At 38.5% G+C, this 210,845-nt stretch overlaps 20 protein-coding genes and 2 long non-coding RNA genes across 36 annotated transcripts; 12 read left to right on the top strand and 10 right to left on the bottom strand.

Moving 5' to 3' along the window:
* Positions 1 to 1,375: 1,375 nt before the first annotated feature.
* On the top strand, positions 1,376 to 27,281 carry LOC122989649 (guanine nucleotide-binding protein subunit beta-4). Its single transcript, XM_044362660.1, has 11 exons — positions 1,376 to 1,525; positions 7,364 to 7,437; positions 14,263 to 14,477; positions 14,927 to 14,965; positions 15,614 to 15,720; positions 17,972 to 18,035; positions 19,030 to 19,192; positions 19,736 to 19,802; positions 20,296 to 20,497; positions 21,054 to 21,270; positions 21,938 to 27,281. The coding sequence occupies exons 3-11, from the start codon at positions 14,421 to 14,423 to the stop codon at positions 22,042 to 22,044; spliced, it is 1,023 nt and encodes a 340-aa protein (XP_044218595.1). The 5' UTR covers positions 1,376 to 1,525; positions 7,364 to 7,437; positions 14,263 to 14,420; the 3' UTR covers positions 22,045 to 27,281.
* Positions 27,282 to 27,781: 500 nt separating this feature from the next.
* Positions 27,782 to 45,100, bottom strand: mfn1b (mitofusin 1b). The gene is made up of 18 exons (XM_044362659.1): positions 44,950 to 45,100; positions 42,708 to 42,868; positions 41,757 to 41,892; positions 41,156 to 41,318; positions 39,192 to 39,316; positions 38,932 to 39,040; positions 37,660 to 37,767; positions 37,166 to 37,319; positions 36,704 to 36,771; positions 34,552 to 34,673; positions 34,119 to 34,245; positions 33,488 to 33,592; positions 32,914 to 33,016; positions 31,821 to 32,047; positions 31,524 to 31,703; positions 30,600 to 30,796; positions 30,046 to 30,180; positions 27,782 to 29,028 (listed from the first exon to the last, which is right to left on the bottom strand). The coding sequence occupies exons 2-18, from the start codon at positions 42,853 to 42,855 to the stop codon at positions 28,959 to 28,961; spliced, it is 2,277 nt and encodes a 758-aa protein (XP_044218594.1). The 5' UTR covers positions 42,856 to 42,868; positions 44,950 to 45,100; the 3' UTR covers positions 27,782 to 28,958.
* A 645-nt stretch (positions 45,101 to 45,745) lies between these two features.
* plaat1 (phospholipase A and acyltransferase 1) lies at positions 45,746 to 54,952 on the top strand. Of its 3 annotated transcripts, none has more exons than XM_044361857.1 (5): positions 45,746 to 46,137; positions 51,375 to 51,424; positions 51,707 to 51,845; positions 53,323 to 53,591; positions 54,691 to 54,952. In XM_044361857.1, the coding sequence occupies exons 2-5, from the start codon at positions 51,398 to 51,400 to the stop codon at positions 54,802 to 54,804; spliced, it is 549 nt and encodes a 182-aa protein (XP_044217792.1). In that variant the 5' UTR covers positions 45,746 to 46,137; positions 51,375 to 51,397; the 3' UTR covers positions 54,805 to 54,952. The 3 variants fall into 3 exon arrangements, with proteins under 3 accessions (XP_044217792.1, XP_044217793.1, XP_044217791.1); XM_044361858.1 differs by lacking the exon at positions 45,746 to 46,137 and adding an exon at positions 47,195 to 50,475 and having other exon boundaries at positions 54,719 to 54,952; XM_044361856.1 differs by lacking the exon at positions 45,746 to 46,137 and adding an exon at positions 47,195 to 50,475.
* Positions 54,808 to 56,235, bottom strand: LOC122989160. Its single transcript, XR_006404961.1, has 3 exons — positions 56,127 to 56,235; positions 55,272 to 55,344; positions 54,808 to 54,867 (listed from the first exon to the last, which is right to left on the bottom strand). It is a non-coding gene; the product is annotated as an uncharacterized LOC122989160 (long non-coding RNA).
* ftsj3 (FtsJ RNA 2'-O-methyltransferase 3) lies at positions 55,921 to 66,517 on the top strand. The gene is made up of 21 exons (XM_044361855.1): positions 55,921 to 56,117; positions 56,242 to 56,347; positions 58,526 to 58,572; positions 58,753 to 58,832; positions 59,031 to 59,130; positions 59,461 to 59,655; positions 59,806 to 59,921; positions 60,219 to 60,323; positions 61,331 to 61,431; positions 61,668 to 61,751; positions 61,843 to 61,983; positions 62,328 to 62,463; positions 62,827 to 63,020; positions 63,295 to 63,409; positions 63,619 to 63,700; positions 63,885 to 64,011; positions 64,191 to 64,285; positions 64,530 to 64,632; positions 65,211 to 65,394; positions 65,621 to 65,715; positions 65,832 to 66,517. The coding sequence occupies exons 1-21, from the start codon at positions 56,051 to 56,053 to the stop codon at positions 66,094 to 66,096; spliced, it is 2,538 nt and encodes an 845-aa protein (XP_044217790.1). The 5' UTR covers positions 55,921 to 56,050; the 3' UTR covers positions 66,097 to 66,517.
* A 1,539-nt stretch (positions 66,518 to 68,056) lies between these two features.
* Positions 68,057 to 74,689, top strand: clcc1 (chloride channel CLIC-like 1). 2 transcript variants are annotated; one of them, XM_044362492.1, is made up of 11 exons: positions 68,057 to 68,484; positions 68,612 to 68,719; positions 69,354 to 69,464; positions 69,716 to 69,937; positions 70,217 to 70,357; positions 70,474 to 70,573; positions 71,103 to 71,200; positions 71,534 to 71,680; positions 71,975 to 72,171; positions 72,208 to 72,646; positions 73,533 to 74,689. In XM_044362492.1, the coding sequence occupies exons 1-11, from the start codon at positions 68,353 to 68,355 to the stop codon at positions 73,617 to 73,619; spliced, it is 1,782 nt and encodes a 593-aa protein (XP_044218427.1). In that variant the 5' UTR covers positions 68,057 to 68,352; the 3' UTR covers positions 73,620 to 74,689. The 2 variants fall into 2 exon arrangements, with proteins under 2 accessions (XP_044218427.1, XP_044218426.1); XM_044362491.1 differs by having other exon boundaries at positions 71,975 to 72,646.
* Positions 74,690 to 76,148: 1,459 nt separating this feature from the next.
* mcoln2 (mucolipin TRP cation channel 2) lies at positions 76,149 to 94,272 on the top strand. The gene is made up of 14 exons (XM_044362501.1): positions 76,149 to 76,330; positions 77,030 to 77,183; positions 78,242 to 78,415; positions 78,828 to 78,984; positions 79,534 to 79,612; positions 79,719 to 79,815; positions 80,014 to 80,113; positions 80,735 to 80,847; positions 81,223 to 81,372; positions 83,032 to 83,133; positions 83,375 to 83,497; positions 86,503 to 86,709; positions 87,640 to 87,773; positions 93,742 to 94,272. Exons 1-14 carry the CDS (start codon positions 76,287 to 76,289, stop codon positions 93,776 to 93,778), a joined length of 1,671 nt encoding a protein of 556 aa, XP_044218436.1. The 5' UTR covers positions 76,149 to 76,286; the 3' UTR covers positions 93,779 to 94,272.
* A 2,010-nt stretch (positions 94,273 to 96,282) lies between these two features.
* On the top strand, positions 96,283 to 105,567 carry lpar3 (lysophosphatidic acid receptor 3). 4 transcript variants are annotated; one of them, XR_006405130.1, is made up of 4 exons: positions 96,283 to 96,469; positions 97,178 to 97,932; positions 101,835 to 102,349; positions 102,508 to 105,567. XR_006405130.1 is itself a non-coding variant. In XM_044362681.1 (3 exons), exons 2-3 carry the CDS (start codon positions 97,191 to 97,193, stop codon positions 102,161 to 102,163), a joined length of 1,071 nt encoding a protein of 356 aa, XP_044218616.1. In that variant the 5' UTR covers positions 96,283 to 96,469; positions 97,178 to 97,190; the 3' UTR covers positions 102,164 to 105,567. The 4 variants fall into 4 exon arrangements, 1 of the variants encoding a protein (XP_044218616.1); XR_006405132.1 differs by having other exon boundaries at positions 101,835 to 102,591; positions 103,066 to 105,567; XR_006405131.1 differs by having other exon boundaries at positions 101,835 to 102,619; positions 103,066 to 105,567.
* Positions 105,568 to 106,947: 1,380 nt separating this feature from the next.
* LOC122989095 (atrial natriuretic peptide receptor 2-like) lies at positions 106,948 to 119,560 on the top strand. Its single transcript, XM_044361773.1, has 23 exons — positions 106,948 to 106,992; positions 107,678 to 107,768; positions 108,055 to 108,187; positions 108,712 to 108,835; positions 109,458 to 109,562; positions 110,208 to 110,310; positions 110,704 to 110,849; positions 110,948 to 111,020; positions 111,466 to 111,610; positions 111,784 to 111,870; positions 111,989 to 112,132; positions 112,466 to 112,587; positions 112,854 to 112,998; positions 113,223 to 113,271; positions 113,362 to 113,463; positions 113,671 to 113,790; positions 114,007 to 114,100; positions 114,523 to 114,610; positions 114,786 to 114,925; positions 115,262 to 115,414; positions 116,467 to 116,565; positions 117,657 to 117,748; positions 118,321 to 119,560. The coding sequence occupies exons 1-23, from the start codon at positions 106,948 to 106,950 to the stop codon at positions 118,429 to 118,431; spliced, it is 2,511 nt and encodes an 836-aa protein (XP_044217708.1). The 3' UTR covers positions 118,432 to 119,560.
* A 1,146-nt stretch (positions 119,561 to 120,706) lies between these two features.
* LOC122988826 (afadin- and alpha-actinin-binding protein-like) lies at positions 120,707 to 131,293 on the top strand. Of its 3 annotated transcripts, XR_006404894.1 has the most exons (15): positions 120,707 to 120,805; positions 125,059 to 125,173; positions 125,651 to 125,805; positions 126,092 to 126,295; positions 126,888 to 126,998; positions 127,111 to 127,246; positions 127,384 to 127,459; positions 127,777 to 127,957; positions 128,293 to 128,440; positions 128,863 to 128,999; positions 129,133 to 129,303; positions 129,444 to 129,561; positions 129,886 to 130,033; positions 130,145 to 130,379; positions 131,208 to 131,293. XR_006404894.1 is itself a non-coding variant. In XM_044361453.1 (14 exons), the coding sequence occupies exons 2-14, from the start codon at positions 125,155 to 125,157 to the stop codon at positions 130,287 to 130,289; spliced, it is 1,746 nt and encodes a 581-aa protein (XP_044217388.1). In that variant the 5' UTR covers positions 120,707 to 120,805; positions 125,059 to 125,154; the 3' UTR covers positions 130,290 to 131,133. The 3 variants fall into 3 exon arrangements, 2 of the variants coding, with proteins under 2 accessions (XP_044217388.1, XP_044217387.1); XM_044361453.1 differs by lacking the exon at positions 131,208 to 131,293 and having other exon boundaries at positions 125,654 to 125,805; positions 130,145 to 131,133; XM_044361452.1 differs by lacking the exon at positions 131,208 to 131,293 and having other exon boundaries at positions 130,145 to 131,133.
* A 31-nt stretch (positions 131,294 to 131,324) lies between these two features.
* Positions 131,325 to 140,966, bottom strand: LOC122988835 (vitellogenin-1-like). The gene is given in 31 exon segments (XM_044361463.1): positions 131,325 to 132,078; positions 132,166 to 132,327; positions 132,461 to 132,626; positions 132,833 to 132,927; positions 133,155 to 133,249; positions 133,332 to 133,512; positions 133,611 to 133,734; positions 133,824 to 133,959; positions 134,050 to 134,192; positions 134,289 to 134,495; positions 134,603 to 134,683; positions 134,794 to 134,838; positions 134,955 to 135,454; positions 135,542 to 135,758; positions 135,841 to 135,982; positions 136,094 to 136,279; positions 136,367 to 136,460; positions 136,848 to 137,034; positions 137,140 to 137,259; positions 137,370 to 137,471; positions 137,558 to 137,682; positions 137,771 to 137,868; positions 137,960 to 138,177; positions 138,265 to 138,483; positions 138,579 to 138,768; positions 138,770 to 138,943; positions 139,027 to 139,431; positions 139,520 to 139,668; positions 139,758 to 139,919; positions 140,004 to 140,255; positions 140,346 to 140,966. Coding segments are annotated over 31 exon segments (5,280 nt in total). The 5' UTR covers positions 140,538 to 140,966; the 3' UTR covers positions 131,325 to 131,965.
* A 5,608-nt stretch (positions 140,967 to 146,574) lies between these two features.
* Positions 146,575 to 155,101, bottom strand: LOC122988834 (vitellogenin-2-like). The gene is made up of 32 exons (XM_044361462.1): positions 154,958 to 155,101; positions 154,559 to 154,810; positions 154,308 to 154,469; positions 154,065 to 154,213; positions 153,817 to 153,967; positions 153,565 to 153,722; positions 153,314 to 153,479; positions 153,099 to 153,224; positions 152,794 to 153,012; positions 152,477 to 152,694; positions 152,278 to 152,375; positions 152,070 to 152,194; positions 151,875 to 151,976; positions 151,633 to 151,752; positions 151,347 to 151,533; positions 151,166 to 151,259; positions 150,849 to 151,034; positions 150,610 to 150,760; positions 150,306 to 150,522; positions 149,695 to 150,212; positions 149,563 to 149,607; positions 149,406 to 149,474; positions 149,106 to 149,312; positions 148,875 to 149,017; positions 148,474 to 148,612; positions 148,237 to 148,366; positions 147,963 to 148,146; positions 147,735 to 147,829; positions 147,543 to 147,637; positions 147,253 to 147,418; positions 146,884 to 147,045; positions 146,575 to 146,785 (listed from the first exon to the last, which is right to left on the bottom strand). The coding sequence occupies exons 1-32, from the start codon at positions 155,054 to 155,056 to the stop codon at positions 146,673 to 146,675; spliced, it is 5,046 nt and encodes a 1,681-aa protein (XP_044217397.1). The 5' UTR covers positions 155,057 to 155,101; the 3' UTR covers positions 146,575 to 146,672.
* On the top strand, positions 148,083 to 154,276 carry LOC122988836. Of its 2 annotated transcripts, none has more exons than XR_006404898.1 (4): positions 148,083 to 148,171; positions 151,913 to 152,005; positions 153,844 to 153,961; positions 154,069 to 154,276. It is a non-coding gene; the product is annotated as an uncharacterized LOC122988836 (long non-coding RNA). The 2 variants fall into 2 exon arrangements; XR_006404897.1 differs by having other exon boundaries at positions 153,844 to 153,979.
* Positions 155,102 to 158,003: 2,902 nt separating the features above from the next.
* ctbs (chitobiase, di-N-acetyl-) lies at positions 158,004 to 162,711 on the top strand. Its single transcript, XM_044361459.1, has 7 exons — positions 158,004 to 158,266; positions 159,647 to 159,785; positions 159,999 to 160,207; positions 160,326 to 160,497; positions 160,589 to 160,686; positions 161,654 to 161,815; positions 162,198 to 162,711. Exons 1-7 carry the CDS (start codon positions 158,153 to 158,155, stop codon positions 162,384 to 162,386), a joined length of 1,083 nt encoding a protein of 360 aa, XP_044217394.1. The 5' UTR covers positions 158,004 to 158,152; the 3' UTR covers positions 162,387 to 162,711.
* An 85-nt stretch (positions 162,712 to 162,796) lies between these two features.
* spata1 (spermatogenesis associated 1) lies at positions 162,797 to 168,934 on the bottom strand. Of its 3 annotated transcripts, none has more exons than XM_044361454.1 (12): positions 167,957 to 168,934; positions 167,726 to 167,832; positions 167,066 to 167,183; positions 166,793 to 166,846; positions 165,964 to 166,387; positions 165,264 to 165,429; positions 165,101 to 165,161; positions 164,656 to 164,773; positions 164,449 to 164,574; positions 163,798 to 163,973; positions 163,351 to 163,464; positions 162,797 to 163,149 (listed from the first exon to the last, which is right to left on the bottom strand). In XM_044361454.1, exons 1-12 carry the CDS (start codon positions 168,014 to 168,016, stop codon positions 163,000 to 163,002), a joined length of 1,674 nt encoding a protein of 557 aa, XP_044217389.1. In that variant the 5' UTR covers positions 168,017 to 168,934; the 3' UTR covers positions 162,797 to 162,999. The 3 variants fall into 3 exon arrangements, with proteins under 3 accessions (XP_044217389.1, XP_044217390.1, XP_044217391.1); XM_044361455.1 differs by having other exon boundaries at positions 163,351 to 163,449; XM_044361456.1 differs by having other exon boundaries at positions 166,797 to 166,846; positions 167,726 to 167,801.
* Positions 168,935 to 169,032: 98 nt separating this feature from the next.
* LOC122988833 (guanine nucleotide-binding protein G(I)/G(S)/G(O) subunit gamma-5) lies at positions 169,033 to 170,662 on the top strand. Its single transcript, XM_044361461.1, has 3 exons — positions 169,033 to 169,229; positions 169,416 to 169,567; positions 170,352 to 170,662. The coding sequence occupies exons 1-2, from the start codon at positions 169,149 to 169,151 to the stop codon at positions 169,539 to 169,541; spliced, it is 207 nt and encodes a 68-aa protein (XP_044217396.1). The 5' UTR covers positions 169,033 to 169,148; the 3' UTR covers positions 169,542 to 169,567; positions 170,352 to 170,662.
* Positions 170,656 to 175,066, bottom strand: rpf1 (ribosome production factor 1 homolog). Its single transcript, XM_044361460.1, has 9 exons — positions 174,724 to 175,066; positions 174,067 to 174,123; positions 173,818 to 173,898; positions 173,633 to 173,728; positions 173,234 to 173,387; positions 172,865 to 172,947; positions 172,076 to 172,257; positions 171,808 to 171,934; positions 170,656 to 171,481 (listed from the first exon to the last, which is right to left on the bottom strand). Exons 1-9 carry the CDS (start codon positions 174,964 to 174,966, stop codon positions 171,440 to 171,442), a joined length of 1,065 nt encoding a protein of 354 aa, XP_044217395.1. The 5' UTR covers positions 174,967 to 175,066; the 3' UTR covers positions 170,656 to 171,439.
* A 1,544-nt stretch (positions 175,067 to 176,610) lies between these two features.
* LOC122988829 (deoxyribonuclease-2-alpha-like) lies at positions 176,611 to 180,159 on the bottom strand. The gene is made up of 7 exons (XM_044361458.1): positions 180,072 to 180,159; positions 178,559 to 178,656; positions 178,315 to 178,471; positions 178,139 to 178,223; positions 177,880 to 178,038; positions 177,596 to 177,787; positions 176,611 to 177,313 (listed from the first exon to the last, which is right to left on the bottom strand). The coding sequence occupies exons 1-7, from the start codon at positions 180,087 to 180,089 to the stop codon at positions 176,937 to 176,939; spliced, it is 1,086 nt and encodes a 361-aa protein (XP_044217393.1). The 5' UTR covers positions 180,090 to 180,159; the 3' UTR covers positions 176,611 to 176,936.
* A 1,675-nt stretch (positions 180,160 to 181,834) lies between these two features.
* Positions 181,835 to 186,412, bottom strand: dnase2b (deoxyribonuclease II beta). Its single transcript, XM_044361457.1, has 6 exons — positions 186,238 to 186,412; positions 185,906 to 186,080; positions 185,365 to 185,443; positions 184,647 to 184,808; positions 183,562 to 183,759; positions 181,835 to 182,868 (listed from the first exon to the last, which is right to left on the bottom strand). Exons 1-6 carry the CDS (start codon positions 186,345 to 186,347, stop codon positions 182,534 to 182,536), a joined length of 1,059 nt encoding a protein of 352 aa, XP_044217392.1. The 5' UTR covers positions 186,348 to 186,412; the 3' UTR covers positions 181,835 to 182,533.
* A 1,452-nt stretch (positions 186,413 to 187,864) lies between these two features.
* uox (urate oxidase) lies at positions 187,865 to 193,407 on the top strand. The gene is made up of 8 exons (XM_044361081.1): positions 187,865 to 187,990; positions 188,788 to 189,000; positions 190,214 to 190,330; positions 191,322 to 191,400; positions 191,778 to 191,964; positions 192,128 to 192,251; positions 192,540 to 192,623; positions 192,709 to 193,407. The coding sequence occupies exons 1-8, from the start codon at positions 187,970 to 187,972 to the stop codon at positions 192,781 to 192,783; spliced, it is 900 nt and encodes a 299-aa protein (XP_044217016.1). The 5' UTR covers positions 187,865 to 187,969; the 3' UTR covers positions 192,784 to 193,407.
* On the bottom strand, positions 193,394 to 196,449 carry samd13 (sterile alpha motif domain containing 13). Its single transcript, XM_044361082.1, has 5 exons — positions 196,225 to 196,449; positions 195,708 to 195,834; positions 194,687 to 194,729; positions 194,473 to 194,584; positions 193,394 to 194,383 (listed from the first exon to the last, which is right to left on the bottom strand). The coding sequence occupies exons 2-5, from the start codon at positions 195,733 to 195,735 to the stop codon at positions 194,240 to 194,242; spliced, it is 327 nt and encodes a 108-aa protein (XP_044217017.1). The 5' UTR covers positions 195,736 to 195,834; positions 196,225 to 196,449; the 3' UTR covers positions 193,394 to 194,239.
* Positions 196,450 to 196,581: 132 nt separating this feature from the next.
* Positions 196,582 to 209,146, bottom strand: prkacba (protein kinase, cAMP-dependent, catalytic, beta a). 4 transcript variants are annotated; one of them, XM_044361078.1, is made up of 11 exons: positions 208,797 to 209,141; positions 205,947 to 205,955; positions 205,123 to 205,184; positions 204,633 to 204,761; positions 203,443 to 203,541; positions 203,109 to 203,191; positions 202,710 to 202,836; positions 202,424 to 202,519; positions 202,008 to 202,130; positions 201,643 to 201,807; positions 196,582 to 199,948 (listed from the first exon to the last, which is right to left on the bottom strand). In XM_044361078.1, exons 1-11 carry the CDS (start codon positions 208,840 to 208,842, stop codon positions 199,823 to 199,825), a joined length of 1,065 nt encoding a protein of 354 aa, XP_044217013.1. In that variant the 5' UTR covers positions 208,843 to 209,141; the 3' UTR covers positions 196,582 to 199,822. The 4 variants fall into 4 exon arrangements, with proteins under 4 accessions (XP_044217013.1, XP_044217014.1, XP_044217012.1 ...); XM_044361079.1 differs by lacking the exon at positions 205,947 to 205,955 and having other exon boundaries at positions 208,797 to 209,146; XM_044361077.1 differs by lacking the exons at positions 205,947 to 205,955; positions 208,797 to 209,141 and adding an exon at positions 206,894 to 207,148.
* Between the last annotated feature and the right edge of the window lie 1,699 nt (positions 209,147 to 210,845).

Below are 210,845 nucleotides of genomic sequence, written 5' to 3'. Positions count from 1 at the left end.
GTCAACATTTCTTAGGATTTTTTGTTTCTTTAAAATGTCCTCTTGACTTCCATCCAGTGCATGCTGGGATTGACACCAGCTCCCATTTATCCTCAAGCTATTAATCTTCCTCAATATCTATTAATTATCTAACAAACTATTCCTACAAGATAGCAGTGTCCACTTTTATGTCAAAGGTACCCTCCAGAGAGTTTTTTTCTTTAGTTTTTTATTGAATTTTTCAGAACATACCACAAAAAAGAAAAAAAAAACAAAAACAAACAGGCCACTGAACAGACAGTGATATAAGGCAGTTATTTGGTTACAGTAATGTGGTGAGCATTAGTACCTGGCAACAGTTACAGATGTACTCCACCAAACCATCAGATTCTTGTCAGGGTTAGGCTGCTCTCTCGGGACATTTACCCACAAAAACTGTCCCATTGTTCTTTAACCATATCATTTTTCCAGTTCAATCTCCCCAGTATCTTTTCACATGCAACAGTCTCCATCATTTGTTCCTTCCACATTTTCAGTGTAGGAGCTTGAGGTTCTTTTTCATTGATACTCTAAATGTGAATTTACTTCCCTCCAGAGAAGTGCTCTACTTTGAATAATAATTTGAGTGTAATATGCTTTTTTCCACACAAAAAGTTCAATTATCTCGTTAAAATCCTCAAAACAACATCTCCTCCTTCTACCTCATTAAAAATGCGAAAATCTACGAACATGCAAAGATTTTTAATTTCAAAAGTTTAACTGCTGGACACAAAATGTCTCCTACTTCACTGAAAAGACTATTCTCAGTGTTTGTGCACTGGAAGTTTCAGGTTTCCACATCAAACTTGTGTAAACTTCATAGTGACCCAGGATTGACTCCAAACTGTGATGTCACAAATCAGGCTCGTAGGTACACGCCTTAGACTCAGATTTTCGGTAAGAACAGAGAAACTCCTTCTTCAGCAGATGAAATGTGAAAACAGCTATCTAGTGTCAAACTGTGCACATACATCATTCTGCACAGTGAAACTCAAACACACAACACATTTTTCAGCGGAGGGCGATTTTAATATCTGAAATTTGTCTAGCAAACTATTCCTACAAGCATGGCAGCGCCCATTTTCAGTTTAAGGTAACTATATACTTTAAAATAACTGTAGGAGTAATTGCGTCACCAAGCCGTCATCCTCTTCATACTGAGTGTTACAACATGTTTGTCACAAATAACAGAGAATATCTGTAACTTTTTCTATCATTTCTTTCAATATGTTATTGAAGAAATAAATTCTGTCCCTTTAATAGAAATACTACTCCATCTCCCATCCTCCATGCCCCCATATGCTCACCCTCCCACTCAGCAGCTCTCTACCTCATACTCCAGCTCAGTCTCTCTCTCTCTCCATTTACTGCTCCTCCTAGCAGCATCTACACTCAGCTGAAAGGAAGAACTGAAACCACAGCGCTCCGTTCGACTCATAATCCATGCTGTTCAGGACGTACACAGAAAACGCCCACTTCCTCTGCTACTCATCTGCACTGGAAAAAGGTATGAAAGCTTGAATTTTTTTTTTTTTTTAAATGTGTAGTTGTAGGTGTGCGTTTTGTTCGGTGTTTCATCTGGATTCATTCATCACTACAATCATTGCCAGGGTGGATATGATATCAAAATAACTGTTTCTTTTAGCAAAATGTCCCTGTAAAGCACAAATAAGCACATTCCTACACTATGTAAAATATTTCTTACACAAAGCATCAGAATAATTGTGTTTCCTGCTCTGAAATCTGCACCAGAGGCATAATTTGGATTAAAACAGAGATGGGTTGTGGAGCCAAAATTGGCATGTAAGCCATCACTGAAATAACAGAGGGAACACTGTTGACTGGTATTTTGATTGTGAGCCTGTCAAACGGATCTATTATGTCAGGCATCAAGGGTTGTGTTTGGTTTTTAGGCAACTTGGAGGTAATACCTCGGTCTTATCGTGTGGTGTGAACCTGTGGTGCACCAAAATGTCAAGTCAAACTAATTGTGGGCTTACGATAATAAATTAATGATCATCTGGTATCATATTGTTGCAGCTATGACAGGAGGCGTTTGAAAAAGGTGGCATTAGCACATCAGGGTTGTTCCTCACTTCCTTTAAATTTTTCCCCATACATGACTCGTGTGATTCACTTCTTGGGAAACTCAGAGCATGTTAGTTCATGCTTCGTGTTGCTTGTTGCAGTGTCTGGGATTCCCCTGGACTAAAACAACTCTCACTTCTTCTCTTTGCACATTTCCTCTGCAGCTTCTCCCTGAAATCAAAAGCTGAGCCTCAGGCCTACTCATTCTGCACTTAATTGACTTTTTCATTGACATTTTAGTCATGTAACGAATGAATTTGTTGAGAGGGGCAACCTATAATACAGATGTTTCAGCAATTAACATTTTAGATGTTGCATTGTGAGTCAGAGAATTGTCTTTTTGGATATTAGATACTGCTTTCTCATTCTATATTTCTAATATTCAATTTTAACACACATGTCAGTGACAAATAAATTCTTATTCATGAAAGTAGCCCTGAGAATTCAGACATTCAGACCCCAAATTTAATATTATCACCAATTATTTAACGTTATCATCTCTGTTTCTCTTATCTGTTCTATATGTTTTGTGCAGGTTTTATGTGTTAGTGAGACCAATAAAGACCATTCTGTACTTCGGTGGATGATTTGATTTTATTCTATCTGAAAAAAGGAGACAAACAGGAATTTAAGTTTTTAATCACATTATTTGAATACTTTATTTGATAGTGTATAAGGTATTGCTGTGATAATTATCATGAATTAGTCCATATGATCCCCCTCTACTCCAAAATGGACAGCATCTCACTTCTCTGTTGCATGCGTGTGTGTGTTTTGTCCCCTGTTGTATTCATTTGGTTAGCAACAATACTTGGCCTTTGCCATCAGCAAACCCTGACTCCACAATCGGTGTCCCGCTTGTCGATAGTGTGACTCCAACACAACATGAGAGGCATTATCACCGAAACGATGAGGGCACTTCACCAAGCTGCTGCTGTGACAGTCTCTCATGGGCCAACAATAGCACTGAGATTAGACAAGAAGCTGACACGGGGACAGAATAAACTGCTGCTAGTTACACTCTGGACTTAAACACGATCTGAAGTGATCACATCGGAGGACCTATGCATGAATGACATTGTGGATCCTTGTTACATGACCAACAAGGGATCTACAGGGAATGGTGTTAGATGATGTGCCAGATCTTTTTTTTCTTTGGTTCGAATTGGGTAAAATGCAGTGAAAGTAAAGCACCACATTCTGATTTCAATGCAGCAGAGAAAGATTTCGCTTTTTGGAGACTTTGTGGCAGAATATTTGCAATGTGTTCACATCTAAACACACCACACATGCATATAAAATAATGCAAAAATTCCTAATCTGGGAAAAATCTTCCTAATCTGTGTGATCTATGAAGAGACAGTTCAGAGCAGTGTTTGACTCAAGATGGTTTATTTAAATTGTACCAGTCAAGCCCAAGTGTGCCAGTTAGCAAGTAAAACCCTGAAACTGTCAACATCTATTTTCCTCATCACACACACACACACACACAGAGAGAGAGAGAGAGAGAGAGAGGGAGAAGTGGTGGTGAGCCCAGCAAGGCACGCATATTTTAAGTCACTTTGCACTCTTCAAGAGGGCCCTTTTTTCAATAATCCATTATGCATAGCAGCTCTGGCTCTCCCTGGTATTTCTCCTACCTTCTTGACGTCAGTTGCCATTTGTGAGGGTTACCCTGGCAACGGCCAGCCTCCCCGGGAGATGTCTGGTGGATAAGACGGCCCTGATAAAGCCTTTTAAGGTTCTACTGTTGCTACACCTTTTAATTGCCTTTGATACAGTGGAAGTATTACATGGAGGTTGTCGGGGCGTGTCACCACATGTGGGCAAAAAAAAAAAAAAAAGGGAACGTGCGGATAAAAATAGGCGTTAAGAAGCTGCTTCAGATTGACATCCCATTATCTCCAGTTGATTCCCCACGTAGCGGGCTGATTTTTGAGCAGTCCTGTGAAACTGAATTGGACATGATAGATCTATTTTTGACCACGTTTTGCTCCACTCCTCCATTACACAAGAGGTACACCCCTGTTAACAATGTGACATTGTAGTGATCAGATAATATGTAAAGACTAGATACAGCATGCGGCTCTTCGTGACAGCTCAGAACAATGTAAGGATGTAATTATGAGATAGTATGAAAAGATCAAATATCATCCAAGTTACTCATGTAAGCCATTAAACCATAAATTATCTCTGGCACGCAAACTTGTCCATGCACATTATTGATTGTTATAGTACATTCAAATTTATTATTGCAGCAGAGGCCATAGTGATTTTACATCTATGCAAAGCATCAGATGGCATACAGTAGAAGGAAGGAAATTACTGCACACAAAGGCCAACCTGTTGTTAGTTTTGGGAACGATTATTACCCAGTAAGGAAAGGGATACTATGAGGTCAGCTCCTGACATTTCTCCCAAGTCCTGAAACCACCCGCACATTCAAATCATTTCATCCAGCTGATTGACTGTTACTGTAACACTGACAACGGTTGCTGGGCTCTACCCATGCCGGATTTGCATTGATGCAAAAATGTGTCATATGTGGGCAGCAATTCAGTTTAGATACTGTACACGGTACCTGTTCCAGGCTCCAGGAGGCTATTTATAGCTTCACCAACATGTGTGTCTTTCTTTTTTTTTCCAGACACCAGGCTATTGATGTGCTATTTTTATAGTGTCAATTTGCTCCCTCCCTCTCCTTTTGGTTGCCAAGCAATGGGCCAAGGGACCTGATTGGCCAAGGATGTGCTTTTGGACACCCTGACTCTGATTCTCAGCTGGCTAATGAATTCTGTCTTTTTGCTCACAAGAGGCAGAAAGCAAAAGAGTTGACTTCTTCTTATGTATCATGTATCTTATGTATTTTTTAAATTTTATTTCTGCTACTAAATTGAGTTTTTACGCAAAGCCAGTGTATGACCATATTTGAGTTATAGTCGCACTGCAGTTGCATGATTTATATGTACCTTGTGTAATGATTAATACATTTGTTGAGCAACGTCAGACATGACCTGACAGAAAGCTGTGGCTGATCCATGATTACATCAACCTCAGGTTTTTGCCATGTCTTGTTTTAGTGTCATTGTTCATCCATCATGCTAAACATTTAGCAATAACAGTGAAACCATTCGGATATCTTGATTATTGTGAAAATTTAAGGGATTTTTGTCCCCAATGTGAGAGCAGATTTGTGGTTTTGATTTAGTGCGCATCACCCAACTTCTCTAAATTATATGTGAGGATATTCAGCCATATTGTAACCATAGTATAGTCAAATAAGACTATTTCTCATTTAAAGGAAAACTGTCTATCAAAATATGAGCACATTGTTGTATTTAATAATCTTTTATAATTTAATAATCGTCTATTTCCTGGCTGCACTAATATCATTGAAAAAGAAAAAAACAATCACAGCTGCACTAATGACAAACCAACTACAACATATGTCTCTGGTTTCATGCTAATTGTAATCCTCATAATGTGTTTGGGGGGGAAATTGGTCTGACACACCTAAACTACTGCTGTGTGTGAATTCAATTAGACTTAATCTGACCCCATGCCACTCCGAAAGGAAACCAAGGGCTGGGCAACTTTCATCTTCCCTCCATTGATTATGGCTCGTGCAGAGATATGGAAAAGCCTATCCCACCGCTCCCTTTCATTGGCCCCATTAAAAATTCATCCTGTCCTAATGGAGAGAGATCCTTTTCAATGAGCCCACTGCAGCCAACTGCGGTGTGTCGGGGTGAGACTTGGCACAGCTGTCTCCTGGCATAATCCAAACCTTACAGCTTTAAGTTTTGATTTCAGATGTTTTTTTATTATTATTATATTATATAAGCTTCAGTGATGTATCAACAGAAAAAAACGTGTAGTAAATTCTGTCGTCTTCATGTCAATTGGTACAATGAGATGATTTGTTACAATCATATTAGGGCTGAATCTAACAGGTATTTTCTTTATCAATTAATTTGCTGTTTCTTTTCTCCATTTATTGTGCAAATAAGAGATCCATGAGTCCATGGTGATGTCTTGAAATGTATTGTTTTGTCCAACCAATAGTTCAAAACCCAAAGATTAGGATATTTAAAAAAAAAAATCTGAAAATATTAACAGTTGAGTCAGTTGTTTCAATTGCAACTAATAATTATTTTTTATTGATTAAACTGTTGATTAATTGTTTGGTTTATTTTTTAAAAAATTCCAGAAAACAGTGGAAATGCCCATTAAATTTTAAAAGAGCGCAAGGTGCCATCTTTAAGTTAGTTGCCAACAGTCAAAAAGGGGAAAAAAAGATATAAAACAAAGAATAAAAGATGAAAAAATCCTCATATTTGAGAAGTAGGAACCAAATATTTTTTTGTTTGACAAATGTCTGATCATCAAAACTGCTGCTGGTGTCCTTCTGTTGATGGACTATTAAAATGCCTAATCATTTCAGCTCTAAAGCTCTTAGGCACATGTAGACTTACTTTACGTTTTGCTCATCACAGTTTCATAATATATGCACATTGGGTAGGTGGAGGTGGGGGGTTGCAGCTATTTTAGAACGTTGTTTAAATAAAGTGTCATATATATTTATGAATTGTTTCTATGTGCAAAATAAACATAGAAATGAAACATCTATGATGCTCACAGGTCACAAAGCAAAGTCACAGTTAGTAACAGATTCATAGAGTAAACACTGTACTTTCCTCCCCTCCAGCTATAATACCAGTTGATACTGTAGTTTCAAGACTCTCTTGGTTTTTTCGGTGTATTGATGTTTGTACAAATCAGAGACTGGCTTTACAGACCTGAGGTGAAGTGCATTTGAATCACTACTGTTTCAGTCTTTATAGGTTTAATATTTGTTTCCTGTATCCCATTCGGTTCCTTTTTGTTGAGGGGGCTGACGGACTGTACCATTTTGCCTGCAGGTGACACAACCAATTACAGACATATTTCCTAAGCTGGAGAAAAGGTTTTTACTTGGTAAAATGAGTACCGACCTACATACAAAGAGATTTAGTAAAGACTCTCTATTTTATAACGTGTTACACTTGTTAGAAAATGAAACTTATGGCTGTATTGAGCACCGTGCACCCCTCAGCGTAGGCTGTTGCCATGTTCCCACTTTCATGGGTGTGGTGATTAGCTTGCTTGGTGAAAATTTTAGTCAAATCCGACCCGAGTTTGCGCTCGCTTCTGACCCTGTAAACCGATTAAATTGTCTTAAAATTAACACGGCTCCCTTTTGCGCTTTCTCTCACAGCTGGGACCATGGTTGTGGTGTGAAAACGGAGCAGTGTGACACGGATTTGAACGGACGGACAGAGCCTGTTTCAGGTAAGGAAGGACGTGTTGTCAGTCTTAATATTTTGGTGCCTTTTGGGCTATTTCCTGCTTTGCCCACGGCGGGGTTTTATTTTCTTTTATATTGAGGGTGAGGTGCAAATAAACGCCCATGAGCCTGACATATGCACGGTGCTCTGAGCAGCAATGAAGCTCTTGACATAACTGTTCCCCTGCTATATACCACCTCAATGCTGTTTTTTCTCCCTCTAAGCTAAGATTTCCTCTGCTGGAAATTCACTGCCGTCCAAACGCGGCCTTTTACAGGCTGTCAAATGACTCTCAGGCGGAACTGTAGGGCCAAAACCTTTTTTTTTTTTTTTTACTAACGGGCACACATTCATCTGTGCCCGCTACATACACCAGTTTTCTCATTTGCGGTTGCACGATAACCCTGCGCAGCTGTTTTTTTTTTTTTCCATTTCTATTAAATATACATTACAGTCCGCCTCGTGACGGGGCGCGCGGCTCATGCAATTTGTTGCTTGTATCAGAAACTTCTCTTGACTCATATGAATTCATGAAGATGGTTATACATTTTAATTTCACAGTTGTACCACAGTGTCTGTGTCTCCAGATGATGTAGATGGAGGTTTCCTGTCTTGGCTGATTGTTGTTGACAGTCAGTAGGTGGATGTTGCTGCTGAGCAATAAAAGCTGCAGTTTGTAAAAGTTAAACATGTTCAGTGTCAGTCTGGTTATATTTACCTGCAGGTTTTGGTGTATTTGTTTCTTATAATACGCCCATTTGATTAATATTTAAAGGTGGGTGATTGGGTGCTTATATCTCATAATCACATTATGGTGGCCAAGCAGATAAAATGCATTTATATTATATTTTATATAAGTTTATAAAGTTATCACTAGAGCTGCAACAGTTAATCGATTAATGGATTAGTTGCCAACTGTTTTGATAATCTATTAATCGTTTTGAGTCATTTTTTTTAAGGCAAAAAGTCAAAATTCTCTGACTCTAGTTTCTTAAATGTGAATATTTTTTGTTTTTTTAGTCTTCGATGACAGTTAACTGAATATCTTTGGGCTGTGGACAAAACAAGATTTTGAGAAACAGTGATCGACTATTTTCACCGTTTTCTGACATTTTATGGACCTAACGACTAGGCCTAATCGATTAATCAAGAAGGTAATCAACAGGTTAATCGATAATGAAAATAATCGTTAAGTGATAACTAGGGCTTCATATAACTGTGAAGCAAAGGAAAAGGCAACATTTAAAATATTTCACCATCTGGTGACCAAGACTGTACTTTATGTAGTCTTTGCAATTGGAGCTGAAACCAGTAGTTGATCAATTGATTTGTGAATCAACAGAAAATTACTCAGCAATGATTTTGATAATTGATTAATCGTGTGAGTCAATCATCAAGCTGTAATGTAAAACACTCTCTGATTCCAGCTTCTCCGATGTGAGAATTTGATGCTTTTGTCTGTTTTGTCATTGTAAAGTGAATATATTCAGGTTTTGTCAGACAAGACAAGCTGTTTGAAGAATGACACTTTTCATCACTTTCAGACCATTTATAGACAACATGATTAGACCATTAATTAAAAAAAAAAAAAAGACAGATTAATCAATATTAAAAATAATTGTTTGTTGCAGCCCAAAAGCCGGGAAAAGACAACATTTAAAATATCTAACCTAAATAAGAAAACAAAGCCAATATGTAGTCTTCACAACGCTGGGCGATAACATAATCAATATATCAATATTATCATATGGTTTTCAGTTGAATTGAATCGTAATGATGCTCATACCATGTTATCATATTGCAAAGTCACCAAATAAATTATTCTGGACAAATTGTAATTGAAAACCAGCAAAATGAAACATTATAGTTTTTGTTTTGCATTTGTTGTGAGCAAAATTGTTAAAGACGATTTATTACAGTGGACATAAAATTTAATATTTGATGTTATTTTACATACGTTTGCCGTATTGTGATATATATTGATATCTGAAAAATATTAGTATTAGTGTCACTGATATAAATATACCAATTTCAACGGTATCTCTCAGCCCTGCATCTGGCTGCCCTAGTTTTTTAGCTGTATGTTACTAAGCTTTGTACCACACCTCAGAGAAACCAACCTGTGGTAACTGTAAAATAACAACTGACTTCCTAAACTACAACCGCATCTTTATTTGCTCCCATAACAGACTCGACTAGACTGAACTTTGTCTTAAAAAGCTCTATCTGAAAATGTTGTAGTTTTCATTATGAATTATTTATGACTGCATTATGTGTAATTCTGTAGCTGTCCAGTGTAGGTGGGATGAAACCTGCGATCAAAGTAGGTCATCAGTCATCACACATTCATTCACCGTGTTCCTGTCTGCTCAGTGTAATCGTGAGCAAAATCATTTTTCTGTTTAAAGGGAACCAACAAAAACACCTCCATAGTTGTTTTTTTTTTTTTTTTTTTTGGAGATTATCATGCCAGATATTCGCTAAACAGTTTTGTATTTGCTGTAATAACTCATTACTCATAAAGGATATGATTTGAATATGCATCAGCTGAGCAGAAGGAGGATGCGGCTTCTCTTACCTTACTGGAAATTCACCAGGTATTTCCTCCATTCTCTGGATGTTTTGAATAGTCAATGGGTCACCTGAACAAGTTTACACCTGGTGGAGCCCGCTGAGATGCCTCCAGATTTCACTTTCACACACCAAAACCTGAGTGAGTTTCCTGCTTATATTCCCATGCAGGGTAGACAACCATGGCTCCTGAAATTGGCTCTCAGACAGAAACTGTGGTTAAGATGAGGTGTAGTGTCGTTACCGTTTTTTTAAATACACGTCAAACTGAGTCATCTGATGAATAGCTGAGCATCTATGCCATCTTTCAACAGTGGTTATCGTGAATTTTAAAATGTACACAGTTGATGATGAATCATGTAGAAGCTCATATTGGGTAAAGAAAAAGGAAAAAAGAGAAGACCATGCGCCTTTAGATAGTACATTTATCACAAATTCAACACATCGTAACACTTAAGAACAAAGTTGGTCTGAACCTGTGAAATATTCAAGTCAGGGACGGAGCAAAATATCTGAATTTAAGTCTTGTAATTATCTATTTTAAATTAAATACTTGTATTCAACTTACTGAATGTAATTTTGATGATAATAAATAGCACCAAAAATTACCGTAAATCTATATAAAACCTGTATGAAGTGTTCACAGTGGGCCGCGGTGCAAGAATGTGTTGAGACCTGGCTGCTCATAATTCCTTAACTTCCGGACCATTTCATGTTGATGGGCCCCCGTGGCTTCGTCAGCCCTGCTGGTCCGGGTGCAGCTGCACTGCCTGCACCTCCCGCTGCTCAGTTAACCAGCGTTTCTACCAGACAAAGGCAGATGTGGATGACTTTCTACTGTCTGTGTGTGATCCAGAAGGAGCACAAGGTCTCACTGACAACACAAAATATGTCGATGAGCGTCATGATCTCATTCATGTTTGATTTGATGTGAATTGTCTCCAGTTTTGATGAATTGAAACTCTACAGTTCATGAACATGAACCATCACTGAAGGGACAGTGTCTCCTGTAACAAATATTATTGTGACTAAGCTGCATTATGGGAATCTGAGACCATAGAGACTTGTGACCTTATTATTCATAAAATAAAGAATAACAAAGTGACTAGTAAACGGAAAATTTCATTAGAAGTGAGTAGTAAATGAAAGTGAAAGTTTGCATTCCAGCGTGTCACAGTTTATAGACAGAATGTCTTTTACAGTCATTGTTAATTTGGATTAAAACTGAGTAATAAAGATGAGCATCAGCAGTCTGCTTCATATGGACAGCTGAGACAAAATAATGCATACGCTGTAAAATTAGTGATTAAAGTGTGCAGCACATTCATACTTCACACTGCATGCATTAATATAATACGCTAGTCAAACGAGCATTTCATTTATATTATGTGTGCAAAAATGTATTATTATTAAGGCAATTTTTCATATTTTCTGTTTCATTTAGGGCTGAAACTTAAGATTATTTTCATTATTGATAAATCTGTTGACTATCTTCTCGATTCATCCATTAATTTTCAACGGAGTGACAGCCCAAGATGAAGTATTCAGATATTCTTGTTTTGTTGGACCAACACCCAAAGATATTTAGTTTACAGTTATATAAAATGGAAAAAAAAAACAACCACACCTCACAATAGAGAAACCGGAACCAAAGATGATGCATATTTTATCGAAATAGTCACTGATTTAATTTCTGTTGATTGACTAATAAAGAATCAACAAGCCTTGCAGCTCTAGTTTCATTGTTTTGTTTCCTTGTGTTTTTTCTGTTCATTTGATCCTGTGTTTTGAAACCCTTTGTAGTCTTGTTTCAATGGGTTTTAAATTAAATCACAATTACATTTCTGAAGTTTGATGATGATAATGATGATGATTATTGAGATATCACTGCTGATGTTGTGTGAGTGGTAGATTATTAAATTAAAGACACTTTCTGCGTAATAGATGACCGGAGCCGTGTATAATGTATAAGAGTAGCTGCTCTGTTGTTTTTTTGGTGAATTGTGCTTCTTCTTCACCAGTATTTTCATTCTCATGTGTAAATGCTGGTGGAACAGACGCAGATGAATGACAAAGGACGTATCTATGTCCATTTCTGTCTAACTGATGAATGAGATTTATAGAAAGAGAATTAAGTTGACGCAGAGCTTTCTAAATGTGATGCAAAGACTGAGAATGCATATTTCTGCCTCCGTGCATACACAGAATTTCATGCATCTCTCCCACTGTTCCCAGTTCAGACACAGTGTTCTCCTTCTGGCTTTAGCATAAGGCTGAACAGGTCGGATGGGTGGCTGGTCGGTCAGTTGGTGTCAGAACAGCAGAGCGGTAGCTATTGTGGCGTCTCATGGCGGGGCTAGACCCCTCAGAGACCCGACGGTGGCGGTGCCAAGCATCACTATCTACTGTAGCTGGCAGCCGCATCCTGAACAATGGGCAGCTCCAACACACAGCTCCGCCTTTGTCGCCCCTGATCCTGTGCCATCCTCTGGGCCTGCGTTTGCCCGGCTGGCTGGCTGCATGAGTCAAATCACAGAACTGGAGAAAAGACACAAAGACACACACACACACACTGCTCACTGGGGTTTACAAGTATAAACTATTCAAGGAAAACTTAATGTAGTCCTGTTAGAGGTACCAATATCTGTATGACAGCTTATTTCTGTTGTTGTTGATATGTGGTTATATAGTTATGAGTAGAAACCTGTTTTGGTTTCTAAATGAGTGACTAATATTAAGTATCCACATGTGAGCAAGACAGCAATTCATGCGCCACTCCCACAAATCTGTGCACCAGCCTGCCTAAAATCACAGGTGTTAGTGTTAACCAGATAATGATGGGAAAGCACGCTAACACAGGATGTTTTTCAACATCATCTACCATCATACCTCCGTTATTTCTCACCTTATCTCTCTTGCGTGCTCCGTTGGATTTCATGACACACGCCTCAGGCTGGAAATATTGATTGAAAATATTTAGACGAGCGTAGAAGGTCATATCGGGTATTTTGGTAGTCCACAAGGCACTCTGTGTGACGTGGCAGATTTCAGGGGCGTACAGTATAATGGATCCATGGCAGTCATAGAGCACTACCACATCACAAGCGAGCTGACGCTCAGAGCCTCTCTTCAGGGGGGTTGCGTCAGCCGGAGGAGAGAGTGACGTCACTACTGGCAGCTGAAAGCATTGCAACGCTCGCTGTCCCTGATGCCTCGTTACTGTCAAAGACCTCCTTGGCTGAGACAAGAGTCCATGATGAGCAGTCCAAGGCATCTTGTGTCAGAGCAATGGCCAAAACCAATTGAATTGGGAATCTGAAAGAATAACGTTCTATCCAGATAAATGTGAGCAGCATGAATGTCCAATCATTGTCTTAGGTGTGTAAAATACTGCCTTTTCTTTTTCTTTTGTGGTGAGAAAGTATCTGGGCCACATGTACGAATAGCAATGGTTTTAAAGCCTCTGCAAAAAAATCACAAAAAGCACAAACATCCTCCTCTTTACATTAACATGATTTCCTGTGGAGAGGAAGGGCTGGACTCGGTCTAATTGTTGAATTATAGAAAATGGAACTGAAAATTTAATCTCGGAGGGTTAGACTTCTGGACAGCAGACTGTAAAACAGCCTGGAAAATGAAGGGGGGTTGGTGGGGGGCGCGGTCCAAACATTTCTGAGGAGTGTCTAAGTGCTTTGTGACCCACATTCAGGCTCCCCAAGGTAAAGGAAGTGGCAACTTGCACATACACACACACTTACACACAGTTGCACACACACACATGCATGCAGAGATGCTTAATCTGACACAGACACACAGTTAAATAAACGCTCACATACTGTACACACACACAGATAAATGTATGCACATATGTTCTCTTTCTCACTTGGACATATTGTCTAATAAACCATCAGGAGCCGCCCACAACACACACACACACACACACACACGTTCTGAGCTCTTTGGGGTGGGTCGAGCAAATAGCGCAATGCAACAACACAAAAGGCTGATTGAGTCAGGAAAGGTCAGAGCCTGGCTCAGATGGCCTTTTGAACCAGACTGGGGGTGTTTGAAGAGCTAGGCCACCCTCCGGGTCTCCCCGCCCATCCCCACCCATCCCCGCCCTTTGCTGCACCCTCCTCTTTGGTCTGAACCCAAACAGGATACCTATGTTTGTTTGATGGGAGTGCTCCCAACTTCCCATCCTTCGCTCTCCATCTGTCTGTTGAACTGATAGTATTTCTGTCTCTCTGTCTTGCAGGTGTCAGCTGGTAAAGTGTGTGTGTGTGTGCGTGTGAGAGTGTGTGGGTGTGTGTGAGTGAGTGAGTGAGTGTGTGTTTGTGTGCGTGCTGGCACGTGTGTTTTCCCAGCCCAGTCATTATTTGCAGTGGAGTGTGGCCTGAACACATCTGAGGGACAATGAGCGAGCTGGAACAGTTGCGGCAGGAAGCCGAGCAACTACGCAATCAGATCCGGGTACGGCAACATTTTGTGTACACGTGTTTGTTTATGTTGACTTGTGTGAACATCACATGTGAGCCACTGTCTGCTCACTGTAAGCCGTGACTCACACTGTTTCAGATGAGACAGTGACGCACTCGGCATATAACTTGTCAATCAACCACCTCCACTCTCTTGCAGAAATTGGATTCGGGGAATTGATCTATAAATGTCAGTTGCTGCTGTGTGATTATTCTGTGATCACTGAGATATTCAGTTTCTGTGATTGGTAATAACTTATGGCACATGTTTAGACCCCTTTTTAAGAGACAGTTTACATCACTTACTTTTAAAGTTCGTCCTCTTGTTTCATTACTTGTGTGTGTCTGTGAAGTAATTGCATACGTTACATTTAGATATGCAGTGATTGAAGTTTGAATTTGTTGCTGGTCAATGTGATTGTTAAGGTTTTTGTTTTGTTGCAGGATGCTAGGAAAGCCTGCAGTGACTCCACTCTGTCACAGGTAAGTGATTTCCTGTCTATATACAAACTATTGCCTAAAGAATTAAGGGTCTTTTTCCTGTGTAGTAGTGTAAATTTCCATGGCGACATGGCTGTATTTTTGCACAAGAAGGGAGTGTTCAAAGTTACTGTAAATGGCCTAAATCATGTGAAAGACTTATTTATATCAAATTGAGGTTGCAGATGTTCACAAGGCAAAACACCTGGGCAAGCCAACCCAAAACATCTATACTGAGAAAACCACAAATTAAACTTTGAACCATTAATGATTGATATAGTCTGTTGAGTTTTATAACAGTTTTAGCCACATGTTTACAGTTCTGAAGCCATATAAGACAATGTTACTTGTGAATACCAAAGAAAAATACAGTTGTAACAAAAGGCCACTCATTGCCCTCAGTGTAAGTTTTAATTGACTAAAAAGACACTAGAAATCTTTCCCAATCTTCCTTCAGCTGGTCAGTATTTACAAACATATGTTGTCACTGAATCCATTTAAATATTTCACTGATATTATAGAGCAATATAAGTGGCACTTTTCATTATTGAGTGGTGTTTTTGCTGCCTCAGCTAGTGTCCAGCGGTGTTTGTGATGAGTGTATATGGGCTATGAGTGTCACCGCTGACGCTTCTTCCTGTGTTTTGGCAGATCACAGCTGGTCTGGACTCAGTGGGCCGGATACAGATGCGGACGCGACGCACTCTAAGGGGCCACCTGGCCAAGATCTATGCAATGCACTGGGGGAGCGACTCCAGGTAGTGTACAGTAGTTATTCTACAGACAATACAAATAATAACTTGGGAGCAGAATAGGAAATTAACCTTTTTTTCCACTGAGTTTTTTGGGGTTTTTTGTCCTTTTTGGCTTGATTGACATATTTTTTTGTTTTATATGTACGGGCATTTCTTTAAATTGGCAAATTAACAGACAATTTGTACCATTAAGACAAGACTGAATGTTTTTCCCCAATTTCTGGAAAGTGTTGGGAGGCCTTATAGATAAAATTGTTACACAAAAATGCAAACAGGGTAAAAAGCACTAAGTGCAGCTTATAATAATTTATAAATTTATGAGTATTTTATAAACTTTGAAGGTCATTCTCCCCCCTGTGCCTGTGTTAAATTCTTGTGCTGCAAGCAGACTGATTTTAGAATTTGTGACTGCCAGAGACAGCACAGCGACTGTTAACACTGCTGCTATAACTGTCGAGATCTATGCCAGGAATGGGCAATAAAATGCCACGGAGGGCTTGACAGTCTGCAGGTTTTCATTCCATCCGAACATGAACACACCTTCAGCTGGAGCGTAGGAATTAAACAATAAAACCACCAGGCTGGTATTGGTTTAATCTTTGTCTTGACTTAAATTCTTACATTATTATTGATATAAGGAACCAATGCTAAGAAATACCACCAACACTGGTACAAAGGAGTTAACAGCAGTGGCTGTCACTGGTTTTAAAAGCTTTTCTTTCTCTGTATTTAATATGTTTGTGTCTTTATCTTTCTCTCTGTCCATCTGTCTCCCAATGCAATGCACTGGGGCAGTGACGGCAGTCCCAGGTGTGGGGTTATACTACTACTAGTACCACTACCACTTTTACTACTACTGCTACTACTACTACTACTCTACTAATATGACTAATACCACCATAACTGACACTACTGCCACTTACACTACTACATCTGTCTAAGCGCTAGCACTGTTTTACACCCTCACTCTGATCACAGTAATGGTATTCGCTCGGGACAGAGACAAGCAGTCACCACAGCTTATTTAATATTTCCTTAAAGATGCAGTTTGTAAAATCTAAAAGTCTGACAGCTTTCCAAATGTGACGACACTTTGAAATGAATCATAGTGAATCTGTGTCCAGATTGGACAGCAACTGTGGCTGCACATGTCGAGTTGCCACTAAATTAAGATTTACAAACTGCTTTTTTAACTGTTTGCTGCAATTATGAGCACCAAGAACTATCAGTTAAGATTGTGTTTTTCCTGTAGTATGCATGCAGTGCACTGATCCTTATTCATTGGAAATGAACTGGAATATGACGTAGTAATTCTGTTTTCCAGTCCTACTTATAATATTTTGTACAGTCAGAGAAAATGTAGATCATACATTTCTGATATGTCTGAGCAAATTCTCTCTTTTTCACCACTAAAACTTGAGTTTGTCTCTTTTGTTATTTAGCTGAATACTTGTATCACCTGCAGCTGGTGAAGTACGAGCTGTTCAATCCTGTGTTGTGTGTGTGTGTGTGTGTGTGTGTGTGTGTGTGTGTGTGTGTGTGTGTGTGTGTGTGTGTGTGTGTATTGGTGTGAATGTGCCTACCACCCTCTGGGTGACCCTGCAGGAGGCCAGTGTTTATTTTGTATATATCCACTGACATTTGAGCGTGGTGGCTCTCCCCTTGATTGTATCGTAGCACCATCAAACCACTTCCTGTCCCTGGAGAGACAGAAACACCCAGTCAGGGTTGGAGGGGAGGGGTTTTTGGTTTTTAGCTGTTTCTGCATCTGCACCACTCACAACCTTCAATCTGTCCCCCCCCCCCCCCCCCCCCTTTTTTTTTATGCTCTGCCTCTTTTCTGTTTTTACTTCTCGTTCGTCCCTTTCTGCTGCCCCTCCTCATCTTCTTTCTAGTGCTTTCCTAACCCCTCAGGCTTCCACCTCCCACCCGACAGTAGGGATTTTTACATAACTGGGGTAATGAATATTACATGGAGTGGGACATTAAAAGTGGCTTCCCAGGATGAGGAGACTTAACACCAAGAGAGGGAGAAAGAGGGAAGATGGAGGGAAACGGGGCCTGGGAGAGAGAAGTAGGGAGCTCACACTGAAGACAGAGCACCATGTACTCATTCAGACAGTGTAGCGTAGAAGTCTGTAAGGTGGCTGGCTCTCATTGCTTTAAATGAACCAGGTGCATGTACTGTAGATCATGTTGGTTTTTCATTATGTGAGCCTTGTCTCATGTTGCTGTTCTTTCTACTGGTTTCCAGACTACTTGTCAGTGCCTCGCAAGATGGAAAGCTAATCATCTGGGACAGCTACACGACAAATAAGGTTAGAATAATGACAGTCAACAACAGAATGTGTAAAATGTGAAAGCACAATCACATTTAAATTCAGCTGAGAGTTAAAGCAATGTGTACAAGAAGTCAATAACACCTTATTGTTTATTTGTGGTCATCATCATCTCGCCCAGATTTCACTAAATCTGCTCTTTGACTTCTGGGATTGGAGGGATGTCATCTGTCCAGTACAGTACAGGCTGGAATTAGGCAAATTTATTTATTCATTTATTTTCCAGTGTGTTACCAGCATCTCTCTGCCCACTTAAACACAGTAACATTGCAAATTTGTGTTCAGTGAGTAAGTCTGTCACCTGTGCTCACCAGTGGAAGCTGTCTGGTTTCTCTGAGCTTCCTTTTGCATTATAAAATGAATCTGGCTGGTAAAATGGCGAAAGTGACCACTGGCTTATGTATTTTAAGATTATTATATCATTGATGCCACAGGATGGAAATCAGTTTAATGTCAAAAACATCCAGGAAAATATCACACAGGCTTATTACAAGGCAAATTCTGAGAATGCACATAAAGGATTTTTCTATCACCTAAAAATAGTGAAATATTTATCTGAAAACAAAATATGTGGCCACTGATAACACAAGGTACAGATGACTTCTTGTCTTTTTTTTTTAACTGTATCAGAGATAAACCTATCCTTTGTACAAATGTATGTTTCGACACACACCACCACAGACTGTCTTATGCTGTCCTATTGCACTAAATGTTAAGTTCTGTTGTTTTTGCATCATCTGCTCCATGATGTAATTATGTTTCCATGTTGGTTATTGACATTTTGCAACAGTGCCACCCAGAAATATGGTGGAATTTGTCCTTCACTATGTCTGAAGTACACAGCACCACTCTGAATTTTGGATTTAAACAAATTAATGGAACTTTACATTAAAGCCTTTAACCTTAATTAACCTTAAAGCTCAACATTAATTCCTCTGTTGTATTTTCTAAAAAAAAAAAAACTCGTCCTCAGATGCATGCCATCCCGCTGCGCTCTTCCTGGGTGATGACATGCGCCTACGCCCCCTCTGGGAACTATGTGGCCTGCGGAGGCCTGGACAACATCTGCTCCATATACAGCCTGAAGACCCGTGAGGGCAATGTGCGCGTCACCCGAGAGCTACCCGGACACACAGGTAGGCACAGAGCCAGCCACAAAACAATGCAAATAAAAGCTCATCTTTGGCTGGACTTTTTATTTAATATATTTATTGCTGACGGGCACTTAGAGTCTCACTCTTAAGTCAAATAAAGAATGGTATCATTGTTACTTACCTTGATCAGTGTGATGATGATGTCTCTGCCTGCAATGTATGCAGAAATATGGAAAATAGTCAGTCTATTTGTAGGAAAATGCTGTAGTGCTGTGTCCTTTTATTGGCAGCTACAGTGCTGGATGAACATGCCTGCTTAAAACAATATTTCAAAGAATGTAGGTCCAATTCTCAACTCATCTTTATTTCAAATAACAGAAGAATGTGGATGGGTGGGCGTAGCTGAGCAAAACAAGTGAAAAAACATCACTCATGGTTACAACTTTACATAAGGCAACATTGTGAAGAAGGATTAACTACTCACATGGTGTAAGACCACTTTGTAAGTAGTTAAAGAGCTGAGGTACTGACGAGGCAGGGCAGAGCTCTCCTTATCTAATGTTGAACCTTTTTTATTATCTCCAGGTTATTTGTCCTGCTGTCGTTTCTTGGATGACAACCAGATACTGACCAGCTCTGGAGACACCACCTGGTGAGTAACGACTCTCTGCTCCCCTCTGCACAGCTTAAAGAATCAAGTATTCAGTTGATACTCTTGTTTCCATGCTACAGAACAGAACCTGAGTGACTGAAGATGCTCGTTTACATTACATTAAAATGTCAAGACTTGCTCTCCAGTATTCATCTTCTACTGTCACTGACTTCCTCTCATGTTGCTGAATGTCCTTTGTGCAGATTTAGCATAACACTTTGCTTTGAGCCATTGTATTAATGTGTGAGAGTAGATTAATATGGCAGAGCAGGCAAAAAAGTCAGTCATCCAGGGTCATAATTTGATTGAGGTGTATTCAGATACTGTACATGATCAGAAAATGCAGTTAATATCAATGGTAATAAATAAATAAAAGCAGTTATCGTCTCTTTCATGTTTACAACCTCCCTGTGCTCTGTACTTCCCAGCTGTGCCAACATATGAACTCTGGGGACACTTCACTCACACCTAAACACTACTCTCTCTCTTGCAGTGCATTGTGGGACATAGAGACAGGCCAGCAGGCCACCAGTTTCACTGGCCACACAGGTGATGTGATGAGTTTGTCTTTAAGCCCGGACTTCAAGACCTTTGTGTCAGGAGCTTGTGACGCCACTTCCAAGCTGTGGGACATTCGTGATGGCATGTGCAGGCAATCTTTCACCGGGCACGTGTCCGACATCAATGCCGTCACTGTGAGTACACACACACACACACACACACACACACACACACACACACACACACACACACACACACACTGCAGTAAAGAGGAGGATTGAGGATTGAAGATTGATTATGACTCAATATTGCTTTATTCTTGAAAATTTGACCAGTTCCTTAAGATTTTTGTTTTTGTTTTACAGCATTGTGCTCATTGATATGCACTTTTTTCTCTTTACTGTTTCTTTAGCTTTTCTGTGTCACAGAATTGTCTTCATATGTTTTGCAAAGAAGCAATTGCTGTTTTAGCTAACTTCCAGACACATTGTTTATTTATTCCAAACAAAGATGTTCCTGCTGTTATTATAAAAAGCATTATTTCTATTTTATTGAAATATTACTCTTGTCAAAGTGCTTCATTAGAGCAGATCTGAATCCCTCTGATGGTCCTTTAGGCTCTGAGACAGACAAGAAGCATCTTTTAATTAATCTCCTTCTCCCCAGATGCCCCGCCTCTGTGCCTCAAAAACGCAATATCATTTTAAAATTTTTCTTGCATCTTCTTCATTTTAATTTTTTCTCCTGCAGTTTTTCCCCAACGGGAATGCCTTTGGCACAGGCTCAGATGACGCCACCTGCAGGCTGTTTGACCTGCGTGCTGACCAGGAGCTGATGATGTACAGCCATGACAACATCATCTGTGGCATCACCTCCGTGGCTTTCTCCAAGAGCGGCCGCCTGTTGCTGGCCGGCTACGACGACTTCAACTGCAACGTGTGGGACACTCTGAAAGGCGAGCGCGCAGGTAAGTGACAACTGAAGCCTTATTTTATTTTATATTATTGTTTTGTTTTTTGTAATTTTAAGTGACAGATGTGAGGAGACTTTCTTGGTTTAAAGAATAATTTAGCGTAATTTTTAAATTCACTACCTCAGTGGAAGCAACTGGCTAAAATAAGGATTAGATACTTTACAAAAGCTGTAATATTCAGTGAAGTAATTGATGACATCAGATTAATCAGCTAGTGTTTGTATTTTATTTATTTATTTTTTTTTTAAGTGTGTTGTTCTTGGTGTGTGCTTTTTTTTACTACTGCACATAGTGAGAGAAATGCACCTAAATGCACCACTTATTTGTAACATGAACACTAACTTGTCAGGATAAAAAAGTCTGTTTCATGAGGAATGAAAGTCAATATATAAACTGTTAAATCATTTAGTCAGTTTCCTCCCTAGTGTGAATTCAGGGTAAAGACACAGCCCCCAAAACAGACTGTTGGGGTACAAAAGTTTAGCAAATAAAGTCTTGCCTGTGCAACTGCTTATGTTACAAAGCTTAAGACTTTGCTGCCTAATTAATAATTTTACACATCATGATTTTCAGTGATGTTTGAATTTCTCTTGACTTTAGCTGCGGGTTGCAGAGTTTTTTGTAATCAGCCTCTGACTGGTTTATTGTCGTTGACATCCAGGTGTGCTAGCGGGCCACGACAACAGAGTGAGCTGCTTAGGTGTGACAGAAGACGGCATGGCCGTGGCCACTGGCTCCTGGGACAGTTTCCTCCGGATCTGGAACTAAACAAACCTCTTCCCTGTTGTACTCAATCACTGCCCGCCAACTTTCCCCCCTCCCCCCGCTACCCCCCATCCAACGTATCCCGACTCATCTGCTGAGCTGAACCTGAAGGGGTGTACACTGTGTCAGCCGAAATCCTCTCAACTCACCCCCAGTTCTCCTCTCTCCGCTGGCGACCTGCCCACCTGTGAGAAACTACCAACTCTTTCTACCTTACCAAGTGACATTTTTTTTCACCCAGCTATTACACAGCAACAAAAATAAGAACTTTTCACTAGAGTTGTCCAATCAAAAATAAAAATAAGAGGTGAGTTATGAAAAACTGAAGGAAAAAAAATTGAAGATTTTGCCCTTATACCAGTTTTCTTCTAGGGGGCGATAAAGAGCACCTGTTACTTTGACTAACAAGCAAGATGACCGTCAGTGTGTAATATGTAAATGTAAATATAAAGACAGTATATATGTATAGCATTATGTGTGTATATATGCATTATATATGCATATATAATGTGTATGTATATATTTTTGTAGTTTATTTCCCACCCTTGAATTTTTTTTTTTTATGATTTTTGGGGGTTTTATGTTTTATTTCAAATGTATATATTCACATTACTACACAACATAATGCTAGACCTGGGTAAAGTAGTCAATCCTAAGCATTTGTTTCATCCAATGTGAGTACCAGATCAGACAATTCACACACACAAATATCGTTTTACTCTAAAAACTTTTTAATGTCGGGTATTTGCTGATTTAGTTAAGCCCTTCAACAAAAGAGGACATAAGACGTAAGCAGTTGCGAAAAAAACTGATTTTTTCCAACTAAATTCACTTTCCTCTTTTGAATCTGTGTATGTTTGTGTGTATTATGGTCACAGGCAGTGGGTATAACTCAGACATCCTGTACCTACAAATTTTGCGTTCATGTGAATGATGGCTATGATGGTGACTTTTTTTTTTTCTTTTAAACAAAAACAACCCCAGTTGTTCCTCACCACAGTCTCTTCTTTTGTAAGGAAACCGTCACACTGTTGTGTTTGTGTATAGTGAGAAAGCTTCAAAACCAACAAGGGGTGAATTATGTTTTTAGTCTGGATTCAGCTTTAGCTCCAATGTAGGCTAAGATAGAAAACTTTATGTTAATGGAGGCCATGCTTTACTCAAGTGGACTGTGGTTTCAAGTCATTGGATGCTGAATATCTGAATATCTGAAGACCACAGCCATTTCATGCAAATCAACAGCTGTGTGATATGATTGATAACCCAATAATGGTCCGAAACAGAGGTTTTGCATCATAATATCCCCGTCTCCTGCAGCCTATAGAATCTACTCTTCTCCATAAAGTTGAGATGAAGATCTCAAGTTGCCTGTATAAATGACACTGATGGAGGGCAAAGTGAAGAGAGACATGTTCTCCGAAAGCAGAAGCCGTCCTCTACCTGTGAGCTTGTAACGGCACAGAGGCCAGTATGGACAAATGGGAGGATATTAAAGGAGCAGTGGCTTCATGTCAGAACCATAAAGGACTGCAGTGACTCTGTGAGTGGCCTCTGAGGACTGGACAAAAGCTGGAGGGAGAGAGAGAGAGAGAGAGAGAGAGAGATGTCTGTCAGAGCTCACCATGTCATTTTTACCTTTTTTTGTTTTTAAAAATGAAGGATCAACGAGTCCTTTTTGTTGTCAGCGAGGTGTCAACTGAGTGACTGCATGGAACTGAAATCATGTCCACCACTCCAAAGTCACACCAGTGCCACCACAAGCCTGTAAAAAAAGAAAAACAAAAAAAAAGAAGGAAAAAAAAAGAAAAAAGATTTTTTTAAAAGGTTTAACACTTTCAGTGATTTCTTTCTTTCCTCACCAAAAACAAGTTATGAACTGTTAAATATTGCTAGTGAAGAAAGTACACTTGGTAGACAGAAATGTACACTTAGTAGAGAGCTAGGAACGCACTCACAAACTGTAGTACAAATGTAAACCATTGAGCACATGTGACTTATTTACCCATAGAGGTGGTATTTCTGATTTTGAGTATTTTCTCATCACGCATCTTCCTTTTTTTTTTTTTTTTTTTTTTTGGTTCCTCTCTAAAAGCTTAATTTTTTTTGAAAAATAATACACATTACGTGTGTGAGTTGGACCTATCCATCAGCTGTCTCAGGTGCCTATCTCTAAATAAACACATTTGACCCACATGGGCTGGATAAGGAGGGTTTGTGCCCCTGTGAGATGTGGCACTTTTGTGTCTCCATTCTGCCTTACGATACCATTCATAATAGAAGGTAATACTAGCATCGACTACAGTAATGTTTTACTCTTACTATTCCTTTTTACACAACGATCAATAAGAAATATTGCAAATTTTCTTTTCTTTTTCCCAATAGAAGCACATTCTGATACTAGTGAACACTAAAAAGCATGCTTACAGAAAACCACCATGACCACATGCAGCTCCATAAAGCTTCTTGAAGCAAATGTTTTACATCACTTTTTATACAATTCTGCTTTCTACTACTACCGTACAGTTTGTAGTATTTATTAAGGTTCAATCAGCTAACAATGAAGCCCCTCTTTTGCATACCGTGACTCTATAGTGACCTTTTTTTTTTCTTTTTTTTTTTTTTTTTTAAGAAATGTTTTAGCTGCTTCTACCTGGCTTTGCATTAATGAATCCATTTTGAGCGAATGTTAAAAATAACAGTTATAGTTTTTAGCCTGAGAATATCTTTGAGGTGTGTAGGATGTGATATGTATTGCATATCAGTGTTGAGGTGTGTGTTGGGAAGGGAAGGGAATTGGGAGGGGGGGGGGGGGGGGGGGGGGTGATTTGCTGATGTATGTGGATAACATATAGATCTAAGTGTTACTTCCTCATTTGTGCCAATGTTATCCACAGACCCTGAGCTGTGAACTGAAAACTAGTCAATGTGACAAAAAAAAAACAAACAAACATGTATGCTCACTTAACTCAAGTGCCAGCCTCCTCCATCTCCATTGAATAAGGTCACATCAGTATCTGATTTTGTAGCCAATCGGTTGTCTGATCAAACAGGTTGACTGCTTAATGTCTGAAGATGGGCTTTTGTATCCCAAAGCGTTATTAAGTTGACAGTGCTTATTAGACCGCAAGTTTCTATTTCAGTCAGTGGACGTAGGAGTTCATGTGTGCCCAGATAAAGATGACAAAATGATGGACTGACAGTAAAGGAGTAGTTCGACATTTTGGGAAACACTGGCACACATTCGTCATGTCAGTTATAGACAGGACTTTAGCCTAGCAACTAGTTTAGAACAAAAGGGTGAAAAGGGAGACGGTTAGCTGCATACCAGCACCTCTAAAACAAACGATTTAACATGTTGTTTGTTTAATCCTTACAAAAAAAAAAAAACGAAGTGTAAAAACAGCAATTATGTGTGGGACTATTTCTTGACCAAGACCAGTTGCCAGGCAACCGAGCAAGAACTTGTCAGTTACATAGTTCCCCAGTAAAATGGGGAATTGTTTCTTTCGCACGTATGAAATAAACAAGATATGTCGTATTAATTAGTAAGCTTTAGAGGTGATAGTAGGCTAATTTTGCTACTATTGGACAGAGTCACACTCTGCTGCTTTCCCCTGTTTCCAATCTTTGTGTTAAACTAAGCTAAGCAGCTGGCGGAGTGATATCAAACATCTCATCAAGCTCCACCAGAAAGCGAAGAAGCCTATTAACCAAAATGTCCAACTATTTCCTTAAATCAACCCTGTTTTCACTTTTCAATCCATCGTGAACTGTGTGAAATTTAAAAAAACAAACAAAAAAACAACCATAGCCCTTAACAGCTGAGAAAGGGGGTTGTCTGTATTTCTGGCAGTGATGTTCAGCAGGCAACCATTTCCTCGCCCCTGTGTGTAATTCAGCAGTATTAGCAGCTGGATCCTGGAGTAGTGCCTGTGCAGTTCACTCATCTTTAGTAGTGCAGTAGACTCATTAATCAGAAAGGTGCTTGACTTCATTTAATTTCACGTTATTATTGTATTTACCTGAAGTCTCCTCCAGTTTATTCCTTTAACACTCATCCTACCAACATATTAAACATACAAGGACTACCGACTGGGGTCCCAAATAAACTACTGTAAGAAACAACGATCATAGCAAAATGTTAACTTATTTCTTCTCTAAACATTATTAGTTATGTAATAAATATCACCCGGAAAAAAAATAGTATAAAGTTACAGTTAATTCGCATATTGTGTAAAATGAATATATATACTTTTATTTACTACAAATTGCAGCTTTTATCCCAAGTACAGTCTTTCCACAACGCCTTCAAAATGACTGACAGAGTGCCCCTACCCCCCTGATAGTACAGATAGATAGATACTACATAGGCGGAATTGGGTGCTTTTGATATATTGAATTGAATTTTGAATATGTTGGTATTTTTAATAAGCACTAATTAAAACAGAAGCAGAAAATGATATGAAGTCATTGGGAACAAATTGAGAAAGTTATGAAAAATTGGAATGATAGAAGAAAGCACCTGGGAGATAAGATAAAAAGTAAACCTCTGGGGTCTGCGGGGACCCTGGTCGGTAGGATTAAGGTTAACTACACATGAAGTACCAGAACCTGAATCAGTGACCTGTTTTAATCCTTGGAGTAGTAACTTCACGCATGTTTTGCAGTAGTATTTTGGCATTTTTGTCAACCACAGTGCCAACGTCTAACTTCAAAGAGCAAATGTGAAAATGTAACTGTTCAGGCAGTATTTTTGAGGACTGTATTTGCACGACGACCCTCCGATGTTGTCCCTGAATATGAAAGAATTGTTTTAAGTTTCTGATTAACTTTTTTAAATTTTTTTTTATTTTTTTTTAAATGCAGCGACATCACACCACATGAACTGGTTACGTCACCACCGTCACCACCATCACCACCACAGCACCACAGCACCATCACAAATAAATGCACTGCCCTATTGACTCTACAACCTACTGTTCTGACATTTTAGTTTTTAATTTTTGCTTTGATTTTCGTTTATTTATTGTTTCATGTTTTAAGCCAGTAAAGACCAGGGACTTGGTGCCATGATAATTCTCTTACAGTGCTATTGTGTGAAATTATAATCACTTGTTATGGAATAATTTTTATAGTCTTTTTCACACCAGACCTTTTTTTTGTATTTGTACAGTGGCTTGGTGATACTGATATGTTGCCATGAGTTATTGTAACCAATAAAAAAAGCTTTTAACCAAGAATACCAATCCTGGCTGAATTATTGGAGTTGTATAAGGAATGTAAAGTATTTATCCTTTAAAAATATTCACGTTCAATAAGCAAGGAGTTAATTATTAGGGAAATACAAGTGTAAAAAAAAAAGTTCAACCAAAATTTGAACTGTATTTATATTTGAGTCGCCTTATTAATATCCACTGATGTTAGATTTCTTTATGGTTTTGGCTAAAAATGCTGTAAGAATCACTGCCTGCAGGCTGACAGACGTACCTATAAAAACCAAACATTTGCCTTTATTGACAGTTCCTGTCTTGTAAAATATAAGTTTAACAAGCAGTTCTGAGGTGCTTCACATCTGATGAAACTTCTGCAATGAGTAAAGCACATTATAGATTGTTGAAGTCATAATGTGAAGCCATTGCATAATAAACGTTCAACTGTTTTTTCAATCATCAGATGCAAGACATCAGACGCTCAGTTCAAACTGTTCTGGAAAGATCAAAGAAATGCACAAAAACGTCTGTTTTAGGTTGTGGCAGATTTAATACAGTCTAGCAAATCCAGAGGTATTTCAACACATTCAAGAAAGAAAAAAAGGTTTTACAAAGTGCAGATTGGTGTAATCATCATTATACTGTAGGTCTAATGGGTATAAATAACAGGATATTATAAAATATAGGAGATTTTCCAAAGCCTTTAATCTATACAGTTTGGATTGCTAAAAAATAGAACATGAACCTACAGTATTTTAAAGACATGCTTTCCCTTCCTAGTTATTTTTTTCCCTCAGTGAATTTGAACTAGAGTCTTATAATTCACAAAACAAATCTGTTCTTTCATTATTAAACATATTTATTTTTTGATGCTAACATACAGTAGATCATGTGCCTGAACATTTACATATAGAATCTCAAAGACACACAAACTCCATTTGCTCCACAAAAGTTAGTCAAAAAAGGCATATTCACAGTGAGAAGCACGTTAGTGTCAAAATATAGCACCCGACCGGTAGCCTTCATTATACTGCCTCCTTGTGGAGTGTCTTTGCACACCATAGGTCCAAGTCTGTTTGTGTTGCAGGCAGTTTTGTTCTACAGTTTGTTCACTGCAGCTTGTGAAGCGCCTGTCTGGCTGCAGTGGAGAGGAGGAGGAGGGGAAATACTGTCGTGTCTGGGCCTTCACTCTTCTCCGTCCACCATGACTGAAACTGACAATTATCTTTTTTTTTATTGATTGATTCATCTACAAAATGTCAAAAAATAATGACAAAGGCCCATAAATGAAAGAGAAATGGTGAAACTGATAATGTGTCATGACCATAAGAAAAACAAAAACAAAAAAACCCACAAATGAAATAGAAAGTGACTGAATCTTTACTTCAGCGGCAGAGTTTTGGTATTCTTGCCAAATGGATGACTAACATTTCACTGATTATCAAATCGGCTATTTGATTTCTTCTCTGTTGATAGACTCTTTTCAACACTACCGCCCGCACAGAAACCGCGGTGTCATTCAGGTGAGGAGGAAAACTTGGCCCGATGAGGTGGCGCCCGGCTGAGGAATGATGGGCTCAACATGAACCAAACTGTGGAGTGATGAAGAGGAGCAGCTTCACTGCTGAGGCTGCAGATACTGACTTGTGAACACCTCCAGCTGTCTATCCAGCTCTATGGCTTTATGAGTGATGAAGAGGAGCAGCTTCACTGCTGAGGCTGCAGATACTGGTTTGTGAATACCTCCAGCTGTCTCTCCAGCTCTGTGGCTTTATGTCTGCAGAGAACAGAAACACATATTAGATTTGGACTAAATGCAGGAAAACACTTGTCAAGTATCACTATTGCTTTATGTAAGATTCATTTACATTCATTTTAAAGGCCCTGCACACCTATATGGGTGTTCTTAATTATCATGGCTGATCTGACCTCCAGTCAGGTAAAAGTTGGGTGAAGCTACGTAGAGAATTACATGATTGATGTCACCAAACTCTTTGTACTTATAAGAAGGATAACAGTGTAAGCTGTCCGACCCTAATAGGTGCAACAAAAGTAACAAAAGAGTGAGTTAGATGTCAATCATGTGCAGTTTGTGAGGAGGTCTAATCAGTAAACATAAATGAAAACACCTGAGTAGGTGGACAATGTGTGTAGGTGCTTTAAAATTTAATACATTTTCGAGACTTAAACTTATAAACTGCATTTGAGGAGTTAACGTCAATCATATATGATGATAAAGCTGCACTATACAACAGGTATCACAAGATTAGCATTCATATGTTTATCATGACTGACTGAACTTACCAAACATATACACTCCAAGTTCCCAACCCCTTTAAGAACAGGAAATAGTAAAATAATAACTGTTCAGGCTTTCCTGACTTGCCTAAAACTTGTATGTCCAGCACTGTTGTCTTTTAGTTTCTCACATTCTTCATTAAAAAGCAATTTTGCCAAGTTTCAAGCTTTTGTGTTTACTTTACTTAAGCCATCATCAGGAGCAGGTAAAGGTGTGAAGAAACAACAGACAATACCTGGTAACCTTTACCTGCTCCTGATGAGGGTTTTAAAGTAAAACTGAAAGCTTGAAACAGCAAAAACACCTCTGTCCTTTTTTTGGAGAGACACATCATTTCCAACTCTTGAAAAGTTTGCTAGTCCTCTAGTATTCATTCATTCACTTATTTTCCCCAGACAAGATCTTCCTAGATGATTAACACTCATCTAATCTCTCTTTCCCCCTCAATTGTGTACCCTTCACGTTGCCCCCAATAAGAGAAGGAGCCGGACTGACCTCAGGCTCTTGGAGCGGCTCTGGACGGTCTCCAGCTGATCTATCTTGGCTGTCAGTTGGCGGATTTCTGCCTCCAGCTCTTTCTGCGTCTGGTCCACCTGCTGACAGAGCCGAGCAAAGGTCGCCGCCATCTCCCTGGCAACACAGAGGGCACAGCGTCGCACTGCTTATTTATTTAGCCCAGAGGGGAAGGCTAGGTGGGGTATGGGTGAGGTGGGAGGTGTAGGGCTCAGTGTGTGTGTGTTGTTTGATGTATAAAATGTTCAGAGAAATTAGCATTTTATGTAAAAATAAAATATTATTAGACTGAATGTGATGCATGTTTTAGGATGAATCCACCCTTAAATACACTGTCATTTCTTCCGATAAATACAGATTATAGAGAAATACAATCTTTAATATCTGTATAAATCAATACACACTGACTGAACTGCCGGAAAATCAGCTTAAATTGGCCCACAGTGCGCACATCACATTATATCTGATTTGAGTGACAGATCTAATAGAAGTGATCTAAAAGTTGTGCTATCAAATGGTACTGTATAAGGACTTACTGTTGGACCTGGTGGCTACAGTTAGCGCTAGTAAAGCTGATGATGAGCTGCAGCTTCTCGGTTGCGTAGTCCACAAACTGGCGCTTCAGAGTGCGCTCCTTTGCCTTTGTGGTCCAGGTGAGTCTCTCATACAAGTACAGTAAGCCATAGAGTGAGGTAGACAGGGCGATTAGTCTCCAGCCAACGGCTCTCCACACCTAAGAAAGAAAAAAAAGACAACACAGATTGACACCTCTATTTACAAATACAGTTTTCAGGGACAAGTATTTGCAGTGTTTCCAGTATAGTTGTACAGGCCTGGCGGGCAGCCAGGTCAGCGAGAAGCCCTGCCAGGCCAAAAAATATCTTTTTAATGCCAAAAATAACACCAAATATCCATTAATTCAGGAATCAATAGTGTTTCGGAGGAGTCTCTGTGCAGTGCTGTTCCGAAATGTGAGTCAACCTCTGTGTCGTTGCCTGGGAAACCCTTGGTAGCGTAGCTCCTTTTAAGGGATAGGGCAGTGCGTAATGTGTGTGTGCAACGAGTGTGTGGTTGAGTGTGTGTGAGCAGAAGAAAAGTGACATGACTGCGAGCGGAGCAGAGGGAAAGGTTAAAAGAAATTTGTCAGTCTGGTAGTAAATGTACAGTACAGACTACAGTGTGTCAGTTAATAAATGCTGCAGTTTCTCAAGACAAAGAAAAGTCTCGTCTGTTGTTTCCCCAACTGCTAGAAAAGTGAAGGGGGTTAGCCCCGAAGTTAGCAACAATGGTTTAGCCTGACGACACTAAACAGAGAAACGGAGAATGTAAAAATGACTGGCTGCTCTCCCGTGTTCTGCACAGCAACCCCCCGCCCCAAAAGAAGCTCTCTTAAGGACATTTTGTTAAACTATATAAATACATCTATCTCAGAAGTACAAAGAAATTTGGAAATAACATACCACTCCTCCAACAATAATAGCACTCATTGATGTGCGGGAGGTGAGGGATGCAACGTTGCTTGCCATGGCTACCATCAGGTCTTCCTGGGTCATGAGGGCTGTCTCATGGTTGGGTGGGGCTACAGTTGAGGGGGGCCCTGAGGAGGGCGTGACGGCCAGGGGCAACGCTGGTCGAGAGGCCTGAGTAATGACAACAGAGGTACAGTATAAGACCTTTACACAGTGAGAAAATCTCATCACTTTCCCAAATCTGACTTTTTTTACTTTCACTTTTTTTTCCATCTCTCCAGTCTGTACCTGGAAGTTCTGGTCCACCAGTTTGAGTGCTCTCTCTGCATTGACAGATCCCAGGAAGCGGTGGACTAACGATGTCCAGCCCAATGAAAATTGAAACTCAATGTTCTCCTGAAAGTCACTGCAAAGTGTGGCACAGTTCAGGTCGTAACTCAGGTCGAACTTCCTGCTGGGCACCAGCATGTGCATTTGGCCCTGGACCCCGGCGGGAAGCAGAGGGAGCATGCTCTCTGGAGAGAGAAGAGGAAACACAGAGGGTGAGAATTAAAGAGTCGCAGTAAGAAAATCAAAAGCAGTCATGGGAATAATTGTAGTTTCCTTTGTATTTCCTTATGCTAATGCACAAGGTCAAAGAGAGTAATTTTATTTTTGACTCTAGTATATTAAACTTTTATACTTCAACTTAAAGATGCATTTTATCTTTTTTATGGCCCAAAAAAAAATGAAAACTAGGAACACTGCCACAACATATCACCAGAGTCAATAAATAAAATACATTTAATTTAAATTGGCCCATTGCCTGAATAACCAAAAAAAAAAAAGAAAAAAGAAAAATCACACCACAATTTCATAACAGCCCCTGAAGCCTTTTCATCGGAGGGCACATTAACACCTTTTCAACATCACTGCCACTGATCACAGCTTGCATGCGTGCCTGATGCAGTGACGCATTTGCAGCATAATGGGGCATGGGATGATGGCATTCAGCGAGGAGGGTAAATATAGCAGGGCGCTGGGTGTTGCAGACCGTAGCCCGAGTGCCCAAAGGTTTTGACTAACTTTAGAAACCGTCTCTGAATGAGCGATTGAGTGAATAAACAATGGTGGACTGGAAATCTGGGCTGACGTCAATTTTCTATTACAATATGATAACTTTATTTGGCGTCTTATCCAAAGAAAGGTTTTGAGGGAAGGATCTAATCGCAGCTTGAGGTCTTTTATTATTAGATGCAAGGCTTTCTTATTTTATCATTTCAACATTCTTGGTTCAGCAGAACAAATACAGGCTGAGACCAAAAGTACGTGCTGACAGATTTGTTCTTGTAAGCTTTGAGACAACTGAAACATCAATAGGTGGAATCATTGTTCAAATTACCCATCATGTATTTCTGAGAGGACTGGACAGAGACGTTGACGGCGTCAGAGCAGCGGAAGGCCAGATTCTTGCCCATCCCTTCCTCCACATGAGACAGCAGCTCCTGCAAAAACACACAACAGGGGTCAGAGGTCACAGGGAAAGCAGCCAATGAAAAAGAGAGGCCAGAGTACATGTCTCACTGACACTCTAGTGCGAGGGTGATAAATTGGTGCAATTAGCTGATAACTACACAGTGTAGTTTATTTTTATCATATAGGTAGTGTCATACTGACAGGACTGAAGTATGATACCTGTTGTTTGATGCGTTGTGAATATGACTATTATTGTTTTTACTGTATTTACAAGGAAACTGAATATGTTAAATTAGACACTTTATAACCAAAATACAGTAAATAAGCCAATTAGATGATGTCCTTTATTAGTCTATTAGCAAAAAATTATATTTGACCTGCGAAAACCAGTATCACACTTTTTGTCTCGTCTTGTCTTGAGAGAGGGTGGCATATGTATACAAGGAAAATCTGACCCTAATGTATGGAAATCACGGTTTTAACGCTGTGCCTCTACTTACAGACTTGTAGATTTTGAGAACATGAGGTGAAGGATGGAAGTCTGCGTGGAACTCATCGACAATCACATGGAGACGGCCGATCTCCTCTCCCATGGCGTTGGACACCTGAGTGAAGCACAACCAGAGTCATCAGGCAGCTATAGCACATCAGGGGCCAGATGCATAAAACTCTGTGTAGATTCATGACTAAAACTGTGTGTACACACAAAGCCAGAAAAACGCACACGCATTCTTTTCCTTAGATTTATAAAGCTGTGCGTATGCATGGTTCTGTTTTATACATCTCAGTCATTGAGGAACTGGGCACACGCCTCATTTCCACTCCCACTATTAGCAATAAATGCATGACACGCAATCACACAATCAGTGCAGCTGGTTATCAACCTAAACAAACAATGTCTTACATTCATAAATCCCAGTTTATGTGCGGAAAATGGCGTATGCATGGTTTTTGTGTGTACACATCATTTATGCATCTGGCCCCAGGACTTTTGTGTCTGAATCAGGTCTCAGGCTTGAGAGCCACCACCACACCAAATACTGGTCTTGTCTTATGGAGCATCTACCTTTAAGACTGTTTTTGAAATCCATGCGCCATAAAACAGGTGTGACCAGTTGTCTCCCTCATTACCTTAGACTCCACATTCTCACTGATGGCCTTGATCTTCTTCTTGATGTCATCGATCAGCAAGTTGAGCTGATTCTTGACAAACTCCAGCCGGTCCATCTGATACTCTCTGTCCTCCAGTGCAGCCACTCTGAAAGCACCACACCAACCAAACAGGATATAAAGTCACAAACTAGCAGATGATCAAATTAAAAAAGGTAAAAATACAAAAAGTGCAACAGACTACAAAGTAAAATCTACTTATTTATTAGCATATTTCCAACTTGTCATTAAAAGCTTGTTACACCTACATTTATTTTCTCAGAAGTTTCACGTTTACCTCTACAAGCCCTTCATGGCGTTAATAAAAGGAGACAATATCATTTCGACATTATCACTAAAATCAGACTTCCAAAATCCATCTCTCCAACTGAAAGAGTAGGAAAGAGACACCCACCTCTTCTCTGCCGCCTCGATGTTGATGGCGTCCATGATGCTCTTGACTTTTTCTGTGATCTGCTTGGCCCTGATAGTGTGCTGCTCAAACTTTGTTTTCACTGCTGACTGCGAGATACACTCCTACGAGGCCATATAACACACAAGTTACTGTGACAGTTACAGGGACTGCTGCTGCTGGATAGGGTGCATGAACTCGCACGCTACCGGGGGACAAACAGAGGACAAGATAGACACCTGCTACTTTGAACTTAGGAGAAGTGAAGAAATGGAAACACAGGTGTGAAAATGACAGCAGCAGTGTGTGCATCTTGCGTCCCCGCAGCCCTCGTTTTGTTAAGTCACAGTAATGTGTTGGTGGGGCAAAATCATAAAAAAACATAACAAGTGAATACAACCAAGAATGCAAGTGGAAGAAAATAACAAAATATGCATGAAAGTGAAAATAGGAACATTGTGCCATTTTGGGATAAATTATATTATCTCATGTTAAAGAACTACACCTATTTATTTCATAGTATCATGAATCTTCTGATCACTTAGGTCTGATCATAATTTCCTCCCAGTATGACACAATTCAGGCCTGTTCAGTTAAACGCAAAGCATCTCAACAAGGTGCAACAACACACAGAAATACAAAGAAAGTTTGACAATCAGTTGGACAGAACAAAATCAAAAGGTGAACAGAAACAAACGGATGTCCTCGCCTAAGTGAATCTAGACTTCAGCAATGAAGACGCAGGTTGATGGAAAAGGCACAGTGATTGGTCTCTAGAGGATCCTGTTTGAAACTGTGGTTGTTGTTGAAACCTAAGCAGTAAGCACGACGCGAGTAGTTGACTGCTTAGGCCAGCTTACTGTTAGGAGAAGGACTTTGGTTGTGTCTCTCATCTTATTTAATGTCTTTCCAGTGTACAATAATCACAAACACAGGCTCTGACAAACAAACAAACAAACACACACACACACACACACACACACACACACACACACACACACACACACACAGACACACAGACACACAGACACACACACACACACACATCTTCATTGTTTCACCGGCGTCCATGGTTGACATTACTGTCTTTCAGAGGCTGCAGCGGGCCCAGTTTTAAAGCTAGAGTGGAGATACTGGTACCATTATGAAACTAGACAACCTAAGGCATCCACTGGTAACAACCATTAACATGTCAGGAAGGGGGCTAAATAACAAAGCTCTAAAGTTAGGCTAAATATTGTTGAGGGAAAACTGGCATGGCCATTTTCAAAGGGGTCCCTTGACCTCTCACCTCAAAATATCTTAATGAAAATGGGTTCTATGGGTACCCACAAGTCTCCCCTTTACAGACATGCCCACTTTATACTAATCCCATACAGTTTTGGACAAAAACCATGCAGTTTTTTGCATGCAGTAAATATGTTACTTTCACCTATTCTAAAAACGGTGTGTTTGAATATTTCTGCATACTGGGGTCCCTAAACAGTCTTGGAATTGCATAAATTTGGTATGACTGGGAAGATGAGACTCTTGTGGATTCAATGAACTCAATTGTATTCATGTGTGATGATGTTAGTCTCCAAAGTAGTCATTTCATTGTAGTGAGATCATTTTTTGAAACTTGACCTCACTGTATAAAATGATTTATTGTAACCTCTAGGATAATCACAGCCTCATGAAACTTTACAACCACAAACCAGAGACCTCAGGCATTCACCGGATGTATGGCTTTGCTAGGTATATTGACAATAAGGGGGTTTCTGAGCAATTTCCAGAACAGAGGTGCTTGCCATCCAATCGCCGAAAATTGCAATTCTTACAGAAATCTCTGTCAAAAGTTTTTAATATCAAATCATAGCATGAATTTTTCTATGCTGATCCTCAAGGTCTTGGTGTCTTAATGTGGTATTCTGGAGGGATTTATGACCTTCTCATTGGTGTTACTTGCTGTTTTGGCTTGAGTTGACTTCACACTGCTTTTATCTCAGGATTATACCTAATAAGTTGTCTTTCTGGTAGCAAATATATCAGTATCTAATCAAATATAGGCCTAACCCTTTGAAAATTGCCTCCTTTTTTTAATAGATTTTGCTTTGTTAACTTGGAATAACTTTATCGGATGACATTGGGAGGACATTGACACGCAGACACAAACCTCAAACCTCCTCTCAAAGCTCTGAAACTCCTTCAGTCTCTCCTGGAAGCCCTCAGCCAGGGCTCCACCTGTTGGATGAAATGATCACATTAGATGTAAAACCACTGCACACATACACATTGATTTATTGCCTTGTTTTACCTTTTTGACCATTGATTTTATCATTACATTGATTTTATTATTGGTTCTTTTTTATTACTGTAAACACTGTTTTGATTATCGTTCATTCCTTTGTAACATGAATGCTGTTCAGTGCTTCCTATCAATTTCCCAAATTAGTAAAAAAAAAAAAAAAAACACACAAAAATTTAATTAAAATTACCAGAATGTGGATGACTGCACATAAATAGGTTTATGAACACTGTATCCAAGTTCCATGTAAACAGCATATACTGGCTGTGAATGATCCCAATCCTGCTCCTTGAACACAAATACAGCATCAGCTATAATCTGAAACATCACCTGTTTCGGGCATGCCCTGCGCGCGCTGCATGCGGGAATTGAGGACCTCTTTGGCGGACACGAAGAAGATGCGATTGGGTGCCTGGTCACGGTCCACAACCTTCAGCTCATCAACCAGGAAGTTCACACAACGGTCTGTGTGCTGCTTCCTCACCTAAAGGAGGAGGTGAATTTTTAGGGCTCACTATTTTTAGTTTAAAATGAAAAAAAAAAAAATCAATAATATGCATGATAAAAATACAAATTGCAGGACAAACGTTCTGTACTTTAGTGTGGTCAGCTCACCAAAATATATATATATATTTTTACTTAATCCTAGTGGAATCTAATCATGCAGATAGTTTTGCTTCTTGTGCCAAAGTTTTCAGGTTTCCAGCTGAAAATCAGTTCAATTCAATGATCTCTGTATTATTTTGTGAAAATCTGTACAAACAATAAGTCTTACACATTCTTCAACAACAATATGAGACGGATACAACAGATGCTTGACTCACATCCTCCATGTATTCTGGTTCGTTCGCTGAGGCGTCCCAGCGGTTGTTTAGGATGAAAATGTTGGGCTTTGACAAACGTTCGTTCACTTTGTGAAAAAAGTGCTTTTCCTAGATGGCGGAGGAGTAAACAAGAGAAGGGTGAAAGTTGTCAGTTATGATCCTCAATGCAGTGGGAAAAAAAACATTTAATACCTCTATTTTCTCTTTTTCTCTTATAATATATTAATTTTCAAGAAATAGCCTCATGCGAGATCATAATGTTGAATAAAAAATATAACATAGAAGTTTGACAATAAGTTATTTTTTGAGTTAAATTCAGTTAAGTAGCTATACTGCTACATACAACACTAGTTTCTGCATGTTTTTGTTATTCATTTAGACCAGGAGAGCAAAATCAGTGTTGCAACATGCTTAAAAAAATGTGCGTTTTGCCTGCGCTGCCAGAATTCAAGCTCTGACTGGCACATGAAGCATTTTGTGCTACTTCACTATCTTCCATTATTTACATGCCCACAAACAGCACCAGAGCCCGGCCTTGTTTTCTAAACCCAAAGAGGAATGTGTGTGTGCTTCCCCTTTAAGAGCTGCTGCCGGCTTAAGGAGCTCTGTGATTGACTGTGTCCAGCTTCACATTGCATGAATGCCTGTGCAGACAGAAACTAAAGTGGGGCCTGTGTGTTGTTGGATGCAAACACAGGCAGCCACATTATTCTCTGCTTTGTAATCAGCTCAGTATAGGAAACATACACACTGGCCAATTTATAGTACACTTTAGTTACTAACTGAAAGTTTACTTTGCTTGCTATTGTGGTGTGTATTTGTTAGTTACAACCATTTGAGTGATGAAATAATTATATTACAATCGCCTTAAGGTCAACTAACTACAGCTAAACTATCAACATTCTTTTTTTTCTTATGAAACAGATGTACAGTGATGAATATATATGAAATGATGTCTTTATCTTCCAAATAAACATTGCTGCTACAGATTTTCCCACAACCTGACATTATATTATATATTTGTAAGAACATATGATGAAAAAAATACCCAAAACAACAACTACATGGATGCTTTTACCCATGTGTTCAGCTCTGTAATCATACAGTGTAATGACACCAATCTCAAACAGATAACATCACTAGACAGATCCGAATCACAAAGAATCCTTTAATCAATCATTCATGCAAACTGTCCTCTAGCTGATAGATATTCTGTGGCTGTACATGCAAATGAAAGTACAGCTTTATTGTCAGCGTTATTAGTGTAATTACCGTGTTCATGAGTGTGGATTCAGAGTTGGCCACCAGCACAAAGACATCAGCATCCAGGCAAAACTTGTCAATCCAGCTGTCCAGCTGTGATGTGACATCTGTCCCCGGGCTAGTGAGAGGAAGAGACTTCAAGAAGTCAAATACATAAAATCTACAAAATGTAAAGTCATACATGGACTTCTCCAGCACATCACCTGGGCTTATCAGTTACCAACTTTTTTAAGACCTGCAAACTGTCAAACGTTGAGGGATTGTGTTACCTGTCTACAAGCACCAGGTCATCTCGGAGCAGAGCACACTTGGTCTTTGGCCAAAACACACGGACGAGACAGCCGGCATCGAGACTCTCATCCATGTGGAGTGCATGAGCCAGCTGGTTTACAGTCTGCAGAGGGTTTGGAAACAGAGATGTTATGGTTGTTAAGAACTTCTCTTTGCTGTGAATGCATTTTGAAACTATGTGTGTTATAATCCTGTTAACATCACAAACTTCTGAAATAACTATGAAATAAAAATGACCTACTATTGACGCTTGGCAATTTTCCTATTTCTTTTATCACTTTGTATTCTGTAAAGCATTTTTTTACACTTTTTTCCCTCCAATTTTACTGTGTTTTAAGGACGGCTTCCATATTTTCAAGATGTATTGTATATGGGATTATCCGCCTCCTTACTTCACTTTTAAAAACTGAAAGGTAGAATTTACATAAGAGCAAATAATTTAATTTCATTTAATTAGAAATGTATTAAATTACAGGGTTTCCCCCTATATGCTTTCAACAACGACGCTGCTAAATGATGAATGCGGCGGCTGAAATTTCAAATTGTCCATAATAATCAAGACGAACACAAACATGCGCACTTCCTCCACGTTGAGCAGCTGACTGGAGCTCGTGGTGAGCGAATGGGAACATTCCCTCCCCTCTCCCCATGTTGTATTATCTATTTATATCTATGTTCAATAAAAATAGTGTACATTTTCTGTTCTGAAGCATTTCATTCTTTGACATTTATTACAACTTCAATTATCTGGGCCTCCGGAGCCCTTCTGATGTCAAAAGCTCCTGATAAATTAACACACATGACTCTTTGAACATGAGTCCACCTATGTGGAACTATTCTAAGGTAGTTTTAAGTTATTCCACTGCTGATGTGTGCAAATATGCATCCTGGTGTTGTGGGCTCTGTGTGTGCATAACAACAAAACCCTCGGGGAATTAATATTCACTTTTTCTTAAATCAACTTCAGCAACTTCATTCAGTTCAGCGAGCTAAATGAAGAGACAGTGAAGTCTCCCACATACAGCTCATATTTCAGGCACCTGACACCGCGATAAACATCCTGCATTACTGTGTCAATGAACACATGGCAGCAGGTTCAGGTAGCATGTGCTGGGTTTGACTATATTCTCTGCTGTTGACAGGGAGAGAAATCAACAAGACCCAACAGCCAAATCAAAAACTTTTCTATGCTGACAATACAGCTGACAGGTAGAGAGGACAAGTTAGCATTTAAATGATGGGGACATCCAAGTTCTGAGAGTACACACTTATTAATGCTTTAGGTCTTTTTAATCCCGCTCTTTTTTATGTACACTTTCTGTTACTCTTTCATTAGATTACAAACTTTTATTGCCTTTCGTGAATAAATTAATTAAATAGATGTATGTTACTAACTACAACTTTTAATATCTCTTGTAGAAGAATCAGGACTAAGATATGAGCATGGCTCTGTTTTCAGGGTCAGGAGGATCTATATTAGCTTGTATCTTTAAACACGTTACCTATTTGAGTACAACAACACTCCCACAACAGCAACAATCTTTAAGCCCATCACCCATACTATTACCATGTTAAAAGTCAAAGCTGAAGAAGTTTACTGGGGCTGGCACCAAGCAGTCAACAGAGAAACGCAAGTAAGCACATCAGCCCTTAATTTACTCAACATACAGTATCAATGTAATTGGACAACACGTGATCAAAGGCGACAGATGGTCTGATTAGTGAACATGGCTGAATTCCAGCGTGTCTTTGTAAAGCTTAGACTTCAATCACTCTTGCAGAGATGCTCAGTAGTTTTTAGTAAAGAACAATTTGTGCAACAGTGTTGTCCGTTATCAAAATGTGTAAATATACGAAGGCGTATATGGCGTGCTCATAAAACAGTTAATTAAGAATCAACAGCTCTAAAAACAACAGTGACAGTTATTAGAACAACATTTACCTTGATGCTCTTCTCCTCCTCAGAGCCCTCAGTCTTGAGGTAGGCCTTGTCTTCGTCAGTGCCCTCGACGCTCAGGAAGCAGTTGGTGGTGTGGCCGATACCGCTGGGCAGAACACGGTCCCTCAGCATGGCGTTGACCACTGTGCTTTTACCATTACTGGTCCTAAAAACAAACAAAACAGTCACTGAGTACATACAAATCATTTGCTCATATTTGAACTGGCCTTAGGCGACAACTAACGATTCAGACTTAGTAAAGCACCAGTGAAATGTTTATAATGTATTGGAATACATTTTACTGGTGCAGGTGTAATGTTAAGCCTGTACTCACTTGCCAACTGATTTTTTTTTTTATTATCAGCATTTTTTTTGGCTTGTTGAGCATTGACAACAAAGCATATAAATATTAATCTTACATTTTATATACAGGAAGTGCTTGTACAATAGTAACGGCACACCAGTGCATAGAATGCTACTAATCAGACATAAATAATCCACCAAAACAAAGATAAAAACAAACAACAACTCACTGATGACGTAGGAAATCTCAGACACATCCTTAAAAGTTAAAAACAATATGAATGTATACGGATTATTTTACCTGCCAAAGAAGGCGACCTTCATGTGTCTGCGTGCCAGCACCTCCTTAATGACAGCCAGCTTGTCAGCATACGACTGAATCTCCAACTTTTGATCCTGACTTGCAATTTTCTCCAAAGCTTTATTCTCACAGGTTTCTGTTCAACACACAAAGTCATACAGCATGAGAGAGACACACCTGTGATAATGACTTTCCCATAAATTAAACACTCCCTACTGTTTAATCTGTCATTGTAAAAAACCAGAGTACACAACTGTTTCTGTAATCTCTTTATTAAGGTCTAAAATGATCCACCGATTAGTCAGTTGACAGGAAATAAACCAGCAACTGTTTTGTAAATTGAATAATCATTTAGGTCATTTTCAAGCACTCTCAGGTTTCAGCTTGTAAAATGTGAGAATTTGCGGCTTTTCTTTTGGTTATGTGATACTGAACTGAATATCTTTGAGTTAAGACGTCACCTCGGAAACTGTGATCAGCATGTTTCAATGTTTTCTGATATGAAAAAAACATTTAATGAAGAAAGAAGTCAGCAGATTAATCAAAATTTAAAATAATTGTTGGATGCAGCTCTAAACTATTTTTAATACCTTTAAGGACTGACATTTTGTCAAAAAAGAGAGACTACTTTAAGAGAAGAGCTACCTTACTTTCAAGATGTGTGTAGGATTATTCACTGAAAAATGGAAAGGTAGGATTTACAGTAATGAACAATAAAGTAATCATTTAACCATAAAATGTTAATAGGTAACTTTTATTAGAGATATGTCCAGGATTCCTACACCATCAACTGACATTAAGCTGGAATATCCAACTATTGATCTTGACCAAAGCTTTATTCTCAGAGGTTTCTGTCAACACACACACAGATTAGAGAAACACAACACCTCCTTTCACTGGCCTGATATTGCTGACTTGACAGATGATAAACAATAAGCAAAATAATCTCACCTTCTACAAACTCAGAAGTCTCTTTCACGTAATTCAGTAGTTGCTCAAACACATCGCTTATCTTCTTCTTAGCCACAACAAAGTGCTTCAGAGGGGAAAAGTCTCCCCGAGCTGAATCTGACCGTGTGAGTGGAGGGGCTGCAGCCATGGTGGATCTCAATCTGGAGACAGAGAGGGGTCAAAAAAAGGGTCAAAAAAGGGCACAGCATGAAGACAAAGTTATATCAGAGGACATGTAGGTTACAGTAGTAACTGCATTATTCATCGAACCGTCATTGCAAAACTGAAAGCGTTTGCATGTCTGAGAAGGGTGTGATCTTATGAACTGTCAGACTTTTAACTCTAAGCTGAATGGTTCAGATCTATATTAAAGCTGCTTATTTTCAGTACATTGCAAGAGATGTGTTAAGTTGGTCAGGGTGTGTTTGCTGGCATTGAAGCTCCTCAGTTTCCTGAGTCTCGCCTTGTTGTAAATGGAGTCTGTGTTAGTCTGGAAGGTGAGTTTATTGTCAGTGATTGTTCCCAAACATTTAAAGTGAGTGACCTGCTCCACTCCTTGCCCCTTCATGATAGCAGGTTTTAAGACTATGCTGTCTGCTCCCATCCTACCTCCAAGACACAGCTCCTTGGTCTTACTGACATTAAGGTCAAGGAAGCTGCTGTCAAACCAGGTGGCAAGGTGGTTGATGTGCTGAGAGTAGGAAGGGCTGTTGACATCCCACAGGCAGGCCACCAGGGCCGTGTCATCAGCATACTTTATGAGTAAGGCGTCTTTGTTGTTATATTTTACCTCACTTGTATATATGGAGAACAGGATGGGAGATAAAACACACTCCTGTGGAACACCGGTGTTCAAGACAAGGCAGTCGGAGAAAGTGTAATTACAGAGTCACATTCATCACTGAAGTCATGTTTATCACATCTAGAGTAGAACATATTCAGATCATTTGAAAGGCTAACAGGGTCATCACACCGAGGGGCTGCTTTGAGTTTCCTTCCCATCATTGTGTCCAGTCTCATCCAAGCATCTCTTGCATTGCCATTCCTCAGCTTCTCCTCAATCTTGTCTTTGTACTGTAGTCCATTTGCTTTCTTATCCATGCATCTCATTTCCCTCTCCAAATATCGGACTTTTCGAAGGTCTCCCTACAGAAAACCCATTTTCTTCCAATTTAAATGGTGCTTTAGTTCTTTATTGAGCCATAATTTGCTATCAGGGTAGATTCTGACATTTTTTGTTTTAATGATAGTCAACACAGAAGTTGAGATAACTGTTGATAGTGTAGGTCAACAGTTGAGGGTTATTACAGGAGACCTGGTCATTGAGGAATAAGTCCCATTAAGTGGCATTAAAGCAACCCCTCAGCTCTTCAACTGAGCCATTTGTCCAGGCCCGTGTGTGTTTAACAACGTGTTTCTTCCTTTTTAGTTCTTGACGGTACTTTGGCAAGAGATGCATGATGTTATGATCAGACAGTCCTAGAGGTGGGGGGGGGGGGGGGGGGGGGGCATCTGGGCACATAAGTGCCCTTCACATTTCCAAAGCACTGGTCCAGAGTTTTATTAAGGGTTGAACGGGTCACATATTGCTCCAAATTTGGCAGATGTGTGGAAATGACACACCTGTTAAAAATTCCCCAATAAGAAGATCGGATCATCAGCAGAGTGCAAGAGCACTTCATTGTAATTGGCGGGTATGCGCTCAGTTGATAGTGCGTAATCACATAACTTTCAACAGAATGACTTTGATGTGCCCAAACTCGCGTAGCATGTAGTTATATATTGTTATGTTAAATTATGTTAGAGCGGTCGAAAAGAAACAGTCGTTAAGTAATAGTGAGACCAGTTTCACGTACAGTGAAGCTGGTTACCCGGCTGGTGTTTATAAACATGCATAATCCACCTCTGATGTAAGTTATCCAACAGCTAACTGTTAGTAAAGACACCGTAACGTGGTTAACAGGAGTGACATTGATTAGCTCTTTAACTTGTAACTTCCAGTTGCCTTGACTATAAAACACAATGTTTAGACAGATAATGTTTGGTACATATATTTGACATTACTCAACTCAACATTACTCAAATGAGTAATATTTTATTTTATGTTAAACGAGCGGGCTCGTGCGGACTTCGGCTGCTGTCAAGCAAGCTAACAGGTTAAGCTAGCTAACTTAACGTTTCGAGCAGCAACGCGGTAGTGAAATAGCAACAGCACAGCTAACTAGCGGTATTACTTTCTTACCACAGTCCTCAGACAGCCTGTGTCCTCTTCTCATAACACAAATAAACCGGTGGCAATGCGGCGATTCCCTTTACCCGCTGAAAGATTACTTGCTGTCAGCCGGGTTAGCCTTCTGTTTGTTATCCTGTTGTAATGGCACCAGTGTAAAGCTAATCATAACAAGAAGAGGAAAATCACCGGAAACATGTCAAAATAAGAGTCCAGTCGACATGAGAGTTTGAGAATTTGAATATGGTTGCGTAACATTTACATTTTACTGGTTCACCTCTTTCTCATGTTTTTAATGACCGTGCTATCTTTATAAGCCAATGGATTCACTCTGGTTTATGGCTTTGATTTTACAGTCTATGGCGGAACAATGTACATGTAAATATACGTCCGTTACATTCAAGCTCTTGCCAGACGAGTTCACACAATGCTGATTAAGCCTATCACTGTCAGATAAATCTCTCTGTACTTCTCAGGATACAGAGTTTTTAAATCTGGTGTTGTGGCGACATTCTCTAACTTCCGGTTATCCCTCTGTTAACTTGAATGGGGAAAACATAATTTAGTCGTAAGGCTCTTTTAGACTTTCTAAATGTTATCGGACCGAATGGATCAGATTCTGATAGTGAAACGAGTCATTTCGCGAGTATATCATTTTTTTCTGCTTTATACTTCTACTCTACTATTTAGAGGGAAGATCTTTTTTTTATTACAAATAAAACATATAATCAATATTAAATATGATTGATAGCTATAAACTGCAGACCACCAGCATAAGTAGTTCACATTAGCTCTAATTTACCTCACCTCGGCCAGCTACAACATTAAAACGCTGCATTTTGTAAATGAATCAGTACTAATCATCACTGAAATTAACTAGATATTGTGTATTTTGCAACATGCTCTCCGCCTATGCTATATACAATATGTTAACTACATAATATTACAGGCCATAGCTCCCTTCAATTAAAAACATATATTGTAACCATTGACTTGATTTTAATAGTAATCGCTTATAACTTCCGGTTGTGTTTAGAGTAAAGTGAGCTTGACACAACCTCTAACTGCACATTGGCACAGGGGTCGTAGACACGTGACGGAAAGGTTAAAGGCAGCAGCCAATCAATGAGCAAAGAATTCATCCAACCCCTGGCACCTCCTTTATTGTGTGATTGCTATGTGACCTTTAAAATAGAAACTGTAAGTAATTATCTGTCTGAATACAATAGCTGCCTTCTGATGAGTCAGGTGATTTAATCCTTTTTAGTTCTAGATGTGCACAAAATACATGAACATGAACTTTTGATTAGTTTACCAAATAACAGCCAAGTAAAAACGTCAAAAATGTAATATAGGCAGGGTTTGAAGTAGAGCTACATTGTTTAGTCGATTATAAATTTTGCTGCTGGAGCAGCCACTCTCCTTAACAGTAGAGAGTCGGCACATGTCTGCCTGGACACTGGAGTATGATTTTTCAACCATCTTCATCCAGCAAATCAGTAGATGAGTTCCTTTTTGCTTTGCTTGGCAACATAGACAAAATACATTACATTTCCAATCAATTTGAGTAATGCTCTATGCCTTTACATCTGTCATGATAATGATTTGGTACCATGCAATCTGATCACTTCATCAAACAAAATAAGATCGTATATATTTTTTTTGTTAAGCCTGTGATTTATTCTTTTAGATCAATCTTGATGATTTGGAGTTTTTGTACAAATTTTTTTCTTAAAGTGAATTTTATTCCGATTAAATGCAAAAAGCAATGGACTTGAATTAGATTTTGAAATCAGAGTCTTAGTGACTAACTTCATCTGTACTGTTGCTAAAATAATTTCTTGTTTCAGTGTCAAGTCAACATTTGGGAGAGTGGAGCTGGACTTGTGATTCTGATGGAGTTTCATTTTACTTTGTTTTATATGCTAACATCTCCAAATAACTTAATTTTATTTAGATAATGTCCCATTTTTGTCCGTGTAGTAGCATGTACAGTGTTGTAACTGATGAAATTGTTTTCTTTCATGCCCAAGTACTAGTGGATTTAGTACTATGGTGGCCTATTTGAAACACATCAGCAATTTACAGCAATATCCCCAATTTGCAACAAGCAACACTGAACAATGGATGTGCTATATAAATTAAGTATTCTTATTCTTGTTCTTATTCTTATTAGTATTACTATCTTAATAAATAAAACATTTTTACCCCCTCTCTGAACACACTTTATTGTTTTTGGGTGGTAAAGGTGACAAAGTCCTTTCACAGAAGAAAAAGTCACCCAGAAAAAGATGCTATTAGTCAACCTTTGAGTGTTAAGCATACTAAAGAAACTAATGGACTTTTGAATGGGACTTAGTGTAAATCAATGAACCCTCTCACCCACCCACACAATCACTGTCTTAGCCACACTTTTCAGATACTTAGTGACCAACTCACTCACTCAGTCATGTACTCATAGTGACTGGCATCACTCGCTCACTCACAACAAGCTCTCTAAATACACACTTAATTTGGACAGTTACAGCTTGCATTAGAGGAGCATGTTAATATAATTATGTTTTATGTCTTTATTTGTGTCCAATGTTCAGACTGACTGCACTACTTGATTAATTACCTGAATGGGCTCCACCTTGAAGTTGTATCATTTGTCTTAACATTTTAAGTCACAATTCACTGTCAATGAGTGATTATATCAAGTCACAAGGTTTGGGGAAATGTCGTAAGCCTATTACACTCTCCATTCTTCACATAATGCTTTCTATTCTCCGCCATGGCTTTTTATTACCTATGTAGAGGCGCTTCTTGAGTCCGTATTTTTGTTGTCTGTTATGGGTTTCTAAGGTGTGGTGATTTCGCAGACTCTTTTAAATAATTCAGTCCAGAAATCAATGTTTCAATATCTGACTTAACATTTCATCCCAAATTCTACTGTTAATTTCTTAAGCATTTCAAACAAAAGGTGCTTGTTCCATTATTATTGCTCACACTGTCTCCCCTCTCAGTCCTTATATTTCCATGTTAACATTTTTTAAAGCTCAGAAAATTCTGACCCATCATCTCCGCTCTTTTTAACGCCTGATAGTTATCCCATCGCTAAATCCTGGTTTATTTATAATTTAAGGCAAGTGCTTCTTAAATGTGATCTAAGCCCTCTGCAGTACTCAGGCCACTTCATCAGGCTGTGCAGGGACTTTCATCCTCTTCTCTCTAACAAATGGTCATCTTCAGCATGCCCCACATACATTCTACCTTCAAGCCCTAAGACTCATGGGGAAAGTCGTGCATATAGCTTGAGGTGGTTGCTCATTTACGATTTTTTATCACATTAATTCCTCATAACTGTCTCTTTAAACAACTGTGGAGACGTCAATGCTACTTGCTGTGAAACTCCAAAACTGTTCCAAACTATCAAAAACATTCTTCAAAACTAAAAAACAAAAAAACTAAATCCAGGAAGTCTTGCTAAATATTTCTCCTTAAGTGCTGCAGACAACCATGGAAAAAAACTAAGACACTCAGTCTTCAGGTGAAATAATATCGTGAATTTACTCTTTGAGCATAGGCAAACAAGCAGACCAAAGTGTATCAACTTTAAGTCTTCATCAGGGTCGGACAAACACATAATGGGTCTGAATTCATTGAATAACTGAATTGAAACGGAATTAATTCCACCCAACACATATGGCCACGTAAATGACCAATAGAGGGTGTTAAAACAAATGAGCATGAGTCCCATTCATGCATACATGCCAAAAAGTGTGAAACATGGACTTACTTTAAAAACTCCAGAAAAGTGTTTGAATGTTCAGGTCAAAGGTCAAACTGTCTCTTTAAACCACTGTGGAGACATCAATGCTGCTTGTTGTGAAACTCCAAAATTTTTCCAAACTATCAAAAACATTCTTCAAAACTATCCCAACCATCTCCAGACTGTCAAAACCTCACCCATAGTTGGCGCTACAATATTGCTGAAGATTCTACAGAAATTGGTGCCAGAGCAGCAGCTTGTAGCAGCAGCAGCTGATGGCAGCAGCTAGCAGCTAATGTTATTAGTGCTAATGGTATTAATGGTAATGTTATTAGCAACACCTGTGTTTTCCCTACTAAAACAAGTCTAAATGATGGCTGTGAAAAATGTCACTTGGGCAGAGGCAGGGTACCATAAACCCTAACCCTGAAGAGGTTTTGTAAGAAATATTTTACCAGCCTAGATTAGAAATTAGAAATTTTTAACCATGCTAGCAGCGTGGATCCAGGTATGGCAATCTTAGTCTGCTGGTCCTTGACTTTGGTTCAGACTCAAGTAAATCATCTGTTTAAATTTCATTTGTCATTAAATTTTTGTACAGATATTCATGGTGCCCAGAGGATGAATCCTAATGATTTCAGAGATCCCCTGGCTTCTCCTCTGGTGCCACAAACACACAAGTTTTCACTTATAGTGAAATATCTCAACATCTACTGGATGTATTGGCACAAAAACACGTACAGCCATAGGTTGAAATTTGTGTATTTTGAGTGAAATGTCTCAACAACTACTGTTGTACTATCATCCCTCAGGATGAATTATAGCTTTGATTATTGCTTACTTTTCCTGCGATGCCGTCATCAGGTCAAAATTTCAGTTTGTTCAATACTTTGGTTTATTACCAAATACCAACAAGACGAATAACATTCCCATCAGCCTCAGCTGTGCTTTGTGTTTGGTGCTAATTAGTACATTTTAGCCTGCTAGCACACTAAACTAAGATGGTTAACAAAGTAAATATTATACCTGCTGAACATCAGCATGTTAGCATTGTCACTGTGTGGACATGTTAGCAGGCTGATGTTAGCATTTAGCTCAAAGCACCAATGTTCCTATACAGTAACCTCACACCTTTGCTAGCATTGCTGTAGACTCTTAGACTAGTTTACTCTCTGCAGAGCTTTACAGACTGAATAAAATACATTTTGAAGAAACTACATGAATACAAGACTCACTGATAAACAGCCAGGCTTTTGGTCTCAACAGAAGTATTATATATGATATTATTTAATTATTAGAGTGATGAAACCTGGTATACTAACTCACAATGGAGTAGCACAGACACATTTTAAGTTTCAACAGGGAATATATGAACACACACAAGGGCTGCTACACTGATGCCACCTCTCCAGGCACAGAGATCAGACAGCATTTCAGTTAAATGAGCTAAACATGTTGCCTTTGTGAGCTGATTATTCTATTGAGAGGAGCTTGTGAATGGGACAATGCCAGAGAGGAAGCGCCTCTCTCTCTGGGTGTGTATCTGTGCGTGTGATCATAGCAACTGTGGCAAACAGTCAGCAGTCAGAGCAGTGGACACTGAAACACCTTCACCAGGACCTCCAGCCTCTGGTTTGGCTTTGGGATATTTGACAACCGCTTGTCATCGCAGAACTTGGAATCAATCTCTTCCTATTCTCTTTTTCTTGCTGGATTTTTTTATGGTTATGTGCGGATTTATGATGGAGAATTAAAATGGTGAGAAAGAAAAAGCTGCTGGTGTTTGAGTAAGTATCACGTCTATATGCTTTTGCTCTGTGTTGACTGTTGGCATGAATTTAATTCTTCTTACACCCCTAATCACTGTACTAATCCCACATTATCACTACAGGTGACTGTAAAGTTGTCTGAGATAGTTTGGTATTTCTATATTTAAATGATATTCCCCAAATAACCCTATTTTATTCCTATACAGTATACAGTAAAAGTAAACATTTTAGGCATTACTCCATAATGTTTGTTAATTTATTACATAATTTCCATATGATAGACTTGAAATGTATGTTTTCATGTGAATGGCATCCCAGTAATCCTGATTCAGTTCAGGTTAATAACAGGTGGCTTTCTTTTTTTCAGTGTGGCTTCAGCATTATACATTAATGATGAGACGGATATACTAATTGCTCTCCCGGGCAGATATAGATTTCATCCCATCTAGGAGTCATTTTGAGCCAAACTGAACTGTTGTGTCTATGAAGTTTTGGTTATTTTAACTATTATTTTAGGTGATTTAAGGGAAATCTACTATCACAATTAGTTTAGTGTTAAAGTGATTGTGAGATAAACTCCCATTTTTACCGGTGATTCTTTCCCATTTAAAATAACCTCCGCTCCAACTATTTTTCTGTCAGCTTCCTCATTGTGTTGGTGACACAGGAGCTGATGTGTGTATTGTCCCTGTGTGAGCTGGTGTGTATTGTACTGCATGTGTGTGTATGTATGGGTGACCTTTACATTGTATAGCAAACTATCTAGCATTTTCTTTCTCTGGGAATTTAGTTAGTCTACACAAAGGGCCTTGTCTGACCAAAAACTTACATACAAACATAATCTTTTTTATTTCTCTTATTTTTTTTGCAACAAACGACTGACAAGCCATCCTATCTGTGTTTTGTTTTCTCTTCAGAATTTGTGGAAGCATGATGTGGGATGGATAAACAAGAACGAAGCTCTACTGTAAGTTGACAGACAGGCTGTTAGTATTACCTATATGAAATATATATATTTTATATGTACATAATATATGAAAAACTGAATGTTGATGAATTCAACTTTTTATTTAGCCATCAATACTTCCAGAAAGTGAAATATTCCATCTTCTAAACAGCATAAAATAACAAAAAAATGATGACGCATGCAGATCACTTTATGTATGTGTATGACTTTAATGAAAGCAGTTAATTTGTGAGATTAAATACACATATGTCTATCGCTCTCTGCATATGTGTGTGTGTGTAGATGGCCTCTAATGACCCTGACCTTCCTGAGCCCTGTGGTGACCCCCAGCCAGGTGACCTCATTGAGATCTTCAGACCAGCCTATCAGCACTGGGCTCTCTACCTGGGAGACGGTTACATCATCAACTTAACTCCTGTTGGTCAGTAGGAACCTCTCAGAGATACGCAAAGTTAAACAAAAAAGTGGTATCTCAAACAACATAGATTTTGATTTTGATTTACTTTGATTGGATGATGCATTTTAGGGTTCTGGGCCTAATAGGGAGACTATGATTAAACATGACATTTATACACTTGCATGTAACTCATGTGACATGAAAAATGTGACTCTCACCTAGCTTTCCTGTCAAATTTGACTGGCCTAAATGTCACATTTTTATTTGTGTGTTAATTGAGACACCAGCAGTTAGACATAGATGACTATAGCGTTGGTGCATTTTGATACTGCAGGTTTAGGCTATCCTGCTTCAGCCTGCATACAGACGTGCAATGACACCACATAAAAACACCCCTTTAAACACACTAATGGTTTGGCAGTGGTGGAAAGTAAATAAGTACATTTACAATTTTGAGGTACTAAAGTATTTTAAGTTACACTACTCTATTCCACTACATTTCAAAGGGAAATATTGTAATTTTTACTCCACTACATTTCTTAGATAGCTATAGTTACAAGTTACTTCTCAAATTAAGATTTAACATAAAAAACATATGAACTTATAAAATACAATGCATATAGACTAAACTGCCCTAAGATAGGAAAAATAGTTAAAATGAGCAGCTACAACAGTAAAATGATACTTATGCATTGAAGCATCAGTATTAACAATGTAATAATGTAAAATATGATAATAAATCACTGAACCAGAACTTTAAATTTTGATAGCAGAGTACATTTAACTGATACCACTTCTGAGTGGGGTTTTCAGTGAATTACCTATACTTGTATTGGAGTGTTTTTACACTGTTGCATTGGTGCTTTCACTTATATAAAGGATCTAAATACTTCTTCCACCACTGTAGTTTGATTTAAAGCCCCTGATTATTCAATGAAATTAAATATTTGAGACTAAATGAGCAAAGTTGAAGTTAGAAAAACATCCTAAATTACATTATTTTTGAGTTTAACCCTCAAAAACTCAACAACAACTGAAAAACTGCCTTAATATTCTGCTTCTTGTAAACTAAGATTGTAAATTCAATTGAAAATTTGTGTTGAAATCTGTTTGATTACAAAACCACTGAATACTTTGCTCCATCTTTCTATTGTAGTTGACCTCAGTTTCAGCTGGTTTTTGAACAGATTTCTCTGTTTTACTAGTAAAGCCTCCAATATATTTCAGACTTTAAGGCAAAAACATTGATCCAGTTTGATGAAATTATACATGATGATAATACCTTTTGGTTTATTTTGTCCGTATTAGTCACAGAGGATGATAAATTCACTCTTTTCCCGTATTTAAAATTGGATTATTAATAATTTTTAGTAAAAATTGTCCAGTATCCAAAACCTGCACAATTCCAGGTCCAAGATTCTAAGATATAACATTTAAATATTTGTTACACATTAAATCTTTTCTTTTATATTCTGAATGAATCTCTCCTGTTCCTCCCCAGATGAGAGCCAGGCAGCTGCCATGTCCAGTGTGAAGTCTGTCTTCAGTCGGAAGGCAGTGGTGCGCATGCAGCTGCTGAAAGAGGTGGTGGGAAGCGACTCGTACCGTGTCAACAACAAGTACGACCACAACCATACACCCCTGCCAGTGTGTGAAATCATCCAGCGAGCGCAAGTCCTAATTGGCCAGGAGGTGTCTTACGACCTGCTGGGGAGTAACTGCGAGCACTTTGTTACCCTTCTGCGCTACGGGGAGGGGGTGTCCGAGCAGGTCTCTTACTCTGTTTATTATCTTTCTGTCTCATGTGTCATCAGGGCAAAATACTTCACTTCAGTCAACATAACACAGTGGCTGATGAATCCCAAATGTCACCAGACACTGTCATAGTTTTTGTCTAATACATTTTAGAAGATAACAGAACAAGACCTTTAAAAGACAATTTTTTTGCTTAAGTAGCAAATGAAATTAAACCTACCTGAAAGTAAATCTAACAACATTTATGATGGCCTGTGTTACTTTCTCGATTCAAGACTGTTTTATGTCTACACTTCAGCTCTGTCACTGTTCGGTTGCCAGTTTTACATTGTTGACCTCTGTCAGTCTGCACACTAAAATACACCTGTCTTATAGAGTCGGAAAACAACATTAGATTGTGTATACCAAACCCCTAAACTTAAAACATTGTTCTTTTTGCCCAAATAACATTTGATTCTGGTCTCTTTCTTGTCTACAGAAAGTAATGGCTCAAAACATAAAGGGACAAAACACAATAAATTTATTATTCTATAATAGCTAATTTGCATCTGTGGTCTCAGCACGACTAAAAGTGGACAAATGGATGAAACAACTCATACATAGTAGAGCTGCAATCAAAATAATAATCTTTGTCCTAACAATCTAAAATCATTTGAATGGCTGTAATCTGAGTGACCTTAAAGTCGATCTCCACCCAAAATCTATGTTTTCAATACCAAACACTCTTTCCTCCTTCATAAAGTATAGAGGCTCTGGTAAGACTGAATTAATTATATTTCCAATAGATACAACAGTGACCAGTTTTTATGGTGATAAAAGTATCAAAACATCAACTGTGTATAAACCTCAAACCTGTGCTGCAAACACTCATATTGTCATCAAAATGAAAACCCCTGTTTTCTAATAGATGCATTTATGGTTTGTGTGAGTGTCTGCAATGGTTGAATATTTTCAATTTTACAGCTGTTTATGGGTCGATGAACTATATAAAAATGCATTTACTCTTTTATTTTGCGATGCTATATTATCAGAGATACACAATAAAACTCTGGGACATTATTGTGTATTGTTTTGTTTTTACCTCTGTTGTACCTTCACTATAACCCTCAGTCAGCCTCCTCTGCTCCTCTTTGTGTTCACAGGCTACACGGGCCATTGGGGCCATCAGTTTGGTGACGGCAGCAGCCAGTGCCTTCTCTGTCCTCGGACTGATCAACACTCGATCTAGAAACAGGCCTTTTTGACAGCTGTGCTCTTCACTGCAGGGTGTTGCCTCCCAACATTCATGCGACTGTAATAAGAAATAAATAAATCACACTGAAATGTCAACAGTCTGAAACGTGTTTGAAAGCTGAAACAAACCATTAATAAAAATGCATGTGTCAAATGAATGTGTTACTTGTTCAATAACTAGCTTAATATATGTTGCACCATATGGCATCAACTGTGTTTGTTGATCCAACTGAAAGTGACCTGATGATGCAGTAATATCTGAATATCTTCAGATACTCCATCAATATCAAAACCTATATGTATGGTTAACTACCTCTACAGGTGAGTGAGAAAACTATTACTTCATCTACTGTTGGGTAGTTTTAAACTACAGCAATTAATCATATTTTATGACTTTATCCCATGTTTGGTATGTGAAAACTTAATTAGAAAAGTAACTAGTGGACTAAAAAGTGCATTTACCTCTAAAAAGTATACATAAAGATCCAGTATCTCAAAACCGTCCCTCAATACAATTACACTCAGTGGATTCTCACTGTGGAGAACAGAAAATGACAAAAGTATAAATAAATAAATCCAACACATACATTCATGTCATTTTTCAGAATCAAAATCAGATTTATTCACCAAGTAGCAAGTAGAAAGAATTCAATATTGTCCAGATGTCCACAGAAAAAGCAATAAACAGGAACATTAAACATTAAACAATAAACATAAACATAACAGTGTAACAAAGGGACAGTAATGTACATTTCTGTGTAGTGGGGGTTTACTATGTGCTTGTATATTGACATGATAAAAAACTGTGTGCAAAAAAGCTGAATATAAATAGAAGTATGTACTTTGATGGAGCTTTAATCCCGTAAAACTTTCATGACCAAAATATATTTATTTTTCATTTATTTATGTATTGAATTATTTATATCTGCATTTTTTAATTTTTGTTTTATTTATTTATAGTTATGTCATTTTTCGTCCTCCATATCTTACCAGCAGTTGTTGAGCTACAGTCATGTTTATATTGATTTCACTCTGCGGTGCAGACAGCAGGTGGAGCCATTGTCCCGTAAACACTGAACACAAATCAACAGAAGAAGAAGAAGAACTACTCTGCGTGACGTAGTATATGTGCGTCGACAGAGCCACACGTGTTGTTTTCATGGACGTTTCTGCGTGATTAAAGTCCCGTCAAAGTGTGATATTTCTGAGTTACAGTCCCGCGTAAAGCCTTAGCCACAAACATGGGGAAGAAACTCAAAGTTGGAAAGACCAGAAAAGACAAATTCTACCATTTAGCCAAAGAAACAGGTAACTTACAGCTACAGACAGCGTTGGATTTAATATTAGCATTAGCAGGCTTTCCAGCTAACATAGTTGTGAAGAGTCTGTCAACGTCTGCAGTTTGATAACATCTCGTCTTGTCTTTTTTCAGGTTATCGGTCTCGTTCCTCCTTCAAACTCATCCAGCTCAACCGTAAATTTCAGTTTCTGCAGAAAGCCAGGGCTCTGGTGGACCTGTGTGCAGCTCCTGGAGGATGGTGAGCTGCTGTCAACACATGATCACTTAATGTTTCTTATTCTCGTCGAGCGAACACACGACGCTGAAGTCAGCTTTTGATTCCGAGTGAAGGGAAACATAAACAATATTTATGTTTTATTTCTGTTTTTTCACCATTTACACTTGTGAAAAAAAAGAGTTAAATATCGTAGCAAAAACCTTGACGCTGTGTAAACCTGTCATCTTTTGCTTATGAAACAGAGAAAAAGGGCTATTTCACTGACATTTCTCCATCCAGACCACATAGACCAGGTCCAGATCAAAAATCACTGTGCTTGTCAAATCTGGGCTAGATTTCCAAGAAGACTCCAGAGAATCGTTAAAACACAGATTCAGATTTGTGAAACCTTGATTCTATTTGTGATAACAGAAAAAGGGCGATTTCACAGATATTCCCCATCCAGACCACATTAGTCAAATCTTAATAATAATAATCTAGCCCAGATTTGACAAATCTAAGTATAGTGGTTTTGATCTCGACCTGGTCTAATGTGGTCTGGATGGAGAAATATCAGTGAAATTTCTTTTTAATCTTATCTGTTGTCATAAGTAAAATAAGCATGCAAATTTCTGCACACTTTTTCTTAAATGTAAGTGCTGAAAAAACGCAAATCAGCTCCTAAATATCATTATTTATGTTTCCCTTCCCACTCAGAATTAGAAGCTAACTTCAGCGTTGTTTTTAGCAAAATATTTTATTGAATTTTCAAGAACAGAATGTACTTCAAAACACAAATGACAACAACAGAGAAATATTATTATAGATCACCAACCTTAAGGGATGAAAAAAAAAAAATAGCATGTCATGTAGACACACACATTACATAAGATGACATTACACAGAGACATCAGAGCTTGGATACATTACAAGGATGGGGGAGTGAACATCTAATGCAGAGCAGTAAAATATGCAAGAAAGCATTAACCGTCTGGGCTCTGAGCCGTTTTTTTTCCTGTTATTGGTGCCTCGACTCTTAACATAAAAACATTTGTATAAATTCAGTGAAGTAAGTCACAAGCAAGTAATTGATATAGTTTTTTTCAGCACAACATTGGCTATTTGGATATGTATGCTGCAGTGATACCACATGACGTAATAAAAAGTTATAAGACCAAGAAGTCAAAAGAAAAAGTATTTTTTTCAACATTTTATTTATTTTCCACAAAAACCAACTATGTGCAAATGATTATCATCTTCACATCGTAGCCCAAGGCCTCAGGTAAAAAAAACCAAACAAACAAAAAATATCTCAATTGTACAGAAAAGAAAACCATTTACATTTTTATCACAACTGCCCATATTCATTTCTGGGTGATTTTTACACTATGTGCAAATTTCTGTCTTTACATTTGTAGACCAAGGCCTCAGATGGAAAACAAACCAAAAAAAATCTCTATTCATAAAGTCTCTATTACAGAGAAAAACAGAACTATTTACATTTTTATCAGAACTGTCTATATTTGTTTCTTTGTGTGTTTTTCCTTGAAAAACAGCATTTTTGGCAGGCAAAAAACTTCATTCCATTGAAGGACAAAATTAAACCTTATTTTGGGATGCTGGTAAATTTGTATTTTGTGTTGATGTACATGTGGTGATTCAACTCTTCCTTCAATAATAACTTATGGTTATTAATTGAATCACTCTGACTTTCCTCTTTATTTTGCTGCATTTACTAATATGGTTTTAAGATAAAGCTTTCCAAGAGGCTTCCCAGTAATCACACTGGACAACAGGATAGAAACAGGAACACTTCTTTCAATATAATGCACTCCAGTACACCACCACCCAGAATGACCTCAATAATAAACATAAAGTAGAATTATCACCTTCTGACAATCTCAACAAAAACTGAAAATATATAAGCTTCATAAAAGTAGAATTTATAGCAGAGCTGTTGAATTGATTGCATTAGATTACACATCTGTTCCTAATAAAATGCTCACTGAGTGTATGTCTACTTTAAACAATGGATTCACCCTTAGCAAACATCTTATAATTTAGGGCAAACAATAAACCAGCGCTGGGTAACAGGTAAAAATAACATTTGTGCTTTGTATTTATAGGCTTCGCCTTGTGAGACAGATTGATGAGCAACATGTACTGTATGTTGTGGAAAATGCACAATGATGACACTCATGATTCACATTCTCCTTGCAGGTTGCAGGTGGCGTCCAAGTTCATGCCTGTTTCAAGTCTAATTATTGGTGAGTGTATTTTCATCATTATGATTAGCTGATTTGTTCTCTGAGTAGGCTTCCAAATCCTGTTGTAATGGTAAATATCATTCGTTTGGAAAAGCCCAATTTTCAATTGCAGTCTTATTTTGATTACTTTTGAGATACTGTGAATGAGAGAGCTTTTTAAAAAGTGTATCCTCCTGTCAGGTGTCGACCTGGTGCCCATCAAGCCCATCCCCAATGTGGTGGCGCTGCAAGAAGACATCACCAGTGAGAAATGCAGACAGGTGAGTCCTGGCTGCACCGCTGCATACACTGATTTACACTGAGTGACCAGTTTAATATTTTGCAAAAAGTAAGACACTGGAGAGACAGAGGGGTTTGTAATGGCTGCACCATTTGCCAAGGTCCAAAACTAAAGTGAAATCCCAAACAGAACCTAAAATGGCTAAATTAAAATGAGATACTTTTTGTTCCACGTGCAGGCTCTTCGTAAGGAGCTGCAGACATGGAAGGTCGATGTGGTGTTGAATGATGGAGCCCCGAACGTGGGAGCCAACTGGCAGCATGATGCCTTCTCACAAGGTAGGTGCTAAACTAAAGTGAAATGACATTAAACTAGTTGAAGTTTTTCTTTAGACAGATGTCATATCGGTGGACACACATCTTGAAAAGTTGAGGTTTACAGTTATTACTATTATTAAGAAAAAAATCTATTTCTGTATCATTGTGTACATTTTAAAAAAAAGGATAAAATCACATCCCAGTAAAACATTTGCATCTAGATTTAAACAGAAATTACATTTTAGTACCATTATTACTTCTATTTGTTTGTGTCTTCATCTCACCTGTCATGATAATGGCATTTGAAGTTAATACCTCTAATTCTTTTTCTGTTCCCCTTTTCACCTCCAGCTCATCTCACCCTCATGGCACTGAAGTTGGCCTGTGAGTTTCTGACCAAAGGTGGCACTTTCGTCACCAAGGTCTTCCGCTCCAAAGACTACCAGCCGCTGCTCTGGATCTTCCAACAGTTCTTCAAGAAGGTGCAGGCGACCAAGCCACAGGCATCTAGGAACGAGTCCGCCGAGATCTTTGTTGTCTGTCAGGGTCAGTGGCAGCTGCAGATTACAGTCTGTGATAAGAAGATACATTTCTCATGTTGTTTTTTTTTTTTAGGATGTATTTTCATAACTTTGTAAAGGAGCTTCATCTGCAGATCACATCTAAACCAAATTTACTTTGTTTTGTCTTTACCAGGTTTTGTTGCCCCGGACAAAATTGATGGGAAGTTCTTTGACCCCAAACATGCGTTCAAAGAGGTGGAGGTGCAGGCCAAAACTGTGAAGGAGCTGATTCCTGACAAGAAGCCAAAGGTACACATAGGTCGATGCAGTAAAAGTAGAATGGGGTTATATTATATTTACCTAAGTCTATTGTTTGTTTTAAATTTACATGCAGTACTAAATGGACAGTGTTCAGCAGATCATTTCAAGTAAACCATTGAGTTGCATGAATGATTTTATGTAATTACTTGAATAGCTGTTTATACACCAGTTATTGTGGTGTTGATATGGTGACAGTTTTTACTCAGTAATATTATAGTGTATACTTTGAGGTAATCAGCCCACATCTCCATAATTACACCTATGACTGACCACTTTCTGCTCCAGGCGGAGGGATACACAGACGGTGATCTGACACTCTACCACAGTTTCACAGTGACGTCCTTTCTCAAGGCTGAAAACCCTATCGACTTTCTGGGCAAAGCCAGTGAGGTGAGATTTCTACAACTAAAATTTTGGTGATATTATATATATATTTGGTGTAATTTCTATTGTAACAAATCCCATGAAAAGACCAAAACCAACAATGAATTGATCCTCCCCAACAAGTATTACCTGTGTAGCAAAGGTCGGAAAGTAAGAAAATTATTAATAGTACATCAGTGAGCCACATGGTTACTGTTGCACTGGATGACATGTTCCCCCATTATGGTGAACACGGGCACTGTAGTTTATTTCAACTCAATTCCACATACGCTGTCCTAGGACTGAGAGCCTCGGACAGAGTAGGCATGTCGGGAAGTACTGTATTGACAGAAGGATTAACACACTGTTGACAATAATTTGCAGAAATATCACCAGCCTTACCTCTGCGGGGTTTGAACCCTAAGTAATCAATCTAATGTAACATGTTTTTCAGGATCCAGTGTTCATAATTTAGTATTTTATGCAGTATTAATGTTTGTGGATGTGTTGTACGGCTTCTGCCACCAGGTTGTGCCTCTGAGTAAGGTGAGCGAGTTACTAGAAGAACAGCTTGTTGTAGTTCATCGCAGTAGTTAGCACAAAGCTAATTAATTATAGCAGCAGAGAAAATATGCTGGTGGGGTGTGTTCATTTCTGTATATTTACAAAATATAACATTACAGCTTGCCCTAACTTTAAATAAAATAATAATTTCCTGATATACGTGTGTTATAGTGTTAATTGTGAAATGATAAATGAGTTTTGTTACATTAGTAATGTAATGAGAGCTCAACAGGCTGCACCAGCAGCATTGGTTGGGGAGGGGTCGGACAGAAGATGTAACTGTGACACAAGAACCTTGGACATTAGTGTTGCGGTTTCGTTGTCAGAGCTGTTATACCCCAAGTGTTTAGTAAGGTGAAACATGGTTTTACAGTTTGTGCAATGTCAGCTGATTCACCTCAGGGAAGATGATCTTACCTGTATTTCCATTCTCACTCTGGTACTCTGTGCACTTTGTTGTTCATTTTTAGATTACCTTTGACAATCCCATCCTGGAGTCTCATGGCGCCACCAGCGGTGAAATAAAGGAGTGTTGTCGTGACATCAAAGTCTTGGGCCGCAAAGAACTTCGGTAAGTCTTTTCTGTCACTCGCTGCTGAGTTTTGTGAATTATTGTAGTAAACAAGAAATTTTTCTTGCAAAAGAAAGGCACCAGGTGGAAAGAACTGGTACAATGTATAATACTTTGTGAAGGCTGACATTCCTCTCAATTCTTTCCATTTTTCCTCCTTAAAAATAAGACAAAATTATGGTGGTAATGATTTAGTGACACAACCTTTCATGTGTGTGTTATTTTTCATACCACAGCCTGCTGCTGAACTGGAGGTCCAAGCTGAGGAGATACCTGGCCAAGAAACTGAAGGAGGCCAAACAGCCTGATGGAGAGATCAAGTAATCACACACATTTGCAAAATGCCACTGCAATAATCTAACTTCTCCGCCAGAATAATTTTTAAAAAAATCCTCTCTGTTTTGCTTTCAGCTTAAGCTCTGATGAAGAAGAGAGTAACTCAGAGGGAGAAACGGACAAAAAGAAAGAGGGGGAGGATGATGATGATGAAGAGGAAGAAATGGAGATGAAGCTGGCTGAGCTGAAAGCTGAGGAGGTGGCTGAGCTCAAACGGTACGACGCAGGACACTATTTTCCTTTTACTTTAGATTTTATTTGACTTTTTGTTGCATGTTTGATGATCATGCCTTTTTAAATTCCAAAGAGGACGACATTTTTACCCGTTTTATCTTGAATTTCTTTGAAAAACGCTGCATAGTCATATTTAGTGTCATTGCAGCTTCTAATCAACAGACCGCATGATTATTTTTTCAGTAATAGTTGAAAAAACTTTGTGTCTTCTAGTTATATTTCTGTAGGTTTTGAACCAGGAGCACTTTGCCTTTTGTTTGGCCTCTTACCAACAAGTAAATCTTTTAAGACTACAGCTTTTATATAACTCTGTCATGCTGCTTTAGGAAGAAGAGGAAGCTGTTGAAGGAGCGGAGGAAGCAGAGGGAGAGGGTGGAGCTTAAGATGGATCTGCCAGGCGTCTCCATCGCTGACGCCAACGACTCATCGCTGTTCTCCCTCACCAACATCAAGAAGAAAAAGGTGACGGACACACATAGGCACATACACAATGATGCATTAAAACACCATCCATATGATTTACAGCAAACCAAATTATCATAAGTAGTGTTATTTTAATCTATTAGCTGACATCAGTTTGCCATTTGGTGCACATATCTGTCTCTTTTTTTTTTTCTTATCTGCCTGAAATGCCAAACTACAGATGTGAATACAAACATCTGAGGTCATAAACAGCTCCAAATATGCTTTGTGTGAACAAGATATAGCATTTGTTCATTATTCTGATTTACACAGAGAAGCTGCTGAATTTTTTTGCGACGCTAATGTCGCTAATGTAATTTCTTTTGTATTTACCTCTTCCTCTGTTGTGCCTCTCCCCATCAGGTGCTGGCCGATATATCTAAAGGGGACATGCAGGCAGCAGACGCCCTGGTGGGAGAAGATGATGACCTCCACCTGTCAGACGACGAGGATGATGAGGCAGATAAAATGTCCCTGGCTTCTGATTTAGATGAAGATGACTTGGAAGAGGTGGAGCAGAAAGAGAAAGAGCTGGAGAAGAAAGTGCCAAAGAAAAAGTAAGTGGCCGTTGAGACCAAAACCAGCCCCATGTTGAAAAAAATGCAAGGAGCTACGTTGGTGTGATGTCTCATGTACAGCCCCGAGTTTTCTGCCAGTCGTTATTTTATTACCATATGAGTGAATACTGCAAGAAACAAGTGAGTCCGCTATTTGAAATTCTGCTCCTGTCATGTTTTATAAATAATATCCTACTCTTGCAGAAGAAAGACAACCCTCAACAATGAATCGTTCTCTAATTTAGTTTTTGATGAGCTGCTTTTGTGTGTCTAGAGTAACATTCACTGAGGAGGAGGAGGACGATGAAGGAGAGGAGAATGGCTTGCTGGTTGAACTAGAAGGAAAGGATGAGAAGAAAGAGCGAGAGACAGACCTGTGGTTCAGCAAGGTTTGTCCATGTGTGCTCCCACAATGCAACACATCAAAATATAACTCGGAAATTAGCTTTCTTCTTTTGTTCTTGCTCAGGTCAAGCACACGCTGATTGTTACACAATTTGGTGTTTTATTACAATATGATTGGTTGCCTGCTGCATTCTTCACCTCCTTTACTGATTTCCCTTATGGCTGCCCTGACATCTGACCTTTGACCCCGTAGGGCATCTTCTCTGAGATCGACCTGGAAGGAGACGCAGAGAGTGAGCTCAGACAGACCCAGTGGCTCCAGAACAAAAAATCCAGTAACCATCTCCTCTGTTTCACATTTCATTTATTCATAAATGTTCATGAATAATCTGTTTTTCTGAAATGGATTTATTAAGCAAGCAAACAATTGATAATATAAAACAAATGGTATAAATTTTAACTATTCTAAATATGGGACTGAACTTTCAATCACGTTTTTGCATCTTTTTCTGTGAAAAGGCAAAAAGAGGAAAGCTGAGGAAGAAGAGGAGGAGGATGCTCAGCCAGCAGAGGAAGAGGCGGGACCTTCACATAAAGCTGAAGAAGAGAGTGACAGCGACTCAGATGACAGCAGCGATGATGAAAAGTAAAATCTCATTTACTCTGGCTGTTTATTTTTTTGTTTCTTGTTCAAGATATTATGTAATGGATCCAGTTTGATTGATGCTATGGTTTTATCCAGTTACATACGTCAAATCAACCAGTCAAACCAATGCTTAAAGCCATTAAAAAACAAATCAACCACATTTTTGCTGCTTTTTCCAGGGAGATTACCAGGATGAAGCAGGGCAGAGGTGCTGGTGGGATGTCGGGAGAGGCCGATGACGACGACTTCCAGGTTGTTCCTGTAGAAAGCATCAGTGAGTACAGAAAACATTAATGTCAGGTCTGGTGATTGCAATCAGTGCATCTCACACTGCAGCGTTCATCCTCTTTCTCAGAACTATTGTGATGCTTGTCTTGTTTTCTGCAGAAGACTTTGTCTACTTTATTAACCACTTATCCTTCTCAACTTCAACCTACGCTACTGTTGAACGAACTCTGCAGAAACGAGAGACGTTGTGTGTTAACTTTATGGATGTCTGTGTGTTCTGTGTTCCTCAGGTAAGAAAGCCAGAATCCTGGATGCAGAAGGGCTGGCCCTGGGCTGTCAGATCGCTACATCCAAGAAGAGAGCCAGAGACCTGGTGGACAGCTCCTTCCACAGGTGTGTGTGTGGTCTAACATGTGGCCTCACTCCAGCGGGTTTAAATTGTCTCACCAGGCTTACTTTAAAGGATAGTTCTGACATTTTGGAAAATACACCAGTTCACGTTCTTGTTGAGAGTTAGATGAGAAGATTGATACCACTCTCATAAAGCTGCAGCCAGTTAGCTTAGCTTAGCACAAAGACTGGAGGCAAGTGGGAAATGGATAGCTTCATTGACATGTTGTATCATTTGTTAAATCAATACACACAAACATAAATAGGAAAACATCAACTACAGTATTTCTTGGTTAACAGACTTCTGGGTGTTGTTGTCATGTTAATTATTTTGGCTGGAAAATTTTATTCTTAGCAGGTGTATTTTTTTCAGAGCACCAGTCTGTGGTAGCTTAGTCAAAACTTTTTACTGATTGTATCTGACATATTTCCAGCTACAGAAGTAATGTTGTAAATCCAAATTACTCAGTAATAATTTTGGATTTAGGTTAAGTGTGATGAGTACAACAATCAACTGTGAAAATTAGTATAAGTACTCGCAGTACTAATGAGTTGCACCTTATGTTTGGATGCTCCTGCAGGTTTGCTTCATCAGAGGAGGCGTGGGATGTACCAGAGTGGTTTCTGGACGACGAACGCAAACACCGGAAGAAGCCGGTGCCAGTTACCAAGGAGATGGTGGAAGAGTACAAACAAAAGTGGAAGGAGATTGATGCCCGACCCATTAAAAGAGTTGCTGAGGCCAAAGCCAGGAAGAAGAGGAGGGTAAGACAATTGAAAACTTAAACAGTGATGCAGCTGTTGATGAAGGTTGAAAGACACAGAAAAATTATCAGCTATAAAACTGGATCATGACTGACATCATTATAACTCGTAGATCTATTTTATGAGAAACAAAAACACCCAAAACATTTTAGTTTACCTGTAATTTGTAAATTAGGCAACGGTCAAAGCATTCGTACATTTTTCGGTTTCTCTGTGACTTCACCAGATGCTGAAGAAGATGGAGCAGGCTAAGAAGAAAGCAGAGGCAGTTGTCAACACAGTGGACATCTCCGAGAGGGAGAAGATGGCTCAGCTGAAGAGGTATGACATCACACCTGTAGTGCTGGAGCTGCACTTCAAAAGAAAATTATGACTCCTGGACAGTTTTAGAAATGATAAAATATCAATTTTGTTTTGTCTTTTTCCCCTTATATCAGTATCTACAAGAAAGCCGGCGTTGGGAAGGAGAAGAGAGAAGTAACATATGTCGTGGCCAAAAAAGGAGCCGGCAAGAAGGTGAGACGACCCCCCGGCATCAAGGGAGTCTTCAAAGTGGTGGACAGTCGCATGAAGAAAGACATGCGGGGGATGCAAAGGAAAGAACAACACGCTAAAGGGCACAAAGGAAAAGGTGGCAAAGGAAGACAGTCAAAGGGTGGAAAAGGAGGAATGAAGAGTGGTAAAGGGCGAAAAGGAAAATAAATTTGAACCTGTATCACTCTCATAAGTCCTGCCTTTCTATCTAACTGTTAATCATTACCTGGTCTCATGGTCTAGGTGAGCATTTATTGAACTTTGTGAGCTTGGATGCCACAGTTTGAGCTCCAACATGGACTTTGGTCTTTGATAAGAACGCCATCTTTTTGAGCAACCTTGGCTCAGATTCCTTAAACCCATTGACATGTAAGCTGTGTATTTGGGATATTAAAATGCCGGGGTTGTGTGTACGTCTTTCTCAAGATGTATATTATTTGCCTTGAACGGAGTTGCTTCACTGAACTGCCGAACTGTAACAGTCAGTCGATCAAGTTTAACAAAACAATAATAAATGTGTTCTTCAGAAATGCATCTATTCATTTTGTAAATATAATATCTTTGCAATAAAAAAGTTTTGTTGAAGAAAGTTGTTGAATCATTCTTTTAATGTTTCCTGTTAGTTTAAAAAAATTAAGCTAGTTTGTAAAAATGTTGTTCCTGCAGATCAACACAGCTCTTTTTTTACATATTGCTGATTACACCTCTGGTCAGGTTGAAGATGGGTGTAGCCATGCTGGTATTTATGTGATGTCAGGAGCACGATTAATCTTTCTGGTAACTTAATTTTAAAATTAGGCTGACCAACATGCTGATACAACATTAAAATGCTGAATACAATGTAATGAATCAGCAATAATTAATTAACATAACATACTGTATAACTCACAGAGGTAATTCTTCTGCATAGTGCTTTTAAGTTTTATATTTTAGGTGTATTTTGTTGATAATACTATGTACTTTAAGTATGATTCTGAATGTAGGATTACTTGTAAATTAGTTGTACACATACTTTTACTTATATAAGGATCTGAACATTTCTTTCACTTTTGCTAAACACATGCTTTTTTTGGTCATTAAGAAGGTAATTGTTCCTCCTGAGGCTGACAGAAATATTGACAGAACAAAAGATGCATTTTGCTAAATTTAGCTGACTTACAGTATATCATCAAGACTAGTTTTTATTTTTATTTTTTTATTGTACAACATTCAATTACAAACCTTTATTTCATATTTCAATAATACAGAATGTACATTCGTGCTTAAACTGTACCAAAGGCAAAAAAAGACAAATAAAAAGAACAACAACAAAAAAACATGTTTAATTGTGAAAGTACTCCAGCTTCAATCAGCATCACATTTAAAGGGTGCAGCAGTGCATCCTTATATTAAAACCAGCTCTTAAATGAAAGCCAGAATTCCTGCACAGATTAATAATCAATATCTGTCTCACAGAAAGAATCCACATGAGTTATTCCAATTAAATCTTTCATGCAATAAGTTATTGGATGGATGGATGTCAATCAAAATTTAAATGTCACTCTTTGGTTTTAGGAAGGATTGGATAAGACAAATATCATTCCCTTATTTTCCTTGCCTCTTTGTCTCTAAAGAACATTATTCTTTTCAGCTGATTGCGGTAGTATCGTGTTGATAAAACATTTCTAATAAACTTATTAGTGAACTTCTTGCTACTGAATTTGATACTGTAGTGAGGAAGTTTGGGGGACGGTCTCTATTCCCCTGTGGACACTATAGGAAATTCCCTAGATAGAGGCCCTCCCCCACATTTCCTCATTATAATAACTTTAATAGAGTGGCCTCATGACTGATACAATGTTAGAATGCACCAAAAGCTGTTGAATCATTGTTTTACGGGGAACTGGAATGGTCTCCATCACTTCATAGTATTCTCTAATTGAGCAGTAAAGATTGCATTTATAACAAACATCTCCATAGTTTAAAAAAATACCAAACTCATCCATCAAAAGGGTTACAGCCCATATTGCTTTTTCCATCCAAGTCCCTAAAAACATCAAGACTACAGTTATAAAGGGAACTTTGCAAGAACGCGTGTGGACGCCGCCTTTCACTAAGAAACTACATTTCCCGTGAGCCTTAACGACAGTTATAGTCAGGATGTAACGTAAACCAACAGTCGGCTTGTGGTGCGGGAACAGGAACAGCTAGGCTGTTTGTGTAGCTACAGTGGGAGATGTTTCCTTATTTATACAGTGAATAATTTTAAGTGCACCTATCAGAGTATCTACAAAGCCACATTTGAGTCGGCAAAGTTATCTAGAAATTCGCTGCAGTTTATCCTTGTTATTGACTTAGCTTAGCTTTAGCTAAATTAAAGTTAGCTACTACTAACAGTTACCTGGTTTCGCTTTGGACTAGTTTTGGACTTCACCTACTTTAGGGATGTTCCTCGTCTTACTGGTATGCACACTGGCTCTGGCTGCCACTGGGCAGCAGGAGGATGAGGACTGGATAGACCCTTATGATATGCTCAACTATGATGCAAGCACCAAAACGATGAGGAAGCCCACAGAGGTTTGATGATGTTCAATGTCTATACTGATCCAATTACATATGCTAACGATGCTATTGCACTGAATAACCTAAAGCAATTTTGATATTTCTATTAATGATTGTGTGTTTGTGTGTGTGTGTCTCACAGCCAGCAAACTATCAAAATGTGCCAACCAAAAGAAGAGAGTACACTCAGGACTCCAGCCAAGTTGAACTGGCATCGTATAAGGATCAAGTGGAAGGGTTAAAGAGACAGGTCAGTGATTCTGGGACAGCCCATCACTAGACAGCACATCACTAGAACAATTCAGTGTATCTGGCTACATACCACAACACTCAGTCATCTCTGTAGAGATCGGCAATTGAGTCCTTTGCATCTTTCATTACTGTCAGATTCATACTGTAATCAGAAAATGTCTGAATGCACACATCAGTCTTTATTTCTCTGCCAAGGCCAAGTGTTTGTGCAGCAGAGCAAGCAGAAATTAGCAAAAAAACCAAAAAAAACAAGTTAAAGCATCTTAAAAATAAGTTTAATTATAAATGAAAATATGAAATAAGAAAATTCTTAGAAATTAAATCCTGAACTGGTATAAGTGTTTATGGTTGAGTGATGGCAGAGGGTATGAATACATTTTTATATCTGTTAGTTTTGGCTAATGGGACTCTGAAAAGGCGACCAGAAGGCAAAATCTGAAACTCTGGATGTCGGGGATGGCAGCTGGAGAGACATCAGAGAGACTGGTCTAACCAGAAAGTACACGTTCTTGAGAGAAAACATCTGCAGAATGTCCTTTAGCAAGACACTGAATCTCTATATGTCAAATGAGAAAACTTACCTTCATAAAATCTGCCAACCATGACAAATATTGTGCTTTGCTTTTATTCAGATTGAAGATCAAAAGAAGAAAATCATGGCCCTCTCACAGCAGCCTACATGCAATCCAGTGTTCAAGCGATTTCTTAGTAGACTCCTGAAGGAGATACAAAGAATTGGTTTGGTGGGTGATCATTCCACATGTATTATGATGAATTATGTGATTCTGAATGTATCTTATGCTACTATTTAATACATTGCAGTTCCTTGCAATAATCATGCACCTTACCCTGGATTACCTAATCTGTTTTAAATGTGATACTGCAGATATTTTAGCTCTATTTAAGCTTAATCAAACAAAATTCTGGTTCAGTATTTTCACACCGGAAAACAGGGCATTGCCATTTTAACCCCACTGTCGCCATTTCTCCTCAGCCCAGTGACTCCACAGACGCCTTGTACGATGCCAAAATCAGACTGTCCAGACAATCCATGACAGAGATTCAAAATCTTCTGGAAGGTGAAGACAGCTGGAGAACAGGAGCACTGGACAATGCCCTCAGTCAGATACTAGTGGATTTTAAACCACATGATTATGATGCCTGGAAGTGGCATTTTGAGGACACCTTTGGCGTGGAGATTGACACACTATTAAAAGTAAGATCATTCATTTTAATCTTAAGTTTTAATTAATGAGTCTTAAAGACATTTCAGTCATGTCATGTGCTACCTGTGGAAAAACGGACGCCGTTTATAGTCACATCTCTCTGTAGTCGCTCTAGATAGTTTAATATTTTCTTGCATGTCTCTTAAAGGGGAGCTACACATATTTTACAGTTTTTGAATGCCTTTGTTGTATACTTTGTGTCGGCTAAGTGTTTTTCCATATCATGCTACCAGTCAAGTCATACTCTGTTCTCTCTGTTTGTGTTTCAGATTGGGCTGTTTGTTCTGGTCATAATAGCCATCATCTGCACTGAGCTGTGGTCAAGGGTCTCCTGGTTTATGCAGTTCAAGAGACTGTTTACTGTCTGCTTCTTCGTCAGCATTGTCTGGAACTGGTTCTATCTGTACAAGGTGAAGAAGAGATCTTTCAGTTCACTTGCTGTTGTTTAGCCATTCAGGGCTTTCTTCTAGTCAAAGAAGATGTTTGTAATACTTTTACATTTATGCATTTATTTATTTTTGTCCAGATTGCCTTTGCTGAGCACCAAAACAATATAGCAAAGATGGACAGCGTCAATGAAAAATGCACCGGAGTGAAGAAAATGGACTGGAGTGATAGTTTGAAAGGTAAATTGAGTATGTTGATGTCCTATAAAAACCATGTATCTGCAAAATGTCAACTTTTCATGAGGTGAGCAAAAAAGCTCTTTTCATCTTAGTGGGAATACATTGTTCAGATTGGACAATGGGTTTTTATATAGTAAATGCACTTAAATATTATTTTACTTTTTATTTTTGCCTCTCATTCACACACTTGCACACTAATGTTAACGTCCATTGTGAGCAACTTGGGGTTCAGTCTCTTGCTCAAGGACACTTCAACAAATGGACAGGATTGAACTGCAAACCTTGTGATTAGTGGTCGACCTGCTTTACCTCTTGAGCAACAGTCACCTTAAGAAACAATGGGTTGCATAATTTTATTTAGTTAAAGGACTTTTGCTTTCAATGCTTTGTTGGATTTTCTTGAAGAGGATGCACAGTAGATCATTCAGAAGGACATCATGTTCCATTGAGCTACCTCTAGCTACCTCTATTTAGTTGTTATCTGATTTACTTCTACTGAAAACCGACTCTTTGATTGGTTTTCCTGCAGAGTGGTTCAGAAGCACCTGGACTCTTCAGGATGATCCTTGTAAGAGATACTATGAAGTCCTCATGGTCAACCCCATTCTGCTTGTACCTCCCACCAAGGTAGGTCACTATGCTGGTGTCTGTGTATTTTTGTGATATATTGCCGGTTGAAAGCCTCACACAGTAATGACTATTACTATTAACATTTGTTTTAAGACACCAAAACATAAAAGTGCCAAAATGTTGAATTGCTGTAATAACTGTTTTATTTTCCAGTTTTTAACCATTTCTTGAGGAAACACAATGAAAGCATTTCACTCTAGCATATAAATTTGTTCCCATTCAACGCTCTTCCTTAACTATTACTGTAAAATCATTGTTAGTTTTGAATATCTGTATGTATATGGAAATGGCTTATACAAAGTTATATTCTAAAGATTTCTCTCTGTTTAGGCAATATCAGTCACCATCACGACCTTCATCACAGAGCCACTGAAACATTTGGGCCAGGGGATCAGTGAGTTTCTTCGAGCCCTCCTCAAAGATCTACCAATCACCCTGCAGATCCCAGTTCTTCTCACTATCGTGATCTCCATTGTGGTACGAACCCTTGATAAATTCTCACTGACACTCACACAAATAAATAAAATCCTACATTTGTTTACATTCATCAAGCAAAATTTTGTAAAAGTAAAGATTCAAGTTTTGGGGAGTGCAGGGATAGTTTTCGTAAGGTGCAAAGCATTTTTTCAGGCCACCACTTAATTATGGCACTGATCATTGCAAGCATTGCAGCACAGGATGCTGATCATTGCAAATACATTGATAGCCTTGTATGTGACAGTTGTGTGCTGTATTTTTCAATAGCGGTATATTTACTTTACTCCTCTACAGGTATGCATGTATGGAAGTGTGCAGGCAGCCTTCCGGTATGGCATTGCTGCACCTCTGCGCCGCCGCCGTCGAAGAGATCCACCCCCTCCAGGGCTGAACCAACCACAGCCTCCTGTCTTGAGGATTGAGGACCGTGACCACCTAGCAGGAGGGGACGCACCACAACAGGCCCTGAGGCACAGAGCCAATGATGACAGATTACAGAGGGATGACAGATTACAGAGGGATGACAGATTACAGAGGAATGACATTCGTCAGAGGCAACCCAACAGAGTCAGGGAAGAGCCAGCCAAGATAGTTGTGGAGACCCTGCGCACTGCTGACAGACCCTACAGCGAGGATGAGACAGATGGTGAACGGCGTGAGGGAAGTCCTGAATCAGAGCAGACAGAGCAGAGTCTCTCTGCTGTTGAAAGTGATCCTCAAACTGAGTCAGATTCAGAAAACCAGCCGGACACCCAAGAGGAGCTAGACGGAGCGGGTGCTGGCAGCGTTGCACACAGGGAAGCCAAAGCTAACAAGGACCAATCAAAAACTAAACCCACAGATTCATCTCCAGCAAAGACTAAACCTTTGAAAGTAAAGAAGAAAGTTTCTCAAGATGAACCCAGCAGAAACAGACCTCAGCCAGCAGGACGACACCTCGCACAAACTAAATTAGGTGATGATCAGGTGAGTCCTTTTTAAAATACATACAAACTAAATCTAATTAATCTTACTAATATCTGACCTCAGATAGTGTTTATTAACTGTGCCCTTTTTTAATTAATGCTTCAGCATTGCATATGCACTAATGGGATGGTGAATATTCACATGCGACTTAAATTGGTAAATAAGTATTTAATAACTAGATGTGGTTTTCATTTTGGTGTTTGTCCACTGGTTTTACTGGTGTGTTTTATTGATTGCTGCATGTGAATGTGTTCAGCCCCTAACCTGTGAATGGATTTTACACCTTTATGTACATCTTTTTTTTTTTACCGCTCCTTACCTCTTAAGTTGGACTCAACTGAAATAACACAAAGTGTAGTGGATTTCAATCCAGACGCCATGGCATACTTACTGGTGTACTTACTTGATAATCATCAATGATAATAAAAAGCTTATGAAATAAATCTTGGATGAAAATTTGTCTTAGATTCCAAATATTTCTACTCTGTAACCAAAAATATTAGTGTTTTTCTTCTTCATCTCATGAGTATAATTATGGTTATTAATTTGACATTTCGGAGCAATACTTGGAACAGCATTAGAGGTTGAATACCGCTGCATATTAGTAAATTTAGTGTATATTTTTTATTGCCATTTGAAGCAGCAAATAACAACAGTATTTCAATAATGTAATGCAATTAAATTGCAAAATTTAAGACATTTCAGGGTGCTTGTTTCGCTAGATCTGTGTAATTACTTTATTTACTCAGTTGACATAGTTAATAAGATATATGTTGGTTGGAAAATCTCACACTTATAAATATATAATTTTCTGCTACATTGCATTTTCATTTGAATGCTTTGTCATTTCTTGTTATATATTTCTGATGTGAATCCCTCACTGCAGGATCTTGAAGACTCAGCTGAAGACAGGACCACCTCTCTCTCCGAAAGGATCCCAGTTCAGGAGACGTCTCCAACATCAGTGGAATAAGCAACGTCTGCATTAGTCAAAAGAAGCAACATTGTCCTCATCAGTGTTCGGCACGTTTTATGGACTGTGGAGGCAGTGATGACAAGGACAGTCATTCAGTCCATCCCTTGCTGACTGACTTACACACATTGCTGAAATGCATGTGCACATTTTCAAGGTGACTCAATGGGGAACCACCCCAGTGCGGCCAGCAACTTTATCATAAAAAACTGTCTTTGCTGCCGTGCAGGCAGATGAATGTGCTGAGATTCACAAATACTGTTTGGTGAATCTGCTCAGTGTTTCATCATCATTTCGTTGCACAGCAGCTTGACTCATGCAGGTATCAGGGAAATAGGAAACTTACTTGTGAAAACCAGTGTTGTTTACTTTTGTATTTTCAGTGTCTTATCCAGGGGCAGAAATCATGGTCTTACAAAACTAAGTTTGTCTAGTTTCATTGGAATTATAACAAAGACCAGGTAAAACTTGGTGGTAAGTAATCATTTATTACTATGAACAAATAATAACTTCAATTTTACTTTAATTTACTTTCAAACCAATGTTTTGAAGTTGAAATATGAATCTAGATTTTGTAATTTAATAGGCAGAACACTATTTCTTTATGTTGTTTTTTTACAATGAGCTGTTTTGGGGGTTATTAAATGTAGATTTTATATAGAGGACTTGAAATACTGATGTTGAAGTTAAAGTTTTGCTCAGTGGTAGTGTTGCTGTTTGTTTACTATTGATAATGGCAAACTACTTGTGAAAAGCTTTACATGATTGCATGGCGTGGTGCAGTGCTGAATTCTGAAATTGGTGAATTTAGCCAAAGTCTTTGATTTTAAAGTCATAAATCAATAAAGAAACATATTTAATAGTCGTGTAAGAATATTCTAACAAAAAGGTACAAAATGTTGAAAATAGTGTAGCAACTTGCTCCAGAGGCAGATCTTGAAATTGCTTATACTGAAAGAAGCAACACTAATTAAAGCTGCACTTATAATTTAAACTAATAATTGTGTCTAACTATGGTTTGATGAATTCATGGATGACTTCCAGTGACAGTAAACAGTGTATACTTTTAAGGTTTTGAGCAGAGTGAATGTTACTCTCACTTCAGATCTTTCACAACACACATCTAAACAGTAAATATCAGTGTTTTTACTGACTGACATACCAAAAAGCTGACGCAGGCTATAGCCTGTTCACTACAACTTTGACATTTTGTCCTTTTAGTGTAAGGGTCCTCTCTGGTACACACTGGGTGACTGTTTTTAGCTTAAACAAAAGCATTAATGACTGTATGAGATCCATGTGTTTACCCCAAACAAAAAAAAAGTGCCTTATTTCTATGGAGAGCAAACAAGGTCATTCTTTTTGCAAGAGAGAGACATCTAGCTGCATACATGGAGTCCTGCAGGTATCAGTATCATTATCATAATTTATGCTAAAGTAGCTACAATTCAATGTTTGCACACTTTTAGAACAGAATAACATGTTATATTGAAAAATGTGTCTAAACACTATGTTAGTCACAACCTGAGGTATATCCACATATATTTTAACAAAATTAAAACTATTAAACCTAAGAGTACAATTTCTGTCATTAACAACTTTCACTGATTATTTTTACACATTAAAAAGCCATGTGTGCACACGTAAACAAAGATGGTCAGCACAGGAGTGTTGATGGTGTCCAGAATGAAAAAAAAAGACAGATTAAATAGTATATGCTGTTACTGAGGGAATTAATTGATTAAGATTACACATTCATGCATGTGTGGAGGTTTTTTTTTTGTTCTTTTTATATGATTATCAGCTTTTCATCCATCTTTGAGCGTCCTACCTAATGGTCGGTTAACTTGTCAGAGGTGATTGTTGGTGATCTTGGCCCATAATGAGCTCCACACATTCTGTCATGGCAAAATTACACCCAAATGCCAATTTTTGTTAGGCCACAGACCAAATTTCTGCTAAACAAGATCTAAAATTTAAGGTTCCGAAAAATCCACCCACACCGACTGATCCTCTGGAGCAGTGTGAGAGAGCCCTGAACAGATGTTGGTCAACCTCCCCATCTCAGGATGTTTTTTGTTTGTTATATATATATATATATATATATATATATATATATATATATATATATATATATATATATATCCTGGGACTGTATGTATTAAGTCAGTGATGTTACACACTGAGGTCATGTTCTTGGTTTATTTCTGAGGCTGATATCTGTATATATATATTTTTGACTTGTTATATTCAAACTTTACTACTTTTAGGTTAATAAAATCAAACATTTCCCCACCAGAATGTCATTCTTGGAAGTGTAAAGAAAGGTTTGAAACAGCATTTAGATATCCATGTTGGAAACAACATTTATAGACAAATTAGACTAAATAAATAAATAATCACAATGTTATGTTGGTCACCAAACACGTGAATATCATAATCGGCAATTACGTGGACCCATTTCGATCCTGTCGGTGACCCTCTGGTGGCCCTCGGGCCTTATGTTGGGAACCTGCGCGCCGCCTGAAACTCATTTCCTGATTGGCTGACTGGAAGCTGCGTGGTTTCACAGAAAACACGGCTCATGGTATCCAAGTCCGCTGTACGTCCCGTTAACACTTTAAAACTACTCTTGTTTAATTGGTGTTTCCACGTGCCCAATCAATCATGGAATTATTGGTTCGATATCTGGAACGGAGCAATTCAATCAGGTAAGGTTTATTTTTAAGTGACAGCTGCTCAGAACTAGATTAGAGACATGTTTCCCACATTTTAAAAACTTGTTGAAGTGTGAACTACTTTAACAAATGATTGTTTCTTTTTAGTATTAACTAGATGTAAAAATGTGAAAACTGGATATTCAGTCGCAAAGTTTAGGCTGCCTTCAACTTAATCATTAAAACAACATGCAGCCAAGTCATTTATCAGTTAGAGAAACGTCATGACAGGACCACACATGTATTACACACAACACATTGAGCCAAAAATAGTTTAAAAAATGTGTAATTGGGCTAAAAAGACCTAAAAGTTAATTTCCAGCAACAGTAAAATGTCAGTGAGAGACTGTGGGCGGCTCACTATTTGGAAAATACTGAAAGTGCACTCTAACCTTGTACTTAAACCAGGCAGCACCATGAATGCAGGCAGTGTCCTCATTCAGTACATGCAGTTCTTCCTGTAAAAGGAAAAAAAAAACCACTACTATTGCTCAAGTAAATTTCTTGCATTTTCACTTCTGTATTTTCACTCTTAGCACGTTTATTTCGGTCTGACATTTTACCCATGAGGCGGGCAACACACCAGAAACTAAATATGCCTGTTTTTACTGAGGAGTCCACATTACCTGGCACATTTTGAGTTTTTTTTGTTTTTTGTATCTCAGCCAGAATTTTGTGTAATGTTTGTTTCAGCTCAACTATGACTCAAGACGCCGTTAAAGAGGAGAAGCTGAGGGACGACCTGAAGTACTACTTCATGAGCCCGTGTGAGAAGTACAGAGCCCGACGACACGTACCCTGGAAACTGGGGGTGCAGATCCTGAAAATTGTCATGATCACCACACAAGTATGTACCAAGGGCTTAACATAAAATGTTTCTAGGTGTTTATTTGAAATTGTAATCCGTCCAAGATCTGCAGCCACGAGCAGTAAATGTCTATGAATTTGTTTTGATATTTGTGGACACTTTTTTTTTTTTTTTTTATCACAGTACACTCTGAAACGCAGGGTCCTCCTACATAATCTGAGTGTTGTCTGTTTTTTTTTTTTTTTTCCCCAAATGGTAGATGATGACATAACTGAAACTCACCTGTATATCTGAGCTTTGACCTTTTGCTGTCAGTGTTTGCATTTACAGTTATTTCCTCTTACGTTGCACTAAAAAATCCTTTTGTCCCTTTTGTCAGTGGTGGAAAGACTACTACAAAGTCATACTCTAAAGTGCAATTACTTCATTTATATTTTACTTCAGAAAAAAAAAACTTGCTTGAAATGTTACTACATAGGAAGTTCATTGCTGATTATGATCTTTGAAATGATGCAGGAAGGACAAAGTCAGTGTGTTGTAAGTGGAGAAATTACAAAATGAACTGATAACATGATGTCAGATACAGATTTCTATTCTTGTGACTGAGATTTATTCAGTAAAACCTGGATTTAAAAATATTCAGTATAAACACTAAATCCAGCAACAGGAATAAAAGTGATAATTTACTTCCACCTAGTAACTCATTACTATTAACAACTATTTTCATTGATTATTTTCTCAATTAATCGGTTAGTTGTTCGGTCTAAAAAATGTCAGGAAATGGTGACACATGTTGATCATTGTTTAAAAAAACCCAAGATGACTTCCTCAAATGTCTTGTTTTGTCCCGACCAACAGTCCACAACCCAAAGATATTGAGTTTACTATCACAGAAGACTATAAATAAACTGGAAAATACTCACATTTGAGAAGCTGGAATCAGATAATTTGGACACTGTTTTCTTTTCAAATGATTCATCTATTATCAAAATAGAAATTTAATAGTTAACTTATTGACTAATCGTTGCAGCTCTACTTCCACCTATGACTATTACTGCAACCCAAATGCTCTCCTCTTCCTCTTGTTCCCTCTGTAGCTCATCTTGTTCGGTCTCAACAACCAGCTGGTGGTGTCCTATAAGGAGGAGAACACCATGGCCTTCAAAAATCTGTTCCTGAAGGGCTACAGCGGGGTGGATGAGGATGACTACTGTATTGCTGTCTACACGCAGCAAGATGTCTACGACAGTCTGTTTTATGTCCTGGATCAGGCAAGTCAAACCTCTTCTATCTCACACACACACATTAATTTCTTGCTTTAGCTGTAAAAATATAAAAATGAGAGGTTGTTAATATTCTTAAGTGTTTGAACTGCAAGGCTGCAGGCTTGAATGTGCTTGAATTGAATTTTCATGTTTGTTTTTTTTTTAATGTTGGTGAGTTTTATACTCGTTATGCAATGAAAAAAAATGAATGTAAATCCAGCACTTTCCAAATTGTAAGAATTGAAGAGAATTTAGATGCTACACATAAAAGCTAAAAGCTATATTGTTTGTGGTGTATATAAGAATTTACTTGGAAGATAAATGAGTCGTTTTTAAAAGATTTCATTCAACAAGGGGAACCAGTTCCAGGAATCACCATGTAACAGTGTGTTTTACCTGAGACCTCTGATATCTACAGTACAGCCAGTTGGGCCGGCTCTCTGTGGGTCCCATCAGTTACGCCGAGGATGAAGACGGCGGCCTGCTTCCTGTCGTCATCTGCAAGGAGCTCTACAGGAGAGGCAGTGTGGAGCCCTCAGACGAGGCCTTTGACATAGACGCACAGGTGGAGACAGGTGAAAGGGAACATTTACATCTTTTAAAAAAAAAAAAAAAAAAAAAAGATGACCTAACCAGTAAACCGCTGATAACATTTCAACCACTCTTTATTATTTTTCTGCTCTCAAAATTTCTCCTCCATTAATTTTAGATTCTGTGGCACATTTATTATATCACAGCACATACTGAATTACAAGCCTGATCTTCTGTGTGTGTTTATAAAGTAACATAAATTGGATGTATGAAACAGCCATGAAATTCAGATTGTTTTTAGATTTAAAAGGTTTTACAATCATTGGTAGAACCTGAATTAATTTTACAATTAAATCATAACAACAACATTACAGGCAACCAGTAAGAACAAGAATCAAAACTTTCCTGAAAAAGATATATTTTCTGTTTCTCATTGTACGATTGTGGAAATGTAAGTGTGTGTCTGTATTTTACTGTGTAGTACATCAAACCATTATATTAAAAAGTACACATGTTAAAACAAGGGCTCAAGGAGCAATCGAAGATCACAGTGATTGTTTATTTTCTCACTCTGTTCATCGCCTCTCTCTCAGTTTGTATGCCACATGATCCATTGACTGCAGACAAATGGAAAATCCAGAATTCATCCTTTTTTGAACTGGACTTTTACAGGTATACAACCAATACAGTGCAGCCACTGCTAACATATAATACTTGCTTTTCCTTATGTGCATTAAAATCACCTTTTTAAATCACCTTTTCCCACTTTCTTGTTCAGGCTTGTTGACATCAAAATAACCTTCCAGCTGAAGGGGATCAACCTACAGACAGTGCGCTCACGGGAGTTACCTGACTGCTACTCTTTCTATATTACGGTACGGTTCAGTCATATTTTCCGTCATTAAGACATGTACTGTAGACAGTTTCAAGTGACTGCTAACAATTTCAGTACATGATATGTGTTGTACTATTGTTGAAACACATTGTTCACAACATTTTCAAGACTATTTGTCACGTTTCTTCTTAATCAATTTTTACTAACATGCTTTCCTTTTCTTTGCTCTTGTCTCTAGGTAACATTTGACAACCAGTGTCACAGTGGAAAAGTGAAAATATTCCTGGACATAGACTCTCAGAGCAGCGCATGCCAAGACTGGAAGATATCTGGGACCGGTAAGGTTTAATAGAGCAACAGAAGAGTGAAATTTAACAACAAATAATTAAAAACGGGGCATGAAATACACATAACAAGGAGATAAAACAGGACAGATCAGCAGATCAGGAGCTGTTTGTACCTTTTTTTCCCCCCCCACTTTTCTAGAGTGCAGTTGTAGTATTTACACATTTTTGTAATAAAGTTTTAAGGTTCAAATATTTTTTAATTCTTTATGTGAGATTAATTTTAAGTTTTCAGTGTAATACATGTGCGTCATGTCATTCAATATTGACAACTTTTACACTGTGGTATCAGCTCATTATACAACTATCTAAACTTTATTTTTATGCATTACCCTGTTCACTATATCCCAAATCCTCTGTTTTATAAATGGCTGAAAGCTAATAAAAACATTTTGAATGGTATTTGTTTCAAAAATGCGAAGCACTTTTACTCCAAACAAAGCTGATAATGCTAAGCTCCAAGGTCTAGAAACTGCTGACTGTTAGTGAGGCGTTTTCCTTCAGACATGTAGTTATCAGTAATGAGTGTATGGGAGTTATGTAAAAGATAAACCCTCTCTCTCTTTCTCTGTCTCTCTCTCACACACACACACACACACACACATACTTTTTCAGCTCAGAAGAACACACACTATCTTCTGGTGTTTGATGCCTTCGTCATTCTGGTTTGCCTTACATCAGCTGTGCTGTGCGCCCGCTCCATCATACTGGCTGTCAGGTTACTACAGGTCAGCTGTTCACACTCTGCTCACTAGCTCAGTATCATACAGTGCATTTTTATCCACCACGTTCTACCCCTTTTTAGTCTTTCCTGATTCTCCCTTTTAGTTTTTTTTTTGGTTTGTTTGTTTTCTCAGTTTTTAAGCCAAATGTCCCAGTAAAGACAAATCATTAACATTCAAGTTATGACAGAATCTAATATATCATTCTTATCCAATGTAGATATGATTGATTTCTTCTTGAGTTTATTACACACTCTGCATGCACTTTGTTACTCTCATAATAAGGTTGTCTATCCAGAATTAACATTTAGTCGTTTGCTAATCTGACATGTTGTAGATTTATTTATGGAAGAAACTGAATTTGCATTGGTGTAATTTCAGAGATTTTCCAGATTCCTCCATGAGAACTACAACCGTAAAGTGTGTGAGGACGACCAGAGCGAGTTCCTTAACGGCTGGTATGTGCTGGTCATTGTCAGTGACCTCTTGGCCATAGTTGGATCCATTCTGAAGATGGAAATACAAGCAAAGGTAAAATGAATCATTTACTTCTGTCTAAAAAGAGAAGATTATTGTGTAACTTGACACCTCCAAATACAAAAGAAAGAAGCAAAAGTGTTCTGTAAAAACTTTAATTTGGTTTCTCTCCCGAGCAGCCGACTGCATGACATCACTTTTGATTTCATGTCCTGTTGTTTATGAAGCAGTTGAGACATAAAACAGCTGGGAACAGCTGTTAAATAGTTCTTCAGTGGCTGCTGGACTTTGGCTTGGACTGACCCAGTGTAGACACCGTAAAGTCCTGTTTGTTTTAGCCCGACTGAGTTCTCAGTCTGTCCTTTTAATAGCCACTATGTTAAGTATTCATCCCAAGTTTGATAGAGACAAAAATAAACTCTCCCCTATATACAACCTCCGCCACGCCCCCCACCCCTCCCACGCCACCCCACCCCCACCTCCACCTGACTGTGACAAAAGTCACAGTCAGGTGGAGGTGATCTGGTGATCACACTCCTCACTGTGATCTGGAATAACATCTTGAATAAATGGTCTAACTGGATTTTGAACTCTTGTACTTTAATTTCTCAAATGATAACAAAATGGACTTAACTGGACAAGTCAAGTCAAGTCAAACAGGGACAGGGAGCAACAACTTAAAAGAAACCCCAACAAAGGTCCTTGTTTCAAAAATTAGAAAATATTTATGACGGTATTCGATTTGGTATTTGATTGTATGAGGATGCAAGGAAGAAGGTCCTATGACCATCTTCTTCTTTGAAATCTGGTGGTAGAGGGGAAGTGTTTTCATTTAACAGGGCAAACTGTTAGATTTTGAGATTTTGAGTCCAGGGAATCTAAGAGTTAGACTTAGAAACCTTTTAACTGTGTGTTTCAGCTCAGGAACATATAAGCAAAATGTCACACGTTAGTCAATAATTAATAGGATGTCCCTTCGTTGCATTTTCACACTGTACTTTAGGCCCTAATAAAATAATCTACATATCAAATCATATCAAAGTTTATTACAAAGGACATGCATGTTACATCAAAAATCATATCTTTTTATCATCGTCATCATCATCATGATGACTGGGATAATTTTGAGCTCAAATTGAAACAGTTTTTATGGAGGGTTCAGACATGTAGTCATGTGGTGCTTGTCATTTTATGATACTTTTTTTTTGGAGGGGGGGGCACTTTTTGCCTTTATTGGACAGTCAGTGGCTAAGAGGCCGATAGGAAACAACGGGATGATAATTTTGATACTTTTATTGTGTCAATGTTTGTGTTTTGTATGTATATGTATTGAGTTTTATGTATTGGACAGTTTGAAAGGCATTTTATTGCTGAGTTTTATTATGTATTTTAAAGGCCCATCTAGGGACAGGTGTTACAGACTAGCTTAGATTATAAATGCTGTGGTATGTGGCATTAATTCATGCTATATACTTGTCCCTATACAAATAAACATTAAATAAATCATAGCTTTTTAAGTTAACTTTTAAAAAATGTAATCTTTTTCTGACTCTGTGTTAACCTGCTTGATGCACCAGAGGCTCGTTATGTGCCACGTACACAACACTAATATAAGTCCTAATAATAATAATAATAATAATAATAATAACAATAATATCAAACTGCTGTCTCAGTCCTGTTTGTGATGTCTCTCTCTCTTTATTTCTCCTGTAGAGTCTAACGAGTTATGATGTGTGCAGCATCTTTCTGGGAACATCTACATTAATGGTGTGGGTCGGCGTGATCAGGTATCTGGGTTACTTCCAGAAATACAATGTGAGTCTGCACCTTTCTATATCATTATACTGTTATTAGCCTTTTCCTTGAGCTCAGATTGACTGTCAAGCCAATTCAATGCCAGTTCAATGCCACTGCAAGCGCCCACTTACTGTAGGTCACTGAGGCAATGTTGCATAAATATTTTAACTTTTTACATTTTTTTTTGGAAATCAAAGTGATACAAATTTAAATTTGAGGTATACAATATTTTATGCATGTATGTTTCATGGCTGTCTAGGTGCTGATTTTAACCATGAAAGCAGCCTTCCCCAAAGTCCTGCGATTCTGCTGCTGTGCCGGCATGATCTACCTTGGCTACACCTTCTGCGGCTGGATCGTACTGGGGCCGTACCATGAGAAGGTAACTGGCAAACTGGTCTGAGAAGTGTAGTGACCATGGAGGCCTGACATTTAGAGAAGTGGGTTCATGACTTCCTGAGCTGGCTTTTATCGTCAGATGTGTGGGAAATGAGGGGAACTATCAAGGATCTTTTTTTGTAACTTCACAGAACTGCTGAGTTCACAAGAATACAAAAATGTATGTGTGTAAATTTCCAAACCGGCTGAAACAGTATCCTGTGATTAAAACGGCAAGCTAAAAGTTTGTATAACTACAATTTTAAAAACTCACGAGTCAGGTGGAATAGACTGAACATTAAGATTTATACTGGTAAATATACAATTTCTCATTACTGTGTACAAAATATTTTCCTTATCACAAACATCTTAATTAATGTTCATCAAAATGAAATAATCCATGTGTTTTGTACCATTTTAACCTTATATAGAGGTACTAAAACAGGTGATTAATGCTATGATCATTTAGGTTTTCTCACATTTGTCTCACGGTTATTTAGCTTTTGAATCGCCATTTCAGCATTTTGTCCTTTTTAAATTGAGGAAATGGCAAAAATGGCCTTTGTCCTCTCCTCCATGTCCAGGAGCAAGTTCAGGTTATTGGCCTTTTAGTTTTTTTGAAGACACCGTGACTATACAGCCACTAGGTGTCAGTATATGTTTTGTCCATGAAAACTTCAGCTTCAATGAGAGTCCTTAAGGTGACCAGATTTAGAAAATATGTCCACATTCATGCGCATGCATACCCTCACATTACTGTACTCACAATCTTTTCTCTTTTTTGGAAACAACCAGATTTTTAGCCATGCAGAGCTCTAGGGATGGCAGTGTTGGCTGGTTGGATGATCCAGACTGAAATATCTCAGCAACTAGTAGATGGACTGCTATAAAATTTTGTATAGCCATCCATAATGCCGAGATGAAGAATCCCCATCATCCTTAGTTAAAGTTTAGTGCTACTTGGCAAATGTTAGCATGTTTACATGCTAAACATAGTTAGCATTTAGCTCAAAGCACCATCACACAGCCACACAGAGCTGTTAACTGGCTGTAGACTCTTAGTCTTATTCAGTTATCTTTTGGTGATTTTGGACAATGCAGTGGTGACAGGAAATGAAGGGAGAAATGAGGGATGACATGCAACACAAAACCCCTGTCAGATTCGTATGGAGCACATTGCGGATCATTACATGGCCAGCATCTTAAACCTCTAGTCCACCATGAAGTATCTTTCTTTGATCTTTTAACCAACCAAAATGGTACAAGTTAACAGCCCTTATTAAGTTCACACACCATAGCAAAAAAAACTGCAAAGGCTACAGTAAATAACATGCAATTTTAAGCAATAAGAACCAACACAGTAAATGTTTTTGCTCTGAAAACATAATAACTGCAATCGGGGGGACATTTGAGACCACAGCTTCAACTCGGGACAGCTGGTCACCTCAACTGGGTGATCTTTGAAAAGCAAGTGCCATCAGGGAAATATGCGGGTGTGTTTAGTTGTCCTCGCCGTTAAGATAAATTATTTACGGAAGTCCAAGCAGCAGTAGGCGTCTAAACAAGGCAGCGCTCATAGGAGAGACAGATGTAAGATAGACTGAGATCAGCCGCCCCGGGCCAACCGGCGTCCCCCGACCAAATGGAGTTTGTTGATAATCTTAAACAGAAGAGGAGTAACCACTGTAAATAATACTGTGGATTAATTAAAAGTGTGTTTGTCGGGTCTGTTTACCTGAGGGCCACATGCTCATGGTTAATGGACCATAGCTTAAATGATACTTGGGTGTGGACAATCCTAATACCTAATAATGCATTTTTCACAGCTTTTCACTTGTAAACAGCACTCAAACAGTTTGTATCGTAGATGTTGCAGGCTATTAGTTGTCAAATACACTCATGCTTTCATATCCAACCTACAAGAAGCCTTCAGTAAGAAAACATTTTTTTTATTAACGGAAATGAGAGTGAATTGGCCTGCATACACACCTACAGTTAAAGGTTTCAATTCCCTGTGTGACCACTGCTGCAGTCAGCTGAGACTTGGTCACGATATTTACATTGCGGCGGCTGGGGTAGTCCCCCTGTAGTGTACTGTCAGCCCTTCCAGGATCCTCTGTGTATTTACTGAAGGAATAAACAGAGGATGTTCTAGGACTTGCCATTCCACACGTCTTCACGCGCCGTGCCCTGGATCCATACTGTCGCAGTGGGATGTTGTTTTTAGATACTATCACAATCTGGAGGAACTTGGCTTCTTTCATAATGTCCGTGTCTGGCTTTCAGGCTCTCTCTTTTAGCCGTCTGTCTCTTTGTTTGCCTTTCAGTCTTTATCGTTCCACCACTATCAGCCATCACGCCTCTGTCAGTCTTCTGCTACTTCTTCTCTTTCTTAGTTAGCTCTGTAAGGATCAACATTTTTGTTTTGTACAAGTACTTTTGAAAAGGAGAAATGATGTTGAATCAAAAGTCAAAGGATGTTTATTGAAAAAATTATCATCATATAAACAAAATATAGTTTTTGCACTGACTTTACATGCTGTTGTCTTGAACACACCTCTTAGTGTTGCATTTTTCATATATTAGTGGACTACAGATGATTTACTTCGTCACCTCCCAGTTTTTTTTAGCTGCAGGTTATGAACTATGGCTCTATCCCCCATCTGAGTGGTTCCCAACTTTTTTGGCTTTTGACCCTGGCCAGTTCAACCAGAGTTTTCTTTCTCAACTTGTATTATTTGAAAGCTTTTAAGGGCCCTGAAATTGTAAAGTTAAAGTCAAAGGTTAGAGGAAAAAAAATCAGAACAAATAAATATTTTGTGAGCAAAAATATATTTTTCTGCTTTGCTGTTCTGTTTATCATCTCTTTGAAAACCTTCAGAGGATCCAGACCTACAAGTGAGGAACCACTGCTCTTTCTCACTGATTCACTGCCTCTGTGTTAACTGTTCATTGCATTTATAACTTTCAAATAAGTCCAATCTGTTGTTCATCTTCGATCTCTCCTAGTTTGAGGGTCTGAGTCGCGTGTCGGAGTGCCTGTTCTCCCTGGTGAACGGTGACGACATGTTCACCACCTTCGCCCAGCTGAAGGACAAAAACACTTTGGTGTGGCTCTTCAGCAGGGCTTACCTCTACTCCTTTATCTCCCTGTTCATCTACATGGTGCTGTCACTCTTCATCGCCCTCATCACCGATGCCTATGAGACCATCAAGGTACTTCTGCTTTAGTGGAGTTTGAGTGAAGTGAAAGCTGTGGCACTCTTGTGAACTTTGACCATGATCAGAAAATCAATTTAAAATATTTTCCAGATATTTCTGGGAAGTACTATTATGAAAATATCAGTAACGATAGAACCAAAGATGTCACAATAAACCCACAAATCTGCATATAACTGCTTTAAAGAAATAGAAATGTAGTTGCAGTCTGCTCACAGGCCTCAGTTTCAGCAAGAAAAGCTTGCAAGTTAATTTCGGAAAACTGTTGGACAAATGTCTAAAGCTTTGTGCCATGTGACAGATATGTAGGTACCAAAGTGCTCTTCTAAAACTGTAACATTTGAGAACTGCTGTGGACTTTTCAGATGTTTCTTTCATGTTATGTTCTTTACATAACATTAAGCCTTGGGTGGACTTCAGGATTTTGGGAGACTGCCACGATGAGGTACATGATAACCTTCAGTGTAACAACTAGAGGTTGTGTATAGAATAAAGCTGACAAAATTTAGGTGCATTAGCCAGAATGTGCCAATTTCTAAGAGAGATTTATGGCAGCTATTTTTAAGTAGCTGTTGAATATCTACCAGAGTGTGCTTGTTCGCTCATTTGCATATTTGTTTGTTTATTTATTTACTACTCATTTTCTCCTTAATGTTTTTTATTTTCACAGAGATTGTTTTCAGTTACTGGGCCAAGAGTCACTTTCATTTACGTTATTTCTTTTCCTACATGTGTAACTATGTCCACATACCTCCTCGAGGGGTCATTGTGGAATAAGTAAAGTCTAAAAGTGCAGAGTATAGTTCTGGATTCATTTTCATTATTCAGTGTGGAATTAGTCTTAGTCTCTCTAAAATCTAGTATTTAAAAAAAGCACAGTTGCGTAATTTGAATCATTTTTGCACTTCTTTGTGTTTTTGCTGACAGAACTACCAGAAGGATGGATTCCCGCTGACAGATCTGCACAAGTTCCTCAGAGAGCAGAGTGATTTTGCTGTTGCAGAGGAGAGCAGTCAGACAGACAATCACGTCCGATACTCGATGTTCTGCTGCTGTGAAAGGTAAGGTAGTGATGTTCTGATACTTTAAAATCAATATTTAACCTTTATTGACATGCCCCGTTGCACACACGTCACATTCACAGTGGGAGAACTGCACTCTGCAAACTTCTCATCAGTGAAACAAAAGATATTATTGTTTAAATGTTTTGCTTGTTTAAGTGTGTTGACTTGGAACAGTTTTCTGTTTATTCTTTTTATCTTCACATTTGGTTTGGGATTCAGATTGACAACCTTCAAGTCACACACTCAGTAGTTTCTTGCTTTAGGGTATCAGTATGTTACACTACAGTATGACATTTGAAGACTGTTATCTTTCTTTGACCAGTTTTAAAACTGGGGAAAATGTATCATTATTCTGTGACTTCTCACAAAAAAACAACAAATTTTGAGGACAATTTTTTTTTTTTTTAAATAATTTTCCATGATAGTTTTTCATAGAAAATTTAGAGATGTCCTTGTGTTATGGTCAATGAGTCTATGCTAGAAATGCTAGAATGTTTTTTTCTTTTCTTTCATGCTATATGATCGCTGCTGTGTTGTTTTTTTTTTGGGTGGTGCTGCGATGTAAAATGTATCCATCTGTCTCATTATTAGACTTTGAAGGGAAAGATGTGACAGGTTTTTAAAGAGGGTTTTAAAAACCAAATATGAAGTGTTTGATTCTCTGTTGTGTCAGAGATTAGTCACCAGTACAGAGAAGCAAAAATGAAACTCCTTTATCTGAAAGTATGCCAAAATATTACACAAACATTTCCCTTAATCAGTCCTTCAGTAAGGGCCTACACAAGTAAATCACACAAAACACGATGAAATAACATTAGAAATACAGTAACAGTTAGTTTGTATTGCTTACACCTTGTTGCTACAGCAAGATATATGTCCCCTTTCTGCTCATTCCTTTTCTATGAGCCAATCTCTATCATCAGCAGGCAGCAGAGTGGAGCGGAGTTTCCTCCACACTGTGGCTTGGCTTGGTCTTCTGTGGTCTGAGAGCAATGAAATTAGTGGTATGAGCTATGCAGACACACCCAGTGATGGCTGATTACAGAGAAACTGAGGCCGTACGCTGAGAAGAACCCCCACTCCGCCTCCACCCCCAGCCATCACTCCCTCTTGGTGTGTTGCCTCCCAAATAAACAGTTAAGATTCAGCCAGTTGAGCCAAAAAAGTTTTGTTAAAGCACAGAGTTATGTGATTTGAGGGTAATGGACGAAAGTTGGACTCCAGTCATCTTTCATGTGATGTACAATGTGCACAGAGGACTTAACCTTTTATTTCCTCTTTTTTCCATTACTTTCTCACCCTTTGTTTGTAATAAGATGACTATTTAAGAAATATTATTTCGCAATATGTTGCACTTCTCATGTTTAATTTCACCACGTCTGTTTTGAAGCCACAGTACAGAATTTAAGCTGAACTTGGAACTTGTTGAATAGTCATTGGTTCCTCTTTAACTGTCTGTCTACCAATCAGAAATGTTTAAAAGCTCAACCAAAGGCAGCACTTCAACATACTGTGGTTCCTTTTTTTGGCTTTTGGTTCTACTGCAAACTTAAGATTTCTAAATGTTTTTAATCTTCAATTTCCCTGTATGGGATCAATCACATTTATCATTTATGTTCAGGAAAAGGCTTAACTGTAAACAGGCACCAGGCTTGGTTTGCCAAGCAATCACTATCCCTCCACTTCAAAGACGTGAGACAATTGTATGACTGAATGCAAAAAGATGTTGTTTATTCTAGAAAAAGCAACTACTGTAGTCATTTGTATAGAGTTGCATATTTTCTGCAGCCTCAATGTTTGTACACACTGTAAAAATAATTTTGAATCATGTAATCAGTGGAAAAGAACTGAAATACACCAATCAGCCGCAACATTAAAACCACTGACAGGTGAAATGAATAACAATGGCACCTGTCAAGGGGTGGGCAGCAATTGAGCAGTCAGTTCTTGAAGTTGACGTGTTGGAAGCAGGAAAAATGGGAAAGCGTAAAGATCTGAGGGACTTTGACAAGGGCCAAATTGTAATGGCTAGACGACTGAGTCAGAGCATCTCCAACACGACAGGTCTTGTGGGGTGTTCCTGGTATGCAGTAGTCAGTACCTACCAAAAATGGTCCGAGGAAGGACAACTGGTGAACTGGTGACAGGGTCATTGGTGCCCAGGGCTCACTGATGCGTGTGAGGGGCAAAGGCTAGCCCATCTGGTCCAAACCCACAGAAGAGCTACTGTAAGACAAACTGCTGAAAAAGTGAATGCCGGCTTTGATATACAGGTCTCACAACACACAGTGCATCGCAGCTTGCTGCGTATGGGGCTCCATAGCTGCAGACCAGTCAGAATGCCCATGCTGACCACTGTCCACTGCCGAAAGCGCCTACACTGGGCACGTGAGCGTCAGGACTGGACCATGGAGCACTGGAAGAAGGTGGCCTGGTCTAATAAATCACGTTTTCTTTTACATCATGTGGATGCCAGGCATGTGTGCGTGGTTTACCTGGGGAAGAGATGGCACTAGGATGTACTGTGGTAAGAAGGCAAGCCAGCGGAGGCAGTGTGATGCTCTGGGCAATGTTCTGCTGGGAAACTGTGGGTCCTGGTATTCATGTGGATGTTACTTTGACACGTACCACTTCGTACACCATTCATGGCAACAGTATTCCCTGATGGCAGTGGCCTCCTTCAGCAAAATAATGTATCCTGCCACACTACAAAAATTGTTCAGGAATGGTTTGAAGAACATGACAAAGAGTTCAAGGTGTTTCCTTGGCCTCCAAATTCCCAATTCTCAATCTGATCAAAAATCTGTGGGACTTGCTTGAAAAACAAGTCGATCCATAGAGGCCCCACCTCGCAAATTACAGGACTTAAAGGATCTGCTGCTAACGTTTCGGTGCCAGATACCGGAGGACATCTTCAGAGGTCTTGTGGAGTCCATTCATCGACGGGTCAGAGCTGTTTTGGTGGCACAAGGAGGACCTACACAATATTAGGCAGGTGGTTTTAATGTTATGGCTGATGGATGTAATTAACAGTGGAAAATTTCCTTTGCCGTTTTTATAAGTGATGAATGAAATATTGTGCCTTGGATGAGTTTTTCCTTTCAGGGCTCATCATTATTGCTTTGACAGACATTAACACTCTGAATCTGTGGTCTTTCCTGCTTGTTTCACAGCTGTTTTCTATCACCAAGCCATCCGGTATTCCTTCTCTGGGTGTCTTAAGTGTTGAAGGAAGTGCAGTCTCAGTTACAGACATTATGTACTAATGTGTCATAGTGCAACATATTGCAAGAGTGGCAATTGTAAGTGGCCTTTTGGAGTTAGCTGACTTTTTCGTCAGTGTTACCCTCGTCAAGTTACACTGATTCTGTAATTGAAGTCATTTGCAGCCTCTATCTTGACCAAATTTCATTTATTTAAGTGTATTTCCCTCACTGTGCTCACAAAAATTAGATCAGCATTCTCAGAAAATATGTTAATGTCTTTTTGGATGAAATTTCATCTGCATACAATTAGCCTCTTCCTACTCTTCTCTCCCTCTACTCCAGTAAGTTCACTTATCTTGCTTGGAAAGCAACTTGAGGTGCAAGAGTCACCATGTCTTATTTGGAACAAATATATTAAGTTTGCTCGTGAAATAATGTATTATGTCTCAGTAGTTGAATGGACAAGTAGGGTAAAGGTTGTAACTGACACTGAAAATGGTATTTAGATCCACACAATGGCACAAATGTTTATCTTAAGCCTTGAATGAATCCACTGCAATTCACATTTGGTATGTGATTAGACAGTATAATAAAGCAGCTCAGCCAAGAGTGGATATTATGTTTGAGACAGATTTCACAAAGGAAGTGCTGAGCTGTGTGTGAAAGACAGACAAGCCTTAACCTAAAGTTGAGGTAGTTTTGCTTTCCAGGAGATTGCCTGCTCTCTGTGAAATGCATTCACATCCTCCATCAGCTGCAACAGCTTGTGAAAACAGACAGTCTGAGACTTCAGTGAGAATTGAAGAACACAACTACAAACTCAACCCATCAGCAGAATGTGCTGCATATGGCAGATTGTAAAGATGAAAGAAAAAGGTCTAATCGTTCAGAGACTTGATGTAATGAGAACATAATTAGCTGTTTCTCTTGAGAGCGAACAGCCAAACACAAAGCATGCAAGATACGTACAGACAAGGGTATCATTTTCAAAGTGCTTGTTTTGCAAATTTATTCTCAAAATGGGCACTCAGTCACCAGAAATCCAGACGACTTCTGCATCCCTCCTTTATCTCTTTATAAGCTCCTTTGTGGCAGGGCCAAACCTTTGCACAGGTGTAAGTCAGAGAATAACAAGGCGTGTTTGAGCTGGTTTGAAATCTAAGAACTGACTTTGTGGGGCGAAAAGAAAATAAGAAATAATATTCTCTTACCTCAATAACAATTACTAATATTCCTTTTAGCAATATGTCACTCACAACGGTTCCGGTGATTAACCATAGAAGATTGTTGCAAAACTGTTAGAGACGGCTTATTGGACTGAACAAACAGCTGTTAGTGTTTCTGAATCTGTATTCCTGTGTTCACTGTGTCATGTTGGCAATAGTGGAGGACGCATTCAGATGCTGTATTTAAAGGATATGACTGGTGATTTTCTATATTTTTCTTATTGTGAACAAAGCTCATGTGCAGAACCAAACCAACAATGAACTAACTCATCCTACTTAAAAGTGTGTGCATTCAAAGTCTGATATACAGGATCTTACCCCTCTGTGCTGTAGACCAACGTTTTTGTCCAAAAAGTATTAAAATCACATCAATGAGCCACAACGTTGCACTGGGTGACATGTTTTTTCGCCCTGAAGATTACAGTCACTTAAGTTTGTTTAAAAAATGGCTCCAAAGACAAATAACAGTGATCATGTTTTCGGTCTCCAGAGAGTAGTTCTTTGTAAGACAGACTCCACTGAGCATGGGCGGGAAGGCGGTTCCGTTTAGAGCTTCACTAGCTTGTTGTGCTTCGTATCAAAATATCTTGACTTTGTCCTGAAGTTCTTTGAGAAATTTACAATATCGTGACTGTAATCTTAGCGGTGAAGAAACATGGTACTCAGTGCAACGGTTTGGCTTAGTGACATGTTTTTAATAGTAGACAACAATGGGGGTCTACGGCACAGAGGAATACGATATATCAGGCTTTGGATACACACGCAGTACTTGTAAGTAGGATCAATTCATTGTTGGTTTGGCTCTGCACATGTTGACAATAAGAAAAATATAGAAAATCCCCAGCCATAACCTTTAAGTAAAAGGGGCAATAGTGCAGTATAAAAATAGTCTCTTACAAGTAAAGTCATCAATTGAAAACAACACTTAAACAAAAGTATGCATTACTAGCAATATGTACTTAAAGTATCATGAGTAAAAGTACCACAGTAAAACAAATAATGTTGTTTCTAGGCTAATTTTAACTATTTAACATACTGTTGGATAGTTTAATATATGACATTGCCTCATAGTCTATAAGCTCATCATATGTTTTGCCTGTAAAATCTGAATCTCCATAGAAATCAGTAACTAAAGCTGTCAAATAAAATAGTGGAGTAAAAAGTACAAACATTTGCCTCAGAACTCTAGTGGAGTATATAAAGTAGTATGAAATGCATTTACTTAAGTACACATTTGAGCAACTTGTACTTTACTTGAGTAAATGTACTTGTACTTGCATGTTGGATTAATGCCTCAAAACAAAAGAAACGGTCTGTGATGGAGAGTGATTTTCTTGATGCTACTTCAGACCTTTAATATTTATCGACAAAAACCAAGCAATGTGTTAAGAGACAAAATATGCCGTTCTATTGTACAAATATTTTCGGTCGCATCAATTAACCACCCTTATATATAACCTAAAGTAGGAAGCATGCACTGTAATGATGAGACATTGTGTGGCTCATGCTTCTTTTTGAATCATGTCATTACAGACGTCCTGAAAGTGACAACGTGATACTCATCAGCTGACCGACATCTCATCTCCAGATGAAACTGATCTGGGAAGAGGAGGAGGGAGATGCTGGGAACAGAACTTCACATGTCTGATACAGACTTTGAGATCAAAGGACCCACTGGAAAATCCTGGAAAGTGTCAAGTTATTGTTCCAGCAGATAGATTTTGAAGATAGATTTCAAGTGAAGTGCAATATAAAACAACACATGAGTTCCCTCTCTTGGACATGAACCTGAAGCTCAAATGTTGGAACTTGGACCAAAACAAAGAGATTTCACATGTTGTTGAACAGTACATGTTGGAGCTCAGGATATTGTTGAGAAGCTTACCGGGCCTTTTTTGTGGCATACACATGTGTTTCAGTTGCCAAAGAACTGGATTCAATATTTTCTGCATTTGAATGTTTCCGTAAACTCCAGTGTTATGCAACGTCATGCAGTACTAGATGTAATTTATTTGTCAGGTGTTTGTTTGTTTGCATACAGTAAAGCTAATCTATTTATCAGTTGTTGATGTCTCCCCATTTTTGTTGCAAGTGTGCACATTCAATTTATCATTCAATATTTGATGCAGACAACAAACCACAAATAAGCAATGAAAGCTTTGGATTAGTTGAATAAATTACATGAGTATATCAGCAGGGCAAAGAACTCAGTATACAGTCTTAAGGACATTAAAGTACAATGAATATCTTCTGTGAATATGAAAAATATTAGGTGCTCCAAAAGCTTCATAGATTTCATAACACATCCACAGCAGGGTTGAGATTGAGTAAGAGAGGAGTTTTGCATGACTACGCCAGAGTATGAGTATGAGTCAACTTTATCATTGAATCTACAAGCAGGATAAGATGTTAAAACAAGCTGGAGCATGACCTCTCACATGGTGTGACAACTGTATTTTTTAACTTAAAAAAATCAAAGGCGCATGTTACCCGAACCTTAAACGACATATCAGATCATTTTCAAGCAGTTCCACTGCGAGATGTCGGCTATTCTGTGAGCTACTTCATTGTAATGTCTGTTATCTGTTTAAAATCAAAAAGATCTCTAGACGGATTTGAGCCTGGATGTGTTCAAATGCCTGAGGTAGAGGTTGTTACTAGACACAATATTGCTGACACGTCATTAAGTGCCACGCCACTGAGTGTTTTTCCTATGTGGTCATACTGCTTGTATAGTAGTAATATTTGATTTCAAAATCGGACCAGAGCAAATCAGATCCTTTTCAAAAACAAGAGCAGGATTTTCACTCTGAGGGATTTCCTTTCAACACATCCTCGTATTTAGTTTGGGTCAACAAACATCACTGTTGCATCTAAACAACATGAGATTACAACTAATGTCACTATGACCCCAGTACGTGCTGCCTTAAACTAAACACAAATTTATGGAAGATAGCAGTGAGCGCTGCCTTTAAGACAACAATGATTAGGGACTTTCACTGGAACAGAAGTGCAGCTCCATCTCCAAACCTATAGCCTTCAATTTGAAGGGCGTTCTACCCGTTTACTGTATTCACACATTCATGTGTACCAGGACAGCTCATCATGTTGAGATCAAGTAAAAGTCCTGTATTAAAATGTTAGTTAATTTATTAAGAGATTTTTAGGGTCAAAAGTAAAAGATTTATGATATTAGATTATTCCTAACTTGTGCAAATAAATAGCATTTTAAAATTTTAGCAGGTAGATGTACTGTTGGTCAGTTAACAAGGCATCATATTTTATAAGCTTATTAAATCTTTTGTATCATAATCTGCACTGTAACTAAGGGGTCAAAAGTCGTCAGATAAATGTAGTGGAGTATAAAGTACAATATTACCCTCTGAAATGTAGTTAAGTTGGTGTTTAAAATAGCAGCAAATTGAAATACTACTAAAGTACTGTACTTAAGTACAGTTTTGAGGTACTTGTACTTTACTTTAGTATTTCCATTTGCTGCTACTTTATACTTCCACTCCACTACATTTCAGAAGGAAATATTGTACTTTCTACTCCATAACTTTTTGACAGCTGTAGTTACTTGTCATATTGAAATTTCAGATTAAGTAATATATAATAAGTTTATAAAATTTTTTTAAAAAGTTAAAGATTAAATCAGTAGTTCCCAAACTTTTTGGCGTGTAACCCCTGTGTGTCGTTGTGGCTCCTTGTCAAGTTACAGATATTTGAGTTGTTAGCAGTTCCACCAAATAAATAACTGTTAGACGGCCAAAGAGGTAAAACTTTACAATATTTCACACACAAAAAAAAGTTTAGAGAAAAGTCTGAAAAATGAATCAAAATTTGTGTGGCAGAACTTTGTTTTTTTCTTCTCGCCTATACCTGGCTTATATCAGTCACAGTCACAGTGTCTGATTTTCTGCATAATTAGTACTTTTACTAGTAATTTAGCTGATAAATCAAAGTGCATCATTGTGAAACAGTCCTCTGATCGGGCTGTGAGCTCGCGGGGCTTCGTGCGGTCAACCGGAGCTATGTGAGACTGGGTGGCACACGCCCTCTACGTCACCGAGCTCCAGCCTCAAAGTGAAGACACTCGAGACTTCTCCCTTCAGTCCGCTCATTTGCCGCTGTCACCTCGAACCGTCCACAACTACTGCGGGGGAAGAAAGCAGCAGGGCGAAAATGATAATTAACTCTGCACGGAATATTTCGCAACTTTCAGCCAACTGACGCACCGCAGACAAACCTTTTACCACAGGTGAGAGCACCAGGTTGACATTTTTTCTTATAAGCAGCCCTTTGTTCTTCTTTCTGCTGTTGGCAAAATTATATCTTTTCTATTTTGTTTTCTGTACTCTGCAAGAGCTTATTTTTCTTTGTCATTCAGCCACAGCCTGACACACTGTGGGAATTTCTCTTCCCTTCTTCTTCTTCTGCTGTTGTTAGTAAACCAAGTTGAACAGGTTGTAGTAAAGTTAGTTGCATAATAAAGAGAGGCTCCTCAGGTGATACAGAAAACTCTACTTTAGACTTTATTACGTGGAAAACTTGTTCTGCAACATATCTGTTGTGTTTAACTAGAGATATGGAAGGGAAAAAAAATCAGTCTATGGCCTTTTCTCATTTCACATGACTGAGTGTATTGTTTTGGCTCTCTTTTTATTGTTACTATGGCCACTATCTTGTTCAAGTATAGTTGCAGTTTCTTGCAGTAAATGGGTTTTGGTATGTGCACTTTCCTTTGAAGTCTTTAAATCTTTGCTCAGATGTTGTTTGTCCGTAAAGTAATTGGCACTACTATGTGATAGTAAACTCACTTTTATCATTGCATTCTTCTTTTGTTATCATTTAATTAAAGAAAGCCCTCCAAATGAATTTCCTGCATGGCTTTAAATAGGCGTACGTAGTTTAAGAGATATTCATCAGTTCGTAAATGGTCCTTCATTTTCTCTATCTCTCTTCACAGACGCATCTCCAAAATGGCCCAGCAGAACCTCAGCTGTCATTATAATGAGTCCATGGTCTTCTTCTACAACAACAGCGGCGCAGAGGATAAATGGGACAAAGCGCAGCTCATTCTGGTCCAGGTGGTGGGTTCTCTCTTCTGCTGTTTCATCCTGGGGTCCAACGCTATGGTCATAGCTGCTGTCATCACCAACAAGAGGTTCCACTACCCTTTCTACTATCTTCTTGCCAACCTCGCCGCCTCGGACTTCCTCGCTGGCATAGCGTACGTGTACCTCATGTTTAACACAGGTGAGGCGTCACGGAGACTGACAGTTAAAGGATACTTCATCCGCCAAGGTCTTCTGGACGTCAGCCTCTCGGCCTCACTGGCTAACCTGCTTGTTATAGCTCTGGAGCGCTACATCTCTGTCATGAACTGGAAAGTCCACAGCAACCTGACTAAGAGGAGGGTGACCCTGCTGATCGTGCTGGTGTGGGCCATCTCCATCTTCATGGGGGCCGTGCCAAGTCTTGGCTGGAACTGTATCTGCAACCTGGGTGACTGCTCCCAGCTGGCACCCATTTTTAGCAGGAGCTACCTGGTCTTCTGGTCAGTGTCTAACCTGGTAGTGTTCTTGGTGATGGTGGCCATCTACATGAGGATCTACATCTACGTCAAGAAGAAGACATCCGTGCTCATGCCACACACCAGTGGCTCAATCAACCGCAAGAGGACGCCCATCAAGCTCATCAAAACCGTCATGGTTGTGCTCGGTAAGTGTAGTCTGTGCTCCACTGATGATACAGCAGAACACTTCCCTGCAACTGCAAGGTGTTAAGTAGTTGTGGTATTCAGCTGTAAGCCTTCGGTCAGGGTTTAAAGTCCAGCTAGTTCACTGAGTCACTGCTGAACATGCTGGAATCTAATCTGTGTTTTCCTGATATGAAGGGAAACATAATAACACACAAACGCTAAAGTGCTTTCAGCAAACGTGTTGAGTGCTTGTCATAATTTGAAGTGGTCTTAAATGAAAGCAAAGGAGTCAGCAACATGTTTCTGTAACCTCTGTCTGATCATCTGAGTTTATTTTCTTCCGAGTGGCTTAAACACTCATTAACAGGGCTGCTGCAATTAACACTTGTTACTTTATCACTCATATTTACATGATACAAAGCAAGAAAAAGCAGCAAATCCTCACTTTGGAGAAGCTGGAACCAGATAAAGTTTGGCATTTTCGTGCTATAAATTTCCAGAACAGTTAATCAATTATGAAGCTGTTTTCACTTCATCTGTTAATCGATTATACGATTATAAGTGTGTCAGTACTACTCAACTCCTTTATTTCCCATTTCCCAGAGTTAGAAAGCACAAACACACCCTTAAACTTCCTTTTCTTCTCATGCATTTTCATCTTAGATCAGGCAGTCAGATATCCCGGTCTGGCTCTCTTTGTTAAGGTGTTGCAACAGGATACCTCGCAATAGAGACACAGTACCCAAACTGTTTCCCTCCCAGTGCTTTAAAGAATGGAACAATAGGACTTATAGCGCCAGCATATTCGACTGGAGCACCAAAATGGGGTGTTAAATGCATAATCTTATTCATGTGTTACACACATGAAGAAAATATGTCACTAATTCACTCTCTTTCAAATAGAATTACCGTCAAACCCTGCTGAGACTTGTGTCAGATGTCAGATAGCTTCAGATGTTGAAGGTGCTTTTTATAGTTTTTGTTTTCATACCCTCTTTAGATCGTCATCCAGATAAAAAAATGCATGAGATAGTTGTAGTGATTTTGCGCAGTCTGTCATTGTTCTTTGTCTCTCTGAGACGCTCCGCTTGCTTGGCCAGATGGCTCGAGACTGTATGCAGTGTAGGAGCTGTCTGCCTCTGAACACACTTTATTCCAAACTGCTGTGTAATTATCTCTCCCTGCAAGGACACTGCTCCTCAGCCTGTGTGGCGCACCATCCACACCACACTACTGGCCTTCAATGAATGTCCCCTCCTCCCCACCCATCAAAAAAAAAAGAAAAAAAAAAAGAAGAAGAACCTATACTTGAGGACTTTGTCAATTGCTTTCAGATGCCTTTCAAAGTTCCCTTTAGCTTGCGAAAGTGTTAGTGCACAAATGTCATTGTAAAATTCCACTGTTGAGATTGCTGTGATTTCGGGTTAAAATGCAAAAAAAAAAAAAAAAAAGCACCTGACACACTCAAGGAAGTGATATCTCAGGAAATATCAAGACTTCTGAGGCATGTAGTCAGGTTCAGGTCTATGGGATGTATTAAGCAGGAAAAAACAAACTGTTAACTCTGTGGTGAAAAGCAATCTGCTAAGGTGGGAAAGGCAACTGGACAAACCAGTTCAGACGCATAAACTGACTTGTGAGAACCAAATTAAAATGAATGAGTGCAGAAATGTTGGATAGGGATATAGTTGGAGAGACATAAAAAGAAATACAAAATCATGTGTTCAAATCTGCACTTGAATTAATTATTTAGTCCCTCTTATGTCTAACAAATAAGTGTAAGGAAATTTTTACCTTTTACTTGTAATGCTTTGGTAAACAACAGTTCTTGTGGTTCATTAGCCTACAGCCATTTATTTGGAACATATCTAAACTGTTGAGGCCTGCTTACTTAGTGAAGCATCACACTACATCATTCAGGTTCGGATTTGTTTTCCTTCTTGATGTGCAACCAACATGCAAAAAAAAAAAAAAAAGCCTCGTCAAACGAATACCAACTGAGAAAAGGAACATATGCTTGAAATGTGTGATTCAAAAAAAAAAAAAAAAAAACAACTCTGTTTTTCTTTGTCTGAGATTAAAGGGGAAGGAAGTTCGAATTTTCAACTTGTGGAATACATCAAAAGTGCAAGTGGAAGTCATTTTAATGGGGTTTTAGTTGACTTTATTTTGGACATGTGCGCCATGAAAGACTAAGATAAAAGACAAGCGGAAAAGCACATAACAGAGTATAGAAATAGAAAATTCGCCGTAAAAATGTGGCAAACTTTTTTGACTTTCAGGCCTAGGAGGAGTAGAAACCATATGAACTGAGAACAATGCTTCTTCCAGCTCCTCTGTCTGTGTATATATATATATATATATATATATATGTATATATATATATACATATATACACATGCTTTCGTGTGTGTGTGTGTGTGTGTGTGTGTGTGTGTGTGTGTGTGTGTGTGTGTGTGTGTATGTGTGGTCTGTCATAGGCTACTTTTGGGGTCTTAAGATTTCAGACTTAGGACAGGTTAACTGGGGATGGCTTGTCCAACTGGGGACAAGTTGGAAAAAGTTGATTTTTGGGTGAGTGGTTAAGGTTAGGGTTAGGCAAGCAGTGGTTATGGTTAAGGTTAGAAATGAATGTAAGTCTATGTAATGTCCCCAAAAGTGACCATGATCTGATATGTGTGTGTGTGTGTGTGTGTGAGAGAGAGAGAGAGAGAGAGAGAGAGAGAGAGAGAGAGAGAGAGAGAGAGAGTTAGAGTTAGAGTTAGAGAGAGAGAGTATGTGTGCTATAAAGCACAGCTCTTGTTTTCTTCTCTTATTACAGCCGTAGAGATGCTGGTTGCGCAGACAAGTTGCTGCTTGTGGCTTCCTCACAGTTCCAGAAATCCCTTTGGTGGCTCTGTTTTGTGCCCAAACATGTTTGAAATAGATGGCTAATTGCTTGCTTCAGTCGCCCTGTGACCTACCATATTATTTACCAAACACACAGCGTTAAGTATTTAACACAATAATAGCATTGTATTCCTAACCTGCATGTGTCTGCTTGTTGTGATGGTATTACTCATCCATGATGCAGTGATTTTTTTTAACACAAATGATAATCTTATACAGTCTGTGTTTAAGCTTCATTTATGGGAGCAATAATGTATTACCAAAGACATCCTGAGTTGAGTTAAGTTAATATTTAAACAGTGTGTCACTCTCCAGAGTTTGACAAGTGACAACAGCCTGAAGGAAGCAGGAGTAAAATGTGAATATCATTCAGTCACTTTGGTCAAACTGCCCTTGAGCAGGATACACACCCTAATCTCCAAAAAGCCAGTACTGTAGCTCAGCAGGTGCCAGTAGTAAACTGTGTTTTTAGACTGTGTTTCTGACAGGCAGTTACAGTTTCACTGCCAATAAAAGACGGAGGAGATTATTTTTTGGAACACTCCAGTTTTCTTTTAAAGGGATTTTATGGCTACTCATGATTTCATTATTAATTGGTAATTAAGTACTTGTCAATGCTTTACAAGTAAGAAAAAGTATGGTGTAATGCATGAATGCATTGCAGGCTGTGAGCCCACATTTAAGTAAAGAATCCCTTTAGTTTGTGCTGTTTATCCTTTGTCAAAGTAAGTTGGCATCTTAATCAAGCTAAACATTTAATATTTACTACTAACAACTTTAATTATGTATAATTTCAGGTTTATTACAATGTGTCTCAAGCGATCACAATTTATTAACATTAATTAAGTGTATTGATCATAAGTAAATAAGCATAGGCAGCCTTTTTGTAAATTGGCACCTGAACTTTAGGGCAAGGTCTAATTTTTTCAAACTGACATCTGCACAAAACATGTATATAAAAAATATGAGTTGACTCACATATTTTATAATATAAACCTAACTGTGTTTGATTTGCTGTGTTTTTTTCCTGAAGGGGCCTTTGTGTTCTGCTGGACTCCAGGCCTGGTGGTTCTGCTGCTGGACGGCCTCAACTGTACGAGTTGTAACGTTATGAAATTAAAACGTTGGCTACTGCTCCTGGCTGTACTCAACTCTGTCATGAACCCCTGCATCTACTCCTACAAGGATGAGGAAATGTGGACAACCTTTAAAAACCTCATGCGCTGCATCGGCAATGGCACTCGACGGCAGCGGTCAACAAGGGCTAACGCCAGGCCACTCAGCTCTGCTCAGGATACGGGCAACAGCCAGCCTCCCTCAGAGGAGACTAAAAATGACGATCAGGGCATACTCAAGACCTGAAAATGGAAACTGTTAAGAATTTCTTAGAACTTCTGTCCAGCTTTGAGTGGACGTACCTTATGAAGATTGGAGTTGACTTGAAAGAGAAACCACAGTTGGTCTCAGGGGACATCATCTTCAGATTAAAAGTGCTTTGTTGAAGAGACTCTGCAGGCCAACTGCCTCCAGTGTGGAGCTGGAGTTGTGGTGAGATGGAAATGAGGAGACCTTGATGCACTATCAAGTCCCCAGATGGATGCAACAATGTGCTTTTTCAGTTTTGTCAGGATTTCACAGTTTTGGAAACTGCTCCCATTTATGTTTAATGGGACATTCATTCCTGTTGCTGTTTCTTCCTGCTTCAGTTTTCTTCATCACATCCCTGTGGGCTATTTAAACTTGGATGATACTGCACTCCAATGGCTGAAGAAAGAATCCCGTACACACCGGTACATTTCCACTTTTACCTCAAAAAGGGTAAAAAATTATGCTAAGAGTGACTTTATTTCCTCCCTAATACAGATTTGTGTACATGTTATTAAATTATCCTATAGATTTACTTCCTTTGCATCTTTTGAGGAAGCAATGGATGAACTTATTAAGAAATGGTGCTTGTTTATAGTCAGGTACTATAAAATTGTAGGATTGCTTAGGAGGCACCATTTCAATGATTATTTCCTATTTTTAAACACAGCCAGCGGGAAATACTGTAAACTGCAGTACTGTAATTATCTACCTGTACATCTTCTAAGATGCTTTCAAGACGAGGTGAATTAACTTCAGCTGTATGACAGTTAGTACCTGATTATTTTGTGGTTTCAGCTTTATAAAACCACACAGGGCTTTCTTTTGTAAAGCAACTTTGCCTCAGGGGAATAGGTTACAGTCACTGCTCTCTTGTCCCATCTGTCTTCCTTTATCAGCTCAACTACACAAACAGATAAACTCCTGCCTGCAGCATGTCATGGAGGTGAACTCATTCTCCCTGAAGCATTTTTACACATACGCTCAGACTCAGCTCTGGCTGCCGCTCAGGCTGCCGTTGCTCTGACGCAACAGCTGCTCACCTGAGAGGGCAGGGGTTGGAGAATGATGTTTCGACACACTGGATTCCTGCTGGAGGTTCAGCATACGTTGTGTACCTGCAGGAACCAAAGAGGATATGACTGAAGTAGATTGTAGACCAGCCCCCTCCTCCCTTACTCCTCATCCCGAAGCTGCTCTGACGACTCCACTGCTAAATCATTTACAGGGTTCAAATGACTCTTTTTCAACCTGCTGCCACTCCTGTCGTAAAGGACATTACATCATAAAGCTATTTTGTTTTTATCTTGGGAGTATAGGAATGCCACCTGAGAGTGGTGAGTGGAGCAGTTTACAGCTCCAGTGGTGGTGTTTTTCTTTATTGAACTGAAATTTCTGTGTAGTCTGTGACTTTTATACCTGTTGGATATTTAAAACCACAAAAATTCACTGAATATGTGAGTGTTTTTAGAAATGGCTTTTGGAAATTCATGTTTTTAAAAAAAAACAAACTTCAAACATGATAACATGTACAATATGGTCTTTTTTCATTTTGATATGACTTGACATGATACAGAAACAGTAAGAAACATACAGGGTAATTTCCCAATAAGGCTTGCAACAATATTACTGTAAAGAATAAGGATTATTACTTTGACTAAGTAGTCAGTGGGAACCTCTAATATGAACATCAAGTGGAATAAGTTTCCTTCAAAGTACCAAAACTGGGCTAAAAAATGTTTTTTGACATTTTGAACGTTAGTTTTACCAGTATGAGGGAGGTATGTAAGTTATAATTAAGCAAATAAGTGTCAGATATTCTTTTTAAATACAGAAATGTTTGTTATAATTTACAATATGTGACCTTTTCCTATATATATTTTTTTACATTTTATCAATGCTGCAGACACCACGCACTTGGCACCTGTGTTAGCCAAACAGAGCCATACTTGCAAATCCTGTTTGACTGAGTCATACTGATTTTAGATAAAAAAAACAAACAAACTGCTAATAACTGCTCGTAATGGTTAGCCTAAAACATTTGCTAGTGCAGATGTCAGTGTACTAATGAGCTACAAAAAACAAAACACTGAAAGGATTATCTGACACATATATTACATGACTTGTTTATAGTTGATGAAGTACTGTTGCTTAAGATTCCTTGTGCTCAAGTGCCGCCACTTGAGGATGATTTTACTCTGTTTGGGCCAATTAATGGGTGACCTTTAGTTTCCTCTCAGTCACTCAGATTATTTGCCCAAGAGCACAAGGAAAAAAATGGACTCTTGAGTGGTGGGAACAAGATCCTCTTCTGAATTAGACTGCACTGCACTCAGTTATAATAACAAGTGCACGAAAGTATTATAAATATAAATTTACTACAGTTTTCTGCGATCAACAGTAACCTACTTGCCCTGTAAGTTTCACCTACCTACCTATGTTCCTCATCTCAAAAATGGTGAAATGTTGTAGTCTAAAGGAAGTGTGAAATACATTTAAACAATACAACAGGTTCTGTGGGTTATTAACTGTATATTCTGTGCATTTAGATGTAAATCACAGTCATATCCTTTAAAAGTATGCTGTTAATATGTACTGCATATACGTATTTCCACTGTTTTCCCAAAAAGCCTTTAAATGCTAAGTTCTAGTTTCAAACCTCCCCTCTAATTTACTCAAGTTGACATGCTTGAAATGCAAGCGTATTGCTCATAACCTTTCACTCTTGGCAGCCACGAACCCACAGACGTTTTTATTTCCCTCATACTGGAGGTAACCTGCTTTTAAGAGATTCCTAATCACATATTAAAGTCCTTTTATGCAGTAAAATCTTACACACCACTCAGGATTTAATCTCCGAAACACAACTGGTATCCTTTGACAGCAGAAGAAAAGGTTTAACACTGTACATTTTTACTCATAAAAGTTTCAGGTTGAGGTTCGACTTGATTAAAATCATGTGGTTTCCATTAAGAACATGAACAACATTGTAGCGAGTACTGTATGTCCTCAGCAGAGCCCTCTGCGGACCTGTCGTGACTGCTGCCTGCCACTCTGGTTTTGCAGTCCCAAAAAACATGAACTGTAAACTGTGTGGCGGGCCTTTTTCTACAGCTGTGCTATAATTATGCATTCTTGAAAAGCCAATTAAATTTCACAGATGTTCAGAAATGCTGTCTTTTGGTTTGTTCTTAATCTCAGGACAAACAGATGTAGGCAGAGGATATGATATAAACAGGATATAATGTTATATAAATATTCATTGTGCTGTAAAGACAAGGACTCATATAGTAGAGGCCCAGTTCAATTATAGTAGTTAAATTATGTATTATGTATTATTTATTTGCAGATTGATTTATTCAGACGCAACAGGCATAACAATAAAAAATGTTTAAAATCACATTTCCACTTTGTATGGTTTCTGCTGTCTTTGCATGATTATGCTGGACTTAAACTGTACACAGTAATATAAGCAACTTGGTAAATGGAGTTTCACTGCACTTGCTGACACACACTGTCAAAACTTAAGGACCTCACACAGTATGGGACTGTTTTAGATAGTGATTAATAGTGCACCATACAAAACAGTCAACATAATTAATTGAAATTCATGTCTACATTTTTTCTCGGAGGAACACACCTTGTATTTTTGAGCCATTTGATGTTAGATATGTGTCCTCAGTTAAAAACCTCCACAATCACAAGACAAAATCACTTGTTGGCACAATTCTCCAGTGAAACAGAGCATCCTGTGGTTAGTGCTGGGTATCCAGCCCCTATACTTTTTTGGTATTGACCAAAATATGTCCGTCACATCTAATATTGAAAACTATCAAGTACAGAAAACTGGCATTACATGCCTGGTCAGATTTGCTGCCTTGTTTATTCATTCTTTGGTCAGAAAGTTCCTGATTTAAATCAATTTTATGCTACATATGATGTAAGTTCTTGTATGGCTGCTTGTGTTTCAACAACAACATTGAGAAATTTGAGTTTTATTGAAAAAAATGTCTATATTCCTCAAAGCAAGAAATTGATAAAGTATTCTTTTAGTATCAGTACCAAAATTTAGCAGAAATCTTAAAGAAATAAACAATTCCCAGTCCTACCTTTAACAATAGGTAGGCAATAGGCAATGCTTCCTGTTGATTTATCCTGGAGGAAGACGTCTTTCTCCTTCATCTTCTGTCATCTCTTAGCTTTCCACTGTCAAATAAAGGTGAAATGTCCCAAAAATACTTCAAAAAAAGAGGAAGACTCTTAAAGTCATTCTGCATTGTAAACTAAATGCCTAAAATACCTAAAATGCAAGATGAAGTTAAAACTAATGGACCTACAATCATGTTTACCAGGGTTGAATATTTATGTTAAATGTCAAGCTGATAGAAAAATCTTTAACACTAATTTAGGACAGTGCATGGAAAAGATCATTTAGACACCTTAAACAGATGAAGCGTTGCCCTGGTGGACAGGTCTGAGACCTCTGGGCAATGCTGCTCTGTAGGTCAGTAAAGGTGAGCTGAAGCTCCTTGTGAACGAGTACATGATCATACAGTGATTGGAGAGCCTCTTCTGCTGATTTGACAATTGGGGACATGGGAGAGGTTGGCGTCTTCAGGAACACACAGTTGGGGAAGATTACTGTAGCTGTGTTGAGGTGACTGCACACACACATTTACACATGCACACACACACACACACACATGCACACACAAATTTGGTCTTTCAGTCAGTCAGTCAGTCAGTTCACAGCGGGTCCAGACACAGCAGCAGTCCTCCTCATGGCTCTACGGACAGCGGCAACCCTCTACCTGTGTTTCCTGCTGGTAAGTTCTCACATTGTCGAGGATTTGCAAATATATCACTAGGATGGAGATATAATTGAAGAGAGGAAATGTGGGCTGAGATGTATAAACTGATAATACACTGCACTATGATGTGAAACGGGGGCAAGGTTGAAGCATTCGCTTGTGGTTTTATCACACAGACAAAAGAATATGAACAACTGTGCAAATTGAATGTGTAATATTCACATTTTCATGTATCCCTGAGGAACCCCCCCTTGCTTTTGTTGTCTTGTCAGAAACACTTGCTGCTGTGGGCATGTGGCCATGGGCTTGTGGTGTTTCAGCGTAGTGCTGGATTACTTGCCAGCCTCTTGTGGGGCTGAATTGACATTCTGTACTCAATCTGTGCTTTTATTCTTCCTGATGAAAAAAATAATCCTGCGATTCTGACTAAGTTATCACAAGTTCTCAAGTCATTTATCTACCACTGTGCTTTTAGTGATGTTGATATTTGATGTCTGGGTGCTGTTTGATTTGACTTTTTATCATTTTTGGCTCAAAACCAACAAGGCTCTACAGATTTGTGTAGTTAATTAATTTACATGCAGACATGAGCTGCACTGACTCACTGATAAACCAGTTTACACACGTTTGGCTTTTAAAAATCATTTACACACACACAAAAAGGCCTTTACAGTGTGTAAAAATGCTATCTTGCCTGCAGGGAGCAAATTGCTGGCATGATTTGGACAACACAGAGTACGACTGTTGGCCGAGCGACAATCCAAATGATTTCAACATGATAAATTGTGGTGGTAAGTTGTTCTTGTACATTATAAATGTGTCATTGCAACTGAAACAGCTGAATCTGTAGTTAGTTTCAAAGATTTATTTGTGACAGTTTGCTGTAAAATCAGTCCCGGCTGAGGAAAGGAAGAAGACAACATTTACAGGATACGTCCTGAATTAATTACAGTAGCTTAGTAGGTGGGGCCCAACAGAATGATGTGCAAATACAGCACACAGTATCCCTTTATGCATGCATATGTACAATGTTTGAGCGTATATGTGCAGGTGACATGCATGTGTGCGTTGTCACAGGTCTGGAAATGGCCTGGGTTCAGCGTCCTCCAGAGAAAGTAACCAATGGGGAAGAGTTCAACGTCTCGTACGCGGTGACAGCTTCAGATTCCTTCTACGAATACGCAGTCAGGAACAAGATTTTCCAGTTCAGGTGAGTGTGTTACATACACTTGGAATCCTAAACGTCTGCCATGCCCTGAATGTGCCTATGCACGCACACACACACACACACACACACACACACACACACACACACACACACACACTCAAATAACACAGAGATAAAGGCACACACAAATGCAACCACATATTCATCTGAGACGATTCATTGATCATTACTTGGGATTAAGATGCTGGGAAAATTTAGAAAAAAAGAAAAAAAAAGTTCAATGTTTTAAGAGGTGACACTTAATGAAGTATTACAATACAGCACACAATAACAAACACACACTATCACAGCTTTTGGAAAAGTGTGTGTGTTTTTTAGGAATAATCAGACATAAAGAATTAATTCCTGACTGATGCATCCGTGTCACTTAAGATGTTTCTTGTCTTAATTGATAATAAAACATTTCATTTTCAAGTTTAGATTAGACAGGCTGATGAGCTTTCATGCTTGTAATTACCATTATGGGCTGTTAATTAATTAGTCTATCCACCCATCTTTGCTTCCAGTGATGCGTCAGAGGCGAAGAGGTTCTGTCATGAACACGAGTGCCCAGCAAACTGGAACAATGCCAATGAAATGAACTGTTGTGTGTATCACGCCAACATCCACTCCTGTCCTCTGGGCCTCATGGTCAGTAAACACAGCATGGAGTTGCACAACACTGGTTTCATCCCACCAAACACAGTCTTCATCATCTCTTCCTGATTTAAAGAAAACTAAACCAAACCAAACCATGTTTGCTTGAGATTAACAAGAGATAAAGTAAACCGTAACCATCTTATTAGGTTTTCCCATATTTCGGGCTTAGTCAGTTATTCTAGATATCATCTCATGTTTAATGCTTTTCTCAGATTTGCTTTCACGGGACCATGATTTAAAATCTTAGTAAATGCTTTGGTGAAGAAATAAAGAGCCAAATGTGCATATATGTTGTGAAATAGTTGAATGAATTAAGATGTCGAAGATTTTCAAAACACTACCCATCCACTTATAGGAAAAATGTAGCTTGAAAAGTCATATTTCAATATTTCAGAGTTGAAAAAATAGTCTAATTTAGCAGAATATACAGCGTTTTTTAATTTAATTGTCTTATACCAGTGTTTTTCACCAGCAGAGACACATCAACTTTGTTAGTGAACAAATAACTTGTTGAACTCTAATAAAAGTCATTCAGAAATCCACACTTGAACTGTATAGAGAGCATGTTTTGGAATAAAACTTCTCTCCAAACTGTTATGCCGTTTCTTTACAGAAACATGGTAGAATCTGTGGCCCGTGGATTCCTGACGATGGTAAAATAGTGACTCACACTGTATCCAAAGCAGGGAAGATGACCCAGAAATACTGGACTTCAAAGGTGAACCAAACCAAACAAAACCTGTGAAAAGAAATTTTTAACATGTGTTAAATCATCCTGTACTATTAAAACAATTCACAAACTGCAATACATCACTTTTGAGCACTGTTTTGGGTGAAAAACTGTTTGTCAAATGGCAGATGTTCATCTTTAAGTGTAACTTTGTTGTCTGAAGAGGAATTCATCTTGTATCCAGGCAAAACATAAAAGGCAAACAAAGTGACACATCCTTTGTGAAGTCAGTTTGTTATGCTGGTGTGTCACGATAAAACATGGCAACAAGTTGTAATTACTTGTTTGTTAGTAGGACATTACGAGAAAGCCATAGTTTGGGTTCCAGCTTATCAAATAACTGTACAATTAAAGCTACAGATAACAGAGTAAACAGCTCTATAGCTCTGATGTTTTTCAGATTGCTTGGATTCACTTTGAAGTCATAGAATAGTGAATTTAAGTGTGACACTTATCTGAAGATATGTTTTCTATGAATATTGTTTTCATTTACAATAATCATTGAGTTTAGAGCTCTAATCAGTTTTTCTTGGACTGGGATTTTTTAAAACTCATAAGAAAACAACAAATCAAATTGGTGATTGAGACTACACTACAAGTGCATTTTAATTTCTATCATGGCTTCTTATTTAGGTGGTGCTGATCCATGTGGGAGTCACCTCAGTCATTGCTCATATCAAAATAGGACAGATGCACGCAGCACTGGAGTCCAAAGTGCTTGTTGTCAGTGCCCAAGGTCAGTCTGTCAACACTTATGACATTTCCATTTGTTGATATGCTGAATCTTACAATATGTGCTTAATAATGCCTCTGCTGTTCAGCCATAATCAGGTAAAACCATAGGTCATAGGTCACCATCATAGGTGTTCAGCAATGCACAATCATATAAACATGTCTTATACCAACCAGAGAGACTGAGAGCACAGTCTTGTTTTCATCTGCAGCCTGGAGAGAAACTCTGGGGAAAAGGGCAATGTATGTATGACCTTGCAGTAGAATAGTTATCATTTTAAAACAACTGCTGCATATCACTACTAGTTAGAATAACAAAAACAAAAGTCTGCTCACAAAACTTTTGAATTTTTGCCTTCTGCGTAAAATACATTTTAGATGTTTGAATGTTTTTTAGTGTGCGGGGATGACGTCTGCGAGCCGGAGGAGAACTGTCTGAACTGTCCTGCAGACTGCGGCATCTGTCCGATGTCCATCATGATCAAGGTGGCCATCGGGCTTCCAGTCGCTCTCTTCAGCAGTGGCTTCATCCTAACCATGGTGGTGAGTCTGTGCAACACACACACACACAAACACACACACACACACAAATACAGGAGATATTTCATGCACTGATCTTTATCTTAATTTCCTTCCTACAGTGGCTTCAGTACCAGAAACAGAAGATGTTTTGGGATGAAAGCTGGATCATTAACTACAAGAACATAATATTTGGTATAATGTCTCATGCTGAATTTGTTAAAAGATACTGTTTACAGATGCATACTTCTACAGAAATACATGAAAGCTCTGGATTGGACTGTGCTTCAGGAACAGGTCGCTTCAATTTTACTTTACAGAGACAAGAAGCAGGCTCTGAAATGTCATCTCTGTTATTATGTGAATTGCATTCTCAAATTTAGGTTTTTAAGTAACTATGAATGGGTCAGGACTGAAAGTATTTTGTGCGTTAATGGACTAATGAAGAACTTCTGACAGTAGAGGTTATTTCCCCCTTTCTTTGCTGTCCATTTCAGACATTTTTTTATCCATATCCAAAACACAGTAATGTCTGATCTTGGATTTAATACTTTCATATCTCAGCAGTCTCCCAAATTATTCTCAATTAAGAATAAGTTGGTACTGTGTGTGACCATATTCCCTGACCGGTTCTCTGCAGGTAGAGTGTGCTGCATGGATGTTGGCAGTATGACCAGCCTGCAGCGCTTCAAGAGTAATTCCAGCGTCAGTCGAACCACTGATGTGACCGTGTGCACTGGAGTCAACACCTCCTTCAAACAAGGCTTCATCCAGCCCGGCATCTAGTGAGACACTTAAACAGACCTTAGTTTAGATAAATGCTCATGAATGAATGGGAAAAACACTCATTTTTGATTAATTTTTTGAGTCATTAATTGAATTATTTCCTCACAAGTTTATACATGAATTGTGAAAATGGACATTCGTACTCTCATATAGAAGTGTAACTCTCTTGCAGTGATGGGAGAACGGTGGGAGTCAAACACATCCAGAAGAAACATTTCACCCTCTCTAAAATCATCAGGAAGGAGGTGAAAGAAGTCAGGTGAGAAAAGAAATGAGGAAAGGTCAAAGGGCAATATTTTATTTGCATATTGAACAAATCACAGAACTAGTCATGCAGTTTTTATACAAGCTCATTTGTCATTTTTCATGTGGGCTAGGCAACTGGACCACCCCAATATATGCAAATTCATTGGTGGTTCCATTGAGGTGCCCTATGTGAGCATCATCACGGAGTACTGCCCTAAAGGAAGCCTGTCTGATGTCCTGCTGAACGATGACATCCCCATCAACTGGGGCTTCAGGTGAGAAAACCTGAAACCTTGAGGGTTTAGCTGATGTTTTAATCTTTTCCTTCTTTTCCTTCTACTTCCACTGATAACTGGCTCACAGATGATACAGTGTTTAACAACATCAAGAAAATGCCAAATTTAATTTGCTGAGTAAAACTTGAACAGAAAATGCCTTGTTTTGGTGTCTCAAAAACAAAAAAAATAGAGATACTCACTTCTCCAACAAGAGCCTCAATAGATCATAACACCATTAAAGCAGCGAGACGTGCATTTTTTAAACTTTTAACTTTAGGTGAAAACAAATGCATCAAATACATATACAGTAAAATCTCTTTTGCCATGCAGACTGTCCTTTGCCACTGACATCGCCCGCGGGATGGCCTACCTCCATCAGCACAAGGTGTTTCATGGGAGAGTTCACTCCAGAAACTGTGTCGTCGATGACCGCTGGGTGTGCAAAATCTCAGGTGACAAAACATCATCATCATACACCAAATGCAGTCATCAAAACAGTCACTGTCTGTAGTGTACAGCCTCGACAATATATAATATGAATGTGTGCTAAGACAAGTCAAAACAGCAATGACGCATAAATGATGAGTCACTAAACATTTACAGGAGTCATTGCACTACTCAGCCTCATTCTACACCAGTGGGAATGTTATTATCAAGGCCAAGCTCAAAAACAACATCCTGCCTCACTCTACTCTTATTTCACTGTGTTTGGCTCCAGATTATGGGCTCACAGCTTACAGGAAGGATGACTTTGAGGCTGTCAGTAATGGCTTCAACTGTGGGGATGTAAACCGTATATATTGCGCTCCGGAGGTCCTGCTGGGAAGCAGCTCCAATATGACACCAGCAGCAGATGTCTATAGGTGTGTTTAAGTGGTACACAATAAGCATTTTTCAGTTAAACCAGCTGATTTTGGATAGTAATATTTGGATTATATGAAAGTCATTATAGGCTAAAAAGTAGCAGTAGACAAGCATCTTCATACATAGGAGTAGTTTTCCATTTCAGTGCTAGTAACAGCACTGGAAAATGTATAGTAAATGATATCCCTTCTCTTTTTTTTCACTTTCCCCTCCTTCTTTTCAGCTACTCCATGATTCTGGTTGAGATTGCAACTCGCTCTGACCTCATTTCAGTGAGTATGACAGCCCTCTCTCTAGATTACAACCTTCGGCTTCCATTTGATCTCTGCTTTGTAACTAGCAGTCCTCTCTAACAGGACCAGGCTGAGGGAGTGAGGATGGATATCATGTGGCGTCCCCCTCTGCCTGAACTCAAAGCAGGAAAGGCGGATACTGACTGTCCCAGTCAAGGAGACTACTGTGAGGTCTGTCAGATGTAGATGTGGAATGTAGCTAAAACTGCACAGGGAAAAATGTGATATTGGTACTAACTAAGCTCATTGTTGATTCATCTCTCGAATAACTTGGAAATGTTAGTCACACACTTGTAGCTGTGTATTGTATATCATACACATCATACACAATATACTAGATATTGAGACCTTGTTCTCTTCTCTGGAAAATTTTTGCAGCTTATTAAGAGGTGCTGGTCTCACAATGTCACTATGAGGCCCACATTTGAGCAAGTGAAGAAGATGCTCGACAAAATGAACCCACACAAAGTCAGCCCTGTGGACATGATGATGAACTTGGTAATAATCCCACTGCAATATGACAAAATACAGCAGAATAATATGGATTTAAACATACATAGTATGCATAAAATCTGCCTAGATCACCACCATTCCACATAACGGAAATCTGCAGAGTATACCCACATATTGCTTCAAAAACAAATTTGATATTCCTACTTGAGCCAGCTGGGTTCCTGTGAGTTGCAGACATAAACAGAGTTTTTTTAACTGCAGATGGAGAAGTACAGCAAACATCTGGAGGCCATAGTTGCTGAGAGAACACAGGACCTTCTTCAAGAGAAACAGAAGACGGATCGGTTGTTATACAGTAAGTCAGGATAAAAGTGAGGAGTGATGAGAAAAAGTTGCATGGCTCAAATGATGGATCCCAAACTGAATCATGCTATTGGCCAGGTGCATCTTTAAGGAAATTGTCTTGTTGACTTTGCAGATATAGTGTGATAAACCATAAACTATAGAATCGTTGCACATATACAATACCTTCATAATATAACCATCCTATTATACAGTATGGGATGAGGAAGAGTTGTCGCTGTTTAGTAAATCCAGTATATGAGGTACTTAAACCAAAAAAGTGAAGCTTGATGTCTGTATTAAAGCACAGACTCGATTGTTCTGCCATCTAGTGGTTGCAGAAGTTGCACCTTTATCACTGCCCCAAAGACAACGCACTTTCTCAGAATTAAAAATAATCGTACACATAATTTAAATCATGATGTTTCCCTGCAGGCATGTTACCAAAGCCGGTGGCTGATGACCTTCGTCAAGGCCGGACAGCAGAGGCTCAGAGCTTCTCTAACGCCACAGTCTACTTCAGGTTTGTGTTCATCTAATTGTTCTGATTTTCTTTTTTAAATGGAAATGCAGGTGTAGGTTGTTTAACATGCTTTACACTGATTTTCTTGCATGTAATTTACTACTTTCTTTGCAAATACGTTCTGCTTATATAACAGTAGACAGGTGACTAACATTTTATTTCTCTCATGTGACAGTGATATTGTAGGCTTCACTCAGCTGTCTGGCGCCAGCACTCCCCACCAGGTAGTGGACTTCCTTAACAAGCTTTACACCAGCTTCGATGACATCATTGACAATTATGATGTCTACAAAGTGGAGACAATAGGAGATGCTTGTAAGTAGGGATGTTGAGATTATATTTTGCTAAGTGATAAACTACTATCATAAAGTAATAAATCGTAGGGATAAAGGTCAACTGTTAAAGTTGAGAGGAAGTATTAAAACATGAAACAGAAAACCTTAAATTAATCTAATCTAAGGGTGAAGCATAGAAAATAAGAACACAAAATTATAAAAACATAGAGATGAACGTCCACATTAGCAACAGTTTTCTTACTAAAGAGTATCTGAATCTATGATTTGATATTTAATTATCAGTAATTTCAGTGTCTCTCTCTCTCTCTTCCTTTATTGTCCCTTGCTGTGGAACAATGGCTGACATGGTGTCCAGACATGGTGGTCTCTGGGGTCCCTCAAGAAAATGGCATCAATCATGCTGGGGAGATCGCCAGCATGGCCCTGGATCTGGTCAGCGTCTGTCACACTTTCAAGATCCCCCACAAGCCCAACACGCAGCTAAAGATACGTGCAGGCATCCATTCAGGTAATGAGGGTGTCTCGTCTGTACATATAGCATGTACCAATCTAAAATTGTGCTTCATTTGTAAAAAAGAAAAACAAACAAACAAAAAAAATCATATACATATAATGCTACTGTTGCTGTCCTGGGAAAACAATGTGTCTCCAAAACATCAACTTTTCATGGATTGTTAAAAAAACATGAAGTTACATGAGTCTTTAATCATTTCTGACTCACAATAGCAGGCAGCCAATTTGTTATGTAATATTTTCCGAGGTTAGTCAGACAGATGGCACATCTACATTTTTATAATGATCAAAGGTTGTTGATAGTGGGAGGAGGTAACCTTAAATGACCTGTATGCATGTATACACTAAGAAGCTGTTAGCGTAAATGTAAATGCAGTGTGAAATGTAAAAATAGAAACAAAAAATGGCATATATTAAAGAGTTTAGCTTACCAAGCATTATTTCACTGTTACTTTCCATTCAATAAGGTTTTTAATATCTGGTCAGGATAAAGAGAATAATGCAGATAGCATTATTTATGTGATGATTTTCTGTTTGAAGTCCCCATCAATTATACGTGTTGTGAGAGTCTGGTGCAAACAGAGGAATATCTAGAGCATTATAGTCCTCACAGATCAATACTAATACATTCAGAATCACGCAGAACATGCCTGTAACTAGTATGTAACTTGTATGAAGACTTGAAGCATCATTGTAGGTCTTGAATTTCTATGCAGACTGGTTTTGAGGATACACAAGATGCCTTTTCTCATGTGTAGTTCTCCGAACTTGACCATATCCATTTGTCACCAGAAAACCGTTCTGTACACTTGGTTGGTTTTCCTAATTTGTTCTGTTCAATCAGCTCCACAATTAACATATTGATGACATTACAGTCTTGAGACCTCTTGTTCGTTCTCAATCATTGATTAGACTGCATCATACTGTAGAAATACTCTAAACTCCAAAATTGTGAGTATGCCCTTTAAAATAACCTCACATGCATTGCATGATTAGGTTATACAAGTCAATAGTGTGGCCTATAATCTCTGCTGTTTGTCCTGCCAGGACCTGTCGTGGCTGGTGTGGTTGGCACCAAAATGCCACGCTACTGCCTATTTGGAGACACTGTCAACACAGCATCTCGGATGGAATCAACAAGTGAAGGTAATGAAGAATTAGACACACTGTTCTTCATCCAATTAATGTAATGTACTAATTTTGACTGTGTGAGATTTTAAACTGTGGTACATTGATTGTATGTGTTCTACTGATATTTGATTCAAATATGATTCAGTTTTGACTCAAGAGTTTGTCTGTAGTGTTGTTGTAAACGGCTTCATGGGAATGCATAATCCCATGACTGCTGTTATTGTGACATAGCAAACAGGATTGTCTCTGTGTTTAGTCACTAGTACACCACAGAATGACAAAATGGAGGATGGACATTGTTCTCATCAAGCACGTAATCCTCCACATTAAACTGAGTGATGGAGACACACAGAGTAACTGTAGGCTCAGATAATATGCTCAGTTAGGAAAAGCTAAGTATTTAATAATAAATATAATCCAAAACTAAGCATAAAATAAAACTCTGCGTTTGTCTGAAGAGCTTTGGCAGAAAAACAAATGTTATCTTAGCCATTTGCCTTTGAGCACTATTGTCCATATTAATAAAAAAACCCTTCAAGGATCATATACTGTATGTTGATATCAGAATTACACACTAGATATATAAAGAAGTATGTGTATATCTTATATGATTCGAGCATGCCTTACAGATTTAATATAAACTTGTTCTTATATGTAAGAGATACATATGCTGGACATGACAACAATATTTTTATGGTGTATGATTCATATATTCAGACACATGAGGTACTACACTACAGATACAAATCATACAGTATATTGTGAATATGATATTATAAAATCAGTAGGAAATAGAACATAATGATGTGGCCTAAAAATTAATATAAAAATCAGATATAATAAATACATGAAAACTTTGTGTTTTATTTTATACATATTGATTTAATAGAGCTTTTTTTGATTGACTGTGCAGCACATTGTGTCATACAAATAATTTGACTCATAAAATTAGTAAAAACTGAGGAATAAAGTTACTGAAAACATGCAGTTCATTTTGCATATAATGATGCACTGACACCAAATGACCAATGGACTATATTTCATCCATTGCACATTTTACTGCTTCATATAACATGTTGCGTGTCTCTTTACTGCTCGGTCCATAGCGCTGAAGATCCAGGTGAGTGGTACCACAGCTGACCTGCTTCACACACTCAGAGGTTACGTTCTGACCTGCAGAGGAACACTTAATGTGAAGGTAACATTACCATTTATGTGCACATTCATATCATATGTGTGACCTATTTTGAAGAATGTTGAGGTATTAAATGAGCTTTCTGGAGCAGCTTTCACAGCTTTCATTTGAATCTGTTAATGTGTTGGAAAGCACATCTCACTGTCCTTTTTTCAAAAGCCAAATAGATGCAGTGATAATCACACATGAACTGGTTACTCCCTTTTGAAAGGATTTATGAGGCTGAGATTTGAAAAGATCACAGGAAATTCAAAACTTCCCTCCAAGGGAATAAAGGCTGGGTGTGTCTGGTATTTTCTCTCTCTTTTCCATGGAAGTGTCGTATTATCTTGCTCTGCTGGCTTCTGTTCTTGTTTGGGTGGTGCCAGTGTGATTATGGGGGAGGGGTTTGCTTCTCATTCCCTACGGACACGCCTGCATGGCTGACACTTGTGATGTCTTGCTAAGAGGTGGCCCCAGCTGCTGCTCTCTGCCCCCCATCAAACCCTAATGGCTTTATTTAAAATTCAAAGGGACACCTGGTTTTGCAATATGACTCTCACTGACTCTCTCTCTTTTTTTTTTTAACCCAACAGGGTAAAGGGGAGATGACAACATGGTGGCTTGAAGCAAAGACAGACGATCACACAGACCTGCTGCTCAGAACATCTGAGTCCAGAGGAGTCCCAGTTCCAGTTAGTGACTAAATCTAGCTAGAATACCTAAAATATATAACTGTACAGTATGAACACTGGTCAGACATTGTGTAGTGCAGTTGAGCTGTGCCCAATAAGCTGCATTGGGGATAAATGTGCAGATACAATGATAAGCTGGAAACTGAGTTATGTAAATGTTAACAGTAAAGTCTTCAGTTGTGTTGTTCATTATCTTAGTTACATTGTTGTGACCTGGAGTGATGATGACAAACAAAATCCCACTGACGATTATTTGTAGAAATGACATGGACATGGTTAAGTATTATTTATTTTTTTTGCACTTGCTGGAGAGAATGTAAAAAAATATGCAGAGAAACATGCCAGAGTTGAAGAAATTCTGTTATTGTCACAAGTTATTGATATTTTTCTTTCATATATAGCTTTATTTTTATTGTTGCAATCTGAGGCACTTTTCTTTTTCCTGATACATTCAAGAAAAAAGGAGATAATCAGTTCAACTCAGTGGGCTTTACTGGCATGAAAGTTTCTTGAACAATGTTGCCAAAGCATTAAAATACAATTTGTCCAAATATTTGGGCAGTAGAAAATAAGAATAATATGAACATTAACATAACATTGCCTGTAAATTGAGAGAACCCTCTCTTATAATAAACATGTAAAACTTTTCAAAGAGCTCAGATAAACTATATCTGGTCTACAGAGTAACATGTTTATAGACTGGTTCCTTACATTTCAAACATTTTGACTTTGAACTGGCTTTTTTTATGGCCGAGATTTTGACATGTCAGCAGAAAAAGCATGGGTGTAATTAATAACCAGCCACTAATAATATTATCTGTTCCTGAGCTTTTCCTGCTGGATGGAACATGGATGTTAAAGTAATTCAGAACCAAACTCTTCTATAAAAGCAACGTGTGTTTTCCAAATGACATAGTTGAGTTTTCAAAATCTTACATGGTGTCGTGTTAACTCTTGATGCAGATTTGATACACACAAACATTAAGCCAACTCAGCTGACTGAACTCATCACCTGTGTAAATTAAGCATGCACAGTTGTCTGTATTAGTATTTGTAAGGCATTGCTTATTGTGCAGTGTTAATATTTACATGAGTTATTTCATTGTGTTGCTCTTCTATTCAGTGTTTGTGTAAACTTGCATTAAAGGCACCTTAAAGTTATGATTTTGAGCATTCTTGGTATTTATCTGGTTACAAATGCAGAAGATATTGAGGGAAATAGAGTATATTATATTCACTGCATAATAACATTTTGAAATGCTGCTCCTTACACATTTAAAGGATAGGTTCACATTTTTTCAAGTCTATCCTAAAACAACAGTCAGGTGTCCATACGGACACTGAAAGAGGTTTTCCTCGCTGTAATCATTCCTCCTGTTCATACTGGCTATTAAAAGATCCCCTTCAAATATGCTGTCAATGTAAATGATGTAGGCCAAAATCCACAGTGTGTCCACACAATCATTTTGTGCAAAAACGCATTTAAAAGTTTATCTGAGGCTTATATGATGCTTCAGCAGTCTGAGTTGAGTCTGAGTCATATAAAAGGATATCTACCATATTTATAATCTTTTTTAGCATCAAATTCCCTCTCTGTGTTTCCCAGGACAGTGTTTCCCTATTGAGCTGTGGTGGAAGTATAGTAATAAAAAGAGGGACTTTGGAACTAAAAAGACTGTAAAGTTGAAAGATATCTACTTGATTAGATTTATTTGGATAGCTGAAGCTTCATGTTCACTTCAGATAAACTTTTAAATGCATTTTTGCACAGAAGGAGGCTTGTGGATTTTGGCTCCCCATCACTTACATTGTAAGAGCATTATGAAGGGGTCTACTAATAGCCAGTATAAACAGGAGGAATGATTACAGCAAGAAAAATCTATTTCAATGTTAATTTTTGCACCAGACTGTTGTTTTAAGACAGACTTAAAAAAATTGTGAACACGTCCTTTAAAAGTGTCTTTGGCTCGTTTATCTGAAGACAATAATTTTCTTCTTAGGCTGTTTGATTCTAATCTTAGACTTATGGTCATAATATAAAAAGTAACACAGAATTTAAAAATATGTCACAAAGTAATTTTGGATTATAATAAAGACAAATACTTTAATTTTCTCCTTATTTGCCAGAGGGCTTTAAACAATAACGTTAGCATCATTTAAAAAGGGAATTTAAATATTAATTGCCGTTGAGAACACTTAAAGTGCACTACGGTCAAGAGCCAATCATATGGAGCCGTCTTTGGTTGCTAGACAACGAGTCAGCCAATTAGCGTGCTGTTTGGTTTGCGTGCAGTCGTGTGTACTGTCATTTCGGACAGACATGGCTCAGGAGCTGCATCCGTGAGGCGAAAAGCAGTTTGGAAAATATTACAAACTGTAACGTTACGTAAGTTCTCAAAACATTTTGTTATTTGATTCTTCACGAAGTAAACATTTTAAACGTCTGTTCTCGTAAAGAGTGAACTTGTTTGGCTAATAATGCAGCCAGCCGAGCGGCTTCAATGTCAGTTTGTTTGGGGGTGGGAGCACTCGGTGGGTAACGTTACTTCGACACCGACTGCTTTTTAAAAGACACGCACAACCGTTGCCTTGTTTGGTTTTTATCAAAACATGATTTGTGATGGTTGAACGCCGTCCTGGAGTTAGCTAAAGCTACAGTAGTTGTCGTTACATTGCGTTATCTAACAAATTGTTGACATAACATAGAGTTGTTCTAGGCTATTGCGTTTGTCTCGCATGCTTGACTGTTAGCTAGAAGTAGTGTAGTAAAGTGTTTCAGCGTTTCCTCGTTAGTCCTAGCAATGACCGAATTGTTGAAATGTCAGTTTGAGCACACTTTAAAGGTACTTTAACGTTACATTCTGTTTCCAAGTGCACTCAAATGCACTGTATAGAAATAAAGACCTTTTAAAGTAATGCAATCTCATACAACAGTTTTGCAATAGCTTAAGCTCTGGCCTCGTGAAGGCTTTAAAGGATGGGTTCATAATTTTTCAAGTCTGTCTTAAAACAATGGTCAAGTGCCCAAATAAACACTGAAATAGGTTTTTCTTGCTCTAATCACTCTTCATAATACACTTACAATGTAGGTGATGGGGGCCAAAGTCCACAGCCCTTCTTTTGTGCAAAAATGTATTTAAAAGTTTATCTGAAGATATTATGGATATCTTTCAATGTTACAGTCTTTTTAGTGCCAGAGTCCCTATATTTGTTACTATACTTGGTACTTAAAAGTGGCAGATATTCACTCGATGACTAACTCAGACTGCTGAAGCCTCATATAAGCTTCAGATAAACTTTAAATGCATTGTGAACCTATCCTTTAATGTCCAGTTTCTGTGGAAAATGACTTAGAGAGGCATTGATTTACCTTTATAGCCATTTTGGAGGCTGTAATTAATAGAAAGATATTTGTTAGTTCTTTCAGAAATTCATCACATGCCGTGCAGCAATCGTCAGATTACCAAACAAACAACTACAATTGCAACAATGACAACAGCACAAACAAACAACAACAGAACACCTCGACATAATCACAGACCTATACACAACATATCACCAAAATGCTCTATATTTTATGAATTATTTTTGTTTTACAGTTTGTTCAGCATTGCAATACTGGTAGGCACGAATGATCTGCGAGCCAGGTTGGTTCGGAGAGATGGCACCCTATACCATCTGCCTGATGGTAATGGCTCGTATACGCTAAATAGGGGATGTAATACATCTGTAATAATGGCCTGCCCTCTCCTCACCACTCAGGACTCACAGGTCATCGTCAAGCAATTCTGCTGTTGTCCAGCAATCTTTCTGGACATATTGACTATCTTATGCAACTTGTTTTTATTATTCACTGACAATGAAAAGTACCAGGCAATGGAAAAAAAAGTTCAAATGCTCTCCACAAAGGAACGATAGAAGAGGACCAATATATCCTTGTCTGCTCTAAACTGTCTCAGTTTACGCATGAAATATAGATGCTTCAGACCCTTCTTATAAATAACATCTGTGTTAGATTACCATGACAGTTTAGCATCTATTATTGTTCCTAAATAATTGTGGTCATCTACGACTTCAATACCCTCCCCATCAATAATCATTTGTTGGTAGGTGTTGTTACCATTCCTAAGATCAAAGATGATTTCTTTAGTTTTCTTGGTGTTCAAATGAAGAAAATTGGACCTGCACCAACCAACAAACTGATCTACCCACACCCAGTAGCTGGTTTCTTCATCATCTTAAATATCTTGTATAGAGGGTAAATAAAACTGGGGAAATAGTGCTCCCTTGTGGAGCCCCAGTATTAGTAGTAATAGAAGAAGACACTGCTCCATTTACTCTGACACACTGTAATCAGTCAGTCACAAAGGACTCTACCCATCTGATGATGTTACTATTTACTCCTAACTGCAGTAATCTCTCCATCAAAATATGGGGTCTGATAGTTTGAAACGATCAAGATGACAATAAATATTATGCAGCATAGGCTTGCGCGATATGTATTTTTTCCTACCTTCAAACCGTCCTGACATTTCACCAGAGTATATGGAATATGATGGTATTTGTGTAAAAAGAAAGAAAAAAAATGTTGAGCTGCTGATGATAGACGTCATTGTAGCATGTATGACATTGTCTAGCCTATAATGCTGTGTGTGTATTATGCAATTAGCCTACATGGACAAGTCTTGCTGGGTTGAAATACTTAGGGCCAGTAGAATAATGAATAGATAGGAAATCAGTGCCCTTCTTCCATAGATTCTTGCTGGAGGACACTTGTAGCCGTGGCGGATACTGACACATTACATTAGTGGGCTGAACGGAGATGATGTGCGAGTGGTGGTGGCAGACTCGCAGTTGAATAAAATAATGTGGCTAATAAACTGCTTTTGTAGTTGGTAGAAGGTTGGCTCACCTTTATCATTGGGACTAAACCCCAAAAAATCCCAAACAGGGGCAGAGACATTTTTCTTTTTTACTAGTCCTGTAACGTTATCCCCTCCGCTTGCAGTCGCCATCTCTCTCAGCTTAGCTGCCTGTTCCACCAGTAAAGACTGACCTCTGGTGGCACGTGCTGTGCACTACAATACATCACCTGAATACAGCATCTCCGTATCAGTTTAATGGAAAGAGGAACAACTTGATGGTAGTGAAAATCATACCTTTGGGATTTCTAAATACCCTGGTGTACCGTAATACCTTGATACCGCCCAAGCCCAATGCAGCACAGAGCATCCTCCATACTCCTCCCATTCCTATATGCTAATTGTATGGGGTCAAGTTCATGTTGCGCTTCCCTGAGGACATGGTTTAAAACAATCCTCTCAAGGCTCTTCATTACAACTGATTCTAGAGCAACTGGTCGATAATCATTTAAAACAGATGGTTTTGACATTTTTGGAACCGGCACTATGAGCTAAGTTTTACATGCTCTGCTGTGCATCAAGTGACATTTGAAAAAGCTGTCCAGACTCAGGGCTAAGTTGTTCCTGCACTGCCTCAGAACCCTACCTCTGATCCTGTCAGGACCAGCTGCCTTTCTTGGATTAATCTTTTTAAAGGTTCTACAAACCTCCTCAGCTGTTATGACCAAGTGCTGGACACGGTCAAGTTGTTGCCTAATTAAGTTACATTCAGTGTAGAAATTTGATGTAACCTAGCATAGACTGTATTTAAGTAATTAGCAAAGATCAGATCATCCCCATTGTTACTAACAGGTCTTTTCTTCTCCTCTTTCCTCCTGTATCCATATGGGAGATTTTATATTATTTCTGAATTGAAGTCTGACTAATGACTGAAGGTTAACACTTGTTGAGTCTTAGCTGGGTGTAGACTTGTTAAGCTTTCCGGTGGTAGGCTTGCCATCTGTCTCACCAGACTGATTAAGTATCACTGAAACCAAAAGGTAGGTCTCTTTAGTTAATGAGTCACAGCCTTCTTTTGGCTAAAATGCATGCAGTTCACAAAATGTTCTTCATAAGATAGCGAGATATTTCTAAAATAATCAAATTTGAAATGCAGCTTCTTCTCTTCCTCTGCCTGCTGAAATGAGATGAAGTATTTTCAATATAAACTTTTAGGTAATATCTGTATACAGTCTGTCTATTTCTTGATAGCACAGGTATTATTCCTACAGGAAAAAAAGCAGGTGTTGGTCCATGTTTCTGATTGTGTTTCTCTGCAGACAAACCACCATACTGTCTGTCAGGGATTAGTCTGATCAGCTGATGATAAGAGCATTGAGATAAGATGCTGGCGTGGTCCCAACTTGTAACCTGTGAAGTGCTCAGCCTGCAATGACTATACTGACAATAATTGTATATTGTCTCAATAATTGACATTATACAACATTAAAATAATCATAATTCACCTTGTAAAAGACTCTCCATTAACATACATTTTAATAAAAGATGTTAAAGAATCTACATGATGGCTGTGAATACACTATGTGATCACTGTTTAGCTTGTTGCCTGTGATAAATTAATAAGTCGGCCCTCATGAATCTGCAATCCTCACTCTCTCAACTCTCCGTTGTTTTGGTTGCTTTGTGTTTCCACCCCTCAGCGCTGCGTGTGTACTCCCATTACCTTCTAATCCAGACTATGTTGAATAGGCGCTGCTAATCTGACCCTCTATTTCAGGAGCAGACTGCGTAGGTGGATCTTGTGGCGAGATTTGTGTATCCTGCACATGTAGTACATGATCTAGACACGTAGCCTGAAGGCTGCACTGCAACAATGCCGGAGTCCTCGCTGGGTGAGTTTTGATTTTCAAACCCTTTGAGCACTACAAATGAAACATGTTCAACACTTTCTTGTTGTACTCGGCCTTTTTTAAACAAAACTTAAAATCTATTAACTTAATTGAAGCACACAACACCTTAACATGTCTCAGAAAGAGGAGCAAACTGAACAATATTCTTAAACATGACTTTGGCTTTATGTAGGTTACTGTGTTCAATGTTGACCTCTGTCTTGTGCTCTGTTTCATGTCTTGTGTGTAAGAAACAGGTTACACTGACACAAATAACTGATGGATGCTATTCATAGTTTGTGTGCCGCTAGTAACCTCAATTTCTGTAACATTTAATTTGAAAAAAATCACTTAACTTTCTTAGCTCAAGTCTTGCTCAGTTATTTACATGCCACTTCTGATGGGACAGAACACCATTTTGTACAGTGAATTAGTGTAGGCCTATGGACTCTATGCATTTGACAGACATTTTTTCCACAGAAGTCAAGGACATTCGCCGCAGCTCTGTTGAATGTAGAACAGCCCCCTTGAGGCAGTTCAGCCAATCATCGCTGTCGCTGCGAAAGAACTCCTACACGCTCAGTACCTTCTGCACAGAGCACAACGTGCAAGAATGTCTATTACACATCAGTCAGGTTGGTAACCTCATACATGTCTTTGATGTAGTATTAGCACAGTTATTCGTATGTAAATGCATGTGGACATGTGCAATTTAAAGGCTACGTTATTAAAACATCTTTTTAAAAACCTGGTTAAAATGCTTGTTTTCCTGCATTTTTCTGTGTTTAGGATGTATGTAGTTTAAACCTACCCTCAGACAACAGTGACGCAAAAAAATTACAGAGAAATCATGTTTGATAAGGGAAGCTGATCTAGTGCTCCATATCTTTTTCCTTTCTTTCTTTCCTCCCGCTTTTACAGGAGGTGTCATCTCTTGGTCTCCCACCAGTTTGGACAGAGTCGAGCGGCAGCTCAGAATTTAATGTTGTGGCTGTGCTAAATTGCATGTATGACCTGATTCAGCTGCACCGCAGGGGCCTCCGCACCTTGGAAAACATGGAAGTGGAGCAGCTTAAGTCAAACAGCAATTTGGACTGCCTGCAACTCACCAGCACCCGGCTAAAGGTACAGTAACTCTTTAATCCAGTGATTTCTCTGTATTTATTCTGTATCTAAATCCGTCTTGAGAAAAGAAGATTCTGCACTCTACTCTTGCTCAGCATCAGGATTTATTGATCATACCAACGTTTCGGTCCCTCTTGACCTTCATCAAGAGTATTAAACAATTCTTACAACAATGATCTTAAATAGATATTACTCCGCCTATTCTGTGTGCACAGATGTGGGACACTTATTCTCCTGTGGGAGTGTCTCAAAAATTGACAGTGACATGTGCACAATCTGTCACATTATCACATCTTCTTGTCTCAAGACTGAAGCGATACTTTCCAATGTACCTGCATCTGATATGATTGGATGTGCAAATATCTCCTTTGGAAAAATTCTTTATTTATATAAAAAATTCAGATAACATTGCCTTTAGTAATATTTACTGCCATAACTGGTACTGAAAGAAGGTCTATAGAGTTGTGCTACTTCTGTCAATACTGTAAACTGCATTCACTTGTATTTGATTACGTTCATTCCAGCATAAAAAATTAGTCATTCATTTACAAAATCTTTTGCTCACTCTTTCTTTGTTACTTTGGTATCGTAGGAGCAGCTTGAACTTTCTAAAAGGGAAAACACCGGACTACTTGAGAGAGAACGACAGCTACAGCTGAAAGTAAAGAGCTTGCAGAACTGCCTGAAAAATGAAAAAGAAGAGGTACTTTGTCAAGCATTTCAGCCACAGACCACAAAGAATGAGTTCACAGAAAGCTCTTTTTGTCTCAGGGGAAGGTAACAGTAACAACCTGTTTTGTCACCCCTTTTGCCAGGTGCAAAAACTTCAGAACATAATTGCAAGCCGTGCCAGCCAGTATAATCACGAGATGAAAAGGAAAGAAAGAGAATTTAACAAACTGAAGGAACGACTGAATCAACTCCTGGTCGACAAAAAGGAGAAGAAACAAGGTTAAATGGACAAGCCTTCCTCTTTGCACCAACTTTTAACATTTTTAAATTAAACCAACCTGTTTATACACAAGATGAAAAAATGTACATGCCCTGTAGACTCTTCTTATTTTCTACATTTGTTTTTTTGCTTTCAGCCATTGATGTATTAAACAACATTGGAAGAGCTGATGGGAAGAGAAGCCTTTGGAAAACTGAAAAGACAGAGGCAAAGTAAGGTTCACTTCTTATGGCTGTTTGTCTAGTTGGTATAGCTCTATGAACTTTGTTTTAAAAGAAACATATAGTAATTTTGTAATAAAGAAATGCAAGAATAAAGAAATGAACGGCATGATCAGAAAGAAAATACTTGTGTGGTCATCTCACTTTTGAATCTTAGACAAGTTTCATATCAGCCCCTTTCATAGTTTTCTGCATGACAGGAATGTAGGCTTCAAACATGTCTGCACTGTTGAATCCTGGATGCTAACTTTCCTGTAAAAATGTTACGTATGTCAGGTTGTAATTTCTGAATTGTCTCTCATCCTAAGGCATGAGGGGGAGATGTATAAGACTCTGCTGAGTGACTATGACAACCGACAGAGGGAGCTGGTGCTTGAGAACGCAGAGTTGAGGAAAGTGTTGCAGCAGATGAAAAAAGACATGGTGTCCATACTGAGTTCAAGGAAGCCAACTCTGAAGGGGGACAAACATGAAGATGGTGTCATACAGGTTGGACAAGTTGGCTTTTTTTCTCTTTCTTAACAGTATTCATCAATTTATGTTTCTTAATATACTGCATGTAGACTAATAGATCTCTCATCAGGGGTTATCAGACATTTTTTTCCTTTTTGCTTCCAGTATTTGAACAACCGAATTAGGTGGAAAAGATCCTAAAGACATTGATTGTACGGTGGTTAATTAAGTACACAAACATGATAACCTCAGCTAAAATTTATAACACTTGACTGACAGCTGATAATCATCTCCATGCCTTATTATTTATTCTTTTAGATATGTTTGCCAGATGTATTAACAATAGACAAATATTGTCATTGTTCTGTCAGGCTGACTCAGAGGAGGAAGAGGAAGTGTTTGATTCCAGTAAGGAAAGCGTAGAGCTATTCTGTGTTCACGCCCGGGAGAAGCTGACTAACAGTATCCGCCTCCAGTGGAGACGACTCAAGAGCCACGTCGAAAGACTGGACAGCCAAGGTAGTCATCACGCATCACGCAGTCACTGTTTGACTTCAATACATGAAGGAATGTGACTTTTTGTCACATGAGGATTTCATTTCAGGGGATTTTGGAAAAAAACACTTGAAAGAAGTGTCTTAATTTTTTCCTGAAGACAGAAGAATGAGGAAGCTTGTTGAACTTCAGAGAAAATATCAAGACAACCAAATGATGCAACATTATTTACTTAAGCCATCAGTCTGGAAACAACTGAAACAATTAAACCGTAATATGTTGGATGAAATTGTTACTATAATCAAATGTTGTATGGAAACTCACATGTGGACAGAATCATTTTCCAATAACATTACAGACTGGGTTGACTTCCTTTTAGCAGCAATACATAGAAGATGGATATAAATACAGTTGTAAAAATTGGATTTTCTGGGTTGTTTTTTCAGCATCTTTGGCACAGATGGGTGAAAGTATAAACACTGATGCCGTTTCCCGAGAGACTCACGATGAGGAGATGGACAAACTAAAGCTGGAGATCCAGCAGTGCAAAGACTTTATCCAAACACAACAGCATCTCCTGCAGGTAAGACAGGATTGACGTTTTTGGGATTCAAATTGAATAGCTTTAATTCTTATCAACAATCTGTTTTTAGACATTTACCAAACACAGAGTCTGAGATGCGAACCAACCATACCTGTTGTTTCTCTTATTGTAGCAGCAGCTGAGCTCTCCATGTGATGAGACAGCATCACTGCTGAATGACTGCTTCATGCTGCAGGAGAAAGATCGCCTCAGAGAGGAGTGGAAGACCCTAGAGGAACAGAGAAAGAACTTCGAGAGGGAGAGGAGTAACTTCACTGAAGCAGCCATCAGACTGAGCCATGAGGTGATTTAAAGCCAAACCTCTCCAAAAATTAGTTTAAAGTAGAATTCAAGAAAGTTACGTGCCAAAATGACTGGCTCATATCTTTGTGCTGAATTTAGCTGCTCTGACTAGTTTTGACTTATATCTGGTTAAACCTGCAGAGGAAGGCCTTCGAAGAGGATCGTGCAATGTGGCTCAAACACCAGTTCCTAAACTTGAGTCCATTTGCTGACTCAAAGAAACCTAAGATGTCAAAGTCAAAAAGTGCCTTTCAAATATGTGAGTGTCTTGTCCTTCACTTAGATGTATTGTTGTTTCTTGACATTAGAATCTGGTTGGTTGTTGAATTTTAACGCTAGTCAATAGACTGAATGATAGTAATAGGTAATCAGTAGACTGAACAATGTGCTGGTCACAGTCCTGTGATGCAGTATAACCGTGTTTAACTTTGTACTTCAATTATTTATTTAGATTATATCTATTTTATATTTGAGTTATAGGTTTATATCCTTATCTCTTTTTCCCAGCTGCATTTTCTTTATTTATAGCAATCAATAAGTCAATTTCCTGATTAGGGTTAACAAGGTTTCCTCATCTTTGCAGCTGCATCAGAGCGGAGTACAGCGTCGGCTCCAGAAAAGCTTGTCAAATGCCCGTCTGACACATCCTCCCCCTCGCCCAGATGTGTCCCCCTCACATCATCGTCCACAGCCGACCTGTATCGCACACTTTGCCTTATCCCAGAAAACAGGTAAAATATCTGTTTCTGAACAGATGATCTAAAAAAAAAAAATCATGATTATACCTCTAAATGAATGCTGCTATTGTGCGTCCCTAATTGTCTGGTAAATGTGACTTCCAGCTCAACAAAACCAAAGACAAAGACTGAACATATTGAAGAACTAAGCATCTTTTGTAATGGAAACGTTCCAGTGGAGCAGAACGAACAGTGGAGTGACAGTGAAGACCACAGCATACTCACACGGGGAAAAAACAGCTCTATATGAATCCAAAAACTTTCAGCATTTGAATCAAGATTAATGGGAATGTCCATCAATTATAGATGATTTGTGGTATTACAGTAATACACCTGAAAGGTAAATGCCAAACACTTGAAGATAGATTGTGAAATGATTAAATAACTGTTAACAGTCGAAGCCAAACAAGTTCTGGTCAGCTGCTGGTGTTCTGTGTATTGAGTGACTGAGAGAAAAATTGTAATTTAATTGTTTTTTATTATCATACAGTTTTATTTTTAGATTATGTGATAAATTATTTATTTATGTGGTACTGTAAGTGTTTTTGGCAGTCTCATCTCATGTCAAGGATTTTGGCAATGTTGGTGTGCAACAAAAAAAATCACGTATCCCGGTAATGAGAAGTTGCTTGGCTCTGTTTATCGGTTACTCTTGCACCTAAAATTGCTTAAATGTTGGCGTTTATATCACACCTTTTCAAGTTATGTTATCATGTTAAACTTGTCATTTGGCGCACTATTGTAGACTGTAGAATTAATGCTGCTATTTCACTGAATGCAATAAGAAACCTGGTATAACATGAAGTATGCTTCTATAGTTCAATATTGAAATGTGGCTGACACACAAAATTGAGTTCTCGTAAAAGTTGCAGTTACATTAGAAGTGGGTGCTGTTGCAGTTAGTTTATTTAGTTCATAATGTGTAGCATAACACTCTACGAATGTAAATTCCTTTTTCTTTTTTTTTTAATTCATGTTTTTGTTATTGTGGCTTTATATTAACAGATCAGAATAGTTCTTTCAACTGAAATGTGACATGATGTATTCTAGAAAATCCTATATTCTTGAAATATATTCTTGAAACATTGATTATACTTTCTTGTAACACAAATTTCTTGTAAAATTGGCATTTATTGGCCTCTGTTGGAAACAAATTACTGATCAACAGAGCCCCTTCACCTGTCCCTTCCTGTTGAGCTATGATGGCCTGTAACTGTCAACTATTTTAAATGGAGTCCACAGACGTAAACCACACTGAAGCAGCAATTCAACAGGGATTTCAAGTTTAGAGGTAAGTGCTGTAATAAATTGCTTTGTCATTTGCTTTTGTGACTAGACAGTTGGGCTCCTGTGTGTTTTGGAGCTGAACTGTCTTGCAATATTGGCAAATATTTATATTGATTAATGTTTCTATTACTTTCTGCCATGGATATTGTACAACAGTCATTTTGTTTTTTTGACCCATTAAAGCACATTATCATGAAAAATGACAGTACTCAACACAATGCTAGCAGAAAATGTTTTATGTCAACAAAACTTTTTTACTCCATTTTGTCAGCAATCTACAAGTGACTGGAAATATTAAAATCAATTGAAATTTACAAAATACTCAACTCAGGGAGTAAATTCTCTTAAATGTTTTGGGTGTCATGAGTGATAGTTCCTAGTTTTCCTCTAGCTTTGTCCCTTTCACACATCATTTTGTTGCATAAAAGGAAACCTTTCCCAAACTGCTTGAGTAAAGGAAGCAGCTTCTGTTGTTCATACAGTGTCTTAACATTACTGTAATACTTCACCACCAATATGCATTAAAGCATCTGGATCAGATATGATATGATATTCCAGGAAAAAAAAAATTGAGATGCAGTTTTTTTAAAATTACATTCAAAACATACAGGACACAAGTGAGTGACAGAGGAAGTGTTATTAAGCACACTGAGCAGTGCAGCTGCAGGCTAGGTGGGCTTCTGCAGTTTCCCTCAGGTCCACACTGTTATCATAGATGCTGCTCAGACTCTCAGGGTGATTCAGAGCAGAGTCTGCACAAGTAAAGAGAGCAGAGCAATTAGAAACAATTTTAGAGCAATTTTATCCTTTGCACCAGTTGTGATTTCTTGCAGACTCACCGGCAGACATGCAGTGGAATCCAACAGTCACTGATGTGGTCTTTACAGGGAAGCAGCCAGGCAGGCAGCGCAGCACAGGCTCAACAGAGTAGCAGCTGGACTCCTGGCCGTGGAGATTTATCTGTTTCTGCAGCTGCACAGATTCGTGCTTCAGCCGGCACTCTGTAAGAGAAAGGTGTAGATGAGTCAGTTTAAAAGATCTGTGTGACATCAAACTGGGAGACAGAGGTGGACATTTGTCTGATAAAAGTGATGCTGCTGTAAAAATAATTTCATGATAAACTTAATGTCTCACCAGTGGTGTCCCGGCAGCTCTCAGCTGGCAGCACCCAGGAATGAGCGTAGCTGACTGCATTCTTGGTCAGGCGTCCGTTGGGTGTGCGGTACTCCTGTTTGACCTCCCCGTCAGCCTTTCCACAGAGACCACAGGTCTGTCCCTTCATCCAGTCCACAACTTTAACCTGCATGGCAAGATTACATAGGACATTACAAAATATGGAATATATCCGTAAAACTTATTAGACTAGACTCTCAGCTTGACTTAGACTTCCCACAGTTTTAAGGCTGGAGTTGCTCAGAATGAAATGACTGTTAAAAATCTTTTTGAGGTGACATAATTTTCATTTATTCCTATTTTTAAATTATTCATAATTCATGTTGTTTTTACCTTCCATGTGTTCCTGTCAAAGTAGACTTCGTGAAGTCCATGGCTTGGAGCAAAGATGGAGATGCCCTCACCCTTTGGTCTGATCTGAATTTTAGCTGTAAGAAAAAGCAGTTTCATATTATAATTCAAGATTTACTGTAAGTGAATTTAAATATAATACACACAGCACAAGTTACTCAACACTAACTTTATCAGGCCTATTTGAAGCAAGTATTAAGAATAAAGGTAAATGTTGCTGTTAAAATTAAATAGAAACAACTTTGGGGTATTGAGATTTGTAGTTGTCGCTGATTTTAAGGGTGTAATGAATGAGTATAGAAACCGGTGGGATGCTGGTATGGCAGGTTGTTGATGGGTATTTCTCTTCCATTAATCTTCACAATCACATCAGTGTTTTTCGGGTGCAGGTCAATATCACTTAAAGTACAGAAATGACAATTTAGTTTTGTCAACTTGTGGATGAAAAACAGTTTCTTTCTTGTTTTTAATGAACACTCACATGTCAGCAATTTTCACATTGATATGGTTCTGTTCAATGTGATCCTTCTTCAGCAAGACAATGAATTTCAGCTCCTCGGTGCAATCCTGTGCCAGAACTTGGTAGCAAGACAAGGGCATCTCGTTCTTGTATCTCCTGTTGTTGAATGTGGTCAGTGTGTCTCTGGCGAAGCTACATTCAGCTGGTAAGGAAAATTGAATAACTTAATCCTTGTCTCACAGTTAAAGAATAACTGCGAGTGCATTTCATATGAAATAATAATATGAAATGCGTTGCTACCTGCGTTAGCCTTGGCGAACAAGTAGTGGGCTTTATCAGCAAGGCCATCAAAGGGGGTGAGACCTTTGACTTCTTCAAGTGGCAGAGCAATGGGAAGATGCAAAGCCAGCTTATAGACAGTACGCTGTAGACAGAACAATTCACAATGATCAGAAAATTTATTTTAAAACAAATATGAAATCATATTTTTAGAAAACTGTTGATTATTCATACTGTTGGTGTTTTCCAAATGAGGTCAAGGGTTTTGTCAGATGTTGCAACCACTGTAAGTGACAGCTGCTTCACGCTGTTTTCATCCTTTCCTTTAATCAAGCCAGCCCACGTTGAGGCAGGGATGTAGTCATAGGCCCTGTGAAAGAATTTCCCAACCAACATCAAACATTTTACATAGTCTACATTTTATGAGCAGACTTAGGACAGTGTGAATAATCTTGCATACCTCTTTGCATAGCGTTTAAATGCAGAAGGTAGTTCATTCCAGGCCACTCTGAGGCGAGCTGCAGGGCTTGGACCAAGAAGACCCGTCTCAGCTGTGATCATGGTGTCGTATTGCTTGCATTCTGCTCCCCAGGCAATTTTGGCCTATTAAGACACAGTAGATGAGATGCAGCTGATTTCAAGGATAGCCTTTTTAGGTTATGAACAAAGATCTATGATATAAGCAAGACTCTCTCTTACTGTGACTTTGTGCTTGCTAAGCACAACTCCGTCAGCACAGAACTTCCAGTTGTTATCAGGTGCCAAGGCAGCCAGAATAATCTGAAGTCTTGCGGTAGACCTGTCCAAGTAGGCGGAGAGTTCGAAACCATGCACCTTGTGGTCAGCTCTGACAGCCCGGAAGATGATGGCAAAGCTAGGAGCAACTTCATTGCCTAGGAATTTGTTCTGTGGGAACAATAAGGGTTAATTAATTAGGAGTACACCCACAAACCCATCAGTGAAAAGAAGATTTGAGGGGAGGAGTTTTTATATTTAAGATGACCAAGTTTCACCTTGCTGTAGATGGCCTCAAAGCTTGAGGCACTGCTTCTGCTCTTGGAAACTGCGGCTGAGGTGCGTTGAGAGGTGAAAGCCTGCAACAGTAATATGTGAAAGATAAAAACTATCATGAAATCCTGAAACACAAGTTAATATGTTCAAACTAAAATATATTGTCATTATTCAGAGCACCATCTAAACTTACCTGTCTCTTGTGGTTCTTCTGGAACTTGTGGCGATAAATCACTTGCTGTTAGGAAAAATTAAAAAAAAAAAAAAAAAATTAGATTCCACTCTTACTGTGATATAAAGAAATTACATTTCAGTGTTCTTCACAAAGTCACAAAACAGTCTTGATTAATTTACCTTTGAGATACGAGCACTGGAGCGAGAGGAACTAGAGCTAGAGCTGAAGAGAGATGCAAGGCTAGATGCGGAGCTGGACCTGGAAGACCTGCCCACAGATTTGGAGGAGCGGCTGCTGCTGCGGCTGCTGCTGCTGCTGCTGCTGCTGCTGCTGCGGCTGCTGCTGTGGCTGCTGCTATGGCTGCTGCTGCTGCTGCTGCTGCTGCTGCTGCTGCGAAGACTTCTGGCTTGAGCAACTGCATCAATGGCCTTGCTACTGACTCGAGATGAGGAGCTGGAAAAGGCAGAAGAGGACTTTGAACGAGAGCTGCTGGAGCTAGAGGAGGAGGATAAGGTGCCGTTCCTCAGACCAGGAGCCAGGATTTTCTTGAGCTTCATCAAGATGGGCCTTCCTGCAACGAGTTCTTCTTCGCTCAGATTAATCTGTTTAATGAGCTTCTCTGCAGCCTTTGGTCCAACTTGAACCTCCATCTCCAGTCTCTCAATGACTTCACCTTCAACTGAAAGTGTCATTACATAATGCTATTAATAATTGATTTATGCACACTGCTTCTACAAAATGCAAGTTTTATGTTCTCAACACTTACTTGGTTTCAAAGAAAGAGCAACAGTGTGCTTTCCAGCCAGTTTATACAGGGCAATGTCCCTCATAAAAGCAGCATTTTCAGTGGCAATCTTCAAACAGCTCTTCAGCCCAATGGCATAAGTTTTAGCACAATACTTCTTCTCAAACTGAGCTGCTTTGGGTTTTAAAATTGGCTTGTCAGCTACCACATCCTGGTGAAGGATCTCTGAGGATTTTGACTGTTAAGACAAAGACAGATTAATTATATTGTAATTGTTGATACTCCTGCAGCTATCTTAAAAGACATTATTTAAAGCTCACCCAGCTAGCAGAAGCAGAGGAAGCAAACTTAGATGTGAGAATCTCCCTTGAGATGGGTTCCCAGACTTTGGCAGGGATAATGGGAGTGATTCTTTCAGCAGCAAGATCCTCAATATTTCTCGCCACAGCAAAAGTCTCAACACTGTTGAAAGATCAAGAACTGAATCATGTTTGCTTTAAATAAGATACACCTTTGATTGGACAGAAAGTTGATATTTTGAAGTACAACTTGAGATTGAAATGGTTATCTCACTGCACAGCTGCAATGTGCTCAGGCACAGAAACAGGCAGGGCCTCAATCTTAAAATGACCCTCATTGATGTTAAGTCTTGCAGCGATTTTGGCAGGCACAATGGAGTTGAACTTGGCTCTTGATAGCAGGGCAGTCTGGAGGATAGCGGTGTTTATTCCCATCACAGCAAATGTGTTCATAGCAATGCTAGAAGAGGATGACATGCACATTTTATTTTATGATACAATATATTTTATGATGATCCTTAATTTAAGTGTCAGACATTGTATGTACCTTGGTTTGATCTCAGTCTCAAGCTGCATGTCGGTCTTCAGAAGGTGAGTGAGGTGGAAGTTTTCTGGCAGAGGTGGTGTCGTGGTGGCCTTGACTTAGAAAACAAAAATATACCCATGTGTCACTTCGTATCATGATACTTTAAACACTATGGGTACCACTGTTAGATTAAATTTTTTGCCATGCTCCACCAAAGCTTCTGTCTGTTTTTATTAAAGCCAAACAACACTTTTTTTCTTTGGCAAAGCAATGTGAAAAATCAACACTTGCTTTTATGAGTTTGCATTTATTTGGTTAAGATGATAATATTAGGCTTTAAAATATTAAAGTATTTTCAGTCAAGACTTATCAAGGCTGTATGTGGTGTGTTTATGTGTGGCTGTTTCCAGGTACTTTTAAGAGTGAGTCACCATATTTTTTGATTAGCATAAAGTTAACTAGATAGAAGTGGGATAGGTGGATCTTTGGAGCTTCTACTCACCTTGAACAGCTGCAGCAGCCACAGCAGCAGTGTAAAGACTGAGCTCCATTGGAAGACCAGCAGCAGTAGGCAGGATGCGCCTCACTTCAGTAGCCAGCAGAGGCTTAGCAATGTGGAAGGAAGCACCAGACAGCAGAGCCTTGAAAGTGTTCCTACCAAAAGCCTGAGCGGATGGTCCAGTGGCGAGCTGTAAGGGAAAAATGTATCTTTACTATTGTGTCTTGCAAAATCCTGACAAGCAATTTGTTGTGATATTCGTGTTGAGATTGAGATATTGTCTTTTGAATCATACCGCAATGGCCTGGTCAATGATGGCTTTGTCAATGTTGGCAAAGGCAATTTCTTGCCCAAAGAACTTGACATAGATGGAGGCCAGAGGTGTGCTTTTGGGCAGAGACCTCAACTCAGACAGCTGTGGAAAGAGAAAACAATCCAACTTATCAATAGCCTGCTGTGTATAGTCAGGTGCCATTGTATGATATTCTATCCATTAATTGTGACTAGGTAATGTTTATTGCTTACAGCCTTAATGACACGCTTCATCTTGGTGATCCTGTCAGCATTGTCAATAAGTGCAGGGTTTTTCAGAAGCGCCTCCTGGAGTCCCTCAGTTCTGATTCCAACCTAGGAAAAAAAAAAACAATATTAAAACTGAAACTTCCCAAACTGGTAATTGAATATCTTAGAGGCCATGTTTTCTATTCCTTTACCTCCAGAATATCAGCAGCAGCTCCAGCAAGGTAGGCACTGGTCTTAGCCACAATAGCTTTGGGCAAAATGGTGGCAGCATCATTGATGTAGAAAGTGCTGGCAGCAGCACCAAGCATCAAGGGACCTGACAGAGTTTGATGAGATGCAGTTAGTTGATGCTACGGCAAAATGAAACTTTAGGCAGCTTAAACCAGATGTGACATTGTCCTTACTGTTATACATATCCATGTGGATGGCTTTGCTGAAACGTAAGCTCAGTCTGTCCAGTCTTGGGCTCAAGATTTTGATGGCGACGTTGCAAGCTGCAGCACTGTAATAAAAACCATAAAAGAGCTGAGTACACAGGCATGAGTTCGTATAGATAGACTTAATGATGAATGGGGATCAGACAGGGCTCTTACACTGAAGCATGGATAGCGGCAGTGCTCCTGGTCAGGGACTTCATGTGAGAATAAGTGAAGCTTGCAACCTGCAGATTCTCCTCTGTCTTCACAATGTTGGCAAGAGTTGTCACCAAACCCATTGGAGGTCTTGTCTCAAACAGTAGGATGCATGAAAGCATACGAAGCTCTGGGTGAAGAGCCTTGTCCATGTAGAGCTGAAGAGCCAATTCCTGGATCTAATTTAGGTGGGAAAGCACACTCAGTATGGATTTCTTTGTGAAAACTAGAATAGTCTGAAATACTCATCAGTAATGTGAACTTACCATTCTGGGCTCTTTCTTTGCGATGTTCCTCAAGGCCATGATTGCATCAGCATGAACTCTCATGGGAAGAGATGCAGCTGCAGTGCCATGTATGGGCAGGATCTTTGTGATTGGCTTAAGGCTAGTAGGATGGCCAGCATTACCCAAAACCTTCAAAAGCAGGATGATTTCCTGGGTGTCATCCTTAGCAACAGCCTCTGCAAGAAGGTCCTGGATGGGCTGTTGGGGAAATTGAAACAATATAATCTCCATATTCTCATCTAGAAATGTGCAAAAGAACTTGAAATACTATGAAAAGAACAAGAGTATTTCACCTTGATGAGTCCAGCAGGGCAGACAGCCTTCTCAACACAGTATTTGGAAATCATGGTACCATATCCAAGGAGGACGATCTCACGCAGAACTGGATTCTCCACTATTTTGTTGTTGACTGCCAGGGCCTAGAAAAATCAGAAATGTTTCATATTTCCACTCTTGTTACTGTCAAAGTAACCTTCTTTGGGGTTTACTCACCTCAATCTGCTTGATGGTCTCAGTGTTTGCTGTCACCATGTGAATAGATGCAATCAAAGCCTGAGCTGTTTCAGCAACAGTCAGTTGCTCAGCCAGGAATTTCTCCTTGATGAATCTCAGAGCAGCAGGAGTTCCAATGACAGGAATGGCATCCAAGATCCACTGTCTTAAAAACAAAAAATGAGTAAGTGATCCTGTATACATGTTATTTTTACATCTTCTTTCAAATGTTCAAACACTAAAAGTCACCTGTAGGCAGGTTTGTTCCTGTATTGGCTCCAGAGCATCTCCAGGTCTTCAAAGCGGGCTGCACGAAGAATTTGAATAAGCTCCAAAAACTTCAGAGGGGCATCCTCATGGACTTTCTCCACATTGTGGGTGATTAGATGATTCAGAATCTCCGCAATCTACACAGGAATGACAGGAAATCATAAAATATAGTAGAGATTCACAGATGTTTATATGGGACTTCACTGATCTCTTAAACCAGTCTGAAAGGATACCTGGGCCTGTGCATTGGTGATCTTAATGAGCTGAATGGGTGTCTGAAGCAGTTCGGTGGAAAACTCATACTTGAGAGATCCACGGTGAAGATACTCTGCTTGGATGGGTACAATAGGGGCCCTCTGAACCTCAAGGAAGACCAAGGATTGCCTTGAAAGTCATGGGAAAAATGATTAATCTGCAGCTTCATTAAATCCAAACACTGCCATTTTTACATTCTCAGTATCTATTGACATACTTGGTCTGCATCTGAGCAGCTCCGTTCATCTCAGTGAAAGGTGAGAACTGAATCAGCTCATTGACGGCTGCCTCCAAGATCAGGATGCCATTAGCAACTGGCTTCAAGATGTAGTTGTATCCTGTAGCTCCTCTGAGGTTCTTTGAATCCTGTTAAGACAAATGACATAGTTGCTTCGTCATGCAACGTTTTCCACTTTAATAGATATGTACATGACAAAAAATGGATTTGAATTTACCTGCTGGCATTTTGGACATGACTGAGTGTATGCCAACCCCATGTCCTTCATGACCTTCTCCTGACAGTGGTTCAGATCCCTGGTCTTTGTCATAAGGATGCGTTCAGCCTTGTCGTCTTCGGTGATGGCATAGAGAGTCTTGCACACACCCTGAGCTCCAGCCTAATGAGCAAAGCATATTGTTATTGAGGAGATTCAACTTTCTGTATTGGATTTATAATCAAATCTGTAGGATCTCTAACTAACCTCCTGCAACTCGTAGACATTCTGTGTTTTCTTGATGTTTAGCTGAAGGACATTCAGGATACCTCTGTAGATGTTCAGCACCATTACTGGGATTCCCTCAGGGGCAAACATTTTTCCGACAACACCATTGGTATACTCAAACTTGATGGGAGTCATGAGCTGAGGTGCTAGGGCTGCAGTCAGCTTGGTTGCTGGGATTACAGGATCCTTTGGCCAAATGCCACTGTACTCATAGAGTTCAGGTTCCGCAAGCTAGAGTGTAATAATAAGAATATTAATTGCATTACAGTTTGCAATTAAAAAGTAAAAACAGTGTTGCTTGCACATAATTTTGATCTTTACCTTCAACATGAATATGTTCTGGGCTGCGTTACTGATGAGGACTTTGCTGCTGATTTTGAGGCCGGCTCTTGCCAAGCCTTCCTCTGGCAGACCGCCCAGGAGCAGTGCTTCATACTTGTACACGTACGTCTTACCAGCAGCAAAATCAGGAGCTGTAAGAACAATTTCACTCAGTGAGAAATATTCACCCATGTCCCAAAAGCTATTTGAGTAATTTATGAATAGTATGAACTATAATTTAAGAAAACAAATGTGTTTCTCTAGGACAATTAACCTTCGTTTAACTTTAGCTGTGGTAAATGTTTCATTATTGTGTGTCCAATTACTTATGGATTTCCATCTGTTGTTTAGAAAAATGGAAACTGTCCTTTAAGATTATAATACTTACCAAAATTTTGTGGATGACCAGCTAAAATGAAATGAAAAAAGAAATTAATAATCCTGCAAGTAAATAGCCAAACTGTTAAATATAGTTTCAAGCATTTTAGCATTTTTTTAAATTAAAATTAGGAAAATTGCAATGCAATCCATTTTAAATACCCTAAAAAGAAATAAATAGATACAAGCAAAAATGTGAAATGTTTTTTGTTTTTGTTTTTTGGAGATGAACTTATAATCTTATTTCCATTAAACATCTATTACTGACAAAATACTGTGCATTTATCTAAATGTAGCATATCCAGTGTACAGAATACAGCTGTTAATCTGATCCTGATATTGTTGCAGCAGTTTATCTATGAGACTTTTTTCCCCCTCATAGTGTAGATTGCCTTCTCAGTCTTTGTCAGATGATATTTTTAAAGCCCTTCCAACAGCCCAAGTCTTTACATTACATTACATTACATTATACCTTATAATTAATACAGCGAACTCTCAGGTCATAATGTGGCTCTTAATAACAGGAGCACCGTAAAGGTCAACCAGTTAAGTCTGTGTATGTTTGGATACAATATAAAATTCAAAAGCATCAACTATACAACAGATATACAGTATGTTGTCTGCTACAGGTGCCAAAAAGTAATGTAATAATTTCCATTTTGGTCTAAATAATGTTTAATGAGATGAAGTGATTCTCTTTGCACAGTTTAAGCTATTTAAAATGATTTAACCCAAAATATCCTTTCAGTGCTGAAAAAAACATTTACTAGCAGTATAAAATGACATACTGGTAATCCTGGTGTTAATAAAGTTATGCTACAGGCAGATTATAATATTTAAATAAAAACAGACAGGTAATACCAATGAAGTTACAATATACAAGTTTAAGTAACTAGAACCCAACTATACCAAGTGTTTGCTGCTGTGCTGTGATAAACAACATTCAACTTTTTCTTCATTAAAAAATCTCAAATGCGTCATTTGAAGACATCAAAATACAAGTGCTACAGTAATTTTAAAATGTGAAACACGCTCACAGAAGTAGAAATCTTACTCACCCACAAGGGCCAGAGTCAGGGCAAGCACAACCACTCTCATGGCTGATAGGGTTGTGAGTGACTGCAGTCACACGCAGCCTTTTTAATGGAAATTTGTGCAGACAAAGTCCAACAGGGATGTCATGAAGGTATGGTGTGAACCCTGGAATGTTTGGGCTTGCTTATGGTTTGGGTTTGGGGAGGGTGTGTATCAGTGGATGGAAAGTTAAGGCCACCTGACCTTGTTTTCCTCAGATATGACAAGTCAAAGTTAAGCATCAGTTTCAAAATGTTTGCTCTGTCTCACAGTTAATTTTACAACAATACATTCGAAGAAAATTGTGTTTTCCCACCACAATCATTATGTTGGTTGAAAATATATTGTATAAATATATTACGTATATATATATATATTTGTGGCAGTTGCTGTATGTGCTCTTATTATTTGCTATATTTGGTTATTATTTGACATACAAAACAAGTAAAAAGCTGCCAATTTATCAGAAAAAAAGTAGTCAAGCTGTGTAAAATCTTTTTTTTTAAACCTTAAAAAAACATTTTTTGTAGGACCCAAGGGTTATAAGACCCAAAAGCTTTGATAAAAGGAAAAATGAATAACAAGACCTTCATTTATTGAACAGAAGGTATGGTTATTGCACTTTTGTAATTCTTCATATTCATATGTAATGTACTCTAGGTAGTTCATGTTTGTCTTTCCATATTCATCACAGTGCCATTAATTCATTTTATATTGGCCATGATGGTCTGTGGCATCTCTCCATCATATTTTTGAAATGCAGTTTCAAAGTTTACACAGGAGGGCACAATGACTATGGCTGTTTGCTCACTTTATTTGTTGTGGTCAGGGTGACCTCCGATGACACGACATTTTAGCACATCTGTTCTTGACAGTGTTTCAACTGTGAAATAAGAGTGACCGTTACGGCACAATATGTACTGACAGAAAATGTTTACTTTGTTCAAAATATATATTTTTTTAATCTTCTGGGACCTAATAATTCTGGGTACATCATACAATAGCGACCTGTAATCCAAATTTTGATTAATAATGTTATTTGTAAATCATAAGAAGAAAACAGAAAAGGCAAACAATAGATCAGGTTGATAAATTAAATTTTAATTTAAAATGAATCATCAAACTTCAGCTGTTATCCACAGCCTTGTTTCAAACTGTATATTTATTGCTGTAAATACATCATATATTTAAATATAAATTAACCATCAATAAAAACCATAAAGAATAATATTCCAACGGGGGCATGGTTGTGTGATCAGGGTGTTTCTTTGCCTTTTGTCCAATGCTTGCATAACAAAAAAGAGCAGCCGTCTTACCTTTCATTCACCAAATCATGCTTAGTGATTGTAACGAACATTCACATAAATTCTCATTATAAAGTAAGTTGTCCATAAGTTGTTGTTTAATATTTTGGTTACAAAGTTTTAGTTTCAAATCTGAAATACATTTTAATCATACAAACACTAATTTAGTGGCTCTGCAGTGTTGCATCATTACAAAGATATATGGATGCAAACATGCAAATAATAAAATAATTATAGGCCAACAGTTATTATATTTAGGAATTCATATTGTAATTCATATGTATATTATTTTTTCTAATAATTATGTATTTTTGCAATTTTCTTTTTAATCTTTAGATTTTAGATGAAATAGTCTGTCTAGTCTAAAATAGTCTAAAATAGTCTAAAATAGTCATGTCTTTTTTTAAATTGATTTATTCACTGATACTGTTTTTCCACATAGGTATCATTTGATTTGTCCATTGATTAATTAGTTGTTTAATGACACATCATTGTCCAAATCACTCAGTTTGTGAGCATATTTACATATTTACAGTATATGTACATATCTGCAAGGCAAACGGGCAAATCAGGCAAATCTTGTAATGCTGTTGTTTATTATCACATGAAAATATGGACCGTGTTTGACAAAAATACAAAAATCAGATATCAAAAATGGGAAAGTATGTTAGAAAAGATAACAGCACATCAACTACTTAGAATAAAACCAAAATAGTGTGGAGATGATGGGAAGCCACTTAACTCCTGTAACATTTATAATATTTACATATTTGTATAATATTTGTATATTTGTGCATGACAGTATTTAACTATTCACTATAACATTAGATCAGTACAAAAGATAAGTATGTTGTGTCTGATTCTTTTTTTACAACTTGATGATTCTCAAGCAAATTATCCACATTAACCTGCTACTGCTGCTCCTCCTCCTCCCTTTATGCGCTGTATACTGTACTGTATGTTGTCTGTAAGTACCAGTCATGTACAGCGCACACAGCACCCTACACATTGCAGCTCCATAATATCAGTACATTTGCTCTGGAGCATCTGGCTCCAGGTTCAAAGTGTTATGTTGTTTAGGAAGGTCTTAAAACTAGATTTTGACACATGGCCCCTCTACAAGTCAGGGCCTCAACTTCTGATAAAAAGTACTCTTAAGATTTCAGTTGATGTAATAATTTAGTGGTGCATGTTACAAACAAATTTGCTATTAATTAAATTAATCAAACCAAATGACACACAGTGAACCTGGAGCAGTCGCCCACTTTTCTCAGTTGTACTCCTGTCAAAGAGAGATGGGGTTATGAACGAGGGCCGTATGGCTTCTGTTTATATCAGGCTACCTTAACTGCAGATGCATTTTGAACGTTCTCAGCTAAATAAATCCAAACTTTGTGCAGTTATATCAAGATGACATTATTATGAAACTAAATGCAATTGTTTTTTTTTTTTTTTACCTATTAGTAATGTTTTTCAATTCAGTTTTGTGTTTTCACAGTATAAACATCAGCTACTGAACACACCAAGTAGTTGAAGTACTAGTAAATTAATGTCTTTCTCTCTCTGAACTGGCTGTGTAGCTCTTTATAGATGATGTACTATGAAACATTCAGTCTTGCATTAGAGAGACAGCAGTCAGACCGTCTCACTTATTGAAATGTGATGATGAGTGTGAAAGGAACTTAAGTCATTCTCCTCTTTTAAACCACAACCATGACTTCTTTAATGTTTGCTCTTAGTATATATGACAGATATTTAATAAGACTGATAAAATGTTTGATAGCACTTACTCAATTATATTTTTTTCTTGTCATATCATTAACTATCTCTCTCCAGACATATGGTGAGATATATAAAAATACTTGCTTGCAATAATAATATGTGTCGAATATGGTTTTCCCACATAAAGGGTCCATTTACATCATTAAAATAAAATTACATCTCTTTCTCCCTCATTGAAATCAATCAAATCAATGAATATGCAAACATTGCTCATTTCAGAAGTTTAACTGCTTGACACAAGATGTCTCCTACTTCACTGTGAAGTCTGTTCTCAGTGTATGTGCACAAGGCTTTACGTTTTTCCATCACACTTGTGTAAGTTGCGTACTGGACAGATTTTTGGTGAGCACAACAAAACTTTCCCCTCTCAGCAGATGAATATGAAAACAGCCTTTTAGTGTCAAACTACAAACTACATTATTCTGCATAGTGAAGCTCAAACATCCAACTGAAGTAACAATAAGCAAAACACATTTCTGAGTAGACAGGGACTTACATGATATTTTGATATTTTAGACAATACCAATCTAATGCAACATGAACAACACTGATCTGAGAGGAGACTCCAGAGAATGAAGACTACAGGCTGTAAAATGAAAGGAGCAGTTGTTGGTGATGAAGTTGTCATATTACATAGCAGTGAAATTAAGAAAATGCACCAACATACAGTGTCTGCACAGAACATTTCCACTATAAATGGAGCACATTCATGTTGTGGCTTCATACCTTCATAGTTTAGAGTTTGTGATTTAGCCACTAGAGATTGTAAAAACAAAACAAAACAAAAAAAAATCAAGATATTTTCTTATTATCAAGTGGGTTTCATTTTCGATCTTATGTTACATGGGTGCTGAGGATAGTTGTTGGTAGGTTTGAGAAAAGGCTGTGGTGTAGTGTTTTCAACTCCCACTGTACCACTAAGGGTGGTTTCTTTCCGGGGCAGCTTTGGGTTGAGCCCAACACAGATAAGACCCACAGTGAGGTTAAACCTGTGGGAAGCTGAAAGAGGCTTATTTCGGTTGATCAAGACTGGTGGTGAGTCTGTGTCCGTTGGGAAAAGGGAGGCTGTGTTTACTTATAGCTTCAGAGACCTAGGCGCCGATTTACAGATTGTGTACTTTCTGAGTTTTTGCTTATTAAGTCTCAAATTACCACCACTGAAGTACGCATTCTATGTTTTTCTTAATGTGTCTGTTTTATTCCTGTGTAATGTACTTATGTTACTGTTGTTTTTGTTCTTTTGTATGTTGTATGGTTTTTTTTTAAGTAATTTGTCTTGTGTTTGTATTGTATTTATGTTTGGTATAAGAGTGTTGGTTTTACACTTTTTGTTATATGACTTGTTTGGTTGTATATTTGCAGGGCACCGTTGTAAATAAGAGTGTTGCTCTCAATTGGTTTCCCCCTGAATAAATAAAGGTATCTATCTGTCAATCAATGGGATTGTCATTTTAGATATTGAAGAAGTTGAACATTTAGAAATGGCTTTAAAGAGCTTTTTTCCCCCTATTTTTGGGTCGAAGTCTTGTCTGTTGGTTAAAGAATATTCCTTTTTTAATTTATATTAGCTATGTTTCATTCCAACATGTGTGGTAATATCAGTGTATTGGGATTAATGACCTCAGTGTAGATGAATGATGTTTGTTTAGTTTAAATACAGCTGTATATGCACACAACACACAACACATGCCTCATATGCTTCTTTAGTTTATTTAAGTTTACAGTTCAGAGTGATTAACAATGAAAGAACAAAAAAGAAAATAAAACAATGTGATTGAAGGCCGTGAGATTAAGCGCACTGAGCATGGCAGCGACAGGCCAGGTGGGCTTCGGCTGTTTCTGTTACATCCTCGCTCTTCTGGTAGATGTTGCTCAGACCCTCAGAGCGATTCATGTAGGAATCTGCAACAGTACAGAGACCAAAGTGATTAAGCACTGTAGAACATAGATGTAAAGTGTGTCAGTTTGGCGATTCATCTGTAATTGTCTTGCAGACTCACCAGCAGGCAGGCAGTGGAAGCCGACAGTGACGGTGGTGGTTCTCACTGGCATGCAGCCGGGCAAGCAGCGCAGCACAGGCTCAACAGAGTAGCATTTGGACTCCTCGCCGTGGAGGACCATTTGCTTTTCCAGCTTCACAGATTCAAGCTTCATTAAGCACTCTAGAAAAGGTTGAAAAAAAGAAAGGTAAGCACTACAGCAGCCCTTAGCTGAAAACAAATATTCATTGATTCTAGATTTTTCTATAATCTTATACAATAATGGTTTGGTGTGGGTTTGTTATCATCGTTTGAATTTCTTTATATGCTACATTTTGCCATAATGAGTGTAAATGATATTCTTAAAGAACAAGGTAAAGCCAGTTTTACCAGAGGAGTCGCGGCAGCTCTTTCCAGGCATAACCCAGGAGTGAGCGTAGCTGACTGCATTCTTGGTCAGGCGTTCGTTGGGTGTGCGGTACTCCTCTCTGACTTCCCCATCAGCCTTTCCACAGAGTCCACAGGTCTGTCCCCTCATCCAGTCCACAACTTTAACCTGAAGAAAAGCAAAACAACAATGTTTTTAGAACTATGTTTTCATTGTGCCGTTACCATAATATAGATTATTAAACATTTAAACGTAGAAAAATTGCACAACATAATCAGATTTCTTTCATTACCTTCAATGCGTTCAGTCCAAAGTAGACCTCCTGAAGACCATGGCTAGGAGCATGGAGAGCAATGCCCTCACCTTTCTGTCTGATCTGAATTTTGCCTAAAATGAATGAAAATACAAAATATGTATTATTTTTTACTTTTTCAGCAGTTAGTTGTAACATTAAAGTTCAAACTAAAGTGATAAAATAAACAACCTGTTGGATGCTGGTATGGCAGGTTGCTGATGGGGATTTCTATTCCATTGACCGTCACCATGACAACACTATTCCTCGGATACATGTCTATGTCACTGTTGAAAAAGAAGTGAAATATATGAATCATAGTGTTATATAATGTTAATGTTATATATAGTTTTCTGGATTTCCAGGTTGAGATTTTTTTTATTTTCTGACAATTTAGATATAAATACTAATTGTTCTTACATGTCTGCAATCTTCACATTGATTTGGTTCTGTTCCTGTGTTTGGTCTCTCTTCAGCAGAACCATGAATTTGAGTTCTGGGGTGCAATCCTGAGCCAAAACCTGGTAGCAAGAGTGGGGCATTTCGTTCTTGTATTTCCTGTTGTTGAAGGTTATCAGTGTGTCTTTGATCATGGCACACTTAGCTGGAGCAGAAAGAAAGATTAACCAGTAAGTTAGCTATTTACTAATCAGCATGACTATTCAGTAAAACCTGTTCCTTTAAATGTTTTCACCTGCATGGGCCTTGGTGAACATGTAGGAGATCTTGTCAAGCATGTTGTCCTGGTATGCTTCCAGCTCTGCAGCAGTGTCTCCAAATGGCAGATAAACAGGGAGACCCAGGTCACGTTTGTAGATGGTCCTCTATATTATGAAATTAAAACAGTCAGAGAGGAGATATATACTCTGAGTGACATGGTGTGATGGAGACATTTCCTGTGTGCACATAGAAATGGGGAATAACACTGCACCTTTGGTGTCTTCAGCACAACATTCAGGCTTTTCTCAGAAGCAGCAGCCACAGTCAGTTTGATCTGATGACGGACATTCTTGACCTTTGCCAGAGTTAATCCAGTTGCTGGAGCAATATCTGAAATGTACTCAGACAGCCTAGAGAGACATAAAAGTAAATGTTAAATCAACTGTTGTCTAACAAACACCTGGTAGACAGGTGTTTAGCAAAATGAAACCATGCAAAAGAAAGTAATGAATTCCCACACACTTCCACATCCAGGATGTCTGACTAAGGTTTATGACTGAAACATTGCATTTTCAATTAAGTCAGTGCCAAGAGTACATAGGAAGTAATTACTTTCTTTTGTAAGGTTTTAGGAAATAGAAGAAAATGTTTGAAATTAGATTGTGACGTTACCTCTTTGCATAGCGCCTCATGGATTTTGGAAGACGGTCCCAGGTCAGCTTCAGGCGGAATGCAGGTGCTTGAGCCACAAGACCAGTTTCAGCTGTGATCTCAGTCTTGTATTCATTGCATTCCATTCCCCAGCCAATACGGGCCTAAAAAATACATTCCAGCTGGAGTTAAAATCTCAACTGTTACTGCCGGCTTAATTCATGTCAGACCACATCAAAGGTTTTACTGTACCATCAGCTTGTGGTTGCTCAGCATCACACCATCAGCACAGATTCTCCAGTGGTCACTCTCTGCCAGGTTGGCGAAAATGACCTGCAGTCTGGTGGTTGATTTGTCAAAGTAAGCTGCGATCTGGTATCCCTGAACCTTGTGGTCGGCTCTAACAGCGCGGATGAGAATGACCACAGCAGGAGTGACAGTACTGGCGAGGTACTTGGCCTGAGAGTGCAAACCAGTGAATGACATTAATAGAAGTTTTGATTTTGCCCATTAAATACATGAAACTATAAATGGCTGGGTATGATTACTCACTTTATTGTAGATGGCTTCGAAGCTGTAGGCGCTGCTCCCACTGGTGTCACGGGCTGTGGAGATAGCATGCTGCAAACAAAGAAAATATTTAGCTTGCTCAAACAGAGTACATGATTTGACTGTCTAATGCTTTTTACACATCAGTTTGGTCAAATACCTGGTGGATGTGGTTCTTGGTGAACGTCATGTCATACAGCTCTTGCTGCAATAGAAAAATTAGCACATGAATTCCTGCACATACTTTATAATTCTACCGTTTCACATTTTCAATGGTAAATTTGTGCCTCACCTTTGACATGGAGCTGGACCTGGAGGAGCTAGAGCTGGAAGAGTGGCTGCTGGACAGGACAGATGAGCGGCTGCTTGAAGCGCTATTGGAGCGGGCGCTGGAGGAGCTTGATTGGCTGCTGGAGGCACTGCTGGAATGCCTGCTCAGTTTCTTTGATGCCTTGCTTCCCAGGGCAGCAACATCGACCATCTTGCTCTTGCGGCGAGAGGAGGAGCTGGAGGAAGACTTGGATGATACAGAGGAAGAGGCACTTGAACTGACAGAGCTGGAGCGGCTGGAGCGGGAGCTGCTGGAACGGGAGCTGCTGGAGCGGGAGCTGAGAGAACGAGAACTGCTGGAGCTGGAGGAAGTTCTGTTCTTTAGACCAGGAACCAGGATTTTCTTGAGTTTCATCAGGACGTTCTTGTCCTCGAGAATTTCCTCTTCCTCGCTCACGTTAATCACTTTGATGATCTTTTCTGCTGCTTTATCGCCAACCTGAATCTCAATTTCAATCTTCTCAATGACGGGTCCAGCAACTACAACCAAAGAAATAAACAGACACATTATTTTTCAGCAACTGCTTACAAAACAACTGAGGTCAGTAACTTGATGTCATCCATTGTACTTGCCTGGAACAACCTCAACCAGGATAGCATGTTTTCCAATTATGGCATAGAGTGGACAGTCTTTGATGAAAGCAGCGTTGCGAGATTCAATCTCAGTGCATGCCTTGATTCCAAAGGTTTCAAATGCAGCACACATTTTCTTCTCAAAGGCCCTGGGGAGTTTCACCTTGTTGGCAAATTTGCTTGGCACCTCAACAGGAAGGATTTCAGATGATGCTGACTGTAAAACCACAACAAAGGCCACCACATTAGTTTGGAGGATGGTATAATTTCGTGATGGAAAAGGTGGTCAGGAAACCAGACTCACCATGCTACCGATCACAGTGGATGCCATCCTAGAAATCCTTGAAGAGAAGGTCTCCCTTGACAGCTGAGCCACAGCTTCAGCTGGAATCATTGGTGTTATCTTGGCAGCTGCGAGGTCTTCCACATTTCTTGCGACAGCAAAAGTCTCAACACTGTGGAAGAAAGAAAAAATAATGTCAAGAAATCCAAAGAAATTTTAAAACTGTGTGATATAAGTTAACACACATAAAAGAAACATACAGTGCAGATGCAATCTTATCGACGCCCTGAACAGGCAGGAACTGGAGCTTGAAGTTGCCCTTAATCATATCAATTCTTGCTTCCATTTGTGCAGGAACAATTGTGTGAACTCTGGCTCTTGACAGCAGGGAAGCCTGGATCAAAGCAGTATTCACACCCATAACTGCATAGGTGTGCATGGAAACACTGCAAGACACAGAAAACATAAACACACAGGGTTTTTCTTAATGATACATTTGTTTTCGCATTTGACAACAGTAAAGATTCAGGTTAATGAATAGGAAGAAGCTTGTTCAAGTTAATTACAATCAGTTTACCTTGGAGAAATTGCAGCACTCAGGCTGATATCAGACTTAAGAAGCTGAGAAGCGTGGAAGTTCGCAGGAAGAGGTGGTGTCACAGAGGCTTTGACTATGAAAACCAACACAGTTTTTTTGTGAATCAGTGTGAATACATTATTCAAATCAGCAACACTTAAGCTTCACCAGTCAAACTTACATTCAACAGATGCAGCAGCCACAGCAGCAGTATAGAAACTGAGCTCCATTGGCAGACCAACAGCAGTGGGTAGGATGCGACGAACCTCAGCAACCAGTATTGGCTTAACATAATGAGCTGCCACACCAGACAGCAGAGCATCCATAACCTTCTTTCCATAATTGTGAATTTCAGATCCGGAGGCAAGCTGTCAACACAAAATTACGTACAAGACATCAGATGTTCAGTTTGTAATGTGATTATTAAGTAGCAATCATACAATATGTAACAGTAGGAGATACAGTACCTCAATAATCTGGTCAACAATGGCTTTGTCAATGTTGGCAAATGCAATTTCCTGTCCAAAGAATTTCACGTACACAGAGGCCAGGGGCTGGCTTAAAGGATTAGCCTTCCACTCAGAGAGCTGTGTGAGCAAGAAAATAAAAAAAATACACACCTTAGTTTCTATGAAGGAAATGTGCTTTGATTACACAGTACTTTTAAAATAGAAATAATATTAACATTAGAATGATCCCTTGAACTTACAGCCTTCATAACTTGTTTCATCTTGGTGATCCTTTCAGCATTCTCAGGAGCCTTGGGGATTTTCAGAGCGGCCTCCTGGATTCCCTCAGTTCTCACTCCAAGCTGAAAAAAGAAAAAAGGCCATTTGATGGGTAAGTATCTTCAAAATTATTACAAAAAATGCTATGTGTAAGATCTATTTAGCCATTCTCTTACCTCAAGGACATCAGCATAAGCTCCTGCCAGGTAGGTGCGAGCTTTGGCCACAATGGCTCTTGGCAAAATAGTCGCAGCATCATTGACATAGAAGGCACTGGCAGCAGCACCCATCATCCAGGAGCCTGCACGGCAAAACATAAGAGCCATTAAACCACATGTTTTAAGCTGATGACATAGTATTATTATTATTCTGTTATCCTCTTACTGTAGTAGGCATCAGAATAGAGAGCTCTGCTGAAGCGGTAGCTCAGTCTGTCGAATTTGGGGCTGAGGATCTTCATAGCAACATTACAGGCGGCAGCACTGAACATAGAACATTAAAATATACAGAGTGAGATTCTAAGCAGTAACATGTTTAAATAAATTAAAAAAAACAAAAATGTGAATATTATTGAGGTTCTTACACAGAAGAAAAGTCAGGGGCAGTGTTCTTCGTCATGGCCTTCATGTAAGAGTAGACAAAGCTAGCGACCTGCAGGTTTGTTTCTTTCAAGAGTTTGTCGGCAAGGGTAGTCACCAGACCCATGGGCGGTTTGGTCTCAAACAACACGATAGCAGCAACCATATGTTCTTCTGGGTGGACAGCCTTATCCATGAACAGCTGAAGAGCGATTTCCTGGATCTAATTCACAAAGATGAATGTTATAAATACAGCGGCACATAACAAAATAGGTTTTAAACATATATTATGAATGGAAGGAATCAGAAAATGTTATCTCACCTTCTTGGACTCCTTCTTTGCAATGTTCCTCAGGGCCAGAATAGCATCAATGTGAACTCTATGTGGCAGATTAGCAGCAGCACTGCCAAAGCCAGGCAGGAGCTTTGTGATTGGCTTGAGGCTGGCAGGATGTCCAGCGTTACCCAGAACTTTGAGAACAACAGTGAGTTCCTTAATATCACCACTGGCAACAGCCTGGACAAGGAGTTCATGGATGGGCTGTGGGAGGTACAGAACAACATTCATGTCACTGATTTTATAACTGAAGTTTAGTTTTAGAAATCAAATGCACAAACAATACATACCCTCACAAAATCAGCTGGGCAAGTTGGGTTCTCTGCGCAGTATTTAGCAACCATGGTGCCGTAGCCCAGCATGACAATCTCACGCAGGACTGGGTTTTCTTGAATCTTGTGGTTCATAGTCAGGCCCTTAGGATTGGTGAAAATGAAAACCTGGTTATGTGTCCCAGTTCTCATATTGGGGCAATGACAGAAGACTGCTTTTAATGTTGACTCACCTCAACAAGCTTGATGGCTTCCCGGTCAGCTGTCACCATGTGCACAGATGCCAGCAGAGCTTGAGCAGCTTCAGCAATAGTCAGCTCACCAGCAAGGAACTTCTCCTTGACGAACCTCAGAGCAACATGAGAACCAATGGCAGGGATGGCATTCAGGATCCAGTGCCTGAGAAAGAAAAGTATTATTATTAAGTGATAATCAGCATTATGTTTCTGTACACTGCTCTTTTTTAAATGCTGTTTACATTTACCTGTAATCAGATCTAACTTTGTACTGACTCCAGAGGGCCTCAATAATTTCAAATCTGGCCTCACGCATTAACTGGACAAGCTCAATAAACTTCAGAGGTGCATCTTCATGGACCTTGGCTACATTGAAGGCCACCAGGTGGTTCAGAATCTCAATAATCTGTCAGAAAACAAAATTCTTCCCATGTTAAAGTGTTTTGCTACAGGATGAATTCAACAAAAATCGAATGAAGAAGGAATGTTATCTGAAGTACCTGAGCCTCAACATTGCTAATCTTCAGAAGCTGGATGGGTGTCTGGAGAAGCTCACTGCCAAACTCATACTGCAGGGATCCATGGTGAAGATAGTCAGCTCTGATGGGCTCCACAGGGACCCTCTCGATGTCCAGGAAGGTCAAGGTTTGCCTGTGAATATATGTGAGCATTGAATCAATCTTCATTGCAGCATTTTGTGTTGCTAATAGCAATCATACACCACTTATTTTTCATTTTAACCACGTACTTAGCCTCCATCTGGGCGGCGCCGTTCAAGATGTTGAAAGGTGAGAACTGGATGACCTCTCTAGCAGTTGCCTCCAAGATCAGAGAACCTGTGGCCAAAGGCTTCATGATGTAGTCAAAGGCTACAGTTCCCTTCAGGGTATTTCCGCTCTATATAAACAAGAGATAGTATTATTACACCAGCAGTTTCTGGAAGTATACAGCACATTTAGAAGGTAGGTAATGCCAGTAAAATTGCACTTACAGCCTCACACTCAACACATCTCTCTGTGTAAGCCAAGCCGATGTCCTTAATGATTCTCTCCTGGCAGTGGTTCAGGTCCTTGGTCTTGGTCACAGTGATGCGGTCAGCCTTTGCGTCCTCACTGATGGCGTAGTGGGTCTTGCACACACCCTGAGCTCCAGGCTAGTTAAAACAGATCAAAATACAGCTTGTTAGCTTAAGTATAGTGGTGTTTTGTATTTGGAGCTATAAGAAAAATCAGTTATATGTACCTCCTGGAGGTCATAGACGCTCTGTGTCTTCTTGATGTTCATCTGGAAGATGTTGAGGATTCCCCTGTAGACATTCAGCACAGTTGCAGTGACGCTAGCGGGTGCGAATACTTTGCCGACGACACCATTGGCATACTCAAACTTGATGGGTGTCAGGAGCTGAGCAGCCAGGGCTGAGGTGAGCTTGGTGGCTGGGATGAAAGCATCTTTGGGCCAGATGCCACTGTACTCAAAGATTTGAGGGTCTACAAGCTACAAGGAAAAGTGACAGGTTGAATGAAGTGTGACCACAAAAACTGTCTTATATTATCATTTTTAGCCACATGGAAAATAGTAGTCTGGGTCACACAAGTTGTTGATCAGTAGAAAATTGTACTAATACTCATGAATAGTCTTTACCTTCAGCATGAAGGTGTCGGCAGCCGCTGCACTGATCAGGACTTTGCTTGTCACTTTCACTCCGGCCCGTGCCAGACCCTCCTCAGGCAGGCCGCCCATCAGCAATGCTTCATATTTGTACACGTAAGTCTTTCCAGTAGCAAATTCTGGGGCTGCAATAATAAACAAGAAAATAATCTTTAATAAAAACCTCAATAAAAAAAACTAAACTAAGACAGGAAAGTATGGTGTGAAAACAACTTTCCATATATGCACTACAAGTTTTTTAAAGTGTTTAACTGTTAAGTCAATGCACATTTTTTACAGTATGTAACAAAATAAAAAACTTACCAAAGCTGACCTGGTAGCCAGCTAAAAAAAAGGAATAAAATGTTATTTTGGTGTTCATGAGAGAGAAATAAAATACATGAAAAAGAAGTAAAACTATAAATTTGAAAAATTGAAATGTATCCCATCTTCTCATCATTTTAAAAACTGCTGCATATTATTGGCAAGAGAAACTAAAGAACTGTCTATTTTCTATGCTAAGTTTGATATAAGCAGTGACTTTACACTGCCAGAAAATGCAATAGCAGTTCTTTTGCATCATGATTTTTCTGTCTTTTATCATAATTTTCTTTGAATATTTTTGTCATAGTAAAACTGTTGAGAAGTGTTACCCTATATGCTTCATAATAGTGATACTAAACTAAGCAAAGTTTTCAGATAATTAATTTAAATTGCATCCAAAGTGATAAAAGCAGTTTAAAGACTCACCTGCAAGGGCCACAGTGAGAGCGAGTACAAGCACCCTCATGGCTGCTGAATGTGATCGACTTGTACCAGATGTCTCCTATTTAAAGCCAGTTTTTGCTGACTGCGTGCCCATCAAAATGGATCATTAACCAAGCATCAGCCTTTCATTGTCATTGATGTTACCTTGCCCTGACCACGAAGATTAGACAAACAGAGTAATAAAAAATGTCACAGATGTAACAAGTTATCTTAACCTGACTCCTGACTTCAGTGGCACAAACAGCCCGATGTCCCAAAAAAGTTTTTTCTCTTGTGACATTACACATTTCACACAAGATGAACTGCAATGCTACTTGTATTTAAAAAATAATTCAACATTTAACAGTGTTGTACATTAAAATATTACATTCTCCTAAAAAATATTGTAGCTCTCATACATTTCACTACAAAGCAATATCTACAATTTTATTATTGTCCTACCATTCATCACCTTTGGTTCTGACGCTGCCAATGATTTAAACAAGAAAACAATTACAATAGAAAAACATTATTGTGAAGACAAATATTATTATGCAAATGCTATTATAGAATACTTTATGTGGATTGCACAAACTTGTGCAAAACAGGTTCCAATGTCATCATGTCCTGACCTGCAATTTTTTCACAGTCCTGTCACTTTGTTCCAGCATCTGTTGACTGCCCAAATGCAATAATCCAACATGAGTTAACTTCACTTTGTCGAAATGTTTCAGAATCATCACCTCAAAAATCAAACTGTATCTAAATCAAGTCAATTAAATCGAAATTCATGTTATGATGAGTTTTTGATCAAAATTATTTGCTTGTTTGTTTATCGTTTTTATTCTGTGTCCTTTTGCTCGAGTGCTTTTATTGTTTTTATCATTTGTTTTTTGTGCTTTTGCCTGTGTGCTCTGTAAAGCACTATGGGTATGAAATGTGCTATGTTAATGAATTTGCCTTGCCTTAAACATTAATATGTCCTCCATAGAATTATGCCCAGCCAGCAAGGGTTTACAAGACACCACAAATGTCAGTGTGCAAAGGATTCTACCAACTGTCCAGAAAAACATAAAACTAGGATGAGAAGAAAATGAAGAACAGTTGAATGCAATTTCTGACGCTGTGCATTGATTAGATGGATAAACTGATTGTTGCTGCTTTTTTAAAACCAATGAATCACCTGCAGCAAAGCCTTAACAGCCTTTATACATTCTGTACATTATACAGTATACTTTAACTTTACCACATGCTCCAAAAATAATAATCCAATAGGATTCACTTGTTTGAAGCAAAACGCATGTGCTATATAACCCATTTATAGTAATTTAAAGTCAAAACATTTTCTTCTTCTTTTTTCTACTTCTCCCCACAAAACATAAAATGGCATTTAGTTTGTTGGGAAACATTTAATATTAGTTCGGACAGACATAAGTCAAAGAAATGAAAAGCAATGAAATGTATGTAAGAAATGTATGTATGTATGTTTTTGGCAAATTACTAAGGCCCTAATTTGAAAAGTGCCTACTTGAAAAATGTATTGACTATATTATTTCTATATAAATGTGGTTCCCCCCTTAACTTCAGTACAATCTATAAGAAATATGTCTTAAAGAATATTGACCATATTAACTTCAGCCGTGAAGGATGCCACATGGTCTGCACAGGTGAACTACTTTTAAAATGTCAAAAATGTCAAAATGTCAAATTGTTTTAGCCTAAATCAAACTTAACTAATTGCAAGTGATGCAAAACATTTCTGTACCTTTATGTTGAGCAATTTAAAACCGTAAACTGAAGTTTTTAATAGATCGGTGGTAAATGCAATGCTGTTCAACATGCAGGAAGACACTCACTTTCCCAGAATTAATTGTGCTGTAAGTCTGTGCACTGTGCAGTGATTATGACACTTGGTACTTATTTTCTGAAAAACAAAAAACAAAACAAAACAAAACAAAACAAAACAAAACAAAACAAAACAAAACAAAACAAAACAAAACAAAACAAAACAAAACAAAACAAAACAAAACAGTCTTTATCTTTCCTGTAGGCTGCTATGGTATGGATTTGTGTTTTCCAGGCATAGAAAGCCCTTTATCATGCTTGACATCATAGAATTTGTTGCATTAGCCAATGTCAATGGCAACTTTTAAAAGAAAGTCAGAGTTCAACATTTGGAGCTCATTTTTGATTTAAAAAAATCCTCCTGAGATGACAAACTCTCAATGAAAGTGTTTTTTTTTTTCTGTGGCAATACTTCGATGTACTTCTGGTCAACAACCTCGCTGACTGGATGAAGTTTGTCCCCTGTCGGCCCCCGTACAGAAACGAAGCGGATAATGTGATTTGTACTTCCATGGTTGACAGTTCAGAGACCGACTGTTTTTGAGAAGTCCTATTCGGTTTGAAAACGACCTCCTGATCCCCCACCGCCCCCCCAAAATGACCTGGTTTCTTGTGTTTGTATCTTCGGTCATCGTGGTGTGCGGTGCCAGCGTCTGTCCGTGTGAGAGACCCGAGCTGTGTCAGCAGATACACGAAGAGAGAGACTTTGAGGTAGTTAAACTGTTCAACCTACAACCAGATATGATCATCAACACATAACTGTTCAGTTTAGTGCTTTAACACCCTGCTTACTGTCTCAAAGCTGCCGGTAATTAGTAGTAGCAGTAAATAAGGGAACATATGTGTGAACAGACTAGTGTCAAAGCTGCTGCTGGAGCTCCATGCTGTAAATATATAACTATTATTGACAACTCTACTGAGCTCTTAGCATCAAAATACTTCACCCTGATCAATGATGAATTGATGAATTGATGAATTAAAACACATCATGACAAACGACTTCAAAAGTTTAAAGAACATTTTGAAAAATCGCCACTCTTAACACTTCTATAAATGTATTGGCTGCATAGCAATAAATCAAAATGGATCACATGTTTTTAATGTAAGTTTCAGTTTAAAAATACTGTTCCTCTTTATCCTCTTTGGCTGTGTGTTCTCTGCTTTATGGTGGGGTCATTTTCAAGGGAGGGTTCCTCTTTTTGGGTACATTTTGCCTCTTATTCAGAGTCTCGTGTTGATTCAACACTCACATATGAAAGTCATAGTTAACAACCCATTCTGTAGCTGTGCAAATATCTATGTTGAATATTTTATAGATGACAAATCTGACAGGAGACAGTTTGATATTGTGCACTGGTTTGGTTTACTGTCACCTCTGAATGGAGCCATTGTTAATGTTATGAGCTTCACCTGTGTTTTTGTTGTGAGTTTAAATGTCTGCACTGAGAAATGTCTATTGTTATTCAACCCAATGTAACTAACATCACCTTTGTAGCTGTAAATGTATTCGTGATGAAGTTTCCTCAAAGTCTTTTTTTTCAGGAAGTGTTCAAGTTTATATAGCCTACACACTTCATTTAGTAACATTTTATTTGCACACAAACAAAGAAACATGTTCAGGGTCCTAGAATACTGCATATAAAACATGCTTTCATCCATTGTATCTCTATTTAAAAAATGAATTTTCCAAAACTTGTTATTCCACATTTTGAAAAAAGGTTGTGGAAATATTTTGGAGCACATTTTTCAAATTTTATGTAATTTTCGAGTATTTTTATGACCATGTGAACCATGTTTCCAACTGCAGAAAGAATAATTGGACAAGCTAAATGTATCGACAAAACTGGCCTAACTGAGAGTAAATGGGGTGTGAATAGATGTAAAACCGGGCTGTCATCTTTGCCTGTTAGCGGCTAACAAAGTTTGTGGTCAGATAAAGAGAAGTGAGACTGACCCCTCCCCCCGCTGCTCCGTCTCACATGTTTCCTTTTTGTGAATTTATCAATAAAAAATGCACAGGGATACTATTAAGTATGAATAGGAGCAGGTAATCCTACATTCACGTTTCTGTGTGTTTCTCTCTGTGTCCAGGTGTTTGTTTTTGATGTGGGCGGAAAGACATGGAAGTCTTACAACTGGAGCATGGTGACGACAGTGGCAACATTTGGAAAATATGATGCTGAACTCATGTGTTATGCTCATTCCAAAGGAGCGCGGGTAGTCCTCAAAGGTAGGACTTCACAACAGAATGAAGTCATTTGACTGAGTTTAGTTGTTTGTTCTTACTTTAATTTACAAAGTTTAAGAGCTAAAGAGTCACTTTTTATCCTATTTCTTGCTTGTTCAGTCAACAGTTCATGTTCTCATTGTTCTCATTGTTCTCATTGTTCTCATTGTTCTCATTGTTGTCATCATCTCTCTTTTTCAATGTTGATGAGAAAAGGTGATGTTCGCCTCTCGTACATTGTGGACCAAGACAACAGGACGGCGTGGATAACGGAGAAGGTCAAATTGGCCAAGAGTCAGTTTATGGATGGGATCAACATAGACATTGAACAAGCAGTAGAACAGGACTCGCCAGAGTACCTTGCTCTGACAAACCTGGTCAAAGAGACCACTGAGGCTTTCCACAGGGAGATCCCAGGTTCTCAGGTGAAATAAAATATGTTAAATAAAAAATGTTTTGACAATATCACTCTGAACAGGAGCAGGCTTGACAGTACATAAAGTCTAATAAGCCCTCCCTAACCTGCCTAACCCTGATCTCTAGGTCTCATTCGATGTTGCCTGGTCACCTAAATGTATCGACAAGCGCTGCTATGATTACGTCACCATCGCCGAATCCTGCGACCTGCTGTTTGTGATGTCCTATGATGAGCAGAGCCAGATCACGGGGGACTGTATCGCAATGGCAAATGCTCCGTTCTCTCAAACACTCAATGGTTTGTTTACTAGTTGTGTGGTAACAAGTGAGTAGAAATCAGCTCACTACTAATGACCTCTTTATTAATAGATGTTTGTCTGTCTTTCCAGCCTATGATCAGTATTTGAATCTGAATATTGATCCAAAGAAGCTGGTGATGGGTGTGCCATGGTACGGCTATGACTACCCATGCCTCAACCTTTCCCAGGTAAGTATTTAAATGCTACACAGTTTAAATGTTTGTTTTTGCACGTTTTCAAAGGATCATTTTGATGATATTCTTAATTTTTCTTCTTGTCAATAAATCCCATGACCAAAACTAAAAATGAACTGCTAACCTGCAGTATTGGTATTGTCTGTGCATCCAAAACCTGATAAATATTATTCCTCTGTGCCTCTGAGCTCCATTATTGTCCAAAAACTTATTAGAAACACTGGTGATTGGTGAGCCACTGTTTTACCGGGTGACATTATATTACGATGAACACAGGCGCTGTTTGTTTGTTTTAATTCAATCCCCCATATACTGTCAGTTACTCACCAACACATAAAATGTGTATTCATGTGCATCTGAAAATAGTCCCCTAGAAATGCACTACTTACTCCTGTTTGACTAATGTTTGCTAAAAGCTACAGTGCCCAGCTGTTTTACTATTATTAAACCTTTTTTTTGAAAAGGAAACCAAAATATATTTGTGACCCGTTTTTTAAGATTTACATTTTCAGGAGGAACAAACAGGCTCGGGGCTGAGAGCCATTGGGAGGGTAGGAAAGTTGGAAAGCACTGAGAGACGGACTAAGACGTTATTTTTGGTCTTTTATGGGATTTGTTGACAATAAGAAAAAACACCTCATTCTTTGTTGCATTTTAATTGCCTTTGTGTTTGAAATATACTATGTGAATGAACTTGCTATGCCTTAAATAAGAAATGCAATGACACAATATTCACAGTGAAATTACTTAAAGCTATCCACAGTTAAACAGTACACACTTTATTTTAGCCTTTTCTCCCCATGTCTCATTTCTTTACCTAGCATATATCTGAAATGTTTTATATTTTTGTCCTCCAAGTGTTGTTAAATCCAAAGCACACTACTGCTATTATTTATACTTATGGTATTGTTCTCTCTGAAGTGTAAATACAGATAGTCATTCATGTCTTCTCCTATACCAGGAGGGAATATGTTTTATTCCCAAAGTCCCTTTCCGTGGAGTCCCTTGCAGCGATGCAGCTGGAATACAGAAAAAATACAGCTGGATCATGCAGCAGGTCAAAAGCTCGTTGTCCGGCAGGCTGTGGGACAGCAAGCAGCAGGCTCCCTACTTCAATTACAAGGTAGGTAAACTTATATTTCAAGTCTTAATCCTGTTTTAATTAGGTTAAAAATATCCAAATATGTTTGAGTAAGATGTGGCATTGTTGTAACAAAGTGGGAACCCCTTTAGCGAATGATTTGTTTTTCTGTCAGCTTGACTATTATCTCCAAAGTCCCAATAAATTACACTTCAACAAATCAGGCAGGCATTTCAGCGAGAGCTATTCATCTGGAGTGCTGGCGTCCACCCGAGCTACCACAATGTCACTTCCCAAACAAAACAAATCGCCCTTTGAAACAGCAATAAAACATTCCCATTGAACGCCTTCAGGGAGGGTTTTACCACAAGTTGGTGCCATCATCCGTTCTCATTTTCTTGTCAATCACCTGCATTTTCCTCAGGACCAGGAAGGAAAGATTCACCAGGTTTGGTATGACGACCCGGAGAGTATCTGTCCCAAGGCGGACTTGGTGAAATCTAAAGGTTTGAGGGGCATTGGCATGTGGAATGGAAACATCTTGGACTACAGCGATGATCCTGTCGCCAAGCAGCAGACCGCAATGATGTGGAATGCCCTCTTAGGATGCTAGCTGGGATACACTTACACCGCTGCAGAAATGTACACCACCCCTGAACCCACTGCTGTTTGTTGCTAAGTCAATATATCCCTTTGTAGCAGTAACGGGGTGCGACTTTGGGGATGCATACTTGCACTTCGGAGTTTATTGTGGCTTTTATTGCTGTTGTCTTTGAATGTAGACATTCCACTGGGCTAAATGAAATGACTGTGATTCTCTGAAAAGGATGATCTTTTTAATGTGATGAACACAAATAGCTTTTTTTTTGATTGACTGATATTGAGCTTACTGAAATCTGTGCACTTTATTTTTCATAAATAAAACATTTTCTGATAAATTTGTCAGTTATTGAAGTTACACAGCCAGTTAAACATTTTAGTTTTAGCTTTCTTCTATCAGCAACAAGCTTAAAGCACCTGAGGATCAAACATCAGACACCAAAAAACAAAACTCGGGTACAAAACAGCCATGTTGAAAAGATAATAAAAGAATAAAAAACAAACATAAATTTTCAGTCACTTAAAGTCATTTTTCATTTACTCTCCTGAAACATTTGCCAGAGCAGAATCCATTTGTCCCAGCATAGAAATGCCAGACAACAGTTTACAGTTTTGTTCATACTGAACTAGATGGAGCTACTTTGAACTTGTGGTTTGTCCCGTGTGGTATTTCGAAAGCCCAGAGAGGCCACAGGTCCAGGATGAGATGACTGGCTCTTCTTCTGGGCCAGCTCAGCCTTCAGCGCCCTCAACTCTGTGGCTGCCTGTTTCCTCAACTACACAGCCATTCATGGAAAAATAACATGGTAAGTGAATGTAGTATATTCCACAACAAACACTGACTTACCCTCAAGTGCTCAGTGAGTGACGACTACTGTCCTCATGAAAAATAATGTTCAAATATCTCTTTACCAACTAATTCATCAGCCGTTTTTTTTTTAATTTTATCTTTGGTTATTAAAACATTTTGATCTTACTTTGATCTCTGTTACCAGCTTCATCTTGGCATCCTCTACCTTCCTCTTCAGGTTGTCAATCTCATGGCTCTCTGTCATGATCTGAATGATGAGCTCATTCTGAAAACACATAATCTCACATTCAGTTATTCACATGAATTCTGTGGTTTAAGATGAGAAAAAAACTTGCAGAAAATAGTTTGTACAATGCTTGATATGTGTTTATTGACTACACTATCATTCATGCTGAAGAAACAAGCTATTCATCACACAATTGACAATTCAAAATATCACTCAGTGATACAAACGTTATACGTTTTTGGTAACTATATAAAAATGAGGCTCCATCTATTACAGAGTAAAAAGCAGAAAAAGGTTAAGCAGTCATTGGAGAAATTATTTACCAGACATACTTTCCCTACCTTGTAATATAGACAGTACATATAATAACTAATAATTAGATTTTACCTTTATAGAAGATCGGCCCTGCCTTCTTGGCTTGCCTCTGTTGTCTCTGGCGTGGAGCTGGTGCAAGAGTTTGTTGTAAAATGTCTCCAAGTCTTGCCGTACATTTCTCAGATTGTCCTCCAGTGGTGCTGTGGCCTTCTTGGTGTCAAAATATTTCTTTTTCCAACTGTCACGTGCTTTAAGATCATGGGGAAGAAAAGAGCAGCCACAAAATTCAGTTAGTTGTGCCAACTTTGACCTTTTTTGTGCACTGTGATATAGGAATGGGGATTCATCAGGGGTCCTTCTGCTATCCAAACTGAGCTACCAGTCAGAGGTTTTGCACTAGAATAATTAAGTCTAAAGGGTGTTTAAGAACTCTATATCATTACTGTCATGTGAAACTGTCCAAAAATATAAACTTTTGGTTAAACAAGTTAAACCAACAGGCACTCTGAGTTTATCCAAAGTGATTTGGAAGGTGACTAAAGCTAATTTTGGCTGCAATATTTGAAAATCTTAAGGCAGCACTATCAGGAACAATTTACAAAAGGGGTTCTTCATTGACTGTTAAATGTGTTCACACCTTGCTGGGAAATTGAAGAACTTCTGATTATTCAACATTTTTAACATAACATTTTGCTTTTTATTGTACGGTATTTTTTTGCCCACCTTGGTTCCTGCGGTGTCTGTTCTGGGCCAGCAGGTCTTTCCCCTTTCTTAACAACTCTTGCCTCGTCCACTCCAGCTGTTTTCTCTCCTCTCTAACCAGCTTGATTTCCTCGATTAGTTCCTCTCCTTGCAGAGACAAACTGTGTCAGTTGCATTCAAAAACAATGATTATTTATCCTGGGTATCTGTGACAAAGTGACAGCTTACTGTTTGTCTGAAAGATAGGAGAGGCAGCAGATTTCTGTGCAGCCGAGGCCAGGTCTAGACCCGGAGGTGGAGAAGTACACCGAACAGGCCGAGACAACACAGCCAGACTTTCTGTCACCTTAAAAACAGGCAATAAATACAACATTCATCTGAATAGATTTTCATGGACTTGCTGGATTCATGTTCTTTGTTCACCTCAAATACCTCAAACACTCCACCGGACCCACCTGCTGGCAGTGGAATTTGAACTAATCACTACACCAAATAACTGTGTAAGAAACTGATCAATCCCTGCTCGTTTTAAAGGCCCTGTGTAAAACTTTACAGAACAACCTTGAAGGTGAATCTTGAAGGTTAACGTTGACGAGAAAAGGCTGGAGTAGACATGCTGAGATCTGTTAAAGAATGCTGACACATACAGATGTAATGTAATGTCTTATATTACCTCACTTGTTGGTTTATTCCTGGTAGATTTAAATGTGTGTGCATCTTTTGATTTCCCAAGCCTGCAAACAGACACTGTTATAATTAGTTGTCATATTATTCACTGTGGAGAACAACTATGGTGCACAGTAAAGCTTCAGCTCTGTGTTCTGGCTACACAGTACCCGTCTGTGAGGGACAAGCCTGAATCTCTGTCCTCCAGGGACTCGGCTACTCCTGAATCTCTGGCCGCTCTGTTTGGTCTGTGGTAGTGTTTCTTCTTTCTGCTGCTCTCTTCTTCCTTTGGCAACTCTTTCACTCGAGCTGCATCAGCTTCACACAGTCGTAAAGCTGTGGTTATTAACCAAATAAAGAGCTTAGTATCATCATAAGAGATTTTGAAGATTTGTTTTTAAAAATGCTAAAAAATCCACTGTGAAGAGGCTGGGTGGAAGATGCAACATTTTCCACTGATGTACCAAATCATACAATGCCAGTATCATTTTGAAGCTAAAATATGGACCTTTTTCCCATAAAACAAATAAAATCATGCATATATAACTTACATAAACACCAGTTTGTGTTTGTATTCCTATCTAAGACCCTCTGTTACCTTAAATCGTCTATTAGGACATTTGGTAAAATGATAATTGCACTGAATTGCTATTTCATTTTCAAATTTCCAATTTTTTTGTGCTTGGGTGTAGCTGTTGGCTGGAGGCCTCCAAACAAGTGCAAGAATGGCTGTGTTAGCAATTTGCTCCTTCATCACATGTGATAACTACACAGCTCATCAAGATGAATGGTAAATGTCTGAGCAGGAACTTGTACAACTAAACTGGATAATTCATTCCTTGCCTCAGTGCACGAGTATTTCGTTTTTACCTTTATTCTGTGAAATGGGCAGCGCTGCCCTTTCATTGTGTGACTTTCTCGGGCAATGCTCCTGCTCTCCCCAGTCAGGCTTGGTGGAGGAGAGAACCTCCGCTTCATTTTCTCCCTCTGCCTCCAAAGAGCTGTAGCTTCGCTCCTCCTCCTCCCCCTCCTCCTCCTCCTCATCATCTTCTTCTTCTTCTTCCTTCTCGTCCTCCTCTTCCAGGCTGGGGGTGGGAGGTGGTTGATGGGAACACTGGGTGATATGCGGGAATTTAACAGGCTCCTTTGTCCTTGCTGGCAGGCCGCACGTCTTGGGAGGGTAATATGTCTGGTGGTCTGAGGAGCTGCTGCTGGTGTCTGGGGTGAGAGACTGGGAGTAAACACTGCTGTCGTTCTCCACAGCAGGCAGCAGGTAAAGCTCCGGCTGCGCGGCCTGCCGACAAGAGACGGCAACACATTACCAGTACTGACAACTGAAGATATCTAATAAACAAAGAACATTTGCAAGAATTTAACTGAAATTCAGAACAACATGTTGGGACAAAGTTAAAGCTAATAGTGACACAAGTAGAGGATGAACACGGCAAAAACATACATTTGTAATCCAACTGCTGTGACTGAGAGCACGAGAGTGTATTTGGGTTTTTAGACATTTTAAAAAACCTGAAATACTATTCTTCATTATATAAGATCTCACTAAAAATGTAAGACAATGTAATAACATTGTAACTGATTTTTTTGTCAGTGATATGTACGTATGAAACCGTGCCTAAGAGACACTTGTCAACTTTAGGAAAATAAAAGTTCAGTGCAAATATGGAATCTGGATTCTACATACATACGGTGGAGCGAATGTTTTCACTTTTAGATCCCTCTCCTGTTTGCTTTTGACCTGTAACACCAGAGAAAATGTGGTTGTTGTAAGAAGCAAGGCAGTAAAAACTGTGTTTTCTCTCTCTCACACACACATACAAGCTTTACATCCTTTAGAGTAGCCTGCTTGAATAGTGAACTTGTTAATCAAACTGTCTGCATTGTTTCTCTCTACTGTCTTGCCTGGTGAAACACAACCAGCTATAGAAAACAGCACTAAACAGCCAGCTGCACTCACCAGAGCCAAACTGCGCCCCACACATTTCAGGAAGGAGAATTTGTCGATGCTCCTTTCGGCTCCAAGAAGAGCTCCCAGCTCACTCCTCAGAGTTTTCAAGGTGATATCAGGATGAACCCTAACAACAAGATTTTAGATAACTGAACTGTAAAACAATACATATGCATAAGATTATTTGTTTTACATTATGTTTGCAGTGTGATAACACAGGAGAAACCAACACTGAACAGTTTGATTAGTCGGACCAATCACAGTCTAAATACTGAAAATGATAAGTATACAGTTGAATAATAGGTAAATAACACTGAATGTGTCTGACAGCTGTGGTTACTTTGCAGATTAAGACTGTTCATGTTTAATATAGAAAAAGTTCATATGATGCATTTCTATAGTCGTAACAAGCCAATAAACCAGTATATAATACCACCTTGACCAGCAATACATTATTTTGCTTACATGTTGCAACGATAACACTCCTTTGTCTTTACTAAAATGTATGAACACTGAGATCTGCAAGTCTTAAATTTGGTCTTTTAGCCATCTGTTCACGATGAAGATGTGTAACCTTTGCATGTATGCAGCTACATTACAATCCAGTACAAATTCTTGCCATCCTCTGAGTTTGATATGAATAAATTCAAACGTTTCCAGTAGTTTCACCTGATGAAGCCAGCAGATATGAAGCTCTCTATGGCTTCAGCGGGGACTTTATTCAGCTTTACATTCCACTGGTCATCTGGCACATAAAGCACATGAAGCTCCACAAACTAAACACATGAAAAACATTTGGAAAAAAAAAATCTGACAACTTGAAAATGACTGCAAATGTTTGCTTCATCAAAATCCCAGTAGTAAACAAATTTGTCTTCTGTGATGCATACATTTTCTCACCTTACAACTGGTCGGTCTTCTATCCTCAGGATATCTCACTGACTCACACGAAAGCTCCATTATTATCAGTCCAGTTCAGCATACGAAGAAGCGGAGAGAAGCAGATTCCCGTTACGTTTATTTGCAGGAGGCCTTGTTTTTTTGTTGTTGTTTTTTTGCCTGGTGAAGGCGCTACTGCTAAGTAACAATCTCGTGTAATCAGACACAGTCAGTCGGCCAGTGGAGTTTCTTTTATGAGAGTGCCAGCACTGGTTGCTCTGGTGCTGATGATGACAACTGCTGCAGGGAGAAGGCGCTTATCTCATCAACTGGCATTTAATTAATTTGATTGGTTATGCAGTTATAATAGTTTTTTTTACCCTTAAGAAGTAATGCGTGTTTTGTTTTGTCTTAGTTTTTACCCCACAGTGTGAAAGTTACAACTGGCTTTTTTCTTTTACATTTTCTTGCTTTAAAAAACTTGAAATGAAGGAATTGCCTATTATAAATACATTTGTTGCGTTTTATTTTGTAGTATATTGTATACAAATTAATGCTACTTAATTAAATTCACCTATTTTATTGATAACAGTCACGATTTTATCTCGATTTCAGAGACCACTTGTCACATGGTACAGTGTGTTGTCACATTTTCACCACTAGAGGCCGCAATTTCTATTCAATGATGTAACGTTCATGTACTCTGGCAGTTGTAATTCTGTAAGACGAGAATTGTTTTTCTAGTTATTTTCCTTTTCTTTTTTGTTTTTCCTCTCCGAAACTCAGTCGTGTTTCCGATGTGAATTACAGAGTGGAAGAGACCACATAAACTACATCGGCAAAACAGATATAGAAGACACATTTCGGCAAATAAAATAACCAAATCATGAGCTATGTTAAAGCTATGATTTTCCCCCGTACTACTCTGAGTTTATGGGGTAAGTGATTGAGTTAATTTCCGAGCTAAAATAGGCTACTTTCATTAATAAGTAAGCGTTATCATTTGGCGCCTTTTCCATAGAAAATAACGTTCAAAAACAGTTCATAGTTGAACTTTCGAGTTTACGGGCATCCCATGAAGGCAACGATGGCGGACACTCCTTTAAATAAAACCGGAAACTCCGCGTAAAGGAAGAAGTAGTTAGCTGGCTAATTATTTGTAAAAGTTTAATACTCATCGCTATTAAGACTAAAGTCTCTCAAAACCACAAGAATGTCGGGATCATCCAACATCGTAGCGATGAAGAAAATCGTCCAACAGTTGCGCCTTGAAGCGGGCATAAACAGAGTTAAGGTAACGGTTGGGATCGTTACGGTTACTCTTTCAGGGCGTATGTTGTTTCTCGGGCATTTGTCGCAGGTTTCGTTTTTTTAGCTTAATAACAAAGCTGTCACCCAGGGGTTCTGCTCTACACTGAAAACACACTGTTTTCTGTACGTTAACGTCACGGTTGTCCTGGGCTCTGTTGTCTCTCCACAGGTGTCGCAGGCCGCGGCGGACCTGCAGCAGTTCTGCCTCCAGAACGCCCAGCAGGACCCTCTGCTCACCGGCATGTCGTCCAGCAACAACCCGTTCAGACCGCAGAAAGTCTGCTCTTTCCTATAGCGCCGACATACTGACCGCCTTCCTCTGTGAGTACCACAGAAGTTATCATTCTCCAAATGTGCTCTATTTATTTCATTCTACTACATACTCCGACCATTTTTAACCTCGACCCCCTTTTTCCACACTGGTTTTCAATCACACTGATCAATAAGTCAACACACTGCGCACATATTCACTGTGTACACTGCTACTTAACATCTAAAACGTTTGTATCATTAAATTACTTTTACTATTTACAAAAACCCTTTCCTCTAGTTTGATAGTGAAATACTCAATCTAACCTAACATGTTTATGGCTGTATCACTTTATACACATTTCCCTAGAATTCATTATACATTTGAAAACGTTTAGATCTTGACTAGAACTTAAAGTAGTATTGACAGTTTCAACAATGTTTGACTGCAAGACATGAAGTTTTAAAATAACACCTACTGATGAATCTGGCAGAGTCAAGAGGCAGAAACAGGAGCAGCTCCATTTATCTTCCCATCAATATTTGGCCAGATTTTTTTATTTTTTTTCTGGGCATGTCACTTAACTTTCAAATGAACTCCTAATTAAAATGAGAAATCTTCATGGGAGGGGGAGGAACGGCAAAGAAACGGTTAAAGATGTATTCCAACATCCTTGTTTATGTTTTGCAGCCACATTATCTGTGGAACCTGGAGAAAAAAATGAGCCAGGCAGATTAAATTTTCTGCTGTACAGCTGGATTCTATTTTTGTTGTAACTTTGAGATGATTTATGTACTGTGACTTGAGTAAAATGCTTTGTAATTACAAAAACAAATGCATGTAACATTTCCACAGGTTTTGGACAATGCAGTGCCTTGTGGACCTGGGCTGCAGGACCTGCACCATGGACTGGAATCGCCTCAGGAGTGTTAGGGAATATGGGGACATACAACTAACTTAACTGTTTTTTTTATTTTTACCTCTGTAAAACGTCATGAGGACACATTTCCAGGTGCTGATGTGGCACTAAAAATGTCTTAACTGACTTGTGTAGAATTAACTAACGATATCACACACACACACCCACACTCACACGTGCCTTTTTGAATTGTACATTTTTCATGCCTGATTGCGAGAATAAATAAATGTTATTTCCACATTTTAAACTTGCAGCCATGTTTTATTAAAATGAGAATATACACATTTAGACACTCATCCGTAATTATTTTTGAAAATCCTGTCATACAAAAGCAGCTGCACTGTAGATACAATTCTAACCATTTACTTAGCTACTGTTGCTGCTCCTTTTGTCATTTACACAGGTCAGGATGCAGCAGATGTGTGTGTCTGCATGCTCAACAGACCGATATTAGTAACTGTATGTTCAATATGATGAATAGGAAGAGCACAATCTGATTTTCAGATCCATTTTGGGCTACATCCATAGAGATACAAGTGATAGAAACTGCACATTTGTCAATACAATTTACACACAAGCAGGCAGGTCAGCGTTTTCAAGTCCACAGGATTCATGTGGAGTGCCTTTATGTCCCATCTCTGGTGTCTCCCAGCTGATAGAAAAGTCTCCAGTGTGGGTTACAGGCTCCAATCCTCAGCTGAACCTTCAGCCCTGACGTGCCCATAAAACATGTCAAAAGATTAAGGGTGGAGCTAGATAAGTACTGGAAATACAGGTTTATAAAAGTCGTTTTCAGGAAAAAACGTGAGTATGTAGCAACACAGTTGAGTAAAAATCCAGTTGTCTCTGTCAAATTTGTAATTGTGCTGAAAGAACAAGTGTAACTGTTGCCACTAGTCGTCCACAAAGAATCTGCAACATCCACTATGAAGTCCGTTTGTGTAAAGCCACAAACAGCTGGAAGATGTTGGATAACAGATGAGGTTGCCTTGTCCAACCGCAAAAGCTGGCGGTTGTTCTGCATTCAGAGCTGGAACTTCCGTCTGCAGGCATCCATCTCATGGCGCTGGGAACACAAAAAGACAATTTATAAATTTTACAAAAAAAGTCAGAAACATTACACCAATATCAAGTCACATTTAACAAGTACTTTTAACATTGCTAAATGTTGCTAAAGTTAATTGCAATCATTTTTGAACGGCTGAAAAGCGTGGCAAATTTAGGAAAATGTCAAAAGTGTGTCCACTGCGCATGTGGCATGACGAGAGTTTTATTGGAAACTACCACATGCTGAAAAACTGTCTTTATATTGTTCTGATATTAACTCCATTAATTCCATCATCGTAGCTCTTCAGCCAGCTCAAAGAGAAGCATCAGTGCTGACAGACTCACCTTCAGGACCCACTCGTACTCGCCGAACTTTGAGTCGAAGGTGCCTTTCTGTAGAGAGCGGAGTTTGAGGGTGAAGCGAGGTCCCAGCTCCTGAATGCCAACTTTCTTCTCATTCTTGAAGATGTACCTTTAGATATGCAAAAAAAAAAAAAATAGTTTGGACTTCTAAATTCAAGATAAACTTTCTTGAAAAACGTGTGCAAAAGGAGGGTTATATCAGTTCGCATCATGTCCAGGTTCAGTCACACTTTGCAGCAGAAATGCTCACCTGTGGAATCTGAAAAAGATGAAGTCTCTCTGGTTGTGGAAGGTGGCGACCTGCCGGCCCACAAACTGAGGGTCTTGTGGAAAAAGGGCAGCTAAAAGCCGGCCGATGCTGTGGCCCAGACGTGTGGAGAAGTTGTTTAGGATCACCTCTGGAGAGTGTTCAGTTGGATCCTTACCTCGTCTCTACGGACAAAAAAAAAAAGATAAAATTATGTCGGGAAATCCAGCTACTCTGAGGGATGCAAATAGTGGTTTGATAAATAAAAACAATGATTGGTCGCTATGCTCATCCAAGACTTGGTTCCAGAGCAAGACAACTTGAGAAATACTGTCAAGAATGCTATAACATTTAGCACAGCTGATCATAAATACATCTAGAGTGACGACAGTGTGCAAATCAGCAACTTCACTATGAAAGCTGGATTTCTCAGCCGCTGTGTCCGACTGGTTCTGGTCAGAAAAAAGTACCAGCACGTAAGCCGACACAAAAATGCTGAATTATCTATTTCTAGATGTGTTGAATACATGAAGTACATCACAACATGAACTAAGACAGCTTAGGAGTTCTTCAGAAGCTAATCGTTTCTCCCCACTTTCCACTTTTTGAGCTAAACCACACAAAGTGCAGCATGGACCTACATTATCTCTTTATAAGCTCAGATTTAGAAAGATGTCATATAAACTCATTATTGTTATTATTATTACTATTATTATGTTATTACTTATTTCCACCTTACTACAAAGACAGATAAAAATTAACAGGGAAAAATGTTTGGATTTATCTACTTGCCTTTAGCTCCTTACGTAGTCGAACACTGCTGATCTTGAAGTGAGCAGTCGGCCCGTCGGGTAGGTGACAGAGAACCATACCATCTTAAAAGTCACAGTTAAGGAGGCTGATGTTACACTGTACAGTCCAAATGGAAAACATGAACCTTCAGCAAATGTAAACTTTCATCCACTGAGGTTTTATCTCTGAGTCTCTGAGAGGGTGTGAGTCTTAAAGTTTGGTAAAAAGTATCAAAATGTCATGTTTTAAACAGAATTCTCATTCATGATCAAAATTACAGCAATGGAATAAATTGTGGATAATATGAAGCAATCTACAGCTCTATGTATCATCCTTTCATGCCCCTGACACAGGTGTCTTGGAGGATACTGGGTATTTTGCGGTCCTCATTGATCACCATGAGGTACGTGAAGTTCCTGGCGACGCACTGGGGAATGACCCTCTTCAGGGCCAGACCTCTTCTGTAGTACACGTGTGCGTTTGGGATTACTGTGGCCAGCTGCTCGCAAAACCTCACCGTCCTCTGCAAGAAAGGACAAAAACTATTAATTCTTTCTAAATCTAAAAAAAAAAAAAAAAGCTTTCATGCATAAACCATCATATCAAGTAAAAACTCAAAGTGTGGTAGAAATAAAGAAAACAAATGGACCATTATAATTTAAACAGATCTAAAATAATTTCCTGCACGTTTGCTGATATCCAACATTATCAAGCTGATAGAGTCTGTCAAGTGATAAAGACACATATAGTCGAGCAGCAGCCACTCACCCCTCTGGGTCTGTCTGATGTCGTGATGAGCACTTTGGGGTTTGTCAGTCCATTAAAGTAGGCAGAAAATTCATCTGTTCCCTCATCAAAAGCCACCTGTTAATGACAGAAAAACACACAGATGAACACAAATTCATCACAGATATTACCTGAGATAGTCTGATCTCAGCCAAAAACGGCCGTACCTCTTCATCTTCTGGGTCGACTATGGTTTCGTCGTACACCCTCTGGTTTTCTATCGTCTTGGGGACTTCTTTTGGTGGAGCCTACATTAGGAACGGAATAAAATAAAAACATGAATACCAAACATAAATGCTGTTACCTTGTTTAACGTAAAAAAACCAAACAATCTATTCATATGACCCCACATAGTAAATGTGAGTCTGACTGTTAATGGCAACATTTGGGACAAGATACCAAGAAAAAAACCTCACCTTGTCACCTAAAGCTTCTCTTTCTTTTTTCTTCTTTTTCTTGAGCTGCATCTTTTGCTGAAATATGAAGACAGACAAAATATTAACATCAAAACTCCAAGAGAGTTTACATTTACTGTAGTACTGAGAGCTCAATCTTTTTTTTGTTTTGTTTAATCACTTACTCAGAATTTTATAAGCTGATCATATGTATTGTTTTTAAAACCATCATATGTAAAGGAACCATAGTTTTCAGATAAGTGTAGTGGAGTAAGAAGTACATTAATTGCCTCTGAAATGTAGCAGAGTATAAAAAGTAGCATAACATTGAAATAATCAAGTACAAAATTGCCTTAACATTGTACTTAAGTACAATTTTTGAGAAAACGTACTTAGTTACTTTCAACCATTGATAAGTGTGGACTGAGTAATAGAAAAACACTCAGTATTACACAATACAATGCAATTCAACAGCACCAAAAACAGTCTCCAAAATGACCAAAAGGTTGAATCAACACTTCTAAAACAATTTCAACAAAACCTGCACATTATATCCTTGATGAATATGGGATTTGTTTCAGGTTTCTGTATAAACCTGCGCGAGTTTTATCTGTGTGTAACAAACAAAGTGTTGTTTACTTGCTAATGTCATCTCTACATATTGTGAATGTGTATCACCTTTCTTTTCTCCTGCTTCAGTTTCATGAACATGAGGTGTCTCCGCTGTTTGTTCTTGATTTCAGACACACTGAAGGTGGGGGGGAAGGCAGCTTCAGCTGACTCGCTCTTCTCCATCTTCTCCTCTTTCTGCTCGACACCGCTGCTCTCTGCATCTTCTGCTGTCTTCTTCTTTGTCTTCTTGTTCTTCTTTTTCTTACCTTTGCTGTCTGTCTGGGTCACGGGGACCTCTTTGATATCCATCTTGTGTCAAATGTCTGTTTTGGCAGATATTTTCACGTGTGCTGCTGCTTCTTTGCTCATGTGCTCACATCCGGGTTATAAAGGAAGTGAATGATTTTGGGTCGTCGGTGGGAATGTGTGACACCTAGTGGTGAGGAGGAGATAGAGAGGGAACAGATATCCGGGACAAGCTTCAAAGTTTGTCTTGAAACAAGGGTCAGGTCCCAAATGAACATTGAAATACGTTTTTCTTGCCATAATCATTCCTCCTGTTCATAATACACTTACAATGTAAGTGATGGGGTCTAAAATCCAAAGTCCTCCTTCTATGCAAAATGTATTTAAAAGTTTAGCTAAGTAAGCTAATATGAAGCTTCAGCCGTCCTAATTAGTCAAATCAAGTAGATATCTTTCAACATTACAGTCTTTTTTAGTGCACCAGTGAAAAACTTGTTTGCTTATTTATTTCTTCACTTGAATGTTGGACCCTCACAGAATTATTTATGTGTGTAAGAACATTTGAGAAGGTAATTTAACTTTTTTGTGGAAAGAAAACATATAAGACAAGAACCTATATGACCACGGTAACCCAGTGCAAAGAGGCTAACAAGTAATTCAGGTAATATCAATAATGTCAGACACTAAACCGATTCATGGCTAATAGTACATGGGCCAAATATTTATAAGAAAACCACAGTTTGAGTTGGTTAAGATGATCACTTTTGCCTAGAAATTTTAAGTGGTTAAAGTTGATTCATCATCTTCTCATCTAATTTTCTCTAATACTGTTAACACTGAGCTGAGAGAGAGGGTGAATTGAACAAAAAGAAAAACACATACACCGCTGAGTTCCCATCTGTTGGCGCTCTTATCCATGTACAGATACGACAAACTGTCATCATTTGCAAGTTGTATATTGTCCTGTTTATCATATATTTAAATGAAAATAGCTTAAACAGTAAGAATATAGCATATCAATATACGCATTTTATGTCATAATAGTCAAAACAACAAAAATATATCTTTTTATTCTACTATCATTATTTTAGCATCATTTTTAACCCTGTAAACTTTTTACTTGCAAACTTCACCATCTCTGTGTTGTCAACTAACTGCACATCCCTTTTTGCAAGAAGATGCTTTTGTCACCTTTCACTGTTGAAAACGAAACCCACAGCTCTCACATTTCATCTGCTTCCTTGTTACTCTCTCAAAATCCTCTCTCTATACTGCAAACGATTGATTGATTGTGAGCCTGACACCATAAATAAGCAGGGGACAACTTAACTTTGTTGCACAGTAGGACTCAGTTTACAGTAAGAAGAAAAGGGCATGATATGAACTGAATGAGTTATTGTTCTAACTGTATGCTTGTATCAAGTCTGCAGCTTTTGATAGATATATAAATGTGTCTAATCCTTGAGATGGCGAGCGAAGTTTATTTCAAAAACACAAAATCGCTGCATATTATCAGGACTCCAGCCTACTGATCTGATCTGTGATACATAGTGGGGCAAATATTTATTAGGGTACCAGAGAGATGAACATTGCTTTTTGTTAACATTTCAGTTTTAAGAAGTTAATGTTGATTTATTATCCTCTGATAATGCTGGTAGTGGAACTTGTTGCTCTCATTTTCTCAAACACTGAACAGACTCAGAAAGTGAATTGTTTATTAATAGAGACAGACATGGAATTTGTAGTTTAATATTGATTCAGTATAATCACTTGTTTTCATTTTTCACCTGAAGACATGATTTTGAAAACAAAAAACACACAAATCATACATACAGAAAAAACACATCATACAGGAAACAGAAGACAACATACAACAAAACATGATTTATAAAAATCAAGTCAAACCTGCAACAATTTTAAGTCTGGATATATAATAGATTAGTCGGTTTTTGGACATAATAGTAAGTTCCAATCTTGTCTTTTAGTTTTTGGTAGCTTCACATTTTGTTATATTTAAACTGAGATGTGTGCCTTTAAAGTTCTCTATGTTGAGCATCAGAATTTGGACGTTCACGTTTACACTGTTTATACTTTGAGATCATTGCATCGAAAGCTTGCCCGACTGCAACGTCATTAGTGCATATTGCACCTCCACCTCTGTCCATCTGACTCTCTTCTCTGTTCATGTCAGCAATGCAGGCCCAGCCGCCACCAGAGGTCACACACCACTTGGAGTGATCCACAGTATCGCTGAAGGGCTTCCTCCCAGGGACCTTTACTTCCGTCACATTGTACACACGATGAGGGATGCTGGTGCTGCAGTTGGAAGGCAGAGGGCGACGCATCTTTCCCCAGCTCTTGACATACAGATCCTGCTCCAAGTAGTTTACAATAAGGCCAGAATAAAGGTCTACAGAAGAATGGGAAACAAAACAGAACACAGTACTATTAACAATGATGCCTGTACATTGGGAACATTTCATACACACATTACAAAACTGCAAACAAAACAAAAAGACAGACATATACAGGGCATGTTTTCTTGTTTTCAAGAGACAACATGACAGCCAATCACACTCATGTTCCAAATCTTACTCTGCTGAAAAAAAGTCTGATTTATCATCAACCTAACATTAAATTTGTGTAAAAACCTTGTTTTCACTCCAGATATATATATGTCCTAAACACTTACCATCCCCAAAACGTTTGTATTTTGCAAAAGTGGAGAAATTACGTCCTTCCATTGAAGTCAGCGTTGTCACATGAAACCAGGGTTCCTTCTTTGGGTAGCAGCTTCGCTGAGCAACACATCGCAGGTCATTGTGAAAGGTTGTGGGGATGTCAGAGTCGTATGAATAAGCATGAATGTACATAAGCTGCAATCCTGAGAATTTAGAAAGACATTTTTATTGTATCATCATTGCTTTTGTAAATACGTTTTAAAAAATTATGCACTAATCATTGGCATTAACTCACCTATCTTTTTAAATTCATCATAGGAGTAAGTCACACAGATAAATGTTTGAGCGTTGACGTTTCCACTGTTTGGCCAGAAGTCTCTGCTGCGATATGTTGGAAATTTAGGTGTACTGTGTGAGAGCCAAACTCCAGTTTGTCTGTCTAACATCACAACCCCTTCGGGAAGTAAAAAAAGTGAAAACAGTAGAAATAGAACTTATTACATTGTGATGTTTTTGACTTTGAAAGCAATAAATTAGAACATCGATGCGCTCACCTTTGCTGTGGCCAAATGATGAAGGGGCTGCATATTTAGAATTCGCAGGTTGATCATTATAGAGCATGAATCCAAAACCTTCTGTCTACAAAAAACACAACAAGGAGCTCTGAATCAGTGTCCTAATTAAACATTGTGCCATGCAAGAGACACACACACATCCTTTAATATGTCACCTTTCTGTCATAGAAGTCAAGAAGAGGTTTCAGGGTGTTTGCCAGGGTGCCAGATGTACTGTTGATTGTCTTTCTGCTGAATACCCATCCATTGGTGCTCTCATCCATGTACGCATATGACAAACCATTCATAGGAGGCAACTTGTATAAAATATACCTAATGACACGGAGATAAATGTATGCTATTATGTATTGAGCTGAAACTTAATAGTATAAATTGCCACAACTCAAAATTTCCACCAACCAGTCCACCTCGTCTCCGTTGTCATTTCTGCATTTCACGTCTGACTCACACCCATGAAAAAGGACCCCGACAATTAGGAGGAATCTCATAATTGTTCTCTGAAACAATAAAAAATGATCATATCACATTATAATAGAAAAACATTGACAGGAGTCATTCCAGTCCTGTGTTTTAATTGCATATTAAACACCAGTTGATGGTCTGGTATAATATATATTACATTTTTATGTGAATAGACAAGACAAGTAAAGAATCTTATCATAAAAATTTATAAACACACACACACACACACACAATAAGGGACACCTGAACCAATTCTATGTTAACTCAGCAAACTCCATTTGCTGACAAAAGCTGTGAGGTGTGGTTGAAAGCTCCAGAAAAAGCTTGTAAGTGGACCTTGAGTTAAGATTATTTCGACAAGCTGCTGTTCCCAAGGTCAAAAATGAACTTGCTCCAAGATTTGAAGTCATTTTAATTTAGCAATTTGACAGAACAAGCTTTACAATTTTTACACACCCTGAAAATTACACAACTGAACCATATTTAGTACAGTTAAAGGAAAAAACAACATTAAGTGTTTTAATGAGGTGTTGATCCTCATTGAAATGCCAGAATAGTTTCACTGCTCCGTGACGAGGCGGAGAGAGATGCAACAAAATTCTCTCCAGCTGTTGAGGTTTATAGTTGGCAGCTTAACCCCCAAACTAACAGAGGATTGTGATAATGGCATCCCCATTATGTACAAGTGTCTTGAACTCTATCTTCCAAAAGGTATTCCCTCATTTGGTGTTTTGATTATGGCGGTGGAGAGCATTATATAATTCACACCATTTTCATACTCATCAAACCATTCAGCGACCCCTGGTGTCTGAATGGAAGTACTGTATCTGCATTTTTTCCTTATTTATTCAAGTTTTTCCTTTCTTTTGACACCCATCTACATGCATTTTTTTTTTAAAAAAAAGGAAAATTAGAACTGAAATTTTTCAACTTATGTATGGCATGTAAGGCTTATGTATGGTATGTAAGTATGGCACATTTCAGGGCTCTTGTAGGATTTTCAGTTTTTATGGTGGCGGAATGATGTTGAAAAAAAAAGAAGAGGTATCAGAGGACGTTCAGAGTTCTGCATTCCTTTGAAACCACTTCCTGGACCTAAAAGATTGCATCCACCAATAGTGCAACACTACCGAACCAGCTCAGTTTCCCAGAGAATAGTAGGAAGTCAAAGCAACAGTCAACATTTGAATTAAATGGCTCTGTAGTCCTTTGCATCTAAAACATATGAAGCTCATCATATATTTACATTTAATATTTGTCATGCTGTGTAACAATCTACATATCTAGAAGTAGAGTGTACTATAATGTACATATACATGCAGTACTCTCATACAGAATACTGTGAATTTCAGCCATTGCTCTTTAAATTAAGCCATAAACAACCTGAACCAACATGCCAGTCAACACTTATTATTAAGATTATTTTTAGACATGTAAACATTTTACTTACATATCTATCCATCTCCATATCTCTTCACAGTCCACAGTACATCCCTTGTGCAAAGTTGCTTTTGTCATATGTCACTGTTAAACGAAACAGACACCCACTTCTGTCATATATCTTCTGCTTCCTTGTTCCTCACTTGAAATGTCCTCATAGATGATTCATTGATTAGCTGCCTGACATCAGAATGTTGACATGCCTGTTATGAACCTGGCTCACCGTACAGTATGAACCAGTTTGCTAATCTGTTTGCTGATCTGTTTTAATGATATTGATAAGACAAGAGTTACTCTCTGAACTGTATGTTTCTACTATAACTTAAGGGTTACTGCACTTGACGGTAAATCTACTAATCTACAAAGACTTAAAACTATGGACATATTCTTTAAAATTAGTATCAAATTAATACTTTTTCAGTCATCAAGAAACAGTTTTAAATGTCTCCAAGGATAATCATTATGAAAGTGAAATGTTATTCGACAAATTTCTTGACACAATCTGTATTACTGCTCCCACCTGGCACTTCAAGGGCATTACAACCAATACAAAACATACCTTCACCGAAATGAAGCATCAAGGACCAGACAAAAACCAACAGGACAAATCAAAACTACAAGTACTCAAATTAAAAGTTCATTTTGTTAGACATGCAGAACATTTTTGTTCTCTTTGTCTCTGCTGGTCAAACCAGTTTTGGCATGTAGTCTATATGAAGATTGTATCTTGGAGGAGACACGACGCAAGGGTGTAATTACTGTTGATAACGATTCTGACAACAGCGGTTGTTGCTAAGTGGGCTCACATAGTAGCACTCCAACTCTGATGCCTCCATAGGTCAGGTAAACGATGGACACAACATTCAGGGACTAAAAGTTCCTTGAGTGCATTCATCTGTGTGTTTACATATGAAAAACCATAATGAATCATAAGGTGTGTGAACATTTGCAGACAGTGAAGGACGACCTCCAGGACTGAGATGTGGTGGCAGCACAGCCAGTGGGAGAGCTGCTTCACAGGCCCAAGAGTGTCAAAAGCTGAGAAAAGAAATGTCTGTACTACTATTAATACACACATAACACATAACATACACACACGCACACACATAAAATTTCTTGAAATACGATGATTTGTATTGGAAACATGAAAGAATCTTAACCCTGTGGCAGAATCTTTGGTTTGTTTTAGGAAAACGAGAATTAGGAGGCAATAATCGGTTAAATGCAGAGAGCAGTACAACTACAGAGGAAATACTGAACTTCCTCCATCAGTCCAACCACTGGGTGACACTGTTTACACAAAACAGTGAGGACTTCAGTTATAAACTCAGAGCATCTTCCCCCAGACAAAATAATTGTCCAGACATGCCAATGGTACATGAAGTTACAGTATCCACCCTCATAAAATACAGTAAAAAACTTCAGTGGATGCTGATAGAGTACATGCACTATTATTTATTCAGGGATGTTTCACTGCGGGGTGTGCTTAGTTTTGTAGAAAGACTCTAATCACACTCCCTTATACAGCAGTACAACCACTGTCTACACTTTCTCCACCCAGATTTACCCTTTTCTCTAACCTTCAAACCACCACTGTCCTTGATCTTTTAAAGTCTGAGTATATTCAGAATTTAAAGTATTTAATTTAGACTAAAAAAAACATAAAGAGTAAAGAAATAAAGGTTGTCATACTCAAAGAAACACAAGCAAGTAATGTAATGCAAATTAATGAAGTTGTAAGGTGATGACAACTGAGACACTTGTTTTTTTTATTTATCTTTATTAAATAAACATTTAGCCACAGTATATGGCCTAAGTCACTTTATACTATAAAAATGAAAATCACACACAATATAAAAACATCACACCACTAGTGAAATAAAACCATAGATTATTTTTTTTCTCAGTAGATTATCAAAGGCCTGAACCACAGAGAGGTGAAGAGATTTGTATGGAAAAGGACCATGTCAGCATATCAATACCAGCTGGACCACAGAAACACAAGTTTATGCATTAACCTATTCATTCAAAACTTATATTCTTAATATATTTTACATATGTTAAATATTGCCAAACTCAACAAGGTATTAAACTTTACAGTGATTCTACTGTTTTCAGGAGGGAAAATTACCTGATAAAACAAAAATTCATATAATTTTGTGTGTTAAGATACATAGATGAACACACACAGATTTCCAGCTGAAGTGTAAATGGAAGTGGAATAAAATTTACATGATCGATCCCATAGTTTGCTACAAGAATATACTTAGCTAAGATCCAACAAGCTAATAAAGACGTTAAATGTAGCTTTAGTTTCTAAAACTGATGTCTAATCTGATGCTTGTGGTCTGATGGTTGCATTCCAGCTGCTTTTAAACCTTAAACCTTCCACATTTTGTTCCCTAAATTTGAAAACAGATTTGACCTATTGAAGACTGATCCATTCTCAATCATGCTGTCTTTGTCTTTTGTTCAACAACTTATGTACAAGTCCACCGCCTGTCTGAAGGCCTTGTAAATCAAAGGGTTGAAAGAGCACACCAGCCCCCCGCCACGCCACATTTGGGCCTTCTCCCTGTTCAGGTCCCCCAAGCAGGTCACCTGGTCCTCATAAACCCGCGACACACACCACTTGGAGTGGTCGTGGCGAGACAAGAACTTGACTGATCCAGGAAGCTGAATCCTCTTGATGTTCATGGTATGTCTGGGCAGGGAGCAGTTGGACGGCAGCTCGTGGTTTTGTGTCTGCCAGGTCTCTACCAGCAGGTCGGTATCCAGGGCCTGAGCCACCCAGCCCGTGTAGATATCTGAATGAATGCCAATCAGGGGTTAGTTCAGTTGCACTTTGATGAAAAATGTTATAAAAACAGTGGGGTGAGGAAAGCTAAAATGGGTTATTAATATGCATAAGAACTTTTAAATAATATTCTAATATTTTCATAAAAATACTGGTTGTCTTGAAATGTGTTTTTAAAAATGCACATTCAAATAATAAGTTCTTACAGCGGTAATTGTGCTGTATGTACGCTGATTTTGGTGATCAATGTTTTAAATGAACTTTCTCTGTGATGTTTTACAGCACAAATATAACATTCATCACATTGGTTTGGAGAAGACTTTTGAAAGCCTGGGGTGGGGTGTGTGTTCAAGAACCTCACTGTTCTGTGATGATAGTGTGTTTGCACCTGATAATGAGTGTCTGTGACAGTTGGAAAAAAAACAAGATGGTATAGGAAGAATTGTTTTGCAAAGTTCTGAAATTGTGTAAAAAGTTCACAGCTGTAGTTTTGCGGTCAAATTTTCTGAGAAATAAGTGTTCAAGTGCCAACAATGGTTGTGTAACTTCATTTTCCCAAAAAGCCAAAAAAGTGCTTTAGTTGCATTACACACACACACACACACACACACACACACATATATGGCTAAAATAATAAATAAATATATAATAAAATAAATGTCTAAAAAAAAAAAAAAGAAAAAGAACACAAGGAATACTTTACCATCCACAAAATGTTCAGATTTGACAAAACTGACAAACTTGTCCCCTTGGACGGAGAAGAGCTGCTCCACTCCCTTATCTGAGGCCAGCGGAGGTTTGGAGCCTTCACATAACTGTGCCAACTGTGGCAGGTCGGCCAAGAATGCAGCAGGAGTTGAGCAGTTATAGAAACGCGGGTAAATGTATGCCATCTGCTTTGCTGGAGAGGGAGGAATGTGCGTCACAAAGAAGAGAGAAATAAGATAAACTGTATGTTAGAAAATATAAGTCCGTGCACCACAGGCTGCTATAAAGTTTGACAGTGTTCCTACAATATTTACATTTTATCTGGTAGGATTGGACCAATACTGTTTTGCTGATATATATCAGGCTAATATTGTCTATATATATAGCTGAGTATTTTTATTCAATGCTATAGTTATGTTCCTCTGTAAGAACACAGCTACATTAATAATATTTTGTATCCAAGATTTTCCTTTATAATTGCAAAGTTGTGATGGGCCAAGTTAAGAGAACCCTCTGTTTCATTAAGGACATCTATTTAATCAATTTCTCATCTATTTTGCCGTGTGTTTGACAGTAAGAAAAATGTACTCCTAAAATGTGTAAGTGGTCCTTTAAAGAGCAGCTAGTCATTGAAATATTTCATTAGCTGGTAAAACTCGAAGATATTGAATATTGTCACAAAATAATGACTTTAAGCAGTCTTTTTTCAAAACCAATGCCATGAGCCTTCAAAACTTTATATTAGTCAAATCTTGCTAAAATGATTAGGGTTTGACTAATATAAAGTTTTGAAGACATAAAATATAAATTATTCTTCAACAGCACTGCAGACAGTGTAACTGTGATTAACACTGCTTTGCAATATTTAAACTATTTTCCATTTTTCCAAAGCTGATTATATAAGAGTGACATCTCAAAACATCATTGAACAAATATGATGGAGGTTTGTGTACATTTGGAATCTTGTATATGTGTACACAAGGCACTGATGTCCTCAGTGTGTAAATGTTTTTTTGTTTTCAGCAAATAGAAAATTTTGTAAGCTGTAGGTTTGCTGTTGTTTCACGAACGTTCACTCACCTATGTGGAGGAACTGATCATACTGGTAGGTCACACACAGAGCAGTCTGGCCATTGACTTTGCCAGAGGAGGGGTAACGGTAGCCTTTCTCAGGGAATGAGGGGAAATGGGGAATGCTGTGCGATAGCCAGAAACCTTGAGAGCGGTCAAAGAGCAGTACCCCTGCAGGATACGCACAATCAATTATAAAAGTAAAATAAATGTGTACACACATGCAAACCGGCACGCATGCTTGCAAACACTTTCATCAAAGACACATCAGGGCAGTTGGTGATCCAGAGTCAATAGCACTTATCAGACAGATGCTCTTTGCCCGTTACCTCCCCCTGACACCATATTGACCCCCCTAAACCATATTGATTGGTTCTTTTTTGCAACATCATAGCATTACAAAGCTTAAACATGAACCTGGAAATACATTGTCATTTAATGTCATACGCATAGTTCATAGTTCCCTGAATGCACCATAATGCAAGAAGAGGCACTACTTTTACAGTAATACCATCAGGTGCCCTCTGTTTATGAGAAGTATGACATTTGGAGGACCAGATCTCCAGGTTTTCAGATACTGACTGTACTGTATATTATGTGGTAAAGTACATGTTGTAATACGTGAAGTTTAAAGTGTTATCAACCTTTTCATGCAGCCATGATCAATATTCATCATTCTGAAAAAAGTAAATCTTGAAAAAAGCAAAGATGAGTTTTTCGTCTGTACCTTTAGTGTGTCCATATCCTTGGAGGTAATCCAGGATCGGTGGGGCATCATTGTAGAGTGCGTAGACTGAGCTGTTAGACTGAGGGAAATACTTGTTTTATACACATAGTATATGGAGAAGTACACTTCTTGGGATGCAAATTACTTTGTAACATTTCAGTCATTTTGGACATACAATCATTATTCATTCCTAAAGACATTTAACTAATTTCCTTCTTTCTTCTCAGGATGTCTTTGCTCCTATAACTTCCCTGACCCTACACAGAGATTTATCTTCTCACACAGAAAGAAATCTGCAATTACATGCCCTATAAAGTAAATGGCATGAGGAAGGACTGTGTTATTTTCTGGCTGTGGAAGCTCATTTATCGCTAACTTCAGTTCAGCTGCTACAATAGTTCCCTATAGGAAACAAAAGAGTGTCTACGCATGACATTGGCACCAGAGTTGAAGTGCGATAAAAGCCTCATGGGGTCTCTTTCACTCCTTGCACCAGAATCAGTGTATGAAACCCACTTGAGGAACAAGGACATAATCTCACCTTGTAGGCCTCTCCCATGTAAAGCTGGTTCAGTGTGTTCGCTATGGCTCCTTCACTGTCGTTAACCATGAATTTACTCATCTGCCAGCTCCCTACTGAGGAGTCCAGGTACATGTAGTCCACTCCACTACCGACCTCGCCAATCTTATACCTGGGCAGCTTGTAGATGATAAACCTGCAGCAGAGAGAGAGAGAGAGAGAGAATAATATACTTTTCCTTTGGTATTTAAGGAAGAGGACATCTTCGGAAAAGACAAAACACAGGAAACATTTCAAACACCATGAATAAAACTCAGTATGTCATTAAAACGTCATCTGTCATATCAACTCACCAATCAACAGGCTCACCAGCTTCATTTTTACAGGAAATGTCAGTACTAAACACTGTACCACACAAAAACATGACAACAATCTGTACACATAAACTGATGTACGCGTCCATCGTGAACGACTCCTGCAGCTGAACTGAACACTGTAGTGAAAGAAAAGGGAATTTGAAATCTTTTTGCATGCTTCATGATTGAGTAACTATGAAAGTGAATACAGCACAGCTGCCTGTGGATGCAAAACAGGAAGTCATAAGACGAAGTCACATGACAGGGGAATCCTGAAGGGAACATGAGAGTTTATAGGGGCGATATTAAATTAAAGTTTTGGTTGCTTTCACAGGCTCCCGTAGTGTGTAAATACCTTGAGTTTTTAGTATATACTGTACCTTTACTAACCCAGTTTTTGTCTTTTCAGCACTGTTCCTCAGTTTCACATTACAACCACAGTCATCTTTTATTAGCAATGAGAGCGCTGAACCGGAAAAAATCTGTTACAAAAAACAAACAGGTGTGAAACGAAATACTTTCAATTTTGTATTCTATTTTTAACTGTCAGTGATACTGATTGAGGTTGATGGATTAAATGAGAGTTAATCCAGTTAGTTCATCATTTTTCAAGCCTTTACCTGCTAGAAAAGACCTGCAGGCCATCTGAACCAATAATCCATTCAGTAAAATTTAGTAATATTTATATCTGCAGGCTTGGTGGCTTATTAGGTGCATGGCTGGATTAACATCTTGTGGGGCCCTGGGGAAAAAGTTTGTTGTTGGGTCCCAACTGACCCCGACTATACATCATAGTACTCTAGAGCAGAAATGATTAGATGATCAATCAATTACCCAACTGACAGAAAACTATGTTGATCATTTTTTAATGCAGAATTCCCCAAAACTCACTGGTACTAGCTTCTCAAATGTGAATATTTGCTAGTTTTCCCAGTTTCTCATGATGGTAAACTCAACATCTTGGTCAAACAAAACAAGTAATTTGAATATGTTAACTTGGGCTTCAGGGAAAAATTATGGTTATTTTTCTACTATTTTTTGACATTTTATACACTTAATACTCAATTGTTGATAAGAATTGAAGAAAATCACCTATTGATAATGCAAATAATTATAATGTAGCCTTACATTACTCCTCCGATGAAATAATACTACCTTATCCTCAGTTTTGTGTGTGCAATTTGATAGGCACAACTTTACAACAAATGAACCTAATATAAACAAAAACAATTAATCTTAAAACTAGATTTCAACCTCTTTTGAGTCTTTCTTCAAGACCAGGATATTACAATTTTGGAGAATTTAGACATGCACACTTTTATACAGTTCAGAGTGTTCATGGATGTGCAGCTTGTCTCAGCTTTTCAATGTCAAAATATAACCTGGACGACTGCACAAGTGCTGGAACAATGAGAAAAGAGAGTTCAGTGATAAAACAACAGGCAGGTACAACACAACAAAAAGATCTGCATTAGAAAATGTACTTTGGTTTGTCTCTCTGTAAATATACATGTGCACATAATAAAGCAAGACGAAAGTGTATATTTGTGTGAGCAATGTACAGGTAAAACAGGTTCAGCCTCATCTAATATAACTTCCAATAGCCTGAGTGCAAAGCGAGGCACGCCCTCTCTACAAAAGCCTCATCAATCGGCGGAGAAAACCTTTTGCTGGAGACGGGACAGGGACTGAGGAGGACACACAGCAGGGAAAAGGAAAGGAAGACACTATGGCAATGGCTTCAAATCAGGTAACAATTCAACATGTTGTACATAACATTATCATTATCATTTTCTGAAACACAGAAAAAGACTATTTTTTTAACTATCAAAGGGTACTTTAAAAGATTCAGCACAAAGTTTATCTCATTTTGGGGTCAATGACCACAGGGCCAAACCATGTTAGAACTCTAAACCACTGTCAAACACTAATGTTACAAACTGATGTCAAAATATTAAGATTTATTGTCATATTTCTTATTCCTCTCACAGCGGATATCAGATTATAATGTATATAAATTATAAAAAATATAAATTTCAAAGCATAGTAATTGAAATATATTTTTGTTTTATTTCACAATGTCATATTACTATCTTGAGGCATGTTTTATTAATATATTAAAGGGATGAATTAATGTTATGGAAAATAATCATGCTCAAACAACCAATCGGGACAACAGTGCCATATTAAATGAGAGGATGTTGGCAGACTGATCCAAAAATCAGCATCCTTTAATAGTTTATCATATAAAAATCATATTTCAATCAAAATATGCCTTCAACAGATAAATCTGAACAACGAAAAGGGATGTACAAATATCCCAGAGCTCATACTCAGGTGACACAGTCTATAAACTGCACAATAATAGAACTTTATAGGGAAAAAACAGAGAAATGTAGCACATTAAACAGTATATGTTAAAAAAAAGTCAATATACAGTTAAAAATGACACAAACATATGCACACATGGCATAAAAAACACCAGGTAACATAATGGTTCACCTGTTCATGTGTGACATGACACTGACTTTGCTCATGTGTGTGCAGAATGTGGAGTTTGTGCGAACAGGCTACGGCAAGAACATAGTGAAGGTGCTTTTCATCAGGAGACAGGGGACCCACCATGACATCATTGAGCTGACGGCTGACGTGGAGCTCACACTCAATTCACGCAAGGATTATCTAACCGGAGACAACTCAGACATCATCCCCACCGACACCATCAAGAACACCGTCCACGCCCTGGCCAAGCTCAAGGGGGTAAGTCACCAGCCTCTATTGACGGACATAAAGAACATGTTAATATAATGTAGCTTGTGACTTCAGTGACCTCATCACAACATTTCCATTTTTACAAAGACAACGATTTCTAGCCATAGAAAGTAATGGAAGGCAGTTAGGATCAGAGAGGTAACTAAGGTAACTACCCACAGAGTTTTAAAGACTGTGCAGCATAATTCTCTGTCACCATTATGTTGAATATTTATAAAAAGCAACAGTATAATAAACTGTATGTAATGCTAATGACCTAAAAATATTGTCACATTGATGTGACATCAAAAGCCTAAACCTGTGACTGTGGATTTCCACTTCAAGTTAAGCTTATTTGTAAAGCCCAATATCACATTCAACACCTCAAAGGTTTCTGAGGCCCTGAGAAACATTACCCAACCAAGCCCAAGCTCTCTAGGAAGATGGAAAAAAATGGGTTGTGTTAATTAGCACCATCCATGTATTGGATACATTATGACAATCAATTTAAAATCAGCATACTATAGATACAAAGTCGGTGTAGGGAGGCAAAGACTGGAGTATAGGTTGTCATCAGAAACCATGATGCAGTGTTTAAAACAACCTGGCATTTAAGTGTCATTGTCCACCATACTGGACAATGCAATGAAAGTGAAATTAAGCGACGCTGGGGACGTAATTAATATGTTTGTTGACAGGCAGGTCACCTGTAAATGTTAAGCCCAGGATTGTCCTTCTTGTAAAACCTGATAAATTAATTAAAATATCATCAAGGAGTGACTTTTGTTTCTCAGGACCTAAGATCGGCTAATTGGCTTATCTACAAGAGGAAAGTTCTCTGTAGTAGGAGCAGCGGGATAAAACTTTAAGGATCATTAGCAATCATTAGGATTCCAAATCTTAATCTATTTTGAGGTGGCTTCAGTTAAATTAAATTTGGAATAAAGGAAGTACAGATATATTACACTTCACACTTGAAAAAATAATACAATTTAAGTAAAGGGTAACTTGACTGTATAAAGGTTATTGATTTAACCCACATTACAGTCACAACTAACCTCCTGACTATCCATAGCTCAAAACACACTGATCTGTCCAGTTAGGACTTTACTCAGCACTTTTATTATACCACGCTTGTCTTATTATGACAACTGTTACTCAATCATAACTGAAACTTTTTTGAGAGTTTTATTAAAAGATTTTTATCGTTGTTTGTGGCCAGGTGAAGACCATTGAGCAGTTTTCCCTGGATATCTGTCATCATTTCCTGACCTCTTTCAAGCATGTGCTGCGGGCCAAGGTTTACATGGAGGAGGCTCCATGGAGAAAGTTGGAGAAGGTAAAAATACAGAGTTTATTGATCAGTCAGTTGGCATTTTTGATGGGAGACATTTTTACTTGTCATAACAGGAAAAGCGCAGGTTGAACTAATGACGTTAACAAGGGGTGAACGTCCAGGACATTAGTGTCATCAGTTGCACATGTGCTTTTCCTGCTATGACATCTCAAAACATCAGATCTGATCTTATTTCATTATCAGTAATCTGTCATTGATTCAAACTAATAAAGCAGCTCCATAATTAAAGAACATTTTAAAGAGTAACTTAACAACTGCTGAAAGTCTCGTTTTTTCAGGCCTCCAGTGGTTTAACCTCTCACCTTGTTGTAGTGATGTACTGGTGTAATCCAGGATCACTGATGGGTGTGGTTAATAGTGCAAAAAAAGCACACACATCCGTGATTCTGGTTCTGCTTTTCAGCCTGGTGTTAAGCTACTCTTTAAAGGAATAGTTTGTCATATTGGGGAAATATGTTTATTTATATATATGTGTTTATATATATTTTATATATGTTTATATATATCTATTTGCCTTCTTGTGGAGAGTTACATGAGAAGATCGATGCCACTCTTAACACAGCATGGCTTAACATACAGACTGGAAACACTCAGCAAGAAAGCTAAAACAAGCAAACAAACACAAAAAACCCCCAAAGTGTAAAAACAGCAACTCATTGTTTCACGTGAGCGTTATGTGGTGGACTATTTCTGACTAGTTACTTCCTGTAGTCTCCATTGGTTGCCTGGTAACTGTTCCCAGCCTTCATATCGACAGACCATGCATAGCATGAGAGTGGTATCAGTCTTGTCATCTAGCACTCAGCAAGAAAGCGAATAAATGTATTTCCCAAAATGTTTAACTACTGTATTTCTTTAACTTGTTCAAATATGTGAAATATCCATTCAATTTTATATCACTTTACCCAGTTTGTCATTGATGAATGTGAGTGTATAATAGGCTAAGATGCATACTTTTTTCTCTCTCTCTCAGAACGGGGTAGAACATGCTCATGCATTTATCTACAGCCCAGAAGCCTATCGCTTCTGTGATGCTGAACAGAATCTTGGCGGTAAATACAATCTCACACACACACTTAAACACATACAGGCAGTATTTAGATTGAATGTACTGTATTTGAAAATGTATTGCCATAAATCTCCTATGACCGAGAAGAAAGGAGATCAAAACTCAACATCTCATCTTCCTTCTAAAGACACAATGTTTGTACTTGAAGCAGGTGTTGTTTTAAAAAATGAGCAGGGTACATACCTGATCAAGGCTGAGGTCTGCTTTCATCCTGCTGCTGTCAATGAAGGAGCTTCTGGGGCTCCTTTAGGCTATATCTTAGGGGTTCTGGTGTCATGTGTGTGTCTTCTCTGTGCTACTGAGCAATCTGTCAAAATATATTGTGATGTTTCTGATTATTTGACTCTGTACCCCTCACAGGAATCCCAGTACTTCACAGCGGGGTGAAGAACATGAAGGTGTTGAAAACTACTCAGTCTGGTTTTTCGGGTTTCCACCGAGATCGCTTCACTACGCTGCAAGACACCTCAGACAGGTGTTTCTGCACCTCTGTCTATTCTAGGTGGCGCTACAACAAGGTTCAGGATGTCAACTTTGATGCTGCATGGTAATTTATCAGTTAATGATTTGTTAAAGGAAAACACTGCATTCATTGGACATCTTCGTTATAGGTGTCCAAAAAATAAAGGGTTCTGGACACAAAATAGAAGACTGAAACTGAAATAACCTGCTTTCTACATCTAATGATCACTGCATCACTGTACTTACAGGAAATGTGTTAAGGAGACAATTATTGAGAAGTTTGCTGGCCCCTACGATCGTGGAGAGTACTCACCCTCTGTGCAGAAGACCCTTTATGAGACACAAGTTCTGGTCCTGGATAGAATTCCTGAGGTAGGCCCACATCATTTGCAGAGATGCTGTTTAGCAGAGTTGAAATCTGTCATTGTGATACATATGCTATACATAAAAACTCCAATTTACTCTTCAAAAAATAATAAAGGCATAAATGTGTGTAGAATCAGTCTTGTCATCTACATTTTTCTCTACATTCCTACTTGTGAACACACATTTACACAAAAACAAAGACCTTCAATAAAACTCTAAGAGGCTAAATTCTTGGCCATATGTACAACGGGCTCATCCAGAAAACTCATGGTGTTGAGTACACTTGTCTTTCAGGTGGATGAAATTGAGATTGTCATGCCCAACCAGCATTACTTCACCATAGACATGACAAAAATGGGCATCCATAACAGAGATGAGGTAAGTTGTTATTACAACCAATCTTTCAAGGTGTTTAACTGTAAAATTATTTGGTTACTGACGTGTATTTTTTTCCCCCTCACAGGTTCTTCTTCCCCTTGATAACCCCTCAGGAAACATCACAGGGACGGTGCGCAGGAAACAGCGAGCCAGGCTGTGAAGGAATCTACACAAATCCAGGAAAAGCTGCTAATGTGATCTAAATATCAACCTGAATAAGCTATTTAATAGAGAATCAAATCTGATATCATGTGGATCTAATCAAGTTCTGAATACAAGAATAGCTTTTAAATATTTTTGTCAGAAATTTGTAAAACTAACTTAAACTTTCCCAAACATGATTTAAAGGACCAGTGTGTAGGATTAAGTGGCATCTAGCATAGAGGTTACAAACTGCAACAAACTGAATAACCCGGCCTCTCCCACCCCTCCCATTCCAAGCGTGTAGGAGAACCTATGATGGCTGCAAAACTCGCGAAAAATGCAAAAGGCCCTCTCTAGAGCCAGTGTTTGGTTTGTCCGTTTTGGGCTACTGTAGAAACATGGCGGGCTCCGTGAAAGAGGACCCACTCCCTATGTAGATATAAAGGGCTCATTATAAAGTAACAAAAACACTAATTACAACATACTTATGAATATTATACTCCATTTCTGCCAAGTCTGCTCAGGTAGATGCCACAAAATTCTACACACTGCACCTTAAATCTTCTGAGCATTTGAAAATTCAACTAAATAAAATTCCCCACCATCAATAAATTCATACACTAATATTGTTCTTTGGTGAGAAAAGAGCACCATTTATTGCAAATCTTTGATTCAGATATTCAAACTCCAGTGTTATGTTGCACATATACATTGGTCATACACACTTCAATACAGTTGTCTTTGTGACAATGCTGAAAGCACCACATGTAGGAACATAATAAGAATATATATACACATAAATATTTCCATATCAAGAGCCTCGAGCCTGGATAATGTAGGTGTGCAGGAACAGAAAGGCTTTCAGACGGCTCCTTGTGTATGGGAAAACAAAATGCTTCATTGTTACATGCTAAGGACGACTCAAGGACTCAGCTGCACAGTTTAGAGCATAAAAACAGATTTTAGGGTAAAATAGGATGCATCAGAAAAACTTTCTGCATGTATCAAAGTGTTCAGGTACGACAGGTCAAACACAGTTTTCAACTATATATATAATCTTATATACAAATACTTTTTTTTAAAACCAACATAGGTTAATTCACTTTGCACACACACACACACACACGCACAAACATGTACATGTACATACACACACGCACACACACAAAAATCATACCTGCAGGATTTCATCCTTAAATTTTCTTGTTTTAAATAAAACACACACAAAAAAATAAAATACACATCTCAAGCCGCAGAAATAAGAATGGCTGAAAGGGTAAACAGCTGAGTGGACCCCGTGTGCAACCCATTTTCTGGGGTCCACGCTTATAAACTTATAAAACATACAGCATTCAAATAGATCCTGTTAAGGTGCCACTGTGGCCAGAGGAGTCTTTGTGAATCGGCAGCTAACCTGGAGTCGCCTGACACGATGATTGTCACTGAGGTGGGTGTTGAGACGGTCTGCGGTGCTACGAGGCGTTGCTCTTCAGGTGTTGAGTTTGCAGCGGCTTCACATGATACTCATAGATCTTCAGTGCAGGGCCCAGCTTTATCGACAGCCCCGTCAGGACATCGTTGCGCGTCATCAGGAGCAGGGACTTCCCATCGATTTCCTGTCAGGCGGAGAGAGAATTTTTTTGATAGACATCCTAGTTTGTTGTCATCACGTGACAGGAATTTTGAGCAGGAAGAGCACTCCGACCTGATCCTGGAAAGCCGTGGCTTGCTCCTCGAACCCTGTTGCTTTGAAGTAATTGACGACGTCGGCGACCCCCCAGTTGGCAGGGTCCGGCAGCTGACCGTTCTCCACTGGGCTGTGGGGTCACATTGAATGGACTCATCATAATGTGCATGCACACTAAATTGCAAAAGCTGTTTTTCACTAAACAATGTCTTATACTAATTTGAGATAATACCTTTTGGTGTCAACAGAGCCATTTGCTTTGTCTTCCATGCCAGCTGTAAACAAAACAAGGAAGATAAATTATTACAACAATAACCAACATCAAAACAGACAATACATGTAGTAATTTGAAGCCAATGTTTGAAACATTCCCCACAAAAACTCTGTTGAATAGCTTCAAAAACAATTTCCACAGTTCTTACAACATGACATATATTTTATATTCTTTGACATGATGTTCTTACTTCAAGGTTTCTTACAAGCCTTTTCTGGAGCTGTTAATAGGTGGACAACTGAGCAAACTCCATTTGTTGATTAAGACTTCTCCAGTAAAAGCTAGTGAGTGGACCTTGATTTAAGATTATTTTGTCAAACTACTACTTTTCTTTCATATCAGTGCAAATTGACTATCTTTGAGTTTTGGACTATTGGTCAGACAAAACAAGACATTTGGAGACTTCATCTTGGGCTCTGGGAAACGGTGACAAGCATATGCCACTTTATTTTCTGATCATTTTTATTTTCTGACATTTTATTGACAAAACAATGAATATTCATACAAAACATTTTTCCACATGTTTTTTGTGAACATGAAATAAACTGAATGTGCTATTCCTTTTTCTGGCAGTTTGACTAACATCAATATTCAACATACAATTTTTAATAACCAATATAAGTTTTTGATGATTTGAGCAACACATTAACCTGGCATTCAGGCTTACATAATTGTCATCTTTAAAACGTCTGGATCTTTTTAATCACAATTATTTACATTAATTTAGATCTTAGAGGATATGCGGGTTTAAACACTGTTCGGCCACAAATTCATAACACAAGTTCCTGATGTAGATACAAAAGGGTCAAAGCAGGTAAAGAAGCAAACAAAAAACTGTCAGCCAACTTTACTCGGTTTAAGGGCAGTGAGCATGTAGTTCCTGTGAAACAGAAACCACAGTTTGACTGCTTGTGAGTAAGGAAGCTTGCGGTTGACGTTTAAGCACTCATTTAACCATCAGTGGCAAATTGTGACTTACAATCTGTAACGCTGCAGTTAATTTTCATCAGATGTTTTCTCTCGGAGAGCTCAGTGGGTTGGCAGTTCAAACACCATCATTGTTTCTCTTTCAGTCTGGCATCCACCGGATGTTTCTACCGGAATAACTGTAATATAACACGACTGTTAAAACAGTGAAAAAAAAAGGATTACCCGTAAAACAAACGGAAACACAACAGAAAAACAGCAAAACAAAGCTGCTGATGTCTCAGTAACTGACAACGGGAAGCGCTGCAGTGTGTGAAAATGACGACCAGCCAAAAACTCACGCTGTTAGCTGAATTAAAAATAGCAGAATAACGATACATAAAACACGAAAATGCCTTAATTGCCACGTACACAGACAAAGTTCACCAGCGAAATTCAGTGCAGATAAAATTAGAAATATCGTTACGCTACATTAAGATGGCTATTATTTAATCGTTATCTCGTCGTATTTCGTATTTAGCTAACAGGGATAGTTAGCTGGGTTTGCTAATACAAAATTTAACAGTTACCTTATTTTAGATGATTCCTGCTTCACAACAACAGTTCGTCTAAACTAGCTATATATGTACTTTAGATAGTAAAAAACTTTTCTAATCGCTGAGATATTTTACAAGGGACTAATGGGAGAAATTCACTTGATAAAATCAAGATTTAGACAAGTAAAGCCAACTAGCTTCTCTTCATCGGTTTAGCTTCTTCGCCCACATGACAGCAGAGATTCATGGGAAATGAAGTTCTTGGCTGTTCAAACGCCAGCGTTTGTAGTTCTTCTATTTTTAACTATCTGCTTCAGTACATGACTAACATGTCTACACCATGGTCTACACATACAGGAATATTTTTATCACATTAAATACAAACAATTATGATTTTTAATAAAAAGAATTTATTATAGTGACATATCCTTTGTTACATAAAATCTGCTACAGCAAAGAATATTCCCCTTGCAAACACAAGTAAATATGGGTGAGAAAAACGTGTCAGCCTTCTAAATGATGTGCAAAATATCCCACAAACTAAATACAAACACAGATCTCAGATTATTGATCCCATACTGGCATGTGTGACTAACTACAAATAACTCAAACTGATTTTCTTTAGTCAGGAGTGTGAAGAGGCTCAGGGAAAGTGCCATCATTTACATCACATATGACAAACATTATTACACACATGAGGGGGGATAAATGACACATAACAAGAGCTGTGGATTTCCTACACAGTTTCTGGGAAGATTTACACACAGGCAGTTTGGATTGAAACATGCTGAATTCCCAGGTGTAGTTTTTCAGACTTTGTCCAAATAAAACATATCATGGATCCACAATTACATTCTGTTCAACCCTATTATACCAAACTGGGAAAATAATGTTGGATTCCCTTCGAATAAACTTAATTTCCTAAAGCAATAAAAGGGTAAAGAAAGAAAGAAATTAAAAAGGCTACCATTTTAAATAGGCATGAGAGGCATCAATGTGCATTAACTCTGGTAAATATCTTAATTTCTATAAATGTTTTCTTTTTAATAAGGGCAAATGAAAATAAATGTACAAATAAATAATAATATTCACTGTTTATAACACTTTTGTGAATAAAACATGTCTCCTTATACATACTGAGAACTATCATTTAAAATGTAATTTTATTAGACAAATATAAATAAAAATAGCATAAGAAACTGTTGTGCCTTTTGAAAGGAAATAAGGGCTAAATAAAACATTGCATCATGTGCTCAATCTAGGAAAAAAAAAGTTGAAATTCAGGCATAGCCAATATCCATATACAGTACATCAGTACCTTAAAAAAAGCACTCAGTCTCCAAACCTTTTCACATTTGGTTGTCAAAGATTGTTGAACTTGATTAAATTGCATTTTTTTTTCTCATCTACAAAGACTTGAGCACAAATAATGTCAAATAATGATTAAAAACTTTAGAAGATTCATGAGACTTTAAATTAAAAGACTGTCAACAACGCATTATTGTTTCCAACGAGGAGTGAAATGTAAAACTTTGATTTCCCCACAACCCTGAGTGTCCGACCTGCAGAAATGATCTTAAACTGACCGTCCTGTGGGAGGCAGACAAAGACAAACTTCTCTCAAAGGTTCACAAAAGCAAGAACGATCAGGTGCTTTTCTGACATCTGGAAGTTCAACAGGCAGACACAATAGCCTTGTAGGTGTTGAACGTTTGACAAACAGGTTGTATAAACACCTGTTAGGATACAATGTCAACCGGTCATGCCTGTGAGGAGTCTGCGGAGGCAGGAGCTACATTTCAGCAGCAAGGACAGGCAATGCGTCAGAATTAATGGGAAATGAATGGTGCCCAGTACAGAAAAATCCCTTATAAAAACCTACATTTCTCTCAAGGGGAGAATATATGTATTAAATATGCGTGAACAATAACTTAACAGGAGTGATTTACAATGACAAAAATGTTCTTCAAAAGTCAATCTCTTGACCTGTTTCCCTTTGAAAATGTGTGACAAGACCCCAATGTTTTTGTCTATTGACGTTCTCTAACTGACCTGACTCAGCCTAAGCAATTTTGCGAGGAAGAATGAGCAAATATTGCTCCATCACAGTGTGCACATTGCTTGGAAAATGATGCAAAGAGACTACAAGTTATAGCTGCAGTAAGTAGATGGTTCAACCACGTAGTGACCAATATGAATGAATATTTTAAGGTTATGATATTTCAGTTTGCTGTTATCGTTTCATGGTTAATTGTTTAGTTTTGCTTTCATGGGATTATGCAGAGGAATACGTCACTGAGATAAAAATCTAATGCATCAATGTCCAAGGCTATGAAACAATTTAAAAGGTAACAAAACAAAAATGACAAAAAAAAAAAAGAAAGGAAAAGATGGGAACACTTTTAGGGCACTATTACCTTGTTGTGACACTGCTGTACAAACGTAACAAACATGCAAAAGTAAATATGAAAATTAAACAAATATGGCAGTTACACAATGTCTCGAGAGCGCTGCTAAAGCGCAATTAGCATTTAAAAACAAAAATCGAAAAGCCAGACTGGACAAAATATGTCCATGTGACCAACACTGCTTCGCATCCACAATGACAACTGACCTTTCAGCTTTCAGCAATGTCGTGAAAAATGCTATGTCGACGCACTTCATATATTTTTTGGATGTGCCAAAGACCATGACCTACTGTGAGGAGTGACATACTTGTGACAGAGTTGTACCTGAAAAATATATCTCATTCCATTCATTTAATACCACACCTAGTCTGAGGTAAAAGGAAATGTCCTGTGACCGGATATGGATAAAACAATGCTACAATTGATCAACTAATACAGCACTGACAAGTTTTCTGCATCATAATAACACTTGTCACTGTAAATCCAACTGCTCCAGAATTGAATGCCCGAGTGCTGAAACCAAGAAACTACAAGAAGTCATCAGTGTTTCTTTTCCTTCACTTGAATTTTGGTCATGCTTTTTAACAACACAAAGTTTTTGAAAATCTTATGTCTCATATATATTTCTATATGCACAAATACACGGTTCTAGGCCTTAAGGACACCAGAATGATGAACAACGGTTAATGATTAATGAATAATAAACGGAACCCTAAAAACACACTCAGGCATGTAACAGACGATAGATAACTGGCAAAACTCAATGTTAGGAACCAAAAGCTTAAAATCACAATATGTGCAATACCAGCTAATACAATCAATCACTCTTTGTGCCACTTGAGAAAGGGCATAATATTAGTTTTCATGTTGCTTTTCAAACAATTATTTGAATTGAAACCAGGAGCAGGGAGGATTTTCAAAAGTGGCAAACATAGGAAACAAAATTTAAAATTAAAAAAAAAGAAAAAAAAGGAGGACAGAAGATGAGAACGTGGTCTAGTATTTTTGTGTCGCAGCACAAGGGGTGTCTGCATAATGTGCCTGTGTATAGGTTAGTGCTAACTGCACGCAATATCATGGCAAGAAGGACCTCATTCAGCTGTGTGTAATGAAGGAACTAGGCATTTGTTTTGAACACGTGACAGCCCCAGCTCCACCTTAACCCTCAGGAGAGTGCAAATATCCCAAAACACGTGAGCCCAGATGGGACTCTTGCCCACTCACTAGAACTCAGCAAACTCTTTTGCACACTTTTCTGTTTGTGAGATACGAATGTCCTCCTCTTCATAGTCGTCAAAGTTGCTCGTGTCTCCTGGTCCTCTGCACTTTGGCAAGAAGGGGGCTTCAACCTAAGAGAAAAACAAGTTTTTTTTTTTTTCAAACTATCAATGAATGTAAATCAAGGGCTGATATTATTTATATGTAATTCATGATTTTCTGTTAAGGTTCTACATGCTGCATTCATTTCCCTCATCATTTAGTAAGAGGATACAGACGGGTTACACTCCTTTCAGGTCATTAAGAACAGCTTCAACGTGCCAGGCACATCCTTCTTTTTTTAATTTACAGCTTTGGGCAGCTCTCAAGGCGCACGGTGTACCACGGCAGCACCTGTTGTCCGTACATTCACTTCATGAGCTGATCGTTACAAAAAGAGGATCTAGAGGTACGGTGTCCGCCTTGTACCAGTATTTTATTGAGGCCTCCTACAAAACGCTCCCTTTAGACAGAATATAGAGAGGGGATGTCCTAGGATGGGAGCATGACTTTGATTGGAGTGCGGTACGGGCTAATATTAACCTGGTCTCTCGGAATCCCGACCATCTGCAGATTCATTATAATTTTGTGCACAGGAGTTTTATCTCACGAGAGTTATGGATGTTTCCTTGTGCTCATTAAAAACTCCTGGCACATTTCTCCATATGACACAAGAATGCCCGCCTGTTGCCCAATTCTGGCAGGGTGTTGCCTCCAAACTGACGGCACTTATTTCAGAAACAGTGCCTGCGACCATACCAGTTTTAATTCTGAATGACATTTCTTCATTTTGGGGCCCTTAATATCAGAAGCGTCTAGTGCTTTCATGTATAACAGCCACTAAGAAAATGATTGCAGTACGCTGTTCTAACTTTTCTTGACATTATTTACATGGAATTGTTGACAGCTCGTGTAAATGGGGCTCATTGTTACTCAAACTGAGATGTTACAGTATGTTCAATGGCAATAAATCATTTGTGTTTATACTCTTGTTAAGAAAAATAAAAAAGATTTGTTAAAAAAAAGTCATTAATAAAGAGCTCAGGTGCTCTAATTGATTGGTTGATTGGTATGAACTGATATTCTTTACAAATGTCTTTTGTGTCAAACTTTTTTCAGTGGAGGCCATGACTCTCAGGGGTAAAATAAGTGCAAAAGAATAACCTAATGTCTTCTTGATTATTTTGGGGAATTTTATTTACAACTAATGGACTGACAAAAGTGATGTGTTTTGGCGAGAGCAATGTTAAAAGATTTTTTTTCTAAATGGAAACAAGCTTTTAGAGGAGGATGAGCACAAAAACAACCAAACACATGTCCAGATGTAAAAAGCACGGGGCCGCATTACTTCCAGAGGGCCGGATGATTTAGTGGTATTAGTGGTAAATTATGTCGTCTCCTGATTGGCAGTTTTACCAAGTTTGTGATACAGATTTTAAAAAATTTCAAGCTTCTCTGTGATCATTCAGAGAAACATGCAGTGGAAAGAAACCTGTACATAATTTTTAAGTTAAAAATACAGTTGCTAAATGCAAAAAATGTAACAAGATGTAATGAATCACTTTTGAAATGAGTGATAGTACAAATATTAGTTTTTTGAAGTAGCGAGACTAACTTTGAAAATAAAATGGGTAACACTTGAACATGAGGCACAATAGTGGCTCTTAGGGACCTCTTTAACATGAGTACTTTCTATAAAAAGAACAGGAACCAAACGATGGAGAGTAACAGATATGTCCTAACATGGTTCTGGATTCTTCCTTAAGACAAAAGAATCAAAACCAACCTTTCTCTCGTAGATGGCGATCCAGTCTGTTGTGGAGAACCACTTGTGATTTTTTATGTCATTCACACCATTCTTCAGGTTCCCGAATCTCTTTGTCAGGTCCACCTGGAGCAGGTTTCTCAGCAGATCCTTCAGGTCAGAGCTAAAGTGAGAGGGGAATCGTACCTGCAGGAGCGAAAAAGAAGAATGGAACTATAAGATAAATAAGCATGAGCAGCACAAAAAAAAACACTTTTCAATGTCATATGCTCAGTTACAGTAAAATAAAGAGCCGTAAAGAAAATTTGGATAAACAATATCACAGTACTTGTGGTTGAAATTCAAGTAGTTTTAAACTCTAAGACTTTGTGGTGATCTCAGTGTACCTTGCCAGACACAATCTTTTCATAGATCTGGATGGGCTGATCAGCAAAAAAGGGAGGGTAACCAGCAGCCATCTCATAGATAAGGACTCCAAGTGCCCACCAGTCCACAGCTTTGTTGTAGCCCTGAGAGAAACAGGAAAATTCAATGAATTTACAATGGCTGTACTTGGTTGGCTGTAAACCAAGAGTTTTGATGGAAATCTACTTTGAATGACATTGTGTTTTGAAATGATGTTTCATTTCAAATCCAGTGTGCTGGAGTACAGAGCAAAAATAATACAAATAATAAATTAAATAATAAAAAATAACCACCAACCAGGTACATGCTATTGTCCTAACACTTTTGCCCATAAACACGTTACTATACTGTGCTGTAGTAACATCTGTATGGGCTCTGTTGGATATGTAGGGCTCACCTTGCTGAGGATGATTTCTGGAGCCAGGTACTCAGGAGTTCCACACAATGTCCAGGTCCTGCCTTTTACTCTTTTGGCAAAGCCAAAGTCTGTGACCTGATGAAAAAACAGCAACATTATAAAACCATGGCTATTTTTCAGTGTTACTTGTCTTTATACTCATATGCGGGAGCTGCACACATTAATTCTCAGCTGTTTTCTAAAAGCAACTGATAAGTGAGGGAAAAATGTTTCTGATTCCTCTCTTGCCTACCGACGGGGCACAACAAATAGTTTAATAGTGTACCTGGATATAGCCATGTTGATCTATGAGCAGATTTTCAGGCTTCAGGTCTCTGTAGATGAGGTCTAAGGAATGGAGGTACTCAAAGGTGAGTACTATCTGAGCTGCATAAAATCGTGCATGGTGTTCACTGAAAGAGGGGAGGATGGACAGTCAGGCATTGGTGCAATATATGAACAAGTCTCTTGTGAATGAAGGACTGAACTGAATCATTTATAGTAGAGCCAACTCAAAATTATGTCTGTCTCAAGCCATTTCATCCACAAAATTGCCAGACCAGCTGAACCTCTGTCCAGCTCTGAGTGGTTGAAAGAACACTGCAAAAAAAAAAAAAAAAAAAAAAAAAAAAAAAAAAAAAATTAAATACTTAAAATAACATTTTAAATTATATCTACGCTATACCTGAACCTTCCAATGCGTCTGAGGTGTGAGAACATCTCTCCACCGGGCACATATTCCATCACCATGTAGAGGTTTGAGTTGTCCTATTAAACAAACAAAGCAAGAAACTTATAAGCAAGGCCACAACAACTGATCACATGGTGGGAAATCACCAATCGGCTAAATAATGGTATAATATGGCTATTCTGTTGTGTCTATGTTTTATTGTTTACATTTAGTTGGCTGATTTGTTATCAACTATGACACATGGACTAAACGGTCAGCCAATCTCTGGTAATATGGTAACAACTGGTAACCAGCTTGTTGCTTGGAAGAGTTGGGTGCCTGCACATACCTTGAAAGCGTACTCCAATCTGACGAGGAAGGGGAAGGAGACGGCCTGTAATATTCTCTTTTCATTTAGTGTGTGTTCTATCTGCTTCAACTTCACCACCTGAAAAATCAAAACAAGCTATAACTGGCTCTGTTTTTATTTCTGCCAAAATTTCTGTTACAAGGTTAAGTAATAGAAAGTGCAAGTGATTTGAAAATTCTGCCAATCTGGTGCATTTTATGAGTTTATGGTAAGTATTGAGATACAAAAGAGGCAGCTGCTGAACAGCATTGCATCCATAAACTACACTGTCAGAGAGTCAAAGTCAGATGACTATCAATAAAAACAACACATTACAGACATCATGGAAAAGTTCATCCTTATTTGGTAATGCTTTGCTTTAAAAAAAAAAAAAAAAAAAGAAAAAGAAAAAGGCTTGTGTTTGAATGCTTACTTTCAAGTGTGAAATGTCAGACATTCAAACTAGCGTCACCACAACCAACTTTCAGACATGTATTCAATCAACTGCAATACCACGCAATAATAAAACACCTGGCCACGATGTTTACTCTGATTCATTTGCATACTGTAGTGAAATATCTACAGTAGATGGGAACCCATTGCTACCTGGAAAGCAGTAAAAACACAAACCTGAAGACTATGGCATACAGTGGTTAGCAGCAATGTGACGTATACAGTACATGATTTGTAGTAAATGGATTAAAATCTGCAAAAAACACTATAATCCTTTAGGACCTCTGGGATGGAACAATAAGAGCTCAGCATACAAACTGAGAAGCCATACAGTGAGAGCCAATGAGAAACCATAAAAAGGAAAGTCTTTAAGCAGTGAAGCCGAAACAGAAAGTCAGACATGTTTCCTTTACTTAAACCAACTGTGTGAAATTCAAGGGGAAAGAATACTGACAGACGAGCAACGCGCTGCGGACCCGCTAATCTCCTCCTACGTCTTTCACATCAGTATTTAAAGGATCGAAATATGAAGCGCCTCTGAGGTTTTTAATGATAACATAAAGGCAGCACACGAAACACGAAAGGAAGTGTAGCATTTCCTTTTGTGAGATTCACAAGATTTATGTTTTTACAGCATTTGCCAAGCTTACAGAAGTTTGCTTATGACAGACTACCCTCATTAACAACACTAGTTCTTGAGAAAGGGTGAAATGTTTTCTTTAAAACCATACACCTACTTTTTGTTTGTCCAAGATCTTCATGGCGTAGAACTGGTTTGTTCCTTTATGTTTGACAAGCATAACTCGCCCGAATGAGCCAGTACCCAGAGTCTTGAACCTATCAAAGTCGTCCAGGCCTGTTGTGCTCTGAGGAAAAACATTGTCAGTAGAAGTGAGAAAGCAAACTGAGGATTTCAATGCTCCAATTCTACTTGCAAGTTTGGTATACTTTTAGCTCTTGTAGATACCACTAATTAAACATTATGTTTTCATTGACAGATGTAGCCGGATGGAGATGTTATAGAGTAAATGCCTCTTATGGACACAGTTAAATTACGCAATCAGCTTGCATTCAAATCAACAAGATCTATGCTATTTTGAACTAAAGGAAGTGGCTAGATGCTATCTTCCAAAACGTCTAATCATTTGTCCCCAGAGTATCAAGGGGAATTAAAAGTCTTAATTCTTAAAGGAAAGTACTTATGGAGAAATATCATGATCATGTTACCTGTGGTGGACACTCCCATTTTCTTAAAAAATCTTCTTTGGCTTTAGCTAAGAACTCTTTCACTATAAAAAGAGAGGAAATTGTAAAACAACAATTAGCATTTCGGCACTCAAACAATGTCATGACACGTTGAGGGGGGAAATAACAAACCAGGGCAGTTTAACGTATTCGGGAAAAATAAACAAAGGCAGTTCACATGTTCAGGAAAAATGCATCTTATAAAGGTCAGGCAAATGTCAAGTACTGGGGAGAAAGGACTATACTTGACAAAATTCAGCAAAAGATACCTCCTGAACAAAACCACACACCTAAGCGGGAAATTTTAATGAATAAAGTGATGCAAAGAGCTCTTGTGGGCTTTACAGAACTGGCCAATTTAAAAAAAGCTATTCTGCATCCCTTTCAGGAGTAGGTGGGAGGCAATAATAATAATAATAATAATAATAATAATAATAATAATAATAATAATAATAATAGGCAGAAAAGGAGAAAAGACAAAATGCAGAGCACAACTGAGACTACGGTGCAGGCATTAGAAAGACAGTGCATTGTGAAAGTCACAGCAGACATGAGATGTCCAAAGTCACAGAGTCATGGCAAGTGTCTAGTGTCTATTGGTGGAGCACTTTGGTAGGCAGCTACTGATTTAAATGCATACCTAACATTGAAATACTGTTTTATATGTGGAAGCTGCATAGCCCAATTAATCTAAATCTCTGTAATAAGATACAATACAATACAAGCCTGGTAGGCTGAAGAATAAACTCAAGTAAGCCTAACATCCTCTCTGTGACTTAGGATGTCTCATAGAAAAATGAGCATACCAAAAGTCTCTACAGTTCACCAAGGGTTTGCAGGAACATTCACCCACATGGATGGAAATGATGGAGAAGAGAAAGAGAGGAAGAAACATTTATGAAGTGTTTAAAACAAGAACATTAGAGATTCAAGTGGATTCAATGCAACACACAACAAAATGACACTGAAGAAGACAACATAAGGCATTCCTACCACCTGACAGAAATTATGCTACATTAAAACAACAAGATCACTTGGGTTAAAAAAAAGACTGTTTTTATTCCAATGTCTCAGAAAAATATAGCTATAATCAATAGTCAGGGGAATCATTTATATAATGTTGTAACAGCATCTTAATTTTTAGTTGGTTCTTAACAACAGGATATTTCTGTTCAGTAGGGTTCAATTCTGTTCAATATTTAGGTCAAACTCCTCAAAGGTATTGGAGAATACTCTGGAAAATATTGAAAAAATACAAACATTTGTCACAAAGAAGGAAAAACAACAGACTGAAAAGACATTGTACAAAGCACACATAAAAACACTTTTCATAATTTGCAGAACACCGTGCACGAGAAAAATGACAGGACAGAGATATTAAAGATGAAGAAAGCAACTGAAGCGCTGCAAATGGCCTGTACTACAAAGTGTCACACCTAAGCTGCTTTTACTGATGTCAGATCCAAAAAGGAGGTAAGGAGAAACTCTAAATAATAAAAGGATATGAAACCAGACTGCTGCTTGTTGTTCAACAAATGAGAGCTGACTGAACAACCACATCCATGCCTAATCAAACATAAAGGCTTCTCAAACTTACTAAAATCATAATAGAGTAATGTGCCACTTATTATAAACTTCATGTTAATCAATCTTCCTGCAAACAAGCGCAACAAACACAGACTAAAACTCCTCCAGCTCAGCGCTACAGATAGTGGTGGACTCATTTTCTGTGTAAAAGTAACACTGCACTTACTCAATTTATCCCACATGATGGTGAACTCAGAGATATGAGGCACCTCACTCTCTTGTCCTTTGTGCTCTTGGTTAGTCTTACGACATATGTGAAAAAGACGGCTGGCGAAAGATTGATCCTTTCCCTGGGCCATTTTTTAGATGAATTTCCTGATGTCTGAGAAAAAAAAGGGCTCGCAAGCAAAGTAACCGTTTTCAGACTGGAGACCAACGAGTGATACCAGCTTCCTGTATGCAGCCGAGTACATTGCAATGCTCGGCTAACCACATAAAGTTAAGCTTCCTGTTTAAGTACACTACTTCAGTTTCAGTGACCAACTGTATGTCAACTTTCTCTGTGCTGTGTCATTTGAAAGCACTTGTACAGTAGGTCCCCCATGCAAATGGTGATGTTTTGACAAAAAGGTATACAAAGTAAGGAAAGCACACTAAAAGGCCAGCCTCTGAATGTTATGTCAAAAACATTGCACAGCTATGGTGCATTCAGAGTGCTGATAAGGAAACTAAGTGTAGGTCTCTAACGCCCACTGACTAACATAGAGGCAAATTATCTCCAGGTTATCATGCTCTCTGGCGGTAAAACTGAACAATGCAGTTCCTCAAACAGCTTTCTCTTATGCCTGAAGTCACCCTTACAATCTGACCCCCATACTGCATTCTGTTGTTTTAAGGGATGCTGGTATTACAGAAATGTAAGGTTTGTTTTGTAGTCACACTCAGTATGGGCCACTAACTGCATAAAAGGCCTCAGATGAAAACAAAAATCTAAATGAGACCTAGAACATGTTAACATGTTTCTAAGCAGCTTGCTGTTTGCATCACGGTGTAATTGTACACAACACTCAGGCCCTCCCTGTAGAAACTACAGGTGGCTTAAGTCACAAGGCCGTGAGACTGTGTGGATGACTGCCAATCAGAAAGCAGGTCAAGATCAGTGCTTTCCAGACAGACCACTAGGCATGGTACAGTTTAGTGGATTAGCTCGGTCATTACTGCCAAATACACACTAAACACGACTGAGTGCCCTCTGGCTACTGTTCTCAAGTGATTGATAGAGCACTTTGTATTGCTCCTCAACAGGTGCAATCTAACTAGGAAGGGAGCTACCTTTCCCTTGATGTTATAGCATCAACACAATAGGGTAATGTCACTGTAAGAAAAGCAGCGATAAAGGCATAACATTTTGATTTACAGTAAACTTGTTGACAGCTGACTTGACACATCAGTGTTAACCATGTTGGATGGAAACTGTTGCGAGCCATTTTGCAGTCCTTGTTTAGAAAACAAAGCGACACTAGAAACCAAAAAAAAAAAAAAAAACACTTGTTGTATTACAGTCATTAGCCTGGTTTAGCCACATCAAGCCTCCAGGTCAACTTGGCTTTTTTAGTCGTTATCAGGTACCTGTTGTTAGCTGTGAGCAGGCCTTGCACTGCAGCTATAGTAGAAACCAATGTTTGTGGATGTTATCTGGCCGCAGTCAGCTAATATTAGCTCTTTAGAAATCAAACAAGGTGCCTTGATAACTTTAGTTAACGTTACAATGTGAGACAATTGTAAAAAGCTTTATTTAATCGACTCAATAGTCTGTCTTTGAATTCACTGCTGTGGGAAAGAAACCCTGCCATTTTGCTTATATGCCACATACAATAATTAGCTGGCTGCATCCTCTGTGGTGCTCCCGTTAAAGATAAACAGACAGCTATGATAACGAAGAAGCTAATACACCTTGTAAACTGCCCTACCAAAGATGGTTCTTCTCTGTAGCCTATATCCCTGTACTGTCCTGCTAACACTGGACAACCACTGCTAAAGGCTGCTCTTCACTGACTTCAGGATAAGCAACCTCACGCTGTATAATTACTAACATTTGATGGCTAACAAGGTAGCTGAATAGTGCTCACCGCTTTCTTGCTCATTGCCTTTCTTGGCAGTTGCTGCGTTTCCCATCGTAGGAAGACAGGGCGATGCACAGCTGGCTGGCTAGGAGCGATGATGGTGGCGGTTAGCTAACAGGGTCCTCCGTTAGCTAGCGTTAACAAATTTTAACTTGTGCTAGCTGGTTGGCTAACAACAACATCAATGTCTTCTCTCCGTGAACAGAACCTCGACGTGCTCTGCTAACCGCCCTATTGATCTTTATTTACAATGTCCTTTTGTCGTTCAAGTGTGCCTCCGCTGGAATGAAAACATGATCCAGACTTTTCACCTCTGCCTGCTGTCGTTTTATGCTGCGTTCACGTCATATGGGAATACCCACAACTGACTCGATGGGTGAAATGCTGCCTTCATGAGCCGGTCGGAAATCGTAAATACTTTTCCCCCCCTTGAATTCAGCATTTTTCACTTCAAATTTTAGTACTGCTTCAACACGAGTGTACGTTTTGTATTATTGAAGTATACGATAAATATCTGTCATTACATTTTGTACAAAAAAAACTTTTTTTTTTTACTTTGGCTCCATCACTTTGACCAATGACAGGTGATGACTTGGTGGGTTGAATCTATCTCTCAAAAATAATGCTTTGCTATTAAAATTTAGGTACACCCAATAGGTGATTTGTTCATTTTTAACAGGGGGGATGGCCCACTGAGGACTGCAGGATTATCATATAGGTCTAGCCTAAATTTTGATATATATAATTGCAATTTATAATTTTGATTTAATAGAACTGCTATTAGGCTAAATACATATTTTGTGTAGGCCTATTCTTTTACTGCATGTGGACATTAAGCATTTTAATAATGCTTATTTTCCAAAACACACTGTAGTTTTGATGGTATAAACTTCACCTCGAATTATGTAACTGTAGCAGCTGAGCGGTGCTGTCAGTGCAGGTTAATTTCCTCAGTCACATTACCTGCTCCACTCCCAGGTTACACCAAATATCTATAGTAAAGACTATATCTGTAGTTATGTCTCTACTCTATATGACACTACTCTATAGAGTATATAGGCTACAATATAGTACAGAACTGAGTATTTACTGTATATAGTTTAGAGAATATTATAAATCCAAGACGATACTGACAGAAGGGCAGGGCTGAAAGAAAAAGGCACAATTAAAAATCTGTCTACATCTGGCTACTTCAGCACCACAGACGGCGCAATGGATTTATCAATGCACAGCACAGTTTGGCTACTGATATTTCAGAGCCATGGTGGGGGCCATAGATTCTAACCTACACAAACCTCAGTCAGATAAAGGAACAATTTGTCAGGCAGACTAGAATAACATATTCACCTAAACAACATCTCTTCCCCTGCACTCTCTCTGCTACTAGGAGATGGAGAGGGGGGATGGCAGATTAACGGGGGGGGGGGGGGGGGGGGGGGGGGGATGCATTTTGGTCACTTTGCTAACAAGGGGGATGGTATCCCTGCTCAAATTGCCTACTGGGTACACCTTTGAGTAAACTTTATTATTTAGAGTAAAATATGAAGTGCTGAGAAGTGAGACAATTTCATTTAGAAAAAAAAGAGAATTTGATTATATTATTAGAAGAAGATGATGTAAAACTCATTATATTGTGATCTGAGTCATTAAGGCTACAGGAGTAAAAAGCAAACACTGTTGCTGTAATATGATGTTTTAGGATCCTGAAGGAAAGTTAAATTGTTGCATGCTCTACCTTCTCTCCCCATAGTCAGGTGTTGAAAAATGACACATAAAGTGGGAATATTCCAATTACTTTTACTTTTTTACTTTTTTTTTTTACTTCAGGGATGCTGTATTGTTAGCAGTGTTATATCTTTAACAAAGGATCAGTGCAGTGTTATATTATTAACAAAGACAGACAGCTGGATGCTAATTGTTGAGAAGTGCACATAATCCTAGATGGTGATACCTTAATGGATGTTTTGAAAAATAGTGAACAAAATAATAAATCATTATATGAGGAAATTAATGGATAAATGAAATAGGTTTGAAAATAAATAAAAAATATTAAAG

This window comes from Thunnus albacares, chromosome 9 (assembly GCF_914725855.1).
Source record: "Thunnus albacares chromosome 9, fThuAlb1.1, whole genome shotgun sequence".
In the NCBI taxonomy this organism is placed as follows: domain Eukaryota; kingdom Metazoa; phylum Chordata; class Actinopteri; order Scombriformes; family Scombridae; genus Thunnus; species Thunnus albacares.
Note: the sequence above shows the minus strand (reverse complement) of the source record. Positions and strands in the feature narration are given on the sequence as shown.

Coding starts and splice junctions, on each gene's coding strand:
- LOC122989649 (XM_044362660.1), top strand. CDS start 14,421: ATGAGCGAGCTGGAACAGTTGCGGCAGGAAGCCGAGCAACTACGCAAT. Junction 14,966..15,613: donor GTGACTCCACTCTGTCACAG/GTAAGTGATTTC, acceptor GTGTTTTGGCAG/ATCACAGCTGGTCTGGACTC. Junction 20,498..21,053: donor CCGACATCAATGCCGTCACT/GTGAGTACACAC, acceptor TTTCTCCTGCAG/TTTTTCCCCAACGGGAATGC.
- mfn1b (XM_044362659.1), bottom strand. CDS start 42,855: ATGGCTGCAGCCCCTCCACTCACACGGTCAGATTCAGCTCGGGGAGAC. Junction 41,319..41,756: donor AAGGTCGCCTTCTTTGGCAG/GTAAAATAATCC, acceptor GTTTGTTTTTAG/GACCAGTAATGGTAAAAGCA. Junction 39,317..41,155: donor AGGAGGAGAAGAGCATCAAG/GTAAATGTTGTT, acceptor AACCCTCTGCAG/ACTGTAAACCAGCTGGCTCA.
- plaat1 (XM_044361857.1), top strand. CDS start 51,398: ATGGATAAACAAGAACGAAGCTCTACT. Junction 51,425..51,706: donor AACAAGAACGAAGCTCTACT/GTAAGTTGACAG, acceptor GTGTGTGTGTAG/ATGGCCTCTAATGACCCTGA. Junction 51,846..53,322: donor CATCAACTTAACTCCTGTTG/GTCAGTAGGAAC, acceptor GTTCCTCCCCAG/ATGAGAGCCAGGCAGCTGCC.
- ftsj3 (XM_044361855.1), top strand. CDS start 56,051: ATGGGGAAGAAACTCAAAGTTGGAAAGACCAGAAAAGACAAATTCTAC. Junction 63,021..63,294: donor AAGAAAGTGCCAAAGAAAAA/GTAAGTGGCCGT, acceptor TTGTGTGTCTAG/AGTAACATTCACTGAGGAGG. Junction 65,395..65,620: donor AAGCCAGGAAGAAGAGGAGG/GTAAGACAATTG, acceptor TGACTTCACCAG/ATGCTGAAGAAGATGGAGCA.
- clcc1 (XM_044362491.1), top strand. CDS start 68,353: ATGTTCCTCGTCTTACTGGTATGCACACTGGCTCTGGCTGCCACTGGG. Junction 68,485..68,611: donor CGATGAGGAAGCCCACAGAG/GTTTGATGATGT, acceptor TGTGTCTCACAG/CCAGCAAACTATCAAAATGT. Junction 72,647..73,532: donor CTAAATTAGGTGATGATCAG/GTGAGTCCTTTT, acceptor CCCTCACTGCAG/GATCTTGAAGACTCAGCTGA.
- mcoln2 (XM_044362501.1), top strand. CDS start 76,287: ATGGAATTATTGGTTCGATATCTGGAACGGAGCAATTCAATCAG. Junction 77,184..78,241: donor TTGTCATGATCACCACACAA/GTATGTACCAAG, acceptor TTCCCTCTGTAG/CTCATCTTGTTCGGTCTCAA. Junction 79,613..79,718: donor TTTGAACTGGACTTTTACAG/GTATACAACCAA, acceptor TTTCTTGTTCAG/GCTTGTTGACATCAAAATAA.
- lpar3 (XM_044362681.1), top strand. CDS start 97,191: ATGGCCCAGCAGAACCTCAGCTGTCATTATAATGAGTCCATGGTCTTC. Junction 97,933..101,834: donor AACCGTCATGGTTGTGCTCG/GTAAGTGTAGTC, acceptor TTTTTCCTGAAG/GGGCCTTTGTGTTCTGCTGG.
- LOC122989095 (XM_044361773.1), top strand. CDS start 106,948: ATGGCTCTACGGACAGCGGCAACCCTCTACCTGTGTTTCCTGCTG. Junction 111,871..111,988: donor AAGGAGGTGAAAGAAGTCAG/GTGAGAAAAGAA, acceptor CATGTGGGCTAG/GCAACTGGACCACCCCAATA. Junction 114,926..115,261: donor GGAGACAATAGGAGATGCTT/GTAAGTAGGGAT, acceptor CATGGTGTCCAG/ACATGGTGGTCTCTGGGGTC.
- LOC122988826 (XM_044361452.1), top strand. Junction 127,958..128,292: donor ATGAAGATGGTGTCATACAG/GTTGGACAAGTT, acceptor TTGTTCTGTCAG/GCTGACTCAGAGGAGGAAGA. Junction 129,562..129,885: donor AAAAAGTGCCTTTCAAATAT/GTGAGTGTCTTG, acceptor TCATCTTTGCAG/CTGCATCAGAGCGGAGTACA.
- LOC122988834 (XM_044361462.1), bottom strand. CDS start 155,056: ATGGGCGGCCTGCCTGAGGAGGGTCTGGCACGGGCCGGAGTGAAAGTG. Junction 153,480..153,564: donor AAAGTTAGATCTGATTACAG/GTAAATGTAAAC, acceptor TTTCTTTCTCAG/GCACTGGATCCTGAATGCCA. Junction 147,830..147,962: donor AATGTGAAGATTGCAGACAT/GTAAGAACAATT, acceptor CTTTTTCAACAG/TGACATAGACATGTATCCGA.
- ctbs (XM_044361459.1), top strand. CDS start 158,153: ATGACCTGGTTTCTTGTGTTTGTATCTTCGGTCATCGTGGTGTGCGGT. Junction 159,786..159,998: donor AGCGCGGGTAGTCCTCAAAG/GTAGGACTTCAC, acceptor TGATGAGAAAAG/GTGATGTTCGCCTCTCGTAC. Junction 160,687..161,653: donor CATGCCTCAACCTTTCCCAG/GTAAGTATTTAA, acceptor CTCCTATACCAG/GAGGGAATATGTTTTATTCC.
- spata1 (XM_044361454.1), bottom strand. CDS start 168,016: ATGGAGCTTTCGTGTGAGTCAGTGAGATATCCTGAGGATAGAAGACCG. Junction 164,774..165,100: donor GGAATAAACCAACAAGTGAG/GTAATATAAGAC, acceptor CCTGTTTTTAAG/GTGACAGAAAGTCTGGCTGT. Junction 163,150..163,350: donor AGCTGGTAACAGAGATCAAA/GTAAGATCAAAA, acceptor ATGGCTGTGTAG/TTGAGGAAACAGGCAGCCAC.
- LOC122988833 (XM_044361461.1), top strand. CDS start 169,149: ATGTCGGGATCATCCAACATCGTAGCGATGAAGAAAATCGTCCAACAG. Junction 169,230..169,415: donor CGGGCATAAACAGAGTTAAG/GTAACGGTTGGG, acceptor GTCTCTCCACAG/GTGTCGCAGGCCGCGGCGGA.
- rpf1 (XM_044361460.1), bottom strand. CDS start 174,966: ATGGATATCAAAGAGGTCCCCGTGACCCAGACAGACAGCAAAGGTAAG. Junction 173,899..174,066: donor GAGAAGCTTTAGGTGACAAG/GTGAGGTTTTTT, acceptor TTCCTAATGTAG/GCTCCACCAAAAGAAGTCCC. Junction 172,948..173,233: donor TGAGGACCGCAAAATACCCA/GTATCCTCCAAG, acceptor GTGACTTTTAAG/ATGGTATGGTTCTCTGTCAC.
- LOC122988829 (XM_044361458.1), bottom strand. Junction 178,224..178,314: donor TTGACTTCTATGACAGAAAG/GTGACATATTAA, acceptor TGTTTTTTGTAG/ACAGAAGGTTTTGGATTCAT. Junction 177,314..177,595: donor ATACAAACGTTTTGGGGATG/GTAAGTGTTTAG, acceptor ATTCTTCTGTAG/ACCTTTATTCTGGCCTTATT.
- dnase2b (XM_044361457.1), bottom strand. CDS start 186,347: ATGGACGCGTACATCAGTTTATGTGTACAGATTGTTGTCATGTTTTTG. Junction 186,081..186,237: donor GCTGGTGAGCCTGTTGATTG/GTGAGTTGATAT, acceptor TCTCTGCTGCAG/GTTTATCATCTACAAGCTGC. Junction 183,760..184,646: donor TGATCAGTTCCTCCACATAG/GTGAGTGAACGT, acceptor CTCCCTCTCCAG/CAAAGCAGATGGCATACATT.
- uox (XM_044361081.1), top strand. CDS start 187,970: ATGGCAATGGCTTCAAATCAG. Junction 187,991..188,787: donor TGGCAATGGCTTCAAATCAG/GTAACAATTCAA, acceptor ATGTGTGTGCAG/AATGTGGAGTTTGTGCGAAC. Junction 192,252..192,539: donor TCCTGGATAGAATTCCTGAG/GTAGGCCCACAT, acceptor CTTGTCTTTCAG/GTGGATGAAATTGAGATTGT.
- samd13 (XM_044361082.1), bottom strand. CDS start 195,735: ATGAAAATTAACTGCAGCGTTACAGATT. Junction 194,730..195,707: donor TAACTGCAGCGTTACAGATT/GTAAGTCACAAT, acceptor TTTTGTTTACAG/CTGGCATGGAAGACAAAGCA. Junction 194,585..194,686: donor GGCTCTGTTGACACCAAAAG/GTATTATCTCAA, acceptor GTGACCCCACAG/CCCAGTGGAGAACGGTCAGC.
- prkacba (XM_044361077.1), bottom strand. CDS start 207,026: ATGGCCCAGGGAAAGGATCAATCTTTCGCCAGCCGTCTTTTTCACATA. Junction 205,185..206,893: donor CATCATGTGGGATAAATTGA/GTAAGTGCAGTG, acceptor CTCTTTTTATAG/TGAAAGAGTTCTTAGCTAAA. Junction 201,808..202,007: donor AAAAGATTGTGTCTGGCAAG/GTACACTGAGAT, acceptor TCGCTCCTGCAG/GTACGATTCCCCTCTCACTT.